Raw genomic sequence first — 288,358 nt, forward strand, 5'->3', positions numbered from 1 at the left:
CCGCTTTGTGCTCTAGTGCTTGGAGCACATTTCCTTCTTGCTGAGCTACAGGTCCTCTAGGGTTCCTATTGCTTTTCTTTCACTTAATCAGCACTTTCCCACTTTCCCTCTCTCTCCCACTCTCTCTTTCCACAGTCTTTTTCTACAGAGCTTAAAACCTGTAATTACCTTAGATAATAAACACTACCACATAAAATTTTAGAATTCTTTTTTTTATAATAACAAGTTTTCAAATATAATATGACATGTAAGATGAAATAGAAAATGAAGAATAATGTTCAGAATAATGAATGGAGCTGTAGATAAAAAAAAAAGTAAAGAATATTTGTTTATGAATGTCTAGAATATCTGATAAATGCAAAGCTGGGATCAAATCTAGATCTGAATTCTTTGACAAGAAGCTATATTCTGCATATATTAACATTTATATAACATTTAAATTATGGAAATCAAATAAAACATGGAACAAAAAACCTGAGCAGCACTACATTTGAGTGTGCCTATGTTTTTATTTCACTTACTGAAAGATGTTGGGTCAAAGTAGACAATTAAATAGTGTCTTTAAACATGATTTGAATTTCAGTTCTGTACAGGATATTCCTAATGTTGGGAGCTATTTTAGGACGTCAGTGGACACAACCATTCTAAACTAGGAAGCACATATTATTTTTTATATACTAATAACTTACAGAATGTAAATATAAAAACCAATGACCGAAATTGTTTTGGGAACAAGAAGAACTTTTAAAGCAACATTTTAACTAAAATTGTCTCTTTATAATCATCTGTCAAGCTCTTAGTCTCAAGACTTGATCCCCACTTTTGAAAGAAGAGACATTACTTTTATTGTAACATCATTCTTGATGTTCTATAGCTTTTGCAGTTATTTTAGAATCATCTACAACTCAATGCAAACTATGAAACTTGGGAAGGAGCACAAGACTAGTGTTAGAATCATTTCATACATCATTTGGTCTTCAACCAAATAAGATTCATCTAATCAAAAATATTGAATACAATGGTACTGTTGAGTAAAAAACTTTGCATGTTTTTATATCAAATTTATGAATTAAAAAGTGCTAAAAAGTAAAAGTGACAAAAGGGGCTTGGATGTAGTTTTTCCAAAGAAAGTGTGCCCCTGAAAACTAAAGACTTTATGATGTTTTGTGATGATATTTCAGACCATTTTAAGTTAAGTGATACTTTTTTAATCCCACAAACGGGGAAATTCCGCCTCCGCATTTAACCCATCCGTGAAGTGAAACACCACATAGTGAATACACACACACTAGGGGGCAGTGAGCACACTTGCCCAGAGCGGTGGGCAGCCCTATCCACAGCGCCCGGGGAGCAATTGGGGGTTAGGTGTCTTGCTCAAGGACACCTCAGTCATGGACTGTTGGCACTGGGGGATTGAACCAGCAACCTTCCGGTTACAGGGCCAGTTCCCTAACCTCCAGCCCACGACTGCCCCAATCGTGGTAAATAGCTGGCATGTGTGAAGGGGGATGAAAGAGTATCGGTATAAATATTTGTTTTAGGATGTTTCCATGAGTTGTGTGTCTATCAATGCACATTCACTTAAATATTGCATGAAATGAATGATTCTTGATAAAAAAGAGCCCTTTTACCCTTACAATGAATTTTCCAACGCAGGGTTACCATCCTTGACTACAGGCAATTACCATACAGGCCAGTTTCTTCTGTTTTTGCATATTGGTCACACTTTAATGTTTCAGATCATCTAACTACTTTTAATATTAGACAAAGATAACCCAGGTAAACAAAATGTTTTTTTTTAAATGATGATTTCATTTACTGAACAAAAAAAAATGTTCAGCCCTAACTGGCTCTGTGAAAATGTAATTGCCCCCTTAGCTACTAAATCAACTGGTTAAACAAATTCTATTGACTGTTGGGTTCAATTTCATTAACCACACCCAGATATGAGCACTGCCAGACCTGTTGTATCTAAACATCACTTGAATAGAACCTGATCAGAATCTGGCATTGTGAAGACGACTATAAGGTCTCAAAAATCAGTACAATAGCATGTTCTAAAGAGGTTGAAATGCAGATGCAAACAAAGTCATTGAAGTCTACCATTGCTAAGGCTTTGGGTCTGCAGACTCCTTGGAACAGTGGTGAACCTTCTCAGGAGAAGCCAACCTACCAAAATTTCAGGAAGAGCACATCGATGACTCACCTAGGAGGTCTCAAAAGCACCCAGATGAAGATCTAAAGAACTACAGGCCTCCCTTGCCTCAGTTAAGGTTAATGTTCAATAAGAAAGTTATTGGGCAAAAATGGCATCCATGGGAGAGTTGCAAGGCGAAAACCACTGACCAAAAAGAACTCCAAGCCTCATCTGCTTTTCTGCTTCCTCATTTGCTAAAAAAAACATGTAGATGATCCCCAAGACTTTTGTAACAGCATTCTGTGGAGTCAAAGGTAGAACTTTTAGGAAGACACAGGTCCTGTTACATCTGGCATAAGCATGTCAGACATGGTGGTAGTGCGATGGTCTGGGGCTGCTTTGCTTCTGCAAGACCTGGATAACGTCATAAGAAAATCCTTAATCCTTATTAAAGCTGCAGTTGTGTTTGTGCAGCATGACAATAAGCAAGCCCACATCTGCATGGCTCAAAAGGAACAAAATTAAGATTTTGGAGAGGCCAAGTCAAAGTCTTGACGTGAATCCCATTGAGATGCTGTGCCAAGACCTTAACTGGGCAGTTCATGCTTGAAACCCCTCCAGCGAGCCCAGTTAAAACAGTTCTGCAAAGAGGAGTGGGCCACAATTCCTCTACAGTTGTTACTGCCAAGGGTGGCACAACCAGTTATTAGTTATATCTTCAATAAATGGAATGATCACTTAAAAGTTGCATTGTGTGTTCACTTGTGTTGAAATTAAATTTAAATTAGTTGGATGAGCTGAAACATTTAAAAGTGACAAATAAGCAACATAGAAGAAACTGAGTGTGGAATAATTACAGCACTGTAATCCTCAGACAGTTCAGTCCAATACGATGTGAAATTTGACAAAAAGCTGTCGAATCAACGAGTTTCCTACAGCTTATGCCATTTGACTCTCGTTTAATTTATAAATTAATCTAATCAATTTAAATGAACTAAACGAGAATAACCGCTTTAATGTAGTCATAAGCAACTTATTATGATTGATCTCATTTAAATACAGAGATTGAGATAAAGCAACAGTTTTGATATTCATATGCATATACACGTGCTACATAAGTTGCAAATGGGTAGTACTGGCATATCATTGACTTCTACCAGCACTCACCAGCACACCCATATGAATGACAATACTTGAAATTAGACTCTAACATGAAAGGCACTTGGTTCTTGGTCATTCATTCATTTGTTCACTCATTCCTTTATTTACATAGCAAATTATAAACTAATTTAAAAAATACCTTTCAACAAAAGATAACAAAAACATTTTATAATGTGTACATGCATATCGCTGTTGTCGGAAGAAAACCTTGTATCTCCATTTTTGTCATTTTTTTGGTTTTTGACAGAATTGGAAAATGCCTGTTGTCCTTTATATTCTACATACATTTCAAGATGAATGAATCAAAAGAAACAGCCCAAAATGACTTGGAAAAACGTCTGGTTCCATTGACTTACATTAAAAGTAAAGTAGGTTTTTTCCTTCTCCTGTAACGTTACCATTTTGGAGATACGTTTTTTTTTTCTAACAACAGCGATATGTGTGTATGGAGAAGAGAGAGGTGACTGAGAGGATGATACAGAGGTGCTTTGCTCAGCAGGGAAACACGTGAACTGCACTGGGGTTCCTGTATTTAACTCCCACCTCCAGAAGGATTCACACTACAACCTTTAAACTCAGTGAAAGGCAAGTGTGAGTTTCTCAGTGACTGGGCCAGAGCAGAAACCCACACGTACAGGCGTGGGAAGGGACTTCCTCCTTGGATTACTCTTCTTGGATTATGAACTAAAGCTCAAACATGAAATTCAGTGTTCCTCTGTTTGTGCTTCTATGCCTTTGCACATCTTTGCACTACACTGTTCAACTAGGTAAGTAATTCAGTAGCTGTGATATTTGGATTGAATGTATAGTGCTGGACAAATACTGTCATAAGGCACTGTTAGAAGTTTAGATAACAATTTTGAAGTCAACAAGAACTTGCAGACATATATTACAGGCAATGATTGTAATGTGACTATTATATGATTCTGCGATCACAATATATGCTCAACATGGAAACAAAATGTTGCAACCTTTTAGAAGGAAAACGTCTTTTTACGTAAGTTAATAATAAAAAGATTTCATTCTGAATGTCTGTTGCTTCATTCATCATCCATTGTTCACACATTATAAAGGGCAGCTGGCTTTTCAAATCTAAAAAAAAACGTTTTGATGTGGCTGCAACAGTATAATTAATCATTTATTCTCTGTTCTGTGTTCTCACAGACAGCAGTGCTTTCCTCATCTACAACGAGGCTCACAACAAGTGTGTGAAGGTGGTGAACCCCAACAGTGCTCAGGCTGCTGACTGCGACCCATCCTCGGACGCCCAGCGCTTCCGCTGGATCTCCTCTTCTCGCATTCTGAGCATCTCCCACAAGCTCTGCTTGGGGGCTCAGGACCTCAAAGAATGGGTGAGGGTGATAGTGCTCCCGTGCAAGGAGCGGAGTCCCATGCAGACATGGGAGTGCAAAAATGAGACCCTGCTTGGTCTAAAGGATCAGCCCTTGCATTTTAACTATGGGAATCGCCACGAGCCCAATATCGTGATGTACCAGGGAACTGGTTCCTGGAGCCGCTGGCAGATATACGGGACCAAGGATGATCTGTGCTCTCATGGGTACCAAGGTATGTTCACCATTGTGCTGACTAATTGGTCGATAGGTAGTTCTGTAGGTAGTTTCAGACTATAGATTGAATTTAGGCAAGAGGCTTTATCACCTGACTATATTCACTAATGCATGGTGCAAGTTCTGCATGCCAAGGTGTTAAACTTGTCTCTTAAACTTGAGTGATGTATTGGTCTGTTCAGTCTTGTGAGCTAGTTCTGATTATGACAACTGGTCAGGTTTTAGTGGATGTAGAGCTTTCATCTGCAACGAAAGAGCAGCCACAAAGTTGGTCAAACAACTCCAATACAGCAATCAGCTCTATACAAGATGCATATAAACACTGAAACAGGAATATACACAAATACTAGGAAAAAAGTACTAAAGACTCTGTAGGAGCGCTAGAATGAATGTTGCTTACAGACTTTTGATGATTGGCTGGAATTGGAAACAAGCGTCTGGAGACTTGGAGCACTTGCATGACATCCAAAACTATAATCTGTGATTATTTTGGTCCCAATTAATATCATGTTTCCTCTTTGAAAGCTATTGCATTTACTTATGTAATTATAGCATATAAACAATTGAATGAATTAATCCTCAGCAGTTTCTGTACGTGGTTCAAGGTTTATTACTGTAAATGGTTCAATGCTTGTCCATCTTAACTAGTTTTTTTTACTCTCTCTCATTATTTTTTGCAGATGTGTTCACCATTGGTGGCAATGCTTATGGCAGCCCCTGCCAGTTCCCCTTCAAGTTCGGTGACAAGTGGTACGCTGAGTGCACCGTGGATGGCCGATCTGATGGGCAGCTATGGTGTGCCACAGAGGCGGACTACGACAAGGACAAGAAATGGGGTTTCTGTCCCACCAAATGTAAGACAACTTTAAAAGTTTAAGAGACCTTGAACTGTTAGACAAGTATCATACTATAAAAATATGATGTCACAGACACAACTTTCTCTAGTAAACATATTAACTCAGAATGAACTCCCTCGTGTCCGTGGTTTGTGTTTGATTTTAAAGTGTTTAATACTGTTTGATGTTTTCTAAGTTTCTCAGTCATTTGATCAGATTCATTCATTCGCGACTGAGGAGAAACGTTTGGTCATTTGTATTTGGAATGATAGGAGTCACACAGAAGGTGTGCCAGGAGCAGAGACCACACACTGACAGCTATGCAAAGCCAAAAGTGCTGTGGTAGAAAAAGATGATTTTCCTGTTTTTCCTGTTTTGCTCTGTCCTGTATTAGGGCCATAAAACGGGGGTCAGTCCCAGCATCAGGTCTGGGGACTGACCTGCTGATACACACACTTCCTGTCAAGTTGTTTCCTGTGCTCTCTGTTTTCCTGTTGTAATGCAGATGTATGCAAGGGGTGTTTTTTGCCGGCTATGTATGATCCCCCTCATTTCGGCATTAATATACATTACTAGAAATATCTAGGTTAGTAGGACACATGCCATTAATATAACTTCCTTTTGGGATAAAATCTGCAATATGGTAACTTTACAGAAGAAGGAAAAACACTTCTCTTTTCATGGCAGTAAATCTGCCTCTATGGCATTTTTGGCCATTTCTGTTTGCTAATTTGTCATGAAATGTTGACATATAGCGTAGAGGGCAACTGGCATTTTCAATTTATACTTAAAAATGTTCATATGAGATTTTGTTCTGAAGCCAAAAAACAGATTTTTTTTATTTTATGGAGTATTCAGTATTTGTCAAAGCAGCCTGCTGGAAAAAAAGTATTGTATAACTAACAGTATTTTTCTTTCTCTCTCTCTCTCTCTTCCTCTTTCTCTCTCTCTCTCTCTTCCTCTTTCTCTCTCTCTCTCTCTTCCTCTTTCTCTCTCTCTCTCTCTCTGTGTATGTCAGCAACATCGGGTTGGGACAGTGATCCAGTAACTGGCGTGCTTTACCAGAGGAACACTCAGTCAGTACTGACCTGGCATCAGGCTCGTAAGAGCTGCCAACAGCAAGGCGCTGATCTCCTCAGCATCGTAGAGCTGCATGAGCAAACATACATATCAGGTACACACAAACACAAACCTAACTTGTCAACCAGGAAACTTTAAGTAACACCAGAGCCAACATTTTCATTTTTCACTTGCATATTAGTTTTGTACTAGTTACAAAATAATTTGAAGAGCTACTGAATAATAAGAGTTAAGATGAATACCTGAATAACAATGATTTTTGCTGTCGTTTTGCAGGTTTGACTAATATACTTGGCTCTTCTCTGTGGATTGGACTGAATAGTCTAGACTTTGAGAGTGGCTGGCGATGGAGCAATGGCAACCCATTCAGATATCTAAACTGGGCTCCAGGTACACACACATACATACGGTCCAGCATGCAGTCTCATATTAAACCCACTGTTTCAGACAAACTGGTGTTGAAATACCTGTACCCCACTCCTCAGGCCATCCCTCGTTGGAGCCTGGCCTGAACTGTGCTGCATTAAATGCTGGGAAAGCATCTAAATGGGAGAGTATGGGCTGCAGCAAGAAACTGGGCTACATTTGCCGCAAAGGAAACTCCACTATCATTACGCCTACCGTGGGTAAGATATACACATACAAATGCTTAAACATATACAGTGCTGCGCTGTGTTAGAGACCACCCTTTCATTTATTTCATTTCCAGTCAAAATGGCACAGCACTGCACAATGTTTGTTGCTCAGAATCAGAAAAAATAGGAAAGGTATAACAGAAGCCTGAACAACTAAATATATCATTTTTCAGTATTTAGTGTGTGTCCACTTGGCCTTTACAGCATGCATTGTTTTGAAGAAATTCGCTTTCAGTATTTCCAAAAAAAATCTGCAGGGATAAATTTCACACACTCCACAGTTCAGTCTGCTTCTCACATTCTACGTAATCACAAACACACTGAGTGATGTTAAGGTCTGGACTCTGGGGAGGTCAGTCTATTGTTCTGAGACCCCAGCCGCTTCTCTGTTTGATTTACAAATGTTGATTTTTTGTCCATTTCCTTTTCTCAGTAACAGCTACTTGACAGCTACACATTCTTTTAGACTCATAGTGTTGAGTTATCTTCTTACAGAGGAAGGATGGACAGAAACACCTGTGAATTTTTTCAGATCTGAAGAGTGGAGCTTGATTTTTTCCTCTCTCTCAGAGATAAAAGCTTTAAGTGCTGTTTATCTGATGGTGACTCACTTAATGGCTCTATTTTTAATAACTTAGTTCTAGTTTTGGGAACTCCCTTTTTCATTTAGTTTTAAAAATATGCCATTCCTTATGCAAATGGATTATCTTGTATCTTTCCTGAAAATGTGTTACTTATGCTTAATGGCTATTTTCACTGTAAATTAAATAAATCAAAGGTGGTCTTAATACTATTCAAATTTTACATTTGCACCTTGTTTCTTGATCTACCTCTCCATCATTCTGTGTTTGTGTTACGTAGATAAGGATCAGCCCAGTTTCTGCCCAGCTCAGTGGGTGCCGTATGCAGGCCACTGCTACTCTATCCGACGGACTAAGATGATGTGGAAAGATGCACTGGCAGCCTGTCATAAAGAAGGAGCAGACCTGGCCAGCATTCACAACATAGAGGAGCACAGCTTTGTCATCTCTCAGAGCGGATACTGTAAGAATGTACACATGCAGACAAGCCTTATTCGAGTAAAAGCTCCAAAAAAGAAATAGTGCTGATTAATCTAGCTGCCATATGTTTCACAGTGTTGTGTGGCTTCATGCATTTTCACTGCAGAATTAAGCAGATTGAGAAAATGATTTCACAATGTCAGTGAAGATTTCGTTCAAGAAGAAAATAGTTACTGGGCTGCCTTAAAGAGTTAATAGAACTTAATAGAAGTTAATTGACTTTTACACTGTAAAAAAAATGGTGTTTTAATTTAATAGCTTTTCCCTAAAAAATACTGTGACAACTGTGATTTAGATTTGCAGTGAGAAACTAATGTAGTAATTATAAAATAGATAAATCTGGTTCCATATTCTGATTGGCTGAGTCATCTTCACAGCCTTTGCAAAATACTCAACATATTTACTTATGACCTCACATGCCAATTATATTAATGCACCAATAAAAAATAAAAATAAATAAATAAAAATGCTACCTCTGAGTGGCGGAACCAGCTGAGCATTTGCCCGATCGACAAGTTCATGGATTCGTTCAGAGAGTCCGAAAGTGAGGCCTCTTTCTCTGGGTGGTTATGATGGTGTTCCCTCATCACTCGTTGTGAAGCTTCCTAGCACGGGGGTCCATTTGCTGCTGTGACAAAATTTACTGATAGCGTTCAGTAAATTTTGTCCAATGAGCTGACCAATAATGCTGCATTGGAGCCAGTTGTAAAAAAGATGAGGTGCCTTCATGTATCTGAGAAGAAGCATATGATGGCCTTCACCCTCCCATGCTGGTAGCATGTGAGGAGGTGACTTAACTAATGGCTAAATTGGGAAGACAACAAGGTAAAAATAAATGTACCATAGCCGACTGACAACAAACTACATTGTTGCATTGTATTCTATCATACTGTATTTACTGCTGTTCATACAACCGATAAGCCACTTAAGGCCACACGTTACAGTAATTTTACCATGGTTCAAGAGTTATTCAGGATTCACAGCCTCTCAAGCAGCCTTATTGCTTTATTGTGCTATTGGTTTGACAAAGATGGTGTAGAATTTTGGGACTTTTGTGTTTGGGTAAAATCAGGAACATGCTTGTAGCATTAATGTCTGATATCCACTGAGCCTTTTAACGCATATAGTCATTTGCAAAAGTTTGGGTGCCCTGGTCAAATTACATGTTAACACATCTTCTACAGAGAAACTACTGCACGTTGCTGTTATTTTTTGGTTGAATGTTGCATATTGGGGAAAAACATATATTGCAAAACATGACCTGTGTAAAAGTTATGGCATGTTTTATTTTTTACATTTCATTTTTTCCATTGTGTTAAGTTCTGCAAATGAACAGATATTGTGCAAAGAATGATTTATTCAAGTTTTTTGACCATGGGTGATCATCTTTTTGCACACAACTGTCTATTCAACAGCACATAATAAAACAATTTTCATAGTTTACATTTTTTTTTCCTTTTATCTATACTAACTTGTGTCAATGATTTTGAATAACCTCCTCCATGTTGTTTCATGCATGTGTTGGTATGTGTGTTCCACAGTGCCCACTGATGAACTATGGATAGGTTTGAATGATCAGAAGACTCAGAATCTGTTTGAATGGTCAGACAGAACCCACGTTACCTTTGCCAAGTGGCTGGTAGGAGAACCTTCACATACCACTAACTTCAATGAGGACTGTGTTCTCATGAAAGGAAAGGTAACCATTTATGTGCTATATAAGTAACATCACTGCTCATACATTTCACACTGGTCAAATGTGTTCTAGTCTCAGAAGTGAATGTGGGTATTTCTTTTGATGATACTCTAGGAGGGGAAATGGGCAGACCACATGTGTGAGAAGGAGCACGACTTCATCTGTAAGAAGAAAGCCTCTAGCAAACCTGCAGGATCACCTGACATCATCAGTCCTGGATGCCCTGTTGTGAGTCATACCCTCTCCTCCTCCTCACACACAGTCATGTCTTAAAAAGTAATCCTTTCCTATCTAAGACAGAGCAGTTTCCATACAGTGATACTGCAGGTCTGAACGCGTTCTTCTGGAGAAGCAGTGGATGACAGGTGTGCACACACCAGCCCTTTTCAGTCTCTTTAGGAAGTAGAGGCGCTGCTGTGCTTTCTTCACTAAGCAGATGTTCACCAGGACCAGGACAGATTGTCAGTGATGTGTGCTACCAGGTGTTTGATGGAGATGCACTGATGAAGTGATGGACTGAGAGACTCTGTTCTGGATCCTGACTGAGTTCTGTTACTCAATAAGTCTAAAAGCCAGTTACAGAGATGAGCTTAGTCTAAGTGAGTGCAGATTGCTGACCAGCTTCTTGGTTATGATGGTGCTGAATGTCGAGCTGAAGTTGATGAAAAGCGTTCTAACATGTTTCCTCGTTGTCCACATGTAATGACGCCAGGTGGATGGCAGTGGTTATGGCATCAGTGGAGCAGTTTTGCCTGTAGACATACTGGTGCAGGTCTGGCAAAACAGTTCTTTGCAGAGAAACTTTACAACTCAGATTTTCTCCAAAGTGGTGTTGATCCAATCCACAGGTCATGATGTTTATAATGCTAATATAGCCATTTCATTTACTATCTAAAATGACCAGTGAAACGACACAATGTCTTCTGACGATGATAATGGTAATATAGCATTAAATCAGAAAAATGTTTTCTACTATTTTGCCTGGCTATGGCTTCTTCTCCACCATTCATTTTTTAAAAATATATCACAACTCAAAACTACTGTAAAACAATATCTCAGTCATTAGGAAACATATTAATAACTATTTCGTGTAACAACCTTCTGTGAGGTAGCCTTTGGAGAAATTAAACGCTTCAGTCATATGGTTTCTATCACCTCCACTGTGAATAATACTAAGTCTGTAGAACAGAGCATCAAACCGCTCTTAATTACTTTATTTATATTGCAATCATTTATTTATGCAGAAATGTTGAAAAATGTATGAAATTTAAAATACATGAAAAAATATTCATGTGATAGATTCAAAAGTTGAATTACTTTAAATTTAACTACTTTAATTACTTATGTGTTTCCCAGTACTAATATTTATCATTTATCATTTTTCCTTTTTTAATAATACAATAAAAATAAAAAGAGCATAATAAAAAGAACTTGAATTACTTTTAACTGTTGAATCCTTCACTGATTTCATTGTAATCTCTGCAGATTTGAACCAAAACAACAACATGCAAAAGTTTGTGGCACACAGTTTTGACCGTGTGTTGTGGTAGTGAGAAAAAAAATACCGTATTTTTGCAAAATATGTTTTAATAATTGGTTATAAAATACCTAGTATAGAGATAATAAAGTATCTCAGTATACAGATAATAAAAACAGTAGCTAGTAACACTTTTATTTTCAAATCATACTGTGTTGTGGCAGTGTAGTCGCTTACGTTTCACATTTATTCTTAAATATTCCACCAGGCATCATTGCTTGTAAATGGGGAAAAATAAATAAATACATTTTGGGCTCAATCTCATTTGGGGTAGTGGTGGAAATCTTGTCCTACGAAATGGGACAACCCTCAAATAATAATAATAAAAAACCTGCTTCGTTATCAGTCTACAGTGATAGAAGGGTGGGAAGAGCTCAGCAACACCGCCTCGCTGCTTTTCAGTTAATAAACCCACCGCAAATTCGCTAATCCAGGTTCTTGTTCGCATTTTCCCGTTCCACCTTAAATGATGCAGCAGTTACCTTCTGGCGCTTCATGCGTCACAACTGCTGGATTATTTAAGGTGGAACGGAACAGTTAGCTGCTAGCTACCGAGACATTAGCATGCGGTTAGCGATTTTGTTACGCTTGTTATGAAGAATAGGACCATAATACACTAAAACTACACTAAACTAAGACAATACAACAGTTATAGTAATTTTTAACGTAGAAAATACTCACATTTGTGGGTTTGTTTGGTCGCTCGCGCAGCCGGTTTTTCTTTCTTTTATATCATTCTGTTTGGATTGTGCCTCTGACACTAACACTTCGCCCTACCCCGCTATCGCAATGAGAATTGGGACACCCTAACATTAGACCTGAACGCCTAAAACAGAGGGCTAAGGGCCAAGTGGTAGGGGCAAAAAAGTGAAATGTGATTGGGCCTTCGTCTACCTTTTACTGCATTTGAGGTCTTATTCAGAGTTCAGCTGACACTGCACTTCCTTTAAGCATAATATCCATGCAACCATTTTTCTCCATTTACTGAGAAAATGATGAAAAGGATGTGATGTGCCATAAAAAACGCAAAACAACAGTATCTGAGAGGATTCACTTTGTGCCTTTCTTTGGAATGCTGACTCAAACAATAAAGCTGTGAAAAACATCTATCTTCAGTCACAGGGTCAGAGATCACTACCGCAGGAAAATGCTGATGAGGCTTACTTTTGAATGTTGTTGGTGGCCAAGTTAATGCCATTCTCTAGGATATGCTTTCTTCTGGACTGGAGCCCTTGATGAGAAGCGCTAATGTTGATGATACAGCCTTAATAATTTGTTTTTTTCTTTCCATCAACACACTCTGACTCAAGGTCTTAGCAGACAGAAAAACAGTTCCATACACTAAGTGCAGTATCATACCTGTTAATAAGCTGTTTGGTTTCTGTGGTTTCCCAGGGTTGGATCAGGTTTAGCTCTTACTGTTACGGCATTGCTGTAGAAGCCAAAACCTTCAACGAGGCCAAAACACTGTGTGAGCAGAGAGCAGCCGGCCTAGTGCATGTTGCCGACAGGTAATACATCAGCTCAGTTTAATTCAGTTGCTTGCTCACGTGTCAGTGCACAGCTTTCACAAAATCACACTTTATGGACATTTTAGTCTCTCCTCTAGACTCTGTGTGATAATGTTTTCTTTCATTAGGTATGAAAACGCTTTCCTGATAAGCCTTGTTGGCCTGCGGCCAGAGAAATACTTCTGGATTGGTCTGTCCAATACAGAACGAGTTGACCACTTCAAGTGGACAAATAAGGAAACGGTTAAATTTACACACTTCAATGTAGGAATGCCAGGTAGGTCTACCAATACAACTATAGAGTGGTTTAAAGGAGAATTCCATCCTGGAGCTGTAAACAAGTTCAGTCAGGGTGGTCTGATGCGTAATGCTCCATTCTATAAAAACTTACGGATTTCTTTGCAGTGTGTATGATAGGAACCACGGCTCACAATGTCTACTGTGCAAATAGCAATTTTAGTCCATATTAATATGTCCATTCTTAGTCCATGACGGGGATCACTAATAAACAATAAGAACAACCCATTTACTTGCATGTAAATTCACAAAACTTTTACTGGAAATGTACATATTCATGCCAGTATTTGCTGTTCAAGTTGCCAGTGTCTGACACTGTCTCCTTTCACTAATCCTGTTCGTTTTGATAAATAATGTCTTTGTCCACTTTACTCCACTTTCAACTGAATTGTTCAGAAAAGGGACTGGGAACAGATTTTACAGCTTGGAGCAGAGATGTGTAGGTTGGTTGTGGTATAAACACTGATTGTTGGTTGGTGGTGTAAACATGACTGTTCATGCTGAGAAAATTTGTAATTATTTGCCAAAAAACAAAAATGTGTGGCGCCCGCGCTGTGATTCACAAGCTGCTTCCTTCTTCTGCTCCCAATCAAACGTCACATTTTCAACCTGCAAGGCAAAATCTTAATATATAATTTTAGTCACGCAGTCATTTATCCTGAGTGTTTACATAACGTTATTGCATTGGTCATTTTTTTCATTAATGTGAGACTCTTGTGTCTCTCTACAGGCCTTTTCTGTTCTTAGCCACGCATTTCAAAGACTGCAATGCAAATTTATGCCTGGTTTTAAAAGGCGAAGAAAAGTCCACTCAAAATCGGCTACCACAAGCTGCTCAGGCTTTAGAATATCGAGCAGAATATGTAAATCTGCATGATAAAGCATGTTTGTATATTTCATATCTAGCATGCAGACAGAAAGCATCTGAATTACATCTAAAACAGGTGCTAAAAGCTCAGTACAGCAGTAGAGTTTTAGTCTGGAACAAGTTTTTAGATGGAGCCTTATTTTATCCACGCCCCCCAGTTATGCTCAGAATTAGCTGAAATTCTCAGTACTGAAACATTTGGTGATGTTCCTGTAGTCTCAGGTTGTTTTCTTAGTGACAAAATGGAATGCTCAAGAAGTTATTTTAATAAAATATGTATGCACATACAGCTGTGCACAAAGGTTTGACCACCCCTGGTCAAATTACATGTTATGCTGATGAAGTGAAAATAAGCTGCATATCCTCTACAGAGAACCTGCTTAAATTCCTCAGTGAATTTCAGTGCACAGTTTTTACTTGTTTGCTGAGTTTAACATATCGGAGGAAAAAACTTATATGTAAAATTACATGAGGCTTACGTAGAAGTTATGTTATGAAATGCTTTGTCGATTTACGTGAAAATATGTTACACATCCTGTACAAAGAGTGCACTTTTATAAATGAGTGATGTGGAGAAGTACTGCCAATAGTATGTAATAATAACTTTAAATAACACTTAGAAACTAACCATACATTTGAATCATACATTATTTTCTATGACTGTATGACAGATAGGCACCATGGTTGTGTTGCAATGAAGACCGGCACTTCAGCAGGATTATGGGATGTTCTTTCATGTGAAAGCAAACAGAAGTACATCTGTAAGAAAACAGCAGATGGCGTTACTACAACCAAAGAACCTCCTACAACGCAACCTCTCATTTGCCCCCCCAAATGGATCAAAAAAGATTCTGCCAGTTGTATGCGGGTATGATTATACAAATGCACGCACACACACACACACGCGCACGCACGCACACACACACACACACACACACACACACACACACAAACCCATGATAATTTTGAATGTTACCACATCAGTGGACTCTCATCTTGTGGCTCTATGCTGCTGCTGGTCACGTGGTTCTAGTTGACAAAGTAATAGACAGACACAATTGTAACAAAGCTCTCACTTTGACCCTCACTTTCCAGCTATACAAGCTTAAAAATGAGAATAAGAAGACATGGTTTGAGGCCCGTGATTTCTGCAGAGCCATTGGTGGTGACCTAGCTAGCTTCCACTCTGAAAAAGAAAGTGATGCTCTACCGTAAGTGTATCTAAATTGTTTAATCCCTTAAAATCCCAGGCTTATTTCTCACTAAGGCTTATTATTCAGTACCTACAGGGACTTTAATGCAAACTAGCTAAGCAATTCTAAGGTTATAGAAGGGTGTAATGAAACTTTGGGCATTGGCCATGTAAGGGGTTAAGCTTTTGAGTTATGCAGTCATGAATGTCCCCTCTATCTCATAGACAATATATGGAGATCCTCAAGGTTCAGTCTTTAGTCCCCTTTGTTTTTTTTGTTTTTTTTGTTTTTTTACCAGCATTGTTGTTGTTGAATATATAATGTGTTAATTTTAGTGGCAGCATGTTTATGTGTAATTTACTGTCTCCTAAAAGGTATGGTGGGGGTTCTGATCCTGCATGGATTGGCTTTAACTCGCTGGATGCTAATGCTGGCTTTGTGTGGACAGATGAAAGTCCAGTAAGTTCATTTTAATCAACTTTCTTTTTATCTCCTCTTTTTGTTATATTTTCTTCTTTGCTTGGTTTAATTAGATGGTATACGCAAAAAAAAGCTTAAACCCCAGTGGTTGACCACTGTACACACTGGCTCGCCATCATTACCTTGTAGTGGAATTTGTAAGGCCTACTTAAGAGCACCAGGTCTGTGGAAGAATTCGTTGCCCTCGTGTATATTTTTCCATATGTATTAATATGCATATATGTACAAATATTCTGTAAAAAATTTGGTAAGTGCCTTATACCTTCCATTACTTGGGAATGCTTTATTTCACTGTTATAAATGGTATAAAAAGTTTAGCACTTTAGTTTAATGCTCTTTATACTAATTTAATGTGATCAGTGGCGTAAGAACTTCAGAAATATTAGAGTATTGCTTTATAAATATACTATTCAGTGCTTATCCGTGAGTTATGAAACCTCTGTGAATGTAGCCTTCAAATAAAGTCTTACCACATTTCGAATAAAGCAGTCAAGGTCAAATCTGATTTAGTATGTAGGGCTTTGTTAACATATGCTAGGTTTATGTATCTACCTCTGATTTCTTTTCTCCACTGTGTCTCTGTTTCTAAATATTAGTCAGACTACGATAACTGGGCCTATGGGGAACCCAATAATTTCAATGATAATGAGCACTGTGCAGAAGCTAGCTTCTACTATGGTCACAGGTGGAATGATAGGGACTGTGAAGCCTACAATGATTGGATCTGCCAGATACGATTGGGTAGGTAACATATGCAAACACACATAATCACACATATACAAACACATAACAATATTTTTTAGTTACAAGCACGCAAACACTTCTCCTGTATACCACAATAGTGCATACACAGAATTTTCCCAGTCCTAGTAATTATCAAGGCTATTTAATTACTAATGTTATCATTCATGAACAGTATCAAGTCAGTTTGAGAGTGGAAAACAATTGCCTTGTATTGTGGGTAGTGTTTGCACACATTTCAGGAGTGTCAACAAATTTTCACTTTGATCAGACAGTACTTGTGACTGTAAATTTTCATAATTGAACTTTTGCAGGTACAACTCCAAAACCACCACCAACGAATTCCCCCCAAGGTAATGGCAATATTCATTGTGTCCCTTCCACAATTTTCAAATAGGCTGTCAAAGTATTTGAAATGCTATTTAGTATTTGAAACAAATGTGAATTTTTCCTGCTGTAATATATTTTTTTTGTGTATTGTGCATATGCGTGTGTGTGTGTGTGTGTGTGTGTGCGTGTGTGTGTGTGCGTGTGCGTGTGTGTGTGTTTCTTTTCTACACCAAAGTGGAGTATAATGTGACTGATGATGGCTGGATTCAGTTCAATGGTAGTCAGTACTTCATCAACAACGACCAGTTATCTATGGAAGATGCTCGTGCATTTTGCAAAAAGAACCATTCTGATCTCGTTGTTATTACTGGCCAAACTGAGAGGAAGTTTATATGGAAACAGGTATGATCTCTTTTTACTAATAGATTATGGCAATGTTGGAGTGTTTCCTAATGTTCTATGAATTTCTTCTTGGAGATTTCAAGGAACAGTGAGAATCAGTACTTCATCGGAATGACAGTGGGACTTGATAAATCCTTTAGGTAAAACTGCTCAAGTATACTATTAAATTAATCTACAAAAACACTTTTGCTTAATGAAAATAAAATGAATGCCTCTTTATTTGTTCTCCTAGTTGGGTGGATGGTTCTCCGGTGGTCTATACAGCATGGAACCAAAACGAACCAAACTTTGCCAACAATGATGAGAACTGTGTTACCATTTACAAGAGCATGGGTAAGCGCTCTACAATCTACGTTGTTTCTATTTGACAATGTAATGCAGCTGTTATTATTGGAAGATTTCAGTAAACTTTTATGGGTGCATCAAACCATGTCTCTTTGTCAGGATTCTGGAACGATATCAATTGTGGAGTGCCGTTACCCTCTATCTGTAAAAGAAGTATTAATTTTGCCACCAGCACAGTGGCACCTACTGCTGTACCAAAGGGGGGCTGTGCCCCTGAATGGACTTCTTTCCAGGGAAAAGTATGTGACATTTCAGTTACAGATACATTAGTTTCTACAAAAAAAACAACCTACAAACAAATTAATTCTACAAAAACTACAAATAAATAAAAATGTCAGTTACAAATCATTTACAAACACTATCATGTCCTCTGTATCACGGACTCTATTGTGTTCTATCTGGTGTAATTGGAATTTCTTTCCAGTGTTATAAATTTGTAGGGAAGGGTAGTGAGAAATCATGGCACGATGCTCGCCAGTACTGCATCTCTCAAGGAGGCAACCTGGTCTCCATTCGGAATGAAGCAGAACAAGGTGAGTTCCAAACTTAAACTATCAAAAGGTTTTGCAACAATTAAGTCATGTTTATGCGCCAAAGAGTTTTGGGCCAGTTTTGATTTGATGAATATAAAGACAAAGTACAGAATATTACTCTTGGAATAATGGTGTATATTGTGCCCATTTCAAAGGTTTTAGGTTAGTTTGTCAAAGTAAAACAAATATTAAACACAGATTAAACAAGGTGGATGTAGTGTCAACCACTGGAGCTTGGCTCACCTTACATAAATGGTATTGTAACTACATGGTGCTAAACAATAATGGCTTTAAAAAGAAACAGAAATAAGTTTTCTACCTGTCTACTAAAGCAGTCCTTATTATTCTGCCTAAATATGCAATTAAAATCTCATCAAATACTCAATGCCAAGGCGATGAAGGAATTCACCAAGGTAAAGTGAAACGTTTTGGACTTACCAAACTGAAAGTTTATATCTAATCAAGTGTGTATTTAATAATAAACTTTCAGCATAAACAAGATTTGAAAATAATTCTTTTGCCCTAAAAGGTGAGAAAAGCTTTTCAAAGAGCATTTTTTAAACATTGCATAAATATGCTGACTTTGTTATGACTTCAAAGTAAATTCTAAAACAAATTTAAACAGTATTATAATATTCACAAATATGAAAGCATGTATTATATTCCGCTTGGTCTAAGCAGTATTTTCTTCCTAGCATTCCTCACTACTATGATGGCCAGTGCATTCGATGACATGTGGATTGGCTTGAATGACGTCAACTGGGAGATGCGCTTCCTTTGGACAGACGGGAAAGGTGTTACGTTCACCAACTGGGCTAAAGGGCATCCAGTGTCTGTTCCAGATGGACGCAGATCGTATGGAGCAGATGCAAGTACCCCTTTACCTATTACAAATACATACTAATACATATTTGCACATAATCCTATGATCTTACACATGGCACATAATCTTTTACATTTGTAAAAGTCTGCTTCTAATTACTGCACCTTTTTTCTTAACCACATGCTGTGGTGGTCAAGCAGATCATCTTTTAAAGTAGGTTCTAAAAAGATATTATATCAAAAACACAGAAAGCCATAGTAATTAGTAAATAACCTAATGCCAAGCTTGATAAACCATGTTTTATTCTATTAAATTTATCAGAGTAAAACGTAAAAATGAACATGATTTTGACATTTATCAGCACTCTCACTGCAGCGCATTCTAATAAAGCCACAGTCTGCTATGTGATGCTACATGATGCTACGTGACGTGTCTTAAAACATATCACATTACAGAAAATTGAAACAATAATCATTTATTTTTAAGAAATATTATCATTCAAATCTTGGTTAGAAGAACACTGTTGGACAAACACATGTTTAGTTATCGACTTCTTGCTGAACTCCAGCCATTACATGGATTTAGCAGCCTCTATCTGCAGGCCCTCTAGTGGCCATTCTGCTGGCAGAGTGCTATGCTGTGAAATGATATGTAAAATGGACAGCACAACAGTGCAGTTATCTGTCTTCATTTCTCTTCTGTCCTTGTCTGCTTTCTCTTTGAAACAAGTGCATGTGTGCCTGTCTTACAGTTTGTGAATTTTGGACCGAATTAACGTCTGAGCTTTTTAGCTGCCACAGTTTGGTGCTGGAAGTATGTCCCTCACTTCACTTGGACCACTGACCTGTTTTCACTTTTTATCTTGCTTCAGTTCTCTTCACCCTTTCTGAAGGGTAACTACAATGGTAGTAAATAGTCATCTTATTAAATTGCTTGTGGGATTTCAGACTTGGTGTCATATGTTTGTGGCCGTGTGCCCAGTCTTAATTTCTGGTCTTCTTCGGACTTACAGACATGCAAACTTAACATGCTTATTAGTGAGTAAGTCCACGGGGCTGTAGGGCTACATCGTTCTGCCATTTATATACACTGCTCAAAAAAATAAAGGGAACACTCAAATAACACATCCTAGATCTGAATGAATGAAATATTCTCATTGAATACTTTGTTCTGTACAAAGTTGAATGTGCTGATGACAAAATCACACAAATCATCAATGGAAATCAAATTTATTAACCAATGGAGGCCTGGATTTGGAGTCACACACAAAATTAAAGTGGAAAAACACACGGCAGGCTGATCCAACTTTGATGTAATGTCCTTAAAACAAGTCAAAATGAGGCTCAGTATTGTGTGTGGCCTCCACGTGCCTGTATGACCTCCCTACAACGCCTGGGCATGCTCCTGATGAGGTGGCGGATGGTCTCCTGAGGGATCTCCTCCCAGACCTGCACTAAAGCTTCCGCCAACTCCTGGACAGTCTGTGGTGCAACGTGGCGTTGGTGGATGGAGCGAGACATGATGTCCCAGATGTGCTCAATCGGATTCAGGTCTGGGGAACGGGCCGGCCAGTCAATAGCTTCAATGCCTTCATCTTGCAGGAACTGCTGACACACTCCAGCCACATGAGGTCTAGCATTGTCCTGCATTAGGAGGAACCCAGGGCCAACCTCACCAGCATATGGTCTCACAAGGGGTCTGAGGATTTCGTCTCGGTACCTAATGGCAGTCAGGCTACCACTGGCGAGCACATGGAGGGCTGTGCAGCCCTCCAAAGAAATGCCACCCCACACCATTACTGACCCACTGCCAAACCGGTCATGTTGAAGGATTTTGCAGGCAGCAGATCGCTCTCCACGGCGTCTCCAGACTCTGTTACGTCTGTCACATGTGCTCAGTGTGAACCTGCTTTCATTTGTGAAGAGCACAGGGCGCCAGTAGCGAATCTGCCAATCCTGGTGTTCTCTAGCAAAAGCCAAGCGTCCTGCACGGTGTTGGACTGTGAGCATACCCCCATCTGTGGACGTCGGGCCCTCATACCATCCTCATGGAGTCGGTTTCTAACCGTTTGTGCAGACACATGCACATTTGTGGCCTACTGGAGGTCATTTTGCAGGGCTCTGGCAGTGCTCCTCCTGTTCCTCCTTGCACAAAGACGGAGGTAGTGGTCCTGCTGCTGGGTTGTTGCCCTCCTACGGGATCCTCCACGTCTCCTGGTGTACTGGCCTGTTTCCTGGTAGCGCCTCCAGCCTCTGGACACTACACTGACAGACACAGCAAACCTTCTTGCCACAGCTCGCATTGATGTGCCATCCTGGATGAGCTGCACTACCTGAGCCACTTGTGTGGGTTGTAGAGTTCGTCTCATGCTACCACGAGTGTGAAAGCACCACCAACATTCAAAAGTGATCAAAACATCAGCCAGAAAGCAGAAAGGTACTGAGAAGTGGTCTGTGGTCCCCACCTGCAGAACCACTCCTTTATTGAGTGTGTCTTGCTAATTGCCAATAATTTCCACCTGTTGTCTGTTCCATTTGCACAACAGCTGTGAAATTGATTGTCAATCAGTGTTGCTTCCTAAGTGGACAGTTTGATTTCACAGAAGTTTGATTTACTTGGAGTTATATTGTGTTGTTTAAGTGTTCCCTTTATTTTTTTGAGCAGTGTATGTTGTAAGTGGGATGAAGCAGACTTTTTCCGATCCTCCTGTGACATCCCTTGGGATGCAGGCTCCAGCAGACTTTGCACATAGAGTTTAGAGCTTTAATTAGGCCTGACATTCTTGTCCGAATGAGAATTTTCTGTCCAAGATCAAACCAACCCGAATCATGTCAAGTTTTGAGTCTAAAACGTTGTCAAGTACAACAGTTTTCTGATGCGAACCAGCCCATCATCATCCATAGTCCTGAATCAAACCTGGTATGGTGTCCATTACCATGTTTTGCCAATAATAGCCATTAGATTACAGATAAATAAAATGTTATATATATATATATAACATTTTATTTCTCTGTAATCTATATATATGATACTGTATTATAAAATACAGTATCATAAAGCAATCAGCTATACTTAATTACATATATTCGTCAAGCAATGCTCTTAAACAGCATCCTTTATTTGTTCTTAATACACTTAATATGTTAATTTAAGCCTTTACCTATTTAAACCTGAGACTCTACTTCTTTACATCAAACATTACATTTTACATACTGACCACACAAGATAAAAATACCTTTTGACAAACAAACAACGTCCTTTTGGCTACACCAGACTGTATGTGCTTGAATGCTTTCGGTGTTAATTATGGCCTATCAGCCAAGTGAATTGAGCTGAAGTGCCCTCTCATTAACCTCTCCTGCATCCATGTGGCCTCATAGATACAGCGTCTTGTTCCGTCCTTGTCTTTCTCTATTTTAGCCTTGGTTTTCTTGTGTTCCTGCCATGTGCCTTTGTCATTGTTTTTGTCTGTCTCCTCCCTGGTCCTGCCCCCTTGTGATCTGCGCCACATGCCTGTAGTCTGTAGCCCTGCCCTCTCATTAGTCCCTGGTGTTTCTTGCTTCCCCTTGCTCAGTCTTTGCTTTCCCTCTTTTCACTGGTCTTTGTTTCTAGTTGAGTTCTTATTTCTCTGTTTTGTGTCATCATGGACTTGTCTGTTCTATGAACCTCTGCTACTGCTCAGTTTCTGGACTTGTTAAATCTGGTTCAAATAAAAGCAACTCACACTTGCATCCAGCCTCATTGCATCCTATGTTACAATGTGATGATGTTAAATCCTTCACTGAGCGTCCTCCTAGCTCATCCTCACTTGGTTCTTTTATGCAGTAGTTATGCAGTTTTGAAGGAATTGTTCATTCACGCATGTTATTTGCATCTACATTGTCTTTCTGAGATTAAAACAAACTTCTTCTTGTTACTTAGATTCAACCTGAAATAAAATAACAGCTTGTTTGTAGCATGAATATACTTCCTGCTTACAATCCTTATTGAGCCCTGACTCTTTTTCTAAGGCTGGCACATCCTATCTTAGCCAGTTTTGACGTCTTCCTGGCTGCAATGAAGTTCAAAAGATCCATCACGTTGGCGGTTTTGTCATGTGAGTGGTTGAAAGACATTCTGATGATGGGTGATTCGACCAGAAATTTCCTGATTTGTTTACCGGGTCTCCTCCTCTATGAGTAATGAAGCAAGGCAATTAGTCATGACTGTAGTGGGCCGGCAGTAGTGGACAGTATGCCAGTGAGAAAGGAAAGCTGCATTCTCTCTCTCAGAACAGTGCTTGCTACTGCAACGGTAATGCACAAGTTTCTTTAAGATGGAAAAAATGTGAACTTCAAGCACTCAGTGATGCTGATGCTCAATTATACTCAGTGATGCAGCGTGGAAGATTCAGCCATTTGTAAATCTGGTTCCAAAGGAAATCTGTTTACTTGTTTTTTTTCACTATTTTTTACACTTACTGTCACACTTTTTAGCATCCATTACATGCTACATATCAAAGTTCTTAAACCTAAATATCTGTTATTACTTTTGTTCAACACAGGTAGATTACATCATGTCAAGGTGGGACCATAGAGACAAAAGGGTAGGTCTTCTGCCCATGTGTGCCAAAGATGTGGCCCTTTTTAAAACTGTTTCCACGGAAGAACTCTCATTTTAATCTGGTTCCATGGGAGTTTTCTCACAGGCCTTCTTGTGTGTTGTTCATTACGTTCATCCCTAAACCTCAGTGGTTGATATATTTTTTTCTGCATTTCAGAGTATGTGGTTTCAGGAATCAGAATCAATACAGGTAGGCCTTCCAGAAGTTTTGTTCACAGCAGTTTTCACCTCAGTTCATTTCATTCCATTCTTGAGAGCAAGACTTGCAGTCCTCGGAATCTTTTCTCTAACTGGAACATGTCCTGATGACATACTTTGTTCATGGCCTTCCTCAGTATTTTCTGGGATGAACCGATAACAGTACTAATGCCCAGGAATTCATCCATACCATCCTCAGAACTTGGAATGCTGTCACAGTATATGTTGCAATGTTCTTCCTCTCTTTCCCTCGTGATGTTACATAATGAAGCATTCTGTCTTTCATGTATTCTTGCTTTTTCGTTTTCTCCGCACTAAGGATAAAGTTATGGCTTGTACTTTGCCATTACAGTACAGTCCCTTAAAAAAGAATTTACCTTGAAATGTGTCTCTTGTTCCTGGCCTCACCCTGCTCTCTGCCTTGTCTGTATTTCATCTTCTAAAGGAGGCCTAAAGCACTGAGGTCCTTCTGCTAAAGCTTTACTATCTTGTATATTTTATCTACTGATGTTGTTTTACACCATACCTAATAATTACTATAGAAAAATTTGTGAAGTGTCAAGATGAAAAACAGTCAGAAACTCAAATAAGAAAAGGTTTCTGGATTGTTAGATATCATGTCTTGTTACTTGTAGCCTGAAAACACACTTGAAATGATCTGCTTATCCCCCTTTCCAGGAGTGGTCAGCTAGGTGCTGGCCAGTTTCTGGTACAGAACACTCCTCCCACAGCCTGTAGCCTGCCTCCCCTGTCTTACACACACAGTTGCTCAAACTAAGTTGCTTTCACAAATTTGATAAAGTAAGCACGTGGAATACTGACAAATACAATAATGTAAATAAATGCAATTCCCGCATTACCTCTCCATAAAACAGCTTGAGTAGAAGCAGCTTAAAAATCTATTTAAGTACTGAGTATTTTATAGAACTGCAGTGGAACGTCAGCATCTATCAACAGTAGAGTTGCCACCTCAGTACAGTAAAATTCCTGGACTAAATTCAGTGAGTGGGTAGCTCTGTTCTTGAAACAGTCAACGGTAGATAGATATCAGTTCGGCTACAAAACGCAATCTCAGCTGTAGAGCTGAAGTGCTCCCTAATGCCTTAACATATCACCACAAGTGCCCCTCTGTAAGACTGTTGTCCAGACGTGGAAGGTAGTCTGAGCTAATCAGACTCGTTATTTATATACAAATTGTTTGATAGAATAAAAAGAGGCAGTTCATAATCAATGCTAACATATGAAAATGCTCGGATTCTGGAGCAACCAAAATCCAGGACGAATCAGCAAAGGACCTGCAGCTGGTTAGGTGCTGTTCTCTTTTTGATGCACTCTTTCTAAAATAAAAAAGGTTAAACTCAGTATTTTTTTTTTTGGGTACGTGTATCCAGTTACTACATCTATTATGACTTTTATATTTCAACAAACAACTTGTGGGATCACCTGTCCTTATTGTACATCCTCAGACTGAACTAAAAAAGTAATAGAAGTGAAGGTTGCATGGAGCATTGTTAAACAATACTTCTGTAGTCATTACATTTTAGAACCCTTTATATAAACATTAGCTTGACTGGCACTGTTATTAACACTTGAACACACTGTCATTTTGTTTTTAGGTTCCAAAAACAATCATAATTAATTTCTATGTGACTATTTTGCAACCACTCTTTATCCCTTAGAATTAAACAAGCCTTTAAGACTGCACTGTATTGTGCGTTATTCAAAAAGCACTCCAGGCTGAAACACTCCTTATAATGGCAGTGTAAATGGGTGCAAGTTAAACTGCTGGAGGCTGAATATACAGATATTTAATAATGTGATAATTGCAGAAAATTAGATTTTGTCAGTAATTTGTTCTAACACATTTCCATGCACTTGGGTAATAAGATAATGGGGAAATTTGAGGGTCTGCATTAATCAGGTAATAATCAGATTTCTGCTTTGCAACCAGCTAATAAACTCACAGAAGAAGACTTAAAAGTAATGTAAAACTCAGATGTCCAAATAAATGTATGAATATATATCATCTAGAAAGAATAAAATAATTTCTTAATTTCCTCAAGTATCTAGTTGTTTTCGTCATGGCTCCAGAAGGGTTTTGCTGCATTTAGCAGGTGCTGTGTTAAACTCTGCTCGCTGTTTCACAGACAGTGCTCTATTTTGCACAAGCGCAGACTGAAAAATGAAAGACATCAGAGCAAGGGTATACATGCACTGCAAAGGCTGATTACTGAGCTAAAACCCAGCTCTCTTACCCGGAATTCTAGAAATCTGATAACCTTAATCTGATCTAAGAATTCAGAGTGTGCTATTTACCTGACTACTTGAATAATCAGATAACTGTCGAAATCACTGCTGTATTATTGGTGTATTGCTGTATTAACATTTGTTTTTCATGACATTGTAAAAACGATAAACTCTGAACAAGCTGACTGTGTTTTGGGCAGTGATTAGTGAGTTTTGAAGCTTTAACAGCATTTACATACTACATAAAACTCTAATTTCTTTCCATCTGTAGTTTGATTGTGTCATTATGGTGAAGGAACCAAGCAGGTTGACAGGCATGTGGAAGGTTGAGGACTGCAATGAGAAGCGAGGTTTTGTCTGTAAGAGGAATATTGGTGAGTGGAAAAACTAGTCGGCAGGTCTGTGATTTATTAAAAGAATCACTGTGACAACACAAACATTACTAGTTCATTTCATTCTGCTTCTACCATCTGTTTGGTCTAACTCAGACTCTCAGATACAAGTTCCAGCAACAACTGTGTCACCGAAGGCATATTTAGCCCTGAGAAATAACTCGTATAAGCTGCAGATGGAGAAGATGAGCTGGGACGAGGCAAGGAGGCAGTGTAAGGCAGACGATGCTGACTTGGCCAGCGTGCTGGACTCCATCACCCAGGCTTTGACCACGCTCAGGTTCAGCAAATTCAAAGAGCCAGTGTGGATTGGCCTCAACAGCAACCTGGTATACATACAAATCTCTTTGTGACGTGAGAACAACTGAAGAGAACTCCAGATCAAATACATGTTACAGTACATGCAGGCACACACCCAGCAATATGTGCATTCTGACCTTTGCCTTTGTTTGCAGACAAATGGACGGTACCGCTGGGTGGATAACTGGCTACTGCGCTATACGAAATGGGCAGCAGGGGAGCCAAAGAGAAACCTGGCCTGTGTGTATATTGACACAGATGGAACTTGGAAAACAGCAGAATGCAGCAACACCTACTACTCTCTCTGCAAGCGTTCCCCAGGTAGCATGAATTGCAAGCATTTCATCCATGGTTTTGATTGGGGTTCCCGATTATCACTGCAGTGCTAAGTGTAGTATTGATTTCAAATGATTTTTTCAAATGATTTTTTGATCTGTAGGCATGTGAAAGATCACTCCTAAAGATCAAGTTTAGATCAAGGTTGTTTGCTTATCCTTCCACTGAGCTAACATTAGCACTGTGCAAGTTGAGTGTCATTGCTTACTATCTTCCTAGTTTCTATTAGGTTAAATGCGATTATAGTAAAGCTCTTCTAACCTTGCAACAGTTGCTACGAAAGAATGCTTTTGTTGGCAGTGCATTAATAAGTCAGTTGTCCACTTTCTCTTTTGTAACACTTAGTTGGATTGCAGAAAAGGGTGGAAAGGCCCCCTCAATATATACTCTTGAGTATCCAACCTAGCAAGCTCATTGGGTGCTTGGATGATCAAGTAATGCTTGCTGTTCTCCACTAAGTTCATCTGGGTGCTCAGAGTATGTATTGCAATAGCCAGTAGTCATCAACAATATAATCCCCGGCTATATACTGCATTGGAGGAATCATGTGGTGCTTCTGATGATACTGGTCTACAGCAGAGAAAAGACATACTACAGCAAAAATTTGAAGAGAAATGAAAAAATGTTGAACTGCACTGTTTACAAGCCTGGACCCACTTCTTAAGTTCAATTTTATCCAGTAATAATGTATATACTGAAGCATTATAAACTAGACATGCTAAGGTATTTATTTATTTAAGGTATATATAAGGTATGTAAGTATGTATGTTTTAAATTTTGGGGGAAAAAGTTCTAAAATGATGGATAACATACTGTACTTATCTTTTGTAGTATTTTTTTTGTAGTAAATAGTAATTATAAGTTATCTGCCTCAGGATTTGGCCACCATGTTCCAATTATGGCATTCTGGCCCTGGCCAAAGACATGCAGTCAGGCCAATTGGAAATGCTAAATTACCCCTCTGTGTGTATGAATGTGTATGTTTGTGTGTCTGCCCTGTGATGGACTCGCGACCTGTCCAGGGTGTTTTTTGCCTCAGCCCAATGACCTCTGGGATAGGCTCCAGCACCCACCGGGAGCCAGAAGGATAAAGTGGTTTAGAAAATGTGTGTGTGTGTGTGTGTGTGTGTGTGTGTGTGTGTGTGTGTGTGTGTACATCATTGTCTGTCATTTTTTTTTAAAGCTTTTTACAAATTGTTTGAAACCTGTAGAGTAATAGCATAATATTATACTAATTTTATACATTTATCTGCAACAAAAAGTGATTCCAATCTCATGAACCATAACTCCTAACTTTTCAACAGTAATCTAGACATATTTTTACCAGAAAGAGTTCCCTTCATTTGCCCTTCATCTGCAGATATTGCCCCCACTGAGCCCCCCCAGCTCCCAGGAGTCTGCCCTGAACCAAAGAGACACAAGACCTGGATCCCATTCCGAGGACACTGTTATGCTTTCATGGCCTCCAGGAGTGAGAACTGGGCCCATGCCACAGTGGAGTGTATGAGAATGGGTAGGCCTGTTAATCCCTTCATATCTTTGGTTATAAAATATGCAAGCAAACACGTCCTGGAAAAATTTGGTAATGCATTTGCCTGTTACGCTGAGCTTTTGCCCTGATTGTGTTGTGCTTTGTAATATAAACATGATATATTTTGGACTTTTCTCTTTGCATTATGTTAGTTTATGTTAGAGCTTCTGCCTACTTGTATGTGTGTGATCATGTGCTTTAGTAAGTGTAGGAATCAGGCTTCATCTTATAATCCACTATTTCTAACATTTCTGAGAATTCTTGTTTCCTCTAAAATCTTATTAGCGATTAATGATCTGCATCTATTTACAGGTGCATCATTAGTGAGTGTGGATGACATGCTGGAAGCCCAATTCATCCACACAAATCTTGAGATCCTTCAAGATGATGCAAAATCTTTCTGGATTGGCATGCACCGCAGCCACTTAGGTTTGAGTCAAGCTTAACCTCACCCCTCACTTGAACCTTAACTTGAAATACTACTGGACTAATGAGCCTTAATAAGAATGCATCCCAAAACCATAGTAGTCTTCAAATAAGCAAAATGCTGTGTATTTCTGTGTTTTTGGTCTCTTAGGTGAGTGGATGTGGATTGATAACATGGTGGTGGACTACACTAACTGGGCACCCCGACTGCCCAATACTTATGGAGACTGTGTAGAGGTCAGATCAGATAGTGGCTTGTGGTTCAATGTCCACTGCAGTGGCTACAGGGCTTACATCTGCAAAACTGAAAAAGGTCAGTGAATCACACACACCCACACAAAATATTACAAAATGCAGTACTGTGCAAAAGTCAGAGAGCACTCTTCTCTTTTACCATCAAAATGACCACTAAGCATTAAGTTGTCTGGGAATAAAAAGCAGAAAACATACAGTACTGGGAAAAAGTCTTAGGCACCCAAGACACATTTTCAAAATCTATTTATTTGTGTCGTATGTGTTTATTTGCTGAGAAACGTGTTAATATTTGAATAAACAAAATGTATAGAATATTAATTAATAATGATTATATATATAATAGTGATTTTAAGGACATTAGTGTGTTTGTTTAACTATTTTCAAACGTCTCCTCGAGGAAGTCCAGTATTATATGTAGTTAAAAAGCAACTCCTGGTTTGACCAGTCAGTGCTTCATTAAATTGTGCTCATGATGTAATTGATGATATTAACAATTAACAGCAGATATTAACAGCTCTGTGGCGGCTGTGAAGGTGTCAAATAAAAATATGGACCCAAGAATTTCTTGTTACTTTTTATTGTTTTTATGTTTATTTGAATTATGAATATGAATTTATTCTAATGTATATTGTGATAAACTCACTGCTGAGATAAATTGTTTAAACATTTCACAGGAAATTACACAGAAGTCTCAACATCTAAATATAATGGTTTTCACAATTTAGTGTGTCACCTCTGTGCCTTTATTGTAGCTTCAGTTTTTCAAAGAAATCTGTGGGGCTTTGTTTAGGGAATTTCAGTCTTGGAAGTTGGCAGCATTTTCTGTTTGTCATCATTTTTGAACTCTAATAATGGAAACTTCAGTTTTTTCATTTTTTTTCTTCAATGTTCCGCTTCCTTATGCAAGTTGATTATTTCGCATTAAATCTCATCAGAAGTATCTCCTGAGAATAATTAACTTCTAACTTTGTCTAAAAGTGTCTAACTTTTCTTTGAAACTGCAGTGTCTTCTAACAGCTATGGTCTTTGTTTAGTTTGTATTTTGTTCTTTTAATTTTTTAGTTATACCTCCAACTGAGAAGCAACCAGAAATTGGTAAGTACATGTATGTATATAGCAAACAGGACATCAAAGTGACCTTTTTACAGCTTTGTGTTTCCTGAGTTTCATCAAGGATACTCTGTAAAAAAAAAAACTTCAAAAATTTAGTAACCATTCGGTTTAAAGTACTCAAAGTAAGTTAACAGATCTGTAATGTTAGTCTTACAATTTAAGGTTAATTCAGGGCAACATGGCAACTAACACTGTTAAGGTAAAACTAAATTTTTGCAGTGTACTTCTTGTGCTTAGTGAATGACCCTTGTCAAAGACAATACCACAAGCATATTATTTGAAGATGACATTGTGGATTTGTATAGAGGTATAATACAACACTACAGAAAGGTTTTGATTGCATTACTTCAGTTCTCCTTATTCAACTTTGCCTCTGCAGCACCCCACACGGACAAAGCCCCTCATGGCTATGCAGGCGTCGCTATAGCAGTTGTCCTGGTGATAATTGCTGTGGCGGGGTTGGCTGCCTTCTTATTCTACAAAAGGCCAACTATACCAGTGGTTGGAGAGTGTACATTTGACAACACTCTCTACTTTAACAACCCTGCACGATCTAGTAACACTGTTGACACCAAGGGACTGGTCGCCAACATTGAACAAAATGAGCATGCATAACACCACACACCACACACACACCCCCACGCACACACCACACACACACACCCCCACGCACACACCACACACACACACCCCCACGCACACACCACACACACACCCCCACGCACACACCACACGCACACACCCCCACGCACACACCACACACACACCCCCACGCACACACCACACGCACACACCCCCACGCACACACCACACACACACACCCCCACATACACACCACACACACACCCCCACGCACACACCACACACACACCCACGCACACACCCCCACGCACACACCATACACACACCCCCACGCACACACCACACACACACACCCACGCACACACCACACACACACACCCCCACGCACACACCCCCACGCACACACCACACACACACCCCCACGCACACACAAACACACACACACCCCCACGCACACACCACACACACACACCCCCACGCACACACCACACACACACCCCCACGCACACACCACACACACACACCCCCACGCACACACCACACACACACACCCCCACATACACCACACACACACACCCCCACGCACACACCACACACACACCCACGCACACACCCCCATGCACACACCACACACACACCCCCACGCACACACCACACACACACACCCACAATGTCTCTGTATGTTTTGATGAAATTGGCTTTGTTACTTCAAATTTACTTTTGAAAAAAAAATGTACTTTGAAAAATGAAATGTCGGCATATAACACAGTACATTCTCATACATTGTATAGCACTGTATTCATTTCTTGTAACAAAAAACATGTTGTTCTTTGTTTCTGTTGTTGTCCTCTTTAAAGTTTTTTTTATTGTAAATAAATGTCTAAAATGTATTTGTTTATTATTATGTCTTTTTTGTATCTCTCTTTTTGTTGATCTTTTAGACCTATTATTTAGTTCTTAATTAAATTCTTATTAATATTGAATTTAGCCACTTTTACTATTCTAATTTTGTTTACGAGACATGTAAAATATGTCCCTATATAAGCCACACTTTTCCTCACTCTTCTAACAACATACAGTCATATGCAAAGGTTTGGACTCTATGTTCCTCTGCAGGGAACACTGCACATTTTAATGCATAATAGCAGTTTATTTACTGCATTTAACAATAAAACATCAAACATATTTTTAGCATGTTTAATATTTTTTTAAACAGCAAACAAGCAAATACATAGAAACAGGGAAAAAAAGCCATATTTAAGTTTGTTTCCCATAAAAGTGTCAATGTGTCAACGTTGTAAAAACAAAATCAACAAAGCATGTACTTTCATTGGCTATGTTCCAATTTCGCACAGGACTGTATCTTGCCCTCTTATTTCATTAGGATTGGACAACTGCCCAACAGTTTGTGGGGATAATCAGAAAAGAGACATTTCGATGCTGCGCTTATTCTTCAGCCACTGTAAATAAAGCAGTGTGCTGAACTTTTCATAAACAAGACCTTCTTTCTAAGGTTTTACCTGCTGAACTTACCCCACAACGCCCACACACTCTCTCTCTCCCTCCGTCTCTCAACCGCCCACTTGATCCCTGCACGCTCATTGCTGAAATGAGACTGATATCACCATAGTAACCAGTGACCTATGAGGCTGAGGCAGTGGCTACTAATCCTCTGAAAGTGGCACAAGCATATTTGCTCATAAGAGGGTTTTTTCACCAAGTGCTCTGGAATTCCCTCCTTATTTTTCGTGACCTTCATTACCTGAGGGAAGGGAAATATCCCTTTCTTCAGCTGTACGGAGGAGTAGGGAGAATAAACGGTAAGGTAAGTGACTCCAGAGAGATTAGAGTGATTAGTGTTTGTTTGTAGTGCTGGTGGGACAGTATTTGGAGAGTGAGTTTCTTGGTGTAGGTCTGGTAGTTTAGTGTTATGTCAGCCGATCTGTAGTTAAAAAGTGAATCTAGCTTTAGGAACCTTGCAGAGAGCGTTTGGGTTTTGCTTTGGACATGGGCAGGTTGTTGACACCAGAGCCCAGAGTTTATTGTGTGTGCTAGAGTTTGTTCCTGCGTGTTGTTTTGGGACCATTCTGAGCGGTGATTAAGAAACTGAGAGTGGGCAGAGGGGAGTTAACCCATTAAAACCTAGGCTTATTATTCAGTTATTAATCTTTATAGCTATGAAGATTATTATACAGTAAGTACTATGACTGATTCAGTGACTTCTATGAACTAAGACGTGACTTGACCTAGACGTAGTTGGAGTGAGGAATTAAAGTGTGGACCACATACAGAGCCTGAGGGTTTAAGGGGTTAAGAGTCTTTGCCTTTAACTTGAGCACAAACAGTGCCATAACCCATGACTGCTGCAAATACATGCTACTGTCTCCTCATTACAGGGCTTACATTTACATACCCAATTCAACATAAAGCATACAATTTAATCACAGCTTTTATTCCTTACTGTGTTTCTTGTTTGTAACAAAATATTGCCAGTAGAACCCACACCAATCAGCCATTACATTAAAACCTTGTCTCTACACTCTTTGTCCATTTCACCTGCTCTTCTTACCATATAGCTTCACTTTGTAGTGATCACCACATCAGCGTCACTGCAGTGCTGAGAATGACCCACCATCCAAATAATACCGGCTCTGTGGTCCTTTGAGGTCCTGACCATGGTGAAAGGGGGGTAACAAAGTATGCAGAGAATCAGATTGACTACATTCTGTAATTGTAGAACAGCTATAAAGCATTATTCCCAAGTAATGGAGCTTATAAGGCAAAGACTTCATCTGAAATGATTCACTCATTATTAATCACTACATAGACTGTTTTATATAGGGTTGCAGTGAAGGAGATAATAGATGAAATTGGGACAACACTTATAACAGCAGGAACATGACCTTGTGTGGCATAATCAACCTGCGACAACAATATAGGCTGTTGGTACCATCACAGACATAGAAACACAGTTTAGCTTACCAAAGGTCACAATGATACATTTCCGGTGTAAGTTTCTAAGAATTTAAAGTCTGTAAAAGTTATCTCACCTAAAGTGATTACATGAAATGGTTATGAATGCAGTGCCTGATACCTGTGACATTGTTTCACTACAATTTCAAAGTTTATTATGGGACAAAATTGTCCCCGAAGAAATCAAATATAAAAACTCAGAGGACATGTGTATCATTTTGAATAGTAAATAAAATGGCTCTATTTTAGGAGTAAATATCATCACCCCAGGTTCTTATCACCACCACTGTAAAGAAATCTGAGTCTGTAAGCATTTCTACACTGAACCATTCCACATCAAACTACTTTGGATGAGTTTGTTTACATTATAATGATTAAATTATGCAGAGGTTTTAAAAAAAAAACGACGGAATTCCCCTTTAATTAGGCATCTGCTTTATAAGCTCATTTCACACTAGTGTTGTAAATGGAACAACTGTCCATTTACTTTAGTAAAGGCCGTGTATGGCAATACAGTGCCATTTACTTCATAAAACATCTTATGTAAATGTACCCAAGTATACCTAATTTTATGTCAAACTCCCCGTGTGTTATGAATCTGTGTTTTTAACATTTTAAAATCCCCTTTTCTCTTTATTGTGCTTTCTTTCTCTGTTTCGATCTGGTTTTGGGCAGAGTGGGAATCAGTCTAAGAGTGTGTGTGTGTGTGTGTGTGTGTGTGTGTGTGTGTGTGTGTGTGTGTGTGTGGAGCTCATTAGTGTTGGAGGGGCCTCTTTCTGTCCTGCTGTTTCTGAGGCCATTAGAAAAAACCCTTACTTACAATTCATTCAAAAGAGGGGTCCACCCCCCCCTCCTCCTCTCTTCTCTTCACGTGCTAAAGTTTCTCCCTGTCTCTCCACTACTTGCTGACCTCTTCAGTGCACTTTCTGTCAATAACTGCAAAATTTTCTCTGTATTTTCTTTGCTGTGTGCAGGTCAGTGTGTGTGTGTCAGCGTGTGTGCGCACGCATGTGTGTTTGCTCCAATGCGTGGGTTGTGCAGGCCGTGGCCTCTGCTGGGGCTGCTCAGCGCTTTGAGCAGTTGGTTGCCATCTGTAACAGGAGGTAAGGGGTCTTTGAGACGAGCAGATGTGGGCACGCTGGTCAGTGAGCTCTTCCAAGCCGTCCAGTGTCCAGAACGCCTTGGTGGAAGTCAGCAGCTCTGTGAGAAGGTAAGAGACAACAGGTCTAAACAAGCAGTTGATCCAAAAAATACACATTTCACATTTACTGTTAAAGCCAAATTATATCAACATCTAGTTACTGGTATCACTTTATTTAGGGAACACATATACTAATGGATATTAAGGTCTTGCACTATGCATTAAGCTTTATTCATTATGACGTTTATAATTAGAAATCTAATTCCAAACAAATTGGGACAGTAAGTTAAATGTTAATAAATACAGACAGCATTGTTCTGCAAATTCTTTCTGACCAGTGTTCAATTAAAAACAGTACAAAGTCAACTAATTTAATGTAATTTAAAAGTAAACTAAAAAGGTGGGGAAAGGGCATGTTTACCACTGTGTTACATCACCTTGCCTTTTAACAATGTTCAGTAATCATCTGGGGGCTGAGGACACCAAGTGTTGTGGATTTTCTCCCATTCTTTCTTTATCTATGAGCACTTTTTTCTATGAATCCATGCTGTTATAGCAAATGCAGAAAGTGGCTTGGCATTGTCCTACTTTAACAGGCAGGGACTTCCTTGAAAAAGACGTTGTCTAAATGGCAGCATATCTTACTCCAAAATGTGTATGTACCCTTCAGCATTAATGCAGCTTAAGGTCAACCACAAATACACCTCTATACCAAGACAGACACTGGCTTTTGAACTTGAACTGCATTGGTAACAATCAGGAGAGTCTTTTTTTTCCTTTGTCCCAGCGAACATGACATCCATTATTTCCAAAAATACCACAGCACATGTTCCCACTTTGCATCAGTCCATCTCAGGTGAGCTTTAGCCCAGAGAAGTTGGAGGTGTTTTTGAATGTTGTTGATATGTGGCTTCTGCTTTGCATAGTAGAAGCTTTTCTTGCATTAGTGGACTGACAGTGTTTACTGATTAGACTTTTCTGAAGAATTCCTGAGCCCATGTGGTTATATTTACTACAAAAGTGTGTTTTTAATGCAGTGATGTACTGGTCACTCACTATTGGTATTCGTCCTTGCCCTTTCTTTACACAGGGTGAAATTCCTTAAAAAAAAAAAACCTGCTCATTCAGGAATGCTATTCTTAAACCAAAGAACTTACCTTTTCCTGGATGTTCCCTTTACATCCAAGCATGACAATACAGCAGTATTGTAGAATATTAGTATAGTAAATAAGTCAATTAGAAGTGTCTACTTAGGCCTTTCTTGAGCAAAGAAGATGTCGTTTAATTAATCATCAATGTTTGTTGCTTAAAATAAAGCATTCTGCAGTCAGTAACAAGAGCGTATATGTGTATACATCTAATCTAAAATCTAATGCACATTTCCTCCCTAATCAACCAAGACATGTTCCGTGACTACTTCTGTAGATTTGCATTGAAGCTACGAGGCTAACATAGCTAACAAGTAATGAAAACTTATGTATACCCATTAACTTTATGCAAACCGTTTATTATGTAAACCGTGTAAAATTATTACACATCCTCCCCAAGCCGGAATCAAATTGTTATGTACTGTCAATGTGGTGACAGTACATGATATACTGGTATCTGCAAAAATGAACAAAAATATGGACAGAATTCAAGCTTCAAGGTGGCATTTGCTACTGTTTTAGCTCTGTGAGGTCCATTTATATAGATAACTGTCACGTTTGGCTCCTCCCACTCCTCCATGTGCTTTGTGTTTTGCTGTTCCACGTGCATTTGTGTTTACTTCACTGTCCTGCCCCCTTGTTTTGTGACTCCGCCCATGATTGTTTCCACCTGTTTTCCGCCTGTCCCTCGTCATCCCTGTGAAATATAAGCCCCATGTTTGCTGCTCTTTGTATGTTTGATTGTGCTGTATGTTTGTTGTTTTATGTGCTAGTGCTTTGTTATTCCGACCTCTGTTGTGATTTTCAGCCTGTGTTCGTTTCAATATGTCCGTCCCACCTTATCTCCATGTTGGCTATTTGAACCTGGACCGTTTCGACCATGACCCTAGATTTGCCCTGAATAAATCTCGCTTATCACAGTGCATGCGTCTGCCTCATCGCTCCACGTTACAGTAACAGTATGTTATACACTGTCAGAAACTACAAACCTCACTGCCAGAAAGGTTGGGACATTTTGTAAAATGCAATAAAAACGAGAATCTGTGATTTGTTAATTTACTTGAACATTTTTTTAACTCACATGAGTAAAAATACATGATTTGAGTGTTTTCATTGACCTACTTAATTTTATTTATGTAATTATTGAACAATATGTAAAAAGGTGCCTAAAACACACTCAAAAAAGACAGAAGACAGAAGCATGTTTAGCTCTGTGTTACATCACCATTCATTTTAATTACACTGTTTAATCATTTGGAAACTGAGGATAATAATTGTTGCTGTCATGCCAGTCGAATTTGTATCCATTCTTGCTTGATGCAAGACTTCAGCTACTGAATAGTTTGTGTTGTCGTTATCCGGTTTTCCTCTTCGTGATGCGCCATACATTTTCCCTGGAAGACAGTTCTGGACTGTGGGCAGGCCAGTCAAGCACACATGCTCTGTGTCTACGAAGCCACACTGTTTGTAGCATGTGCAGAATGAAGCCTAGCATTTTCTTCCTGAAATAACCATGGATTTCCCAGGAAAGACATCATCTTGATGACAGCATATGCCTCTCCAAAATTTCAATTTATGTCTCTATATCAATGGCACCTTCATACATAAGTAAGTCAGCCTTGCTGTGAGCAGAGATGCTCCCCCATTCCATAGCCGATGTTGGATTTTACATCTTTTAAGAACTCAATGACTATTTCTTCCAAAAACAAGCTGAAACATGGACTAATCTGACCACAGCACACATTTCCACTGTCTTTCAGACCATCAGAGATGAGCTGGAGCCTAGAGAACTTGGCGGTGTTTCTGCAAAGAATTGATATATGGTTTTCTCCTCGTGTAGTAAAATATCACATTGCATTTATTGATGCTGTGTTAAGTGACAACGTTTTTTCTAAGTACTCCCAGGGCTTGAAGGTCATGCACATTTAACAGTGGTTTCTACTCTTGGCCTACATGGACTGAGGTTTCTCCAGATTCCCTGAATCATTTCAAACATACAATATTATGTATGGTAGAAGGTGAAAGACCTCATTTCTTTGCAGTCTTGCACTGAGAAATGTTCTTCTTGATCTGTTTGACAATTCGCTCAGAAAGTTTTCTCACAAATTAGTGAGCCATGGCCATCTTTGCTTGCAAATATGTCCCTTTTATACCCATCATGACACCCTTATGTGTTACCCATTCACCTACTGACTGTGGAATGCTTTAAATACAGTGTAACTTTATATTAAATGAACATTTTACTTTTTTCTGTCACAGTTTTTTTGAGTGCGTTGCAAAGATTAAATTCAAAATGTATTTCTATTTATAAAATACAATTGGTCAGCCCAAAAAAGTGTTTTCTTGGAATCTTTGTCAGTTAAAAAATTGCAACTAACAAATCACAGATTCTTCTTTTTATTGCATTTTACAACATGCCTCAACTTTTATGGAAAGGGGTTTGTACATGAACAAGCTCTATTTGTCAGTAATATACAGGACAACACAGCTCCGGTGTAAAACTAAAGAGGTAAACAGTAAAATGTCTTGACTGATTGAATATGTTTGGTGGTTAAAAAAGATTTTTTGCTGTATTACTGCTGATAATGGAAAATTTGCAACAGGAAGCAACAAGAAAATTTATACCACTCTAGCTGAAACCTGGCATTATGCATAGAGATCTTAGGCTTGTGTGCAGCTGCTTGACCGTGGAAACCAATTTCATCTACATTACTTTAGTTCTAGTACATGTCTCATAAATGGGTCATTGTGATTGAAGCATAACACAAGGATTAAAAAAACTTTTTTTTTCTGCAAGAGTCACTCTGTGAATGGCACATTTGGGGTTTAGCTTTTTTGCTCATAGAATTGCAAGTGGAACTTTCAGCTGAGTGTTTATGTGTGTGATTAGCTGAGTACAAAGCCTGTCCACTAAGCTCAGCACTGCTCAGTGCCATGCTTTACTGACAGAGGCAAAGAGGCCTATTGTGTGTGTGTGTGTGTGTGTGTGTGTGTGTGTGTATGAGGGAGAGAGAGAGAGAGAGAGGTTCTACTTTATTAAGGAAGGGATTTATCTCTCACCTCAATTAAGCTTTGCAACAATAACTATTTTCACAAACTCTCAGAGTTCCCAAGTTTGGGCTCTGTTCAGGTCTTCAGAGTAGCGGTTACAGCGCCTAAACAAACCTCTCCAGAGCCTCTTAGGATCTCCTCCATCTCTGTCTTCAAATCCCAGTTGATGACTTACTGTAGTATGTAAAAGTTTTGACACCCCGACTCAAATGACATGTTTTACTCATTATAAAGATGAAAAGATCAACAGTCAATAGTAACACATTCTCTACAGAGAACATACTTCTGCACATTTAATGCACAATTATGGTTCATTTGCTGAATTGAACATATTTGGGAAAATATAATTAAGCAGAAAATGTTTTTTTTCCAGTAAAAAACAAAAAACAAACAAACAAAAAAAAGATTAAGTATTCTGACCTTAGATATTTATAATCATTTATAGTGCACTTTCTGGGATATGACTGAGCCAAACCTTAAAATAAAACTAAATAATATATATATATATATATATATATATATATATATATATATATATATATATATATATATATATATAAATTTAACTACTGTTAAAATAATTAATTTATAATTGAAATAATTAATGTTCTGTAATTAATTTCAATGAATAGTTATATTTTAGTTTTTATAGTCTTTTGTAAGTGTTTTTTATTACTTTAATTTCCAATCATTTTAAAAAAGTCTTTCACAATGACGCTGACAGATTTAGATTTATCATGAGTTTCATTATAAATAATAAGCTTTTAATAATAAGATTTATTACAAAAATGCTCTCCTACATTTTTATGTCACTATTGAAATACAAAGAGATTTAGTCCGAGGACGGAGCGTTGTTTTAGCCACACCCCTGGATTTTAGTGCAGGAAGTGAGACTGCATCCCTGTCCCTGATGGCCACATTGTGAGCAGTTAGATCCTATTGTTTTGAAGTAAATGTGTGCCAAAGTCTGAAAATCAGTGTGGAACATTAAGAAATATTACTACTAAAATGCATATTTTCAGCCAATAAGTCAACATTTTTAAGTTTTAATAAACAATTTTATGATTTTATGGGTGTACAGATGTTCAAAGCTGTGTTTTTGAGTTCTACTCTAAATGAACTACAATTGTCATTGTTTTACCAAACATTTGGTACAGTTTCAGTGTATTGGTAGAGACAAAATGGAATGTTTAATCATTGGTTTCAATAAATAATTAAGGTGTAGAGTCACTCAAGGCAAAAGGAGTTTAGTCTAAAGTCCAATTCAGGTAAATGGCCAGAATGTGTTTGAACTCTGACTTTGACCTCATTTGTCAGAATGATCCATATACACTGTATAACTATTATTACTTTTTTCCCATGGCAACAGTGTCTCCCCGAAGGCTGGTTACTCTCAGCACTCGAGGAAGATGGGAAGGACTACATCAGTGAGGAGGATTACTTGAAAATTTCCACTGTGCTCCTCTACTACATCATCAACATGAGACACCTCTGCTCTTCCAACATTTCGTCTGCATCACTCTCTTCCTCCTCTGCGCCTACATCTCCTGATTACTCATACAGTCTCCAGGCTCTGACCACACTCCACTCACTGGAGGATGGTGGTTTCCTCTCAGCCAATGAGACGGAGAGCATCTTGCAAATCATCAACCAGAACTACCAACCACAGGAAAGACCAGCTTCCAGAAACACACAGGTTAAAGGCCACGTCCTGAACAGTGTTTTATAGTGATGTATGTGTGTAAAGCTGCACTATGTAAAATGTATTTGTTAAAACTGAAAGAAGTAGCATTACTGCGTCAGGAGGAAATAAAAAAAACTGCTGCTGCGAGTCACCCTGTAAAGCCTAAAACAATCATCAGACACGTTGGGTTGGATTTGGCTTTAAGTTTAAGGACAAATTTAAGTTTAAGCTTAATGTCACAAGCACAGGCTCAAAATGAAGATCCTGCTTGATGTTTAGGTCTCAAGGGCAAAATTATACTGATGAAGTATGACGACGCTAGTAGATCATGCACTTGGGGAAGGGGTCATAAGCACATTGTGTTTAACCAAAGATTATATATGAGGTAAACCAAGATGGTACATACTTATTGAACACTAATTGAAGGGAACGGGGTGAAAAGGGATTCAGTTCCCATCCCCCATTTCCTGGGGGTAACAGCAATTGGCCGAACAAATCTGGAAAATGCATTTTTAGGCTCAAAATACTCACAAGACCCTAAGAATTACAAAAATGGCCACAAGTTTTCTGTGAAAAAAGGGGAAAAATAATTGCTAAAGTTTGGTGAAATAGGCAGCGTTTCCTGCTGTTGTGAATGGGTCTCCACCGGAATGAGCCCCCTCCCCCCCATTCGCCAAAACCACATGACCATGTGTAACCTCCCCTCCTGTCCCCAAAACGATGCGTTCCTGGAAATATTTACACATGGCATGTCTCGACTTTATGTATCTTCTCTGCTGTAAATACACATTGGGTGTAATTACATATTTCCAAGAGAGGGGTCCCCAACACTTACATGCCATGATCTGTAAGTCAGACTGTGGTTGTAATATAATGAAGCACTTTACTCAAATCAATTGGCAATCAATACTTGCCAGTTTACATGATGATAACATAAACAGAAGCCTATTTATATGCAGCATGCCAAATTAATTTTTATTAATTATTAATTTTTAATTTTAATTTTTAAATATGAATTTTTATTAATTATTATTAATTTTTAAACAAATTAAAATTCCACATTTCTTTGGTATTTTTAATTTGATCTGTGTCATTACCTTATATGATTTTGAATTAATACACATAGTTTCTTTTATTACTGTTAAGCTTTATCACCTGTCTCTAAAGCCCTTTGAGCTGCCACAGGTATGAAAACTGCTCTACAAGTAAAGTTTAATAGTAAAAATTATTCAGTTACGCTCATTTTTATTGTTTAGCCTTCCGATCAATCAATCAGTCATCAAAGTAATCAGTGATTGCTTGATTGCTGATATAATCCATAATGACAGCCTGAATAACATCTACAGCTTATAATTATGGCAACAGATGATTGTATAAGTGTTTCTGTGTTATCAGTGCATTGATGCAGTTCACTTGATGAAGGAGGTGGGTGTGACTGACAGCAGAGGTGTGGATTCCTCCTCTGTACCTCGACTGGCTGCGGCCATTATAAATCATCTTCGGCAGGGCCACTGCGTCAGCAGAAGGAACCTCCCATCTCCTGCTTTCTTCACCGACTACATCTTCCAGTCTCTCAACCGCACCAGTGACCTGCATATTATGGGTAAACACAGATTAGATTGTTTAATCTTTTTACCTTGGCAGTAAGCCTGCTGTTGCCAGTAGAAACATTACATAACATTGGAATAAATAAAGATAAACACAGTAAAATATAACAAATATACTTTGCTTTCGATTACATTATTAATATCTTGATTAGAATACAGAAGAATACAGAAGTTCAATTCTATCAGGAGCACATGGGAATTTATTTAATGAAGGGCTCATTAGCTAGAGCAAGTACTGGATAGGAACTGCAAAGACTAAATATATGAATGTAAAATGATAAATTATTATTAATTATAATTCACTGTTCCAATAAAATGCTTTTTTTACTGATTAATATTTAGAGTTTTAACTTGTTTTTGCTGCAGTTTATTATAGTGTTTTTAATTTAAGTTGTTAACTTGTTAACTTAATATTAAGTTGTTTTTAAATGCCAGTAAAAAGTTAAATGATTGGTTATTTATTATATCAATACTGGCTTTAGCACGATATTTAAAAAAAAATGAATGATTAATTACTAATATCCGTCCAGAACATCTATATCAGTGCATCTCTAACGTGAACATAAAGATTCATTAATGTGTGTTGATGTCACTTAATTTCAGATTTGGAACAATTATTGCACCAGCTTGGTGTAGGAGGAGGTGTAGCACGCAGCTCACATAGCAGAGAGAGGCGGAGCACGACTGGCCCAACCTTAATTTACACATGTAGCCAGGAGTTAAAAGGATCCAGGGACTGGACGCAGGTACGGTTAGATGCAGGTGATGGTTAAGACTGTGCAGATCTAAAGTTGAATGCACCAGTTTGTAACAAAGGAGTTCAATGTGTATTTGCAATTTTGCACTGACCAGGGCTGCCCAACTACAGTCTTGTGCTCTAACATCCGACTGTGCTTGACCGGCTGATGTACACTATAATAATAACTGCTTTTGAGGGGATTCTCAGCCAAAATCAAAAATGGTACCATCGCTACATCTTTTGTAAACATGTTCACTCGTGTCCTACTGCAATGCTGTCATAGTTTCTAGCGGGAGATTTTTAGGTTTAGAAACTACCAAAAACCCCATGCTGATGATGAATCTTAAAGTTGGGAGCTACCTTGTCCTGATATATTACCTCACTTTGGCTCCTTGGCTTTAGTTGAACGGGTAAAAACTTGTCTCTGGTCCCCATTTGGTATTTAATAAAGATAGAATGGCTGTTTTCTTTACTATACTGTTTGATGATTGAGCTAACAGTTACACTAATGCTACCTTGGTTGTATCTGTAGATAAATAGCTAGGCCAGCAGTCATGCTGAGGTCACACCAAGGGATTCCTAATGATTGGATCATGACTTTGTGTAAGGCATGCTGGGTATTGTTGTGCAAGAACATTTATTAACATACAATATATGGCAACTAAGCATCAAACAATCATGAGTGTTTCAGCACTCACTGCTTTATGAATTTGACACAATACAGCATTACCAATCAGAACAAATGTCATTAACATACAGTACATCAGTCTTAAAGGCATAATAACAAAGACAGCCTGTTTCATTGTAAGTGATAAAGGGAGGTTAGATAATGGTCATAAATCACACTAACATCTTTCATGGACCTTATGTACAGTTCTATTCTTAATTTCTGCAATTGTCTATAGTCCTGTAGTTCATAAATGTATGTAATTCTACGCTATATTAATTCATTATGGAACCAGAGATGAATATATAAAGTAAGAATCTACTTCTCTGTTCATCCATCCATCCATCCATCCATCCATCATCTTCCGCTTCTCCGGGGTTCGGGTCGCGGGGGCAGCATCCTGAGCAATGAGGCCCAGACCTCCCTTTCCCCAGCCACCTACACTAGCTCCCTGGGAGGGATTCCGAGGCGCTCCCAGGCCAGTTGGGCGATATAGTCACGCCAGCGTGTCCTGGGTCTTCCCGGGGTCTCCTCCCCGGTGGACTTGCCTGTGACACCTCCCAAGGGAGGCGTCCAGGAGGCATCCTAACAAGATGCCCGAACCACATCAACTGGCTCCTCTTGACGTGGAGAAGTTCATATGAAGTTCTCTGTTGATATGACTATAAAAAATTGACTCTGATTTGAAAATTTGAATCTGAACTGAGTGTCCTGCTGGTATAGAAAATGAACTAAACCAGTTTTTGACTGTCTTGATTTTGAAACTGTCCCTCAGATGTGCTTCTCAGCCAGTCAGCTGTTGGACATCTTTGTCTTGGATCCTCATTCACCAATCTCTAGAGATCACTTCAGGCACATCTGTCCTGCAATCATTCAGCAGTTGTTGGGCGATGCCTGTGACCCCACACAGTCCACAGCTAGGGGTTCACCACCCACGGACATTGAGAGTAAGACTATCACTTTTTACCTTTTTGTCTCTTTAAGTCTGTTTTTTGTCTGTTCTGCTATTTATGCATTTCTGTTGAGAAAGTTCAGCTGTAACACATAGTCAGTTCAGTTTTGATTCATAGTACAGGTCTGATGCTCATAATTTCACACAGAAGTGCATTCATGTTAGTGTATAAAACAGAATACATGCAATTGTGATGAATTATGTCAGCGCATTTTCTCCAAGTGTATCATGGGAGTTGTCAGTACTTCTAGAACACTATTTAAGCAGTAGAACTTGACAGGGGAAGTGGAAATATGTTATACAGAAATTTTCAGAAATTAACAGAACAATACTCAGCAAACAAGATGGACAGTGCCTCTTTCTTGTGGCTCTGATGCAAGGAAGTTCTGGAAAACAGTAAAGTCTATGGAAAACAAACTTGTTTCCCCCCACTTGCCAATGTCCATGGTATTCAATAATGTTGTTGTTAGTGATAAGCCTCGTATGGCTTCACTTCTTAACCATTACTTTATTAATTTAACCAAACCTTTTACTCTCCCCGATCCAGTCGCTGCTTTGTCAGTTGCTCAGCCTTCCTGCTCCAGCAATGCTGGTTTCTCTTTCAAACCCATTTCTATATTAGAGGTGCGGGATGAACTCACTAAATTAAACCCAAATAAATCGTCTGGCTTTGATGGACTTGATCCCATGTTCTTAAAAGCATCTGCTCACATCATTGCTGCTCCCATTACACAAATATTTAACTTGTCTCTACAGCTCTCTGTTTTTCCCTCTGACTGGAAATCAGCCATGATTTTTCCCCTTTTTAAAGGTGGCTCTGTTTCAGACCCTGACTGTTATCGACCTATTTCTATTTTACCATGCTTAGCGAAAATCTTGGAGAGGTTGGTTTATAAACAGCTAATCCATTTTCTTGATTCAAATGATATCCTATCTGACGTTCAATCTGGTTTTCGTGCTGGTCATGGATGCTTGACTGCCATTACAAAGGTCCTTGATGACATTATTACAGCATTGGACAGCAAAAAGGCCTGTATAGCTGCTTTTATTGACCTGGCCAAAGCCTTTGATTCAGTTGACTTTCCAGCATTGGTCTGTCTACTACTTGCTGTGATTGGTTTGCCAGCTATTTATCTGAACGTGTCCAGCAGCTGAAAACAGAAAACATAGTGTCAGAACCAGTAACCATCTCCAAAGGTGTGTCTCAGGGCTCCATCTTGGGACCAACTTTGTTTTCCATCTACATTAATGATGTAGCCAAAGTTGCTGGTAACTCTAAAATCCATCTATACGCTGATGACACCATACTTTATTCAGTTGGCCCATCACTTCATTCTGCAGCATCTACACTTCAGTTGAGTCACACCTCAGTAGAGCAGTCCTTTCACAACCTTCATCTCCGCCTTAATGCTAATAAGACCAAATGCATTATCTTTAGTCGAAAAAAAGATGCTGCTAACCCCCCCAAGATCAGCTGTGCTAATGGCATGACTTTGGAATTTGTTCAATCTTACAAATATTTAGGCATCTGGTTGGACTCGTCTCTGTCTTTCTCCACACATATCAATTACCTTCAGAAGAAAATCAAAGCTAGATTAGCTTTTCTTTTTCGTAATAAAGCCTCTTTTACTTATGCAGCCAAGCTTACTCTTGTTAAAATGACAATACTTCCAATTTTGGACTATGGTGACATCATCTATAAAATGGCATCATGTACTGTTCTTCGAAAACTAGACACACTTTATCATTCTGCCATCCGCTTTACCACTAATGCACCTTTCAATACTCATCACTGTGATCTCTATAAACTGGTGGGCTTGCCCTCACTTCATACTCGGCGGCTCCATCATTGGTTTCACTTCATCTACAAGACGATCTTGGCCATAACACCACCATATCTGTCGTCTCTTCTTCACGTAGCCAATAATAAATATCGCACAAGGTCAAGTGAATACATCAAGCTCACCATTCCCAAAACCTGCAGTACCTTTGGCTGCAATTCCTTTCGTTTTTCAGCAGAAAATGATTGGAATACTTTACAAACCACCCTTAGACTTGCAATTTTAATACCTCTTACCACTTTCAAGCATACAATTAAACATACAATAGTAGACTGTTGCTCTTGTTAATAATCATGGATAAAAATAATGCACATACTCATACATACTCATTTTTCTCTATCCTTACTCCTGTTTTTTTCATATTTTCTGGTTTGTTTTATGTAAATCTGTATTTGTTTTTTGTTTGTTTTGTTATGTTTTACTCTTGGTATGTATACTTGCTTTTGTATGTATCTGTTTTTATGTGCCGTGGACCTATTTTCATTGGGGCCTTTCGGCCAGGTCATGTTTGTAAATGAGAACTGGTTCTCAAACATTTTACCTGGTAAAATAAAGGTTAAAAAAAAAAAAGTGTTACAGATGGAGCCATGAAACTGTTGCAATATCAGGTTGTTTTTGCATTACTTTCCAGATCAACCTGTTGTTCCAAGCAGTCTGTAAAGCATTCTGCTGCCTATCTCGTTTGCTTAGTTGCATTCTGTTAATTTTTGGTGAATTCCATTGATTTTCTGTCACAGATGCAGACTGAAAAGAGCTCGCTTTGGTGCAACAACGGATTCGGAGCTTGTTGTTGACCTGCTGTCACTAGTCATGTGTCATTTGCAATCGAGTGGTCTGTTTGAATCGACTGTTTTACGTTAACATTGGGTGCCTATTCACACTAAAGAGCCATGGATGAAAACAAATAGGTAGATCTAATGATGCTGCAGCTGAAAATCACAGGACCCCCTCCTGGATCTCCTTGGAACTTTCTGCCTTCACCCCCTCACTAAAGTCAAGCCTTTTGCTTGTTGTGTTAGTTTCATTGTCTCTAATTTGTTCTTTACAGTTGTCATGTAACATGTTTCCAAGTGTGCTTTCTTAGTTCCTCTCATCTTTGACTTTGAACTGCCTTTATTTGTTGTTGACTGGTTGGTGGACTTGGTTGCATTTTGCCTGCTGATTTTTATCTCCTGTTTCTCAAAATTCATCCAGTGAATCTACTTATTGATATCTGACTTAGCTCTTGTGAGAAATCTATGCTGTTATCACAAATAACAACACTTCTGTATCAATAAGACTGTGCTGTCAAACTAACTGTTGTATAATGACCGTGGTTTAGCAATTTACTTTTTGTGAATTGGTTAATCAGAAGGTGGGCAAAGTTTTTTTTAAAAATTTAATTATAGGCAATATTGCCTATAATAACGTGGCTATTTTTGGGAGCATACAACCTGACAATGCTACTGAATGAGAGTCAGCTCTTATTTGCAAGCTGGGCCAAAAAATGAATGCATGTCACCAGCTGTCATACTCTTCATCAGAATCTGACCAAATGGGCAGCAGGTTAAACATTATCTTACAGAAATAATGTAATATATTGTAATGTCAGCAAAGGAAAGGCCATTATTCTGCTGCAAGTACTTCTTTTTTATTTATACACCAGCAGAAAAGCACATACAAACACAACTGTGGAGCAGGCAGGTCACCTGTAGCCTTATAGTTCCACTCTGAGGTAAACACAACCCACTCTAATTAAATCACATACCACAAATCTTTAACTGATGAAAAACAACATTAACAACAATTTTTTATGGTGAGTGCGTGCCTCACATGAGCCTCTTTGCAAGGATCTCTGCATGGCCAAGCCCCCGAGCCTCTCATAGCCAGTAAGATGCTACAGTAGCAGGGTGCTACATAATCTATTTTCCTTTTTTTTTTAACATGTAAAAGTAGAACTTAGAAACTGTATGCACCTTAAAGTTTTTAGTGGGTTGATACAGCTATTAAAAAGTATTTATCACAAATAACAACATTTCTCAACCAATCAGATCATGCTGTCAAACTGTTATATAATAACTGATAAAGAAACTTGGGTAGAATGCTTTAAACCAGATTGTGCTGTCAGTACTAACTGCCGTTTAATGTATCATAAAAAAAGATGTAAAGCAGTTATGTTGAGCATATAAACAACAGCATGTTCAGTTGTAACACATTCCTAGAATGTATAATGTATAAACTGCATTACCTTATTTCATTTAATTTTTACAAATGCTGGTGAATGATTTTCCTCCTGTTCCTTCTTTTTGCAAATGGTGAAAAAATTACTGTACCCAGTTTTTCAGATCCTTTTTTAAGTGTAGTCCTGTTGTTTTTTGGTGCCTTTTGTTCCAGCTTACTCAAATATCATGTTGTGCATTGTGAAAATGTGTTTAAGTATCATGGTGTTATATTTTGGCCATATCGTTCCCCCTTATGTTTACGTTTTTCTTTTTTCCATTATTCCCTCTCTCTGCCTCCTGTAGAATACGGCTACAGTACAGTTGCAGTGCTGCTGATCACAGTGGGCTCTATGCTGGGAATCTGTCTGATCTTCTTTAACTCCTGCCAGGAGACTTACACGCTCATCCTTCAGCTGTTTGTTGGGCTCGCTGTAGGAACACTATCAGGAGATGCGCTGCTCCACCTGATACCACAGGTAGCTCAGCTGATATTACATCACAGACCCATGCAGCAGAACCACATTTAAATCCTCACTCATTCAGACTTCATGTAGTGGTACCCAATACTGCTTCAAGTGCCGTGATAGTGTTGGTATCTTGAACGTGGATATAGTGAGATAGGACCATAGAGTATAAATAACTCTGCAGTCTTCAATCAATGTTCTGCCTGTGGCCCTCATTCACAAAGCATGAATTAAGCACTGTTAATGCATTACAGAACGGGTACATAACTTATGATATGCATATTAATATTCCTTTTTTTGATAGCAGAGTTGCAAGACAGTATGCCCTGTGAATCAAATACAGTTAGATTTTATCCTATGAAAATATTTGTGAAGAGAGATATACTAACATAAATTAGAATGTTTGGGTCTTTCATCAGACGCTGCATTCATGTTTTGCAATTTACCATTTGCAAAATTCTGATCCAGAATTCTTTATGTAATGTTGCTAACTCCATCAAACCTTCAGCCCAGGCTACCTGGTAGTGTCATGGGATTGTTCATAGACTTAAAACTTCTGTGGTACAAAGATAGATTTTGAAGTGGACAGAGGGGAACATTGCAAATATTTTTAATTCTAAAATAAACTGGCTTTACAAGATGCTCAGTGGACAGATACATGATCAAGAACATGTTCAAGGCCAACTCAAAGCACAAAAATGGATTCTGGAAACCCTTTTAACATTAAACTAACCAGAGAAATCTTTCAGCGTCTGGACATTAAAACTGGCAGGTTTTCATGTCTAATAGGGGGTGCCACGTAAGCTAAGCTTTCAGCAGCTAAGTTTTTCAAACTTTTTCATTTTTAGAAATCATTTTAAACTGAATGTTAGCAAATGCAGTACCCCAGATAAAGTTTAGTTTACTTTATCGCCAGCAGAAGTCCCCACATCGGGAAATCGAATCATTTTTACAGCTTCAGAAATGAAACAGAAAAAAGAACAGCACCCTCGAGATGGTCAGGATAACATGTGTCATGCATAAACTGATCCTCGGTAACCACTCATTTTAAACATTTATTACTCTGCATGGCTGGTAGATTGATCACCACCAGAACAAGCTTATGTTGTGTTTTGGAGGCTGGTTGACCAGCTAAACCAGCGACAGACAGGGTAATTATTCTGACTATCTCAATACCAACAACGTTCTCACCGTAGGTTTGTCTTGAAGAGTTCTTTCTTCACCTGTGATTGGCTGAGAGGTGCGTCAATCATAATTTTGCAGACAGTCAATTGCTAGAGTTGTACAATAAAAAGAGACAGTTAGCACTGGGTCAACTAACAAAAATTATTGTGGGCAACAACATGCATAAACATGATGTTTCTTTCATATTTTTTAATCTAATTTGAAGATCCTTGGACTTCATGATGGCAGTCACCATGATGACCATGACTTCAGGGAAGAAAAGGACTACCTGTGGAAGATTATGGGCATCATCGCTGGAATCTACGGCTTCTTCCTAATAGAGAGAATCTTCTCATTTGTAATATCCTCGCGTGGGCATGTGAGTGCCTCCAAAAGCATAATTTCTCAGTTCCACCACCCTGTGCTCTGCTTTCACATCTTTATACTTCCTCACTGCTGCCATCTAGTGAATAGATTTGCTTTCTCTTTCTAACTCTCTCTCTCTCTCTCTCTCTCTCTCTCTCTGTCTCTCTCAGATGTACAGTATACTGTTTAAATGTTTGCAATCGATCGTGTCAATAATATCAAGTGAATCTACTTTTCTAGTGTTGTGAAACTTCACAGATTTCAAATAATTTGCTGGAATCTGTAAAAAAAAGAAGGAAATTGCGTCCAGAATGATGAACAGAGCTCTAAAAGATTCTTAAATGGCTGAGCAAGCTGTAGAACATCGAGAATGAAATTATAATACAATTAACATCCATAATGCCACATAATTATGAACACATTTATATTTACATTTTTTACTAGTTTAATACAAAGTTTTCAATACAAAAGTAATAATAGCAGTGTAAGAGACATTAATTGTAGTGTTTCTGTAGTTGATAGTAGTTTCTGTGCATGTGTGGACGCATGTTCTTTGAAAGACATAATATTTCTTTCACAGAGTCACTCTCATGGTTTGCCTGTTGAGCTGAGCTGTAATGGAGAAGGACAGCGAGGGAAGTCAGTATCTACCATGCAGCTGGTCAGTGTGACACTGTTTTCCTCTGGGGGTGCTGAATGTGTCAGCAGGACGTGTTACATTCTAGAGACATGAGTGAAATATTAAACAAAAGCATGTTAACTTTGTTTGCAGCGAACGTTAGAGGAGACGGAATGCACAGAAATACAGCCGGTGGAGCCCACCATGAACCCTGCTCAGCAGCAGAGTAAGAGAACACACACACACACACACACACACACACACACACACACACACACACACACACACACACACACACACACACGCCCACAAGCTCACCATCCTCATCTGATCTTACAGGCCAGTTTCCATTTTGTTCTTTCCCAATTTGTCCCAGAACAAGGCATTCCACTGCTGGCCATAATGGTGATAGTGGGCGACAGCCTCCATAATTTTGCAGATGGCTTAGTGGTGGGGGCTGCTTTCTCCAACTCAGCCGAAACTGGCATAGCAACCACGGTGGCCATTCTGTGCCATGAGATCCCCCACGAAATGGGTGAGTTGTTTATTAGGTGAAGGAATAGACTTTATACTTCCTCAAACAACCAAAAGATTTTTGCCATTGTCCACTTTAGACAACTACCAGCACAGCTAAAAACATGAGAGAAAGAAAAAGTTCCCAAACCCAAATATCTAGTAAATATTACCATACCCAGCAGGCTTTTGCTCCAAGAAATCATGCATTAATCAAGAATATATGTACTTTGTAGAGGTGAAAAGCCACATATAGTTCTTATGCTTATTCATTGCTGTTCAGTGTTATGAAGGCAGAAGGCAGAAAACTTGCTTCTGTGATAGATTACATTGCCCAGTATTTTACATTACATTATTCAGGAATGTGCAACAACGTAAACACCCTCACTCCAATTAAATGTTTTGTTGATTTTGTGAAAATATCTTTTACAGGGAACAAACTGCAAATTTAGTGCAACATTTATATTTATTTGCTGAGTTTAACATACAGGGGAAAAAACCCAGAAAATATAAAGTGTGCTGTAACTTTTGCACAGGCCACAATTCAAATATGTTAAGTTCTGTAAATAAACAGTACTTGCGCTGTAAAATGTGCAGAAGTGTGGTCTTTGTTTTTTGCTTAGAAAATCAACACAACTTGTACTTTGTAATTTGATCAGAGGCACCCAAACTGTTGCATAGGACTGTATTTGCACTCACTGGCTGCTTTATTTGCAAGTATTCTAAACTCACTGTTATATACGTGGAACTGGTTTGAGATCACTTGTGCTTTGTGACAGTGTACATTATCATGCTATAAGAAATCAATAGAAATTAGGTGAAATGTAGCCATAATTGCACAGGGGCAGCAACAATACTCAAACATGACTCGGACTCTTACATTCAAACAGTGTGTGCCAAGAAAATGTTTGGGTGGGCCTGTGCCCACTGTTGCCTCATATTCTTGTACTTGGCTGACAATCTGATGTGGTCTTCTGCTGTTGCAGCCCATCCATCTAAAGGTCCAATGTGTTGTCTGTTCACTGTAGCTTTCCTGTCAGCTTTAATAAGTCTAGCCATTCTCCTCTCATCTCTCTTATCAACAAGGTTTCCAACTCATGAGTTAAGAGTGTTAAACCTGTTCAGTGTTGTTTTGATCTGAAGCTGGGCTAAGCTAACGCTACCCTACATTGCAGGCTAAAAGTTCCACCGACTACAGTAGAGGCCTAATTTCAGCTACTGGTGCTCAAATAACGCATTTAGAGTATAAAACTGAGAGCACAAAGTCAAGTAACTGGTGTTTTTGGGACAGCTGGAATCAAACATGTTCCGTAGTGTGTTATTAGCCTTTAAGCCACCACTGAGCCGCTGATGTGTGTAGTTTTTCTTTGATATTTCTTGGTCCTGATTTTGCAGCACAGCAGATGGAAGTCCCAAGCCAGCTTGAAATGACACAATACAGTCATGTGAACCATTTGGCACCATTTCCTTATTCATTCTGATGCGTGATATGAACATTAACTGAAGCTGTAGTGTTTGCATGGTGTGATGCACTGTGCTTCTACAATATCATTGGCTGACTGAATAATGTCATGACATAGCATGAAAACAGCATACGCCTAATAAAGTAGCCAGTGAGTGAAACTTACAGCAGTCTTTTGGTTTAAAGAAAAATATACAGATTGTAATTCTTTCTCTGCTCTGTAAGACTCAAATACTCAACACTGTGGTGTTTCTCTTTGTAGGTGATTTTGCAGTTTTACTGAGCTCTGGTCTGTCTGTCCAGCGTGCTGTGCTGATGAATTTCCTCAGCGCCCTTACAGCCTTCATGGGGCTCTATATAGGCCTCTTTGTATCCTCGGATATGGAGGTTCAGCAGTGGATCTTCACCGTCACAGCAGGCATTTTTCTTTATCTGTCACTGGTGGAGATGGTGAGTGAGCAGTTTAATGATCAGCTCAATCAATTTTGAGCCTATCAACATGTTGGTCAATTTTTGCATTTTGCAAAGCTTCATTACTTCCTTAGCACTATTCACTTCACTGATTAGTATCTCTCTCTCTCTCTCTGTAGATGCCTGAGATGAGTAAAGTTCACTCTCTACATCCATATCTTATGTTTTTTCTGCAGAATATTGGGCTGCTCATGGGCTGGGCCTGTCTGCTGCTTCTAGCACTGTTTGAACACAAGCTCACTTTTTAACAAGCACATGGACACGTATTTTTTGGTACTTCAGAAAAAAATCTTATTTACTCGAGATTGTGCCTTTAAACTTAATAATGTAATGTTTCATTAGACTTTTTTGCTGGACTATTGCATGGTCACTTCAGCACTTGTTTTAAGAACATAGCAACATAACCTGGTCCTAGAGTACCTGGGCAGTGCACATTGAAATGTTTTCTCTACTCTAACATGCTGATTTCAAACTCACGATGGGCTTGTCAATTAAATGATGAGCAGAACTGAAGTGATTATCAGAACTGTTTATTATTCGGAAAAAAAAACTTTAAAAAGCTGTACAGCTGAGAATAAAGTTATAATAACATGAACATCCACAATGGCTTCTATTTGAAAAGTAGTAATGAAATCACCTACTATAAATAGATAATTAATAATAATTATTCAGTAACTTCTTATTGTTCCCAAAAGACATGAAATATTTAACTTCAAAATATCTGTATATCTGTGTTCAGTTTATGTTTAAACCTACAACCCCAATTCAAAAAACGTTGGGATGCTGTGTAAAATAGTGTAATTAATAGTGTAAAATAATGTGTAAATAAATGTAAATAAAAACAGAATGTAATGATTTGCAAATCTCATAGACCCATATTTTATTCACAATAGAACAGATATAGGTGTGCTGCTGCCATCAAGTTACATTCATTAATAAACATTTTTTATAAAGTGGCAAAATGTATCACTTTCAACATTTGACATGTGTTCTATGTTATATTGTGAAGAAAATATGGGTCTATGAGGTTTGCTAATCATTACGTTCTGTTTTTATTCACATTTATTTACAAATTGACCCAGCATTGGAATTGGGGTTGTACATTATATACGCTGTTATTGTATGCTACGTTGTATATGCTATTAACAAAATGAAAGAATATAAACAAGATGTGATTCCAAACTTTTGAATGGTGTTGCATGTTAGAGGAAGGAAACACTAAAATGTGCCATGTAGGGCTGTTCCAGTACCAGGAATGGAAAACACAAAGCATTGGTTGTTGTAACACAACCTTTGACTGGGTTCTAAGGTTTTTCTCATCTCTACCTTGATGAGCCATATCTGTATTACACTGCCTGGTCCATTCTCTGACATTATTTACTAGATTGTTTTACAGTAAAATGAACAAAGAGTGAATATGTGGATATTCAAGGTGTTAAGATGCTTGTTTGCTTGATTGTCTTGAAAGTAAAAGCAACATTTCATGATGTGAGAGTGCTTCATATGTACTAATTGCTTAATTGCATTATTTGGGGTAGTTAATTGTGACTATTTGTCTTTGCAATTGAGATAAATTTGTCTTATTCATTCACATTTAACCCCACAGAAATATTTTCCATTTAAAAGTAATGCATTTTGTTATAGCTTCATTAAGAACACCTCCTTGTATCTAAATCATTAAGAACACCTCCTTGTATCTAAATCATTAAGAACACCTCCTTGTATCCTCCTTGTAAATCATTGTCTATTTTATCAACTCTTTTTACCATAGGTGTACTTTGTTAGACCCTTTCCTCTTGTTCTTCAATGGTCAGGACCTCCACAGGACCACAGCAGAGCAGGCATTATTTGGGTAGTGGATCATTCTCAGCACTGCAGTGACACTAACACAGGGGTGGTGTGTTAGTGTGCACTGTGCTTGTATGAGGAGATCAGACTGCTGGAGTTTTTAAATACCTCGGGGTCACTGCTGGACTGAGAATAGTCCACCAACCAAAAATGTCCATCCAGCAGTATCCTGTGACCACTGATGAAGGGCTAGAGGATGACCAACATAAATTATGCAGAAACAGATAAACTACCATTGTCTGTACATATACAAGGTGAACCTACAAGGTAGAAGTGCTTAATAGAGTGGACAATGAGTGGACACAGTGCTTAAAAACTCCAGCAGCAGTGACACATTGCACTTACAGGTTAAAAGGGGGCAACAGAATATCAGAGAAACAGATGGACTGTATCTTTGTAGTACTACAAAGTGCACCTATATGGTAAATGGAACTGATAAAATGAGTGTAAAAAGAAGGTATGTGTACTTAATGAAGTGGCCCGTCTATGCATACATGAATGGTCAAAGTAAGCTTTATCAGAACTATTTAGTAACATTATTTTCATTAGATGAGTGCAGGGTTCACATGAACTTGAATAACAAAATCATGCCATTTCCATAGAGTAGGTTTTAGCCCTCTTATTCATACATCTCATGCAGGCCTTCATTTATAAATGATGAAGTCCCAGAACACTGAGCAGTGATGGATCCAGCAGGTCAGTCGGTCCCCATAACAGTGGATCTTAGGAGTGCGTTAAGGAGGTTCATAAGCATAAAATGTTCTCTCATGTGTCAGTTTCTCCTATCTAAAAACAGCTTCAAACATGCCTGAGATGAGTTTGCAGCATTTCTAAGCTCTTTTAAAGGATGAACAATCACAGCAGTAGTGGAGCATTTGTGAGTGATAAACAGTGTTGGTGTTGTTTTCGTTTCACCATTTCTATCATCATGCACCCCCAAACAGAAGTTAAACATGTGTGCGATTCATGCCAAGGTGACACAGTGTGCTACATTTTAGTTTCATGTTTTTTTTTTCACTTTGTTATACATTTTCCACGTGCATTTGTTAGTTTTCTGCTTGTTTATTTATCTACAGTTCTCTAATGAGCATTGTTCAGTGTTGTCTAGTGGTGGTGTTGTCCGTATTGCTTTAAAAACCATATAAAAGTTGTATTTTATCAAGATGGCTGCAATCACACATTTAATCATAGCAATACACAACAAGAGCTTCTGCATGGAAATATGTATAATTTGAAGGGTCAAACTAGAAAAATGCATTACCAGTGTTAAAAATGTGATGTGGTTTACACACATTTAGCAAACCAGTTTTGGGGCAATGGCTTTATTTTGCTTTGCAGTATTGTGTGTATCTGTAAACTAAAGACCTAAGAAATGTTGATTAGAATTGACCTAGTGTTCGTAAAGGAGCTGAAACAAAAGGATATGTCCATATAAAAAATGATGCACTGCAGTGATTGTTGTGTTTGACTGTAAACTGTGAATCTAACAGATTGACTAACATTTGCTCAGTTTGCAGGAAACTGTTCACTATCTAAATACAGTCATACACAAACATTTGGGCGCCCTTGGTCAAATTATGTTTTCTTGCTTTTCTAAATGAAAATAAGTTAACACATTCTCCACAGGGAACTTACTAAAATATGTTATTTCTATTCATTTGCGGAATTTAACATATTGGAAAAAACATCAAATATAAAACGTACTTTCATACTGGCCACATTTTATGTTTTTGGCCCAATATTTTAAACACGGCAATTAATCAGTAACTATATATTAAAATGTGCAGAACTGTGTGTATTAATTTACTTGGGCTTTGAAGAAAAATCAACAAAACATAATTATTTTACTATGGGTGCCCAAATGTTTGCATATGACTTGATCAACATAGCACATGTGAGCAGTGCAAATGTTGGGCCTGTGTAAGAAGATAGCTTTCTGTTATTTCACTATTGCTAGAAAATCATATCATAGAGTATAGAACGTTTCAACATACGCTAAGATATGAGAAGAAACTAATACTCACGCAATTAGTGGTGAATAGTCTAAGAAACAATGAATATTATAATGAAGCGTTACAGCTGACATTGCAGGCCAATCTCAAAATATCTTAAATATGGATAATTACTGTACTCAGCTGTGTAATGAATTCGTGTTCAGTTGAGCAAGTTTTTTTTCTGATTGTCTCTGAAAGATTTTTTATGACCGTTTATCAGCAAATATCCAGTTTTCTTGTTCTCATCCTCTGCTGAGTCACCTGGGGTTCAGCATGGTGGGAAGTCCTCTGAGACCACCCACACACCCACAAGGTCAGCAGCAGAACAGAGAGAGCTAACAACTGCATTGTATGAATCCACCCAAGGCATAGATCAAGAGATAGAAGCAGGAATGAAATGTGTATGCATAACTCAAAAACAACCCTACAGCGTTTTTCAGTCTAATCTCAATCTGCCACATTTGTAGCTTGACAACAGACACAAATTTCTCTTTACTTACAAAAAATGAGAAGACGTGATGATTTGAAGCATCCTCATGAAATGAAAAAGTTTCAACACGTATTTCACCTGTATGAAAAAGTTATTGCTAAACCTAAACCTAATAACTGGCTGTGCCTCCTTTAACAGCAACAACTGCAACCAAACATTTCTCATGACTGGAGGTCAGTCGTTCACACTGTTTAAGAAGTTGTGATCCACGCTTTGCAGAATTTTGTTTTCAATTAGTCACATTGGAGGGCTTTTGAGCACAAGCTGTCTGTTATAGGTCCTGCCCACAGTTTCAGTGGGGTTCAGGTCAGCACTAGGTCACTCCAAAGCCTACATTTTGTTTATTTCAAGAAATTTAGAGGTGGCAGGATTTTCTGGAAGAGAGCAGAATTGATGGTTCTGTCATAGGCTTTGTTGTAGCAAAGAATCACAACACCATTACACTAACATGTTTGACTGTTGGTATGATTTTGATTTGGAATGCTTTTTTAGCTTTCTGCAACATGTAATGGTTTAATCCACTTTTGACTGAACTTTTCACAAAACATTGCTTCAATAAGCTTAGGGGTAATTAATGTGTTTGTTTTTTTCTGGCAAAAGTGAAATGAGCTTTTTATGTTTTTTTTCTAGCAGTGTTTTTTGCTTTGCAACTGTCTCATGGATGTTGTCTTAGCCCAGTCTCTAGTATTCTAGTATTGAAATAATGAATGCTGAGCAAGGCCTGGAGTTCCTTAGATGTTCATTTTCCTTAGATGGCCCCCTGGATGAGTTGTCTCTGTGCTCAAGGAGGAATTTTGTTAGACCAGTCGCTTCTGGGAAGATTCACTACTGTTCCAAGTTTACTCCATTTGGAGATGATGGCTCTCACTGTGGTTCTCTGGAGACCCAGAACATTAGAAATGACTCTTTAAAGTGGTTACATTTCAAAAAACTTTCTCATCTCTTCTAAAATTTTTATGGGGCCAATTGGTATTGGATAACTTCTCTCAATAAATGAGGTGATTGTATAAAATCTGTAATTTGTGTTTACACTGGTTGTCTATATCTTATATGAAATTTATTTTAAAGACCTGAAATAATTAAATGTGACAAATATGCAAAAAAAGAAGTACAGGGAATGTGGTGGAATTGTGTGGTAATTGGTGCTACACTACAGATGCAGCAGGTAGAGATTAGATTGAAACATGCTGGAAAATTCCTTTAATGTGTATCTATGAGTCTCTGTATTCAAGTCTTGTTAAAGTGACGAGTGAAAGGATCCATTATCATCACTCAGTGTTTACTGTCTCTTCCTGTCCTTCACTTGAACAATGGCAGGAAATTCATGCCAGCTTCCGAGAGTCTCTCTTCAAAATGGCAACTGTGCCAACTTCGTCTTACTAACAGGAAGGCATGTGTGAACAGGCTGTGTGTTTATATGCAAAATTTAAAAATAACTTCATCTATCTGCAACGTTGTTACCCTAATATCACAACTTCTCATCCTTCATTAATAGAAGGTATTTGTTTGAGTGCATTTTACAAAAAAGTTCTAATCATGCTCAGTAGTACCAATACCAACCAGCAGAGAGAGCACTACTCATTTCTGGGGTTTCTGCTGCTTTCTCTCATTTTTCTGTTGACAACTGTCCTCCTTTAACCTTATCACTGAAATTAGTATTTTGGTGTATTCTTTCAAAATGAGCAAAAGGAAATACTACAAAATGACATTCAAATGAAAGCATGTTTTAAATTATATATTTAGTCATCAAATAAAGACTTTTTTCTACAGCACGGATATGTTGTCCAAAAAAGTATCAATAGTAATGCTCCAAAAATGCTTGGAACAAAATCTCTTTACATTAACTTACATTAAAGTCTAAGAACAATTTCTTGCAAAGTTTTGGAGATACTCATTTTTCTTTGGACAGTGACATGCATATTACTATGTAACACAATATCTTATATTACCATTACTTCTCTTATTACCATTATTACTATACCTCATTTGACTATATATACCACAATGCCCCATACTACTATATAGCACACTCCAATGTTACAATATAGCAGTGTCAACATTTACATTCACCCATGTCTTTGCCCATTATAACCATGCACAATCTCACTTACTGTGAGTGCTTATGGGCTCTGGAGTGCACAACTATCTATGTGTTGGTTCCACAATTGGGAGATCATGAGCTCAATCTCTGGCATTGTCACAGTGCTCTGTGACACTCCCTCTTCCCCATCACTCATCATGATACTAACTAATACAGGCATTAAACAGAATTGGCAAGGGGCACCTTCTTCTGTAGCGAAAGCTTGGTGACACTGACATGGAGAGAGCTAGCTAGTAAATTAAACTGGGGAGAAAACTGGTTAAAATAAAAAAAACTCTACTGAGCTCCAAACTGAAAACAATTTCATCTAGAGTTGTTCACCAGGAGCTTCATAGATTGGGTTTTCACAACCAAGCAGCCTGACACAGGCCTAAGATCACCATGTGCAGTGCCAAGTGTTGGATGGAGTAGTGTAAAGCATTTTGTAGATGGACTCTGGAACAGTACAAGTGCATTCTTTGGTGTAAGATAACTCAGTTAACTATTGGGCAGTCTAACGTATGAATTGAAGTTTGGCGAATGCCATAGCAGTGGTAACAAGCATTAGCACTTTTTGAAATTTTACAACATAGTATGTGATGTTGCAGAATGGCTGCTTGAAAAATACATTGCTTCTAAAAAAAGTCTCTGTCAGTGTGCAGCAGTGCTTAGTGAAGCAGGTAACCTGGCAGCTAACATTAATCTTTTCTTTGTATGAACATGACATGATTATTTTCTAGATACACTTCACAGTGTCCACGTATGTAATTCCTGCCAATGTTGTCTTCTAATGTCTGTGTATTAGATGTCACGAAAATATGGGAACTTGCTGTTTAACTAGTTTAATGCTTGAAATTTTCAACTTTTACATGGTGCCAGTACAGATGGGATGTCAATATCGATAGGTATAGCACCTTTGAATGTGTTGCAATGTGATGGATAGTTGGGCTGAAAGAATAATTGGTTTTATGTCAAAATTACAATTTAAAAGGGTGCAAATTTCTGTGCTGCAATTTTTAAAAAATGTTATTGTACATTAACAGTGTCTTAAGCTTAAAGTAGGAAAATTAGACCTAATAACTGCCTATGTATAAGCAACCAAACCTCCGTGTGATGTGATACCACAACCATAACTTACTAGCAATCTGGTATACCTTAATCAGGGCGAGGCTGGTCACTACCAGCAAAACTATGTTGTGTTCTGGATGGGGCACTGGGCGACCAGTTAAACCAGTACAGACAAGTTTGCATGCTGGTCTGTGCTAGTTTTTTTTATTTTTTCTACCCTAATGGATGTCCACATACTTTTGGCCACTGTGTGGATCTGAATTCATCCTACGAAACAGTAGCTTTTGAGGCACCGAACAACAATCCAGCAAAACTTTTCCCTGCTGTGGTTTTCAACGTTTAAGTCCGGAATGGGTGATAACTAAAGCGCTTCTCTCTCACTCCACCCATTTAAAACCCCTGAACATCCACTCATCTACATCTCCTCTCTGCCGTGCGCGTGAACGCGCGCGCGCGCTCCAGCGCGGGAAAGAGGAGGAGGAGGTGAGCGAGTGAGTGAGTCAGTCCACGCGCTATAAATCCTAAAAAAGAGCGAAATCTTCACTCCAAACGGCGTTTTCCTCACAGACCTGGTCGCTCAGCTAAAAGTGAGTGAAGGTTTCAGCCAGTAAGTCTGGAAACTTTCACTCCCTCACTCAGCGGGCGAGCTGCAGGCTAGCAGCTACTTCATTCGCTCTTTCTGTTCCTTTTCAAAAAGCCGCTTCTAGTCGTCCTGAGCGCCTTTCTTTAATATTTCGTAGTCATATTCTGTCCAATGGTTGTGAACAGTATGCCCAAAACGCCCTCAAACTCTCTGGAGAAACATCTGGATGTGCTGGAGAACCCTGTGGTACAGGTAGGCTTCGAGTTTTTTCCATATATTTATCATTTCAGGGAGGTGAGTGAAGTGCACTCCGCTGATAGGGGGTCTCAGGTCTCTGACCGTTAGTCAGTGAGCCCGAGAGCCGCAGGCTGAGTGTGTTCTCTGAAGGCGGCAGTGAGGATGCAGTCAGATCGCTGCTCAAACCTGCCGTATCCGCTGTACAACAACCGTTAAAACTGGAGAGCGCTGGTCGGAGACCTGCACCCCGGACTGAGGTGTGTTAGTGAAGTTACAGCGGTGATTTCCAGCCCTGCCGTTCTGCTCTTTAGAGGCTTATCTGCGCTCAGACACACACACAGCCCAGACTAGTCCATCACATGTTTAAAGCGGGTTTGTTTAGAGTTCAAACGCGCTGAGCAGGAACAGATCAGGACCAGGACTGGGACCAGTGACATCTCTCCATCTGCCCGTCTCTTTTTCTGTTCTCTTTCCCTCTTTTCCTCTCTCTCTCTCTCTCTCTCTCTCTCTCTCTCTCTCTCTCTCTCTCTCTCTCTCTCTCTCTCTCTCTCTCTTCCTCTTTCTCTTCCCTTTTCATTATCTCTGTCTGTCTTTCTGTTCTTTTTCCCTCTCTATATATCTCCCTTTTTCTCTCCCGCTTCCATCTTTTTCTTCTCCCCCCCCTTCTTTCTATGTTTATCTCTGTCTCTCTCACCCTCTTTTGCTTCTCTTTCTCATAATCTCTGTTTCGCTCTTAATTTTCCCTCTCTATATCTCTTTTCTCTCTCTGCCTCTCTATCCTTCTCTCTCTCTCTCCATCTGCTCTTTTCCATTCCTCTTTCTATATGACTCTCTCTCTCGCTGTCTCTCTCTCTCTCTCTCTCTCTTGCTGTCTCTCTCTCTCTAACACTCTCTCTGTCTCTCTTTTATCTGTCATTCTCTTCTTTCTGTCTGCCCATGTCTCTCTCCCCTTTTCCCTCTCTTCATATGTCTCCCTCACTCTCTTTTTTCCTCTCTCTCTCTCTCTCTCTCTGCTGCTCTGTCTTCCTCTGTCTGAACTTTTGTTCTGTGGACAGCGCTAAAATAAACATTACCCACCCTGGTTGGCTGGTCTCTTAGTAACAGACAGACTGGCAGCCTTCATGACTGTGCTTTACGTGGCCTCAGGGAATGTGCTGTTGAAAAAAAGACATTAGTGATCAGGAAAGTTTTGCAGTTGCCACTGGTGACATGTGAGTTTGTTCAGTCTGGATTTGAGTTACAGTATGATCACTGAGAACTGTCCAGCTTTTCCTGTGCCAGCCACTATATAGTAGTGCATGTGTGTGTTTGTGAAGAGAGAGAAAGAGAGAGAGAGAGAGAGATTAGCATCCAACACCAACAGACTACATTCACAAAAAAGGAACACCCATCCAGTTTGTAGTTTGAATCACTTTCTGATCTTATTACTGCTTTACCCTTTTCAGTTTTTCCCCACTTCTTTTTGCAGTCTCACGGAAGGAAAATTAGAAGAAAAGGACGATTTAATGGTTCAGATGGAAGTACGTCCTCAGATACCACAAACAACAGCTTTGTGCGGCAGGTGAGGTGACACCACATGAAGATTGTTAACTGTTTTTGCAGGTTGAAGAGCCCCAGCTTCCATGGCTCCACCCCCAAATGTGTTCTACTCACTGGTGTGTATTCAGTGAGGCATGGAGGTTGGGGGGGAGGCATGATCGTACCACTTTTCAGAATTATACAAGATAATTTTGGGGGTCTCAGGGTGGATTTTTAAAAATGACATACACTATATTGCCAAAAGTATTCACTCACCCATCCAAATCATTGAATTCAGGTGTTCCAGTCACTTCCATGGCCACAGGTGTATAAAACCAAGCACGCAGGCATGCAGGCTGCTTCTACAAACATGTGTGAGAGAATGGGTCGCTCTATGGAGCTCAGTGAATTCCAGCATGGTACCATCAGAGCCGGTTTATGAGGAGCCTGGCCACTCCTGGTTCCTCCTGTTATATCAAAAACAGCTAATTAGCAAAGGGTGCCCGTGAGTAAGTCCTCAATGAATGGGAGTAAATGGAGCTCAACGGCAAAAAACAAACAGTTAAAATAGTTTCGAATCACTCGCCCAGAACGTTTCTTTAATTTTCGAAAGTAGAAGGATGTATTTCACTGAAAAAGGAAAGAAAACTCACCTATATATTTCCTTTTTTCTGCAGCCAAAGAGTTTTGGGCAGTAGAAGGCGGGCATTACTGCTAGAGTATGATGATTGACTGGTGAGCAGAGCAGCTCATTGGCTGTTTGTGTTCACTGACATCATGGACATACATGAGGTGCTGTTTTAAATTCCTAGCTTGAGTTTAAAAGCTGTTAAAAATATCACAGCAGTGCTAAAATATTTTATGATATTCGCTGTTCAGGTAATGCTTGCATTCTTTTACATTAAAAATATTTAAGCATTTATAAACTATGATTTTGCTCGAATGCTCCTTATCAACCCATTCATTTTGGACTCACTCAGGAGCACCCTCTAGCATTTGAGAAAACCGGAAGACAATGCAGAGTGGTAATTCTCCTCTCTATAAGTTCCCTGGTTCCGTGATAGGATGCCACCTGTGCAAAAAGTCCAGTTGTGAAAATTCCTCGCTACTAAATATTCCACAGTCAACTGTCAGTGTTATTATAACAAAGTGGAAGCGATTGGGAACGACAGCGACTCAGCCATGAAGTGGTCAGCCACGTAAAACGACAGAGTGGGGTCAGCAGATGCTGAGGCGCATAGTGCTCAGAGGTCGCCAACTTTCTGCAGAGTCAATCACTACAGACCTCCAGATTTCATGTGGCCTTCAGATTAGCTCAAGAACAGCATAGAGAGCTTCATGGAATGGGTTTCCAAGGCCAAACAGCTGCATCTAAGCCTTTCATCAACAAGTGCAAAGCAATGCAGTGGTGTAAAGCGCCGCCACTGGACTCTAGAGCAGTGGAGACATGTTCCTTTGGAGTGACAAATCTTGCTTCTCTGTCTGGCAATCCGATGGACCAGTCTGGGTTTGGTGGTTGCCAGGAGAACTGTACTTGTCTGACTGCATTGTGCCAAGTGTAAAGTTTGGTGGAGGGGGGATTATGGTGTGGGGTTGTTCTTCAGGAGGTGGGCTCGTTCTTCAGGAGGTGGGCTTGGCCCCTTAGTCCCAGTGGAAGGAACTCTTAATGCTTCAGCAGACCAAGAGAAAATTTTGTGCTTCCAACTTTGTGGGAACAGTTTTGGGACGACCCCTTCCTGCTCCAACACGACTGCGCACCAGTGCAATAAGCAAAGACCATAAAGACATGGATGAGCGAGTTTGGTGTGGAAGAACTTGACTGGCCTGCACAGAGTCCTGACCTCAACCCAACAGAACACCTTTGGGATGAATTAGAGCGGAGACTGCAAGCCAGGCCTTCTCGCGTCTGACCTCACAAATGTACTTCTGGAAGAATGGTCAAAAATTCCTGTTTGAAGAATGGTCATAAACCTTGTGGAAACCTTGTGGACTCCTAAACCTTGTGGAAAGCCTTCCCAGAAGAGTTGAAGCTGTTATAGCTGAAAAGGGTGGGCCGATATCATATTAAACACTACGGATTAAGAATGGGATGTCACTCAAGTTCATATGCTTGTGAAGGCAGACGAGCGAATACTTTTGGAAATATAGTGTAGCTGTGTTGCAAAAATGCTGTCAGATATCAGTTATTATACACCTGTCACATTTTAAAACTTCCTAATGAAATATTTTTTTTCAAGACTTCTTTCAAGATTACTTTTTGACTTGCATAACAACAGTTTTAATAATTTTTCTGATTTCTGCTTAATCATCATCATTATTGAAGAATTTTGTTTCTTGATATTTACACAGATCAGATGATGAATAGTGACACTATGGAAAGAAATAATGCCACTGTAATAGGCAATGAAATTGAATCTCTATGCTGAGGATGTATCACATTATTATTGCTGTGAATAACATTTTTTTGTTTTTGTGTGTCAATAATTACATGCAAAGCATTATACAAATATCATATATCTAATTGTAGACGTACTTTGCTTACCTAGTTTTAATATTCATTAGTTCCATTTGTTTTATGTAGGCTTTGGCAATGTTGACTATACTAAACTTGTACCCCTGTAGTTAGTGTTAAATTAGCATGCAGCTCAGTTTTTTTGAAGAGGAAGATATTATTAGGATAGATTGGCGGTGTGTGTGTGTGTGTGTGTGTGTGTGTGTGTGTGTGTGTGTGTGTTTATTTATTTATTTATTTATTTATTTGCAATGTTAGCATGGTGGCAAATGAATTGTCATTTCCAATTTAGTTTCGATTAGCAACATCTACAACATAGTCCAGCTTAGTAGAGTACCATTTCAAACTAACAACTCAATTCTTTGTAGCGAATCTTAACTCCAACTTAAATTTATTACATTGAATGGTATTTCAAAACAGGTTTTACATGTGAATCCTTTGTCAGATGGAGTTTAGATGAGTCGGTTGCCTGAGTTTGAGTGTGAACAGCTGAGAAAATAGATGTTTTTGCAGAAAATGAATGTAAGTCCTTGTGGATCTGTAATAATAGTGTTGTTTCTATGCTTAAAGTGAAGTGGGGGATTATGAACATTTACTCAAACACTCGTAAATATTCTAAATAAGCATCTACTTACCAGTGTGTTTTGATTTATTAAGTGTAGTTTCAAAGGTCCCATATCATGGATAACTTAATTTTCCTCACTTCCTCATTAAATAAGAGTTTGGTGTAGTATATAAACATTGCTAAGTTTTAAAGCGGACCATTCACTCCTCAGTCCGTAGAGTCCATCTATGAAAACTGAGTGGCAAAGACAGCCCATTTTGAACTCATTGTTTTCAAGATATCCCCAAAAATAACACAGCTGCATACATATATAGCTGCCTGTTCAGCCTACAACTGTTTCATCCTGTCAAGTCATGTTGAAGTTATAAAGAGTGTTTCAGCCCAGGCTGGTTTTTGATTGAATCACACTACAGGGCAGCCAAAAGGAATAGAGGTTAGTTCCATATTTAAATTGGAATTTAAATATGGAATTCCAATTGGAAAATTTTTTTGGTTAATACAACCAGCCAAACATCAAAATTGGAGGAGGGGGGAAAAATACCTCCAAAATGTAGGATATAGGCACTTTTAAGTGAATTGTTAATGATGACTTACTTTGGTAATCAGTTCCTATCTCTCTCTCTCTTTTGTTGCTGTGTGAGTGTGTCAGTGTGCACTGATATGCACAGATGATGATGATGCAGTGTGGGCGATCAAGCATTTTTAGCTGCTTTTGAAACTCCTACCTACAGTTACATAAGCTGAGTAGAAGCTTTGGATGATGGTTAGGTCATGCTCTTCAGGTCATTAGCGAAATGCACAACCACACACACATTCATCAGATTGGCACTAAAATGCAGAACTGCCAGAGAAGGTGATGGATGTTTTCCTTTGAGAGTGTATGTAGTATGAGTGTGAATGTTTGTATGCCGTCAAGCAGAAGGCTGCAGTAGGAACACTGTGTTTATGGTCTGAAAGGCGTCTGGTCTTTGTTGCTTTGACCTGCTGCTCCACTCCTCTCCTCAACACAAACCTCTGCAGGAATGCTTCTGCCTTTTTAGGAACAGCGACACACACACACTCGCAAATCACAGCACAGTAAAGAGATGGACGCAGGCAGATTTCCGACCATTTTTCATCCTGTTCTTAAGAATTTGTTTGGTTACACACTGGTGGCTTTGTAGTAACGTAATGTTACATTACACTTTCCTGAACACAGCGCACATCGCAGTCAGTATTTTTAGAACACTGGCACAGTGTACGAACAGAGATTTAGGCCAGTCCTGGAGAGCCTGTAAATAACAACCGGTAATGTGAAATCAATGAGCCACTCAAGTCTGTGCATTGCAGTGATTTTCCCACAGTTAAAGAGGGGGAGGTCAGTAATTTTCAGTGCACTTTTGGTAATATTTGGTAAACTTCTCTGCCAATACAATATATGTAATTGAAGGAATAAATCTGGACTCTGTGGCTGCCTTAGGCTCTGTCAAAAGGGATAAAACAAATTAAGTGGACCACCCAATATTTAACCAATCAGGCCAAGGAGGTGGATCTAATTACCTGTCAATCATGTTGCACATCAATAGCACAGAGAGGAAAGCCTAATTATACAGGAAGGAAAGACTTCCTGATGGTGGACAAGCAGAGGAAATTTATAATCAAGCCATATCAAATAATACGAATAATTTTAATGATACTAGCAATAGTATTTCTGGGTAACAACCTCCTTTATAACACTAGCTGTTGAAAATAACCTGTTGGAGGTTATTTGTTTGCATCCTCTTGCTTTGATAATGCTGCTTTTATCCACTTTCTTGAAAGCAAAACATTTTTAAATGAGATTTGTTGCGTTTCTTCTCAATTAGTCTCTTTTGGAGGAGCAGAAGCACATGCAGATGACATTCTTAAGTTTTCTTAAACTTGAGTACAGAATATGAATCCAATTTCTATTTTGTGCTACAGATACTGTATAAAACTTGTATCATGACTTTGTTTTATTTATTTTGGCATTGACTTGGCACTAAAGGATCAGATTTGTTCTATCTCTAATTATAAAAGGTTTTTCAACATTAGATTTTTGCTTCATTGCCCACTCCTGGTCTGGAAAATGGTTCTAATTATTGTGATTGTCTTGATGTACCAGCTTAGCAATCTCACAGTCCAGGTACTGATTAGGTATTCATTTGGTCAACAAATCCTCAAAAACGCTATATTTCCAAAAGTATTCATTCACCCTTCCAAATCATTGAATTCAGGTGTTCCAATGACTTCCATGGCCACAGGTGTATAAAACCAAGCACCTAGGCCTGCAGACTGCTTCTACAAACATTTGTGAAAGAATGGGTCGCTATCGGGAGCTCAGTGAATTCCAGCATGGTACTGTAATAGGATGCCATGTGTGCAACAAGTCCAGTCGAGAAATTTCCCTCACTACTAAATATTCCAGAATCAACTGTCAGTGGTATTATAACAAAGTGAAAGTGATTGGGAACGACAGCAACTCAGCCACGAAGTGGTCGGCCATGTAAAATGACAGAGCGGGGTCAGCAGATGCTGAGGTGCATAGTGCGAAAAGGCCGCCAACTTTCTGCAGAGTAATTCGCTACAGACCTCCAAACTTCATGTGGCCTTCAGATTAGCTCAAGATCAGTGCGTAGAGAGCTTCATGGAATGGGTTTCCATGGCCAAGCAGCTGCATCCAAGCAGGTTAGGGAACATTTTAGGGATGACCCCTTCCTGTTGTCTAACATCAGTGTCTGACCTCACAAATCCTAAACCTTGTGGAAAGCCTTCCCAGAAGAGTTGAAGCTGTTATAGCTGCAATGGATGGGCCTACATCATATTAAACCCTATGGATTAAGATGGATTAAGAATAGGATGTCACGCAAGTTCATATGTGTGTGAAGGCCGACGAGCGAATATTTTTTGAAATATAGTGTATATGACACAAGCACAGAAAGAGACTGAGACAATTAGATAGAGTGAAAAAGAGGGAGATACGGAGGGGAAGCGTGGTATAGAAGAATAGATTCACAGCTAACTTAGAGTGTTTGCTGGCATGTTTTACCAAAAGACCACAGAACCATGCTACAGCACTTTTCTGGAAGGGGCCTCCTGAAATAACTCCCCTTCCAGTAACTGTCCAGTTGTTATAAAAAAGGCACTGTTTTTACATTGTTCTGTCATAACAACCCAGCGACCTTATTGCACCATAATCTCTCTCTCTCTCTCTCTCTCTCTCTCTCTCTCTCTGTGTGCCTGATAACTCTGACTCATATACCAGTATACCAGTCACCAACCACTTCCCCTACCACTGAGGGCTCAGTTTCATCTGTTTCATGTCAAGTACACATGACAGTGGACCCAAGTGCATTTCATTTTTTTCATAGTCTTCATGAATTTCAGTAACTTTGTTCTGACCCAGTTGAAGATGTTTAACTGTGCTGGAGGTGTCAGCGAGTCAGATGCTTACTTTCAGCCATTAGGGAATGAGTCAGACTCCTATCATGCCTGTGGGTATGTTTCAACGAATCAAAGAACTGGAAGGGTCGCGAGGTGATAAGTAGGGGATGGTGATCCATCACACTTTACTCCTACCTCTACACTCAGCTCTCAGAAGTGTGTGCATGAGAGAAAGGCATGATGTAAAGTTGAAATAGTTCTGTGTGAAATATAGTCTGCTGTATTACCTGGGATGTTATTGCTAATCCTACCGCTAATGATTATAATTATTTACAAATTGTCTTAAATTAATACCTGTTCCAAAAATAGTATGATGTGATCCACCCCAAGGTGAACAATTTCTTATGTATCCTGGAAACATTAGTGCTTTGAGAGTACCAGGGTTGCTCAGTGTTCATTTTTCAAAGTCACTGATGGATCTTTGTTAAATATCCTAATAGACAGTGTTATCGTTTTTGGGTGGAAGTTTAAAAAAAATAGTTTTAAAAAAAATTCTTAGCATTGAACAATAGTATTAGAATAGTAATATAATAGTATTGCTAATAATTTATCAGCACTGATAAATTATTATTTAAATATGGATATTTCGAGGGCATAATAAGCCCACTGTTAGCCTAATAAATTACCAAACCACATTTATTTCTTAATTACACTAACTTTTCTTTCAGTGGAGTCATTGGTTGGAATAAATAGCGCAGTGCATACACCACCTAACTGATATTACTTAATCAACCGCTCAGTAGTATACTTTGTCTTTGACTGCGCTGTCATGAACATATTTAAGAAGAACTCTTTTTGTAATTTTGTAAGACATTCATTTGATTCTGTTACCTACAAAATGTTCCATGCGTAAACTCTGATTCATGTTTAGTAGTTTAGTAGTTGGATATCTGAGACTAGGTTTGCCAAAAGATAGTATAAATATAAGAATGTATAATTAGGAATGTATAACATGTGCTGACAAAATGTATTGTCATATATTGCATTATCACTACACTGTATTTTAAATAGGTAATTTTTTTAAAGAGAAGACATGTTTATGCTGGTCTCTTTATGGTTCATTCATAGAAGCACCTTATGTTAAGAGCCAGAGTGGAGTGGTGTTTGTAGCTATTAGCACTGTAAAAACTGGGCTCTCTGTGTTCAGTGCAGTTTTCAGTAAATAACAGTGAAAAACATAAAGCTGCAATATGCACCGTAACCTTCAGTTGTCTTGCAATTTACAGTATTACAGTTGCAGTATTTTGTGAAATAATATCCAAATCCATCCATCCATCCATCCATCCATCCATCCATCCTCAACCGCTTATCCAGGTCTGGGTTGCGGGGGCAGCAACCTAAGCAAAGAGGCCCAGGCCTCCCTCTCCCCCGCCACCTCCTCCAGCTCTTCTGGTGGGATACCGATCCATTCCCAAGACAGTCGAGAGATATAATCCCTCCAATGTGTCCTGGGTCTTCCCCGGGGTCTCCTCCCTATCGGACATGTCTGGAACACCTCCATAGGCAAGCATCCAGAGGCCATCCTTACCAGATGCCTGAACCACCTCAACTGGCTTCTCTCAACGTGGAGGAACAGCGGCTCTACTCCTAGCCTCTCCCAAATCGCCGATCTTCTCACCCTGTCTCTAAGGGAGAGCCCGGTGATCCGCAATCTCAGTCTCATATCCGCAATCTCATTCTTTCGGTCACTACCCAAAGCTCGTGACCATAGGTGAGAGTCGGAACGTAGATTGACCAGTAAATTGACAGCTTCGCCTTCTGGCTCAGCTTGCTCTTCACCATGATGGACCAGAATAGGGTCCGCATTACTGCAGACACTGCACCAATCCTCCTGTCAACCTCTCGCTCAATCCTTCCTTCACTCGTGAACAAAATCCCAAGATATTTAAACTCCTCCACTTGGGGCAAGAATTCACTACCGACCTGGACAGAGCATTCCACCCTTTTCCGACTGAGGGCCATGGTCTCAGATTTAGAGGTGCTGATTTTCATCCCAGCCGCTTCACACTCAGCTGCAAACTGGTCCAAAGAGAACTGGAGGTCCTGGCCTGATGACGCTAACAGGACCACATCATCCGCAAAAAGCAGATGTGAAATCCTGAGGCCACCATACTGGACACCCTGCGCCACCTGGCTGTTCCGAGAAATTCTGTCCATAAAAGTTATGAACGGACAGCCCTGGCGGAGTCCAAGCCTGACTGGAAACCAATCCAACTTACTGCCGGCTATACAATCCAAGCTCCTGCTCCGTTTGTACAGGGACTGAATGGCCCGTAACAACGAGCCCCTCACCCCGTACTCCCGGAGCACTCCCCACAGGATCCCCCAAGGGGCGCGGTCGAATGCCTTCTCCAAATCCACAAAACACATGTAGACTGGTTGGGCGAACTCCCATGCACCCTCCAGGTCCCTGGTGAGGATAAAAAGCTGGTCCAGTGTTCCACGACCTGGGCAAAACCCGCATTGTTCCTCTTGTAGCTGAGATTCAACTATCGGTCGGACTCTCTTCTCCAGTACCCCTACATAGACCTTACCAGGGAGGCTGAGACGTGTGATCCCCCAATAGTTGGAACACACCCTCCGGTCCCCTTTCTTAAGAATATCCAAATCCCAAAATTTAAATCTGAATGCCTATCCAGTGAACAAATAGCTGAATATTAGGGTCCAGCCATAGAAATCAGAGAAAACGTGAGCACGTTTTTGGCCTAAAATAGGTTAGAAAAAACATCACAGCACTGGTGAACTTTGACTCCACTCAACCCATGTCTTCAAAGACACTGTTATTCATTACTGCCAGAATAGCAAATGGATGTGAATGGAAAGAAATGCACTTGCATTCAGTAGAAGGGTTCTTGTTACAAGTTTGACCTTATAACAAGCGCAGAACAATTTCTGGTGCTATATAGAGCCATTTTCAAAAAGGTGATATACAGAAGCCTATACAGTGCACTCTCCATCAGTCTGAAGAACAATTTCATCATGCAAAGAACCCTTACATGCAAATGGTTCTTTGAGTGTTCATGGTTCTAGGTTAAACCATTGTCTTTGCTAAAGAACCTGTAAAAACCATGTTTTTCAAGCTTACATATTATTTTGTGAATCGAATTAAAGCCATTTAACAGAGTACTGAGCTGAGGCAGTCCTCTCACTGAACACAGACTTTATTGCATAACCTCTTCCTTCTCATAGCTTGTCTGTCTGTCTGAGCTTGTATGCCAGTGATCTCTGCAGTTAGGGAGGGTGGAGGATTTTTATAATTAAAATACATTTTAAATATTAATCTTAATTCAATTGATATGTGCGAGGTAAAATGCCAGCTTGCCCTTGTTGATCTGGCAGCCATAATATTACCTGTGCCTCTCTCCTTTGTCATTCAGACTAATTTTGCAAACTTCATGCATGTTCAGCTGTTTTGTTCCATTGCCATTCCATTTGTTTTTATTTCACCTTTCTGAAAGAGTGTTCTGATGTGCTCAAATTAATCTGCCATTTTTATTTTGCTGTAGGCTGTCTGCCATCACAAAAAATGTCATATGTAGTTATGAGTTATGACATGACAGAATGATATGTTTGTACTAAAATGTCGATATCTTACCACTGCTTTAATTGAATGCTACAGGCGCAATATCAGTTTTCCACAGTATTTTTCTTTGTAGAATTTATTAACCTGTGCTCAGTTGACAATTGAGTTCACCCTCTATCTGCCCACAAGTGTGAGTCATTACTTCACACTTGTAACTCCTTATGTAGTAAATCCTTCTCTAGTTCTGTATTTGTGTTATGCACTCTGTAAGTCCAAAAGTTACACTGCTGCGAGGATTTGATTGCCATCAGCCACAAATGTATTAATGTAGTCTGGTACTGATTTAACTCTGAGTGATGGAGTGATGTGATCAGATGACATTGACAAATTACCCAGTGGTAAGCTTGCTAACTATTATTTAATAATATGTACACATGATGTTCCTTTGTACTGTTAGAACTCTTGCAGTCTTGATGTTTCTCTAGCAAGTGGTGCTATTAGCATGTAAGTCACTGGGAACCTACACCAAAAGAAGCTTGTGAATCCCTGTGTTTGCAGAAGCATCTGTTAAAACGACATTGAAATATTACTCGATATTATATTACATTACTTAAAATGTGATTTTTATTAAAGAAACAGTTCATGTTTTAAGCACATAAACTAAGAATAGAATGAAAAATATTATGCTGTTTTTTTAGAAATTGCCCAGGCCTGGAATATTTTTGGATCTCAAAGCTGCACAGCCCAGTGCTGGGGGGCTTTATGCCCCTTTAGCTGATGCTTGGCACTGAACATCGTGGCCTTTGGCTCATGTGTGGGTGTTCCAGAGCATTTCAGTGTCTTGGCAATGCTTTTTTATAGAGTGCACAATTCAATGCCTGTGTCAGCAATGGGTGTAACTTTCAGTAAGTGAATTTAGTAATTCTGGTGTCTGGATACTTTTGGAAATGTAGCGTAGCTGCTACATATTTCCACATGAAGCTGATTAGAGCAGGTTGAAAACCATTGGGTTGTATATTTGACTAAGCAATTGCTATTTATTCACCGGCTTTGTGTCCCAATACAAGGGCAGAACAGAAGTACGACAAACAGTGTATCTGTACTGCTATTGGAACAAAACCTTATATCTCTAAAATAACTTTACAGGTGAGAGAAAATACTTCACTTTTAATGCAAGTCAATGTAATAAGACTTTCTGCCAGGTCAATTTGGACCATTTCTTTTGGTCCTGTCATCATGAAATTTACACACACAAAAAAACCTGCAAAAAAACCCTGAAAAAGAACAAAAATTGAGATACAAGTTTTTTTCCGACATCAGTGATATGTAGCTGTGCTAATACTAGTGTGGTTGTTCCTGCTTCTGGTAATTCTGTATTTGAAGCTGACAGCAGCACTGTGTTGTTTAATACATCTTTGACACAAATCCACATGTTGAGAATTGCTGTTCTGCAAAAAAATCCAGAAAAGAGTTTATTGAATTTACTCTTAATGTATCAACCTTCCTATTCAGTAGTGCACTGTTTTCAACTCTGTATTCATTGATTTATGTCACAATTTGTCAGTTCCAACCCAAGACACATTTATTGCTATCAAGATTGATAATGTGCATGCACATTAGAGGAGGCTGAAATGGCATGAATGTTATATATACACAGTTTACATCACAATATTTTGAGATTTAATAAGTTGCAAAGACAAAATAGAACTTGAAGTAGTGATGGTATTCATGATAAGCTAAGAAAAGTAACATGATTTATTATGATAACAATAAAATATTGTTATAATCCGCACCCATAATTCACACATATACATGTATTCATACATGCGAACATTTCCATTTCTTACATCGTCCTGCACTAAGTGGGGTATCTGTTTTAGCAGATTTCAAATGAGCTTTTGATTGAGGAGACCTATACGATGTACAGGCATAAAGAGACATGGATCAGGTCCATTTTCATCTCCATTTGTGTCTGTGCAAAGTATGTCATGATTATGTTAGTAATCAAGTAATCTAATAGTCGATTGACTTGGATTAAACATTGGGTGGGGACAGAAACATAACTGGATACAAGATATTTTTAATTGATGACCTAGTCCAGTAAATTATATTGGATGGGTGTGGATGTATGAGCAGTAACTGTGAATGAATATTTAAAAAATATGTACATTTCACATAGGGAAGGAAGGGGCTACCCATTGATTTAAGAGAGTGTCAACACAAAAGGCACCGGTTGGGCTCTCTTTCTTGATGTAGAAGAATTTAAAATATGCAGTATCTATATGCAAACTGATTTATTGCTGAATTATTGAGAACGTAAATTCAGTTATTTCAGTTATTTCTGAAATCAAGTAACCGAGTAATCATGACAGCCCAAGTGATGGACTTGACTCAGCATTTTTCATTCCATATCCTGGGGTTGCTTTCCAAAAGAACTGTACTGTTTATTTCACCATTACAAATATGAATACATAAGAGGCTCTCCAGAGGCCGGTCATCATGAAAGAAGTCACATACACATGCATGCACAACTTCTAATAGAGGAGGGATTGGAATGATGGAGTGTTATTTCAAACAGAAGTCCAAAGTGACTTTCACCTGAGCCTTTTCAGCAGCTGTATATCAAGAAGTTTACATAACTAGCATAACTCATATCTTTGCAACTGCATGTCACCTCCTGCTGTTTATAAAAGTGAAATACTCACTTTCTATTCTCTCCACTGCTCCAGTGCTGCTCACGCCTTCAAACATACAAATGTTTATACAAATATAACATAGGGCCAGATTTATCAGTCCCTTGGGTATGTGTTAATGGAGTTGCATTTAACACTCTGAATATATAATCTTTTGGCTTGCAAGTCTTTATACATCTTTCTTTTAGTTAAAGATTTATGTAATATTCCACTGTTTGTATTCCTGAAATGAAGTCTACGTTCATTAGGACTTATAGGTGTCATTGATGCAAAGCATTGCTGTTTTGAAGCATCAAGAGCTATCTGAGTGCTCACCCCACCCTTTTGTAGAGGTTTTTTGTGGCCTACTAACCATGAATGAATGACAGATGCAGACAGACATACAGACAAGCTAGTTGCATTAATTGTGTCAATTATATAAGGTTATATCATTTTATAAGGTTATATATTATATAAGGGTATCACCAACATTGAGATATAATTCCAGTTATATAGAAGTACCGGTTATATAAAAGGGTTGCTATTTTCCACATTTTAGATTTACATCAGACATCAAAGTGGTCAAAAAGAAATACTGGCCTCCTACCAAATATTTATTTTTATTTTTACTTTACCTTCATTTAATTAGGGTAATCACCTTGAGATTCACCTTTAATCACCTCTCTTTATAAGTGAGCCCTGGCCAAGAAGGCAGCACACAAAACACTCAACAAAGAAAGAAAACCACCACAACCATCAAAATCATATCAAAAAGCAAAATCAAAATAAAAACAAGAACAGTTATTATGACCACAGAAAACATGGAGCTTAACGCAGAGTAGCTTGTAAGGCTTGTCACCTATTCATATGGGTATAAAATGAAGAGAGTTGAAATGTATATTGTGGATGAAAGTTGTCACTTCTTATTGTTCATATGGCAATTCTTCCATTTGAACATCTTTGAAAATATATTCCAAAATATAAGGCAATTTATATTCAATGAGCTGGAGGCTTAGTATTTATTAATAGAAGCATTCATTTCTGATGGTTTGCACTGGTGGGGATAACCACTGTTCACAGAAACAAGCAAAGGTGTGGCTGCTAAAACTTTTACGTTATATGTTCGTTATATGTTATATGTGTCAACATCAGAATAGTGGAATGTTTTCTACATATATTGATTTCTCAATATTTTGACTTGGCTTGTCAAAATAATAAGGTATCGTTCTTGAAGACAGTTTAATTATTTTGAGAAAATCAGTATATACTGCAAAATAAGTCAGAATATTGAGAAAACAGAGAAAGTCATTGTTTTATTATAGCAATTCAAAAGGACAAAACGTTTGGGTCAAAGATCGGCTTAAATATGCATACTGTGGGCAAACAAACAACAAAAAAAATTGACCTGCTATAAACATGCCTCCATTTTGTTGGACAAGCATCTCTGTACACCAACAGTGGCAGCCATGTTGGCCCCTTAAATAAGATAACACTGCTGTCGGAACAAAACCTTGGAATAAAATTGGTCCAAAATGACTTGGAAAAAAGTCTGGTTCCATTGACTTACATTAAAAGTAGGTTTTTCCTTCTCCTGTAAAGTTGCCATTTTGGAGATATGAAGTTTTGATTTGACAACAGAGATAAGCTTTTCAGAGGTGTTACATACTGTGCACAATCATCAAGTCAGTGTTTATTGTAGGCTCAGGTAAATCAGACTACATGCTTCATTATAATAATCTCCTCCCAGGGTCCCAGTGGGAAACCATTATAAATGCATATGCAGTGAGGAAAAAGTGCAAAAGAGCAGCGACTGCTCATTTGGTCATTACATGTGCATGTGCACTAAAGGACTTTTTAATGCCGAAACAGGGTTTGCGACGGCACAAAATGTTATCCTTTAGTTGTTAAGCCCCTGATAGTATGATTTGATACTGGCTCCAATTTTCAGAATGGGGAAATTCTGTGTTAAAATCAGAGTGGAAATCTGCGCATCCTAAATAAAATTGGAAGATGGTACTTATATAATGAGAGTATATATATAATGAGAGAGAATATTTTTCCTCAATAGACTTTGATTTTTTTAATCACAGTTCAATTGTGGGACATTTATTAGGGAATGTTTAAAGAACTTATGGCTTATAGCACTGGCCTTTTGTTGACTGGTCTGGCATTGTCTAAATGTCCTCTTCTTGTTTGAGTTATCTATTTATACAGGCCTTGTAGTCAACTTGTCTTGTCTAAATTTGAAGAGCTTTGAGCTCCTTTTATTTAGACCTCTTTGTAATCTTCTAGTGTAAATAGATGTGCAAATGGAAATAAATTTGAACCTTGGAATAAGTCCTTGGTATAAATGCTTTGATGCTGTAGAGTGAATATATGAGCGAAAGCACTTTCCCTGTCCATATCTGCCCCTTCTGTACTTTTCATTGGGGGAAAGGCTTATGTAAGCCATGGCCTTTCTTTGCTGTGCCCATATCAGATCTGGCCCACTGGAGACTCTTACATAAACCTCTGCCAACAAGACACAAGCTCACTTCCTCTTTTTTGGTCCTAGTATGGAGAGAACTCCCAATAACAATGTCTCTGAACATCACCTTTGATCTTGCTGGAATGACACAGTAGAAGTAGCAGAAGTTATTTGTGTGGGGGTGCACACTTCTGATTTTTTGAACCCATTAACATTACTCAGTTAGCAATATGAGCAGTTCGTCCATACCTTAAAACTTATTGAAACAAACTAGTTGTTTTCTGAAATGATTTTGGAATAAATTATTTGTGCACTTGCAAATGTAACTTTTTTTCACTCTAAATTTTCACTCACAGCTGAAAGTGTCATGTGAGCCACATTGTTTTTGCCTGGCTATCCTCAGTTTTGGGAAAGAAGAATTTATTTAAATTAGTAATAGTTTGTATTAAATGTACTAAAAAGTATTAAATATTTCAGTTGGAATGAGTCAGTTTTTACAGCCAAACCTCAAAGCAATACTGCACTCTTGTGGTGGAATTATGTATCTGCAAATAATTTAACCCCTCCCACCTGTCCCACATGCCTGCTACACTGCTGTATGACACGCTGTTCTTATGTGCTTTTATCAGCTTGGCTTTGTGGCTTATTCAAGACTGTGAAAAATAACCTCTGCAACGATTCAATCTTGCGTATAATCATCATATTTAGACAGAAATATCTGCTTTTTAGCTGTGTATTTTGTCTCTTTGTGAATTTGGTTTTCTTGCAAATGAAATTACAGTCCTGCTGATTTTGTTATATTAGTTTCAGATTTCTAGATGTCCATATGTGAAAGTACATCAAGAAAACATAAAGGTTTGTATAATGTCTTTTATTGTTCTCACTGAGAGTATTTGAATACGAGCAGAGTCGCAGAGGAAATCGAGAATGAATGAAGAGATAACGAAGAGTCAGCACGCATAAAGAGCTTAGATAAAAGGAAAGAGAAAGACAGAGGGATAGAAAGAAAGAGTGAGGCAGAAAATCTCCACTGCTGCATTTCGTCAGTCTGCTGACTTGTCCTTTAGATGTCGTCTGCAGGACTACAGGAGTGTACTGAAATGAGTCAATGCGGAGCAGTTTAGATCCAAGCAGCATGTGCAGCAGGCAGAATTTGTGAGTTAGTGAAGCCTGCCGCAGTTGCAGTCCTGAGACAGAGAGAGCAGGGGATGAGAGAGAGAACAGGGAGATGGAAAGAGTGAGAGAGGGGGGAATGGTGCATGAAGGAAAGCCTGAGTGAGGGAAGTAGGGCATTCTCCTGGCTAGACCTGAACAATTGGAGAAGTCCACAGACATGCTCTCAGATTTCAGCTCTTTTCCTTTTTTCTGTGGATTTTCAAGATGGAAAGGCCAGTCTTTTACTCACTGGCTGATAAAACCACACGGACACGCTTACACACACGTCTCCTGCTGGTGAAATAAAACCAAGGTCCAAGGATTTCCAGACTTTCCTCAAGGATTTCCATACTTTCCTCAAGGATTTCCAGGCTTCCCTCAGGGATTTCCTCAAGACTGCATACACACATGGTCACTTTATTTCTCCAGTGACCTTTGCACTGCTCTGGAGGACATGTTGGTGGAGCAGTTGATGATTTGTTCATCTTTTGGATGCAGTCAAACCAGCAGTGTGAAAAGACTGTAAACTGGCTACTGTGGAAGCACAAGTCTCAGATTGGTATGTACGAGGCCTTGTTGTGACTTCATCGAGCACGATGGAAGTTGATTGGGCGTTGTGAGGGGACAGCGATAGAGGCAACCAGCTGTCTAATTGCAGCACCCCTTCATGCTTTGCTGTGGGCGGGGTGATCAGCGCGTACATCGCCTCCCTTATGTGAGTAGTAATAGGTTAACAGGTAGTAATAGGTTAAAACTGTTAGGTTATGTTATGTTGTGTTCTCTTTATGCTAACTTAAGACTGCTAGTTTATACTCAGCACTATAACATATTTTCAGAGATTAACATCAGAAAGGGTGAGTTCAGGTTCAGAAAGTTCAGAAAGAAATTTTGTTCTGACTGCCTGGATTTCCTAAATGAACCAGCAGTGTCTATGCAGTTGGAACAAAATTCTGGGGAGGGTTTGAATTTTGTGAACCTGAATTTTCCACATTTTTCAACCTCCTTGGTTTGTTTTAATTTTGAAAAAATCTGTTATTGTTTAGTTTCATTACACTCACTGTAGCCTGTGTTGCTATCAATACGAATGTGTTTAATCTTCTCCCAGAATTCTTTGGTCATTTGTCAACACTTTGCAGAGAGCAGCCTGAATGGTTAGATTCAGATCAATACAAAATTAAACCAATCAATCAGAAAGAAGCAGACTAGAGTAAAGTAGTGTAAAGAGTTAAGATTACTATTTTTTTTATTCAATGTGATACAGGTTCTCCCAGAAGGCTTGCAAATTAAGCATCTCTCTTTTCATGCAGAAGAATGGTTAGGGTAATAAATTCTTATAACTGTGTATGTCAGTGTTTCCCATAGGCCTGAAAGAAACCTAGGGGAACACCATGGTGAGGTCATTTTAATGTAGATACATATCTTTAATGTAGTTACATATCTTGTAACATCATAGCATTTGTTTGCTTATTAGGTATTTACAACCCCAATTCCAAAAAAAGTTGGGATGCTGTGTAAAATATACATAAATGGAAATAGACCATATTTTATTCACAATAGAACATAGAACACATATCAGATGATGAAATTCAGACACTTTACCATTTCATGAAAAATATTAACTCATTTAGAACTTGATGGCAACAACACATCTCAAAAAAGCTGGGCCATGTCTACCATTGTGGAGCATCTCCTCTTGTCTTAACAACAGTCTGTAAACGTCTGGGAAGTTTGGAGACCAATTGATGGAGTTTTGGGAGAAGAATGTTGTCCCATTCTTGTCTGATGTAGGATTCTAGCTGCTCAACAGTCCTGGATTTTCTTAGCTGGATTTTTCACCAAATGTTTACTATTAGTGAATCTTTCCCTGAAAGAAACGTTGTCTAGAAGGGAGCATATGTTGTTCTTAAACCTCTATATACTGTACATCATTGATACAGCATTTCCAGATGTGTTAGTGGATGGTCCCTCTCATCTTGGGTTTGCAGGACACGGTGTCCGTGGCTTCCAAAAATACTTTCTTTTTATTCTAAAAATACTATTTTACCATAGTCCATTTTAAATGAGCTTTGGCCCAGAGAAGTTGGTGGCGTTTCTGGATCGTGTTGACATATTCTTTGCATGATACAGCTTTAACTTGCATTTGTGGATTGTACAGTGAACTGTGTTCACCGACAGTGGTTTCTGGAAGTGTTCCTGAGCCCATGCAGTGATTTCCAGTACAGAATCATGAATGTTTTTAATGCAGTGCCTCCTGAGGGCCTGAAGATCACAGGCATCCAACACTGACCGTGGGCCATGTCCCTTGCGTACATGGATTTCTCCAGGTTCTCTGAATCTTGTGATGATATTTTGTACTATAGATGGTTGGATGTCCAAAAGCCTTCGCATTGTACATTGAACATTTTTCTCAAATTGTTCCACAATTTTTTGAAGCAGATTTTTTGCAGATTGGTGAACCTCTGCCCATCTTTGCTTCTGAGAGACTCTGCATCTCTAAAATGCTCTTTTTATACTCAGTTATGTGACTTATTTGCAAATTGATCCTCTAGCTGTTTTGTATTAGTACAACTTACTTTTCCAGCCTTTTGTTGTCCTTGTCCCAACTTTTTTGAGATGTGTTGCTGCCATCAGGTTCTAAATTTTATTTAGTTATTGTGTTTTGTGTTCTATTGTAAATAAAATATGGGTCTATGAGATTTGCAAATCATTGCATTCTGTTTTTATGTACATTTATTTATATTTTACACAGTATCCCAACATTTTTGGAAAAAAAGGCATCAGGCATCAGATAAGAGAACGTTAAACCATCCCAAGCACCTCATGAACTTACAAATAAAATAATGATTTAGACTATGGAAATGACCACAGGTATAAAGAGTAATGCTTTGCATCAGTGACACTGTGTGCTCTTGTTTATTCATAACAATGTTAAATATTTTCTTTTTGGTTTTGTTTCAGTGGGATGAAATAAGATAGTGTTAAAATGTAATTCTCATTACCATTACAAGCATAGATAGCATGACATACAGACACTGCAAAACACGCTAGGAGATGGGCAAGAATAGGCAAAAAAAAGCTCTTGCAGTGTCATATTTAAAATAATATTGTCAAAAACTATGAATATGATGATCATACAATGATTTCTAGTCAAATGCTTCACACCCTGTGCTGCCAATTAAACAGGAATAATATGTCTTTGTAAGGACATACATTTCTTTAGTGTTCTTTATGTACTGACAATATCCACAGTGTGCTCAGAAATGATTTATCATGATAAATCTAGTCATATTGCTTCAGCTGAGTAGCTGAGGGGCGTCTCAGTCACATTTCAAATTAAACTGAAAATGTAACAGAATCTCAGTCACCTTCTGCATTCTAGTCAGATGCATCTGAAGTAGTTTACTTTGTTTTCCTAGGAGGTGGACAAAAAGGAATTGCTGGCCTTTGGGGGTTAGCCTTAACCTAGCACGGACACAATACAAGTTGCTTTGCTTTCTCTGATACCACCTGATAAGCCACCTGACACAGTCAGCTATGGGCAGCAAGCAATGGACCAGCTGGTATTGAAGCATGCATGACTGTAATATTTACCTGATTCCAGCAGTGTCTGACAATCAGCTTCAGAAGTATACAAACAAGCATATTTGGCAGATTATATGAGAAATGTAATGAAGCTGAAGTTGGCTTCTTAATCGAAATTCTCCTTCCAATTTACATGGTACAGCAGTAACATTTAGGTGCCTGTACAACTGCCAGTGTGTAACTGTTGTTCAATTTAAAGTAGAACAGACAATTCTACCAAATATTCCCCAATAATAAGCCAACTTCAGCCTCATAGAAATAAAGATGTGAGACAACAGTTACCACTGTACCATGGACCTAGTGTTATTGATTGATGATATACATTTTTGGGCATAACCCCCAACTACTAAGTAAATGTTCTTTGACAATAAAAAACGATAAGAAAGGTGGGGCCACAGCCATGACTCAGGGCCCCAGTGCTTTCCTGAAGCTGTTTAAGCTCGAAAGAGATCCATTAAGATCTAAAAGACTGTGCTTGCTGTTACCAATTTAGATGTCAACCAAGAGTTTCATCAGAGAAGAAGGTTTTATTGTTGTGTGTGCTAAACTACTGAGTAATATGGGCTTTATTCGTGTAGGAAGGGGTGTTAGCACAGCATGGTAAATCAGTACAGAGCTGCACTGACCAATGATTAATGTTAGAATTGCACATTGAATCAGGTTAAGTTAAAGGGTCCACATATTTCCCTTTGAAGTATATAAGTGAATGATAATGACTTTTAAGAATGCTTTTCATTTAATAGTTTATATTTCATATCATTTTTTAATTGTAAATATATCATAAAGGAGAAACACTCATAAATTGTAAATATATCATAAAGGAGAAACACTTGTTTATTTATCTACTGAGACTATTTTTCTCAGTATGAAATTATTTTATAGACTTTTAAAACCACTAGAGGTCATCCTCACCATTTTACCTTGCACACATAAATGTACTTTTGAACTCACCTGGATTACTATGTACAAAACAGACAGCATTTAATGTGATGGTTGAGTGGATCATGTGTAGTCCAAAAAAACAGAAAAGAGAAGAAAAGGAGCATGTAAAGTGATGGAATGGAAGATAAAAATAATTCCTTTTATTAACAGAAGGTGCAGGAATAGATTTTTCCTTTGTGTTTAGATTCGGTGAGATTGTGTGTTTGTGCTTGTGGGCTTTCGCAGTTCTGCATTTCTGCATTTTGAGTATCCTGCAGTATTGTTGAGGTCAAGGCTGTATTTCTTGACAAAGAGCCACTCAGGAAAACCTGATCTTGTGTGTGTGCTCACAGTCCTGAGAGGCTTCCATAATGCTGTGTTGTGGCTGAGTCAAACTGGGGAAAGCCGCTCTACTTTGCAGTGGAATGTCTAGCCCTGAACTTGGCCGGATGGAAGTGCATTAAACGCTCCAGCTAGAACGAACCCAGCCGCCTGCCACATTCCACACACACAAATCTAGGCTAATTAAATACAGATCACTTCTCTCTCCCTCTCTCTCTCTCTCTCTCTCTCTCTTTCTCTTTCTTTTTCCTCTCTCTTTGTACATGGATATACAGTACTATGTAAATGTCTTAAATATTGGAGAAAATTATTTGAACATTAAAAATTGTATCTTGACAGTAAGTAATTATTTGTTAAAAATGCTAACTTTGGAATAAATACAAAAAAAATACATTGTGATTCTATGAGTATGAGCCTCTCCTCGAGTGCAGTATTACCTGTTATCATTCAGTACCTGTTTCAGCTAATCAATCCTTCATTAAATCAGTTCTACTACTGATGGAAATTAACATGTAAGTTAAAGATGTAAGTAATCAAAGCTGTGTTCTTTCAACTGTACTCTTCTAACATAGATATTTAAAGCATTTTAAAGAAAGGATTACTATTATTATAATGTATGTAAGAGTTTTTACAGAAAAAACACACTTAATGCAGATGGACTACAGTCTGTAATTGTAGAACTACAAAGTGTACCTATGTGGTAAAAGGAGCTGAAAAAATTGACAGAGTCACACACACACACAATCACACACACACACACACACACACACACACACACACACACACACACACACACACACACACACACATATGTATATAAAAAGAGTGAAGAGAGAGACATGTATGCATGTGTGTGACAAGTAAAAAAGTCTTCACTATTAAATGTAATGAAGCAATTTTTTTTTTATGTGACTTTTACTTTTACAGAGAATGAGATCATTTTTTGGGGTGTTTGCATAAAATTTTATAGATTTTTCCAGAATACTGATTAGGTTATACACACAATATTGTGATCAGAGAGAGAGAGAGAGAGAGAGAGAGAGAGAGAGAGAGAGTGAGAAAGAAAGAGAAATCTCCTTGGCAGTGCGTCTGCATTCCTGTTGATTCCCAGAGGGACTGGAAGTGCATGGAGACTTCCGGATAATTGCCTCACAGACCAGAGAGTCTTGTGTTGTTTCTCATTTGTCTGACGTACCAGAGGGGCAGTTAATGGGGTTAACAGGAGATTTGAGTTATTGTAACGTCACTGCTCAGGAAAGAGTGAGACAAGTGTCTAGATCCACATGGAGACCTTCAGACCACCAGTCTGGAAAGAATGACGCAAAACTAACTGTGTTATGTCACTGTGTGTGTGTGTGTGTGTGTGTGCGCATTCCCTGGCCAGACACTGGAAGGTATAATGATAAGTCTAGAAGACATCTGCATTTTTATTTTCCTTTTCTTGCAGGCCAAAGTATATATGAGTATGTTCGTCTGCTGCCTGCCTTTACATTTTATAACAGCACACTTTGATTTGAACTATTTTTCATCTGAAAATATGTGCACAATTAAATAAAGGTTGTTATAATTAGGGCCTGAGCAATTTTATCACAGATAGGATACAAGCTAAAATACTGACAGATATAATTTAATCTAAAAGACCAGTGTTTTGTTTTCAAGCTGGGTGGCAGACCCTTCGAGGCAACTTGCATTGTTGTACTTAAGCGCTCTCACCAAATATTGGTGGAGTATTATCATCGCACGGAATTCAGTCTCCAGTAGTAAAAAAGTTATACCCGCCTGTTTTCAACTCTGTTATCTCTTGGCTGATAACATTAGCAAAAGTTATCTAAAGGCATCATTCACACCTGTGATAATTAGCTGATGTAGCTGAGTTTTTTTCTCCTCTTTATGCAACACCACGAGATCCTTTACCCACCCTGATGTGAAGAGCTGTTGGGCTTCTGTGCTTTTAAATGCTTTGAGAGACTCTTCAGAATGGGGAGAGGGATTGTGTATGAGATAAATATAAATGTCAGGAAAACACAAATGTGGTAGGATCACAGCCTATTTTATCGACTTTGTTGAGGGAACTTTTTTTCTCTTCCAAAGTTCCAGAGTAGTTTTAACCATCTTTCACCTCTAGATAACCTGTCTAAGATAATATTTGACCTGCAGACCATTTGTTCAGATTCTGAAGAATGTGATGCAGCATGTTGCTGCCCTTTAGCAAGATTTTTGTTCAGGAGCTGTGACAGTGGAAGAACTAAACAAACTGGAATTAGCCAGACACTAACAGAACACAGTCTGGCAAACAAGATGGGCTATGAAATGCTTTACAGACTGGCTGGGACAAATTGATATACAGGTGAATCTGTAAAGTATTGAAAAGAGGGATGCACTGATACCATTTGTTCCAGACTATGAGTACATAATTTTTAGCACTCACCGATACCGAGTCTGATGCCATACTGAGTGACCTACTTAGGTACTGTAGAAGTGGTCTTCCTTACATATATAGCCATTCAAGGTTGTGAGTAGATGAGGCTATCTTCAAGTCATGCTTTACAGCATGACCAGAGATGCTCCGACTAGAATACCTTATGAAAGCGAAAGTACTGGCGGGTGCAGGACAGCTGACCGAGGTCAATCACTATATGAGGATACTTCCTATTTTCATATCTAGGCAGCAAAGCACTTCTGTCAGTCAGAGTCATTACTATCAAAGGGCAAGGTATTTTGTCCATTACCTTTTGCCTGTACATAGTCTGCAAGCAATACACTCTGCAAGCAATAAAGCAAATACACTGAATTAATACAATTTCCATAACAGTACTTAAGTAACTGTTAGTGTAAATGCATGCAGTGTACCTTAAGAGTTAAATCATTGAAGTCTAGCTGTTTTTGAATGAAGTGCATTTGCTAGTTATGCTATATTATTTAACACTACCTTAGATTGAGTACTGCTAGTGGAGACAATCGGCTTTGTTGGCTTTGTTCCTACAGAAAAACGTTTTCTGTACAAGTGTAGTTTTGCTCCTCATCTGTGCCTTTCAGCAAAAGTCTCTCTAGCACAGTGACAGCAGTGATCACGTCCAAGGCATCCAGGGAGCTCACTTGTGGATGTTATGTTTTCTCTGAGTCTTTTGTATGGTTGGTTGAGCTGTAGCTGAATATCCTCTAAAGCTTCACTGTGATTCTAGAAATCTACTTTGTTAACTCACACTGTACACTTGATGAGATCATTATGTACAGACAAAGCCTATGATTAACACATTCCCACTGTATGAAAACGCTCTGTCCATGAACAGTTTCAAATAAAGCTGCGCTGTGTGCGGAGTACTGAGCAAAAATGCTGAGAAACTGAGCAGCGCAGCTGACAATGAGCACTGAAGCTGAAAGCAAGCGATAATATACACAGTAGGACAGTATGGTCTCTCTGCTGCATGTTTTAACAAAGAAAGAAAATATGTAAATCACTGTAATGTTTGTGCCATGCTATTCTACTCAGTCAAACAGAGTAAAGTCTGCATAGACAGACTTTGGTAGCAAATTTTGACCTTTTACAGCCTTTTTAGCTGGGCTAAAAGACACGAAGTCTCTAGATGTAATGGGGACGTAATTGTGATTGTGTGTGTTTATAAACGGGCCGAATCACAAAGTGTATTCCTGATGGGAATCTGCCAAGGGGGATTGTTTAAAGTGACTGATGACTTTGTGTCTGCCACAAAGTCAGTAACTCTTCTCTGTGTGAGCAGAGAATCCTTCACTGCATTTATTCATTACTGCAGCAGTGTACACTCAGCCTACGTACAAACGTTATGCATTGTTTATTTTTATCAGTATAAGATTGAGTAAACGGACACAGTAGTGGCCTGATTACTCAATACCAGTATTAGTATTGATGCATCCTGAAAACTTTTGCTTTACTTTTTACTTTATTTTGCAGAACTGTTGTATACAAGCACTACAACTCTCAGGTTTGTGTGTTAATGCGACTGAATCACATTGGTGATGTTATTCAACATAACACACACCACACTGTGTCAGTATACCAGTATATACCAGCAGTATATCACCCAGCACTAATTAGAGATATTTACTGGCTGTTCAGTAAAGAAACGGGTGCTTTTAGAATTTTATAAGATACATCCTTGGCATTGTTTCTGTAAGAGCTTTCTTTTATTATCCTTACCACTTCTTTTTTTGAAGCCTGTGTGTGTGAGAGTGGTTTAATGTGTGTTTGTGTAGCATCTTGTCAGCTGTGCAGCATAGCAAAGACATGAAGAGTTTCACATTAGACAGAGAGCCAGATGGTTGAAGGTCTAAATAATAACCCTGTTTGTTTGTATGTATGTGTGTCTGTGTGTATAAATGATCTGTGTGCACAGACATTAAATAACACAGCATTAGGAAGAATGATAAAGATTCTTCTTTCCTGCGTATGGAGAAGTTAGAGACTGTCTCTAACTTTATTAACATGATTGCATGTGTGTGTCTTTGTGCGTGTGTGTGTGTGTGTGTGTGTGTGTGTGTGTGTGTGTGTGTGTGTGTGTGTTTGCACATAGACACTTCTATGCACAAAAACACTAACAGCTTGCAAGGAGGCGATGGGAGACGGCACTGATGAGAGGATGTATGGAAGTGAGAGAAACAGTGAGAAAGACAGCAGAACAGAAAGAGGTGTGGAGTACTAGTGAGTGAGAAAGTGAGTGAGAAAGCAGCTAACTGGTGCAACTGACAGAGAGAGAGAGAAAGAGAACGAGAGAGAAAGAGTGTTAGGACTGAAGTGAGAGAGGGCTTGCGGTTTCACCTCTCCATGTTTGTTACAGTAAACATGACTTATCGACTGTCAAATAACCACCTGTCCCTCACTATGACAACTGTGACCAAGCAGCACAAAACCATCCCAGCAGGGGGGCAAAGAGAGAGGGAGAAAGAGATATTTATAGGGGTAAAAAGAATGTAAATCTGCAGCATCGTTTTTTTGCAGTGTTAATTCTAAAACTGCTCATCAAAAACAATAACACATGACATTTTTTGCTAAATGCTGTCAAAAAGCTGAGCTACTGGGACCATTTACATAGTAGTACTATATATATATATATATATATATATATATATATATATATATATATATATATATATATATATATGTCTGTACATTTGTGTACAAATATTTTAAATTAAATACAAATATTATTGTGCCAAAATAATCTAATCAAATTGAATGGTAGTGAAATTGGTATGATTTCATCATGCATTCAATTGTTTCTAAAGAATCATAATCACTTCAAATCAGGATACCGTGAGGTCAGAGATTTCCACCTTTGGAGGTACATGTAAGTACTCGTGCTAAAGAAAAGATGACAAAACATGAAATCGTGCAAGGGTAGCTTTGAGGTCAAATATGTTCAGCACGTTTAAATCCCTGCCCCCTGAGTGTACCATCCCTATAGATAAATGGATAATCCCTAGTTTTACTTCTCTGTCATTGGCCACCACATCTGCCCCATTTCCCCACCCTTTCCGTGTGTTTATGTAGTAATACCACAGTAAGCTCACTCACGGCAGCATCCACCAAATCCCTGCTCTCTGATTGGTGGCGTATCTGTGGCCCTGCTGGGTGGGGCTTTGCATATTCATATCAAGTCACCACTCCTCCTTCGGCACTGAGAGTTACCACCGGCAACAAGGAGGAATCGAAGGTGGAAGTGTATGGAAGTTTTCTCACCTCGTTTTACAGGATGCTTTACAGCTATTGGAGGAGTATGAGCTAATCTCATATGCTCTCTGTCTGTTTGCTGCATCATTCTTGCTTTTGCCTCAACATTACTGACGTTGACATGTCTGGGCTTTGTCTTATCAGGCAATGCCTGGTCATGTGAAGCTAGAGGTTAAGGTGGTGGTTTTGATGAGTGTCCAATATGGCTGACCATCATGGAGCTCCAGCTGGACCCCTTGGATCCTGCATGTGTTCCTCGAGCAGAGGGCAGTGAGGCCTTTCCTCCTACCCCTCTAAATTGGAGCCTCACACTGCCATGCACAAAACACCCAAGAGCAAGAACGTCTCCTGGGTGAGTGTGGGTTGTCTGGATACGGCCCGGAAGGGGAACTGAGAAACTGTGTGTGTGTGTGTGTGTTTGTGTGTGTTTGTGTGTGTATGGGAGTGGCACCTTGTAATCATCTTCACTCACGCTCAGTATTAGTATGAGTGTAAGGAAGAAATGTGATTACATATGTCAGTGAGTCCTAAATAGAAGATACTCTCAAAATTACTTTTTCTTTTTTGTTATCTACATGGTAGAGGGAATTCTGTTACTCATGCAATCATATAGTGATGTCTGATGATAACAGTTCAGCTGAGGCAGTGGCTTTTAACACATTAGACAGAAGCCAGTGTGGAGAAAGAATCTATTATTTAGGCAAACTGTGGTCCAAGCAAGTCTTCATGTCTCTGTCACACTTTCTTCTTTCCTCTACAGCGTGAGTGAATGTAAGTGGAAAAGCACAAGTGAATGCTTCAAGTGTGCCACTCAAGTTGCTCTCAGGTGGTGGCAGGACACACAGATAGACTTTGCTTTTGCTGATTAGCACAGTCATTTGTGGTTGCAGATTTTAGTTGATCTAACAGTTAATTATGTAAACCAACAGTGTTCATCTACATCAGTGATCATCAAACGTTTTTAAATTAACTGAGACTCTGGCCTCTTGAGTGGCATATTGATTTACCCTGCAAAAAACTTGTATCTTGGCAAGCAAACTCATCTCATTGGAATTATCTAATATTTGTCATTCTGAGATTGTTGTAACAATAATATAAGATTATATAATTTATGTGCAGATATAAAATTTTTATTAAGTGAAATTAACTCACTATATTAGCAGGTATTTTGCTTGTTTTAAGAGAGATGTTACCTACTATCTATTGGCTATCATGGCGTACTGAGCCTGTGCAGCCTGCCTGAAAAAAACAAAGTTTTGATAAACTTTTTGCTTTCTTCCCTCTATCTCTGTGAGCAAGCGGTGACAAAACCTAAACGCTCACATTAATAAAGTCATGAAGCTGTCTACCCGTGCTGTGAGAGGCAGAACGCGATGTGACCCACCGTTTCTGATAGACAAAAAAAGTTTCTATTTTTGACAGCTAGCATCTCTCTACCATTTCACCTTTAGATGGATTAGGAGAACTCTTCTATGAAGTGGAGAAAAGGAGGGTTCTTGATGACCCTTCCAGTAAATATTCTAAGGATTTTAACAGAAAGGAAACATTTGGGGAGAAATTTCCAGAGTGCTCAAGGTAAATGAACACTGTTTGTTTTGTGTCAAGGTAAATGAAAACTGTCGGACTGATAAGAACACTTTGCTAGCTGAGTACTCTCGAGCTCTTTTCTGATATGTCTGTGGTGTGTACATTTTGACGACATGAAGGCAAATTGGCCATTTCCAGCATAGACATCCTGAAGTCTTTGCAATACCGCTTTTGAACGTCTGCTTGCTGTTGTTTTGCGTTACTCTATTGCACTTGGATAACATTTATTTGAATTACCCTCTCAGCACCCAGAAAATCACACTTTCAGCATAGATTACTGAACATCACTTTCAATAAATGAAGATATCTTGTCCATCCTCATCTCATACACTGGCAACATTCTTATCAACGCAAGGAATTTTGCTAGGATTTTAATGATATTTAGATGATGTGTTATAGTTGTGTTTGTCTTCAGACATACAGACCTTACACTAAAAAGGACAAATCATTGAAATGTGAACACAGTAGGCTACACTACATATAGAAGGTTAATGTTCAAAACACTAAATATAATAAATATATATATTAACTGGATTAGCTGCTTTTAGTATTTGTGAAGTTGGTAGTATATTAACAGATGTGCTGTTGTTGTAGTAGAGGGGGGGGGGGGGGGGGGGGGGGGGTTGTGCTCTGGGGCTTTGCAGTACTATGATTCATTTCTGAGTTACAGGCTTGTAGTTTTTTTGATTGACAATGGAAAAAATGGCAGATTTGTTGTAAGGTACTAGATTTATTTTTCCAGAATATGAAAATGGCACAGATTGAGCAAACCAGGTGAGCAAGTAGCATGTGTAAATGTTTATTTAGTTTTACTGTGGAAAGTTTTCAAAGAGTGCTTATGAAAGCTGAGTAATCTAAAAAAATTCAAAAAACCATTATATCAGATATATATATATATATATATATATATATATATATATATATATATATAATTATATTTTTAGGATTTTTTTTTGTTTTTGGGGATTTTCTTAGTATACTCAGTATACACCTGCCTTTGGAGTTCCTATGAATTTAATACTGATATTTACATGTAGTTGCTTTTAGATTTTAGTTATTTAGGGGTTCAAATTAAGTCTCAAATAATCTACACTTCTGATGAAAGGTTTGGAATCAGCTATCATATTAAATGTTTTATTATTTAAAATAAACAATTATAATTTATATATATTTAAATACTAGAAGAAGTCTTTGTCACATGCCTTGAGATTGTACCACCGCTTTTGAAATATGAGGCATTCTGGATATTAATTGTATTATAACTTAATTTTTGATGTTATACAGCTTTCACAGTCATTTTAGAATCACTCAGCTTCCAAACTTTTGAACGGTTGAGGAAATATTGTAATTCAGGCCACGGGGCTACCCAGAATTCTGATTTTGGCTTCTAATTGCCTCTTATTTTCCTTTTATACATCAGCTCATGAGTCAGAATGGTGTTTTTCTTTACTTATTAGTTCATTTGATGACAAGCAGTCAATCCATCGTTTGCTTAATGGTATATATTTGTGTCACAAGTAACATTAAAATATAATATACAGATAAAACAATACACAGTTTCATCACAGACTGAGTGAGTATGTGTGTGTGTGTGAGTGTTTGGACTGGTTATGTGTAGCTCTAATCTCTTCTTGGCTGTTCATCTCTTGTCTTGGCTGTGTGTGTGTGTGTGTGTGTGTGTGTGTGTGTGTGTGTGTGTGTGTGTGTGTGTGTGTGTGTGTGTGTGTGTTTGTGTGTGCAGCTGGCACAGAGATTAATGAGAGTGGTTCTATTATAATCAGCTCATGAGGGAGGGACCTTCTCTGTAACCCACAATCCCCTCTGTCTCATTCGTAGATGATCCTGATCCTTTGACCTCAGGTTCATCTTCAGTTTTATGTACTTGTTCTGTATGCTGATGTAGAACAATGTGGTGAAATGCTGGTTAGTTTATAGTGAGTTGGTTGCTAGTGATGTCAATTTCCTAGGGATGTGATGTGATATGCATATTAATAATATATTTACTTTATTTTGTTTGTTATATGAGGTTGTCTGACTGAATCCACATTGATTTATCTTCTGACGAATGTGATTTGTTTTCTCCAGACTTTGCAGTCTTAGCTTTACTAATCGGATTTTTGACCAATGAAATAAAGTTAAAATGACAATGCCATTTCTCTGTATATGCTTTTATCAAAAATGTATTCTGTTGTGGTGTGTACTGGCCTGTTTGAGTTAAGAGCAGTTACATTATTTTGAGAGCTTAGACTAGACTGGATTCAGTATTCAGCCTAGATATTACGGATGAACCGATATGGGAACTGTGGGTTGATGTCAGTATCCAGTATTTTCTCATGCACATATCTGCTGATACTGATGCCAATACGTGAAACATATGAAATGTAGAACATTTTGGACTAAATCTGTCAGAAATATATAAATATCAAACTGATTCATCTATATAATGTCAATCATTTTTAAGCAATTATCTCCTGATACTATTATCAATCGGATATGCTCATGCATTCTTACTATATCTGATTCAGTAACCATTTTGTTTGTGAAAGCAGTCGTCAAAATTTTGTCAAAATTGAAGTCAGTTTTATAGAAAACTGCCGCTAAACTGCACTATACACAGATTTTCTCTGCTCTGCTCTCTCGTCAACCATTTGTAGTGCACAGTAGACATATGTTATACATAGATGACATACGATGCAGGCAGAGCAGATGATGTCTGAGCATTTGAAAATAACAGGAGTCATTAGGTGAAGCCAATCCATTTCAGACCGATACAAAGCGGATGCAAGAAGTCCGTGGGATATTACTTTTACTGAAATCGAATCAAGGTCAGCGATTTGAGAGGGATAATGGTTGGTTTCATGTTAAAGGTTGAATGTGTGACTGGGTGAAACATATTCAGTCAGAATCAGCAGAATTACAAATTACATCATTTCCATGCTTAGACTTTCACTAGAGTGCAAGTTGTTGCACATGATTCATTATTTCCATGATTCTGCAATTAGAGTAAAGAGGCTGTTTCACCTAAAAAGGCCCCTAGAACTTCTTACTCAACAATGTCAAGATTCCTTGAATAGTCATACTGTTAAATGGAAAGTCTGTGAGAAAATGAGCAGAAAATAAACGAGAACTGTTTGTTTAGTTTCCTTTTAAGTCATAACAGTGGAGACACTCTGGACTTCAACAATATATGGCTGTGGGAGTCCATTTTCATAATTTTACAACACATCCAAACTACTGGAACACTTACACTTAAGTCATTTGGAAAACAGAAACAATGGGAAATTTGCTCCTCCTCAGGGTTATTAACACCTTGTCACAATAGTGATCAGTAATAGTGAAACATTACATGTTGGTATTATTGATATTATTTGGCTTGATTTTAGAAGTTAGACCTGTCAGTTCTCATCTTCAACATGAGCGATTATGAGCTGTTACTTATCAGTCATCAGTTGCATCACCTTATTTCACAGCCTCAACAGAATATGATCATTTTTGAGCTCTTCCAGACAATTGGCAAGTTAGGAAGAAGCTCTAAAAGTGATGTGATTGATTTGTCTGATTTGAGAACAATACAGTCCTGCCAGGAGTTTGATATGTGGAGAAAATAGCTAGATGATTCATTGCCATTAGATCAGTGACTCACATAACTGGTTTCAAAAACTGTCTGAAAAAGTTTAATGAACTAAATATACACAGAAATGACTCGCACTGCAGCTATAAAAAACTATAGCCATAATTTTGCATCTGATTGCGTGACTGTGTGAATGTGTGTGAGCTTTCTTTTATCAGTCCAGCAGAAAGTTCTGCTGTTCTGCTCTGCTGTTCACAGCCTTAAACTGTAAACAGCTCTGTTTCACTTCATGAGATTTTTTTTGTCTCCTCATGTTTATTCTGTTCTCTATTAGAGACCAATTGCTCAAGTCTAATCTCAGTAGACCTGTATTTTGCTTACTTTCATTTATACTAATTTTTTTGTTAAAACAGAAGACTGCAGTCTTTAGTTCATTTACCTGCCTAGAACTGCGTCGCCCTGCAGTTGTTTCACGTGAGCTTTAAGATAGAACAGATTTGCTTTACATTGATTCTGCGGTTGTCGTGGTGATGCTGCAGTCGAGGATGTAAAGGTTCATATGCCCACATCAGCCCGTTTATCTCCGCACCAAAGGATTATGTTTCCAGATGGTGTCTAGAGCGCATCACGTGACTCACCGCCGCAACTATTCAGTATGTTATGATCATCCGTCAGCCTCCTGTGGTCAGTGTCCTGTTATCAACATGTGGTCATTCCTGAAGGGTCAGTATGTAACTTTTAGCAGTCTAGAGTTTTTACTTTCATTTGGCCACACTGTTTAAAAGTATTTATGTAATGACGTAATAAATTACATTATTAATTAATTCTGGGAGCATATTAGTTTTTCATCAGGAGATGTTTATAAAATGCGTGTGCATGTAGCTTCCCTACATTAAAACGGAAAAACTGCAGCGAAGACTGAAACTTATCTCTGACATGTGTCAATGAAGTTCTAACTTGAAGCTTTATGCAAGCAAAAATTGTATCAAACTACACAGCGAAAAAAGATGCATTCAGTTTGCTTAATCCAAATGTGTACACCATTTATACATTTATACATCATAAAATACATCACATTAATGCTGTTATTGTCATAAGTAAGTAAACTGAAAGCTAAAATTGTGTTGATGTGGTTACCTCCACTCCAGTCAAGTGTGCTCTCTGCCCCCTAGTGAGTGTGTTCACTAGTGTGCACGTATGTGGGTGTTTCACTGCACGGATGGGTTAAATGCAGAGGTCTAATTGCACAGTGTGCAAACACCGTGACAAATGGTTCTAAATTCTAAATTCTAAAATAAATGATAAATTCTACCTATGTTTTATCCATGTAGAAATGATGCACATCTGAGTCAAGTTCAGTTCAGTTTATCACATTTTTCAGTTAGTTCAGGTCCTTCTCTTCTAGATTTTGAGGACAAAACAACAGACCTTCATTCTGTTAGTATAAGTATACACTTTCCTGTAATGCTATCTAGTTACTGTAATAGGAAGCTAATTCTCTAATGCTAGCCAGAATCTGCATTATTGATGTGGATCAGAGTAGGAGAAGTGTAGCCATCCAAAAGCAGCACTTTGGGAAAACAAGCATGTCGAAGAAAGTTAAGGTAATATCAACAATTTCATGTGTGCCTGGTTGAATTTATCAAATTTCATTAGAATTGCTTAAGCTAAATGCATGCTATCAAGCTACATGTCAAATGTAATGGTATAATAGATCCTGTTGTTTTTAACCTTTTATGCATTTTCTGAGTGCTCTTACATATCAAGTAGAAATAATGTTTCCAGCAACTCAGAGGAGGCTTAAGTAAGGTGGTTAACTTGAAAGGAAAGATTAAAAGTTAAAGAAGTTAATGTTTTATAGAAAGAATAAAACGTATAAGTGCTGCTTTTCATGCATGCGTGTATGTGTGTATGCGTGTTTGTGAGTGAGCTTCTTTGCAACTGAAACAGAACATGCTCTAAAACACGACATAATAACAAGACAGTACAAAGCGCAGCTAAGTTACATCACATAGGAAGTTTATTTCATTTTACACTCCGTGTAGATATAATAAAATAAAACTGTCAAAATACTTTTGGGAATTTGCTGACTATCTCTTCACAGACTCACTGAGTGCGTTTACATGCACTCAATAATCCCATCCTAATTGGATTTCTGCAGTTATCTGATTATTCAAATGGTCATGTAAACAGCATATTCAGATTGCTTAGATTTTAAAAATCCAATTAAGAAATTTGAGAAAGAGAGATGGATTTTAGTTCAGTAATTAGATTTCTCAGCGCATCGTATACTCTTACTCGGATTGCTTTTGGATTTCCCAATCTGTGCATGTGTGAAAACAGACCTGGTACTGGAAATAAACAAACAGCATTGCTGCAAGATGGCAGCAATAGACTTGAAGTGATGATGTATGTTCATATTGTCAGGTAAAGTGGTGCATTGATTTAAAAAAAAGCTGAAATAAAGCCATGAAATCTTGAGTTGCTTGGTTGGCTGATTTCAAAGCAGAAATCTGATTACTGCCTGACTCATGTAGACCCAGAGGTTCCCATTATCTGATGCATGTAATGCATGTAAATGGATTGATGGTATTACTGACAAAACATGATGTTCTTTATTTATCAGATCATTAAATGCATGTAAACACTCTCACCATTTTCAAGTTAATAGGTTTTAAGTGAAATAAGTTAACACCTAAAATGACAAGTTAAAAGGTTTTAAGTGAAATAAGTTAACCCCTAAAATGACCAGGGCCCACAGTCTGGTCCAAAATTTTATGATGCGCTTCTAAGAATAGCTCAGCTAGTTTGCACTGAAGTCCCTGTAGTTCCTGAACAATAAGTCTGGGCTTTTAAGGGGTTAGTATGTGACTAGGATTTGTAGACTGGGTTTAATATAGCATGGTAATAGTAAGTAAGATTGGCGTTGGGCAGTACGACTATACATATATTGTTATTGTGATAAATTAGGTCATAGTAGAATTCAATATGCTTTTCTGTACAATTGTGGATGTTATCTGTACTTGTCAGTACTTTTAATTATAAAGTGAGCAACAGGGGTGTAAAAAGCACTGAAGTAAAAGTATTAGTAACTAAAATTACTCAAGTAAGAGTTAATGAGTACTTCATTAAAAAACTACTTAAGTTACTTTTTCGTATTTCTGTCACAACCTGAAAATATTTCTGAGCTGACTCGGCCACATCGTTGGAAATTATCTGTACAGAACATGATAATATGTGGGAAAAAGTTCTGAGAGCTGAAAGGGATCACAGTTCGCTCTGTTAGTGCACATTTACACACCTTTCTGTAAACTGTGTAAGGAACAAGGTTTACATTCAGCTGAATGTGTTTCATGGTTATATAATGTCCTAGTTTATCTGTTTCCAATAAAGTATTTTAGAGTCCCTGAAAGACAGCAGAGGCTGTTACTGTTTCATTTAGTTCATTTAAGAGAGTCAAAATTATGAGCTGATCACTTGATTAATAATGTAAACATGTTCACAGCCTTCAAACTGTATATTTTCATTGATATCAGTTCAGACCATTAATACCATTAAAATCAGCAGCAACATCAGCAATTTACCCAGCTTTGATCTTTACTTTAAAATAATTTCACTAATAATCGAGCTGATTACTTGATAGAGAATCAGACATTATTACTGCATTTCACAGTTAAACAGCTACACAGCCTCTCACAGCAAAAGACAAACACCAAGGCAGGGACAAACAGAGAGAGAAAGAGAGAGAGAGAAAGGAAGAAAGAGAAGAAGAGAGGGACAGTCGAAGAGAGAAATGAAGAGAGAGAGAGAGAGGGTGGAGAGAGTTAGAGGAACAGAGAGAGAAAGAGGCAGAGAAAGAGAGAGGGACAGAGAGACGGAGAGAGGAAGAGAGAAAGAAAGAGAAACAGAGGAAGAGAGAGATATAGAGGAAGAAAGGCACAGAGGAAGAGAGAAAGGAAGAGAGAGACAGGGCGGAGAGAGTAAGAAGAACAGGAAGAGACAGAGGAAGGGGAAGAGAGGGAGGAACAGAGAGGAAGAGAGAGATGGAGAGAGGAATAGAGAGAAAGAGCAACAGAAAGAGGAAGAGAGAGACAGAGGATGGAGAGAGATAGAGAGGAAGAAAGAGAGACAGAGGGTGAGAGAGAGAGAGAGAGAGAGGACAGGGAGGTAGTGAGGGATCAGATCAAGCCAATCAACTTGAAGAATGTCAGAGCAACAGACTCACTGCTCAGAGTTTATGAAGAACCTGTATTTTACTAGCTAGATTTCTTGTCTCACAGCCGTAAGCGACCGTTTATCCCCAAAACAACAGCTAAACTAGGCTGTATAAAGGGGTAAACTGCACCTGTGAACTAAAGCAGCTCACAGACACTGTAATAAAATATTTGCAACAGATGTCAAGTTAAAGCAAGTTTAAAAGAAGAAAACCGTAAACACGGTAACCTCCCTGTTTAGCTCAGATCAGCTAGCTCGTCTAACGCTCCCTCAGGCTGGAGTTGTGAGAGCAGATCTCAGCAGATCGCTGATATTAACACCGTTTTCTTTACTTCATGTTAAATTAATACATATGACCGGTTGGATGCAGTCTGTTCCTCCTGTGTGCTGGTTAAGTTCTCCTCTCTGCTTCTTAACTAAACTGGACATCTCTGTAGTATTTTTCCTGCCAGAGCTGCTGTTTTTTGATTGGTGATTTGGTATTTGGTATTAGGTATTGAAGTAAGACTACATTAAAAATAAACTCAAGTAAGAAAAGTAAAGTACTATGATTTAATTCTACTCAAAAAATTACCTTTACAGGGAAAACTACTCAATTACAATAACGAGAATATATGTAATTCGTTACTTACACCTCTGGTGAGCAAAATAAGTTGCAGTGATACCAGTACAGTGTGTGTGTGTGTGTGTGTGCATGTTTGACCATATGCAAAAGTGTGTTGGTCACCGTGAGTGGAAAAAAGCGAGCATCTTTCCACTCAATGAACTAATGAATGATGACAGCATATTGGCACCTAGCCCTTAAACCAAAGGGTATGTGTATGAAAGAGAGAGAGAAATAGAGATAGACAGAGATAGAGAAAAAAAGCAAAGGAGAATTGTATATATTGACGTATTACTTACAGAATTATATACAGTGTACATGTGTTTCTGTTTTCCTATTGCTTCATGTGTGATAAACAGCTAAATGCTTCAACAACACATCTCCATTTCTGTATGTGTGTGTGTGTGTGTGTGTGTTTGTGCCTCAGCTGGAGTGTGTAGTGCATTATTGGATTCACTCAGTGTGATCAGTCATCTCACGCATGCTGTTCCAGGAAAGTAACCAGAATGTGTTATTTATGCATGTATGTATTGTTAGATGAGTGTAAGAGTCAGAGGACAGTTAGTGAGAGTTTTAGCTCAGCATTAATGCTGCGCTGAGACAGCGTCTATCTGGGTCATTACAGGTTATATAAACGGAACAGCAGTGATATAGTATCAGACTAACATTAGGCAGGATTTAAACTTGGTCTCTTTGGGATCGCTGGGTATGTTGGACAAGCCTACAATGTCTCCAAGACCTAAAGCTGTGTTGAATAGGGTAAGACTCTTTGTGTGTGCTTGAGTCTGTGTTACACATTGATAAATGCAAAAGTTATTTGTTAAAAGCCTTACACCTACATGCTTTAAACTGCATGTTTATTCAGTGATTAATCCAAATGACTTATTATTCCTTAACTAGTATACATTATTCTGTAACCACTGTAAAATATCCTGTAACGCCTACAAATTATTCAGTAACAAATGTAAAGTATTCAGTAACTACTGTAAATTATTCTGTAACTACTATAAATCATTTTGTAACTAGTATAGATCATTCTGTAACTACTATAAATCATTCTGTAACTACTATAGATCATTCTGTAACTATTGCAGATTCTTTTCAATAATAACATTCAGCTGACACTGACATAAGTTCTTGAAGTCTGGATATAGGCTAATACAATTTTGCAGTAAAATCAGACTAGATTAGAATTTGATTGGCTCCTGGTATGTCATAGCATTCCAATGTCTGTATACTGTACTCTATTGCTCTATCTACATAGATTTGCAGATATTTTTGGGAAAAAAAACTTTCCACACAAAAGCAGCATTTAAAGTTAGAGTTTTTGGAAAATACTCTCCTGGTGGAGATTAGAAAAAAACTATTAAAAAAAAAAATTAAGTGATTGGGCAAATGTGTCTTTTTGAAAACACTGAAACTGAGGCATGGTAGTTGCTCTTCTGCTATTCCATCAATTGTTTCAAAATTTCTGAATAATTCAGACATTGAAATGTTAACAAATTCATTCAGAGTAGTTTCATTTGAAATACCACATTCCAGACACATTCCAGTGAGCTTACACACGTCTTTTGAATTTTATATATCTTGTTAATAATAATACAATGGTGGTAAATTTAGTTTTTTGGGTTCTATTTTGCCAGACAACACTCAGTACCTCAAGCATCTGGAATTATATTTCATAACATTTTCATCAAACAACTTTCTGTGAGGGTGGTTTTAGAGGCATTAAACTGTTCAGGACTGTTACCACCTCTATAAACAGAAGTTAGTCAGAATTGTAAAACAGAACATCTTAAAGATTTAATCACTTGGACATTTTGAAAATTCAGTGGAATTCAAGAAACATTTTGTTATTTTATTCTGATACAGAATGACTTGGAGCAAGTAAGCTGTGGGCGATCCTTGACAATGTCCTAAAATGACCACCATACAAAACTAAGCCATAAAGCCATAAGAACATTTGAAACTGTAGTTTGTGTTAGACAGTCTATGGCTTCTGTTTCTCTTTTAAGATATAAGTTTGCTCTCAGTTGCTTAATGACAATCTATAAATGAAAGCTCTTGCGTGAAATACATAAAATCTCACTTGCTGAGAGATTTTATTTAAACTTAAAAAAACTTTACATTTAAATTTAAACCATTTAATAACTCTGTGCTTCTGTCATATCTGATGATTGTAATATGAGGCTTGATTTCTTAATTTAGTTTTACTTTCTCATTGGACCATCATTGCACATCATCCCCTTGTTTTGTGACTTTTTGTCCCCTTATAACTATTAGACACTGCTATTTTATTGATTTTATATTTTATATTTATAATATTTGATATGATATTTTGATGAGTTTTACTGACTTTATCATGTTATTGCTTCCTCCTGGGCTGGCATGCTCAATTTTTCTTTTTCATTTCTTTTTTGGACAGAAATTTTAAAAAATGCTTTTGATATGGTTTTCAGTTCCTGGTGTGTGGGCAAGGCTTCAGTCAGGCATGAGCAACTATGACTTTTCAGAAACATATGAACAACCTTAAAAGCTTCAAGCATTAAAAACTGTTTCCCCTTAACTCTGAGATTCCATAATGCCCAGTTTTTAACTTACATTTCCACTGTTGTCTCTACTGTGTTGTCATCTACATATGTCAATTAAATGATGACAGAAGACTCTTATTTGCTTTTAAAATCAGGTCCATAGCCCTAACTTGCTTGGATATGTGCACTAATAAATCTTCAAAGTAATTGTATTAGTTCAAAGCTTACATTTCAGCACCAAACTTATCGTTTGAATGTTTTATCCAAATATCCCCAGCATCGAAAGTTGTTGTGCTTATAGCTGGATTGACAGGCAAGCACATAAATTGTAATGTGGAGCGATGTGGAGACACACACATGTGTGGAGAGAAGCAAGATTTATTTGGGGCAAATCCAGGGCCATAGTCAAGACAGTCCAAGTTAATGAGCCAAAACAGAGAGCAGGAGGGATAGACATAACGAAACAAACACAGAATTTAAACAATACGCTTAGAACAGATCAAATATCCAACATATCAAACATACAAACAAAGACCAACAAGAAACTCAGGAAAACACAGGGCTTAAATACAAACCGTGATAATGAGGGACAGGCGGAAAACAGGTGGAAATTATCGGGGCGGAGTCACAAAACAAGGGAGCAGGACAGTGAAGTAAACACAACACGAGCACATGGACAGGACTGGGAGGGGCCAATCGCGCTGAATACAGATTTTTTCTCCCCTCAGCATTAGTCTGTGGATAGTTTCCACTTGCGGTTTGGATTTACTTTTGCACAGTAGCTACTAATGTAGAGCTAATCCTCTGCAAGGAAACACTGCATCTTTTCACAATGCCATTGTCAAAACATGCTTAGAGGAGGATGCTGACCACTCAGGTTTTGTTTCCCTAGATTCGCTAGTATCCCCCTTGTACTGACAGAGAGAGAGGAAATAACTAGGAATGCACAGTGATATTGGAATCATATTGGTATCAGCAGATAATTGCTTAGGTAATGCTAGGCTACTATGCATTTTATCTATTTTACTGCATTTGAAACCCACTAGAAATTAATGTAATATTTCTCTGTAATGCAAGGTAGGTCGGTCCAATTTCTACATTTTGTAAATATTTATGTATTGGCATCACTAGATATGTACAAGAAATATGTCATTGGGAACTAATATACTGCAGTGTTTCTATAGTAAGGAAGAAAAAAGTACTTTTTTTAGCAGTTGGGTATTTCTTGGCAGATGCTTGAAAAAGAAGTTTGACTTTTTTTTTTAAGTCTAACAGATCTGAGGGCATCTTAGAACAGATGTGCCCTCTCTTTCTCAGGCTGTTTCTCCTTTATACGCATGCATGCGCACACACACAAACACGCTCACTGTGTAATTACAGTGTGTCCTGGAGCATCATTACTTGGGTGACCATGACAACTGCTCTGATGGTGTGTGTGTGTGTGCGTGTGCGTGTGCGTGTGTGTGTCCGTGTCCAGTGTGTTTGTCTAAAGTTAAGTAATCAGAGCTGTTGAGGTGTGAACTTGCTGTCTTTCTCACTCACCTTCTCACATCTTCCAGTGACTCAGACACAATCTGAATGCTAAAAACAGCTAAACATCTGAGACCAAAAGGACTGAAGCCTCCCACTAAAGGCACTATGAGTTAAAATTTTTTTTTACCCGTATTGCAAACTTGCATTTAGGGGTGACCCCTGAAAGAAAAGTGGACATAGTGCTGAATCACAGTTTCAAATTCTGAATCATCAGAAAATATGCAGATTTTTAAAAAAGATTGTTAAAAATACAGTGCATTTTACAGAGTATTGAACATTCTGCTAGCTTCTGTAAATTACAATTAATAATATCTATAAAACTTAAATTCTACCAAGGAAATTATGTAGCACACGTTTACATTTAAAATTCTGCAAAATTTTATAGATCGGGTCTGATGAATGAGCTGTGTGTCTGTTATTACTGTGAACTTGTTTGCACATAAAAGTATTTTTGTGATGAGCCCTAAAGTATGTACATATTTATTCTTTCTCTATTAATAAGTCTGATTGTAGTGGATGCAGTGGTGCTTTGCCTGGTCTCTGTCATCTTTCTCGTGACTAGAGGAAATGGAGATCCAGCTAATTCTTTCTGTCTGACAGGGATAAGAAGAGTATGCCTGTGAGAAATTCATTTTGGAAACTATTTAAGATCATTTTCATTTAAAAAACTATTTTGTGAAGCCTCAATACCTGTTTTATAGGGCTGATCTCTGCAACATAGTCATTAATATAAGCATATTTTAGTCATTTGTCTGACAGATACAGTGTTTCAGTTCACACTGGCTGTGTCAGACATGCATTGTACATTCACCAAAAAAGGCAGCCTATTTATTCTTCACTGTGAAAGTGAAACATTAACTCTAAAGATCCAGTCAAATCACACAGTCCCACTTTCTAAAGTGTTCTAAACTAAATTTAAAATAATTTACCACTGAAGTCAATGGAGCCCTGCGAGGCTGGCGATCTGTCCAGGGTGTATAATGTTCACCCAGTGACTGCTAGGATTGGTTATTTGAGTTCCTGTTGCCTTTCTATCATCTTAAACCAGTCTGCCTATTCTCCTCTGACCTCTCACATCAACAAGGCATTTTCGTCCACACAACTGCCGCTCACTGGATATTTTCTCTTTTTCGGACCGTTCCCTGTAAACCCTAGAGATGGTTGTGCATGAAAATCCCAGTAGATCAGCAGTTTCTGAAATACTCAGAGCAGCCTGTCTGGCACCAACAACAACGCCACATTCAAAGACACTTACCTGTGACTATTAGGTGTACCTAATAAAGTCGCCAGTGAGTGTATATGTATATATACATATGGTGAGTCAAAAGTCACAGAACACCGTTATTTTATTTTTAATGCTGTCACAAGCCTCCACGATGCGGTACTGAAGGTGGTGTTTGTTGCGGATTTTCTCAGCATACACCGTTTGTTTATAAAAATTATTCGATAATAAAAAATAAAATAAAATAAAACCTGTCCTGTGACTTTTGACTCACCCTGTATATTGTGAGAATGTATCAATGGTTCCCTATGGTGTAAGTATTTAATATTAATGTGCACTATATTGCTATATTTACACAAATTAAATTTCCACCTGTTTTGGGGGCCCCTCAATTGAACAATGAGACATTTGTATTTGTCAGTAATGTTGATGGAATATATTTAACTGGAAATATGTATAATTTTCAAAACTGGAAGAGAACTGGATTTTTAACTTTGTACTTGAGCAAGCAAGTGAACAATTATAAAAGTGTTTTATGGTGTTTAAAAGCTGTTTTTAATTGCGGCAGTTGTGCATGATTTTTTGACCAAGAAAGCTGCTGTTGTTTATTATGTAAACCATGATAATCGCAAAATATTATTATGCAGTTTTCAGTCTGTAGTGCCCATCCATAAAAGCTCTGTGTGTGAGAGTGTATGTGTGGCACATGACACATTTCCTAATATGATCCCAATCCCCCTAATGAGCTTAAGCCTATCTGTGGAGCTGTACACTGTAAAAAATGGCTTATCAGTTCAACCTAAAAATTACTTCATGTGATAACAAGTAAATTGACTAGATTTAAGATTCTTTCAATCAATGTATTTTTTTAATTTGAATAAAACTCGTTTAATTGCTTGTTACCTCATGAAGTGTTTTTTAGACTGATCTGATCAGTAATTTTTACAGTGTAGACTCTCATGTTGTAGAAAGTTGGGTGATATGTCAGAAATATATAAGATCATGTTCATGACATTTTCTTGATGTACAATATGCATTAAAATGTTTAGTTTTGGTGGGGTTTGACAAGTTGAAATTATCAGTATGCACCAATTAGGCCTCTACCTGGTGACTCATTTACCGCCAGTGTAGAAATCAGTCATTCATTTAGAGATTTATTTCATTTAAGCCACTGGAAGACAAAAGTATTCCCACAGGTGGGAATAATTGAACTTTTCGACATTGTGTGATATTCTACCGTAATACTAAATTTATTGTAACTAATTGAAGATATCTGGTTGTTGAATACGCTTGGTGCTACAGACAGATGTGCTTTAAAAAAGGCTAAATGATACAGTATATGTTTTAGGACATCCTCAGACCACAGCATCAGGATTCAAACATCAGAGAAAACAGCTAAGATTTTGGGAAAAACTTAAGAGTAAAACTACGTCTCAGCTCTCGTTCATCATGCAAAATTTAGCAAAATGACTTCAGAGAAGAAAGCATCAGGCTAAGCTAACTGGTTTCAGATGGTTTCACGTGTATTTGTGAGACTGATAGCGATTGTTCTTTAGCACAAACGCTGATGCCAATTCTGATCTGGGATGGAGACAGAGTGCCAAAGCACTACAATCTAAAAAAACTTGTAGAACAAAGTGAGCATTAGCAACAATTTTTTTCCACAAAGTGGGACATTTTGGCTTTTTGGCATGGCAGTTCCCTTTCTGTTGTGGTTTTGCTTCCCTCATGAGTTACGTTAGTTTTTCAAACTTTACAATTATTACGAACTTGGTGTGAGTCAGATATTGTAAAAAACTGCCAGACTGACAAAGTGTTACCTGCCACATGGTAGAATTTGGCTCACATATTTTGCGTCATTGATTGGCTCTCACTGTCAGCCAAATTAAAGGAATATTGGTTGATCAGAGGTCATTTGTTTAGTCTGAAAATTGTCAGATTCAGCTGTTGTCAGATAGCTGATCTGTCTTTCCATTCCTGTCTGACTGAGATTGTTTAACTTTGCAAATTACAGTTTTGTGGCTAAATTGAAGATAACACAATTTTTATTTTTAGTATGTTCTTTTATATCACAAAGATTAAGCTTCAGCTTACATGCTATTACTGGTCTTCCAGAGCTATTGAGCCATTGAGTGGTCTGTGAGTTCTGGATGGCCTGCAGGGGTGGCATGAATCACAGTACAGTGGGGAAAAAAAGTATTTAGTCAGTCAGTAACCCAAACCCTAACCAATTGTGCAAGTTCTCCCACTTAAAAAGATGAGAGAGGCCTGTAATTGACATTATAGTTAGACCTCAACTATGAGAGACAAAATGAGGAAAAAAAATCAGAAAATCACATTGTCTGATTTTTAAAGAATTTATTTGCAAATAATGGTGGAAAATTTAGTATTTGGTCAATAACAAAAGTTCATCTCAATACTTTGTTATATTTCCTTTGTTGGCAATGACAGAGGTCAAACGTTTTCTGTAAGTCTTTACAAGGTTGGCACACACCGTTGCTGGTATGTTGGCCCATTCCTCCATGCAGATCTCCTCTAGAGCAATGATGTTTTGGGGCTGTCGGCGGGCAACACGGACTTTCAACTCCCACCAAAGGTTTTCTGTGGGGTTGAGATCTGGAGACTGGCTAGACCACTCCAGGACCTTGAAATGCTTCTTACGAAGCCACTCCTTTGTTGCCCTGGCAGTGTGTTGGGATCATTGTCATGCTGAAAGACCCAGCCACGTTTCATCTTCAATGCCCTTGCTGATGGAAGGAGGTTTGCACTCAAAATCTCACAATACATGACCCCATTCATTCTTTCATGTACATGGAGCAGTCGTCCTGGTCCCTTTGCAGAGAAACAGCCTCAAAGCCTGATGTTGCCACCCCCATGCTTCACAGTTGGTATGGTGTTCTTTGGATGCAACCCAGCATTCACTCTCCTCCAAACACGACGAGTTGTGTTTGTACAGTTCTAACAGTTCTACTTTGGTTTCATCTGAACATATGACATTCTCCCAATACTCTTCCGCAACATCCAAACGCTCTCTTGCAAACTTCAGACGCGCTCGTCTGACGTTTGAAGTGCCCGTCTGGCACTGCAAGATCTGAGTCCCTGGCGGCGTAGTGTGTTACTGACAGTAGCCTTTGTAACGTTGGTCCCAGCTTTCTGCAGGTCATTCACTAGGTCCTCCCGTGTGGTTCTGGGATTTCTGCTCACCGTTCTTGTGATTATTTTGACCCCACGGGCTGCGATCTTGTGTGGAGATTAGCAGTGATCTTGTAGGTCTTCCATTTTCTGATTATTGCTCCCACAGTAGATTTCTTCACACCAAGCTGCTTGCCTATTGCAGATTCAGTCTTCCCAGCCTGGTGCAGGTCTACAATCTTGTTTCTGGTGTCCTTCACCATAGTAGAGTTTGGAGTGTCACTGTTTGAGGTTGTGGGCAGGTGTCTTTTATACAGATAACAATGTCAAACAAGTGCCATTAATACAGGTAATGAGTGGAGGACAGAGGAGCCTCTTAAAGAAGACGTTACAGGTCTGTGACAATTGGTGACTGACTAAATACTTTTTTCCCCACTGTAGATGCCCCTCATGTACTTGTGTAAAAATCAAAATTTATACCAACATAGCCATGTAGTGATGATGTGACATAATTTATATACCCTATTCGCATAAAAGAATTCTCCAGGAATTGTCTCGTGAAATCAGAGTGACTGACAACTCTGCTGATCTTGTAAACCTCATAGAACCACAGTTACTGGTATTGTATTTATCTATGTAAAGCGCAATTTATTACAAATGCCAACAAAGGCACAATAACTGGGACTTACCATTGACCAAGTAGCTACTGCACAGACATTCATCAATGCAACATTTTTAGAGACTTAGGCCCAATCCCATTTCAATCAATCAAATGAGTCACAGAACAAAAAAGAGCACAAACAAAAAACTTAATCACTTCATTATACACTTCAACAGCTATTGGCGCTGCTCCGTAGGCGACCCTGACAGCCTGGTCGCTTGTGCAGCCATCTTGCTGATGATTTACAAAGCATTCCAGGAATTTTCTCATAACCCTTCGTTTGTAGTGCAGCCTCTGAAAAATCTCCGTTTGAAGGGCCATGTAGCCCTAACACTTCACCCTACCCCTCCATCTCAACAACAATTGGGACAACCCTACCCCTAGATGTGAACGCGCAAAACGGAGGTGTAGGGCTAAGTGTTAGGGGCAAGGATTGGACCTTAGACACGCTCTAAGTAGCCCAATAAACCCAGCCGAGGGCTACTTACTGGATGAACTTTAAAATGACCTCCACTACGTAGTGTGAAAGTTTCAGCTTTGGCAGAGCCCTTTTGTTTTTTTGTTTTTTTTGCTGAAGCAAAATAATAGCTTGTCCATTTGATAAACCTCTTGTCATCTGTGAGGACTCCAGTCATCTGAGTGCAGTTCTGTCCACTTGAGGCCTACTCTTAGCAATGTGTCAAAAAGTGGATCCCTCAGAACTTCACCAAGATACAAGACCAATGAACGTCCAATCAATTTGCCAATTTATGTTTCATTACGGTAATTTTATGATGGATTGTTTGCGATGGTTTTGCATCAAAAACATTACAAATCTGAGCCTCGAGGCCATATTGCAGAAACATTACAACATTAAAACACTAAAAACGTTTTTGAGAAATTGATATAACAGAAGCAAATCCTATCTTAAGTTAATCAGGGTCAATAATCAATTGTTATATCAGTTACTAAGCAAATATATATGCACAGCTTAAACGTAGCTATATTGCTACTTTTGTAAAAAAAAAAAAAAGTCATAAAATTAAAATGCAATGAACTGGAAGTTCGAAAAAGTTATTGTGACTGCGCCCCCTGCTGTTTAACCATAGCTGCTCCTCAGTTTCAGATTTTATTTACTGAGGCTTAAGCCAGTGTACAAGTCACACTAACTTTATTCCTCCTAATAAACAGCCACACGTTCAACTGTGCCTCCTCATTATTCAGTACCATTTCTGCAGTATTTGATTTGGCAGGTTTTCATCAACATTAGCACATACAAGTAATTTGAGGGAATCTGCAGAGATTTTTTTTGCATCCCTTTCACAAGCGAAAACCAATGCTTTTGCAATATGAATAAACATAACACCATTATGCTAGCTAATGTGAACTTGTCAGACTTGTCAGTCTAAAAATGAAAACATTGTCTTTTGAATATAACAGACAGTTAAAACAGAAATTAGCACATTATTTAGGAAATACTTTCTTGTTTTTGTGTTGTTGGGATGCTTCTATAACACTCTTTGTTATTTGGAGTTAGGGTAAATTATGAATTTAGGAACTGTTATTCTGTTATATCTACTGTACTCAATCCAATCGTAACTGAAGTTGCCATGATGACTAGACAGATAAGGTTTTGAATGACATTAGAATGTTTCTCCGTGACCCTGATGGAGAAGCAGCTTGGAAAATGGATGGATGGATGGATAGAATGTTTCTGTAATACAGCCACAGGTATTCATATTTATGGCGCGCCACATGAGCTAATGTAGCAAAATAAACTCTACGTAATTGGTGGCTACTGTGAGAAGTACAGTCAATGTGTCACTTACATAGGTGGTGCCAGCTGCGTGAGGAAATACAGTTTTACTGTATAGTACCATCTATATAGTTTCTGTAAGTGTAGAAACATCTTTCAACTTTTGTTTTCTTTTCTTCAAAACCAATTGTGTGTGCATGTTCAGGTGCATGTTTATAAGAGTGAAGGAAAGATGAAAGAAAAAATAAAGCCAGAGAGAAATGAGAGATCAATTGGTAGAAAAAAGGCAGAGATTGTGTTCTGCCATATTAATCAGGTGAAAAAAAGAATCGGACATGAAATGTGCCAAAAAACACACTCATACGCGCACAACCACAAAAACAAATGTGCTTAGAAATGCCTTCATTGAAATGACTTTTCTGTGTTTTAATTTAGTTAAAAATTCATTTTCTTTAAGTTTATTATGTCCTGTTTTCTGCAGCAGCCTTATTGCTTGACTACATATCTCTTCAGAGCTTCAAAAGCTTTCAGTATCACTAATGTGGCCACCTCGCCTTCTGTAACTTCTGTTTCCTCATCCTGTAAAACCTTTTAAAAGTTTCATTTGAAACGGATCTTTCAGACGGAACACTATGACTAAGTGACACATGTTATCCATGTGCTGTGTGTGTTTTTAAGGGGTTTGCTACCTGACCCAAGTCTGATGGGGCCTGACAAAATATTGGGTTTCAGGCCTGTTTTTCACATCCAACATCAGGCTATAGTTTGTTTTTTCATAAGTAATTTTAATGTAGTAGATTTTTTTTTTTATTTAAACACACACAAAAAATTCTTCTCTTGATCTCTCTCTCTCTCTCTCTCTCTCTCTCTCTCTCTTTGTTTTTCTCTCTCTCCAGTAATGTTATAGTGTATAGTTGGCTTGGAAAAGCTCTGGAGTTTAAGGGTTGGGTGAGCATGCCCCTGAATGAATCCAGGGATAAAATTCAACAGTAGATCAGTCTCAGTCAGACCATAGTTATTGAGAGAGTTGCGTTGGGTTGGTGCTCATAGCACATCATTCCTCTTGATTGTTTTGGAAGAACAGTAAGTCTGATTTTTGTCTGATTAATGCTCAGAATACTTTTGTGTTGTGTTAAGAAAAGAAAATAGAAAATAATAGTCCAATCAAAACAAGCCTAACTAACAGTGTTTATTATCAGTGTGTTTTTGAGGAATGGTTAACTGCAACTGCAGAAATTCTCAACACAATACTACTACTACTACTACTACTACTACAAATAATAATAATAATAATAATAATGATAATAAGCTAATAATAGTAATAAGAACAATATCTTATTTATGGACACTTCAGGCCATTTTAACAAACAAGGGGAAAGATACAGTGCGACCCTTCCTCCAATCCAACACATTGCTCATCATGCCTGGTTTCATTCAGGGGCATGTCTCCTGCTCCTCAAACTCCAGAGCTATTCCAAACGCAGCTATAGACCACAAAGGAAAAAACCTGTACAAACAAATTTACTAATAAATCACTTATTAAGCTAAAAATAAATAAATGCAAGCACCACCCTAGCCTTATGTTGTACAGAAAGAAATAGCATGAAATTCCTTATTTTGGTGGGACCTGTTGGGTTTAGGCCAGGCAGTGGACACACATAAAGCACATGGAGAGCACATGAGATAGAAAGTTCAAGAAAGTGCACAAAGTGTACGGCTAATAATATTACACCATTCTAAAGAAACTGTCTGAAATCGGCCCGAACCTGTCAGGTTGCATATTTCTGGTGTGTATGTGCGCAAATTTTATATTAGTCTTAGATTTATATTAGGATTAATAGATGAGATTCATCTAAACAGTGATTTGTTTATGTGTTTCAGAAACTCTATATATTGAACAAATAGACACATACACACACAACTGTAGCTACGTTTAGTATTTTCTGGAATTTTCAGTGCTGACATCTTTCTTTTTAATTCTCTGTGTGTGGGGGGTGTTTTGTCATGTAGTTTTTGTTTTTCTTAGCGTGGGAAACAAGCAGAGTAGCTAAGGGGCTGAGAGACAGACAGTGAACTAGAAAGAGAGAGAGAGAGCGTGAGAGAGAGAGAGACAGAGAAAGACAGAGGAAGAGGGGGTGTTCATGTCAAGAAAAGTGAGAGTCAAGTAAAGTAAAGTATTTTTTAAAGAAAAATCGTTGTAAAGATTAATAAGCTATCGGTCACATCACAGCAGACTTTATACAGTGCCCTGTTCAACTGAGTAAAGTCTGAGAGGAACAGGAAAAAGAGTCAAAGCACAGCCCCAAAAAAGAGGGAGTGAGGCTCGTCCCCTTTTCTCTCCTCCTCTTTCTGGGCCTGTCTGAAAAGTGGCTGGGTGGAGTAGCAAACACACACACACAGACACACACACACACACACACACACACACACACACTCTCTCACAGTACGCAGAAATGTACCTCTCAACCAGCGAGGAGTCCGACGTGGTGAGTCCCCGTTTAACGACGTCTTTACTCACATACTCGCTCTCACACAGGCACATATGCACAAACACGCAACATTCACACAGCATTATACACACTCTTAGTGGCCGAGTTTGACAGAGACCATTCCTTTGCTTTTCATCCAAACAAAGGAGTAAAAATCCGGCTCTTTTTTGGAGCTATCTGGGCCGGAGTCTCGGGGCGGGAATCGGGCATTTCCTGAACTTTCCGGACAGTTTTTTTTTACCTACTGTCTTGTTATATGTGTATATGTGTGTATGAGTGTGTGTATGTGAGTATGAAGGCATCACTCTGAGGCTGTGATTGTCATAACTATGAAGCAAAGGCCTGTTAACATCTGGCTCGAACTGAATAGGATGAAATACTGACACTCACACGCTTACACTGCAGGCTCTGGTTTCAGTGTGTAGCTGTAGATGCCGGGCAGACTGATCATTGTTTCAAGCTGCCCTTCACAGTTTATCACATATGCCAACCCTTTTTCCTGTTCTCCCTCTATTGATACTTAGCATGCTTTAATATTTATTTGACAAAGGTTAATTAAGTTAGGTCTTGTGCAGATTAATTTAAAAACAATGACTGAATGTTTCCACTGCTCGATTAATCTGATTTGTATGTTGTTTGGAATGTGTGGATGTATAACTATACAAGATGTACTGCATGGCACATGAGTGGACATAAGGTTGTTTGTACATATGTACATAGTGCAAAAGGAATTTTATCATAGGGCTTGGCTGATATACCATTGGCTGATGGTATACCATTATTTTGACATACTATATGCTTTTAGCAAAGTATTTGATTACTGAACATTATATGCATGAGCTGCTGTCCAAAAAGCAGTATAGTTTCTGTTACTAAACAGTATTTTACTATCAAGTATGTGATGCTTCAGATTGTTTTGGAAGAACAGTAAGTCTGATTTTTGTCTGATTAATGCTCAGAATACTTTCATGTTGTTTTAAGGAAAGAAAATAGAAAATAATAGTCCAATCAAAACAAGCCATGTCAGTTTTGTAAAACATTCTTTACTCCTTAATTATTTACATGCACAAAGTCTTTGGATTTCAGGTATATTGTAACACTGAAAGACTTTAATAATGTCACTTGTGATAGGCTCATATATATATATACGTATGTATATATGTAATGTTATATATCACTGCTGTCGGAACAAAACCTTCTATTTTTGTCGTTTTACAGTTTTTGACATAATTTGAAAATGCCTGTTGCCCTTTACATTGTATCACAGTTTCATGATAAATGGACCAAACGAAATGGCCCTTACTTGGAAATTACTTGGAAAAATGTCTGGTTACATTAAAAGATGTAAACGTTTATTATTTAAACATAATTAACAAAGTATTTCTGAGTTATTAAACTTGTACAAATGGTTAAAAGACTGCAAGAGCGATTAAAAACAGCTGCAACTTTGGCGTGCAGCTATGAGCTTCACCAAGGCTAACCAAAGCAGATATTTATTGGTTTATGCCAGTGTTTCCCACCAGCTCCTGGAGGTCCCCCACCCCAAAGAGTTTAGTCCTGTCCTAATCTAAAACACCTGATGCACATAATCAAAGTGTTTAGAGGAATCAGAGTATTTGGGGGCTGTTTGATTAGGGTTAGAACTAACCCCAGCCTGAGGCTTGAATGCTTGATCTTTCAACATCCCCAGTCTAACCACAGGGACTGAATTATGATGAAGTAAGCAGATCTATTATAAGTACAGAACATTATTTAAGGATGTCATAATTTCTCGATTAAAGTCAACTTGAAAAAGTAATTAATTAAAGCTAAGCTTTTCAATGAAACAGCAGTGGTTAACTGACACTTGGCATGATAATAATGCATATTTTATGTCCCTTATTAGTCACTCTTACAGTGTGAAACAAAGCCGAGTAATACACTCATACAGTTTTTACCACATAGTGTTTTTGCTTAATTTACCGAATGTTTCTAAATCATCACTGTCAAAACAAAATCTCACATCTCCAATATGGAAACTATAATAACATTAATAACATTTTATTCCAATCAGTTTAGGACTATTTTCATTGTTCTGTTTATCATTAAATTTTTACACTGTGTAAAGTGCAGCTGGTGTTCAAATAATGTAAAAAAATGAAAAAAGACAAAAAAAATTTTGTTCCAACAGCGACAAAGTGCTCCTAGTTTATCTTTTTCTTTGGAATCTTTGAAAGGCTGTACATGTTTTATTATTGTTCAGTTCATTGTTCTTAAATGGCCTTTTTAAAAACATCTGATTACTCAATAACATGTCAAAATAACGGGTAGATTGCTTGATTACTAATATAATTAATGGTGACAGCTGAGCTATTATTTAATGCCTTTGTTTTGCTTTTATTTATAATGCTATTATGTACTGTTTTGCAATAGCTTTCCATTGTCTGTGTGTGTGTGTGTGTGTGTGTGTGTGTGTGTGTGTGTGTGTGTGTGTGTGTGTGTGTGTGTGTGTCAGAAGAGAATGACTGTCCAGCACCAGCTAAAAGAGAGAGATGAATGATTCACACCATCAATGCTAACCTTGAAACATTTCCCATAATGCAATAGAGAAAAATCACTAATTCACTTTAGTGCTTGTGTGTGTTCTGAAGGGGACAGTGACATTGTCCATTGTGTCTTTGTGAGTGTGTGTGTGTGTGTGTGTGTGTGAGAGAGAGAGAGAGAGAGAGAGAGAGAGAGAGAGAGAGAGAGAGAGAGAGAGAGAGAGACAGAGCGAGAGTGACAAACTGTGTGATTGGGTCAATATCTCTAGTTATCTGTAGTGCACAGTGATCTATAGATCAAACCACAATACAACTGATGGGTGGAACCAGCACTTCAGGAAGGATCAATGTGTGTGTGTGTGTGTGTGTGTGTGTGTGTGTGTGTGTGTGTGTGTGTGTGTGTGAGTGTGCGTGTCCGTGTGGCTGTTCTGGGCACCAGCTTTTTGTGAGGACTTGATTAAGAGTTGCCAAGCTGTCCATGGGCACAGCTGTTCTATGTCATTTGTATGTATGTGTATGTGTAACGGGCGAATTCAAAGTTAATTTAATTTGGGAGCTGACACATGAAAGTGCCCCAATGCCTATTGCATTTGTCATGTTGTGCCCATTATCATAAAATTCTAAGCTAGCAGGCATTCCTTCTTAGACTGAGATTAATTATTAAAGCAAAAAGCTGAGGTTGTGTGTTACAGTGATTTTACTGTAGTGTCTGGCCCAGGGTGGCTTGTTGCTTTTAAGTGAAGGTACCATACCTTAAAATACACCAATTTCTGGTAAATAATTAAGTTTATTATTAATAATGATCACAACAATGCCAACAGTATGATATGGTTGGCAAGCAACATAACTCTAAATACATCAGCCTCACATAAGTGTATGTGAAGTGTGCGCAACCATGCATTCAATATGCTCTTTTTTTATAAATAAACCAGTTTTATTACATCTTTAAAGCTTGACAGCACAAACAGCAGACATGTTTTTGCATTGAAATCACACGTTGTACAGGACCTGCCCGGCAATTACTTGGCCAACAAGATAATTACATTTTAATCCATTATTTTTCAAAATAAAGTGGGAGTGTGTGATATGGATCTCTTTTTTTTACTCATACATGCAAGCAGAAAAAATAGACTTTGCTCATAAAAAACACAGCAGGCTGGAAGGGCTTGTGTTTTGACAGGTGTAAGACATGCGTCCACAAACACATTCATGAACACATGAGACTTGCTTACATGGTCTCTGACACTGTATGACACATTGATCTATAAAATGCAAATTCAAGCTACAGAAATAACTGCTACTGTTGTTTTTACCAATGAATTTGTCAAATTTACAGTGACACATGCAGCACTCACACTACCGCTACTTATCCATGTATCCGTAGTCTGCTTGCCCCAGATTTCCTCTTTATACTATGCAGCATCATGTTTCAGTAGTGCTGCATAATTCAAAGCACTTGATAAAGTAGTTTCACCCTCTACATAAAGAAGGAGCTCAGAAGTGCCTTAGTATAAAAAGAGAACCTCAGGTATCATATACATAGCGTAAGAAAAACACTGTGCTTCTATCCTCCAAGCATTTGAGGTTGGCTTGACCTTCGTTCCCACCAAAGGTATCTCACTATGTGATTAATGTGAAATGTGCCCAATTAATGTATGTCATTTTAGAATTAGTGTAATTATGAACTTCTGACTGGGGACCGTTAAGATGTAACTCATACAGTCAAATGGTAGCCTTGGTGTTATTTAATGCAATAAATGAAAGCAGTACAGTCAATCTATACCTGTACAAAAAGTAGTAGTAGCCTGCTGGACTGAACAGCATTTATTAGGGATGCACCTATTATGAGTTTTTACAGAATGTTTACAGAGTTTCAAACCCAAAAGTCACACTCTGTTAGCTTAATAATCGTGCTAGCACATTTTAAGCACTTTCTATTAGCCAAAATTATTTTCTCTTTAATAGGCCAGCCTGGCATTTCTTAAACATCAGTTTAAGGAAGAATCAGTTGCCTATTTACATATTTTAACATAAACAAGATAAAATGCTTAATCAAAACTAAAAAGCCACTGGCTGTTTAGCACGATGAATCATGCATAATTATGCATGTAGTCTCCATGCTTGGTTTATGTGTATCTACAGCATTCAAATATAGCATGAGAGCACTTACTGTGTCACATTACCTCACATTATCATAAAATTACAACACAGATCAGCCAAAATAATACATTTTTAGGTCTATAGCATTTCAAGTTTAAATGTCAGTACTTAAAGGAGTTGCTTTTTAACTACGTATAATACTGGACTTCCTCGAGGAGACGTTTGAAAATGGTTAAACAAACACACTAACATCCGTTAACACCCTAACATATATATATATATGTGTGTGTGTGTGTGTGTGTGTGTGTGTATTTTACATGTGTATTAGGGATCTGCACTACAACTTATTTTAATAAGAGTTAGTGAATGGATGTCTGGTTAACTGTGGGTGAGCAAAAAAATGCCAAAAAAAACATCTAGAACTAAATTAACCCACAAGATATCAACTACCTTTTTAAAAAAAACTTATTTGCATCTGTACTAATCATATATGGTCAAAAACCCACTTATTGCAATGATAAATAATACTTCAATCATGTGCTTAGGTGCCTACGACTTTTGAAAAGTACTGTACATATAAAACCATAACATTTTACTGTCCTGTTAATACATAAGAGCTGCATTTCATTGAACTGTTAATTCTGTATATTTTCTCCTGTGAATGCATTCTCGAATAGTGATTTCAGAATTCCAGTATTAGCACCTCGAATAGTTAACCAAGAACTCAAGCAGTTGTGTTCAATTTATTAATATGATGTGTCTTTTTGAAGAAAAACTCATCCACAATCACATGTAAGTATACAAATATTCAAAGTGTTCACTCATAATTGTAAGATAAGACGTTGTCTTAGGCACTTTGAAACTGTGGTTTGGTGGTTTGCATTAATTTTTAAAGGTTTATGGTTTCCGTTCACTGATTTATACTGAGCTATTTCTGTCTCTCTCTCTCTCCTATACTCGCTCGCTCTGTGATGTGATGTGATGTGTGTGTAAAACAGGCTCAGATTGAGCATGCTCACATAGTCTCCAGAGACAGAGATGCACTGGCACTGTACACTGCTGAACTTTAGAGTGATGAGGATAGGGCCACTGTATCGCTGTGTGCTTGTGTGTGTGCTCACTTGTATCTACCTTGTAGTTTGTGTGTGTTTGTGTTTGTATTTTTTGGAATATTAAACAGGCTTTAATGTGACAGCAATGTTTCAAAGACAGAAACATTTGGACTAATAAACACAAATTCACACACACACAGACACACACACACACACACAATCACATGCGCGCATACACACACGCACACACAAACACACACACACACAAACACACACACAACTAAGCAAACATGCACAGACATTAATCACAGCAGAGAAAGAGCAGATGGAGGTGCTGTGAAGAGAGAGAGAGAGAGAGAGAGAGAGAGAGAGAGAGCGTGCGAGAGAGAAAGAGAGAGAGAGAGAGAGAGAGAGAGAGAGAGAGAGAGAGAGAGAGAGAGAGAGGGGATGGGAGGGGAGGGAAGAGCAAGAGGGAGAAGAAAGGAGGGGGGCGAGTAAGAGCGAAGGTGCGGAGAGAAAGCAGAAGAGAGGGACAAGTGACCGAGAAAGAGAGAGGAGAGAGAATAGCAAAACACAGAGCAGAGAACATAGATGACTAGAGCATCAGACGCTCAGCCTGAGAGGCAGCCGCGCTGGACAAATGAGAAAAGGAGTGAAAGGAAGGATAACTGGATAGAATGGAGGCAGAGAACGAGTGAAAGCAGCTCACTGCAGCACCTGTGAGCCACAGCCAGAAAACAGCAGCAGCAGCAGCGCCGTCATCATCATCATCTGCAGCAGCACTCCAGCCTCACTGACTTTGCTTTATCAAAAGCCAGACGTGATGGCAGCCTTAACCCCTACGGCTGGAGGTCCGAATCGCTAATTGAAGGATAAAATGCCCACCAGAGCCTCTGCACTGGCCCCTACAGCCCTCATTCGTTCAGCATGCGCTGGGATAGCTCGCTCACTTGCTCACGTGGAAACATCGGAACTCTCCGTCCCCACGGCAACAGCCACAGTGCAGCTAGCCCTGTTAGCATTAGCTCAAGCAATAGCAGGGACGTCAGGTAGCAGCTCACTAAGGAGCTTAGAGGGCAAGTACAGTGCCGATATTAACTCTAGCAAGTGGTCGTAGTAGTAGTAGTGGTAGTAGTACAAGTAGCTCAACAGACGTTTAAGCATGATAGAGATAATATTACATTTAGATTTGTAGGTTTTTTTTAATTAGCTTAACTTTGGAAAGTGAAGAGACTTTTTGCTGTATTTACACTAGTCGTAGCATATGTATCACCAGTATAAAAAGCTAATATGCTCTCAGGTTTAGTTTGATTGTTTTTCAGTACTTTAGCTGTAGCTGTAGTGTTAGTCTGCACTAGGTAGTTTTTAGCAGAGCCTGTTGTATGATTGTAATTAGTGGTCAGCTGCGTTTGTGGTTGGTATGGTGAGGAGAGCGGACGCTCTTACCCTACTGGCTGATGAAGGCCTCCTGGATACGGCTGCTGAAAAGAGCAAAGGGGGGTCGAGTCAAGAACGATATTGGAGTAAGAGGTTTCATACCCTGCTTTTACAAGAGTATGCTGTGTGTTAACCCCTTAAACTACAGGCTTATTTTTCATGTTTAATGTTAAAACTTGTTATTAAGAACCTACTAAAAATGATTCAGTATGCCTTATAAAACAACTATGTAAGTTATGTAGTTATGAGAGCAAAGAACTGAAATGTGTACCCATATATAGAGCCTTAGGGCTTAAGGGGTTAAATGAAACTGTGAATGTGTGGTTTTATACTGTTTGGACTGGAAGGGTGTTTGTGTATTTCATGCAGTATGTATGAGCCTCTAAGTAAATTATGGAACGTTCATATCTTAGTTTAGACTGTGACTGCCGAGTGTCCTTAGCTGAACCTGCACTGTGCAAATGCAATTTAAGCCAATGAATGTTGCCATAATATTTTACTGGGCATAGAAAGACATCCGTGGTGTAAATGCTAAAAAGACAACAGCTTATGTGACAGCAAGAGGCAAGAGAAGAGAGAAAACTGAGCACATTGCTGGCAGGGAGGAAACATTTGGGTCACAGTTGAGTCTGATGTGTGAAGTGCATGAGAGTTAAAGGAGAATTCCACTGATTTTTCAACATTGTGAGCAGTCTTGTAAACAAAGTTTTGTAAACAATGTCTTTCAGAGTAGTTTAATGTGAGAATCAGGTATGAACTATAGCCATTTTATTTGCTATTCAAAATGACCAGTGATCCCACATGTGTTCTCAGTTTTAGATGCAATGTTATTAATGGTAAAATAGAAAAATAAAATGTTTGGGGACTATTTTGCCTTACAGTGCCCTGCATGTACCTCCACTCTATAAATGGATTTTAAATGGATGTCAAAACAGTTATAAAAAAATTTCTCAGGCATAGGGCAGCACATTCATAACCATTATGAGTAATAGTTTTTCTTTGAGGTTTTAGTGGCATTAAACTGTCCTATCACCGCTGTTGTGAACAATTGTGACTTCTCTAGAATGGAGCATATTAAATTATTAAGTATATACTTAAGTATATATACTTAATAATGCGGTGGTTCACAATTAAACAACAACCACATGATTTGTTCAGATGTCAATGAAGTGCAAAAATAAAAAATAAGCCTAACATGTTTCTATAGATGTGACAGTTCTTACAAAATCGAATGGTAGGCTCTAGCTGGACGATGGTATAACATGTACGCAACTATGTGCGTATTTAATGTTGTGTTTGGCGAGTGAACTGAAATACATAGAAAGATAGATAGAAAACAGATCAGAGAAGACAGATCAGAGAGTTCCAAAGAGCTGGTTTCTTGGTATGTGATTCAGCCGAATATACTGGTCAGTACTGTGTGTGCTGAGATACCTGCTTTGATCTCTATTTAGATTGCCAATGTTTATTTATATCTAAGGAGCTTGATGTGTGTGCATGTGTGGGTGAAAGATATTGTAGGGGTCTAAACCTCTGACCAGAGAATGAAATGATACAATATTGATACATAAAGCAACAACATAAGTTGTTTATTGTCTGAGAAAGTTTTCCATATGATCTAATTCAGAGTGGTATGACAATGTCAGCAAAAACAAATTTTTTACTTATTAAAAGGGCAGATTTCTGGTAAGCAGTTAAATTATAAAATGTTATTTTAAACAGAACCCAGAAATGTATTTTTGTTACTATTTCACTGGTACATGTTTTAATGACTCATACATATGATTGCCTAGATTTTAATGAGTATCTGTGTAGCGAATATAGTATCCGTGCATGGTTCAGTTTCAGTTTACTGAATGTTTAGCCCGTGAATTAACTCTCTGTGTGTGATTGGGTGTACATTCACGTATATATATGCAATTACAGATTTTCTCTATTTGAAATGCCATTCCCTGCACACAAAGGGAAGCTGTATTGCCTCAGTGGCAGAGCAGTCAGCCTAGTAAGCCAAGATCCTACAACTGACTGGAGTATTCTATGAAGGAATGAAGTAATGCTTTGTGAAATATACACTAAAACTGAAAACCTATGATTTCAGCACACATGTTCATTCTTAGTCACTTTAATTTTGGGAGGCCATTCAATTGTTTTGCTAATTATATTGTTATTTCATACGCTTTAATCTATAAAAAGTATTTTTTAGCCCGCTTTGTGATGATTGCAGATGTTATTGCTCTTGTAGTTTGAAAATATCCCTTTGTTCTCTACATGTGTTCACAAATCAGGGATTTATTATAGAGCTCAGCTATAAACATATGGAGAAAGTGACATATTGCTTCATGATTTAAAAAAAAATCTACACTGGCAATTCGTCTATCGAACATGATTAATGACAAGCCTGCATTAATTTGACCACAAGTATTTACATTTGTTGAATTTTGTGAAGACCTTGATTCATTGAAACACCCACAGAAATTCATGCGTAACATCTGAGATTACTCAGGATATGCATAGCACTCGATAGGAAATGTGATTTATTAAGGTCAACCTTCTGCGATATTATTATTGAAAACGGTAATGTAGTCTTGCAGGGCTCTTTTAACATCCGAAATGCATTTGGTAACACAAGCAAAACAAGCTAGCTAGTGAAATGCTATTATAGCTAATGCAACTGTTTATTTTTGCTGCATGTAATGTATTCTTCGCACACATGACAAACAAGTACATGTTTAATTTGAGTTTTGGGGGACTTTTGGAGGATTTTCTGCCATGCTACCTTATGTGTCATCTGTGAGCTAACAACAGACTTGACAGAGTACACCATTACCCCCTACTTTGAGCTCTGCCTTCAGGAGATTTTTAATTGGCTTGCTGCTGGCTTTCATGCTCAGTTTCACGTGTCTGGCCAATGTTGCAATAACTAGTTACAAGTGAATTGTTATGATATAACATAGATGTATTTACAGTCTGAGCCAGTGGCTAACAGTCTTGAGCTCTATTCAGCAGCCCTGGGGTAAATGTCTTAAATAGTGGATCCAGACTTGTCAATCTTGTCATCATGACAGACCACAAGGACACAGTAGAGTGGCCACTTCTGTACACCTGGTACCTTGCTGTAGGGCACAGTGACAGTTGGCAGAACATGGATAAACTCAACCACACTTCATTCGCACATGCCACATCTCATTCAAACACTGTGTCCACGCATGCTGCCACTGCTGATGCTTGTCTCTAGTCCATGATAATATTTGAACCTCTGTCCCTTCAGGGTGCAAGTCAGGAGCCAGAGTCTTTAACCACTATGATGTTATCGTTCAGCAAAGTCTAAGCACTATTGTGAACCACACAAACACTTACAGGGAAGCTTGTAAGGATATGCACAACATATCAGGTATCAGGCATTATCATGATATCTGCATTTGCAATACTGAGTTTGCTGAACTGTGACCAATCTTGAATGTTCCAGATGACTTTCTGTGGGTGTTTTGATGCATCCAGTGTTTCACATGATCCAGCAAGAGTACATTCGTTTAGAATTTGGCCACACCTACACAAGCTTGTTTCAATACAGCTGTATGCAAAAGTTTTTTATTTTTAAGTTGAATTTCTAAGTTGAAATAAGTTAACACATTCTCTATAGAAAACACAGTTCTGCACACTGTAACACACAACTACTTTTTACTGTATTAAAAATAATAAAACAAAATGTGGCTTGGGCAAAATTTATGGATAATTTTACATTTGTTCTCTGCAAACATTATTAACCTATTTTCAGTTAGACAATAAAAAAACAGGGGTTGCATCCAACTTTATATTGTGAGTAGGAATGTACCAGTACACAAATTTCACAATATGATATATACTGTGGTTTTAACACCACAATATATATATATCTTCATATGCTTCAATTGTTTTAGTCAAAGTTCTTTTACCAAAACCAGACCACAGCTCCTATTACTAAGAGAGTCGGAATCTGTTTCCCCACCCAGCTTTCAGAGATGGTTAGTGGTTAGTAGTAATTAGAAGTTTCTGCTTTACAAATAAAAAGATAAATACTGTAGAACTGGACCACAGTGTGAATTTGAGAGAGACTAGGGGCCTTTCATTGAGAGTCTTAGCCAGGTACGCTCCTGATTTAGCTTTTAGTTTGAGTTTTGTTGATTATAGAGCTCCTGTAATTCTTAACTTAATGCTTTATTGTAGTCTGGGTGTTTGTATACATATTTCTCTTGGAAGTATGTATATTTGAAATTTTGTCAATATTAATTACTGTAAACAAGTAGTCAAGTAATTTCCTTAGAAGAAAAATGAGGTAGATATTTAATCTCTTAAATGGCCAGGACCCACTGGTGTATCCAAAGTTTTACTGAACACTTCTATAACCTAAGAATAACTCAGCAAACTTGCACTGTAGTCCATGTCGTTACTGAATAATAAGTCCTATACAACATGTAAGTAGTTTTAACAGTGGTGTTTTCACCTTACTTTTATGGTTGCCTCATGGTGTTTTAATTTCATTTGTGTCAGTATGTTTGATATCACAAGAGTCTTCTTCTTCTTCTTTCGGCTGCTCCCTTTAGGGGTCGCCACAGCGGATCATCTGCCTCCATCTTGCCCTATCCACTGCCTCCTCTACTTTTACACCAATCTACTTTTACACCAATTTGATATCACAAGAGTGTACAATTTAATTTTAATTAATGCATGTATCACCTCACAACTCCTGTATTGAAAAAAGTACACCCTAATTGTAAGACAATGCATTATAATCACAATGTAGAATATTGTGCAGCTATAGTAACCTGTGAGTAGAAGATGCAGTTGTGCATTGTACTGTCTGAAGTACACTGAATGTGATATGTTGATACGTTTGTCTATCTGCTCTCTTCATAGGGTTCGGCAGACTCATACACCAGTCGACCGTCTGACTCGGATGTGTCTCTGGAGGAGGATAAAGAGGCTCTGCGCAGAGAGGCTGAGAGACAGGCTCAGGCACAGCTAGAGAAAGCCAAGGTCCGCTTCCATTCACCTGTCTGACTATCTGTGTGTGTACATGTGTGCTGTGTCTTCTTCTGTCTCCATATCTAGACACATGCCTGAGTGTCTGTCTCTGCCTTTCTATGTCTGTTTGTTTACTTGCCTCTCTTGACTTCTTATTAGTGGGTCTGTGTGTTGAAGAAAGACTTAAAAGCAGCATACTCTATTTCAGTTGTCATATTTACACTCTGTGCAGGTACTGGAGTACTCCAATATTTGAATACTCAGATCCCTACACACTAGGGGTTTAACAAGACACTGAATTTCAAATTTGATTTGATACGATACATCAAAAGTAAGGAGTGCTTGAATAACTGCCATGTATTTGTTTGTAATTGTGTTAATGTTTGGACCATGTATTAAGGCCATAATGATGACATATTTTCAGGTTTTTGCAGTTTTTAATTCTGAGGTCTTGATATATATATATATTGGGTTGGATCAGATGAATAATATAACTTCAAATAAAACTTTCAGCACATGTTCTGTAACAAAACAAACCCCCAAAAAGTCATAGGCATATAATTTTATAAAATAACATAAACCCCTCCCTCTCCCTATACACTTTACTCTGATAAAGCACACAGATGCTTAATGTTAATTATTTACAGTGATTTCCACAAAAGAAGATCACTGATACCCTTAGAAGAGACTGATGGGTGTATCAGAGATACAGAGTTTTTAAATTTTGATACACTGTTTCAAATTCGATTTTTTTGGTACATATCGAAATCATTACATCCTTAGTATTCAGATATTTGTTACACTGCATCACGGCAAAGTATACAGAAAAGGAAAATACACAGACCAACCACTGAGTGAACACTGAGTGTGCTCATAGTTGCAATTAAGTAAGTGTATGATACTTTGCTACTACGAAACAGAAGTGCCTTAGCAGGAGTGTGTTGCCAAGTATGTGTTGTTAGGGATATTATTAAGAACTTAGAGTGTGGCTGTAACTAGAATAACTACCTTAGATAGAGCCCAAAAACAATCTGATATTTCTCTGTTAGCTCTCATGTTACTGTTGGCTCATTAGCTCATCTGGGGGCAGCTTCCATTTCTCATCCAACATGAAAACCTAGCTGCTTAAAAAGATATCCTTTGGCTTTGTTCGTCTATGCATCTGTTCTCTGTACTTGTCTGTTCTGTGGATCCAGGCTTGTTAGTTTAGGTTTTATGCAGACATTTGAGTCTGAATGCAGATTCAGACTGGGTTGAGGCTGATGGAGACAACAGCTGAACTGCTGTCATTATCATTCTTTAAACTAAAATGTTGTCAATGGCTCTGTTGTCATATTTCTTAGCTTGTTTACACCAGAATCTGCATGTGTGTGGATACAGTGGTCTGTTCTTTAGAGTGTGGTACTTGGTGACATCTTGCTAATGAAGTAAATGTCTTTGAAATTGCTTAATACATGCAGAACTATATAAATTCTAGGGCTGTTGCTGTTGATTATATTATATACAGAATCTACAGAGTACTGTGGATGATTAATAGAGTAGTTAAAATTAAATAAATGGATTTGAATATAAATGAACCATTTAAAAGCCCAGGCTTATTACATACTAAAGCTTATTAATCAGTAACTACAGGGACTAGCAAACTGGCTGAGCTATTCTTAGCTCCTTAGATCTATGTAACAAAACTTCGGGCCTACCTTAAGGGGTTAACTGAAACAAATAACTGATGTATCAGTGTCACTGTCCGAACCTTGTATCTCCAAAAAGGTACATTTACAGAAGAAGCAAAAAATATTTTTTTAGCAAGTTAGTGTAATATATTTTTAGGACCCCTTCTGTTGGTCTGTTTATAAAAAGTTGACACTGTGTAAACAACAGCTGTGCTCTACCTAAGTACTTTAGATGTGAGGGATGTGTACAGGATTGCATGTTTTGACTGCACACTTGGGAAAGTGTTACATTGACCTACATGCATTTCTCCAGCACCAGCAGTAAAGTTGCTTTTCTTCTATCACAGTACAGAACTAATTGTATTTTGAAGGAAGAGGCCAAAAGTGTCCATCCAAGGACAAAAACAAGGAGGGGACGATCTGAATTTGGAGTCTCAAAGTTCTCTAGAATCTCACTTTCTTTGTCTATCCTAAATGTGTCAGCCCTGATTTTTTAACTGGTCTCAGGGAGCGAGCGGTGAGTGTGACCTAAGAAGTACAGTGAACTGCAGTTACTCCAAGGAAGTTTTTCTGGAACACTGTTCACAGATTTTAGTGACCTAGTCAATGCACCAGCTAAGAAACCCTTCATTACCAAGCAGCTATTTCTGCCTTTTAATCTTCTCTTCTCCATTAACCTAACAATGCTGTTGTGCATTTATTGGATATTGCATTTATTGGATATATAAATGCACAACAGCATTGTTAGATCACAGTATTAACAGAGAAGCATAGATTAAAAGACAGAAATAGTTTTTCCTTTTCAAAAATGAAAGGAAAAATGAAAAACAAAAACAGAGGACAATAGATGATGAGTGAGAATAGGTGGAGATTATTAGTCATTAATAATCAAAGAATGAGTTGAGGGAACTGCTTTGCACCATGCTTTGCCATATTCTTTCTCTTTCTCTCTCTCTCTCTCTTATTCTCTTTCTCACTCTCTCACTCTCTTTACTGCTCTTTTTCTCCTCACTCTAATTAACATAGATAACTTGGGTTCTCAGATAAGCTGCTATGGATTAGCTCTGTCTGTGGTTATGATAGAGCTACTGTAAAAATAGTCTGTCAATGATCTCTAAATGTGTGTGTCTGTGTCTATTTGAAAAGACCTTTAACTGTGATGGCGGTGTTATACATGAGTAGTGATGTACTGTCTCTTCATCTTTATATCACTCGCTTCTCTTTCTCATACAGAGACAGCCACACAAATCTCAAAATCTTATCACCCACGCATGTAATCTCTCTCTCTGTCTCTCTGTCTCTCTGTCTCTCTCTCTCTCTCTCTCTCTCTCTCTCTCTCTCTCTCTCAGAGACACACACTCCGTTGCCAGGAGGTGTCTGGCTGCTGAATTTTAGACACAGCTCCAGGGTTACCTCAGGTCGTCTCCTTCTTTCATTTTTAGTAAGAGCTTTCTTAGAGGCAAATGAAGCAGGTGTTCAGAGGGAGGCAATTTTTCATACACACACACACACACACACACACACACACACACACACACACACACACACACACACACACACATATACACACACACAAAAAACACAACTTTTTCTCAAGTCATGCTTTCTTTTTTCTCTCCTCATCAGTCACTCCTCTTTTTCTTTTTTTTCTCTCTCCAGCTATGTTTTTCTCGACTGTGTTAAATTTAGCATTGGCCATCAATGTCTTCTGATAAATGTGTTGGACACATGAATATTCATAGCAAGGCCAGATGTCCACCAGCATATAGACACAGGGACGGAACTAAAAGAGTGCTCATTAACCTTGTACAGGGATATAGCCTTTTTCTAGCTAAACACACACACACACACACACACAATAAATTGAGCTTTCTGTAAGTCTGAAAGCCAAAGCATTTTGAGACTGTAACCCACAGACGTTGAGAGTTGTTGCTGTTGTTTTCCTGTACTATTAAAGTGCAATTATGCAATTACATGAGTAACTACATAGTTATGACATAGTGAATTACATTTACATTCGGTTTATATTCTGTACCAACAGGTTCGACTATGGCTGATATGTAAAGGATGTTTCTTCTGACTGGACACACAATAATAGCTTCTCATCACTTTTGAAATTATAATGAAATATCTTTTCTTCTGATTTTAAAAACAAACATGTTATGAATTAAAAGTTTTGATTCCTCACTTTTGACAGAATTTCAATCAGCTGTGAGTGAGAAAGAATTAATATCAAATAAGATTGTTTGCCTGGCCACAACTGCAACGTGTTAGCACCTAGTTACCAAATATTGAACATGTGACAGCTTATGGCTGGACTCCACTGTTCATCTATGGGAATTAGCTTGATCAGTAAATATGCACCTTGAGTGTACAGTGTAAGTATGTTATATATACAACATGAACATGCTTTCTCTTAAGGCCAGAGGAAAAAAATACTTTTTCTGCTATTTGATCTACTTTTCTCCATTAATAATATGCTCTGTTAATAATAATGCTGTTGTTATTTACCTGATTTGTAAAGCTGTAACTCCGACCTTGAAAGAAGAGATTGGAAAGCAGACTGCAAGGGATTGTATAGATATAGTTCTATAATATAGCAGCTTAATGCCAGTCAAGCTAAAAGATTGGCCCTTAGTCTGAATTTGGGAAAACAGGTTAACCTCTTATGTTCCTCATTCTCATAACTATAGATCATCAAGCTGAAAAATCATATATTTGTATTTTGTCACAAATTACACAACACATGAATAGAAATACACCATTACATACAAATAATTCAATAATAAGCCCTTCAAGAGTGATCTGAATTCTGTTCTGAATGTGTGTGCATTCTACTACTACTGCAGTGCATCCAACAAAAAGGGCAGCATAGTACATGTTTTATACAGTGCTAGTAAACACAGTAGCATAGAGCAAACTCCACACATTTTCCATCACAGTTCTGATACATTTTACTGCCCAACGTGAACATGCATGTATTATAACTACACAGGAGCAGATCTCAGCAAGTTAAAATGAACAAAGACAGATTGTATCACTGATGAGATTTTTGATACACACTTTAAAACTGTTTCTTCAGGGGTTCTTTAGTATAGGCAGAGGTTGTTTTATACAAAATTGTGACAACACAAAGAACCATTTGAATGCTCTACACATGGTTAAACTGTTCTGATGGAAAACCTGTTGTTTATTCCTTTTTAAACATGAAGTTGTTCTGTGTTGCACCGAAAAGGGTACTACTATTGTTACAACTCAAATAACCTTGTTTTTTGTACTTAGTGTATAGGGTTAACGTAGTGGTTAATTCCCTTTTTTATAATGTTGCTCTTTTAACCTCTGCATTTCAGTTTATCATTCTTATAACTATACAGCTTCCATATTCATTTCATAGTAGTGACTGAACAATACAGCTGCAGTTACAGGGATGCAATAGATACAGTCTTACAATGTGGTGTGTATTATTTATAGATAAGAGCTGAAATTGATGAGAATGGAATAATGGAAGGACCTCATCCTCACACTCTCTCTGTTTCCCTCTTTTTTCTGCTTACACACACACACACACACACACACACACACACACACACACACACACACACACACAGTCTCTCTCTCTCTCTCTCTCTCTCTCTCTCTCTCTCTCTCTGTCTCTCTCTCTCTCATACTCCTGTATTGTCAATACTGCATACATTATGGAAGCCTGTGTTGCATAACAGATGGCCTATGAGAAAAAGAGAATAAAGCAAAATAGTGAGGAGGGAGGGAAGGTAGAGAGTGCAAAACAAAATATAACTATTAGGCCTTTACAGATTATTTTATTTCACATTATGTAATGTTTAGTAAGTGTCATTTCATTAACAGGAGAGATGTTCTGTGTTTGAAGGTGATACTGACATAGGTTTGGTTTGGTTTAGCTTATTGTAAAATAAGAGAAGCGAATGGAAGGCAGGAGAGATGGACATCAGCCTTCTTAGCAGAACATCCACAGCAGAAAGGTGATGTGTAGGTGTGTGTCTATGTGTGTGTGTGTGTCTGTGTGTGTGTGTGTGTGTGTGTCTGTGTGTGTGTGTGTGTGTGTGTGTGTGTGTGTGTGTGTGTGTTTGACGTATGAGCAGCCTACCATCACCCATAACATTAGAGGACACAGTGTCCTCTGTTTGGCATACCCATAATTCATTCTGTGTGGGGCCGTCATGAGGATGCTAACGACATTGAGCCAATTCCTGTACTGTTTCTGCCCTGCTGCTGCTTCATTTGCTCACAGTTCTTGTCAGTCTGTATATGAAGAATAACAGTAGTGCACTGAAAAAATTGATGCACTAAATTGACTTGACAAATGTGTATTTTATTTATATATTATTATACATATATTAATATTAGTGGTGTCAAAGTTAACATTAATATCACATTAACAAAATAAACTATTAATACTACTCATTTTTTGGCATTTTTGATCTTTCAAACCAAGTCCAGCTGCTTGCTGCCATGTAATGTTGCCATGACTCCATGTCTCTTCCTGTAGCCCCCTGTTTTACTCACAGCTTTTAAATGGCATGATCAACTGATGGCTTTTTTTGACAAAACCAAACTTAGTTCCTGCTACTACCTTGATTAATTAGATTTTTACCAAATGACATTGAGTCTTGAGTAAGCAAATCATGGCTATAATGCCAGCAATAGCAGTAATATCAGTATCAGCCTTCGGCAAACTATGCTGGACAGTACCCACAAGAGAACTATGGATGAATCAACCAGCAGCAAACTAACAAAAGCAACAGCAAACTGGAAATGTACAGTTACCCTTGAAACAAGATTTAACACAGTATTAGAGACACACAGTCACAGAGGAGTTGCTCTCACTAGATAAAAATTGGAAACTGTGTTCACCCTATGAAATTCATGTGATTTCATGTTCTGATTTATATGAACCCTGGTTTCACATGATGAAAATAAGGTAATTTAATTATTGAAATTATTTTTAATGGAATTTTTTAAATGGAAGAAAATCTTTATTTAGGGCCAAATTTGAGCAAATAAGGGAAATGGAACTGATCACGATTAACTACACAAATCAATGCAGCTAATTACATATTAAAATAAATTCATTATTTTGATCATTTGACAGCCCTAATTAATATACATCAAAAATATCAATATGCTTCAATGCAGTTCTTGTTTGAAGGAAGTAGTAAAATGCTAAAACAATGTACACAATTAAATCAAGTAAATCATCCCAAAAGGAAAGCATTACAATGGAAGGGTTTAAGCTTGGCTTTGAAGGAAGAACTTGAAGGGATTGTAGAGAGAGTTACATTATTTAGTAATGCAGAGACAGTGAAGCTAAAAGATTGGTCCGCAGCAGTGATCTAATTTTAGGGATAACAAATCAACTCTTTAAACATTAACGCTCTGCATGTGGTTCCACACTTCAGTTCCTCACTCCAGAAATACATATTGTTGCTGTCAGATTAAAACTCCATTTATCGTGAAATAGACAGCTGGCATTTCAAAGTATGTTAAAAAAGACAAAAATGTAAATACAAGGTTTTATTTTGTTCTGACAACATGTTACATATAAGTATATTGTTAATAATGAATCATATAATTAGGCTTAGGAACAATAATACCTAAAACCTAGAGTTCCACTGGTTAATACATTAGATCTTTATATATTTTTTATTTATTTACGTCTTTTTTTTACATCGGTCCATCAGCATCACTGTATGTGTGTATAACACTGGGCATCACCTTCCTCTCCCTCCGTTTTTCTTTCCCTGAGAGCTGAGGTCATTCAGGGTTCACAGGTGTCATATTGTAAGTCTTGCTGCAGCTCTTCCGTAACATTCTCTAAGCATTTTCCCAGACATTTTGCTCTGCATGTTAGCCAGGTATTAGATCTGTCTGTTCTGTCCCATTAAGCCTTTACTTTACTAACTTTACCCTGCATGTTCAGTGGAAAAGGGGCCAATGTCATCATCCCTGTCCAACACATACAGATTAGTGTAGTAACATTTTATGTCATTTTATCTAATTCCTTCTCGTCAGCCAAACCTATTTTTAAACCGTTTGTAGTTTTGAAATCCCCTCTCCCTTCTCAGAAATTTGTAATATGTGGGAACAATGATGGGATTTCAGGCCTTCTGCCTTTTAAGTCATCCAAAAACACTGAACCACTGGGATTTGTACCTCCTCTCTATTGATTGATTTGGTGAGCTGGGTAAGCCAGAACCCAGAAGAGCTCTAGAACGGAGATGGTGGAGAGGAAAGGAAAGGATAAATCTGTGAACTACTCATAGTTGTCCCTCTTTTGGCCTTTGAGTTGCTCCAACAGTAACACTTTGCTCAGCTCTAATTGTCTTTTGCTGCTGTTATAAGAAGGCCCCATAAGTCAACATTTTATTTTATTTTATTTATTCAACAAGAATAAAACACTTCAAACAATACAAACAGCACATACAACATACAATGAAACAAGCCTACAAACAATCAGCACAATCAAACAATACATCCAACACACAATACAAAGACCAACTAGGAAAAACACAGGGATAAACAGAAGCAACTGGAGGAGTGGGAGGGGCCAATCGTGACAGGTGGCATTACTACCACCAAACTGTCTCCTCTGAGTATGCAGTATAGGGTAGCATGCCCAAGGAATATCTGTAAAACCAGTGATTGATATGATCCTACCTCTTATCATGTTTGTGAAATTTACTGAACCTGTTTTGAAAAATCTTTTGTAGTGACGTCTCCCAAGGCACATGGTTCTGCCTGTTCTTTGGATGTTGTTATGTTAACGAGTAGTATAATTGTGATGTTTCAGCGTTTCAACACTTTAGTCCCTCAATGTGTAGTCATTTTAGCCATTAGCCTGCATCTATAGCTTAATGCTTAACCAATAACTTTTCATAGTGTCCTTTAAGTGGTTTTACACCATGCTGTCTGAGTTAGCACTATGCGCACTGTTAACGTAAATGTTAGCGTTCACTCGTGACTCATGTGTGAGTCAGACTCCATCGCCTCTCTGAGTGAGGGATATTTTTAGACCACTCACAAATGGTGGCCAGCCACAGTGCCACACGTTTACTCTAATAAAAAGCTGCTATCTAAATAGAGTAGGGGTGTACAAAGTACAGAGAAAGTATCTATAAGTGAAAATATGAATACTAGATACTAACATGATAAAACTTTTGCTTTTCCCATACTGGCATTGACATTGAAACCTTAAGTGTTTCAATCCAATATTTCTTGCTTAAAAACCACGAAGCTTTAAAATTAACTGTTTTAAATTAAAGCAGTTTACTTAAGATGAGCATCTAAAAGTAGACTATCATAAAGAAACTACTCAAACACTCAACTACCCCACAGGAAGAGCAGCTAACAAGACAATATCAATATGTGCTATTTGAGACTAGATTTGTTACAGGATTGGATCTTATTCATTCTTTTATTTGAGTGGGACTTTGACACAGCAACTATTAGAGATGGCATCAGTATCAATGGGCATTGATATTGGACTGATATCAGCATAAAATTCTGGACCATATATCAGAGAATAACAAAATTAATCAAATTTGCTATAGTACCCTTGGTCTTTGAGATTTGTAATGCGTATTTTGAAAATCTGAATAAAATGTATGGAGTAAGAAGTTTTTACTCTTTTCACTTCTGAAACAGATGCTACCATTGTAAACTGATGTGTTGTGCAGTGTTTTCTAGCCCAAGGAGCTTGAAGTGTCTTTATAGACATTTTCTTTCTGTGTTTTCTTTTGTATTTCTTTTGTCTCTCCATCGTAAGCAGACAAAACCCGTAGCGTTTGCTGTTCGGACAAACGTCAGCTACAGCCCTTCCCTGGAAGATGACGTCCCTGTGCCTGGAATGGCCGTGTCTTTTGATGCTAAAGATTTTCTACATGTAAAAGAGGTCAGCTATAAACATACATACTCTCTCAGTTAATTAATTCACTAAGTTTCTTAGTTACACACTTAATGTTAATTAAATGTATTGCTAATATTGGGCTGTAGTATGAAGTGATGAAGATATGACGATGGTGATAAGCTGTCTCTCTGTGTGTGCATTTCAGAAGTTTAATAATGACTGGTGGATCGGCCGCTTGGTGAAGGAAGGCTGTGAGATCGGCTTTATCCCCAGTCCAGTAAAGTTAGAAAACACTCGCATCCACCAGGAGCAACGAGCCAAACAGGGAAAATTCCACTCCAGGTGCGTACATTCTCTTATAATAGGGGTGTGACGGTGCATAGAATTTAAAATTTGGTTTGATACAATGTTGTAGTGTCTTGACACCATATCTTTTATGGTACAGTAAAACAATATATAGTGCATGTGTGTGTGCATGTTAATAACACACTCAGCTTACATACTTGTGCTTAAGGTAATTTATGATGCACATATTTTCAGGTTTGATACGAATTCTTCATTACGATTTTTCATATTTTGTATGTTAATAGTGTCTTAATTCTGCAGAGCTCTAATTTTGTACTACAAATATTGATTTGGTTCAAATAAATAAAAGCTCTATAATAAAACTTTGGTCCAGTGTTCCGTCACACTCTTTTATTTACACTTATTATTTACACTTATTATTTACACACTGATTTTATTTAAAGGCGTTGTTTATTTTCAGTATTAACATTAGGAATGATAGATGAAAATGAATTATTTGGCTAAATCTGGTATTTTCCATTATGAAATAACGATGCTGATTAAGGTATATTGTCCATGTTAAATTAAGCGATAAAAGTAAAGTAGAATTTAGCATAACCCCTGCACTCCACACTTCCTGTTTATTGTGTTAGACTGCACACAGTTGATACATTTTAAAGAATAAAGAAACCATCAGAAGACACAGGAGAACGGATCAGCGATGCAGTATTAAGTTACACCTGTAACTCGTTCACATGAATGCATATGACAAGTTGTCTGACAAAGATGACAGAACACAGAACAGTCTCTCTCCCTTTCTCTCTCTCTCTCTCTGTATCTCTCTCTCTCTCTCTCTCTCTCTCTCACTCTTTGTAGTAAATCAGGGGCAAACTCCTCGTCTAGTTTAGGGGAAGTGGCTCCAAACTCTCGGAAGTCTACTCCTCCGTCCTCAGGTTAGTTACCACTCTGGTTCATTTCAGCATTCAGGAAAAAAAAAACATTATTGTCTATTATAGCATAAAACATTGCTGGATCATTTTATATTACAATATATCAATTCCTGTAGGGTAAACGTTGTATATTATGATTTGAATTGTGCTATGACTAGGCTGTGGTCAAAACCCACTTCTTTGGACCTGAGTTACAATAAACTGCTCACTCTCAAGTACCCTTGCAGGCTAGCCTAACTTTTCACACTTTTATTTAACGTAAACTTCAATAATTTAGAGTAGGAATGCAGCAGACGTGTGGCTAAACTGAAATTAAATGAATCATATATGATGCATGTGGCACTTTGATTTTTCAAAAGAGTGAGAGAGCAGTTCAACCCGTCACTTTGGCAAGTAGAAGCTTTGGCAGGAGGACAATTAGCATCACTGCTGTGTTGTTTTTAGAATTGAGTTGTGATAGTTACATTTCAAACCAGGTGTGTTTTTTTCAGCATTTTGAGCAACTTTAGTTTGATATTAGCATGCATGCTAAGATTTCTTTCCAAATTCTCTTTGGAATTGGTTTAATTCTCTCTATTGTCACTGTCATATCAAAACTTTTTTACACCACTTTAAATTCAGCTGCCCTTCACATTGTATGAGCATTTCATAAATCAGTTGAAATGGTCCAAATTACCATCTTGTTGAAGTAACGTACATTAATCTCTTAATCCTACACCATTTTGATATGAGAATGGTGCAGTTATGCTCGCTGTTTTATCTCAGCATGGTCATCTTTGTAGAGAGGTGTGAAACGTTTTCACAGCAGGAGGTTCTCACCCCTCTCCTTTCGCCCCTCATTGCTCATTAACAGCTCATCACAGAGCTACGACCTTACACACAGAGAGCCAACAGTGGCCTGATTATGAAGTGTTATGAGAAAAAATTTATTTAATTGTAATAATTATTATGTATGTATGTATGTAATAATTATTTCAAAGTACTGCAGTTGATCTCCATTCTACCAGTAAAGTAGCTGTTATGGGCCTACAGAAAGCAGGTCTCCTGCTTAAGTAAGCTTTCCGGAGACATACAGTTTTGTTATGACAGTGAAAAATGTTTGTGTTACAATATGAATATGACCTTATTGTGATTACTGATGTTTTTGATTTGTGGTATAATTTTTTTCCTTTTGTGCATTCCTTGTTTGGTTCTCCGAGCCCCATATGTAACTGTGTATGTGTGTATATGTCTGTGTGTAGCCGTGGATATAGACGCTGCGGGTTTAGAGCCGGAGGAGCCCGACCCTCCTCCCCAGCAGCGTTCTCCCAAAGCCAGCCCAAACACAGTCATATCCCCTTTAGCCCGCGAGAAACGAATGCCCTTCTTTAAGAAGGTAACCACAGCGACGGGCCCTCCCCTACTCTGCACTCATCCGTATGGCTGTTTTATTGCACCTGCCGCTGTGCAGCATCACGCAGTGTCCGTCCGTCTGTCTATGTGGCGTCTTTGTCTGTATGTCCACGCAAGAGCCATAAAGCATGCTTGCTTGGTCTTAATCACCTGTTATCTTTCCCCTTTCTCTGCTGTTTTTTTCTCTTTCTCTCTCTTTCTTCCCTCTATCCTGTGCCTCTTTCTTTCTTTTCCTTCTCTTCCTGTTTCTCCTCTCTTTCACTAAATCTTTTCACTTCCTCTCTTCTGTCTCTCTCTATCCCTCCCTCCCTCCTTCCCTCTCGTCTCCTTAGCCAAACAGAAGCAGAAGTCGGTAAGTTAGGTCTGCTCTGAGGCCCTGCAGGCGTCTCCTAAAGCCTTTAGGGCCCACTGGAGTTTCTGCATTGCTGTGTGTTTTCTCCCTTTTCACTAACAGTTCTCAGTAACTCAGCTTGGCTTTAACCTGTGTGTGTGTGTGTGTGTGTGTGTGTGTGTGTGTGTGTGTGTGTGTGTGTGTGTGTGTGTGTGTGTGTGTATTACAATGAATGGGAACTTAAGGCCATTTTATTTCCTTGGTAGACCCCAGCAGACAAAATACACTTTTGCCTACAGATGTATTTATTCTAAGCAGTACTTGCAAGGTTGGGTAAGCCTCCAACAGAGTCCCAGTGAACCTACTGTGAAAATGTGGCACACAATTTAGTTTTCATCAAAATTTGGAAAGCATTAATAATTTTAACTAACAGTTTGTGTTGGCAGTCACGCTGTTAGGACAGAATGTCGTTTTTCTGTTGTCATCTATCTATTGATTGCCAAATTATAAGCAGTGCTGCGACAGATAGGACAGATGAGCTTGTCAGCTTAGTTAGAATAATAATACCTCTGTTCACCACAGAAAATGTTCATTTAGATGGTAATAATTCAGCTCTGAGGAAGTGAGGTCAAGCAACTGAAATGATAAACTCGTTCCTTGATGTTTGGATCTGTGCCTGCTTGGCTAATGTTAGCCTAGGCAAAGTTGAGTGACTGGTGTTAGAATGTGTTCTGTGGTGTGTGTGTGTGTGTGTGTGTGTGTGCGTGTGTGTGTGTGTGCGTGTGTGTGTGTGTGTGTGTGTGTGTGTGTGTGTGTGTGTGTGTGTGTGAAAATTACCCTTAACATAGCATTTAGGATATGTAGTAGTTCTGGTTCTGAAATCTGATTATGCTGAGCCAAGTTGCGTAAAAAGCTCAGTATGTTCATAGAACAATTCTGGACTGTTATGTTGCTTGACTGTTATAGCCTAATGTTAAAGAATCACATTGTTTATTGATTTGTTTATTGACATTATTATTATATTCCACTTTCAGCGTATATGCCCTTAACTGTATTACAATCACTGTAACGCTGGGCTCTCTTCGCTTATTATTTTACTTGACGACTCACTTTGGCAACTTAAGTTCCCATTCAAAATACATCTGTGCTATATTCTCTTAACACTGTAGCTCATATTGCTGTTGGATTGTTTTCTGTTGGACTCACATGTTTCTACAGTACTTAAATGTGTGAAAAATTGAATATAGTGGTCAGCAGTCTTGTATTACATCTCTTTTAGAAAACTGTAGTTTTTTTTTGGTGAAAAATATAACATCACCTCTTCCGAAGATTTGCTAAGTTGAATGTAATGCAGTAATGAAGCATCTCATTTACATCATTATTATTAGACTAAAACCACAATAATGTATTCATAATTGTTTCATAATTATGTGACATCTAATCCTACATGTCTATCTCTGGTGAGAGCTCAAGGTTTTTACAGATAACGATGTCAGTCTCAGCCTGTTAATTATTCTGATCCATTTATAGACTGAGACGCCAAAATTAATTTGTAATTGCAACCGAAGAGGAAATTCAGACAGATGATAATGAATGTCAATTAGATGTTACAGACATGTTGCTTTTAACTGATAATGAATGTGAATGAGGCGTGGAATTGTTGCTTCATTGTATACATATTCTCCCTCATGGCACATAAATAAAGGAGACTTGCTGGCCAGTGGAAGTTTATTTTATTCTTGTGCCTCCTGCAAAAACTACTTGACATAAACTGTTATTTTTAATCTTAACAGCAAACTGTTCATTCAAAAAAGTATCCAGTGGTTAAATCCAACAACCAGCATAGTTTACAAATCTGAAGAACTGCATTTGTTCACCTTTTAACAGAAACATCTTATTATGCTTTATTATGAATTAAAAGTAAACATGCTTCTGTCAGATTTAATCCCTGGAAAAAAATTAAAATATAAAAAAACGTTCTAGAGCATTTTTGTTCTTGTACTTTTTTTTTACACTTTCTAGAGCATTTACACTTTCATTTGGAGTATTTTTGCCGTGCTTCTGTATGATTCTTTAGTAGTGGTTTTCAGTTGCAGCTCTTGATAATTTTTCATTTTCCCTAATGTAATACACATGAGTGGATATCATTACTTAAAGAGCACTGACCAACTGTTTCTTTACCAACAGAGCATGATTCGGCCTGATTTTAGTACAGTCCAGTAAAACTTATTGTGCTCATAGTTTTTAATAGTATTTTTTTTCAAATGTGGCTCCACTATTAGTTTTAATCCAGTTTAACAAACCTGAAAAAATAATAAACATCACAGTGCTGAATATCATGTAAATGTCTATCACCCACCCTTGCTCTGCAACAAATTATGAAGGTCTTCATGTATGAGTCATGTGTGTCAAGAGCAGGGAAAAACCAAAACAGAGTGGAGTGGGACTGGAAACCGCTGTTATATTGTGTGTGTGTGTGTGTGTGTTTGTTTAGTAACAGTGAATGTGATAGTTTATGTAAGTGTCTCATGTGGTGCCGTGGGTTTGGCGGAGTCATGGGGGGAGTGTGGGAGAGAGAGAAAATGACGTGTGTTTTCCCGCACTCTGCAGACGGAGCACATCCCCCCGTATGACGTTGTGCCCTCCATGAGGCCGGTGGTCCTGGTGGGACCTTCACTCAAGGGCTATGAGGTCAGCCTCTCAAACAATGACTATAAATCAGCCATCATAAGTTTGCATTGAATCAGGTCTTTGGCAGTACGATTTTCTCTGACTCTGTGGAATGTTTTTGAGATTTTCCTGGCCACATCCTGATTCTTGGTCCTTGCTTGGCACTCATATTTGATGTACTGCATCTAATCAAAAATGTCAATTAATTCATCAAACATCTGCAGTTTTAACATTTAAAATGGTTTTTACATAAAATACTAACTGACCTTAACATTGTGTCAAACGTTTATGATTAATGGACCAATAGAAATACTCCTTGGAATGATTTCTGCATTACCTTCCATTTAATTTGTCAAAACTACCCTTTATTATAATTAAACTGACCATTTTGGAAATATGAGGTTTGTTTTGGCAGTGAGGGGTACATCATTTGCACATGAATAAATACACCAACAAAATGTTGTTCAATTAAGTTTTACCAAACTGTGAAATTTACCAAATTTTCTGTTCAATTCTCTTTGTTTTACAGGTAACGGACATGATGCAGAAAGCATTATTTGACTTTCTGAAGCACAGATTTGAGGGAAGGTAAGAGCCTCTGAAAGTCCCTGCATGTGTGTGTCTCTCTGGAAGCCTCGTCAGTCCTCCTTTGGGGTAGTTTATGTATTAGCGTGTGTGCGGAGCTACTTTAAATAGTCTCGTCTCATTGCCTTAATTGGCCATGCTAGACCATAAGCACAAAGCTGGTCTGCATGCCTGCGCTTTCTCTGAGCTGGAGCATTCCCAGAGCAGGACCAGTCCCTCTTCCCACTGCACTGCCCAGAAAACACACACAGCTGTGTGGTGCAGTGTATAAAATTTTGACCATAATGTATATTTTGTTGACTTTCTAATGTAGTGATAATTTTGTCACTACATTCAAACCACTTCTTTCATTAAAATGTTGCATTTTAGTGACCAAATGTTGGGCCAAATTTCATAATTTACTGTAAACTCCACTTATAGTACAAATGTAATGCAAATGCAAAACATGATTTTCTGGCTTCCTTTGCATTTTATTTATGTACTTGGTTGGCATGATTGTATATTGCAGTATCACTTTTTTACTGTTGTTATTTGTAGGAAGCCAATTTTTAAAAATATCCTCACTTGCCTTGCTCTCTCTCTCTCTCTCTCTCTCTCTCTCTCTCTCTCTCTCTTTAGGATATCCATCACACGGGTGACGGCCGACATTTCTCTGGCCAAGCGGTCTGTTCTGAATAACCCCAGTAAACACGCCATCATTGAACGATCCAACACACGTTCCAACCTTGGTGAGTGCATTTCTGTTATGAGTGTATATAAGTGTGGTGTTGAACATTGTGGTATCAGATATTTAAATTTCAAGTAATACAAATAATTAAGTCATGCTGCTGGAAATTACACCAACGGGAACCTTACATCATGTTTTTTAAAACCACATTTCCAGAAAGGGAACGTACTGTTTTTAGTTTTTATGTATTTCACTTGCTTCTAGGAACTACTTCAATAAAAACTTTTTTAACCTATACTTATTTTCAAAAGGCTCCTTGTTGTTTTAACTAGCAAAACCCTTTCTTATAAACAGAATATTGCATTTTAGTGACCAAAGTTTGAGCCAAATTTCATGATTCACTGTAGACTCCATACTACAGTTCTGGTGAGTCTAAATATATATCGAAGGTTATATTCGTAAGATATTGAATATTCGTTATTATTTTACTAGCTTTTAAGAAATACTTCAGAGAAAACTCTTGAATAACTTCAGTTCACAAACCCTATACTTATTTCAGAAAGGCCCCTTGTTGTCATGGTACGCAGAGTGAACACTGCTAGCAAAAATGTGATGAACCCAGGTGCACAGAAGGGCATACACACGTTTTTATTTTTTACACCATTAGATACAGATACAGTGCTTTGACAGTAAAGCTAATATCGCATCCCCCTCACCATATGAAGAATACTGAGGCCAGGGCTCACGAGAAGGGTGCAGTATTTTAGATAGCATGTGTGTGTGAGTGAGAGAGAGAGATGGAGAGAGCAGGAAGCTCGTTATGATTGTTAGTTTGGCTTGATTAACGAGGCATGATTAAGATCAAAGACATTCTTACACCATGACCTCCTGATTGCACTGCTGTTAATCTCTTGTACAATCAGTATTCAACACACACACACACACACACACACACACACACACATGCTTACTTATGATCCTGCAACTTGCAGATTCAGTTTATTTCAGCTTCATTTATATAGTTGATATGTGTTTGTTAAATAAAGGTTGACACCAAGCTGCTATACAGAGACCAAGGACCAGGCTCTTATTCACACAACAAGATATTAATTTTTTTAAATGGCCTGAACAAAAGTTTAATTAAAGCAATGGTTTGCAAAATTACCTTGACCACACCACCCTAAACCCCTATCAGCAGGAATGCAGCCAATCAGCTGAGACATGTTTGGTTTCTGAAGTTTACTTTAGTTTTTCACTGGAGCTATGAGGCTAATGTAGCCAAGACGTAATGGACGCTTCTTCCCCAGCATTGTACAGACAGCATGACTAAATCATCACACAGTTGGCCTCACAGTAGGTTGTTAAAGTAATCGTGAATGGGAAATCTTAACACATTTTTCTTTTTTAAAACAACGCAAGCAAAACTCAGTATTAGGGAGGGTGTCTGAGACTGCTGAGCCTTTCACATAGCGTTTGGGTGGTGGGGACGGGAGGTAAAAATTATATTACTGGTTAGCCTATTTATTTTTCCCAATTTGCCAATGCACAATGATGTAATCAAAACTTAAACAGTGTTTTAGAGGCAGACAAAATCATTACAGGAAAACAAAAAATGATCTTTTATTTTGAAGAATTAGAAGAATTTTGTCTTCTATTTTGGCCTAATATGACCAGGGTTGTGAAGTGAACCCACATTCTTACTGCCCTTCTTTTTGCACTTCTGTGTAAGCTGAGGTACAGAGTGAGATTGAGAGGATTTTTGAGCTGGCGCGGACGCTGCAGTTGGTGGTCCTAGATGCTGACACTATAAACCATCCAGCTCAACTGGGCAAAACCTCACTCGCTCCAATTATCGTCTATGTCAAGATCTCCTCTCCAAAGGTACAAAAAACATACAGATCATATTCACTTTGTCACTGGTTTGGTGTGTATAATGCATCACATACAGTATGATAGCTCAGTCTCATGATGGACATGTTAGACTGAGAAAGTACACAAGAGAAAGTCATAAAATACTTCACTCGTATTAGTGATATAATACCATATTTCTCTCTTCCTCTCTTTTTCTAAAGTGCTGAACATGTGGACAATACTCCACATAACTGTCCATACCTTACTAACACCCATAAAAAGAACAGTTAAAAAATGAAATAAATATCAGTTAAAGTCTCCCTATTTCAGTGTGTCTGAAGTGAAGAATATCATTAATGACTTAAATATATCACACAGACAATGAAACCCCCTAAAATACTACTAAGATTCTATAACAATAATATTGCACATAATCCATACAAATGTAAAAAGTGAAGAATATTGAAGTGTAATAATTACAACAGTTACAATTACAATAACTGCCAAAGATGTTATCACATTATAGGAAGGGTGGGAAAAAAATACATCACTATACTTAAAGAAATGCTGAGGATACACATCACGATATTTTGACACATAGACTCGCACTAGTAGCCACATTTTAAAACTGCCATGAAAAACAACCAATGTGGTGATTGTTACCTAACAGGTTGCATACCATGCTGTACTAAATCCTTTTAAACAGGAATAATTGTGCTCTCTTCATAAGGAAACATGCACTGCTGATGTTCAGAAATGCATACTGTGTCGGAGGTTATCATGATAATGATAAAATATCATCGTATTGCCCACCCCTGCATTGTAGCATGTTATGACAAATTCTGAAGTAAATTATTTAAAAAAACTGAAATGCAACAAAAATGGCACATCATATACTGCTTAAATTTTCAGCACCCACAACTTAAAACATCATCCCACCTACCTGCCATTATTTTATTTCTCTGGAACTGAAGCTAAAGAGGTATATTGGTTTTGCTGTCATGATGATACCGATGCTGTATGTGTTTTTTCAGGTGTTACAGAGACTGATAAAGTCTAGAGGGAAGTCTCAGGCCAAACACCTCAATGTGCAAATGGTGGCAGCAGACAAACTGGCTCAATGCCCTCCAGTAAGTGCAGGCACACAGACAGATGCATGTGCTGACATCAGTCAAACTTATACACAAGCTCTAAAATTGCTTCTAACAGTGAGAAAATGCATGCCAGTGGTATATGAATGTGTGTGTGTGTGTGTGTGTGTGGTGAGTGATTGGGTGCGGGCAGTGTAAATTTTGCAGTCTTAGTTTAAGCCCTAAAGCCCTATGTGTGTTACAGCCCTTGAGGCCTCTGTGAATAATCCGTTTGATTTTGAATTCATACAGAATGAATATATAAAACGACTAAATGGGTCACCTTATTTCTGACACAAATTCCAGTAGTTTCATAACCCAAAGCTGGGCTCCGCTAATGCCCTGACTAACTTTCAAAGGTTATATTTAACCACTCTTTTAATAGGAGCGCACTGAGGAGTCTATGTAACAAACAGAGGTGAAAGAGTATTACTCTGATGAAATCAGCTGAAGTTGCTGTCTCATTTGCCCGTTTTACTCCTTCGCTTCCTGTTATGTCTACTCTTTCCCCTATTTTGTTTTTCTTTATTCGTGTCTCCACCTTTCACTCCTCTCCTTGATTCTTTCCTTCATTCTTCCTTCATCTTCCTTTAATCTTTCACCACTGTCTCTTTTACATGACTTTTTTGACCTTTACCCACTCCAGGAGCTCTTTGATATCATCTTGGATGAGAATCAGTTAGAAGATGCCTGTGAGCACATGGCAGACTATTTGGAGGCCTACTGGAAGTCCACTCATCCGGCCAGCAGCTCTCCAGCTAACCCAGTCTTAGACAAACTCACCACCTCCACTGCGGCTCAATCGGATAGTCCAGAAACACTGTCCAACCTGCAGCTCCAGGTGCTCACCAAGCTCCGTCCCGCCAACACATCAGCACACAGTAATGGAGGGAGGGAAGAATGGTTTAAAGGGTTCATATCTGAGAATTTTGCTTTTTTTAAAATGAAAGTTTGGATAAGCTTTAAACACATTTGCATTTTTATAATTTTTGGTTTACTACCCAATCCATATAATCAATTTATGAAAACCAAGCTGCAAAAACAGCTCATTTTGAATTTATTGCAACCTTAAATGCATTCCCAAGATCGATGATTTATTGTAGCTCCACCCATTTACACAGAAGTGATAAGTTACTGTTACCGCACATTTCAGCCCATACTGCTTTTTTGAATGGGGCACAATACTAGGCAAAGATCACATACAAAAATTTGTGAACTCTTGATCAAATTACATGTTTTGTTGATTTTCTAAGTGAAAGTAAGTTAACACATCCTCTACAGAGAACATTTTAATGCATTTTTTGTTTGCTGAATTTCACGTTAGTTAAAAAAACATAAAATGGCCTCTGAAAAAGTTATGGCGCATTTTACATTTTATTTTTCCCCAATACTTTAAACTCAGCAAATAAATAGATAATGTATATTAAGACTGGCAAAAAATGTATATTTAAGTAAATTTTTACTTATTTTCATGTACAAAATGAACAAAACATTGATTTTTACAAGGAATATTCAAACTTTTGCATACAACTGCATAATATATCACTGCTGTCGGATCAAAACCTCCAAAATGGTAACTTTACAGGAGAAAGAAAAAACTTACATTACTTTCAATGTAGGTCAATGGAACCAGACTTTTTTTCCAAGTAATTTTAGGCCATTTCTTTTGGACCATTCATCATGAAATTTATGCATAATGTAAAGAGCAATGGGCATTTTCAAACTATGTCAAAAACTGAAAAACAACAAAAATGGAGATACAAGGTTTTGTTCCGACAGCAGCGATACACATAACTAAAGAGGCATAGTAACAAAAACAGATTGTTTAATTCTAAGAGATAACATTTTCCAAAATTTGGAAAATGGTTAATTAAAACATTAATTATTTAGTACATAATATCACACAAGCATTATAAATGGACTTCAATAAAATACAAGAAAAATGTCCAGTATAGGAGATCTAAGAGATATAACTCTACAGAGAAAAGAACAGATGGATTTGGATGACAAGGAATTAGACAGAGGTCCAGACTTATAGTAGTGAGAGACAAAGTCAAGGAAGGATGATATAGAACAGGACAGGGGAAAAAGAAAATCCTGAGCAAACAGAACAGAACTAAGCTAGGATTCTCAAAGACTTTGCGGAGCAAAGAACATAACTCATAAAACCACTGAGGTATCTATGCAAGCCATCGTGATCTTTCAACTGCATATTAACTTCACCACTGTTTTCAAATACTGTCATAGTAATCATACATCATTGTTGGGATGCTGACCCCTAATTATTTTTGTATCTCTAATTACACTCAGAGTTGTTTGAAAACCACTGCATATCAATATTATATGTGTGTTGGTGTGTGTTATATTCTAAACATATTGATCTCTTTATTGACTGCTGTGGCTCATGTTCAGACTGAAGAGGCTACTCCAATTGCAGATGGGTAGCCTCAGCCACGGTGAGTGTGTGTGTGCTGATGGGTCATAGAGAGAGAGCGAGAGAGAGCAAGAGCGAGAGAGTGAGTGAGAGTGAGAGAGAGAGAGAGAGAGAGAGAGAGAGAGAGAGAGAGAGAGCTTAGTTGCTTTTGCACTCAGACTGAATTACAGTTTTACTAAAGCCAGTTTAGGGGACTGACGCTGCAATGACCAACCAATATGGAATGAATCCCATCAGTTTTAATTACTGTTAGAGTTATACCAGGCCTAATTATGCCGTATGTTCATACTACAGATATTTGAGATTTCTACTGACTGTGAGAGACATGACTGAAACTTTTTCCCTGCATTTCGATGCCTGCTTTGCAGTGGTTTGCAGTGTTCTTTTGTTCTGGATGCACATCACCCAGTGTGTTATGTGTGTCTGAATTTTGGAGGGGATTTCTGGAATTGTGTGGGGTGTATGAATACTCCTCTGCCACATCTGTAGCATACAGTCAGTTAACCCACCATTTGGGTGTCAACCTGCAGTTATAAAAATAACTAAAAATCATGTATTGTTTAGAAAAAAAAACAATTTTTTACTCAAAGTTCCAGGGCTATCATAATTACCTAACTAAAATCAATTACTGGATTAAAAAATAAATCAAGTAACTTTGTGTTCTCTATGAATCAGCTCAGTGATAATTTCACAACTTTAGTTTAGTAAGCTGAAGATCTTCCACAAGTGAGAGCTATCAGCACTTTTGTGTGCATCACTGAAGAGAGGAAACCTACATCAGCAGGATCTCCCTAATGAATGTGTGTCTGTAGCTACAAATTACATGTATGCGAAGTGAAATTAAAGTAAAAATGTATATGAAGTAAAAGGTTTTGTTTAACCAGGTCTAGGTTGAACAGATTGGCTGTGTTTAAGCAGGTAGTTTAACACCATACCTAGGTATTGCTCAGTTAAGCTCATTTTTATTGTTTAACCTTAAAAAGACACAACACATTCGCAAACAGCGAAAATAATTGCTAGAGTACTTGATTACTCATATAATCAATAGTGACAGACCTACTTCTGTCAAAAGTTCTTTTATGAAGAAGAGCAAAATGTGTCCAAATGACTGTCCATGATAATTGACTATGTGCTAAGCTACAGATGTGATGGATAGAGATTAGGTAAAAAAAAAAAAAAAGTTGGGTTAGAGAGCATGCTAAATCTGTGGAGTGCAGTAACTATAATTATTATGTTTCAGTACATTAATGAATAAATGTGTTTTTGTGTGTGCATGTGTGTGTGCTAACCCAGGGCATGGGGGGCAACCTGAAAACGGAGAAGTCGCTGGGCGAACGGAAGGGCTCTCAAGAGGACCATCATCACCACCATCACCGTCATCACCATCGACTGCAAAAGCAGGGCAGTCTGGACCACGCCGAGGATGATGACGTTGAGGAGGAAGAGCCAGTGGCCATGGAAGAGCAGAGACCGTTACGGAGCGGGCGGAGAGCACCACACGTACACCACCGCTCTTCATCCACACGGACCGAACACCACAACCATCACCATCACCACCATCATCACCACCACCACAACCGCACGGCACGGACGCTTTCCAGGCAGGAGACGCTGGAGAGCAGAGATTCAGCTTACACTGAGCCACGAGCTAGTCACGCACACACACACTCGCACACACACCACCCCCGCGAGGAGGAGGACGAGGAGGAAGAAGAGGAGGAGGAGGAGCCGCCTCTTCAGCACAACCACCATCACCATCACCATCATCACCGCGGAGACAGAGAGAGGGAGCATGAGCACAGTGAAAGAAACAGCCGGCAGCGTGCTCCACAGAGACTGCAACGAGAACGCTACCATGACTAAAAGAAAGCGTTCCACTGAGGGAGAGAAGAAAAGAGGAGAGACAGAGTGGGCGAGAGAGCATTACCTAGAGTAGTGACACACCCACACACAAACACACAATCACAACCACAAACTGCATCAAACGTAACACACATGTGCCATTATAAAAGTAAACTACTGTCAGGTCCACAGTTATTGCCAACATTGATGAGTTTTGTAAAAACATTGTAGAGAACATTACTGAGATTAGTTTCACAGGGCCAGATGTACTTTTGTAACAACAATACACATCTGGGGACAACTTGTTAAACTTTTGAGGCGAAATCAAGCGGACACGCCCTCTAATATCCACTCCTAAATTCCACTAGTCTGCGTTCTTTTAACATTTGGAGCAAAAACAATAACAAACGCAAAACAAGCAAGCTAGCGAACCGATACCGTTAGCTAATGAAACTGTTTTTCCCTTGCAGGAGGTTCATTTTTAGCAAATGTAATGTATTCCCAGCATACACAACACACATCTGTGGCAACTATCGGGGTCCAAACACTATCACTTTATGGAGCCACTATATATGGTGGCTTCAATTTATAGTAGATGAAGGGTCTCAAAATTAGATTTATCATGCACTTTAAACCTAAGTTATGGAAGGCAACAGATTTTAACAAATAAATAAAAAATACAGAGAAAACAGTACACAATTTGGACATGACTTTTATTTGCATTGTTGTTAAACTCAGTGAACTAAATAATTCCACAGCATTTACCCCTTGAATGTAGTCTCGGATCACACTGGATTGCAAGTTACAATCACAAAACATAGGAAATACATAGGTAATAATAAGATAATTAAAGATAAAGAAATAATTGTGGACAAAGTATCTAAAAGCTTTTCAAGATTTTCTGCCTTGCTGTCCACTGGGCAGTGTTGATGAACACACCACAACTTCAGAAGTTGCTGAACTGGTTTAGAAATTTCACACTAAACTTGTTCCCATAAGTCTACTTTTCTACCTACATTTAGCCCAAAATCTTTTTGTTGCAAGATCACGTCTAGCCCCGCGAGACTAAACGGAGATATGATTAAGCAGCACAACATGAGGGACATTGTTATTGCAAATAACATCACAGATGTGATTTGGTCACACAGCATTTGTGATAACACATTCCTGAAGTGTTCTATTGCTCTTCTACAGCAGCTTGGGAAAGTAAAAAGTAAACCAAAGAAGTGTATCAAATACACATTTTCAACACTGGCAATTTCTTAAGCTAAAAAAAGTTTTAGCAGCTGAAAGTGGTTTCCCTGCAAACTAGTGGGCAGCAGAATGATATGTGTGTAACATGCAGTTACCAGATACAACAAACACAGGAAGAGCGCTTTATTATATAATAAAAATGAATTGGAAATGACAAAAAGGTGCCACAGCTATCACCATACTGAATCATGTTTTTACCTTTTTTTAATAAAGCTGTTTTTTTTAATAAACCTCCAGACTCCTTGATATGACTGTACTTGTTTTATTCAAGAACTTCCCCAATGATTTAGAGGAATGTCTGGGCTCATTTTTTAGTACCACCTTTGGCCAAGTCTCAGATTCTTGGCAGTGACAGTTGAGGTTTTGGGCTACTTGGAGGAATTTATTAACTACTGATGTTTAAAATGGCCTCTGGACCACTGGCAGCAGATCAGCCCCCAAAGCATCAATAGATTACTTATTTCATGGTATGTCCCATCCCTATTCAAATGCCAGAAACATCAGTGGTCTGCATGGCACATGGCATAGCAAGTTGTAGTGTCATCTGACCATAAGATCTAGTTCCATTCAAGCTTCGAGTTTAGGTTTACTGAAAAACTAACACAATAAATGTTAAAGGGCCCATATAACAGAAAACCAAACGTTCCTCACTTCTTTGAAATAATAGAGTCCGATGTGATATGTAAAAAGTTTTAAAACGTACTGTTGACTCTCCAATCCATATGTGCAAACTAAGCTGCAAAAATGGCCTGTTTTGAATTTGTTGTTTCTGTGATGTCAAAACATCCACTGCATTTACATATATCATTACAGATTGGCCGGCCATTTCACAATGAAGTGTTTCACCATGAACTTTTTTGAATGAAGCCCAAAACAGTCCAGCCAATAAGTGGACCTCAAAGGGGGGGGGGGTGTTATATAAAATGAAAAATGTGAAATCTTCATGTAGGTTATCTGGACCTGGCAGTATATTACAATTACACACAGATAGACAGACAGAGACACACACACACCCCATGTGCTGCTATCCTCTCTCCTGGATTCTTGGCTGTCAGTTACTATGCCTCCTTTGTAAAGACTGGTGTTTTTAAAGATGACTAGATTCATGTAAATAACACATGTATCCATGCATACTTGTTCTATCTATGTGTGGACACAGGAATATTAAACAATAAAACTGAGTAATTCTTCATTTCCTTTGACATGAATGATCCAAGTTTGTCTTTCATATCTGGCTGGTCTGTCAGTCAAACTTTTTTTTTCTTTCCCAGCTTTCTTCTGTTTCTGGTAGAAAAAAATAGCTAGGTATATTCCTATTGCATTATGACTACTGTTTGAGTTTGGTTAGAAGGAAATACTAATTTAAGTGTAACATTGTGATGTGTGAAATTTTTCTTGCATTTTAATAGTGACTGAATGATGTTTAATACAACTGCACAACTGTGTTTTGCCTTACACACCAGAAAAAAAATCCAAATAGTTTGAAACACCTTTTCTGACTGCTTGCAACATTTTATTTTCAGTTTTACATTTTACATTTAGTTTTCCAAAACAAGATGGAAATTTTCTTACTGGAAGGTTGTGTGATGCTTTGTGCAACTGACACTCTAGAGCATTTTCCTAATGTCCTGCAGTAGGCAGCAGTCTGTCATGTGTGAACTGTCTGCTTCAGAAAATGTAGGTTTGGGATGAAACCAGATGTTCTGCAATATTCATAACTGTGTTCTTTCTTGAAGAGTGAATGGGGAGCGTGCGGATTCGGGTTTGTGGTTCAGAGTGCTCTCACAGGAGGAATGTATTTGGACTAACTGTGATTAATAGAGGGTCACAGTACGCTGAAACATAGAGGACACTACTAGGAAATGATCTTTTACACCGCAGTAAAGTCTCCAAGATAAGAATAAGCTGGTTACATTTACCTCAGTGTGAAGTTTGACTGTTGTTACTGTCGCTCAAGCACAATGCAGAAACAAATGCACAGTTACTTAAGCACTATTTGAAAGTCAAATGTTCAATAAACTGAATGTACAGAAAAATAAAATAGCCTGTGAGGAGTAATGGCTGATATCAGGATGAAAGGGAGACTGTTTGGTGTATTTTGTTTGCTTAACAATAACTTGCTTTGACTAGCTTCCATTCATTATTAGCAGTGTTTGGGGTGAAGTGGTATTTTCAGTAGTTCATTAAGGGGAATTCCAACGATTCTTCAAAATGTCATGCTTCATCCACTGAGATGTAAACAGTCAATCAAAGTGGTTTGGTGTGAAATACAGCCATATAATTTACTATCCGTCCTCTGAGGTTTTATATGTAATTTTCATAAAGATAAAATAGTGGTCAGTCTTAAAAGTGGTCAGACTTTTTGTACAAGTTTAAACTGTTTCCTGTAACAACTTCCTGTAAGGGAGCTTTTAGATGTATTAAACACTTTGGATGATTGGTTCATCACAACTCTCTGACTCTGACTCTGTGTGCCTCTGACTCTGTCTGACTCTATAAGCTTCTCACATCACAACACTCAAAATGTTTACATCTCAACAGTTTAATGATAGACATTTTGAAAAATGGGTGGAATTCTCCTTTATTAATGTACGTTTATTCATATTTAATTAAAGTGAACAAACTCACTCTGAGCTGGTCCTAAATGTTAAAAAGCCCACCTTTACCCTGAAATGAACACAGCTCTTTGTAACTGCTAGCTTCATTACTGCCAATAGTAATAGCAGATGAATGTCAGCTTTATTACAACATGTTGGTTATGAGAGGGCCTTTCAATACGAAGTCAAATTTCAGTTCATTTTGATTTGATCCAGGTTGCCTGCTTGGGGGTTTGCGAGTGTGTGCATGTTTTCATAAAACTGCATCTGTAAGCTAATGTTGTGTTAAAAATGTGCATGTGTGCTTGCCAAACTTCTTTGTGCATCTGCAAGCTTGCGCGGTGTTGCAAACGTGTGTCCATGCTTTGATTCTATCACACGTCCATTGATTTGTGCAAGAGTTAACTTCAGTGAAGCAGAGTCTGACTTCCTGTATTGCAGCCTAAGCCCCGTAATTGCTCTCTTGACCCATTCTCAGCTGCACTCCAAAAATAAGCAAGTCTCAGTTCACTCCCTGATCTTTGTGTGCGTTTCTTCAAAGCGCTACGTTACACAATTTGTAAACAGTGTAAATATATTTCTATATGGTGTATATGTATAAAAAGAGGAAAAAGGGATTAAATAATAAACTTAACTAAATATGATGAGCAAGGTTTTGAAAAATAAATGTGTTTTGGGCTTTTTTTTAAATATACATCATTTTTGTTTCATGACTTTTAATGATCTTTTGTCTGTGTGGTGGTGTTATACACTGTGATGAAAGATAAAATGTGCAAAATGTGAGCGAAAGCGCAGAGGGGGACGGGCCAGCATTAAAAAGAGCATTAAAAGCATGAGAAATGGAGCCGGCTGGTGGGGTATAAATAGACTCTTCAAAAACATCTCAGAATGTCCCAGGTGGGAAGGCCCGCCCCTTTAAGTCGTCATAACGACGCGGATGACAGCGGCAGAGCACGGAGGAGACTAAATTTGGCAGCAAGTTGCTTTCTTCCACCCCCGTGTCTACACGAATCCAGTCGCAGCCTGTTTTTCTTAAATCAGGGCTCTCAACTGCTGTCTAACTCCCAACCACGACCTTCAAACTTTTCCCCAAAGCTGAATTTATCATAATAACCAACATTAGAAAGCAATGTGTCATAACAGCACACAGTGTCAACTGTAGTGCCCTATGAAGGCTGCATGACTTGGCTGCATGACAGCTTGTGATGCAAGTATATTGATACTTTGACTCAGCAGTTGATCAGTTTTGTTGGTATCTGGTGCGTGATTATTTAAAATACTTGTTTAAAAAAACAACTAAAAAAGCTAAGTTTGTGCATCTGCCTAAGCTTGTTAATAACCAAGCTTGCTCATTTTTAATGATACATTTTTGTTTAATGCCGATAAAAAAGCTGATCTATTACAGAAAACAAAACAAAAAAAATGACTTAACTGACTTAAACTAGCATTCAATTCATACAGAATGCAGATCTACAATACAGATTCTTAACATACTAATAACCCGAAATACAGTAAATGATCACTAATTAGCTGTATGTCTGCTTGCGTTGACACCTTCTTGTCCCCTCTGCCTGCACGCTGCTTCCTCACAGTCCAGTGGGCCCGCAAAACCCACCATCACCATAGCAGCTGTGTCGTCACTGTTGTCATGGTAACAGAAGCAGAAATGCACATGGCACCACCCTCCATTTCTCCTGCTGCTTTTTCTGCCATTCATGCCATACATTCACCCTCCCTACTTCACCCTCCACCCCTCCCACTCATTTCTCTACTTGCTTCTCTCTGCAGGTCCTCCCCCTGTCTTCCTAGCTTGTCCACATGTGGCTGCAAACGGTGGTGCGTTTGAGGACGGCAGTGCATGTGCATTTTCAACGTATGTTATCTCTTGATGAACTTCGCTATGAAGAATCCTATAGTGTCCGTGCTGGCTTTTAGCAGGAGGTTTTCCGAAGGGTCACCACTGCTGACGTCACCCCATGCTAATTCTGGGCGGAACCTTTGCAGCAGGTGCCGTTGGTCGCGTGACAGTGCAGCTCCGATCATGCCCTCAGAACCTAGATGAGGCTCCTGGAGGGAAGAAATGAGAAAATCCAGCTCAAATTTTGCAGTGTAGTTATTTCTATGTCTTTCTATGCATTTCCAAATCATATCATTATAACTAACGATCTTTAAAAGGTCTCTGAAGTCTTTAATGAGCCGAATCAGGTGTGTTAGAGCAGGAAAAACATGTAACAGCGTTGCAACATGGGAACACTACTTCAGATTTTCACTTAATGCTGTCACGATTAGGAAATTTTAGCTGACGATTGTCATAAATAATTACGATTAACACACTTTTGTTCATATTGTCCTCCATTCAAACTGTTCTACCTGGTTCACTCCATTGGGATTGTTCTAGAGTGTTCTTTCTATTCACTCTTCTAGAATGTTCTCCCCATTCACACTATTCTTGAATGTTCGTCCTAATCCACAATGCTCTTGCATGTTCTTAGCCATTCTCCCCCATTTTCATCTCCATTCGCAATTGCAGAAAGTTCTCATCCTTTCACACTTTTCTGGGATGTTCTTCTTTTTCTCAACATTCTAAAACAACTGCCAGCATCAGAATGTTGGCGTTTGTTGGGCTGCTGGACCCTGACTTAAAGGGAGAGTGTCCGTATGTATAAGTAATGGTGTCCATGTATGCATCCTCTTACCTGTGGTTCGAGAGTTAAACATGGAAATGTTTTCAGTGCCCAGGCCACCTGTTCCTCATTCTCAGCCAGTGTTACAGTACATGTACTATACACTAACACACCTCCCTTCTTCAAGAGTCTCACTGCCTATAAAACACATACACACAGTCCTATGAACAGTCAGAATGAATACAGTGAAGATACAACACAAAATAACAGGTACTAGACACCATCTCCCCAGATAAAAAAAAAAACAACACATACATAGATCTACACTCTAAAATAGGTCTAACACAATCTCCTGGTGCAGACTTGTCAGAATACAAGTAAACAAAGTGCTCCATCTACTGGAAATGAATGCATATCACAGCTGGTCAGGCGAGTGCTGCTTTCTTTTCATTGCATGTCTTTCTAGCATCTTAGCTTCTTTCTTTGGGGACAGGAGGAGGAAAAGCAAGGATAAGATGGAAGGAGGATAGAATAACAAGTGTGTTTACACTTCTAACACCTGTTACTGGGCTAAAGCGTCCGTCAATGATTGAAACATATCCTATATTATTGAAACCTGACTTTTCAAATAAGCCTTTTCTTAACCTTGAGGACCTTGAGAACCAAGCGCACTTTTATTTGTGCAATTTATTTGGACATCAACTGATTAATTCAAACAAGTGTATAACGGAGCACATTGCACATCAAATGTCATGTCACTCACGAAGTTTCACCAACTGAATAAAGCGATGTAGTTTTACTTTTCTTGAAGCAGAAAGGAGCCTGCCCAATGCCATATTCACTCATTTTGAGGAGCAACATCTATCATTTTGCACTTCTACCTATTTGTTAAGTTTTTGCAGTGGATTTGACAAATTTTTTTTAAATTCTGTGTCTGGTGTTTAGTTTTGATTTTAAAAAGTATTCTCAGTGTATTACGTGTTATAATGTTCTTTTTTCACAACGCTTTTATTAACTATTTTTACCTTGTTATTAATCTATAATCATCCAATGACTACACACAGTAATGCAGAATTGGTCCACAGGTGCTACAATTAAAAATATTTCAGCTTATGATACACTTATGTTTCCTCACTCTGGATGCCTCCTCTCTCCTCTGAAGGCATTTAAAGAATTATACATCCTTAAAGATGGTGAACCTCAACTGATTTTCAGGTCACATGTTGGAGGGTGTAGGATTGAGGAATGAATCAATCAGAGTGTTGATATCCACCCTGTGTGTGTGTGTGTGTGTGTGTGTGTGTGTGTGTGTGTGTGTGTGTGTTCCCTTACCGTAGTGAAGAGTTTTCTCTGTAGAGGGGGATATGAACACACTTCTTTGAGACTCCAGTTAATGGCCATGTTGGGTCTCTGTCCCAAACCACTGCAGGGAGCGTCTAATAGTATCCGGTCAAAACTCTCTTCTTGGAAAGGAGGACCATCTACAAACATCAAATGACACATGACACATCAAAAAAAACAGATGCTGATAAAAATGTTCATTATTTAGCAACTAAAATTCTGTTTACTCTGTGACTTTTTGATAAACATTCCGTTCAAAACTTTTTCAGCTTTCATTAGATATGCACCAATATTTCCACGTTTTTTTTTTTTGCCTGAAAAGGATCAAAGCTGAAAGAGTGAAAATATTCTTACTGACGATAGCCAGTCTGTTACTTTTCTGCACTATACATCTCGTACAATCTGAAAATAACTCAAATAGTGATGTTGAACTCTAATCTACCTGTATCAGACTCCTGAGTAAGATCAGAGCTCACGGCATGTATGCTGTTGTAACAGTATGCTTTAATACAGTCCAACTGCAGAGTCTGGGCATTCTGACTGATCTTCTCCACTTTGGATTTGATCTTCTCCAGAGCCACTACCACTCCCTGTCCGGGATACAAGGTTAAAAGATAAGTAAAATACAGAGGCTGGGAAACATACAATGACCTTATAGATAAAGAACTGCATCTCAATTTGATGACTAAAAACAGTTTATAAACTAATCTTTTTCATTGGTTTTAAAGGTACTAGTACTGCTATAATATATTGTTCCACACTGCAAGATATACAAGACCAACCATTTCATTAAATACACCTCCATTCTTTATCCACTTTATCAGCTCCACTACCTTTGCAGGTGCACCTTGTAGTTCTACAATTACAGACTGTAGTCCATCTGTTACTCTGCATACTTTGTTAACGCCCTTTTACCCTGTTCTTCTATGGGTGGTGTTTCAGTGTGCGTTGTGCTGGTATGAGTGGATCAGACACAGCAGTGCTGCTGGAGTGTTTAAACAACTCAGTATCAAAGTAACAAAGTATGCAGAGAAACAGATGGACTGCAGTCTGTAAAAGTACAAAGTGCACTTCTTAGGTGGAGCTGACAAAAAATAAAATGAGTGTAGATACAAAAAGGCGTACTTAATAAAGTGGCTGGTTGTCATATGATTTCCAATATATTATAAACACATTGGGGAATTAATAATATATGGTTATGTTCTTGCATTTTTAAACACTGACCTGCATTACTTTGACCAAAATAATTGACTTCTGCTGGATTTCATGAATACTTTGACTCATTAAAGCTGCACTATATAAGATGTTTTTTGGGAAGGGGTCTGAAGCACAACCGAGGTTACAATTACAAATTTCCACCAGGGAGGTCTCCAAGTCCTCAAATCATGCATCATGTAGGTATTAAACAACCAAAGAAACACTAGTCTGGGGTCAAAATGTTCACAGCACAAGCGAACATTGACTAAGTAAGTGGTAAGATACTCATACAAATGACAAATACACATATGCACCTGATTCCCCATGAGAGCTGCTATGTGTGTGGTTTTCCCTCCAGGAGCTGCACACATGTCCAAAATTCTCTCACCTGGACGAGGACCCAAAACATGCCCCACCACTACTGATGGCAAGTTCTACACACACACACACACACACACACACACACACACACACAGAGTTCATATTAACTATTTATATATATATATATATATATATATATATATATATATATATATATATATATATATATATATATATATATATATAATTGTATGTGAGTATACAGCCTTTTGAGACACCCAAAGCCTACCTGCAAAAACAGTTCACTTGGGAGTACACCATCAAAAGAAGGACTCTGGTAGAGAGCTTCCACCATTCTGATGGCCAAACCCCTAAAACAATAGAAAGCAAAAGTATTAAAAAGAATTCCATCAATCTTTCAAAATTTATGCACAGCTGAAATGTAAACAAAGTCATTCAGACTGGTCTGATGTGAAATGGTTCAACTCCGATATATAGACATTTTATTTATTATCCAAAATGACCAGTGAGCTTACACATGCCTTCTGAGTTTCTATATGTAAAGAAGATATTGGTAAAAGGGTTAAACCTGACAAATGTTTTCTTTGGGTATTATATTTCCTTACTTTGTATATCTTTGCAAACAATGCATTTAAAATGCATGCTTTTCAGGTCAAAAGCTCATGTCAAACTATCGTAAAAACAATGTTTCATTCATTAAGCAGTGCATTTTCAAATATTATGTGTCATAACATTCTTTGCTTTAGCTTTTAGAGGCATTAAACTCTAGATGTCTGGTTTCTGACTCAGCAAGTTTCTCGAGAACAGAGCATTTCATATCAAACCACATCCTTATAATTTAATTATGTAGAAAAAAAGGGTTGGAATCCCCCTTTAAAAGAGATACAGTGGGGAAGAGCAATGAAGCATTAAAAGAAAGCAAGAGATTGTGAGAGAATGATATAAAGTATTTGGGGAATACAGAAATAATAAAATCTTTGTCTGAATTAGAACTGCTTTTACTAAGTTAAGTGATACTTTTTTAATCCCACAAATGGGGAAATTCCACCTCCGCATTTAACCCATCCGTGAAGTGAAACACCACATACACACTAGTGAATACACACACACTAGGAGGCACACTTGCACGGAGCAGTGGGCAGCCCTATCCACGGCGCCCGGGGAGGAATTGGGGCTTGCTCAAGGACACCTCAGTCATGGACTGTCGGCTCTGGGGATGGAACCGGCAATCTTCCAGTCACAGGGCCAGTTCCCTAACCTCCAGCCCACGACTGCCCCCTAGCTTATCGATTTAGATGGACAGGAGCTGCTGACGGTTCCAAACTTCTGTAGCACAATTCTATACCTTCAGAATAACTCATTCACTGTTGTGCACTGTAGTCCATGTAAGCAATATCATAACCCCTTACAAGGATTTTGTTTTGGCAGTATCATTCCACATTTCGGACGTGTAACCAACTTTAGTGACCCTATACCTTAATTATGTTTATTAAAACAAATGACTGACCATTCCATTTATCACTACCAAAACAACCATAAACCTATTGAAACTTTAACAGATGATCTAGCTGCTCATCATTTGGCCATTAGGGAAAGGGATGCAGTCTCTCTTCATGCTCTAAAATCTCAATTGAGCTCACCATGCATACAACCCTTTATCACAGCAGCTGCAGCATTTAATGATCTATTTACAAGTGTGTTTTCTCCCCCAAACACCCAAAAATGTCTGTGCTAAGCTAGTGATGTATATACACATGTACATAAACATACAAATACAATATATACAGTTCGCTCGTTGGCAGTAACGTCAATATAAGGAGTTCACCTTATCGGCCCCTCTGCACAAAATATCTCAGCGCGGTCCATAGCGCAGACTCCATTACCCAGAAACACCTTCTTCCCCTGGAATTCTTTAGCTCCACGTGTGCACTTTCCCTCCACATCAGAGAACACTGAGACTGCATCACCTGCCTTCATACCTGACACATAAGAAGACACGCACATTCACAAAGCCTTGTTAATAGTAGGTTTTTTAGTATCTGATGCTCTGAATGGAAATGATTCTAGTTTGATGAATAATTAGCATGTGTACATATGTACTCTTACACTTAGATGCACTGAGGACACCAGGAGCAAAGACATGAGCACCTCTCAATACAGCACTGCCACACTGAGCATCAACGACCACTTCAGAATTTAACACACTCACGTCCCTGCAGAGAAAATTACATTCATACGCATATATATTACTGCTCAGGTCTGTAATCATTAGACTTTCTTTATGTTATTTTATGCTGTACTGTGCAGAATTCAGACAGCATCCCTAATTTTTTTTTAATTTAATATACAGTGTTTCAACTTACATTCTTTTTACGAGATCTGCTTTCACTTTTTCAAAGCAATCTGCAGGGATATTCCAAATTTCAGTCTTAGATGTTGGTTGTATTCTAATCCCTGACTTTTCCACAGTAATGTATACAGTAACAGATACAATGTAGATTCATTATTATACACTACACAGCAGAAGTATATCAGATGTACAAAAGTACGTGAGATTTAAAATTTCAAACACTTTGGGAAAAACAAGACATTATTTAATGATAAATAACACATTAATTATCTATTTAGTGCACAAATCTGATCAACACATTTGAAATATGAGGCATTCTGGATGTTAAATAACTTCATTCCTGATGCTGTACAGCTTTCACAGCCATTTGAGAATCATCTATAGCCCTGCTCATCATTCTGAACACATCTAACTTTTTTTTTTTGCTTCCTACAAATTAACTGGATATAGTGCAGCCATTTTAAACGAGTATTTGCAACCAAATTAGTTTTATTTTGTTGATAATACTGATTCAAAACTAGGTGTATCCTAGACATGCGAATCTCCTGGCACCTCACAATTCAATAAATTTTTAGGATGCCAAGATGCAAATATTAAACATTCAAAATTTTTTATTTCAATAGCCTACATCATCATTTGTTTCCTGTGTTTGTCATTAACAAGTATTGTTAGCTGAATGTATCTTACAGTCTGCACACCTGTTCTACAGGCCTGTTTAACCAACTAATAGGTTTAAACTAATATCTATAAAAGGGAAAAAAACCTACATTTGTATTTGATTTTTTTTCTTCATTTGTGTCACTTATTGTATATATTACAGTGTTTTTTTAATCAAAAAAGAAAAAAAGACTGGCTGTGTCAAAGTATGCTAATCTCATCATATCTCTGAGTTTACTTTACAGTGTAAGAAACACTGAGCCCAGGGTTTGGTAGTAACTGAATACATGTAACTCTGTAATGACATAATAAAGTTACAAAAAAGGTACCTGTAGTCTATTAAAAAGTTACTGTGAAAGACTAATGACAGTAATCAGATACATTATAAAAACAGAGGTGATGATTACTAGCAGGACCATATTAAAACCATGTGTCTGCAAACTAGTAACCTCTTGTAGAAATCTGCTGTTTTGAAAGATAAATATGTCACGAGTCGTGTAAATTTGAAGAGATCTTTCTTCAATAGTTTTTTAATGATGGGTGCAAAAATATTATTATGCATAGAACTAATATGCATAGTACTGAGCTCTTGGGCAAAATGAATGCCTTTTTAAACTCAAAGGACAGGTCGATTTCTATGGCACGCAGATGGAGGTCAGTCAGTTTTTGGAATGGTCCCTATTCATAGTCATTGTTGATTAGGGGCCTTAAAAGAAGATTTCTAGCAAACTGACCATTTGACTGTAGAATAAAGCACACACTAACATCAGCCATAATCTTTTGTCCTGTTGAAATCATTTTGCTTTGGTATGAAAAGATATAAGTGATCAAAAGTGACAAAACAATCTGATTACAATACTTTACTATAGTAATACTCTGGATTATGTAACAGATTAAATTTTTAACAGGTATTCAGTAATCTGTACTGGAATTCATTCTTAAAGTACAACCCCAATTCCAATGAAGTTGGGACGTTGTGTCAGAATACAATGATTTGCAAATCCTTTTCAACGTATATTCAATTGAATACACTACAAAGACAAGATATTTAATGTTCAAATGGATAAACTTTATTGTTTTTTGCAAATATTCACTCATTTTTAATTTGATGCCTGCAACACGTTCCAAAGAAGTTGGGACAGGGGCAACAAAAGACTGGGAAAGTTGAGAAATGCCCAAAAACACCTGTTTGGAACATTCCACAGGTGAACAGGTTAATTGGAAACAGGTGAGTGTCATGATTGGGTATAAAGGGAGCATCCCTGAAAGGCTCAGATGTTCACAAGCAAGGATGGGGCGAGGTTCACCACTTTGTGAACAACTGCGTGAGCAAATAGTCCAACAGTTTAAGAACAACGTTTCTCAACGTGCAATTGCAAGGAATTTAGGGATTTCATCATCTACAGTCCATAATATCATCAAAAGATTCAGAGAATCTGGAGAAATCTCTGCAAGTAAGCAGCAAGGCAGAAAACCAACATTGAATGCCCGTGACCTTCAATCCCCCAGGCGGCACTGCGTTAAAAACCGACGTCATTCTGTAACGGATTTTACCACATGGGCTCAATAACACTTCAGAAAACCACTGTCAGTGAACACAGTTCGTTGCTCCATCTACAAGTGCAAGTTAAAACTCTGCCATGCAAAGCAAAAGCCACATATCAACAACACCCAGCAACGCCGCCGGCTTCTCTGGGCCCAAGCTCATCTGAGATGGACTGACACAAAGTGGAAAAGTGTCCTGTGGTCTGACGAGTCCACATTTCAAATTGTTTTTGGAAATCATGGACGTTGTGTCCTCTGGGCCAAAGAGGAAAAGGACTGTCCGGATTGTTATCAGCGCAAAGTTCAAAAACCAGCATCTCTGATGGTGTGGGGGTGTGTTAGTGCCCATGGCATGGGTAACTTCCATATCTGTGAAGGCCCCATTAATGCTGAAAGGTACATACAGGTTTTGGAGCAGCATATGCTGCCATCCAAGCAACGTCTTTTTCAGGGACGTCCTGCTTATTTCAGCAAGACAATGCCAAGCCATATTCTGCACGTGTTACAACAGCGTGGCTTCGTAGTAAAAGAGTGCGGGTACTAGACTGGCCTGCCTGCAGTCCAGACCTGTCTCCCATTGAAAATGTGTGGCGCATTATGAAGCGCAAAATACAACAATGAAGACCCCGGACTATTGAGCAACTGAAGTTGTACATCAAGCAAGAATGGGCAAGAATTCCACCTACAAAGCTTCAACAATTAGTGTCCTCAGTTCTCAAACGCTTTTACGCCTTTTGAGTGTTGTTAAAAGGAAAGGTGATGTAACACAGTGGTAAACACGCCCCTGTCCCAACTTCTTTGGAACGTGTTGCAGGCATCAAATTAAAAATGAGTGAATATTTGCAAAAAACAATAAAGTTTAACCATTTGAACATTAAATATCTTGTCTTTGTAGTGTATTCAATTGAATATACGTTGAAAAGGATTTGCAAATCATTGTATTCTGACACAACGTCCCAACTTCATTGGAATTGGGGTTGTACTTTAAGAATGAATTCCAGTACAGATTACTGAATACCTGTTAAAAATTTAATCTGTTACATAATCCAGAGTATTACTATAGTAAAGTATTGTAATCAGATTGCTTTCTGTCACTTTTGATCACTTATATCTTTTCATACCAAAGCAAAATGATTTCAACAGGACAAAAGATTATGGCTGATGTTAGTGTGTGCTTTATTCTACAGTCAAATGGTCAGTTTGCTAGAAATCTTCTTTTAAGGCCCCTAATCAACAATGACTATGAATAGGGACCATTCCAAAAACTGACTGACCTCCATCTGTGCGCCACAGAAATCGACCTGTCCTTTGAGTTTAAAAAGGCATTCATTTTGCCCAAGAGCTCAGTACTATGCATATTAGTCCAATGCATAATAATATGTGAAAATGAAACTAACTTTACTGTTAATGACACTTTCTATGTTTTGTTATTCTTCTCTCTCATGCTATTCTTCCTAGTTAATGTAAATGTTAGCCAAAAACAATAAACTTTATCCATTTGAACATTAAATATCTTGTCTTTGTATTGTATTCAATTGAATATAGGTTGAAAAGGATTTGCAAATCATCGTATTCTGTTTTTATTTATGTTTTACACAGCATCCCAACTTCATTGGAATTGGGGCTGTAACTCTCTCAACCCTGGCAGGGCCTGTATAAAAATCTGATTATGATATTTTGTGAATCGAAGAACCTCAGAACCTTCTAAAAGAGAATCACACTCAGAGAGCAGGGAGTTGCCTGAGGTAGGTTATGCAGTGTCTTGGCTGTGGGTTGAGCTGCCTTTGCACTGCTATTCTCATGGTCTTAAATAACCATGTGGGAAGCCAACTGCGGACTGTGGACAAAACCAGAGAGATGTTTTTGCTGTGCGTGTGTGTGTGTGTGTGTGTGAGAGAGTGAAGGAGTGTGTGAAAAATACAAAGGAACAGAAATTCAAACAGTAGGACAGAACATGACAGCAGTAAAGGAGAGAATGTGTGAGACAGATGGACAGAGTTAAAGGTTGAGTAAAATCTTGAAAGTATCACGGCTGGCATTTTCCCAGCAGCCATTAGGACAGAATTCCAATCATACCTAGGACCGCTGACTGGAAGCAGCAGCACATCTGGAAGCAGTGGGTGATGGAGGATGGGAGCAGTAACACTGTCGCCATAACAACTGCTCAATTGTTGCTGGGAGACAGAGAGATACCATCAGAGGTCACAGAGTTTACATGTACTTTGTGCCACTCTGTCAAAATAAATGATCAGGCAGGGAGGCCTTGCTTCAAGCTGCAGAATATATCACACTGTACAATGCTTACAGTAATTCTACAAAGCTTATAGCAACTTTACAGCCTGAAATGAAAACAAATTCAAGAAACTGAATATGAACTGAAACTGAAATCCTTTCATCTATATTAGAGAAACAAACAAATAGGTCACAAGAACATATACGGAAAGAGAACTGGTCAAGACTTTGACATTCTTCAGGATTTAACCGAATCGTAAAAAGCATGCCTTCTGAAATGACCACAGAGTTAGACTCTGACAGTGTGCAGAATCTGTCTGTTGTACAGAAAAGCCAAAGATGAAATCTAAAAAATAAACTGTTTTTCTTCTCAAAAATAATTTATTACATCTGTAGTTTCTGTAACGTGATTAATTGATAAGTGATTCATTGTTTAGCTCTTAGCAATTCCATTATTTCCATTATTTACAGTAAGCAAAAATGTGATATACGATGGCATAAGACCAATAAGCGCTTTATAAATAAAAACAAAAGCCACTGTGTTTTCCTGTTGTAAAGTCAGGGAGGACCAACTAACATTTTCATAGAGTAAACAATACTGAGTATTAGTGATAAACCTCAGAGCTGAATGACAGATGGAATCAAAGGTTTATTATTAGCAGATGTACATATGTAAATTGCATTACCATATTTAATAGGTGATAACAAATTTGCTTCAACAACCCTTTACTGAGCGTACGTTGGAAAAACATTTTGTGTGGATACAAGAACCCAAGTTTTTATCTAAATTTGCAGGCAAGGTTATCAATACGGCATCGAAAAGTACATCTATCATCTAGCCATATGTCAATGTACTTATATTCAGTGACTCCTATGTTGGATCCTCTCAGAGTACAGATTTTCAACGTGCTAAAATCAATGTTACATGCTTTGTAAAAGCTTCTGCATTCAAAACTAATTTATAGTTGTAAAAGACCAATTTTTCCATTGTTAATCGGATAGAGTCAGCAGTGTCTTCTGTATAGAAATGGAGGTGGTGATATCATTCATACAGATACTAAACAAAATCGATCCAAGAAAGGATCCCTGAGGAACACCTTTAGTTACTGATAACAGGTGTGATATATTTTGCTTTATTTTGAACAACTGCATCAAAAGCTTGGAAAAGATCAATAATGGCTGCAAAGTGGCTGTACATTGTTTAATTTCATCTATGGCAGTAAAAATATCACTTAAAACAAGTGTGGTAGCCGATATGGTGCCATGTTTTTCCAGATTGATTGATACACAAAAAGAGAAATTATTTGAGTAAATCGTTGACTACAGATTCTAAAATTTTGGTTTATAATTATTAAAATGTCTCACCTCCTTTGTGGAGTGGAGTTACCTGTTCTGTCTTCTAGATACTAGGAATTCTTGATAATACAGAAATCTAAAATAGTACGTAGTATGTATTAATATAATCTCTGTCCCCAGTTCGTCTGATAAGGGCCCATGCTTTATTTCTTGTTTGAAATTCAGAAGTGAACTAGGGAGTACATATATCCCAAAGGCATGTGATTATATTATTGTGAGTATATTTATGGTGATGCGACGAAACGTCAGACGGTGTTCAGAGGCAGGCAAAAGTCTCTACATTTTGATCAAAGATTATGGAGAAACAAGAATTTTGTTTTTTCAATGATGTGACAATAGATTGAACTGGAAATGACCAAGGACATGAAATGTCAAGCCAAAAAAGATCCATTTTTAGTTTACGGTGACATAACATCTTCCTTTCAGTTAAAAAAAAAAATCACTAAACACTATACATATAAATACTATAGTAGGTGAACAGTTAAGAAGAGCTGCGCATTTGTTTGATGTATAGTTAAAGGTTATTTAAATTATACAGATGGATTAAATTCGTAAGAATAACAAAACATATATAAATACTGGAAATCTACCCATTTTTTCTAATCTTATGAGGATGTCTGATCCTCATATGTATAGACAGGCAACCACACATACCTGTATGAGGTGTTGCTCCAGTCTGTACTGAATGTCCTGTAGGCTGTACATGTGTGTGCTGGCTCTCAGACAGGTGAGTGAGGGTGGGTGAGACAAACAGGAAAGCAGAAACTCAAACATTCGCTCAGCTTCCTCCTGCCCAAGCTCAGTCAGCAGCTGCAGTGAGAGAGAGAGAGAGAGAGAGAGAGAGAGTTATGAAAAGCAAAAAGAAAACTTAAACGCACAACAAATAATTACACATAAAATGCCTACAGAAGAAATGTTGACAGAACTTCTTACTTGTTTGTTTGTGTATACACTGTGGAGATATTCCTGCACTTCAGGCCTTAAAGCAATCCGAGGGAAAACGTTCATGTTCATCAAGGACATCATAGACACTGAAAAAAGAGAGTTGCAAGCATTAATCCATTACACTGATGTAACTACTGTAATTCCTACTTTAGCAATACGGCAATGTTCAGAAACTGATCTGAAGTGGAATGAATCAAATGAGTCTTATTTACACTTAACCATTTGAAGTTACTCTATACCATTGGTTCTCAATCCTGGTCCTGAAGGCCCACTGCCCTGCACATTTTTGTGCTTTTCCTGTTTTTACGCACCCACTTCAACCCAGTAATGGGCTGTTAATGAACTGACTTGCTGGATCAGGTATGTTGGAAGCAGGGAAAACACTAAAAAGTGCAGGGCAGTGGGCCTCCAGGACCAGGGCAGAGAAACACTGATCTATACCACTTCCAGCTTGTCCTCATGCTGTTTACAGAAGCTCGGTCTCACAAGGAGGATTAAATTGGAAATTACGCTCATAAAATTATGATTCTTCAAGAGTTCTTCATAAAACGCAAAGGCTCTATTCAGAACCACTTCGTGCTTGATTGCTTCAGAATAATACAGAACGTGTTGCTGTATTTGGTTCTATACAGAATCAAAAAGGGTTTCTCTGTTGTTACAAGCTTGACATCGTAACAACAGAGGAACCAATGTTGTGCTATAGAGAACCATTTTCAAAAGGTACACATAGCGCTTATGATAGTAAACAGAACCGCACCGTAAGAAGTTCACACTAAGACATTACTGTGTTTCTACTGCATTTACTATAGCAAATTACGGCTCCAGACAACATTTAACAATTCTCATATCGCTACTCAAGCGTATTTACTAACATACATTTTCTTGTTTCACATCACGAGCAGAGAAACAAATATTATCCACATTTCACACCAGCTCGCCTGCACGTTTCTGCACAGCAACATCCTCGTACGTCATCACTGGGCGTGTTTCTGAGCGAGGGATGATGGACATTGTAGTTTTGCTTTAGACCTGCTGAAGCTCCAACACAGTAGGTGACGGTAATGAACCTTTTGTGGTCGGTGAAGCCACACAGAAGAACCGGACGGTCTCGGATGCTTTATGGTTGGGGGATGGTGCTGGTGCTAGAGCCTGGCGGAGTTTCAGTGCAACAAGGCGAGTGAGGGAGCTGTATAGAGCCTCTGTAACTGCCCCGCTTTACTGCCCGCACAGCACAACGCAAAGTTTCCTCTCGCTTAACGGCTGACTCGATAAAAACACTCCGCTGCTGGCTGAGAAGGAACTGAGATTTAGCAAAGCCGCTTTGGCTTTTTAGAACCTTTGCCAGTCCACGTCGGAGCCCAGAAGCAGCTGGAGCAGCAGTGAAAGCACACCGGGCTTAAAGAGCCACTGTGTCCCGGATTCCGCCACTTACTCCGTCTGGGAGATGATGATGATGTGGAGGCGCAGCTGCTTTCAGCAGACAAAGAGCTGAAGGGACACAGAGGGTGAACTGAAGGGCCTACAGGGTTCATACACATCCACTTACCCCAGAAACCCTCTCGTGATGTCGACGTGAATCCTGTACTGCTTACCTGGGCGACTGGAATATGGGACTTGTGTAGCTAACGTTAGCTGGACGAGGTCTCCGCATGAACATAACGGGTTAGCGAGCCAGGGCTGTGGAGCCACAGGCCTCTGTAACCACTCACCTTATTTTTAGGCGAGTTGAAGAAATTAACCTGCCGAATTATTAAAAGAATCCAGAGACATGGGCTTAATTGTGGCCAAACTTTGGAGTTTTTTCTGCAATCAAGGTAAGTAGCTAGCGTTAACTTGGCAGGCCTGCTCGGGTTTCCCTGTTTCTGAGTTGTGTATTAAGACAGTAGCCAGTTAGTTAACAGCTTATCGCTGCTAGCTGGCTAACGTCAGACCACTTTCTTCTAGCTGGATAATCTGGATATCGCAACATTTAGACAGCTAACAGTAATTAAGCGTTGTTTGCGGTTTCGAACAGTAAAGTAGTTTTTGCCCTGACCTGACTGTTCAAATCGGAAGAAAAGCACACTACAGTGCAGGAGCTTGGGGTGAATCATGCTAGAGAAAACTAACATATGCTGTTTTGTTTTCTGTCATCACTGAGCTGAGCAGCCGCGTCCGGTAACTAGCCTAGGTTAGCTCTTTAACGGTTAAAGCGGCTGTCCATTTTTCACAGGTGATCAAATGTAATTTAACAATTTCCCCAAATTTCTGAATAATTCCGTGTTTGAGATGTAAACACTGTCATTCAGAATAGTTTGATGCCAAGTGGTTCATTTGTAGAGAAACTTGAGGACTCTCTACTAACCAGGAGTCAAGATGTTTAACTACAATACAAATCTAGCCATTTTATTTACTGCCCAGAGACCCCAGTGAAGCTCCACTCGTCTGCGGACTTTTTATATGTAATGTTGACGATGCAGCTGAAACATTTCTACACCTGAAAACATAACACACAGCCTTTCTTTGGGAACTGTTTTGCCTTACAACGCCCTGCGTGTCAGCTAGCTAGCATATATGCAAAAAACCAAAACATCTGGCTCAGCTTACACCTGATAACTTGACTGGACACCACTGACACTTCAGTACTCCGGACCTTGTACTGACGTTTACTGTTGCTTTTACACACTCTGTAGACATAGAGTTGGAGAAAAGGCAAGAATGCACTTCTTCTTTTCTTTTTTTTTTTTTTTTAAACTGGCAACTAAATTTTGTAAATTTACTGTAATACCCATAACAACCTACACTCCCCTGTATCTGGCCTAATGAGTCGATTATAAATATCTAGTCCAGTTCTTGGCCAAAGAATGTCCAAAGCCCATTTGCTCCCCTCTTCATACTGAATTGTGAAAGGCTGTTTTATCGCATTCCCTGAAACCTGTATATAATTAAGTACTGAGGCAGAATGTTTTGACTCCGATGTCTTGGTCTTCTCTTTTTTTTTTTTTTTTTTTTTAAAGAGGAGTTTCACAGATTTTTCCAAATTTGTGCATAATTCAGTCAGTCATTCAGAGGTTTGTTGTGGAATGGTGCACTGTAGAGAAACTGGCCTGACTTGTGTGCAGTGGTGGTGATGGGAACCAGTGTTGCAATGTCTGTAATGCAGATATAGCCATGTTTCTAACTATCCAAAATAACAAGTGGACCTGTATATGTCTTCTGTTGTGTTATAAATCGGGCATGATTTTGCTTTGTAACACCCTGCTTGTACCTCTCCACCTTTTAAAATGCATTCAGGCCAAAATCCTCTCACAGAACCATAGTAAAACAGTGTCTGTAGCATCAGGCTGTGTATTTGTAACTATTTCATTGGGTAACGTCTTATATTGTAGTTTTTAAAATCACTTTTCAAATGTCTAGTAAAACCAATTTGGCTAGTTTCTCTAGGATGGCACATTTCACATCAAACCACTCTGAATTTTTTATTTTATTTTTTTTTGCGTCTCAATGATTTAATTATCCAGAAATGTTGAAAGAAACAGTTAAACCCACCTTTACTTTGGTACAATAAAGGGGATTAAGGACTGATGCTCGGGTTCAGTGCTGAGGATATGGTCTGTTCTGGTTTACTGATCTTGGTGCGACCCAATAAACTGACTTTTAGTATTAGTGCTGTTGACTGATCAAGAAAACTTAGCTAACTGCTACGTAGAGTTTGTGCTGGATTCTCCTGATTGTCTTAAAAGATTACCAGAAAAATTACTCGGGAAAAAATGGGTCCATTAACTCTACTACTATAAACATGAATCTCATCTGGTATAAACTGGTGAATTTGATCAATACTACCAAGCCCTTCAGTAGCAGGTAGGCACTGAAATGAGTAGGTTGGCTAATCCACAGCTGTCACCAGGTATATTTTAATCTCAGTGAATACAGTGGTGTGGGACAGTGGGTGTCAGCTTGTTTACTGTGCAGATGTGGAAGGCAAAAAGCTGTTGTGGCCCAGCCCCCAGTGCTTTTGTGCTTCAGAACAGACGCTGGGGTCCTCTGACTCAAAGGATGTGACAGAAGGCACGATGCCGTGGGTGACCCGGTTAACAGAATGTGTGCAAGGAAGGCGTATTCCTCCCATATTGTCTTCCCATTACGTTATTCACATTGTCATTGTCTTCCTGTCATGTTATTCTCACTGCGAGCAGCAGGAACTTTCCTCAGGATAAGCAACTACAAAGGCTGCACAGTGACTGCAGTTGGTTTGTCCAACATGTTGAATGTTTGTAAAGTATAAAGTTTTGAGCTACATTTTTTTAGCTTCTCCCATCTTTTAGAGTTCTTGAGTTTGTTTATTTATTTATTTATTTTTACAGAAATTTGGCACGATCAAACTTATTCAAATTCTTATTTAATGTACTTTCTCAGACTGTTCTGGAAATGGAATCCTTCAGCAGCTGTTTACTGCTGTTGCAAAGCCCACAAAGGGCTTTGTGCAAATAGCTTATGATGATAATTATTTATTTATTTAAGAACCAAAGCTTTAAGTTTTTATTTCCAAACCTGTGATCACTGAGCGTAATGTTTAACATCAGTCATTATAAGAAGGTTGCCTGACTGTGAAATCTTCAGGCCGTGTTTTATTTTCAGAAGGTGGTTTTGCTGACTTTTTTGAGGCTTTGGTGGACAGACTAGTCCTGAACAAACATTCCAAGCAGAATCTCCAGATCCTTGGAATGTTGGACAGATGTTCCATGAAGAACGCTGTTGGAGCCATGGGAAGGTGCTATTCTTGCACACAGTATTCCAGAAGTTGGCGTTGCTGTATAACCACTGAAATCACTGTATGTGTTCTGGAAGGGTCATGACTTTCCTGATGTTTTAAAACTTTAATGCTAGCTTACATTACCATTAAGGAATTGGCATATTGAAGTGTACGGGATGTACGGCTCATATTCTGCATTTTTTTTTCTTCTTTTTTTGCTGTGAGGTCTGCTTATATTTGTGTAATTTATGTACTTAAAAACAGTCATCATTTATAGTTACATGACCATTTTCCAGCCTCTCATTATCTCTTAGAATAAAACGGGCCATTATGTTTTGGAGTATGACTTTAAGGCTGGTATATTAAATGACCTCATGTAAATGGCTTTATTGTTAATGAGTGGGGCTAAACTGCCATAGGCTGAATAGCTGGATATATGTAAAAATGGTGGTTCACATGTAAACAGTGAAATTAAATTGGACTCTTTCTGCAGCCGAGTTTCCAAATATGGACTGCATGAAATGAGTGAATAGTATGTTGGTTGTGGTATCTGTTAAATATCATTTGAATAATACCATGAAAAAAATCATATATCAAATTTGACTGAAATGGCCATCTATATTTTCCATGATGTCAGCTCTTTTAAAGTGGCTGCCGTTTCTTTCATGACATTTTATTGAATCTATTCATATTGAAAATGCGAGATCAATGCGCTAAGCAGAACTTGAGCAGTAACCGTTTATGATTATTGACCCTTACTTAGGTTGGTGATTCCATTTAACAGAAAGTGTTGATCCAGGATAACTTGGCACCTGGAGCACAATGATTTTGAAATAAGCATGGGCTGGCTGACTTGTGAAGGTGATGTGATTAAAGCAAGTAAAGGAAAGGGATATTATTTGTAGTTAAATACGGTTTGTTGACTTTTAATTTAAAGTCAATATGAACGGGAAACCTTGTCCTTACAACTACAGTGTTTTTTTTTTGTGTGTGAAGTGTTTTACTAAATGTGCTGTACTAAATCTGGATAAATGGGACTAATTATGCTTAGTGTTAGTGATCTTTAAGTACTGACTGTATCCACAATATGCTCAGAAAAGCATATTACGTAGTCCAACCCTACAGGAAAATAAGAATTTTGTCTTTTCAATAATATGATTATGTTTAATATGTCAGCTTTATTTTTGGTTGGCTTTAAAGTCTGTCAGACATGCATATCTTTCAGTAAAGAGTGTTCAACAAAGTTTGCTAGCTAATTAAATGTACAAGCTACTAGTAACTTGCTTTGATAAATGCATCCTCTGCTTGTATTCTGTCCAAGGAGTGCTTCAGGAGGAAGTGCTGGATAGTGTTGGCCTAATTCCCCTGAGCTGACTGCAGAAGGAGGTCTCTGGAGAATGGGATTAGTAATCCCATTCTGTCTCCTAATTCCCTGCATTACTGTCTCAAGCAGCACTCATTACCCCATGTTTCACAGCATGATCCTCTCTTTAACAAACAACTATGTCATTCACAAGAAGTAAGCAGGAGAATGAGTAAATCGGTTGGGAAGCCAAGTGGTGACACCCTCATTTTAAGCTCCACTTACTTATCTTCAGCTGAATAGAGAGGTTATTGGAAAAGGGAAGTAAAATTTGTTTGTTCTATATGTTTGAGTTTGAGAGATGAGTAATAGACAAAAGTACAGAATGTTAGATGTTGTTTTTTTATAGTGATGTCCTAGTCACTGCAGGTTAAACCAGGGTCTTAAACTAAGATTACCTGGTGGCCACCTTTTAGAAAGGTAGTCCAAGGAGTGCCAGGTAAAAAAATAAAAAATTACATTTGTATTATATGTACTAATTTAAGGACTTAAATCTTAGTCAAATGTTTATTAGCAATTCTTATATCGCCACAAACCACAGCTGCAACTACTACAACAATAACAACAACAACAACAACTACTACAGCGACTAACAATAATAATAATAATAATAATAGTCATGTTTAATAGAATTATTTGAGACTCCTATGATGTTTTTACATGTTTCTGTGGTGATGGCTACTATGATTTCCTCAAACTATTTTGAATGAATGCTAATGTTTCTTAAGTTCATTTACATGTATGGGTAGGCCTGGACAACCCCTACCACCATTTTGTGCTCATGAATTCTAAAGAAAATCCGTATTTATTTACACCGTTGTGGTCAACTGCAGAAGCTGCAAACATTGAACTCATGATGTAACGTTCCCATGACCACTGCAGTCAGTGTAGTTTTGCCACTAACAGTGCCAGAATTTTCCATCGCAAGCCAGTGTTGTCAGTGATGATACCATTCACTTCTTAATTCTGAAATTGCAGGAACCCCTGTCATGAGCGAATCCACTAAGGCAGATTTGGTATAGAAGTTAGTTATGGCTAAATTACATCCATGTCCTTTCAGTGTGTAGCATTCACGCTGCATCAAGTTTTCAGTTCATTTATTTCTCTTGCTTGCAGTGAGTGCTCTGTTTTTACTGCGTACCCATCAGCCTATGTTCATTTTTATATAGCTCGTTTCAGGTAACCAGTCAGAGCATCTGATGGATAAAACAAATCTTCTCATCGTAATCTTCATGTAAATGTTGTACAGTTCAACCTGTAAACATTATTTTATGTAGAAACAAGCAGTTGAACTAGTTTTACACAACTTGGTTGCTTTAATTGAAAGAGTTGTTCATTCTACATATTTATTTAGGTTGGAAATAGTTAATTTATTTGTTACCACATGAAGTAAATTTCTTAGGTTGATCTGACGAGCCTTTTTTACAGTCTATATATGTGAAATGAATTTAAATTAGGGGACTGACCTGAGAAGTTTAAAACCTTCCACTTCTTCTTATTGAACGTTTTAGTTAATTGTGCCTTATGGTTTGGACCAGCTGCAGTTTGAACTTCTGAACCTCCGCCCTCTGAATTTGGGGGCTTTCTTTGATATCACTCAAGACCAGTGAGCCAGTTCCAGAGGCAGCCATGCATGCTCAAGCCACAACACTGACTTATCTACTTAGGTTCATTTGCAGTACCCCTTTTACCTTATGCTCTTCTTTATCCAAGTTTATCTTCGCCTCATCTGTACCTAAAATTTTGTTCCAGAACTTGTCTCTTTCATCTTTGTGCTTCTTTGCAAGTCCCATTATGGTTCTTCTGTTCTTCACAATGAAAAGGTTGCATCTCATAGTGTATATAATGTATTTCTGCTCATTTCTTAATGGCATTCTTACATCCCTACATAATGCACTGTCTGATTTATTTTTGGCTAGTATTTTGCATGTTTTCTTCACAACTGTAAAGCTTATTTCTGTCATTAGTTGCTGTGGTGTTTGTGTTCTGGAATGGGGTTGGTGTGCATTTTCCATCATAGTTCAGTTCAATTCAGATGTATTTGAATATATCTTTTATTTTTTTCCAATGCGCATTGTCACAAAGCCTCTTGTGAGCAAGCTAATCGTGACCGTGGCAAGAGAACAACCTTAGTGCATGAGGAAGAAACCTTGAGAGGAACCTACACTCAAAGGAGAATAATGGTCACTTTCATCTTGACTAAGGGTGTAAACACTTTATTGAAATGGAAAATTGTATTGCGAATAAACCCCTTAGTCTCCTTTTAAGAGTTATTCGTTTATCATCTTACATAGAAACCACCGTCACAATAAAAAAAGGTGCAGCTTATCGGAGTAAACTGGGCATGGGTTGGGGAGGGTTATGCTTTGCACCTACCCATGTTGAAATAGCTGTGAGTTTTCTCAAGTTTCTGAGAGTGTAAATTTTGCAATTTTAGTCGGACGGTCACATGTTGGGCAACAGAGGGGGGTGGTATTTATCTGAGCCAAAAGAGGTCTGTGTACTAAAAAAATATATTTTTGGTGAGTGAGGCCCATTGTGATGAACCATGACCCCAAACATTCTTTTCTCAAATAATATTTATCCTTTTGCTAAATTATAATCTTCATGTAAATTAAAATTGATAAGCCTTTTAAAGGGCATATTCTATTCTACATTCTACACTGAGACACCCCTTATAACTATAATCTTTAGTCTTACAACCTTTATAAATAGGTAGGGCTAAACTGCTGTAGGTTGAACAGACAGATGTGCGAAAATGGGTTTGTTTTCATGAAATCACAGAAACAGTAAATGCAGAACTCATTGTATGCTTTGAAACCTCGGCTGTATTTATTCACATAATCAACTCTTTTATTTAAAAAAACAGGAATAAGCATGTCTGTTATATGGGCCTTTCCATGTGTTCTGGTTTATTATTCTGAAAGGCAGGAATAGATGCTGGTGTGTTGTTTCTTTCTTTCTTTCTTTCTTTCTTTCTTTCTTTCTTTCTTTATGTATGTATTTATTTATTTATTTACTTACTTACTTATTTATTTATTCAGTCATTAGTCAGTCTTGCAGATTTGAGCCAAAATCGCATTCTGGGTCACTGATCTTTGAGGAAGTAATAATGGTGTAGCGTCTGGTATCGTATTGTGGAGCTGACAGGATGGAGCAGAAGTTGTCTGACTTGGTTTCCTTCCCCTGGCCTACATCTAAATGATGAGGTGAAATCAGAGGTGAAAAGCCAGACTGCTTCAACTCGGTCTTCTACTCAGTCTCAAAGGATTGCCCTTACGTTTGTCTGCCAACTTTGATCCTGGCCATGACCCATCATACTTTGCTCGGGTAACACTGAAGTGTTTCTGTCTCTTACAGTGTGGCTGTATGTGTGGGCCCACTCGGCTTCTTCAGCTATCTACAAAGAGAAAAATAGTGACTAATCATAGGCCCAGGGTCACCATAGAGCTAAACAACTGAAATGAGCTTTGAGACTGAGGAAGGAAGGAAGATTGCACCGAATGGGAGGAAAGGGTCCTCTACTACTTAAAGAGCCCTTGGAATAGCCATGGGAACAGCTAAGAAGCTAATAGTACTGGGAAAGCACTTTATTTAAGCCCTTTTTGTGCAGCTCTTCTTACCATACAAACAGTGTGCAGGCTTAAGTCTTAGGTCATCTAAATAAAACAGTAGTCTATAACCTGATAGCCGGGCATTGTGTGGAAAATTGATTGAAGCACAGGTACTTTGTGACCTGATATTTCACAATTCGGTCTTTTCCAAATGTTTGCTCAAGTGGCAAATTCAAGATGATTGAAATGTTCTGTTGATTTTCTAAGTGAAAATAAGTTACACATCCTCTAAACTTCTGCACATTATTTATTTGCTAAATGAACATATTGGAAAAAATCATGGAATGTGGCCTGTGCTACATTTTTACATTTTTAATTATTCCCATGTGTTAAACTTGGCAAATAAATAGATATTGTGCACTAAATTTGGCAGAAAATATACCATAGATAAATTTGTTGTTTGTAGATGATGTTCTTTTTTATTAGAAATTCGACAAAATGTACTTTGACCAGGGTGGTTTGGGGTTGTGTTGTTTGTTGTTTGTTTTTTGTTTTTTGCATACAATGGAATAGGATATAGACAGTAAATTTACTGGCAAGGATTGTTGTTGTCCTGGTTCTAGCTTTTGTCCTTGTCCATAAATTGGAACTTGCATTCGGGATCTATTGATCTTGAATTCAAGGGATAAGATTACTGATTACTGTGTGTGTATGTATAAAAATCTGAACATTGTGAAGGTAAACATTAACTTTTGGTTGGCTTTGGTGTTTTTTTCTTCTCATATTTTTAAACCCATTTCTTCAATTTGTTTTGCTCTCATGTCTACAGAGCACAAAGTGATCATCGTGGGTCTTGACAATGCAGGAAAGACCACCATCCTTTACCAGTTGTAAGTAACGTCTGCTTTATGAATCATGTAGTTTGCTTTCAGTGTTGAATTCCTGAAGAGTGAACCTTCTTTATTTAAGTGTTTGTTTTTTATGCAGCTTAATGAAGGAGGTTGTACACACGTCTCCAACAATCGGCAGCAACGTTGAAGAGATTGTGGTGAAAAACACACACTTCTTAATGTGGGATATCGGTGGACAGGAGAGTCTTCGTTCGTCTTGGAACACCTACTACTCCAACACTGAGGTGCACATTTCAAAATTGCTCTCCAGCGACATTATAATGTTATCTATCCAGTTTAGACTGATGGTAGAGACCCTGTAAACAACAGCAACCATGAACTGCCTGATAAATAGCTGATTGGTTGTCAGCCCTTCATGCCATTTTCTAGTGATACACTCATTCCATACTCTGGAACGGATCAACACCGATACTGAAATTATTAAACAAATCGGATATCAGCCAAACGTGTCTGATACACAGCCGTCTCTTAACCATGGTTGATTCCTTAGTTGAAGCACATTATTCCAAAACGTGATAAACATCAAAAACACTTTCTGCTCTTATTAATAGAACAGAAAGCTCATACATAACTATGAATGATCAGCTCCAGTGAGCAGCTTCTCATTTAATACAAAAAGCTTGAATGACTTGTAACATTTACCAAATTCCAGAAGCATCTGATGCCTATAGATCAAATGCCTATAGATCAAAGTTACTGTGATATAAATTATCAGAAATCTTACTTATACTGTGATGTACATTTTTTTGGCCATACCACTCTCTACAATTTCAAACCAGATAGGTTTTTATGTTACTGAAAACATTGATCCCAAACTTGTACATGATGATTCCAAGCTGTTGAGCAGTAGAGAGCAGTCGACAATACTTCAAATAAAGTACGTGTTGGTGCCTTCACTGGGTGTGGGTTCAACAAAAGCTAACCTGGATGAGACTGATGTGGGTTTGTGTGTGTGTACTAAGCCTAGCTGTGGCTCTCTTGTTACATTGATGAATGGTGTGAACAGCAGTCCATCAATCGAAGCCCAGCTGGTGTGTGAGTGCTGGGCTTAGGGGTTAAAGTTCAGGGGCTGACAAAGGGGACTAAAAGGGGAGGTCACAGCCATTCAGTCCAAAAAAAAAAAAGTGTGTGTGTGTGTGTGGATGAGGGGGCCGGTTACTGAACGCTGTTCCAAACCACTGCAATCTGTTCAACACGCATTCATTCCCATGTGCCTGTGCTTGCATGCAAGGACACGCAGAGCGGCTCACGATGTGCACTTTCCAGCAGTGCTATTGTTTGATGCTTTTTTTTTTTTCCAGAGAGGTAGCTGTAATATGACCTGTGTGTGTGTGTGTGTGTGTGTGTGTGTGTGTGTGTGTGTGTGTGTGTGTGTGTGTGTGTGTGTGTGTGTGTGTGTGTGTGTGTGTGTGCGCCTGTCTTTGCTGTAGTTCATCATCCTGGTAGTGGACAGTACAGACAGAGAAAGGCTTGCTATCTCTAAGGAGGAGCTGTACAGAATGCTGGCCCATGAGGTAAAGCCTTGTTTACACCACACACACTCAACTCTTTATTTTCCTAAGCCCGTATAACGATACAAAAGGTTCATTCGTCTCAACCTTTACCGCCCACTATTTAGCTCTGTTCATTTCGATATGGTTGAACCAAGGTAAAATGTGCAAATGTCAAAAATAGTGGTTTGGCAAAAAATCAACTTTACACAATTTTCCACTCCCTGCAGATGTAGCTGAGCAGGCATGACGTGATGTTCAAATTTTTCTTCTTTAATTTAATACTGGAGCTATGGGGCTAACATTGTGGTTTATTATGATTAATTAAATCACAGTATGCTTTTCTGAAGAGATCTTGGATATCAGGAGTACCTTAAAGAACATTTTTAATTAGAGAGAGAGAGTAATGAGGCCTGTTTAATTAAATCTCTGTCAGTGTATGATGAGAAATGTTGATTAAAAATAGTTGTATCAAACTTAATCCAATTTATCAAACCTCAGAAAAATGAAACATCGTGATGAAATATATTGTTGTAAATATTGTTAAAATGTCTCAAAGTATTGTGATGTTGTATTTTAGAGGTGTCGTGCCAAATTGCAACTCATCTGCAGGGGTGAAGTTTTGTTCATTTCCATAGTTCACTCTAAGTCATGTTGTCCCCTAAGACAAGCCACCTTAATGAAGACCTGGATGCTGTTGGACAGGGTTGAGTGAAGTTTTGTTCAGGTCGTATTTAGTGGAAACATTTGGCTGGCTATTGACTTCAGGTGTTTGTTAGTAACGTTAGCCTCCATATCTCCGGCACCAAACTAAAGAAGGAATATTTGGACACCAGACGTGTACTGGCTGATCAGCTATTATCTGATGAAATGGAAAATTGTATAAATCTGATTTTTCACAAAGCCATTCCTTTAAAATGCTAGGAACTACTAACAAACCAAGTTTATCAAACTAACATACTTTATTGGAAAGACAAACTAGAAAGCATTTTAAAGACTTTAAAAGAAAGAAAAAAAACACTTTGTGGCCAAGTATCAATGTAAATTAGTCTCACCATCAGAGAGACCATTAGAAGCATTTACAGCTTATGTTATCATGCAGACTGTAAACTTTTTAACTGACTAAGTTTAGTCAAGTAATCTTGACAGTCCAGGTGATCTCAGTAAAGAATGTTGTGAGGCTGCTGTGTGTTGCTGTCTAGAAACCTAATGAGAGGACAGTCTTCTACCTTTTTACCTGCTTACAGCCTTTGGCTTTGCAAAAAGTTTAGCATTCACAGAAAGCAGAACAAAGTGGCGATGAAGCTGCAATGTGAAGAATGCTGATTGTAAAAGAGAAACAGCTGCACGTCCCACTTTAATGAAAAAAAAAAATACAGAAGTGGGAACAGTTTCTGCTGCCATGCTAAAAAGTTGTAGCCTTTCTAAGCTGAATTTGTTCCTTTTGTGCTTTTGGAGCTTTTTGCTAAAAGTAGATGTTCATCCTGCCTTATTCATCTAAAGTAGTGCTTCCCAGTCTTTGTGCTGGAGGAGTCAGGACTGCTGAGTCTGTTAGATCAGGGGAGTAAATTAAACAGAGGTGCTTAGGTTTAAGGTTTAAGGTTAATGTTTGACTCGCATGCGTTTGTTAGTGCTGGGCGATTGATAAAACTTTTATATTCAATTACAATTTTGGCTTCCAATGATTGTGAAAACAAGATAATAATATTTATCCTTTTTTTGTTTTTCAGTTGAATTATATTTAAAGTTAGAAGTTTTTCGTTTTAAAATTCAGCAAATGCATAGTTCCAAAGTCAGCGAGTAATGTTAAGTAATGGTAATCTAAATATTGACCAAAATAACTAATGATTTATAATTTGTGCCCATAAATGAGAAGCCCTAAGTTGTGTATACAGTAACAATTCATTCAAAACACTGAATGAACATCCTGAGCTCATTTCTTTCTTTGCTTTCTTTATTTATTTCTCTCAGGATCTGCGTAAAGCAGCTGTGCTGATTTTTGCCAATAAGCAGGATATGAAAGGCTGTATGTCTGCAGCAGAAATCTCCAAGTATCTGACGCTCAGCTCCATCAAAGACCACCCATGGCACATTCAGTCCTGCTGTGCACTTACAGGAGAAGGGTGAGACACACACACAGTCACATACTCTCACACGTAGTGATGTGTAATGTTGATGCATAATATTGATTGTAAAGTAAATCTGGAAAAACATATTTTAAACTCCACCAGGCATGGGGTTAAAAAGTAAAGGTTAAAACTTTATCTCAGAACTGTCATAAAACAATGTCTCTGCTTCAGGAATTCAGCGTATAACCATTTTTTGTAATAACTTGCTGTGAGGCAGCTTTTAGAGGCATCTGTCACCACCAAGTTTCTCCAGAATAGTGCATTTCACTTTAAACCACTCTGAATGAATTTGCTTATATCTTAACAATTAAATTATGTAGAAATGTTGAAAAATTGGTGGGATTCTGCTTTTAAAATAATAACTTGACGTTTCTCTATTTTCCCTGTTTAACCAAATATAATAGATCAGCCAAGATGTATTTAGTGTCTGATGCTTCCTTCTTTAGTTTTGCACAGGACCTAATGTCACAAGCAAGTAATGGAAGCTCTGACACTGTATGACATACTGCTGTTGGACAAAATATATGAAAGTTAATTTGATTGTGCTTGATATTAAGCCATTTCAGAATTTAAGCAGTTTGCTCAATACTAATTGGTTGTGTATTACTTGTTAGCTACATTAGTCTTGGCTGATCAACTGCATTTGAGGTAAAGAGAAAATTGTAGTGATGCACTGATCTGCTACAGAAAACAATACTGGCTTTATTAAATGGATCAGATGTTGGCTGGACATGACTGATCCACCATTAATACTGTTTGATAGACACAGTTGGTCTAAGATGGTAAAATGTCATTTCAAACCATTGTACACATCATATTCTTACCACGAGTGGTTATTAAATGAATACTCCACACACACAGTTAATAACAGGAACGATCATATTACAGGCAAACTTGCTCGTTTAAGACAACCTGTTCCTTGCAAAGGTGTCATGAGCTTTGAATTTCTCAAGAAGTGCTACAGCTTGTCTAAATAAAAGCCCCTTTCAACAAATTATGGCAGCCCTTGGCTGGCAAGCTCTCTACTTCTGTTGTTTTTCATAACTGTTTCAGACTTTTACATTTTTTTGTCAATGTGATGTAGCATAAAATTTAAATGACTATCACAGTTTTGGGTGATTTTGTGATAATAAAATGATACCCATCTTATAATAAATGATATGGGTGAATCTGAAATAATTGGCCGCGTACCACATGGTAAAATCTTGCAGATTTATTAAAGTAGATATACTCTTACCATTTATGGAGTATTATTTATTATTATTTGGTGCCATCAAATTGATTCCAACTGTTGACCACATGGATGTTGTTTATCCAGAACATCCTGTCTTCTCTTTGGGTCTTCAGGCTTCTAAATGGCTTGTTAAAGATGCCTCTGATTGTGTCCATTGATCTTGTTGCTGACAGATGCATAATTGTCTTTTCTAGTTGGAGTTGGTTTTTCACACAGTATGTCTAAAGGCAGATTTTAAATAGTCAAAGAAGACAATATGAGTTGTGTACCCTGTTTCGTGTGGTTAGAGTTCCAGTGTTGGGAATTGGTATTGAGAGAGAAAGTGTGACTAAATGTCTATTTTTGCCTAAACTATTGCTTTAACATTGATTGTACTGCTTGTACTAATTGCTTTCAATTTACTTTCAGGCTTTGCCAGGGCTTGGAGTGGATGACCTCAAGGGTGGGCCTCAGATAGCCTCCAACTTCTGTTCAGGACTGACTTACTGACAGCCTTTACCACCAGCTCTGGTGGCACCTCAGCCTCACCCTTATGGCTGCTCCCAACAACAACCCCCCCCCCCCCCCCCCCCATTTTTAACTCATGATCAATGTTCACTTTTGCGGTTGACCTCTCTGGAAACCTACCTCAGCTTGGAACGACCGGCTGATTGGTTGATTGGTTTGATGGACTACTTGGCTTGACCAGTCCTGTTTCAGGATCAGTTTAACTATGCCTGTGAAAGAAGGGAGTATACAGCATCTGAAGTATTACTGCTCACAGAGAGGTGTGAGTGTCAGTCAGTCTTGTTTGGAATAGAAGTTCTCTATTATGATTTAGGAACAATAGAACAGTTGGCTTTCTGGTGTATTTTATTGGGCAGAACACTTTGATGGATGCACGTTTGCCTAGTGGAGAAATTAATTACATCTTTATTTTATTAGTATTATTATTTTTTTAAGGTCATCTCATGGTTCATGAAAAACTGTTTGTTTTGGGGGAAACTTCTGTGGGGTGTCTGTAACACACCCAGAAACACCACTACATATCATGAACATTTCAAAGCATATTGGAACATGCGTTACATATCATGTAGCATTACCTCAGTCCTCCAAAATTAAGAAGACTGTGCCACACAGAATAAAAATACCCTGTCATTTCAGCCCTCCAGTTTCATGGCCATTGAAATGTGGGAACTTGCTTGGTTGTTGATGAGGACTTTTTCATTTATTTAATGATATAGAAATTAAAGTTCATGAAAAATAGGATAAGTGGCCACCATGTGTTTTTCTTATGTCACATAATATGAGGCAGTTTTCTACAGATTAGGAGCTTTCATAAGATGACAGTAGTCATACTTATTTCATGGTGCTAAGGGAGTGTTCTAGGTACTAAGTGTGATTTAGTCCATTTCCTTTGCCTTGTAATCCACCAGGATGTGATTTGTTAAATTGTGGTTACTTTAAAGCAGGGGTCACCAGTCTTCTTCACAAAGGCTTATATGACTGCAGGTCTTCATTCCAATCAAGCAGGAGCTCCTGTCATTTAGCAGATCAGATGTTAAAGACTGTGACCAACTTATTAAACAAATGGAATCAGGGTTCTGTCTCACGAAGCAGGTCCAGCATAGAGACAGCACCTGCGTCACAAAGGCCAAAAAAGCAGAACTGCAGTTAACTTGTTTCACAATGACTGTTACTCCAGGTTTAGATACTCAGGCTGTACTTGCACATGATGTTTCAGATGATCGGTCAGTCACTGAGGAGCTGAGTGCTTTTTTGCTTTTTTTATTTTTTTTTTTTTTATTTCAAGAAGGACAAAGAAATCTACAGAAACGTATGAAGAAAATGAGACATTTATGACCATTAAAAAGGAATCCTGTCTCCACTGCCACTGCATCAGTGCTTATTGGTTTTAGAATTGCTTTGTATTTTAACATCTGCATATTACTGATTTGCATTTTGCTCCCAAAAACGTGATGTCCAGCATGCCTGATTGGTCAGAGGCTTGTGCTGATTGGTCCAAAAGCTGTCTATAATCCAAAATCCTGAACTTAACCTGCCCTGGAACAGGTTAAGTGTGCAGTATGTGTTGCCATGGTTTTGTATCCTGTTAAAAAATGACACCCCCCCCCCGCCTGGCTAAGCAAGAAACCAGCAGCCATGCTGTCCCATCACTGATGAGACTTGACCCCTCCTTTAAAGTGAAAAGGATATGGAGAACTGGCTCATATTATGTGTTCCTTGGCTTTTAGTGAGGATGATACATGGGTTAACTTGAAATTCCTGATCTACCTTGTAGTTAGCTGTTGCTCTATTGTTACATTTCAGGTACTGGCTCAAGATTTACAATCATTACTGACATCAGAGGAAATGCCCAGTTCTAAAGAACAAGCAGCGTGGCAATGTGCAACATTTGCTGTGTAATTTAAAACGCAGCAGCAGTTGCTGAGGACCTGACACTTTTTTTTTTTCTTTTTTTTTTGGTGCTTTTGTGTGCGATCATGAACATTTGTGCTGCTTATATTAGCCTGCTCACTGTTCAGGTTGGAGGCAGATGGCCTTTGTTTGATGCAGATGGAGATGTGCTTTTGTAGAGATATGATGAGTAAATTGTGGTCATCTCCACCCCATGGTTCTGGCACAGGAAATGACCAGTATTGAGGTCAGTTACCATGGCAATGTCATGTTCAGAAACTATGATGTGAAGCTCAATTTTTTTTACAAACTGTGCTTCAACAGGTTTTTTCCTTCTTTCATTTCTGTTCATGTATTGTTGTCTGAGTTTTCAGTATTGTGTTCAGGCTTACAAGCAGCTTTAAATTTGACTTAGAAATCTGCTCCGATTAGGGATCTGTTGAAGACCCTGAAACCCTGACCCTGATCCTCTGTGCTTTTAGAAAAGACGGTTCTTTAGTAAAGGGAATCTATATAGAACCATTTTGTATGTAAATGGTTCTTTGCATGGTGAAATAGGTGATCAGATTAATGGGAGAATGTGTTGTATGTGGTTCTATATAGAATCTTTTTGAATCTTTTCATTTTTTTTTTCTTCATGGTGCTACATAGAACCATTTTCAGAAAACCTCTATATAAGATGCACTTCACCATGCCAAGAACTACTGAAGCCTGAAACCGTTCTCAGTACATTTCCATCACTAAAGAACCCTTATTGAACCATCTTTTTTAAGCATGCATGACTTCAGAAGAATTGCTGTATGGTTACAAAGCATAAATATATGAATTGATCAGAGACACAAGTGAAGATGAAAAGGATTATTTAATCTCATCCACATAGAGCTGAACAATTTGGGGAATATGTGTGATTTCAGAGCAATATTGCAATTCAAACGTGATTATTTTCTAGAAATGAATCTCCAGGCCCTGTTTTGCCAAGAAGACTAGCACATCCATTTTTTTTCTGGAAACCCTGAGTACAAGTTTTGCATTATCATGTTAAATTTCCCACATAAAACCTAAGACAACCTCAAATAATGGAAGGTAATCAGAATGTGCAACTCTTGCAATTTGAAAATTGCACTCTTTCAGATTTACATTTTTGATATAAAATGTTTCATCATTTAAGCTCTACGCCCAACTGCCACAAATTGGTCAGCTGCCTTTAAAACCCAGGTCATTCTTTGTAAAAGTATGTAAATGTGTAACTGTTATTAACCTAATCTGAATGAGCAGCCCGGTGTTTGTTTAACCAACACCACACGCCTGGAGTCAGTAAAGGTTTTATCTCACTGTCTTTAAGTGATGGTTTAATCACAAGAATCTGGGATTATTTTGTTTGCATGTGCATCTGCAAGGACTTTTTTTTTTTTTTTTTTGGTCTGGATTGCAAGGGAAGTCTGGTATCTTTCTGCAAAGGGTCAAAGTTCACTAAGTGGACTGTTGAGTTATGGCACAGATGATTTTATCTGTGGTTCACTTGATCCCTCATTTCAAAGGTCAGCCCATTCAATAAACTCTCAAATGTGCCATTTCAACATGAGCAGAAGTATGTGCCAACTTTCGTAATTCTGTAATTTTATAATAAATGCTTTTATTTTGAAACAGTCTTTGTTCTGCATTTTTGTAATTAGTGTTTAATTTATTTTTATTATTATTATTTGTTATTATTATTTTATATCAGTATTTAGAGTGTTCCCCCTTTGCCTTTCATACAGCATCCTTTTAGGTGACTTGACTTTCAGTTATTTTCAAAGAAAGGGGGATGTTTTTCGATACTCCACAGTTCAGTCTTTAAAGTTGGTTGCAGTTTTTCTGCTGCTTATGATCAGAAAAATCTAGACAAATTCAATGATGTTGATGTCTGGACTCTGGGGTGGACAGTCCATTGATAGGACGACAGAAAATCTTTATATGAATTTAACTCCAGTTTTGGGAACTTTTTTCACCTATTTTCCTCTGATTTGATTGTCCCTTCCCTACGCAAGTGTTTTATATCTGATCTCCCCAGAAGTTTAAATGTAGTAAATTAAAAAAAAAAAACCCTTCAGTGGCTTTTAGAAAGACTGTAGCCTGAATGTTCCTCATATGCAGTGTGGATAGTTTGTAACCAACAAATACAGCTGACACTATCTGAGCATATGTGGCTGAGTAGGGAGACAAAGTACAACCCTCTTCTCTTTCTTTCTCTATGTTGGGTTGATCTCAACCCCTTTTGGCCACACACAGCACATGACACAGTAAGGTTTCACACTGATTTCAGCATTAGCCTGCAGCTCTGCTGTGCTTCTGCTGTGTGCTCTGCAGACAGGGTGTTTATTTATCTCTGTCCCTCGTGTTTTTTCTCTGTTCCATCACAAATAAACCATGAACTGCCAACAATTAGCACTGCTTCCACAACTGAGGATGCCTGTAGAATCTGTGTACTAAACAATACTGTTGAAAGTGAGTCTAATGTGCCAGATGTCCAGAGAACCCTGACCCTCTGTTCTCTATCAAAGACCAATAATAACTGGTTGATATGAACAAAAACAGATTAACCACTTGAGTGTGACTGGGGAGAACATTTTAGATGGTCTAAATAGAGGTTAATATTCTAGAACAATACCAAAGGTGGAGAACATTATACAACAGTTTGAACAAAGCGAGAAGGACTTTCTAGAATAGTGTAAATGGGGCAATAATATTCTAGAACAACAGGGGAAGAATTTTCTAGAACAGTGTGAATGAAGGGAGAGCATTTTATAACAGTGCAAAAGGGGGAATGACATTCTAGAACTGTGCCAAGGAGGGACATTTTATACTCTTGAGGAGAGATGGTCCTTCAAGGTTTGTTTAGTAAAAACAATGGTTTTGCTCTATATGGTTCTACATAGCACCAAAAGCATTGTACTTTTGTTACAAGCTTGGCATCATAACAATAGCAGAACCGTTTTCAAAAATGTTCTATCTAAAACCACATACAACACATTCATCAATCCGATGCAAAGAACCCTTTAAGCATAGAAATGGTTCTTTTAGTGTTCGTGGTTCTATACAGAATCATTGTATTTACTTAAGAACCTTTAAAGAACCATTTTTTAAGAGCACAGAGCAGTGTAAACACCGGGGCACGTTGTATAAGTGTGAATAGGTTACAGCATTTTTGGACCATGCCAAAGGGGGGGATGACATTCCAGAACATATGAGAACATTCTAGAACAACGTCAAAGGGCACTGTAGAAAAGGGTGAATGATGAGTCAACATTCTAGAACAGTGCAAAAGGGGGAGAACATTCTAGAACAGTGTTGAAGAGAGAGGGTAGTCTAGAATGGTGTGAACGTGGGGAGAACATTCCAGAACAGTGCCAAAGGGTGAGGACATTATAGAACAGTGCCAAAGACAAGAGGGCATCTAGAGTTGGTGTAAACGTGGGGAGAACATTCTAGAACAGTCCCAAAGAGGAGAGGGCATTATAGAACAGTGTGAATGGAGGGAGAACATTCTAGAACAATCCCAAAGAGGAGAGGACATTCTAGAACAGTGTGGATGGAGGGAGAACATTCTAGAATAGTGCCAAAGCAGGACCGACATTTCAAAATGCAGTGGTAATGGCAGTGGAGCTGGGAAGCCTGGTATAGAGTGTTAGAGCGTGTTTATACCATTAAGACGGGGCTTTGAAGTAATATGATTTGTTATAAGCTTTTTCTGCAGCAGTTTGAAGTCAGAGAAGATAATTTGGACGCAGGAGCAAGTTTAGTAAAGAGTTTGTTGTAAATCAGTCACAGTTCTGACCTTTAGAGAGTTTTCAACAAAACCCTGGAGCTTTCACTCTTAGGATGCAGGTTGCGTCAACAGTAGAAATGGCCTTCCCCAAAATCCATACCAGTTAATGACCACTCCTTCCACGGTGCTGTAAGGCAGTTGTTCAGGATGAACAGTCTGTTCACGTTGTGTTTCCACTGTAGACAGAACTCTGCTAAATAATTCATCCCAAAGGTTCCATCATTTTACGAGGCCTTCTAGGATTACACTTTAAATCAGTATGATCAATATTAAACTTTACTGCGCTAGACAGAATTCAAGCTACCAAACACCTGATTTAAATGATTAAGTAACTTCTATAAAATATTAATATTTACCATAAATTATCGAGTAGTTCTATAAATTATTTGGTAACTGCTATATAATATTCAATAACTACTGGAAAATATTCTGCACGAACTTCTTACACACTGCGCCTTTAATCCCCTAATCCCAAACAGTATTTAATCCCCTAATCCCAAACAACATTATTTAGACATTAAGTTGATATTAAGACTTAATTTTCAGTAACTAATGTAATGTTAATTTAATAACTACAATAAATGATTTGGCAACTACTATAAAATATACCATAACTACTATAAATTATTCAGTATTTCTGATAAATTATTCAGTAAATACCATAATTTATTTGGTAGCTACTATAAAGTATTTGGTAATTGCTATGAATTATTCAGTAACTACAATGAGTTATTCAATAATTGCTATACAGTATTTGGTAACGACCATAAATGATTCATTAAGTGCTTTAAATTTTTCTGTTACTACTATGAATTATTTATTAACTACTATAAAACTACAAATTATTCACTAAATGCTATAGATTATTCAGTGACTAGCATACATACGGAGCCTTAGGATTTAAGGGGTTAAAATGCTTTTATTTCTTTTATTCATAATCATTAGAGGGACGGACACAAGGTAGTGCTGGAGTGATCTTGGAGACTGAGCAAACGGAGATGAATGAAGGCTTCCTGATGTGAGTATTAAGGCTCGCTGTGCTGGTTTTCCTCTCTCAGGAGAGAGCTTTTGGCTTTTCTTTCAGCATGAGAACTGAACTTGAGGCTATCGCAGTGTGGCAAACAGAACGAAATACAGCTCCTCACTCTCTCTCCCTGAGTCTCTCTCTCTCTCTCCTTCTCTCTCCCTCTCTCCCTCTCCTTCTTTCTCTCTCACTCTCTCGCTCCGTATCTCTCCATCTCTCTCTCTCCTTCACTCTCTCTTTCTCGCCCTCTCCTTCTCTCTCTCTCACTCTCTCTCTCCGTATCTCTCCATCTCTCTCTCCCCTTCACTCTCTCTTTCTGCTTGAAGTAACAGTACAAAAAAGATTTCGGAGAATTTGTCACGACTGTCATTTAATCTGCGTGCTTACCAGAGACAGACAGAAATAGTGTCTGACACGCTGAAAGCGTATTCATTTCTGCATTTACTTGAGTGTGAGCGCATCGTATATGAGGCATCTTTGTTTCTCCTTAATGAATATTGATGGAGGTTAATGTTTAGGGTAAATGCTAAAAATGCAGGCAGAGACAAGTAATTGCCCTCTTTGCTTTCACAGTCTCTTGCTGCCTGTAATCCAAACCACATTTTTCACATCTGAATGTTTGAACTGGCTTTATTTCTCCTGCACTGACTAATTCTGCCGCCCAAAACCATCATGCTGAGAGATCATCAAAGGCAGAAAACCCCACATCACTTTAAACCGCCTTTCTAATGTTTATATTACTCGCAGTATACCGTCTGTAATGTTTTTATAAACTGAAGCAGAGCCAGGCTCGTGTAGGGCCCTCTGTGAGGCTGCTTTAGAAATCACAGGATTTAAACTCATTTAATGTCCATTACATTGTGTGAATTTTTTATGATGAATGGACCAACCAAAATGCTCCAAAATCACTTCTTTACATTAACTTACACCGAACTTAAGAATGTTTTTGCCTTCTTATGTAATGTCAATATTATGAAGATTTGGAGATTACTGAGTTGTTGTAAAGCTATTTTGTTTGTGTGCTGCCGTAAGTCACCCTGCAAAGTCTAAAATGATCTTTCAGGTCAGAGTTTGCTGGAGTTTTTTTGGACCACTTATACGTCTGTACATATTAATGTCTCACACACTCAAAAGGAAGCTTTAGCCCATGTTAAGGTCTAAAATGCATCATTAACATTATACTGTTGAAGATAAAATGACAATAGCAGCGCTATATGTCATTACAATAAATGAAAAACAAACAAGCATAAATACTGTAAAAGTATATAAAGAAGTAACAAGAATTTCTTATTTTGAAAGTAGTTGATTTCTTGTGAGTTAGTTTAAACGACAACATTTAGTTCCAGATGTTTCTGCAATGTTCCCAGCCATCACATGGATGTTAAATTCCATTACCATTAAGTTCCATTCCATTGTGTATGTGGGCCTCATAACTATAGACTTATTAGTTTCATAGTAGTTACTGGATAATCTCTCTTAAGATTAATGACTGAATTACAAGGTTTAAAAAAAGCATATATAACAATTAATGTACCCTTAATAATCCCTTTCCACCTGTTTCAATACCAGTTTAACAAGCCCTTGACCACTTGGCCTCGTCAGTTCCCTTCAGGGAATCCCAGAGGCCGTTTTAAAAACAGTTCCATTGCTTTATTGGCTCAAGTGAAGTGTGTTAGATGAGCCCTTGGAGGGGCGAGGAATAGAATGAACACCAGTGTTGACTTCAGCAGGAGAACTTGCCCAGATGTCCTTGCAACCTGACACATTTCCCTTTTTCGAACCAGAAAGAAAATGGCAGACAAAGCTGTTTATAAGCCGAAGCAGTAAACTACTTCAAAATGCTTAACATTTCTGAACCGCAACATTCAATTTGCTGGGCTTTAGGTTGCAAACTATTCCATGACTGCTGAGACAACTACATCATTTTACTCTGCTAGCTTGCTAGATAAAGTTCTGTAACAGCAGCAGGCTTACAGCTGATGGACAGTGCTCAGTTTAGGTATTTTTCAGTTTAGGAATTATCCAGCCCTTCAACATTGTTAGAGGTGAGTAAAATCAGAGAAAATATTAAGCTGTGCGGTACTGTGAGCGTACAGCATTGCCTTCACTCTGTTTATGTACTGCTCTTGTCTGACAGCAGGGGGCGACATGGCTCTGCATAGTCAGTAGAGCACTATAAGGCATATGTAAAGTCTACACTGGGTTTGGCATATCATGTTGTGTCTGGGTGTCTGGCAGCTGTGTTAGGATAACATATATCAATGTGTTCCCACTGCTCCATGAATGTGCGGAGCAATCTGCCATTTTACACCCATATGCATGACAGCTCACTGACACAGCTGTACTGTGAGAATATACAAACACAAATATTTATTTTTGGGTTATAATCTGAGGCCATGGCATCATAATCAGTTGTGCAGAATACTTTGAGAAAGTAGTGATGGCTAAATAGTGACTACACACACACACATCTTCTAAGCCGCTTCTCCTTCTGGGTCGTGGGGGGTGCTGGAGCCTATCCCAGTGGTCATTGGGCGGAAGGCAGGATACACCCTGGACAGGTCGCCAGTCCATCGCAGGGCAGACAGACAGACACAGACAGTCACTCACACACTCACATATTCACACACCTAGGGGCAATTTAGCATGTCCAATAGGCCTGACTGCATGTCTTTGGACTGTGAGAGGAAACCGGAGAACCCGGAGGAAACCCACGCAGACACAGGGAGAACATGCAAACTCCACACAGAAAGGACCGTGGTCACCTGACCGGGGAATCGAACCCAGGCCCTTCATGCTGTGAGGCGACAGCGCTACCCACCACACCTAAATAGTGACTACACTGCCCTAAATTTATTCCGAAACACATTCCAAATATATTCAGGACATATTTCGATTATCTTGATAAGGCATATGAGAAAAACTACTTTCCTTAAATTACACTGTTCCTTGCTATTACTTGTTGGCAGTTCTCTTTGTTATTTTTCTGTTAATGTTTCCTTTTAATGCTTTGCTCCACTGCTGCTCCCACAATCTATTGAGTTCCAGTACTGATGTTAAGCCTATCACTCATGAACATGTCTACTATTGAGGAGGCTGTTCAGTTCAATCACACCTGAAAAGAGCTCAGTAATGCTGAGATTCATAACAGATTCATAACTCATCACATTGATTTATCAGTCTACTCAGGCTTTAGCAGAGCTCAGTGACACAGATTAATAACTGATCATCATGTTGATTTATCAGTCTACTCAGGCTGTAGCAGGAACCTCAGTGTTAGTACAGAAGCTGAAGTTTCTCTTTTGAGCCCATCTTAAAAGTATATTCCTAAAAACAAGAAAAGTAACTGTATTGTCAAAGCAGCCTTTACATGTAACTTGGACTGAACACATAATTGAGTGTGAACATAGAGAGTGCTATAGGTAGTGAAATAAACATACTGGTAACACTTATGGAACACATGTTCAATAAAACCTATGGGTTCTAGCATCATGATACAAGGTTTACTATACAAGTTTTTTTTTGTTGCATTCCATATTCTAAAGGCTGAACTGAACTGAATGGAAGAGTCTTAGATTTATTTTAGTTAAAATGATTGTTATGCTAATTAACCCATCAGAACCTTAATAACAAAGATATTTTTAGTCATTTTCACACAACAGAACCTCAAATATTTACTAATGCAGGGCATAATTAATAAAGCTTAACAAATAGTGAATATACATTTAGAAGGCTATATTGTAGTGTTGCTTTACTGCACAGAGAATCAGACACATAAACTTCCAGTATGTGTGCTCATGTATGGGCGCTTGATGGAGTGGGGCTCAAAACTTGTGTGCATTTGTGTGTGTGTGTGCGTGTGTTTGTGAGTGTCTGTGTGCGTGTGTTTGTGAGTGTGTGTGTCTGTATGTGTGTGTTTGTGTGCGGGTGTGTGTGTGTGCATGTGTTTGTGTGCGGGTGTGTGTGTTTGTGTGTGGGTGTTTGTGTGCATTTGTGTGTGTGTGTGTTTGTGTGCGGGTGTGTGTGTGTGTGCATGTGTTTGTGTGCGGGTGTTTGTGTGCATTTTTGTGTGTTTGTGTGCGGGTGTGTGTGTTTGTGTGCGGGTGTTTGTGTGCATTTGTGTGTGTGTGCATGTGTTTGTGTGCAGTTGTTTGTGTGCATTTGTGTGTGTTTGTGTGCGGGTGTGTGTGCGTGTGCACGTGTTTGTGTGCGGGTGTTTGTGTGCATTTGTGTGCGGGTGTGTGTGTTTATGTTTGGGTGTGAGGTGACAGAGTTTAGCTCTCATCACTTTAAGCTCTAACGAAAGTGATGACAACTTGATCTCCTGTACAATTAGAGCTGCCAATTAGAAAGGCAGTTCTGTACGTATGAGAAAAGAAAGCGGATGCTGATGTCTGCTCCTGAGGTCATTAATGAGCACCCGTATCTCACTGCCCACCTTTACTCAGTGAGGAATTAAAGTCAGTTTGCATTACTCAAGAGTGACAACAAAAGCCAGCTGTCCTTTAACTAATGAAAAGAGAGAAACAGGCAGAACAGAAGAAAGTATATGAAGACTGAGTGACAAGATAAGCGCATTAAACTGAGTGAAGGCTTTGGACATTTCTGAGCCACACTGCGAGACAAATGTTTAGATGTATGTCTCTCATTACTTTATAGACACACTTAAATGCTTTAGATCTGTGTCTAAACAATGAAGTTTATGTCTATATGAGCATTTATTTCCAAAATTTCCAAACAGGCTTTGCTTGCAGCTTAGTTTCCATATATAAACTATATGGATTGGGGACTGAACACCTTTTGAAACTTTAACAATGTTCACATAATACATCACATTCTTTTATTCCAGAAAAAGCAGACGATATTCGGTTTACATTATTATGGGGCTTTTAAAACAAGTTAAAATGCCACATTGAGAAATATCAGCTATACTGACTGGATTTAAGATGATTTTACCAAGATGTAACTTTTGCATTGAGTCACTTACCCTAAGCTTAAAGCACAGCTCAGGGTTTAGAAGCAAGTAAATATTTCTCTTTTAGGTTTATGCTTTAATAAGTGCAGAGATCTCCAGCTGATTAGAGCTCTGATGCCTTGAGTAGGCCTCTTGATTGAACATGTGCTGAACACAGAAAAGTAGGATTATTCCTCAGTGATTTGATTCAGATTGATCTTAATTGCTTAGCTCTGACTCTGACTGCGTAGATAACTGTTCAATCATGTTGCCACAACATTCCCTGTCATTATCTATTGATCAACTTCAGCGTTCAGCTGTGCCTGAAACACCAGATCAGTGAGATCAGTGTATTTACTGTCGTCCTTCGCTCTGTCTCACTTTTCTCACTTTTCCAGAGGGGCTTTTATTTAGTGATGACGCAAATCGGGCAGTGCTGTCATGTTGAGCTGCTACATTCAGTAGACAGTGATTTATACTCCAGTGTTAATGCGCGCTCACACTTAACTCACTCTGACCATTTGATTTATGGAGGGCCTGGGAAATCATCTCTGACTCCCTCTCCTTTCTCTCTCTCTCTCTCTCTCTCTCTCTCTCTCTCTCTCTCTCTCTCCTCCTCTCTCTGTATCTTTTCCTCTCCATGTCACTCTTTCTTCTCTATCTGTTTTTTCTCTCTCTGTGTTTGTCTTCTCTCCATTTCTTTCTGTTTCTCTCTTTCTTCCTTTCTCTATTTCCCACCATTACTCTCTTCCTTCTTCTCTATTTCTAACTTTCTCTTTTTCTCTGATTTTTCTTCTGTTTCTCTCCCTATATCTCTCTCTTTCTCTCTTCCCCTCTGTCTCTCTCTTCTCCCCTCTATCTGTCTTTCTCTCACCTCCTCCCTCTGTCTCTCTCCACCTCTCTCTGTCTCTCTTTCATTCTTTCTCTCTTCCCCTGTCTGTCTCACTGTCTTTCCCTTTTACTGTTTCTCTCTTTCCCTCCCTCTTCCCCACCCTCCCTCCCTCTCTCCCACCCTCTTTTTCTCCTTCTATCACGACCCCCCCCCACCTCCCTCCAGTGAATGACTCATGTAGAGGGAGACCCTTGCCTTGTTGTAAACTCTGACTCAAATCCAGCCATCATTAACATTTAATAGGTTTTAAAATGCGAAGTGAATTTTAAGCAGAATGTCAGACAGAGCTTTTATATGAGGCATGACCTCTTAAGTTGGGTGCATTTTCTCCACTCAACTTCTCATCTAACGTTAATTCGTTCTCTGAGGAATATCTTCAGAATAAGCAGAGCATCTGAGGACAGCCTTATACACTTAATACAATATACTCACTTTCACACGCGACAAGGATGAAACAAGACACTGCTCTCCTGAACACAGCACTCAGCCTTCGTTGGGTACTCGCACTCACACACACACACGGATGACAAACAGCCTCATCAGTTCCTTTCACCCAGGGAGAAGAAGCATCTAGTTTGAATTCATGACACATACATTTAACAAGGCAGTAAAATGGTCTCTGGCTTCTCACTGTCACTGTGCAATCATTACATTTCATTAATCGACCTTGCCACCATAGAATGCATCACATTAAGGCAGACGTGTGCTGATTGGCTGACTGGGAGCAATTACTTCTAATTAAAACACTGTGATTACGCTGACAGAAATGGCTAGTGTGAATGACTAAATTGTTCTGGTAGGAGTGGTTCCTGTTCAAATTAGACAGGAAACAATGCTGTGATTTGATGTGTACAGGCACAAATGTCATTAACTAGTTATATCGATAAATGCTCTACTTCTGAATCATGCTAACTGCTGCAGTCACACTTCATTCTGAATGTGTTTTAATACTGGATGATAAACACGTTTCTCCACAGGTGCCTCAGGGATCATCACTGTCAGTGTGACTGACCATAGTATAATAGTGTACCTGATGAATTGAAGCCTATGATTAGTAAGTACAGGCTGCTTAATAACTCTTTCAAAATATTTTTGCTTTTTTCATATTGTCATTGTTCAGAAAAACCTTTACATTGTGTGGAATTTTCAAGATGATTGGACCAATAGAAATGCTCCAGAATTGATGGAGTGATTAAAATATTTTCACATGAACTTTTTCAGCAAAGAATGTTTTTGCCCTGTCTTTTTGAGATATTTGTTTCTTTGGCCAGCTATGGATGATCTTTGGATGAGCTATAACCATCAAAAAGATGAGATATACATTTCCTTACCCATAAAAGGGTCGTAATAATCCCAAATTACAGAAACAGCAGACACTAGTGTTACTTTAAATGTAGTTGCATGATTGCATAACAAATTATGTAACTGATCACATTTTATTTAAATTCTATTGACAAATAAATCAGCATTTCTGATTTTTTTTTGTCAAAAATATGAAAAAGTGGTTAAAAGGTGAAGGACTCTTGGTAACACCTTACTTGGACTCTACTACATAAAATTTGACATAAGCATGCAAAAACATGTTGTAGTGTTCTGCAATTGGTTTGTTTGGCTGTGGTTGTGTAGAGCCTCCCGGGAAAGTGCTGCGAGGTGCAGCAAGATAGATTATAATTTGACACTATATAAGTGTCAAAAGCTGTTATAAATTGTTATAAAAGCTGTCATAAGTTGTCATAACAGATAATATCCAGTAGTGTCACCATGTTAACAGGACAGATGATATTATATTTGATGTCATGACGGCTAACAGGAGCACACAGCAAAAATGAACTTAATAACATAAAGCTGTTACAGAACAAAATCTGTCATGACAACTCAACATGCTTATGATGTTATGTCAATGAAAACATTACTAGATATTCTCTCCACAACACAAGACAACTGAACTTGAATCACGTTAACTAAAAGTATAGAATTTGCACTTTTGACCAAGTTTATCTGCTTATTTCAATGAACTATGAGTGAGAAATGGTTATTACAAACTTACATCATGGTTTTGGGGTCGCTGATGATAACTTTGACTTCTAAGAATTGAGCTGTGTTTATATTATGAAAGTAGACATAGATGCAAATTGTATAGTCCATATTTTTCAGTGGAACAGTGACAGAAAATTCTGCCACTATCAGCAGTAATGGAGTTATCTGACATTACAGTGGTAGAATAATCTGGATGTTGATTTGCTGGGAAATGTGGATGCTGAATGCTCATAGTTGAAGAGAAGGCATATCTGATCTCACAAAATAAAATCTAAATTTGAACAAAACCACACTACTGGACAACATTTGTATACATTTAAAACACTCTGGAGGACAGCACAGTGGATAACACTATTACCCGCAAGCAGAAATATCACTTTTATACCAGTAATGCTACCACATTGAGGCATGAACAGCATTTATTACACTAACATAACGTAAACACAGCATCACACTCCCAAACTTGTGCTTTAATGTTAACACTATCGACTCTTGCTCAGTAGCTATACTGTAACAATGTCAAAAGCCTGCTGGCTATTGACTGCTTAGCAGTCGGCTGCGTGTCATCCTTTTTGTGTGTCAGTGCTTTTTGTTGGGGGTTGTCACCACAGAGTGGAAGCCTACTGCTGGTAATGACCTGCTTGAACTGGTCCTTGGCTAGTACCCACTGATGATTCTAGAACTTATTCACTTATTCGTTTTTCATCTCAGCCCCTCTGAAAATGTCATTCTCTCCCAATTCATTTGTTTCACAAATAAATTCCTTGGGTTTTGTGATTTGTTTCCATAACCCTTACTAATGCTGATAAGACAGGCAAGAGGCAGTGGTGAGCTGGAAGTCTGATGATCTGTCTGAGAGTTGGTCTGTTGGTCTCATTGCTATTCAGTTATGAAGCTGGGCGCAAAAGCAGACCACAAAATATGCCTCTCCCTCTGAATGATTCAGAAACACTGGACCAGTTCACAAAAACTTGACAAAAAGAGCCAGAGCATTTTTCATTTTGCCTACTAACCTTTCCATTGAAAGAAAAAACTATGCAGGGGAAGTTTGAGAACCAACTTGAGTTGAATGTTCTACAGCATTACAGCCATTGAATGATAACAAACACATCACTGTTGTTATGGATTGAAGGTGTTTATTGTGAATTCTACTTTTCTAAAGAACTCCTACACCTTTGCTTTCCAGTGTTTAATTTTTAGATTATCTGTTGAATAAAAACGCATAACCCCTCTAGTTGTTTCCTCTGTCCAGGATAGGTGTAGTGAGACATTTTAACACAGGAAATATGAACAGAAGCCAGACAGTAGAATTATGAGACAGGCAAAAGGAGACCACTCAAGCAACAGGTGAGAAATTAAAGAGACAGTTGAGACAAAATTGCTGAAATATTAAGCACCAGTGGCTGTGTTGCCAAGCATCTGTTGCAAACATTTACGGCAGCAAATTCCACTGCAATGGACATGTAGACACTTTTTTATGTGTTATTTTGTGAACTTTTCTTCTGAACTTTAGTTCTGCACTTTAGTGTTCATTTAATCTTTTCAGTTTGTATTGCACACGATGGCAGTAAACCTTTGGGAGTTGTATATGGTCTTTCACAGTCTTTAGTTGGCACCTTTGTGAACATAATTACCTCCTTTGGAGCCTTTTCTAATTCCATATGCATAGTCAGTGCTGCTTGTTTGCCTGTTTGTTTTTGGGAAGGTATCAGTAATTGATTAAACAAACCTCTCACTTTTAGGATTTACAAGCTGCTATGTAAACATTCTTGTAAAGCTCTAGGCACCACTGGTCAAATTAATTTGTTTTCTTGATTTTCTAAATGAAAATAAATTAACACATCCTCTACAGTGAACATATTTCTGCACATTTTATTTCACAGTTACTGCTTATTTGCTGAATTTAACATATTGGAGAGAATAATAAAAGGTGGCCAGTGCAAATGCTATGCCACGTTTTAAATTTCATGTTTAATTTTTCCCAATTTGTTAAACCTACATTATAATTTTTGGAGATTTTGGAGACCCCTCTGGTAGAATTGGTTTGGACCACTTCCCTTCAGATGAATCTAATTACTGCAGCAGCATTGAAAGAGCTTTTAAAGAAAACTCAGCCAAAACTCGGTGAAAGATGTGTCTTCTAAGCTTGTAAGTGAATTATGTATTATTGTCTTCATATCTTCATCAGTAAAATAAAGCAGTAAGCCATCAGAGGCCATGTGTTACTGTGATCACAGGGAAGGATGTTTTTAGGCATGATGTCATATGGAGTGCCTAAAACCTCCTTCCTTGTGATCAAATCTCAGAAATGCACAGTCTCAAGATGCTTGCTTATATAAAACACAGGCCAAAATAAAATATGATAACACACACATTTTTTCAGAAAATAATTTAAGCTGTTATTAATAATTAAAAGACATAAACAAACAGATAGAAGAACATTTGGTCACCCATCACTGTATGTGGTAGTCATTTCACTTTTTAACTTTGTTGTGTAATAATGACCATATGATAGCATAACATGCAAAACCTTAATTTATAAGTACTTTTGGACACCAAATTACCATCAAGAATCTTACACTGCACTAATCCAAAGATGCTTCTCTTCCGCACTGGGGTTGAATCTTGATTAACTCGCTGTGCTCTATATAGTGTACTATGTAGGAATTTATATACTGGCTCCTGCACCCCAACAGTGCTTAATATTGCTATGAAACAGTCATTTTGGGTTCAGCCACATCCATAATCAGCAAGTAGCTGAGTATTCAGCTGTAGAAGCAAGAATTTCAAAACCTATATAGCACACTATGTAGGGAGTACAGAGCCGTTTGAAATTCAGCCTGGGTTTGATGCGACTTCTGACTGACATTTGAAACATATAATCCATTCAAGTGACATTCTTTAGACTTCAGTATTGCAGTTTTACAGTGAATCATATTGTAAGTACTCAAGCTTGTGATACTAATGATGGAGTTATCTAGCTTATCTATCTGTTATCTAGCTGACCAGCTTAGTACTAGTGGAGAAAATAGGTTGTCAGCCCCCCAGTTTAAACAAAAAGGGCTCTCACTTCATCAGTACACTCTGTGGCCCATGCAAGGAGTATTAGAGTCAGAGATTATTTACTTAACAACATAAAGAGTTCAGAGTTCAGTTGTGAGGCCATAGGTAAGCACATATTGTGTATTTTACAATGGCTTTAAACTTAGCTCAGCCAATCAGATTTTAGGACAGTAATTACTAATATTAGAATGTTGATTATGCATTTGAGTCCTAAACATGGAGCTGAAGCTTCTTTTTGAGTCAATGTGTGATGTCAATACGTAAAGACATATGACAGCAGGCACATGTGTTAGTGACACATGATGAGTCAGTAGTGCTACTTCATTCAATTTGAACAAAAAAACCTAACATAGTGCAGCTTTAAACTCGGTTCCCTGTAGAACCTATTTTCATATAGAACATCAACCAAACAAATACTTTGACTGCCATATTCAAACTTTTTCACAAGACTGTATTTCCTGAGGACAAAACAGGAGATGTACTGCATATGCATGCACACATAAACAAATGTGTACAATTTTAGTGCCCTGTTGCTTTCAGCTGTGAAAGTGTTCCCACATTCTCTTTGGGGTCTAAGCCTTCTTTAAGGGTAAAATAGAATTAGTAGAACATTAGACAGGCATCAGTGCTACCTCTGTTATTAACAGTGTGCTTCCTTTGCACTGAGATGGTTGCAGTTTTCCAGTAATCTCTTCACTGCTCCCAACAAGAAAAGGCCAGCATGGAGGCAGGGGGCAGGAACGGCAACAGAGGTGAAAGAGCTCTATGAGATGAAAGGCTCAGATGAATCATAACTACCCTTTCACATGAACATTCACAAAATGAAGGTTAAATGGTAGGTAGGAACAGCAGGAGCTCTCTAATCAAGACCACAGAGACTTAGCACAGGAAATGCCCATTATTGCCCCCCTTTTACAAAGGAGATAGAAGACTCTGCCTTAGTAATTAAAGGCAAATGGGTCTACGGGGACGAATACAAAGTGCAGACTCATGGCAAGATCTGTCAGAGACAAATTGAATTCCCTTCCTGTTCTTCACTGCCTCCAGCAGTTTGTCTTTAATAGAAGATTGTGCTTTCTGAGTAGAATGATGCAGGGATTTAGCTAGGACTGATAAAAATATGAGCTATGCACACTACTGAAGGCTGGCATTCTGTGCAGGAGCATCGTAGCTGTCTGTGGATCAGGTTCTACAACAAGGAGAGCACCAGCAATACTCATACTCAGAGGTAAGAGTGGGTGATGTGATGTGTTATAATAAATGAAGACACACTACGGGTTTCCTGAAGTATTATCAGTGTTCTAGGACTGGCCATCTATTTTCCATGATCTGCCAAAAATACCATATACTATTGTCAGCTTGGAATGGTGGCAAAATCCCATTCAACCTAACAAGCTCAGATTTGCCAAAATATTGTGTACTTAAATTTCTGCCATCAAAATAAAATGTACTTTCAGTTGTCATATGTACTAATTTCATTATTTAAAAATGCACATATATATATAGATATAAGCAAGTGTAGACGTAAGCAATAGCAATAACAAATCAAACAGGAACAGTAACCCCGAGAGAGAGAGAGAGAGAGAGAGAGAGAGAGAGAGAGAGAGAGAGTTTGCTTGGTTAGAATGACCTTGCTTAAATTTAGGCTAATACTGTTAAATCAGTATCAATAAATGCTATAGAACAGGATTTAGGGATTCTAGAATAAGAATTAGGGGGATCTATTAGTAGAAATAGAATATAGCATATACAAAACCATGTGTTCATTAGTGTATAATCACGTTTAACTACTAATTATGTGTTTTGGTGAGGTTAGAATGAGCCCTTCACATCTACATATGGAACAGGTCCTCTTCCAATCATTTTGCGCCACCCTGTTCCTACAGCAGCCCAGAATGGACAAACCAAACACTGGCTCTAGAGGGTGCCTTTGTGTTTTTACGTTGAAGTGGCAGCTTGAAGTTGGTGGTGCAATAGCATGGTTTAGAAGCCGTAGAAAGAAGCAGAAACAGTGGTTGCTGCTGGTGCTGGTTAATCATTTTGTGTTGTGAGAAGTTGTACAGTGAAGATGTGACCAGTTGTAGTTGGAGTTTAACTGTTAGTAAAACACAGCTGTGTGTCCTTCTTTTCTAGTGGTAAACGCTACAATATGCTAATCAGCTTTGATACAGTGAGTGCTCAGTTTGGTCCACCCTGGTGGGTCTGCCTTCAGCATGACATTATTTCCTGACAAAATTGTCCCACTGTAAATTAAAACAAGGATTGGTTGATTCCTCTAGTACTTTCTAATTATGTAGGTATAACCTAATGTGTGAAGGCCTAAACAATGGGAGAGCTTACTTGGCTGTATCTACGACTATAAGGAAAACAATGCTTGGGGAACTTTCCATTGGGTGTTTTAAGATCTTAAGCCTTTTATATTCAGCGAAAACTTGCTGTGAAATATGAGTATTACTACAATACTTGCTCAATTTAAATAGTACAAGAATATTTCTAATTCTTTTAACTCCTTAAAAAGGCTTATTACTTACTAAGGCTTACTGTTCAGTAGCTACTGGAACTTCAGCGCAAACTGTCTGAGCTGTTCTCAGATTGTAGAAGTGTGCAATAAAACTTTAGGCCAGTGAGTGCTGGCTGTTTGAGGGGTTAAACAAAAATGAGCTAAAAAATGTAGGCATGTGTTTTTTATTCTCCAGAAATCGTTGGACCTTCTCTGAAGGCCGAGAAGGTCCTGAAGGTTGCATATTGTTTAATTTGTAAATATGTAAATATTTTAGCTGATTCGTTGTTGTTTTCACCCTATTTTTCATTTGCTACATCATAGTCGAGCTCAGAAGCATATCATTTTACACTGGAAATTCAACGGTAGGTAGTGAATCTAAACCCCAAAGGACGTTCTTTAGGTTGAATGGGATTTTTGCCAGCATTCTGTAAAACCTGTTCAACTGCAAAAAAAAAAAAAGAAACAAAAAAATCTAAAGGATGGGCTGAGATTCTGCAGAGGTATTTGATATCTCACCTAACTGAAGGCCAGGCAGACAGAGGTCACTGAATGGCTAAGAAAGGAGCTTTGGGACTGTAATGTAGAATGTTAGCAGTGATCAGTACAATCTGTCCATCTATCCATCTGAGCTGTTCACCACATATATTTTTCTGGTTTATATCTTTCTGTCCTGTTTTTCTTCATTCTTCCTCCCTTTACTAAATCCTAAGCCTTAGATGCTGTCATTCCTTTCAAAAATCCCATCTGAAAGTTACCTGCTCAGTGTCCTTCATCTAATTTAATCTCACATTCAGTGCCTTTTAAAATCCATTTGAGAAGAATTTGACAATTCTCTATGATCACTGTGTAATTGTATTTAATCTCTTTATATGAGACGGCTTAGTGTGAGTCATTAATATTAATATTGAGTCCCTGTTCCATCGTTGCCTAAAGAAGATCTGTGACACAATTTAATTTCCTCAGCAAAATTGAATTCTAGCTAGAGTGATCGGAAGAATGCACGATGTGTTCTCGCCTGACTTTAATGATTCTGTTCTAATCATAAGATTCCAAATGTGCTGCTCTTCTATGCCAGTATCTTATTAAAGTTCATATTTATTCTTCATAATAATTCTACAGATACACTATTGTACAAAAGGTTGAAACTTCTTGTTATGTAACAACTGTTATCCAAGAATAAATTATAGAGTGCTGATTAAAATGTTACAAATTAGATGTTAATACTAAAACTGGTGGTTTATTTTCAATTTGAAGTATTTGGAAATAACAAGAAGTTAGAAGTCAGGGCAAATGAATGAAGGAAGGAAGGAAGGAAGGAAGGAAGGAAGGAAGGAAGGAATGAATTAATTAGTGTAACCCATTGCCCCCATTTGCAGCTATAACAGCCTTCCCTCTTCTGGAAAGGTTTTCCACAAAATTATGGAATGTGTTTGTGGGTATTTGTGCCCATTTAGTCAAAAGAGCATTTGTGAGGTGTTTAGTGGAGTTGAGGTCAAATCACCAAACCATGGAGCTCACTTTATTGGAAGAGGAAAATGCCTCAACCAAACGTCTTCCACAAATTTGGAAACAAATAATTGTCTAAAATGTATTGGTATGCTTAGTATGAAATAAGGCCGAATAACAGCCGCAGTCTATTATTCCTCCTCCACCAAATGTTACTGTTGGGACTATGCATTCTGATAGGCAGTGTTCTCCCGGCATCCACCAAACCCAGATGTTTAAAGTCTCTGAGCCATTGTTTCTCTAAGGAGATTGCATGTCTATGTGCTGAATTTTATACACCAGTTAGCAATTTCTGCACCTGAATGCATTAATTAGGAGGTATGTGTCCACATACTTTTGGCCATATAATATATGTATAATATGGAATATGTATAATAGTCTTTTATATAATGCTTTTATACTTATTGGTTATTGGTTATTGGTTGCCTACGTCAAAGAAGAATTAACTGGAAATATGCCAGAATGTAGTTAACCTTGTTAATCAATTTGCTCTAAGTTTGCACATGTGTAAGTTCTGTCTGGGGGAAATTCATTGGCTAGGTTTAAAATTAATTGTTGGGTGATTCGCAGAGCTGAGTATTTGTACGTTCTTGGTGTTTGCTTTGCTCATTTAATAACTCTGTACTGTAGATTTGTCAATGACTTAGCCAAGTGCTTCTGCTTATTAGGCTTATTTTCACATTATTTATACATCCCTTGCTGGTTGGATCCATGTATATTTTAGTGCAACTAGGTTTCCTTGTTTCATAGTATTAATTAGAATTGAGCAATTGTAGCAACTGATTCTGTTTAAGGTGCCAGTGTGAAGAGTGAGGCAGCACGAGCAGCAATGCAGGCAGAAGCAACATCTCTGGGAAGAGTTTAAGGTAAAATGACTTTCCTGCTGTTTATTTGGAGTAGCATTCTCTGTTGGCTGACTCAGCTGAAATCCACAGTGTGGCATTGTATTAAAACACCACCAAGTATTTGATGAGGGTTGGAATTTTAATTAGAAATCTGATCTTTGTTCACCTTTTTGTGAATTGATGATCTATTTTTGCACCTGTTTGCTTCTGCTGTTGACTACGCGTACTGATTGTACTGCCCTACTCTTATGTCAACAATTAGAAGCCTTAATTATCACCAGCAATAAGAAAAGCATGGTGGAACTCAAAATTTCTTGTTTCTCACTCGTATCTCTTTGAGACAAGTGGAGAAATTCTATTAAGTGCACATTTTAAACTTCCAATCAATGCCACATTTTATTAACTAGAATAGTTAATATTTTATTATATAATATTACATTTTATTATCTCAATTTGATTAATATGTCTTGTGTACAGTGGGTTTTTTTTTTTTTTCATTTTTTGGGTTCAGAACAAACACAAAAAACTGGAGTGAGGAATCAAACCTCAAATATAATTATGCAGGTAATTTTTAACAACGTCACGCATTACCCTGCTACATTTTCAGACCCAAATCTAGTGGGATGGATAATATTGGAAATATTTTAACTAATAGTCTGTTAAGGAATGAGCAATATTATGTGACAATATTAAGACAACTGACAAAATAGACAAGAATAAAACAAAAACAAAAAACAAAACATGCTTTGGGTAGTTAACCCTAACCCTTATTACACACTAAGGCTTATTACTCAGTAACAACAGGGACTTCAATGCAAACTGGCCGATCTGTTCTTTAATTATAGTAAGCAGACCTGTGTAATAAAACTTTGGACCCTGGCCATTTAAGGGATGATTTCAACATATTGCAGTAATAGGAAGCCAGTTGTATACATATACTATATGTCCAAATGTTTGTGGACATTTGCTTGACTATAGAGTTTCTTCTGACAAAAGGTACAAGTAGTATAGTGAATTTCTCCTGCATTTGCTGCATTCACTCTACTTTGTTGGGAAGACTTTACACTACATCCTGGAAAATTGCTATGAAGGTTTGCATTCAGCCACAAGAGCATTAGTGAAGTCAGCTACTGTTGTTGGCTGTTTAGTTCTGGGTCGCAAACTCCAGTGCGGTTCATTCGAAAGACATTGATTGGTGTGCCATCGGTCCAGAGAACTGGGATGCTTTATACTCCACTAGCAGACACTTGGCCTTGGACACGGTGACCTTAGACCTCAGGTACAGCTACTGGTGTGCATCCCTGTTGCAGTGTTGTTCTATGGACATGCTGAACAGCTCTGTCAGCAATGGTTGTACCTTAAAGTAAAGGATTTCTCAAATCACAAGCTGATTGTTTGGAAATATTGTGCACAGATTATTCTTTCTTTTGCCTGTGAACAAACTGCCCACTAGTGAGTAACAACACCTCCATTAACTCTGCCTGAAGCGCCTGTTATGGCAGCTTTTGTGGCAAATGGCATCAGGCTAAGGTCTAGCAATCTGTAACCTGTAGCCAATCAGTGACCCAATAGTGGCCAGTAACTACAGATCTTGCAATGACCTAGAAACTGCCAGAGAAGCCGGACGAGTGAGACTCCCTGCAAGATGTTTCCTCAATTTCTATCTCTCTTTTCACCTCTAATACAAGTGTAATTCTTCAAGTATGCTTGGAAAGACCCGAGCTGAGCTCATCAATTTTAGCCCTCTCAGGAGGAGAAAACAATCAAGGGTTCATAGCAAATTCTTAAGCCTTAACTTCTCCCTTACTGAATGGCGTATATTATACAAATCATCACGACTATCAAAGTACAAAATACTACTCACAAAAACAAGTTGAATAATGAATGAAAAATGAATAATTATTGAAATTAGGTGTAGGCTTTATGGCAAAAATATGCTATCAAGATACTTGTGGGTATTTTTGCGATGTTATATTTTGCTGGAACATGAAACGTCTACTCATGCTGTCTTTGTAATGAAACATGCAGTGTTCATTAAGTAATCTATGATATGCTCAGAAAATCATATTGTGTCATACTTTATCACGATAATGCTAAGGTATTGCTATATTCCCTATCCCAAGCTAAAAGGGGCAAATATTCTTGACTACATGCAAATTCGGGCAAAACAGTTAATGCCTTGAGAAACCAAAAATCCAGATTTGGCCCAAAATTTGTGTAGATATATTTCTTCTCAGAAGTGCTGGCCAGGCAGCCTTTGAGACCACACCTCCTCAGGAAAATGCTTTCTCAAGAAGTTTTTTCTGCCAGAAAAAAAGGAAGGTGAAGAACCACAAAGCATACAAACACCAGCAGCAGCTTCTCCACATAGATTCTATGCGAGCATTCTTTATTCCTTAATCTGGCTTTAGAAGCAGGTTTTGTCAGCAGGTTCACTGATTTGCTGAATTTGCAAAGCCCTGGACTCAGAATTGTGGTTTAAAAACAAGAAATGAAGGCATACTTCAGTGCTTTGTCATAGATTTATGAGGTTTGCGCTTCTCAAAACTTTGGGTTTTCATTTCTGCAATTCCAGAGAATTAGCTTCTTTCAGCCTTTTATCTGCATTATGGCTCCTGACTTGATGTATCTCTGGTAGGAAAACCATTTGAATTCTGACAGCAAGGCCTGGTTTGTTTCCATTCTCAGACTAACATGTCTTCAGTAATAGAATCTCTCCTCATAACAAATCATTCTGTGCAGCAGACCCTTGTGTGCACACCGCTTAGTATCTCCCTGCATATCCGATGTGTATTAAACCTGATGAGGAAGGTGCACCCTTCATAAAAGAATGGAAATTGAGCCTTTTCTTTTTATTAAAGAGAGAGAGAGAGAGAATGAGGATAAACATGAAAAAAGGAGTAAAAAAGGCAGGAGATGTGTTGTCATCTATTTTAAAGATAATCAGGCCTTGTGGAAGCATTTGATGAGACAGTCAAGGAAAAATAGCTTTTTCACTCATAGCTTCAAAGGAGTGCATTGTGAAGTCTGTGATCTAGTCTTGACCTGTCTCCCTAGGGGAGCCCAGAAGGAGTCTGTGCCAATTTTAATTTAGTCTTTTCTCCTTCATCTCACCTTTCATTCCCTATATCTTGTGTGATAGTGAACCAAGGTCACTGAAATCTTTTTCAATATCTTCTTCATTTACAAGGCAGATAGAGGATGAACATCCACAACAGGCAATGCGAGTTTTCCTTGAATTCTATTACATATAACCTGAAGACAGAAGACACATACAGACAGATGATGAAGGAAAATCCTGGATAAATGAGTAGAGAAACATGACATGTTAAGATGCTTCCAGATTCCAGACAGACATATGAGACACAGTTAAACAGCTGACATTATTGAATTGTAATGATAATGTCAGTGCAGGATGTGATCAGACTGTCTCAGCAAGAACAGTCCATCCACAACTTCACAAAGAGGGGTATTATGGTTGGGGAGGCTTCAGGTCTTTCCGTGCCTTCAGAGAAGGCCTAATTATTTCTATAAAATAAAAAATACAGTCATTTTTGTTCATTTTTATTTGATGTGATTAGTATACTTTCTGTTTAGAATTTTAGTTATACTCTTATTTCACTGTTTTGATTGGTAGTAAAAGGGTTAAATTCTTGAAACACCCAATGGAAAACTGTAGAATCAGGATTTTTTTGGCTAGATACAGCTAAACATGCCGAAGTTTTGACATTATGACCCAGAATGAAGGCCTAGCTCTAATAATTATGGTCCACCACTGGGTATTATAGTAGGATTGCAGGCCATAAACCCCTCATTACAAAGACAAATGCACATTTGAGAGTTCAGTGGTGCACAGTGTAAAAACCACAGTCACTGGTTCTAAAAGAGATATGGAAAAAGTAGTAAAATGAAAAGACATTAAAAAGAAGGCATTAATGATGAAAAACCAAATCAAAATATGTCTGGAGTTTGCCAGAAAGCATCAGAGTAACCCAGCCAAATGGGGAATTAGGTTTTGAGGTCAGATGAGACACAAATGTAGCTTTTTGGTCCAAACTGCAAGGCAACCTGCTTTAGTCTGCCAAAAAAATTAATAGTGGGAGAAAATTCACCTTTTCAGCAGGACAGTGATCCCAAGTGCAAGGCCAAAGCAACATAGGAGTGGTTGAACAACAACAAAAAAGGTTCTACAATGGCAGATCCAAACCCCTTGAGAATCTGTGACACTATTTGAAATTTGCAGTCTACAAGTTGAATGAAGTTGACATTGAAAATTTGCTTGAAAAGCATATTGGCTTTCCATAAAGACGCTGTCTGAAATAATCTGTTTATTGTTTGTAATCCAGGCAAATCTGACTTTTCAGAGGGTTGAATATTTTGGAAGGCACTGTACTAGATAAGATGCACATGCTGACATTAATGTGGATCTGACTGAGTTTGAACTGGTTACTCTTTACACTTTAAAGGCTTTTGATTTCTCATAAAGGTTATTTTAACTTTATTTATCTTTTAAGGTGACAGGTTTGGTGGACATCTGTCTATTAAACATCTCAGAACAGGTGATAAGCTTAACTTTCTTTGCCATCATACCACACCCTCAGAATAAAAACAGGGTTAGGGTTAGAGTTGTCTTTGAGTTATTAGAGAAAATTGTCCAGAAAACAAGTCCTACGTGTCTACCTCATTTGACTTGATCATACTTACTGGTGGTTGTGACGCACTCTAAGCCTGAATGACAAGTTGATCTTCACCTCTTCCAAAGTCATTTAGATCAGAGAGAGAGTGATAGAAAGAGGAGGACTCAGTGATGGACTAATATTGCAGTGTCCTCGGAGATTTCTTTGGGAGAGATTGTATCCTCTCTCAGCTCACCGTCTTACAAGGAACCAAGTGAGGCTGCTTTTAAGTTGTCAGAGTAAATTTACCTCAGAGGCCATGGTCTAGTGTGACGCTTAGCTCAGTCCATCTGCACTTCTCTCTGTCTCTCTCTCTCTCTCTCTCTCTCTCTCTCTCTCAATCTGTTCTGCCATTTCTTTCATTAGTGCTGTTAATCAAAGTTTGCCTCTTTTCAAAATCATATGGTTCATATGAATGAATCACTGAACTCTTGAAAGATACTTTACTGATGGTGGTCCAGCTGTGGTTTGGGCTGTGCATTTAACAGTAACGAGTTACATTTTATCCCCACATGTAACATCAGTAGTTGAAATTACATAGTTAAAATAGCATTATATTGCCATAGCGGTGAGCTTAGTTTTGCTAACTTGTCTCTACTTACCCAGCCAACACAAAACAAACTTTCAGCAATCTGGCTGCTCTCCAAATTGTTTACTGGAGAGATTGTAGAACTCCCTCTTTTCCTCATCATGGAAGATTTTCTTCTCATCTATTTTAAGGTGGAATTGCAAAACGGCTTGATACATAAAAAACAGAAACAGGGTGTCTGTCAAAAGTGACACTTCACACTATATCGCAACACACTCTGCCGCTCTCACCTGGTGCAGACAGCTTCACTGAATGGAAGCATTTTGGTGTTGTTCTTGCTTGCGCCTCTAGCTTACCACCCTGCTAGTAAAAATTGCTCACAAGGAACCTCTACCAGCTCTGGCTCCTGGGCATGTGCCTATAAAACCCATTGGAGTGGCAATGACAGAGAACTCATTCTCACTATTATAAGTCAGCATCAAATTGATTTTGAAAATGTTATTTTAAAGTAAAATGGTTACATTATGTTGCTTTAATATGAGCAAGAACATGAAGTAACAAAGGAAAAAGTTCAATCAACCCATGCTCCAAGTGCATTGGTTTATAACAAATGTTTGCTTGATTGGAAAAGTTTTGCATGTTGGCAAAAATACCATTCAATTTAAAAAGGAAGTTTAACTTTAGATTCAATATGTAATGTTGAATTGCCAGTTTACAGTGCTATACTACCAAGATGGACTATGTTGTTGTAGCTAGTCTAAACTAGTCTAAAGTTTGCCAGCATGCTAATGTTAGCTTGATTACATGACAGTTACATATGAAAAGCCACCTTCAATCTATCCTAACAGTGTGAGTGTTCACATACATACAAAATTTAGGCTGATTTCTATGAACATATTTTATATGTGAGTTGTGAGCTACAGCTTCTCATTGGGTTGAAGGGAGTATTTCACAGCATGAAAAGATGTATCTATGGGCAGAGCTTAGAAAGGTCACTTGCCAATCAGTGGTCATCTATTGTGTTGGCGAAATGATAACAAATCAGCGCAAGAATTTATTACATTTACGGTATTTGGCAGACGCTCTTATCCAGAGTGACTTACAATTTGATTATTGTTACACAGGTAGGCAAAGGTGGTGTTAGGAGTCTTGCCCAAGGACCCTTATTGGTTTAGTGCAGGGTGTTTGCCCAGGTGGGGATTGAACCCCAGTCTACAGCGTAGAAGGTAGAGATGTTACCCACTACACTAACCAACCACTATTGTTGGTTATTATCAGAACCCTGCTATATGACATTGTCATAGGCATGCCATAAATGTGTCATGACCGATTATGTTCAGTAATGTAACAGTGTCATGTTTACATTTCTAGTAATTGTCTTGACAGGCACCATCATTTTTGATGTCATGACAGCTAACCAGAGTATATATAGCAAGATTTAGCATTAGTAAAATGAGTTCAGGTCCATATTCAGTTTGCCATTGCACTATGTGATGAAACATATATCATGTTATTGTAAATAGTTGACATATAAATTTATCATATAACTAGACCTTTTGAAGCGTAGTGTTAGAGCACATGACAGAAATGGAAACTCTTTACAATAATTATTTTTTTGTTATTATATGTGAATAGAAGTGTTAGTCATTGCATGAAATAAAAGGCTGAACGTCCTGCAGTGCTTAAGATGAGTGAGTGTTATACTGTGCTGAAGAATGAGTGCCAGTTAATTAGTGTGCATCCAAGCAGAACGCTTGCATCAGTCTGAGCTAATGACATTGGTTCCTCTTTCAACTGTGATGATGACAAGCCTAATAAGGGACATGGGATTATGAGAAGGTGGATCACATGTCTCTTCTGCACTGCAATACAGACACTAAACATTGTGTTAGCTAAAGTTATAAATCCATAAAAAAATATGATCAGGAGGATATCAAGAAGATGTTGGCTTTTAGACAAGCGATCATTTGAACTGCACAGCTTAATGTTTTCCCTATTCTAACACACATCACTCAGTTCCTGAGCTGATTACAGCTGGCCTCTGGTGTGCAGCACAATTGCTATAATTCTGAGGAGTATCTTCACTAGAATGGAAATTTGCATACTTATTTTTTCAAAAGCACATGTTCTGAATAAATGTGTTTGCAAACAATGCAAAGATAAATAAACTATTTAGGGATTTGAATTGGGCCATCAGCATTTATTGTGTATGCCACTGACAGGCCAGAAGGCTGCATGACTTCCTGGCATTTTAACAAGTCCGTTGCCTAGTTAAAACTTGCACAGTTAATGTTTACGCACACTTCCCACTTTATTAGAAACACCTACCATGTGGGGCCAAAAGTAAAAAACACTTGATCATCCCAACTGTATGAGCTTCTTGAACACCCCATTCTAAAATTATGGGCATGAATATGGTGTTGGCCTTGCTTGTTTACTATGACGGCCTTCACTCTTCTAGGAGGGCTTTCTGCAAGATTATGGAGTGTGTCTATGTGTGCCCATTCAGTCAAAACAGCATTTCTGAGCTCAGATATGGGACATATTGTTAGTACATATAGATGATTTATATACATATATTTACATATTGCTACTACTTATAGACACTTTCATGTAAATGTATATATACATATGTATACTACTGTATGTGTGAGGTGTGTGTGTGTGTGTGTGTGTGTGTGTGTGTGTGTGTGTGTGTGTGTGTGTGTGTGTGTGTGTGTGTGTGTGTGTGTGTGGAAGGAGATAGTACTGGATTCAGAATTGGGGGTTTGCTGTGATATTGGACATGAATGTAGTGTGATCATGGAAATGCTTTATATCAGTGGCGTTGTTCTACTTCAGATCAATCCATCTTATAAATTTTAACTCTGTCACTCTGATTCTGAGAGCCAGGCTGTAAGAGCAGGCCTACCTAATTAAGTGAGTTTGACCGTCTCGATAACCTCTGGCAAACTATGGAAGTCAGGTCAAAAAACTGAATTTTAAAAAGTGGAGAGGGGGAAGCCCATCCCTACACCTGTATGTGTGAGTGTGTGCACACTCATCTCCTTGTTCTCTTTTCATCTATGCCATTCATGTCTCTTGAGACACTTTCCTTTAATGTATTCTTCCATTTCTTCTCCGGGCTGAGTTATATTAAACTCAGCACACTTCTCAAATATCAGGAAAGTTCATCCTCTTTACATCTTCCTCCACTTGACCTTTTCAACCAAGACCATGTATTATGTGTCCCAATCAGGGCTGATTGTGGATTCACTGCTGCAGCCAGGTGGCAGAGCATTCCGTGTTGGTCCTATAAATAACTGGATCAGCTTTATTGAGACAGTATGATCCTACATGAGCCCTTTCATCTAGAGATGCCTTCTGGAAACAGGTGTTGGCAGACATTGCCCTTTCATGATCTGAGGACAATTTATTGCTGCCTTTCACAGCGCTGGGTCTGAGACTCGGGCCATGAACACTTGACCAGCGGAAACTCTTGCTTAAGAGCGTCTTTAGTTTTACTGTAGAGCAATGAGGCTAATATAGCTAAGAAGTAGGATGGATGCTTATTCTGCACCATCTGCCTAAATCATCTGAGACAATGCCTCAAACTGCGTAAAGTTGTTAAATAATCCAAAATGGACATGCTTCTCTGATTTCTGGCCCTGTACAATTGAGTGCAAAAGTCTGAACACCTCTAGTCAAATTACATTTTGTTGATTTTTTTTATGTGAAAATAATATAATAATATTATAATATTATTATATATAATATAATGTTATTATATTATAATAACATATCCAGTTTCTGCTAATTTTAGTGCACATTTTCTAATAATTTTCTAGTTTCTTTAGGTTAAATAAATTCAGCATGTAAACCTGTAAACTTATTTTTACTTAGAAAATGAACAAAGCATCATCTGACCGGGGCGCCTAAACATTTGCATATGACTCTATATCTAGAAAAATTAACAGAATTCAGAGCAAAAACAAAAATTCTGCTTACAAATGAAGGTGCCAAAATGTTCTTAGGACAAATGATATAAAAGAACCTTTGGTTCTTTCAGTTGGAACCTTTCAGTTGAGTTTTTTCAATGTTCTTTAAAAAGTCATCCACTGAAAGTTTCTGTAGGGAACCAAATGTGTTTTTTCTATGGCATCACTCTAAAGAACCTAGCTTGGCACCTGTATTTCCCAGAGTGTAGGTGCTAGTTTTATGATCTGAAGATAATTTACTGCTACATCACCCAAAGCTTGAGGGTAAGATCTGGGTCAACACTCCACTAAATGAAACCTAGAGGCAATTCTGTCTCAAAGAAGAATTCTTATGTCCAATTTCAACTCTATCACAATCTAGCAAAAACTGATCCAGAAATAGTGCTCATGCTCCCAAACAAACCCAAATCCCAAAGAACAACCACTAATGAAAATGACCTCTTTAATAACAGCAGGAGGGAGACAGAGAGTGCGTTCTCTAATCAGATTTTAATGGCTGTAGGCAGCCATAGTGCCAGCAGGAAGGACAAAGACCCGGAAGAAAGTATCAGACTCAAACAAATTATAAACCAAATGGGAAACTGCTGCTATCATCAATTTTTCATTGGCAGAAAGAAAAACTGTGAATTCTTTTTTTCTGTGTGGTTAATCAGTCAAGACATGTTTGGTGTGTGAAATTTGCTTCTTTAGTTTTGTACTGGAGCTACGAGAGTAATGTAGCTGAAACGTAGTGGAAGCAAACATTCTGCAGAAGTCAACGGGGTTCTTGCCTTTAACCTCATAAAGGGGGTAAAGGTTTTACACACTTCTATAACGTCAGAATAGCTCAGTCAGTTTGCATTGAAGTCCATGTAGTTACTGAATAATAAGCTTTGGTATGCAATAAGCTTGGGATTTTTCACTTCAGATAAGGATCAGAACTAGAAGAGGTTTTCTCAGGCTTTGAAAAAAAGCTGACCTCGAGTTTAGCTGAGTTTCTGAGCATTCCTGTAATACGCTAAAATGGCTCTCACCAACACTGATCTTGATCTGTCTTGATTTGCAGTGTAGATTTCTCATCTGATTTAAGTGTAGGAGCTTACTTGTTACACTGGTGACACTATGTGGGTTTACTCACAGCAGAGTTTGACGTGTGGTCCTGGTGGGTGATTCCTCATCACTGCTGTGACCTCTGGACCCCAGCATGAGTAAGTGATGTCTTCTTCTCTACCATGCCGCCTTTGTTTTTGGTACCTCAAGGATTTCAGGCTCACTTACAAGCTATTTATTTTTCAGACTGTGAGTTTCTCCACCAAATAAATTATATTTGCATTACACTGTCCAAAAAATGAAGAGCACTTGAGGCATTTGAAGCATTCAGTTTGATGATGAACATTACTTTGTTCTTCTGAACTGGTAATTTGCCCTGCATTGTTTTAATCCAAGAATTTTTAAAATTTTCATTATGAAAACAATAGATATTACAATAAATTATTGTTGATCGCTGATATTTTTACAGGTTTCTATTAACAAATTGGACATTTTGCAAAAAAAAGGAGCAAAAAAATACATAACTCCTTTAGACATGTTTAGATTTACAAAAGAGTCATTTTAGTTGCATATGCATAAATTAGCATGATTTAGTTTTACAAAACCAAAAACTACAAAACAAAAAACTCTAGCCTTTTGTAAGATTTTAGAATCAAAATGCTTATTTCATTGTAAAGGCTGAAATCTCAATGAGTGAGTTTATATGCATTTAATAATCTGATAACTGCAGAAAATCAGATTTTGTCAGTAATCCAATCAGTGCGTTTATATGCACTCGGGTAATCAGATAATGGGAAACTCTCGCTTTATAGTCGGGCAGTAATCAGATTTCTGCTTTGCAATTAGCCAATAAACTCACAGAAGAAGGCGTGATGAAAACGTAACATAAAACTCTGCACATTTTACTTAAAGCTGACAAAACCATCTTATAATTAATTAATAAAGAGACCCTTATTAGTCCAGCATTGGGGAAATTTCACCTCCGCAATCTAACCCATCTGTGCAGTGAGACACCACATACACACTAGTGAAAACATACACTAGGGGGCAGTGAGCACACTTGCCCAGAGCAGTGGGCAGCCCTATCTGCAGAGCCCAGGGAGCAGTTGGGGGTTAGATGTTTTGCTCAAGGGCACCTCATTCACATACTGCCGGCTCAGAGGATCAAATCGATGACCTTCTGGTCACAAGGCTGGTTCCCTAACCTCCAGCCTACAAGGTTACTGAGGTTACACTATGATGTGTCTATTAATAACATGTATAATGACATGTATAACCACAAGTGGACATTTATAAATGCTGTGTGAGTTTATGACTAGGCAGGTTTTGTCTTGCACTCGACAAGCTGTATGTTTCTTTGGTACCACAATATAATGTGCTATGAACACTACTTTTCATAGTAGCATTAGTGTTCATAATACATAATAAATATGGCTATACAGTATACATTTTATAGCCATGTTTATGATTCTTTATGAATGCATTATACCATGTGTTATGAACGTGTTCATATGTTCTGATAGACATGATATTCATACAAAGTGTTATAACAATCTATTCCACCAATGAAATTCTGTCACTTTACTTTGAACTTACAAGTGCATAATACAAGGGCAAAAAAGACTATTAGCTACTATAACATTTTGGGTAGGTAAGTGATACTTTTTTTTTTTTTGATGCGACAACCAGGGAAATTCCACCTCCGCATTTAACCCATCCGTGAAGTGATACACAACATACACACTAGTGAACACACACACACTAGGGGGCAGTGAGCACATTTGCCCGGAGCAGTGGGCGGCCCTATCCACAGCGCCCAGGGAGCAGTTAGGGGTTAGGTGTCTTGCTCAAGGACACCTCAGTCATGGACTCTCGGCCCTGGGGATCGAACTGGCAACCTTCTGGTCACAGGGCCAGATCCCTAACCTCCAGCCCACGACTGCCCCCAAAAATGTAACTCATGATTGCTTTACAGTAGCCATAGTATGGCTCAGTGTGTGTTTATATGTAAGTAGTATGTTTATATATTTAACTTGTTTAGTGTAAACTGGAACTGGGCTTCTTTGGTATTGACCGTATAACAATAATGTTATGATCAGCTTATAAAACATTATGATGAGAACTCATAATGCAGAATTAGCATATAAACAAGCTATAATGTATAATATGTTTTTAGACTATTTATAGCTTCTATTGCTTCTATAGCTTCTATTGCATTTCTATGCTTTCTGTGATATGAATGTGTTCATAGGTTTTTACAGACATAAAATTAATAGAAAATATCTTTCAGAATAGGGTTAGGAATGAACATGTAACATTTCGCTAAGGCAGGTGTTCGAGAAGCACAGGTGTTCTGGTTCTGAAAGCAGAAATAACTGATTTTGAGAGAAATGTGAGATGCAGTAGAAAGTAAAGAACTGAATATATTTGAATATTCTAGTTAGATTCTACAATAAACTTTTCTATGAAATATGACACACCATTGTGATCATTTCTGTGATCACAAATCAGAGAATATATTTGTAATTTGCAAAAATCTAAAAAAAAGATTTCTGGCTGTTGTGTCATGGACTCTGCTTGTAGTCACATGAAGTGCATATTCTATAATGAACAGCAACTGCAATCTGTTAAAAGTGTCCCATTAGCATCTACATAATGTGAGAAAAAAGTACACTCTTAAAAACGATGCTTCTTTAAGGATTCTTTAATGAAGGGAATGGTTCTATGTACAACCATTTTATGCTTAAATCATTCTTTGCAGAGTGATATGGTTCTTCAGACTGATGGAGAATGCATTGTATATGTTTCTTCATAGATATGAAAATGGTCCTATATAGGACCATCATTGTTATGATGTCAAGCTTGTGATAATAGAACACTTTTTGGTGTTGTATACGGTCCTTCAAGGGCTCTTTAGTAAAGGGAATGGTTCTATTTGGAACTATGAGTTCTATATACAGCTATTTCATGCTGGAATTATTTCATGCTTAAATAGTTCTTTGTATGGTGAAGTGGTTCATCAGATCGATGGACAATGTGTTGAATATGTAAAATATTTCAATATAGCACCATTTAATTGTTATGCTGTTAAGGTTGTAACAATAGAAGAAAGCTTCTTGGTGCTATAAAGAGCCAGTGTGAAGAAGTGTTTCACCATGCAATTAATCATTTAAGAATGTGTATAGAACTCATAGTTTTAAATAGAACAATTCCCTTAACTAAAGAACCCTTGAAGAACCATCTTTTTTAAGTGTGTAAGAAAGTCTACATTTTTAAAACTACTTCAAAACTGTGAAGTACTGAAATATATTCTGGTTTGTCAGGCAGTAATGACCTGCATTCAACTGACAGCCAAGCCATGTGAGTTCTTTCAGTGATAGAACCTCATATAATTCATTTTTCAAAGAAAATTCATTTGCTGTGATGCTCATGAGTGCAAAGCTGGATCATATCTCTGATTTCTTGCAACTGGAAGCTCAACTTGTGATCTTCAGAGCAAAGAGTAATTCATTTAAAAGCACATTTCCATGGTCACAAACAGAATTGTGTATTAAGTGTGACAATAGCTGGAGACAGGTCAGGTCACTCTGACCAGGGAAAAAGCACCCAAGAAACATGCACTTAAAAACTAACATGGGTCAAATGGCAGGACAAGCCATTAACAGAAAAGTATACTTATGACTGGAAGCTCCTTCAGTTACAAGATAGAATCCATTAAACTAAGAGTCCTCAGCCCAGGGGCTGAAGGGCTGCGGTGCAGAAGAGTTTAATGATTTTGTTGCTCTAACACATCAACTAAACACACTAAATGGCTAGAAAGTAGAATTAGATGTGTTTGAGCAGGAAGGTCACCAAAATGGGCAAGACACTCAACCTCAATTTAAAGCTGTACTATGTAAGGTTTTTTGTTGAAAGACGTAGAATTACTGAGACAGGAATAAAAAAATCTAATTTTCTAAAAAAAATATGGTGTGCATGTGCTGCTGTGAGTTGCCCCGTAAAGCCTGAAATAGCACTTCAAAAGTCAGTGGTGTCAGGTAGGACTGCACAGGACTTTTCAAAATCACATCATACATCTATACGTGTCAATGTCACTCGGACAAACTCAAAGAAGAAGGTCTGGCTTGATGTTTTGCTCTCAAATGCAAAAAAAAAGTTTCAACTGAGTTCTCTTTGAACGCATTCACAATCGTCAGATTTATTTGGGAAAGATGTCTGAAGCACAACCAATGTTACAAGGAGGACCATGCAGTGAACTCTAAGTTAATATAATTTAATGCCTCTATTTCTAGACTGAAGTATAACCTGTAGAATTAGTGCTGCATTTTACAGGGCTTGAGCATACAGTCTGGGTCATGAACACTTGCTGAAGTGGTGTGCCTCTTTAGTTTTGCACTTGAGTTATGAGGCTAATGTAACTAGCAAGAAATTGAAGTTTGTACTCCACTATTAGCACTGTGAATAATATGGGGCAAAATCATCACACTTTTGGCTCAATCTGCATTGAGTTGTTAATGGGGAACTCTAATGGGGTGATTTTGCAAAATTACTTAATCATTCAGTGGTTTAGATGTAAACAAGATCATTTAGAGGGGTTTGCTGTGAGATGTGCCTTTCTAAAGAAATTTGCAGAGGCAAAATTGGCTCTAAAAGATACATTCTGTTAAGTCATTGCACAAAATAGCAATGAATATGCTGCTGGATTCCTGCTATATTGTGTTGTGATAGTTTTGTTAGAAAGTTATAAAGAGAGAGAGAGAGAGAGAGAGAGAGAGAGAGAGGCTGAACCAAAGCAGAACAACCAAGGGCGAATGGAAACTGGTGGTGTCAACAACACTACTGTCAACTATTTGCTACTCTGCTTACCAGTTTATGAGGTAGGATAGCAAGGTAGATGTTTTTGCGTGGCCTACTTTAGACAGCCTGTTGCAAGCTAATGGCTAACAGTGATAGATGCACAGTGGCTACTGACCCACTAATTTATTTCATTCACAAACGTTTCTTACCTTGATTCCAGTTTCTGTGGTGGAAAGTACAGCAGGGGAAGTTCAGTTTACTTTAGCAGCCGGCATTTAAAGAAATCCCCTTTGCATTTTTTCACTGGTCTTCAGTAGCCTTCATCGATTTTAGTTCAGTTTGTAGAGTACTTTGACTTTGATATTTGTGTGTGTAGCTTCAAAACAATTAGTTACACCGTCTTCTGGTATTTGTAATGGCAACCAATAAAAACACACTGCACTGTATTTTCTCCATTTATTTTTGCATCCTGGTACAGCTTAGTTCACCACCATTCTAAACAGTTAACCAGCAAGGTGCAACTGTGACCTATCACAGCTCCTCTGATAAATACTCAAATAAGCTATGAGTTTTGTTGCAATGCAATGCCGCCAACCCAAACAACACAAAACGAATGCATGGTAAAAAATAGTACCCAAAGAAAACATTATTTCTACTATTTTGCCCTAATCCGCATGACATGAAACCTTACAAGACTCACAATGTCTGTCTTGTAGTGTAGACATAACGATGTCTGTAATCAGCATGGCATAAAAAACTGTATTTATATCTAAACCACTGAGTTTAGACTGAGTAATTTAGCAATATTGGTGGAGTTCCCCTTCAAATAAGCTCACGTAGACTTGCTTATATTTTAAGCACTACACTTCCTCTTTTAACTGAATAGGATTTTGACATTGTACCCACACTTTCACTTAAGTATGTGAAAGTTTCTCAGTACTTTTCCCCCTCCTGATTGACATATAGCTGCATAACAATAGATAAAAGCACAGACACAGTTCAGGCTTTAAGGTGGCTGCTACTGTTTCTAGCTATGCAATGTAGTTTTCTGTCATACAGACATCCTGTCTGTTTATAGGTGAAAATGGTAGTTGGCAAAAATTTGCATTTTCATGGCTGGAAGACCATTTAGTGCTGCCTCTTAGTGGGGTTGAGGGTAAGATCATCACCAGATGAAACCTAGATCAGGTTCAGTCTCAATGAAAAATGCTCATGTCTGATTTAAGAAATAGCACTCATGCTTCTCGCTGTGAAGAACCTTTCTGTACTTTAAACTATAACCTAAAAATAACTAACGACACAAAAACATCATTACTATTACTTTGTTTTTCATGAAAGGATTTAAAATCTCATTCTTTACTGTTCTCCTTGCTTTGCTTCAGTGACTCCCAGTTCATCTTGAGGTTCAGTTTAAAGTGCTTTTATTTGCTTTCAAAGTGCTTAATGGATCGGCCCCTCCTTAAGTTGTAGAGCTAGTCACATCCTCATCTACTCAAAGATCCTCATCGTCTTCTTCACAAAATCATTCCATGGGCTTGGCTGAAATTCGATGATGAGTTCCGCTGATTTTTCAAAATTTCTGCATAATTAAGTAATTTAAATGTAAATAAAGTCAGAGACAAATTCAGAGTGGTTTCATGTGAAATGCTCTTGTCTAGAGTCACAGTTGTTCACAGTGATGATAGAATATACCACCAATGTAAAATCCCAGGCTTATTACATATTAAGGCTTATTAATCAGTAACTACATGGACTACATTGCAAACAGGCTGAGTTATTCGTATATAGAAGTGTTAGGTTTGGTCATTTAAGCAGTTAAATCTGGCCTTAAAACCATAGTCTGTATGACATGTTACAGCTGTGTGTAGCGTTTTCATTATTCTGGTGTCTTCATGTTATTTTATTTCTCTGTTTCTCTAGTTTTTATCCTGTCTACAGCACTTTGCTCAATGTAAGTTGTACTCAGTGTTCTTCATAAATAAGTCTTACTTGTTTAATTCCTCTTTTGAGGGCATCTAAAGCTAGTTTGATTGTTGTGATTGTGATTATTTGTTTGTACTGCTCTTCTTCTACTGAATCTTTCATTACAGGAGGAAATAATGTTCTTGCTGTCTGCTCCTGGAGAAACCTTCCCTCAGTCTGCTCGCTGCTGACTCACAGAGAGCTGTAAATGGTCCTCATTAGCCAGGCTGACAGCCCCCAGGCTAACCTCAGATCAGATTCCACAGCAAGAACAGTAGAAAGAACATCTGAAAAGACCACTGGTGACCCAAACACACAGCAGATCAGCACACGTCTGGAGGAGGATTTGTGAGGTTTTGATCCGAGTGTTCTGGGTCAAGCTTAAAGGCATCAGCAGCAGAAAAGGTAAACCTACGAGTGTCCTTAACAAAGAGAAGAGGGAGCCTTACTCAGTTAAACACCAATACTCTCTCTCTCTTTCTCTCTTTCTCTCTCTCTCTCTCTCTCTCTCTCTCTCTCTCTCTCTCTCTCTCTCTCTCTCTCTCTCTCTCCCCTCCTTCTCCTTCTCCCTTTTTTGCTTTCTCTTCTCACTTGCTCTCTTCTGTCACTCCCTCTTTCCCTCTCTTACCTTCTGCCTTTCTCTCTTCTTCCTCTTCTGTCTCTCTATCTCTCCCTTTCTCTCCTCCTCTTGATCTTATCCCTCCTTCTTTTTACCCTCTCTCTGCTCTCCCTGCCTCACTCCCTCCCTCATTCTTTCTCTCTCCTTTTTCTGTCTCTTTCTTTTGCCCTCGCTCCCTGCCTCTTTCTCTCTTTCTTTTTCTGTCTGTCCCTCACTGTCTCTCTCTCCCTCTCTTGCTCTCTCTCTCTCTCCCTCTTCTTTTTCTCGCTCTCTCCCCCCTACTTACATCTCTCTGCCCTCCCTCCTGCTCTCTCCCTCCCTCTTCTACCTATCTTTTTTCTTTTTCTCTCCCTCACCTCTCCCTTTTTTAGCTTTTTCACTCTCCACCCCTGTACTCTCTCTCTCTCTCTCTCTCTCTCTCTCTCTCTCTCTCTCCGCTGTGTATCTAAAGGTGTATTGTGTGGGTAATATGAGACGGTAATGGACACTCAGGATTCAGTTCATTACCTCAGTGTTTGACAGGAACAGTCATTATGCTACTGTATTACACTACACTGAAAAAATCTTTTGTTTAAAGGAAAGTTTTTTTACCCTTCTATTCCATTTGTGAAAATATATGAGTAGAAAAAGAGAGAGGTTTGAGAGAAATGGACACTAGGATTTAAAAAGTTTAAGCAATTTAGGGCCTGCAGTAGATTTTCCAGTGTGCTGGCATGATCAATTGTTAAAGCTGTAGAATGTCTGGAATATAAATGAGTGAGGTGAAAGGGAGGCTCCTCCTTTTCTTTTACCTCACTCACTGAATGAGCAGCTATAGAACATACCAGCTCCTCATACATTGATGCATGTGGTCTGTTCTATTAGGTTAATTGAAATAACCATGAGAACAGTCCACCAACAGGTCAGTACGATGGACGAGAACACTATGTACCTTTCCGTCAGGCTCAGATGCTGTTCTCCAAACACATACAAGCAGTCTGTGCTTCTGTTTCATCCATTAAATTACTCTCATTCATGCATACATCCAGCCTCATGTCTGAGAGTGTGTGAGGACTGCAAATGGCTTGTTTCTCCCTCACTTTCTCTCACTCTCTCTCTCTCTCACTCTCTCTCATTATTCTTGTACTTTCTGTCCTGTCATTCTCAAGGATTCGGCTGCTTTCTTCTGTATCTGACCTGAATCTGGAGTGGAATATTAACAGGTCATACAGTGATCCATTTTTCATCATTTTTGAAGCCTTACCTTCTTCACCTTCAGTTCTTCTTCTTCTCTCCCTCCTAAAATGGAGGAGGAAAATCAAATAGTTGCACGTTCTCATCATGCCCATCCTTTTCTGCTCTTGATCATGTCTTCACCGTGAGTGCTGTAGTAGCTGAAAGGTTTTTCGGTTTGTGTGGTTATATGTGAAGTGTTGAAGTGTCCTCCAAGAAAGAACCTGTTCCCTAAAAGCATGTCTTTATTATTCGCTTATTTGCTTAAGATACACTTACTCTTAAAAAAGATGGTTCTTTAAGGGTTTTTAGTAAAGGCAGTTTTTTAGTAAAGGGTTCTGCTATTGTTATAATGTCAAGCTTGTAACAACAGAAAAACCTTTTTGGTACTATACTGTACCATTTTCTGCCTGAAAAGGGATTTCGGCACAGACATACACAGTATGTTCTGTATAACATTGTAGTCATTACATATACTTTATATACAGTACTCTGTAAATCGTTTAAGCATTTGAGAAATGTTCATTTAAAAAGCTATTTAATTGGGCAGAAAGTGCTTATTTGCTCAGAAAAATACTAATAAATGCAAATATAATTTCGGAAATAAGTATTGGTTTAATATCAGTGTGTCAACCATTTCAACTTCATCCAGTACCTGGTTTAACTAATCATACTTCTTTGTGTTAAAGCTACACTATGTACTTTTTGGGGATCTGGAGACCTCTCTGGTGGAAATGTGTAATTGCATGTAACATGTGTCATGCTGGTGGTGTTTCAGATCCTGTCCCCAAGTAATTTAATCTTCCAAGAAGATAAGTGAATATAGTTATCTATAGTCATCATATTTTCATCAGTATAATGTTGATTTTGCACTTGCGACCTAAACATTGAGTTTCATTTTGAGCCCATGTGCATGACGTTAAGGCCAGAATGCAGCTTGCACTTGTGCAGCATCACTGTGACACACTTTAGAATGCAGTGATGCACAAAACTGTGTCTGCATAACCCAAAATGTTGATGTTCATGTACTTGAGTGAAATATCTGTCTGGCCTTATACATGAAGACCAATGACATTGTTTAAAGACTCCCACAAAATCTGCACTATCATTATTTTTATCATGCTGTTCACTATAAGCCTGTGCCAGGCCGAGGAGATGAGGGGGTGCGGCCATGCAGAGTGTGCCATACTCCCGGTTAAAAAGGTCAGTTTGTTGTGACTGTTGTTGTTGTTACTGAGTGGTTAAGTTTGTGGTTATTTAGAGTAATTGTGACTGAGGAGGGTGGTATAGTGTTTTGGAAGTGTCTACCATGCTTGGATATTGTCATCCTGCTTTACCCCCTCCCTGTGCTTTGTGTTGGGGAGCACTGGGATGGCCTTTCTTGCTACCTGTTGAAGTACCTGGTTAAAATAAATGGGCGTTCTGTGCCTTCTTCTGAGCTGATGCTACATTACTATTATTTTTGGCTTATACAGTGCCGCTTTAAATCAGGAATACTGCAAATCAGTGCAATAGTTTGGAGCATTAAAGAGAAATCTAAAGAGAAAACTAGCTCATAAGACAAACTATTTTGGGGATTTTTTTTGTACTTTTATTAATGTTCATTTTAATGTTCTATAGTTTTTTGCTGGCAAAAATAAACTTACTACAAAGATAAATGGCCATAAACAAATAGGTGCCTAAGACTTATTATAACTATGTTAGACTGTGGTGGAAAGCAATACACCATGATGTGCATCATGAATGTCCTGCCCTTGCCAGTGCTGCATTAGTTTTCCCCTTGTACCACATCAAGAATTGATTGGCTGCTCTTCCTGCATTTGAACATCCAGGATCGATGAACTTAGCAATTCTGCTTCTTTTGTTTAGCCTGTCGGTAAGACTGACATCATTATTAGGCAACATTTAGAGAGAGCCCAGTCAATCAAAGCACCTCTTCTTCTCTAACATTCAATTAACCCCATGAATCACTGAGGCAGAGAATAATCGAGAGGAAGACCTGCATTCCTCCAGAGGACATGCGTGAGAGGCAGTGTGAGTCTTTGGTTAATTAATGACTAATTACATCAATCAAGGTAATGCCATTATTGATGGAGGTTGATGGCTGTGAACAGCGGGAGGGTTGAGGGTGTGGGAACAGATCTAATTGGCTACGCAAGAAAACTCAAATGTTAAATCGCCCGTAATTGCCTCATTCACTTTGCACCACTGGGTACACAGGCACAAGCCTTTACTGACACTCTACAACAACTCAAATCAAGTCTCTATAAAAGAGTTCAAATCTTAAAAGTACTTCAAAAAATATATTTCTTTGCTGTTCAAATGGGTGCATGCACATCTCTCTGCCTTTTTCTCCACTCTTCTAGCTCTCTGATTGGCTATTGTTTCAATTGTGAACAGTTTGGATTGTAAATATTAGACATGTTTGATAATATCAGAGGGCTAAAGATTCACCTGTTTCTCCTCTCACACTACCAGATCATCCATGCCATCAGCTGCTTCTGATCAAAATTCAGACCTGGAACATCACTTCAGATTTGACTCAAGGGCCCAGGGATGAAATTGGGCAAAAAATTGTGAAGTGTAGGCTCACATTATGGCAGTTAATTGTGGAAGTCAAGGCATGATCTGGAAGATCAAGAAAACTCTCAGAGAGGACAGCTCATATACTGACCAAAAAAGCAAAGGAAAAATCTCATATGACAGCAAAGGACCTGCAGCATGCTTTAACTGACACAGGAGTGGTGGTGCACTGTTGCACTGCGAAGCATTGCCTGCACAAACAAAATCTACATGGATCTTCACTTGAATTGTGTTTTTGTGATTTTGATGCAGCATATATCAGGATCTGCTGTGGCACATAGTCTGCCATGATAGCATGAATTAACATAAGTTTAAAGAAGCTGCAGACATTATTTTAAATGGCTGGAGCCGAGAGTTTTATTACACACTGCTTTAAGCTCAGAATAGCCCCACCAATTTGCTGAGTTCCTGTAGTTACTAAATAATAAGCTTTAGTTTGTAATAAACCTGGGATTTAAAAAATGTCACTGAGATAACTGAAATCTTTACACCATTAATACTAATGCTCCCTACAATTATTATCTATGCAAGTCCAATAAATAACTTATTATTTATTTATATTTATTATTTATTGTTATAAATAATATAATATTATTTATTGTTGCTTATGGTTTACTGTCTGGCATATTGTCTTGGACAGTAACCTTCTTCTTTGCATGTAAGAGTGTGCTGCATTAGTACAAGAACTTTTTGTTAAAATAGTCCAAGTACACCTTTTAGTTTCAACACTCATTGTCCATTTTTTCAGCAACATTTTCCATATACATGCACTTTCTAGTTTCTTTACAGTTACAGTCTGTAGTCCATCTATTTCTCTACATACTTTGTTAGCCCCCTTTACCCTGTTCTTCAATGGTCACAACCCCCACAGAGCAGGTACTATTTTGGTGGTGGATCATTCTCAGCGCTGCAGTAACACTGAGGTGGTGGTGTGTTTGTGTGTGTTGTGCTGGTCTGAGTAGATCAGACACAGCAGTGCTGCTGAAGTTTTTAAACACCTCAGTGTCACTGCTGGACTGAGAATAGTCCACCAACCAAAATATCCAGCCAACATCATCCTGTGGGCAGCATTCTGTGACCACTGTTGAAGGAGTAGAGGATGACCAACACAAACTGATGTAAACAGATGAGCTATCGTCTCTGACTTTACATCCACAAAGTGGATCAACAAGGTAGGTGTGTTTAATAGAGAGGATGGTGAATGGACACAGTCTTTAAAATGTTTTTAAAATGATTAACCGGATATCTATTCATGAACTCTTCCAGATGCTAAAACAGAGAATGTCTAGTGAAAAGAATTCCCACTCGCTAATGTCTTACGGGTTTATCCGATGCTAGAGGGCGCTCCTGAGCGAGTCTAACATTAATGAGATCCTTTGGAGCTTTTGTAAAAAAAAAAAAGAAAAAAGTCACCGAAAGTTTGTGAATAAGTAATAACTTTTATATCAAAACATAAAAGCTCTCAACACAAACAACACAAAATATTTCAAAACTGCTGCTATTTTGTGGCATTTTTTGCTGTTATATATTTTTTGTCATTTTCTATTTTTCTATCAGTGCTTCATGTACATTTTTCATGTCAGTGAGTATGAACCGTTTTTACTCAGCCAATAAATGGAGCCAGCAAAAGATACTGTTTTTTTTTTTTTTTTTTAATGGAATGTGTCCTTCTACTTTTCAAAACCAAATAATGATCCCACCAAAATGGTTTGAAACATTTTAATATGTTTCATAGTCATTCTGCTTCATTTAACCCCATTCAGATATTTCAGTCCTGTTTTTGACATAATAAAAGTAAAGGGACGTGGGCAGGCTCCTTATAAAATGTCTCTGGCTTGAATACCAAAATTCATCACAATGCAAATCCCTAAAACCTCACTAGAACTTGAACTTGTCAATCCACTGCAGTGACCATAAAGAGCATTTTGTGTTAATATATTAGAAGTTTGTTGTTCTTCTGTAAGAGGCATGATATTAAGGCAGAAGAAACCTGTCACTGGGCTCACCAGTGTGGTTAGTGGTGAAAATGAAAATGTAAACAGTGCTTAATTTAAATCTAGCATTCATGCACAGCGTGTAACTCATGACAAATGGTTTCTGAACTTATGCCATGCCAGGTAAATAAAATTAAGGGTCTGTTTTTATTTATGTAAGATACATTTATGCAGCACTGTGACCTCTCTGCCAACGGCGAAGGTGAATTCAGGTTGTGGAGCTGCAAATTCATGAGAGAGAAATTTGCATTTGCAAGAGATTACGCATCCTGTAACCTCTGTCCTCATCTGAGGGTCAAAATATTCAAGATTTGCTTTTGTATTTGTTTCCAATGATGCCTTTACTCTATAATACAGGCCCCTAAACTGTTCTGAGGAAGAAATAGATACTGGACAAATCTTAAACAATAGCATATATAAACAATTCAAACATATTCTTATGTTTTATGCTTCTGCATTTTAATCAAACAAGTTGCTGTTTTACTAGATGTTTTCTAGATATGCAGAGTACTTCCCACTACACTGTCCCACTGTTATTTAAAGCTTTATTTGATGTTTGTACAGCTGTTTTAGTGTGTTATTGGTCTGAGTAGCAATAGCCTGTGATACAGATTAATGTGCTGTCTAGAGTAATTATCTATCACCCAGACTGAAAAAATATATTGGGGAAATCAAAGGCATGATGCTCATAATAACATTCGTACGTTGTTATATGTTATACCTCTCCATGGATCAGCACCTTATCGTGGTGGAGGGGTTTGCGTGCTTGAATGATCCTAGGAGCTATGTTGTCTGGAGCAAAGCTCCTATGGCAAACTGGTCCTAGGTGACAGGTCAGACAAAGAGTGATCCAAAATTCCCCCTATGAAAATAATGAAAGAACGAGACTTGTGTACCCTGCCCGGATCAGGGTTACCGGGGCCCCACCCTGGAGCCAGGCCTAGGGGAGGGGCTCGCCAGTGAGCGTCAGGTGGCCGGGCATTAACTCATGGTGCCTGGCCGGGCCCAGCCCAAAGGGGTTACATGAGTCACCCCTCCCATCGACCCACCACCAATGGGAGGGGTTCGGTGCTTTGTGGATCGGGCAGTGTCCGAAGGCATGGGCCTTGGTGTTCTGATCCTTGGTTGCTGAAACTGGCTTTTGGAACTTGCAATGTTACCTCACTGGTGGGGAAGGAGTCTGAGTTGGTGCGCGAGGTTGAGAGATACCGGCTAGATATAGTTGGGCTCACCTCAACACACAGCTTGGGCTCTGAGAGGGGCTGGACTTTATTCTTTTCTGGGGTTGCCCATGGTGAGAGGCGGCAGGCAGGTGTGGGCTTTCTCATAGCCCCTCGACTCGGTGCCTGTATGTTGGGATTTTCTCCAGTGGACGAGAGGGTAGCTTCCCTACGCCTTCGGGTTGGGGAACGGGTCCTGACTGCTGTCTGTGCTTATGCACCGAACAGCAGTTCAGAGTACCCATCCTTCTTAGAGTCTTTGGGAAGGATGCTTGAAAGTGCTCCTCCTGGAGACTCTGTTGTCCTACTGGGGGACTTCAACGATTACGTGGGCAATGACAGTGAGACCTGGAGGGGTGTGATTGGGAAGAATTGCCTCTCTGATCTGAACTCGAGTGGTGTTCAGTTTTTGGACTTCTGTGCAAACCACAGTTTGTCCATCACGAACACCATGTTTGAACACAAGGATGTCCATAAGTGCACATGGCACCAGGACACCCTAGGTTCAATGATTCAATGATCACCGCAGTTCAATGATTGACTTTGTAGTTGTGTCATCGGACTTGCGGCCATGTGTTTTGGACACTCAGGTAAAGAGAGGAGCTGAGCTGTCAACTGATCACCACCTGGTGGTGAGTTGGATCAGGTGGTGGGTGAAGATGCTGGTCAGACTGGGCAAATCCAAACGTATAGTGAGGGTTTACTGGGAACTTCTGGCAGAAGAACCTGTCAGATTGATCTTCAACTCACACCTCCGTCAGAACTTTGACCAGATATCGGGGGAGGTGGGGTACATTGACTCAGAATGGGTCATGTTCCGCTCCTCCATTGTTGAAGTGGCTGACTGTAGCTGTGGCCGCAAGTCATTAAGGCAAAGTCATTAAGGTAGTTAAAAAGCTCCTTGGTGGCAAGGCTCCAGGGGTGGATGAGATCCATCCCGAGTTCCTCAAGGCTCTGGATGTTGTGGGGCTGTCTTGGCTGACATGGCTTTTCAACATTGCGTGGACATCGGGGGCGGTGCCACTGGATTGGCAGACTGGGGTGGTGGTGCCTCTTTTTAAAAAAGGGGACCGGAGGGTGTGTTCCAACTACAGGGGAATCACACTCCTCAGCCTCCCTGATAAGGTCTATGTGGGGGTACTGGAGAAGAGAGTCCGGCTTATAGTCGAACCTCGGATCCAGGAGGAGCAGTGCGGGTTCCGCCCTGGTCGTGGAACACTGGACCAACTCTTCAACCTCTCCAGGATCCTAGAGGGCTCATGGGAGTTTGAGCAACCAGTCCACATGTGCTTTGTGGATCTGGAGAAGGCATTCGATTGTGTTCCCCGGGGTATTCTGTGGGAGGTGCTTCGGGAGTACGGGGTACATGGCTCTTTGCTACAAGCCATTCAGGCCCTGTACAAACAAAGCAGGAGCTTGGTTTGCATGGCCGGCAGTAAGTCAGACTCGTTCCCAGTGGGAGTTGGACTCTGCCAGGGCTGCCCTTTGTCACTAATTCTATTCAGAATTTTTATGGATAGAATTCCTAGGCGCAGTCAGGGGACAGAGGGTGTCCGTTTTGGTGACCTCAAGGTCACATCGCTGCTGTTTGCAGATGATGTGGTCCTATTGGGGACATCAGACCGTGAACTTCAGCTTTCGCTGGATCGGTTTGCAGCCGAGTGTGAAGCGGTCGGGATGAGAATCAGTACCTCTAAATCCGAGACCATGGTTCTCAGGTGAAAAAGGGTGAAGAGCCCTCTCTGGGTCTGGGATAAGCTCTTGCCTCAAGTGGAGGAGTTCCAAGTATCTTGGAGTCTTGTTCACGAGTGATGGTACAAGGGAGCGGGAGATTGACAGGCGGATTGATGCTGGCTCTTTATCGGTCTGTTGTGGTAAAGAAAGAGCTGAGCCACAAGGCAAACCTCTCGATTTACCGGTCGATCTACGTTCATACCCTCACCTATGGTCATGAGCTTTGAGTAATGACCGAAAGAATAAGATCTTGAATACAAGCGGCCAAAATGAGTTTCCTCCGCAGGGTGTCTGGACTCTCCCTTAGAGATAGGGTGAGAAGTTCGGTCATCCGGGAAGGACTCGGAGTAGAGCCGCTGCTTCTTCACGTCGAGAGGAGCCAGTTGAGGTGGTTCGGGCATCTGGTTAGGATGCCTCCTGGACGCCTCCCTCGTGAGTCCACCAGGGAGGAGACCCCGGGGAAGACTCAGGACATGCTGGCAATATTTCCCAGCTGACCTGGGAGCGCCTCGGAATCCCCCCCGGAGAGTTAGTGGAAGTGGCTGGGGAAAGGGAGGTCTGGGCCTCATTGCTTAAGATGCTGCCCTCGAGACCCGAACCCTGGAGAAACGGAAGATGATGGATGGATGGATGGATGGATGGATGGATGGATGGATGGATGGATGGATGGATGGATGGATGGATGTTACTATATGATCCTGAACATGAACGTATATGAGAACGCCATAGTAGAACATTTATAATATAGACTGTATTAGGCCTTTAATACCTAGATGCTGTGTTTAGAGAGGCAGTCAAGTAAAGCATGTCAGCAAACGATTGCAAGCCTGTAACTTGTCTAAATACATTTATTTGCATGAATATAAAAAATGCTTTGGCTTTAAAGGACATGTTGGCAAATAACCCCATGCCTTGGTTGTTGACATGCAATAAATACATTTAGAAATGGGGCTGTCTCCAAGAAACGTAATAAAGTGGAATAGCTTTTTATAATGGCAGTCAAGGGAGCAAAATGCCCTTACCAACGCAGGCTGAAAAGATGGATAAATCTATCCTTGCAGTAATAAAAAGAAATTGACATGTTGATAAATGACTCTGAATGTAGCTATACTGACATGCAGCATTCTGAATTTTTATCATGTTAATGTGTTGTCGCTGTGGGCTGCTGGGGAGCCTGACTTAGAAATTGTTCTTACACAAATGTGTACCAGATCTGTGCAGCAGAACTACCTACTTTTCTTACAGCTGTTAAGGTTATATGATCAGAGTATGCACAGCTGCTCCTGTCACTATGATAATGGCAGCTAATGGCTCAGAGCAGTGAAACTTTAGTCTTGTAAAATTATGTAACACTTGCAAATAAAAAAAAAAAACATTTAAAATTCCACAGTTCTTAGAAAAACTTGCCATGTATCTGAAGACAATACTTTAATCCACTGATTGACTGTAGAAGTAGAAATCTCTGACCTCATTAAGATTCAGTTTGCTTAATTCTTTTAAAAAAATATCTAATATATATTATGAAATCTCAAGTTTTTCTCATGATTCTGCTTACTGTAATTCCTTAATAAACATATTCGTGAGTGACCTGTTGTGATTTCAGCTTTAGTTGGGATCATAAATGTCAAAACTCTAAAAATTCATTTCTGCTAGATAGTTTAGAATAGTATGTGTCAAACTAGTATCAGTGCAGATAAACATGGCTCTCCTAGATTAAACAGACATCTGGAGCTTGTAAAACACCTTCACCTGTTTTATTTAGAGATAGTTACAGACATAATAATCACATATAATAAACACAATAGACATCCACTGTTTACCATTTCAAACAATTGACTGATATTTGGTTAACAAGCCTTGGGCCTAAAGTTTTATTATACAATTCTATAACCTAAGAATGAAGAATTATAACCTATATTTAGCAATGTATTCTGTAACAATATATAAAAAGTATCATATTAAGAATACATTTAGAATACATTTATGGTAGAATATATTGACATATATATTTATATATTTATTATATTGATAAAACACATGGAAAAAACTCTGCTGTAATTTTTATTTAATTTATCTGAATTCATTTCTCACTGTTCCTGGCTGGCAGTTTTCTTCATGTAATTCTTCTGTTATATGTTTCATGGATAGCTTGCTTATCATTTAAATTCTAAAAATTTAAACTTATCACTCCTAGACATGTCCAGAGGAAATAATTAGTTTGATCATTCATCAAAAGAGCTCAGTAAGCTTGATTTATCAGTCTACTCAGGCTTTAGCAGGAACTTCAGTGTTTGTAAAAAAGCTGTTTATTGAGGTCCTCTTTTAGTTTTTTTTATTTATTGGGGTCGTATTCTAAAAGTATTCACATAAAAATGTGGAAAGTAACTCTGAATACTGTGTTTACATGTAACTTTGACTCAAATTCAAACCTAGTTTAACACCATGACATAAACTAAAATTATAACTATTAATACTTGCAATGATTATATTCAACAAGCATGATTAAATAAAAAAATTACTAAATTACAGATGTATTTTGGTTCCTATTAATCATTAGGCCTAGAAAACCATGAAGTGTCCCCTGTGAATGTACCAATCTCAGATTTCGCTAGGATTTGATTGGCTGTGATACGATTAAATTTTTTTAAACATACACTGTAAACACAAATGTTACTGCTGGATCTGTTTACATAGTAGGGGTACATAGACAACGGGGCATAGCCTGAATAATTGTTTTGGCCTTTACTTAGCACATACTTTGGTAAATATTCTAATAATCAAGTATATTCAATTTTAACCTTGCAAAATTGAACAAGCTGAGCCTTCATGATGTTTATATTTCTCATTTTCACAGCTCGAGCTGCCTGTTTAAACAGCTTCTGCTTTGTTAGGCTCCTTGTACAAAAGCTATATTTCACTCTAAACCCATCTTAACATTTATTGCATGTTAACAAACAAGACAGGAGGTGAACTTCCTGCGGGTATGCAGCCTGCTGTCAAAAAGCCTAAGAACCAACATAAAGCATTCTCAGTATATGTTGCCAACACATGAAAACAAGGAGTGAAACAACTTTCATTAATCATTGAAAACTTGTCATTTCCTCTCTATTCAATAAAACAAGAGAACAGCCCACATGCTGTTGTATTCACTGTGTTTTGTCTCCCCTGAAGGTTGTTGTAATATTATTATGACCAGCACGACTCCTCTACTGGTTAACCCCATGTCCGGCTGGCGTACTTTAGCCACTGATTCATGAAAAATGAAATTACATCTGAGCGTACATTTGTAAAGCAAGTGTGAGACAGCAGGCAGAACTAATGAGGCCTAACACAAAGCAGCTCAATTCACCTTCAACATTTTCCATTGTGTTGCATTATATTGAACAGAAACTGCAATACGAAGCTACACTGAGATTATGCAGTGTGTATTACTACTGAGCACCTGCCATCTAAGGCTTAAGGTTGAACGATAGATTTTACAATGGACTTATCTAGAGCCAGTGACTTAGAAGTTGACTTTAGTCTTGCTTATACAAGACTACTGTTGAGTAACAGTCATAAAAGGTCATTTATGGCCTGTGGGTTGTCTGAGTGAGCTGCTTTCTCTTTGTCTGAAAACACGGTCGAGTACAGGTGGTCTGCATGAGATTTGTAAGTTTCTTTCCAGGTTCAGGAGGATTACAGGGGGGTCGGAGAGTGTGACTTTCCAGGAGTCGTGTATTATGGATGGGTGTGTTTGAGAGCGTCTCGATGTGTATGAGGTTGTAAGTTGTCAGCTGGACGATCTAATGGCGGCCCGTGTGTCAGCCTTCCTCTTGGCTTGTGCTGTGGTGTGTGTGTCGGGTCAGTCGTGCCAGTCTGACCAGTTCGAGTGTGTGAGTGGAGAGTGTGTGTTGGAGAAATATGTGTGCGACTTCAGTGAAGACTGTCAGGATGGAACCGATGAAAAAAATTGTAAGTACAAAACTGATTATGCATTTTAGAATCAGATAATCAGATTCATTCAAATATCAATTATAATAATTTGATGCAATAAATTCTGCACTATTTTTCAGACAAAAACAGAAATGCTGCTAACAGAAAAAAAAATCACTGTATTTCACTATTGTGTACCCATATGGAAAAGTCAGCTACAATTAAAAATACGTGAAAATGGCCAAAACCTTTTTTTTTTGCTTAATGTACTTTGGTGTGTGGAAGGAAATGTATTTGACATGTATCTCACATAATCTCACATTTTCTTCCATATTTGTAGCTTACTGTGTAAAAGCATATTCAGTGTATTTTAAATGATGTATTTTATAATTAAATTATAAATCAAGCCAAACTAATTATTCCACCCACTGTCCATTCTATTACACACTCCTACCTTGTTGGTCCACCTTGTAGTTGTAAAGTCAGTAGTCAGACAGTAGCTCATCTGCACCACCACAGTTTGAGTTAGTCATCTTCTAGTCCTTCATCAGTGGTCACAGGACGCTGACCACAGGGTGATGTTGGCTGGATGTTTTTGGTTGTTGGGCTATTCTGAGTCCAATAGTGACACTGAGGTGTTTAGAAATGCCAGCAGCACTGCTGCACACACCACCACCACATCAGTGTCACTGCAGTGCTGAGAATGATCCACCACCCAAATAATAACTGCTCTGTGAGGGTCCTTTGGGGGTTTTGATCACTGAAGAACAGGTTGAAAGGGGGCTAACAAAGTATGCAGAGAAACAGATGGACTACATCGTGTAATTGTAGAACAACAAAGTGCACCTGCATGGTATGTGGACCTGATAAAATGGACAAAGAACATAGATAGAAGGAAGTGTTCTTAGTGACATGTACAGAATTGACAAAATGACTAAATTGAATATTAATTTATTTTATTAAGCTATAGTTTTTTTGTCTCATACTCAACAATGAAACATAGCTGACTCACTTTCAGTCATGCTGAGTAACGTCAGCTGGAGAATAACGATGATTACAGTGTATTTGCATTTTTATGTTAAGAAATCGTTAAACAGCTCCATTTGTTGTTCTTGGCCTTGCTTTAATTACTTCTGGGAGTGTAAAAAGCGATGAACCAATTCCTTGATAGGCTCAAAAATTATATTTTTAATTCGATCAATATGATTTCTCACACTTTACATACAATTGCAAGCATCTACAAGTGCAAGGCCTCTCATCTAAAATATCGACTGTGTGCAGAGATGTTTTTAAAGTGTGACATATGTACTTGTACCTTATTCACAGTGTCAGTAGCATCCTGTTCTGCTTCAATGGTGACAACATGCTTTTCAATGAGCTTTCATATGTAAACAGGATGGCTTATGGCACTGAACAGGAATAGTGCTCATAAAGCAGCCATCATCAGGCAAGCTTAGAGGTGACATACAATATTGCGCTTATGCATTTAAGCATATATCCTGTCCTTGTCCTTTAGAAGATGAAACATGGTTGATATTATGTTTACTCCAGCACAATCTCAGCGGTGCGTGTCAAACAGCTTCCTGATAAAGGGTTTGCTGTCTGTTTTTGAATGTATTCCCACTCTCGCACATTGTAGAGATGAGGCATTAGTGCTTTTGATGTCTTGCTGATAGATGTTAACATCTGTTCAAAGAGAGATATTTTCACTGAGATGCAGGCCTGTTTGTTTGCACTGATGATATTCATGTTTTAAAAAAAAAAAAAAAAATACACTTGTCCAAGCCAGTGAAGGGAAGCTTTATCTTTGCATTTTGCGACTATGTTTTTGCCTTTTGAATTAGCCTGTTTGTTCAATAGCAGTAAAAGAGAAAAAAAATGTTAATCCTACTAGTCATATTTAAACAAATGTGATGCAGCTGTCAGTGGTAGAGACATTGTATTTAAGTGAAAGCTTAGGTGCTGTGCTAAAATGTTATAGTGTATAGGTGTATAGATGTATATAAATACACATAAATAAAAGTGTTTTTTTTTTCTTGAAGATAAATTATAATAATTTATAAATAATCTATATAAATGTGTTATAAAAAATCTATCAAGAGAAAAAAAAGAAAAAACAACAACATAATGGCAATTGAGATTTGTTATATTTTGAAGGCTTGAATGAAACACTGATTAAAAAGTATGTTTTTTCACTGAGTACAAGTATTATTGCTCGGTTTCATACCTGTGTAAGACACAAATCTTCCAAAGTGTACAATTACTTATGCACTTTCCACCTCTGGCAAGCGATACTGCTATCTATTCTGTCAAATGTCGTCTATTTTGACACCATCTCCAGCAATAATGCATCATACTCTGTATTTGTTTAACAAAGAGTCTCATTCTGAAATACATGTGTTTTACTTTTGGAAAGGTATGTATTTTGAGAGGTGTGACTTTGAAGATGGACTTTGTGGTTTTCACGCAAGATCCTTAGATCACATCTGGACTCGAGGCTCATGTGTGACTGGTCCTGGACCTGCTTTAGACCATAACAGCAATCCTGCAGGTACCTAGACTATACACACAAAACTTCCATGAACAATTTAATTAAACCCATTTATAATGGATAATGGAATTATTTATGACTTTAAATCTATTGAACGTATGCAACAATATGTAGACATTACTAAAGGGAAAAATCCATACTGTAAATGATGTTCAACAGAAGGCATGGAGCCAGTCTTGGTCCTGTATTATGGTTGGTATTATGCATGTCATATAATTCCTCATAAATGCAGTCATAATGCATTATGAATAGAAGATTTTTAGGAAGTGTTACTGAAAACCCATAACTTGTAACTTGTTTTCATTGTTTTACATAAACTGAAAACACTACACTTTACAGTATATATCTATTTCATGATGAGTGGACCAATAGAAATGTTCACTGTCATTTTTTGAATGGATTCCCACTTTGATACAATGCAGAGATGAGGCTGAGAGTGAGGAAAGACATGTTAGTCTGAGAAAAGAATAAAAGAAAATGAATAAAATCTTGTTATATTAATGTGCATAGTAAATTACTATTATAGATCTACATATTTTTTTCCTGGAGCACTTTTCATGCAGTATATTAAATGCATAATAGGCATTTATTGCCTATCAAAGAATTTAATGTATCAATAATTCTTTTCTTCACTTAGGACACTTCCTGTACATGCACTCTGAAAATGAAGAGATAGTCACTGCAGGAATATCTAGTCCATCATTTCAGCCTACAGAGTCATGCAGGGTAATGTGAATCATGTTCTTCTAACGCAGCCATGTTGTGCCATTCAGATAATGGATTTATTTTTTAAATGTATGACTATATGCAATGGAAAAATTGTGTATTGTTTCAATTTTTGATTCAAATGTACATAATTTCCACATAATTCCTCATATATTACATTCATAAAGTTATTGCCCACAGTGAGTAAAATTAAAGACAATATTGTGTTGAAGTATTTCATTTCTATAAACATGAAAACATGATGAACATGTTTGAAGCAAATTCATTATAAAAACTTAGTCACATTTCTTTACAGCCATTTTATTTACTATCCAAAATGACCTGTTACACATGTCTTTTGAGTTTTATATCTAATGTTGATCATGGTAAAATAGTGGCAAATCTAGAAAAAGATATTTGGGGGTTATATTTGCCTTATAGCACCTTACGTGCTATACGTATACCTTACGTACCTGTACGTCTCTACTGTGTGTGCATTTAAAAAAATACATTTAAGGCCAATAAACTTTCCCTATAACAGAGCATTTCACATCAAACTACACTGAATGATTTGTTTTACATCGTAACCATTTGTTTATATAGAATTCGCTGCCTGCCTTGGCTTTGTTTTCACTCTTTTTGATTGACACAGTAGAGGAAATCACCTAAAATGTAAATACATGTAAAAACATGTACATAGTGGGTTTACTTAAATATTGTCCTGGACTAAATGGAGCATGCTGAATGGAAACAGACCCTAAAAGTTTTGACCAGAGCATTGATCTTGTTTGAATGTCTGTAGAGGTGGCCTGTGAAGTATCAGTAATTCCTGGTTTGGAAAGTAAACTCTGGAAAGCCTGTGCACTGGCATTTTGAGGGAAAGGGACACAACATGAGGAAAAGGGGCAAGATGAACATCAATTCAGTTTGATTTAATTGACAGCATATTACTTTTATCAAGATAGACAGTCCAACCATGTTTCAGTTAAAACCAAACATAGTATTAAGAGTTTTACCAAAGGTAGCCAAAAGCTCTAACATTATATCTGCAGGGATTTACATCCCAGTTACCCACACTCACTAAGCTATTTAATGACCATATAAACTTCCATTATAACACTCCATTTCAGCGCTCCACAGAATCTCGTATAAATCCTTGTAGTAATAACTTTTGTAGTTATTAAGTCATTATTTCCGGCATTATGTTGGTTGTTGTTCAAAATAACCACATTATACAATGTGATTTTAAAAAAAAAGACAGTGTTTTATTGGTGAGGTTCTTATCACTATGGTCAGACAGGTCAGAAGTGCTGGAGAAATGTCCACAGGTGGTCAGTACTGCACCAGAAGAAGTGTCCAAAAAACAATGAATCTCACAGAACTCAAGCCAACCCACAAGCTCTATTACTGAGGTGATGCTGAGATTCATCTCACTAAAGCAGATCATGACAAACGTCAGACACAATATTGGATACAGTAAATTTATACTCCAACCAAGAGGGTGCTCATAACGTCTGAGGTCAGGGGCTCTATCCTGGGGTTTATCTGTGCACGGCCTGCATTCTGAAATAGTTCTGTGCAAAGTTTGAGGGACACATTTTGAAATTCTGAGATGTTTCGTGCATTGGCCCAGAAATGCATCTGTTCTATGGTCTTTGAACATATTTATAATGTTTAAGCAAAGTAAATTGGCTTGAGGTTTATGGTTTACAGCATGGTCACTGATCTACTTTTTTTTCCTGTCTTCCACAGATGACATTTTACCATCATATTGGGCAGCTGGGTGGGGAACTGCAGGTCTTGATTGAGTCTATACCTTCAGGAGAGCAGACACAAATCTGGATTGAGACCAAACTAAAATCTGAACCACTCAAATATCCCTGGAGTAGATCATCAGTCACATTCAGTCACAGTCAGGAGTTTCGGGTATGTGTATATTTGAGTTTGTGTGTTAATATTAATGAGAAAATTTATCAAACAGACACTGTAATTTCCAAAAATGATACTATTAGCTCTTTATGCTTTGTGGATAATTAGCACATGTAGCTCAAGAGTGCCATTTTCTTTTGTATATCATAAATCATTTGACTTCTCCCTGCATTACTTTAATGCACTTCTAAAAGTTAGATTCAAGATTCAAGCGTTTTATTGTCATATGCACAGCAGAACAGGCAGTTACACTGTACAATGAAATTCTTACTTTGCTGTTCCTCCATTCGCCAAATAATATCTTAAGAGAAGAAAGAAATAAAATATAAGAATAACTCTAAAAACAGCAGTAAAAAGTAAAAGTAAAAATGTACAGTATGTGCAAAGTTGAAGTAAAATTAAAGTTACATGCGTATAAGTTATAGCACTTGTGAATGAATGTATGCAGCAAGTAGAAGGTGCTATATTTCTTTTCTATTGCTTTTAATGGAAACTTAAGGAAAAAAATTGTAAAAATCTGCCCATAATATTGCCCACAAGGGTGCTTTTTGCAGTATGAATGAAAGAGAGTGAAGAGAAAGCAAGCACAGATGGTCCTCACTCAGTCAATGGTCAATTTGCAGGCATGGACACAGTCCAATTCTCTTTCACATGCCTTCTTCTCCCACTTCACCTTCTGCTCTTCAGATTGGCCCATCTCCTTCCGTTCACTTCCTATGGTTTTGCTCTCATCCATTCCAATCTGACTCACCACTCCATTTCTATAAACACATGTGCTATCTATGCAGTCATGTGCTATCTATGCAGTCATGTGCTATCTATGCAAGCGCTAAATAGAGTGTTAAAGCTCCAGGCACAAGTGCATTCTGTGCACAACGTCTGGCATTTTTAGGGCTCCTTAACCCGAATAAGATGTTTTTATTAATATGCTCATTCTGTGAGAAGTAATTATAAAGAATCGTCATGGAACAATTATAGCTGATGGTGAAATGTTGTGCCAACTCTAATGCAAACTTATATGTGTGTTCAGTTTGGAGACACGCTTTACATGAGGACACGATAATGCAGTACATCCTGTCTCCTACATCATTAAATCTAATTTCTTTGGCATAGCATTAAACCTGCAACCTTGTGCTTATGGAAATGAGGCACTTTGCTGTTGGGCTATTGCTGTGGCTCATAGAGAGCACTTTAAATACTGCTGTTACAGCGGTAGCAACTTGGGCCTGCATTGCTTTTATCTGAATGATGTTATTAGAAACTCATGCTTGTTTGGAAGCGGTGATATGAAATGAAACACATTCAGCCTTTTTCATTCCTGTATTAGTCATTTACAGTCATAAAGTGCACGGCTGGAAAAACTGACTGGTGAACTTTGAGCTGTGAGGCCTACGTTTCTGGGCCTTATTTACAGAGAGGGTGCTGGGCATGTTTAAATGGTTACCCAATTTAGATTTTTGTACATGATTAATAACTGATTGGGTCTGCCCATTTGTCTTTTCATTGATTGTGTCTGTAATATACATTCTCTACTATTTTGTCTGTACTGAGACTCATTTACCTTGTAGCTATACTCAATGGTTATTTTAAGATGTGAAGCATTTCATGGGCCTGGCTTGCAACTCATCCACTCACTCACTCAAGTTTAGCAGGCAGAAGATTGTCGACAAGGGGGCACTATAGTTATAATTTTGTAGGTTTACAGTTACTGTTAATCAGTCCCCCCTCTACCACCTCCATCAAAGGGACTACCATAATACCACTGCATAGTGGACAATTCTTAGCACAAAGTGATACTGACATGGTAGTGGAATGTAAATGTGTGTGGAGTTGGTACAAGTGTATCAGGCACCTTCGTGTTGGCGGTAGTACCTATTGTGATCAGCTACTGGGTACTTTATTAGACACATATACTTTGGTTTTTGACATTCGTTCATTTAGTCGTCCTTTAGACCCTTCATTATTGGTCAGCTTTTGACCACAGGAATAACGTTTTAATACTCAAGTCTGGTCTTGCTCTCAAAACTCTCAAGACAGTGAATTAATCTTGTTCTCAACATCATCATCTTGGTGGACTCTGTTCTTGAGACCATCAGAGTTATGCTTCCATCTCAGGTAACTGGAAACTCAACTGTATTATCATTACTGAATGTTAAGAAAAACTTCAAACAGAATAAAACAGAGTAAAATTCTTTAGATGTTTGAATAACATCTGCTCACTGCTGGTTGAGGATCTAATCAGTGCTTTACCTGAAGGCTTAAGGTTTTGTTTATGGATGCTTATTGGTTTGAGAATTCAAACATCATGTAAGGGTAAATTGAAATGTTATCATGTCTATGTTTCGATTTGATAATAAAATTGGTTGCATGTTGTTTAGTTTATATTCACTTGATTGTAGGCTGTTCTGAATAGGTTTTAGAGAAGGGACAGAGAATAACCTCACTGTCATTTACTTCCAAAAGGTATAATGCAAAGACTATAATATAAGAATAACTGATATTTTTAGGCTATTTATGCATTAATGTTATACCTTGATAAATTTGTTTTAGAACACAACCCCATTAATGTTGCTGTACCTGCTACACTCATGTCATTTCCCACACACTACCATGGGAATGAGGTCCACACCAATGTGTTGGGTACTTACTCAAAATCCATTACTTAGTACCATAATCCATTACTTAGTACCTGTTACATCCTGCAATTTCTTTACTTGCTACTTCCTGAAGTAAGTATAGTGTAGTATTGGCAGAAAAAAGTACAGTAGCCACCCTTCTGTTGCAAGACATGCTCTTTATTGAACACACTAGCAGAAAGGGCACATCACTCACCACTGGTGGAGGAGGTCACCTCTAGCTACACCCTTCTCCCAGACAGTGACCAGACCCGGCACAAAGCCCAACACATAGCACAAGCAACACATCTATACAACTTAAACTAAAAACAATCAATGTTAAACAACAAAATGTTGTGCCTTTGTTGGAGGGTGTGTGCCACCATGAGCCTCGGCATGTGGCCATCTGCATAGCCACGCCTCCATCTAAAAAGAGTCACTTGCTACCAGCACCAGCCAGTAGCAGAACACTACAATAGGAACTAGAGGAACAGGAAGCATTCATAACAAGCTGTATAATCATTGCACAATATTCATTACATTCATTAAAGAATAATGAAAATATGATGTTATCAATTGAAATACGGGTCTGTTTCGTTGAAGAGCTTTCTCGTCTTTCATGAGGGTCCATCAGTTTCATGTTAGCATGAGTAGATGCTTTTGACGAATGCAGGTGGAGATTTCATCACTTTCCACACTGTCTGTTGTCGTATTCACAATCAAAGTCGCAAAGCAAGCTGTTACAAGTAGCACAATTATGGAAAGGGACAGATGTGGATAATCTATATAGAGAAAATTTATGCTTTAAACACAGTCAATTAACATTGTTTTCTTATCAGGAAATGTCAGTCAGTAGCTGCAATGTGATTAAATGAGATATATACTGTAACGTATAACACTGCTTAATCACAAGAAAAGTGCAATGCTACACTCTCAAAATTGATGCTTTTTCAAGGGTTTTTAAGATAATGGTTCTGTATATGGAACCATGAATACTCTAAGAACCCTTTGCAGATTTAAAGGGTTCTTTACTTTGTAAAAGATTTCTTCAAATAGATGGAGAATGTGCTTTACATGGTTCTATATAGAAGTGTTTTGAAAAGCATTCTATATACTACCAAAAATGGTTCTTTTTTGTTACAATGTCAAGCTTCTACAGCACCAACCATCAAAACTATCTACAGCACATTCTCCATCAGTCTCAAGAACCCTGTTATAATGCAAAGAACCTTTCAATCATGCAAAGGGTTTTTTGAGTGTTCATGGTTCTAAATAGAACCATTTTCTTTACTAAAGATCTTGAGTAACCATTATTTTTAAGTAGGTATAACATGTTACTTTGTGGTGCATTACCTCCAACATTGTCAACAACCCAAAAATATCTAGTCAGCATTGGTCTCATGGTGGTCCCTTTCCATTAATGGATGGAGGGGGTCATTTAATATGCAGCAACTGTTGGACAAGTCAGTAATTGTAACCCACAAAGTGCACCTGTATGGCAATGTTTCTGATAAAATGAAACAAAAGGTGGTGTATCTAGCAAAATGTCAACTCACAAATTAATATGCATATTACAAATATTATGCCTCTACAGGTTGTGATTATTGGACTGATCTTTGACAGCAGCAGTTCTACTGCCGTTATTGCCCTTGATGACCTGTCCTTCAGCCAAGGCTGTGTGCTGAGTTCAGGTAACACACATACATTTGTATTATGTCACTACTCCTAGACAATTGTTAAACAAATGCAAACCTTCCTCCTCTCTCTCCTCTCTCTCTGAAAGATAGTTGGCAGTCAGTTAAATTGCTTTTATCTGGGCTTATGATGACCATCTCTACACATTTAATCAAACTAAATGTCCATTAACATGATCAGTCTTCAAGTCGTGCCTCCAAATGACTAAGGTTCCCCAATAATGCTTGGTCAACCATCAAATTACATGATTTTGCCAAACATACAAATCAAACTTCATAGTGTGCCCTCTATTTTATGGGCTCCCCTCGCAATGTTGACTTTTACACCACAATCAAATTAGCTTGGGAATGTATTTGCAGATGTACAGAGCTCATTTAGACCAAAGGTGTGCAAGCAGGAAATAGATTGACTGTCATTTGGGCAGTGAAACCCAGGGTCTGAGATCTGATGGGCCATAACTCTAAGAGATGAAGTGGGTACACTGCAGAACTTTTCTCATTAAAAGTAGTATGAGCATCAGTGTAATTAGGACTATATAGGTTTATTAAAGCTTGTATTTTGCACTGAGATTATCAGAAGACCCCTAAAAAACAGTCACGTCCCTCAGTTACTGTGAACTATACCACTATGTCACTGTTTAACCCTTAGAAGTGTTATTACTGTTGCTTTGTTATTACTACTATTCAAATGTAATTAAGCAATTGCATATTTAATTCCATGCTTAGTTGCAAGTTCATCTACATTTGATTTATATTGTGTATAAACATATGCACTTTTCCTATGTGTTTAGATGGCAAAGAAAGTTTTTTATTTCCGTAAAACAAGGCAACAGTTTTTTATCAGATTCATATCAATAAAGTATTTCCTCTTCTATGAACCCAAATGTAGTTTGGAATGCCATTTTAGAATCTGCACCTCTGGATGAATTTCTCTGCTTGTGTCAATGAAGTTAAATTGTGTAATTATTGATTTCAGATAACATAACACTTGTTGCAATAACTGTAACTTCTAAGGGTTCAATATATTATGTGTATGCAAAGTCCACAAAAGAATGACTTGTGAGCATCTTTCACTTATGCTGTTCTGTGGTTGATGTGAGCAGTGTTTATGAGGCCTTTTTGTGGGCTCACAAAAGCAAAACGCAAGGTGAAAATCAATAGCAGAAATATATCCCCTTTGCTGCAAGTTGACAGTAGAACAGCAGACATGTGTTTTTAGTTTTTAGTGTGTGTGTGTATAGCTATGTATTTAGCTTTCATTAAAGACAGGAAAACCTAAATTGTTTTAAAACTGTGGAATTTTGGCTGGTTGTCAGGGAGAAAATGCTTTTTAATACAAGTTTTATTAGAAAAAATATATTTTATTTGGAAATGCATCCTAGTTATGTTATGAGTGTGTATAACCACTGTCTTAACTACTATTTATATGTATAGCTACCGTCTTAACTATTAATTTATATGTATAACTACAGTCTTCACTACTAATTTATAGGTATAACTGCACTCAACTACTAATCTACATCTATAACCACGGTCTTAACTACTCATTTATATGAATAATCACAGTCTTAACTACTCATTTATATGTCTAACCACAGTCTTAACTACTCATTTATATGTATAACTACAGTCTTAACTACTAATTTATATGCATAACTAGTCTTCACTACTAATTTATAGATATTACTGCATTCTCAACTACTAATTTACATCTATAACCACGGTCTTAACTACTCATTTATATGTATAACCACAATCTTAACTACTAAATTATATGTATAACCATAGTCTTAACTACTCATTTATATGTATAACCACAGACTTAACTACTAATTAATATGTATAACTGATGCCATAACAAGCTATATATATCTACAATATACAATATACAATATATCTATATATACATGGACAGGTGAAAAATAAAGGAAAAATCTAAACAAACACACCAAAATAACATTTTCAATAAAGTACAAAAACATTCAGCAACGTACATTTTTCAACAATTCTCTGGCTAGAGACATGCTTTAATATGGGCCACGAATGAAGCTGTTTGAAGATTTTTTTCATTGGGCTGATATGGATTGGTCAAACTGGCCTATAATCTGCTTTGGGAAAAATGGGATAATGTACTGTAGCCTGAGCGTGGAAGTTTAAGATGGTAGCTTGTTAAAATGTTGCTGCGGGGTACTAAGAAAAAAGAGACTGGGTGTGAGTGACATTTTTCATCTTGGAAACGATGTGTGTCTGTTAGTCTGGAGGCAAATGAGAAAGAGAGAGAGAGAGAGAGAGAGAGAGAGAGAGAGAGAGAGAGAGAGAGGGAGGGAAGATGAATGACATTTTTAATCTGTCTCTGTTATTGCACGTTGTCATTTTTATTCTAAATGTGGTTTATGGCTCACTTCTTCCTACAGACAGACACAAAGAAATATATCCTCCCATGAAGTTCAGATCCTTTTACAGCCCTCTATATAAATAACGGTGCGACATCTTCCAGTCATGATGCTAGCTGCTGTAACAGTCATCTAAGATAAACATCTAGGTCTGCAAGAAATGTGGAGTCAGCACATTTTCCACAGTTTAATATCAGTTTGCTCTCCAGATATTAAACTAGGCCACCAATATTTGATTACTTCTCTAATAAACGGATGATTCGTGTGTATCATGATTACTTGGTCACAATCATCCAATGATGAAACAGGAAGGAATTATAATTATTGCACTCATAAGACAGCTCACTGAGTTATTACATTTTTCTCAAGTCTCCAATAAAAATGGTATCCACACTAGACAGCTCCCCTGCAGTCAGGAACATTTCACCAGTGCTATCTACTAATAGAAATGAAATATAATTCTGATATTTCATACTGTCCTGTATATGGCCTCTTTATCATGTAGCAGAGCTCAGTCAGTTTCTTTCAGCATACTACAAACCATCCACACAACAGTCTCTTATAAGAAAAATCTAATTTACACAATTACCCTCTAGCATCACGCAAACTGCAAACATATATCATCCACTCATATATCACTCTCCTCAAACAGCTCTGAAATAAACTTGCTCAAGTGGTTTGTGACACATTTTAAACAGAACATATAAAGTGTGCACACTAATGGCCTGACACCATATGTCATTTAGATGGGAATGATGGGGACGTGTCTCTAACATTTCTACCATATTTGGTCCCCAGCACTTCTGGCAACTGTAGCACAGAGTAGACAATTTTGTTTATACTCTGTCTTAGCAGTGGACTTTTTCACTCTAACGGCCAGACTAGTAGGCTAGCCTTTCATAAGCTGCAGTTTAAATAAATAAATAAATAAATGTATTTCTTCATGTGGTTTAATGAGTTCTTGATCTGGCACATCACCAGCTAACATCACTAGCACTCTGTAATAGTCATGTGCATAAACACATTGTCATTTCAAATTCAACATCTGAAGGCTCACTGGATCGACATGAACATCAGCTAAGGGTTAAGGTCACCTCGTACAGTGCAGCATCCAAAAACATAACATTTTTCCTCCAATTTACATTTACATTACATTACACTCTTGACCAGAGTGACTCAGAAAAGTGCTTTGTTGACCAATAAAAGAATGTATCCTAAGTCCAAACTGCCCTTGAACAGTGAAGACACTGCCAGAAATAAATGTCAGCGCTGATATCTAGAGTGAAAAATACAGATTTAAACATAGCATAATGTCACGATTGGCCCCTCACAGTCTCCTCATGTGCTTTTGTTTACCTTTTAGTCCTGTCATACTTTTGTTTTGATTTCTTCCCAGTCCATCCCCCTTGTATTGTGACGCCGCCCCTGATTGTTCCCACCTGTGTTTTCCACCTGCAATGATTGTTGTATGCTTGTTTGAGTTGTATTTTTGCTATTTGTTCTGTGTTTAGCCTGTGTTCTGTTAATCATGTCTGTCTTGCGTTCGTATTGGCCATTTGAACGTGGACTGTTCTGACTACGACCCTGGATTTGCCCTAAATAAAACTTGTATTAAAACTTATATTAAAAATAAACTTGCATCCACCTCCTCGCTCCCTGGCGTTACACATGCATGTAATGCATTTCAGTAAGTATTTAGATTAGTGCTCACTTAAGTGCTTTTCAAAAAAATCAGTTTGTGTTTAAATACTGTGAGCAACCCACGTAACCCGGCCGGGCTCAGCCTGAAGAGGCAATGTGGGAGGGACCATGCGGGCCTCACTAGGGGGGAGGAGCCAGAGCTTGTGTGGGAGGTTGAGAGGTACCAACTAGATATAGTTGGGCTCACCTCCCCCCCAGTGTCGGCTCTGGAACCAAACTTAAATAACTCCTTCATAGGGGTTGGTCCCTCTCCTACTCAGGGGTTGCATAGTGTAAGAGGCACCAGGCGGGACTGAGGAAACTCACGAGTCCCCGGCTGGCGGCCGTGCAGTTGGAGTTTGTCCCGGTGGACGAGAGGTTCGCCTCGATGCAAATTAAAATCGCAGAGAGGAAAACTCTGATTGTTGTGTGTGCTTATGCACCAAACAGTATTCAGGGTATTCAGCCTTCTTGGAGTGAGTGGGCAGGGTTCTGGAAAGGGTCCCGTCTACAGACTCCATAGTCTTAGTGGGGGACTTTAATGCTCATGTTGGCAATGACTGGGAGACCTGGAGAGGCGTGATTGGGAAGAACGGCCTGCCCGATCTAAACCCGAATGTTGAATTGTTATTGGACTTCTGTGCCAGGCATGGATTGTCCATAACTAACACCGAGTTCGAACACAAGGATGTTCATAAGTGTACATGGTACCAGAGCTCCTTGGGTCAGAGGTCAATGATCGACTTTGTTGTCATTTCATCTGACTTGGGACCATATGTTCTGGACACTCGGGTAAAGTGCTGAGCTGTCAACTCATCACTATCTGGTGGTAAATTGGATCAGATGGCAAGGAAAACTAATGGTCAGACCCAGTAGGACCAAGCGAATAGTGAGTGTGTGCTTGGAACGACTGTTGGAGGCCCCTGTTTGGAATGATTTCAACTCTCACCTCCAGGAAAGCTTTTCTCATGTCCTGGGGGAGGTAGGGGACATGGAGTCTGAATGGACCCTGTTCAAAACCTCCATTGTAGAAGCTGCTGGGCATAGCTGTGGCCAAAAGCTTGTGGGTGCCTGTCGGGGCGGTAACCCAAGAACCCCCTGGTGGACACCAGTGGTGAGGAAGGCCGTCAAGCTGAAGAAAGAGGCCTTTAGGGACTGGATGGCCCAAAGGACTCCCGACTCAGCAGAGAAGTACCGACAGGCGAAAAAGGTGGCAGCCGTAATGGTGGCAGAAGCAAAATCCAGGGCGTGGGAGGAGTTTGGCAAAGCCATGGAAAAAGACTTTTCAAGGAGGTTCTGGACAACTGTCCGGCAACTCAGGAGTGGTCGGGGTGGCTGCGCCCAAGCTGTATTTGGCAAGGGTGGAGAAATTCTGACTTCAAATGAGGATATAGTATGTTGGTGGAAGGAGCACTTTGAAGAACTCCTTAATCCAGGAGACATGCCTCCCTCACAGGAGTCAGGGCTGGAGGCCTCTGGCGGGTCAAGCTCCATTTCCCTGGTGGAGGTCACTGAGGTAGTTGGCAAGCTCTTCAGTGGCAAGGCACCAGGGGTGGATGAGATTCGTCTGGAGATGCTTAAGGCTCTGGATATTGTGGGGCTGTTGTGGCTGATGCGCCTCTGGATTGTTGCATGGACCTCAGGAACAGTACCCTTGGACTGGCAGACCGTGATGGTGGTCCCCATTTTTAAAAAAGGGGACCGGAGGGTGTGTGCCAACTACCAGGGTATCACACTGCTCAGCTTCCCTTGGGAAAGTCTATGCCAAGGTGCTGGAAACGAGATTCCGACCAATAGCTGAAACTCAGACTGAGGAGGAACAATGTGGATTCCGTCGCAGCCATGAAACAATGGACCAGCTTTTCACCCTCTCGCGGATTGTTGAGGGGGCATGGGAGTTTGCCAACCCAGTCTACACGTGTTTTGTGGATTTGGAGAAGGCTTACAACCGGGTTCCCTGAGAAATCTTGAGGTCCTCCGGGAGTATGGGGTACCGGGGCTACTTCTCTGGGCCATTCGATCTCTGTACTCCCAGGGTGAGAGCTGTGTTCGTATACTCAGCATTAAGTCGGACCCTTTCAGTGTTAGCGTTGGGCTCCGGCAGGGTTGTGCCCTGTCTCCACTCCTGTTTGTGATATTCATGGGTCAAGGCGTAGCCAAGGTCAGGAGGGCATTATGTGGGGAGGCTGGAGGGTGGCATCTCTGATATTTCCAGATGATGTTGTTCTTTTGGCTGAATCACATGGATGTCTCCAGCGTTCACTAGAGTGGTTTGCAGCTGAGTGTGAAGCAGTTGGTATGGGGATCAGCACCTCCAAATCTAGTCCATGGTCTTAGCCTGGAAAAGGATGGCATGCCCACTCCAGGTAAGGGGAAAGGGGAAACTCTTCCACCTTGCCCCAGGTGGAGGAGTTTAAGTATCTCAGGGTCTTGTTCACAAGTGATGGGAAGAGGGATCGTGAGATTGGCCACAGGCTGGGACAGGTGGCAGCAGTAATGCAGTCACTGTACCGGACTGTAGTGGCGAAGATGGAGCTGAGCCATAAGGCAAAGCTCTCTGTTTACCGGTCGGTCTTCATCCCGACCCTTACATATGGTCATGAGCTGTGGGTGATGACCAAAAGAATGAGATCACAAATACAAGCGGCGGAAATGAGCTTTCTTCGCAGGGATCGGGCTACATTCTATTTGATAGGGTGAGGAGCTTGGCCATCCGGGAGGAGCTCGAAGTAGAGCCGCTACTCCTTCGCATTGGTGTTTCGGGCATCTGTTTCGCATGCCCCCTCGACGCCTCCCGGTGGGAGTGTACCAGGCATGAGAGGGTCATCTGGGATTCTCTGCTCTCCCAACTGTTACTGTGACCCTATCTGGATTAAGCGGTTAATGACAATGATGATGATGATGACTGTGAGCAACCAATTCAAAGCTAATTCCACCTGCTTGCTAGGTCCCCAATGCTGGGAGTGTGAAAGATTGCACATGTCTCCGCTGAGAATCGTGAAATGCCATTGCGTTTTTTCAAAATGCTGCTAATGCAAAGTCATGCTAACAGCTCAACACACTTGGTAGAGAACGCTAACGCTAATCTGTTACACTAGCTAACAGATGCTCTTCAGACATTATTCAGCATTCTTACTTGTCTGGAGATAGCATAGGCCAATTGTCCTCTCTGGGCAATGGATGGCTGTCACATCACTGGGAATCAAACTCCTAATATCTTAAGGATAGGCCAACACTTAGACAGTTGTGCCACTCAGGAGCCTCTGAAAACCTTGTTTTTTATGAAAGTGCATACAATGGTGTCAATATGCTGTGGCTCTGAACAATTCTGAGCATTGATCAATTTCTTTATAGCCCAGGAGCCACTCAGCATTTTGCCATTACTGTATTGAACAAAACATAAAACCAGCCCATGAAAATCCACAGTAGATCACAGCTTTAAGATAAACAGCTTTAAAATACACAGACAAATGTTAATAGTCATCTCAGATAACATTGCTAGTCTAGTTTTTTTCATTTCATATCTTTTTGCTCAAAAAACTAAAGTTCATATAGACACAGTATGTGGGGAGTTAGTTAGCTGATACCAAACTAGGTAAATTCATAAATGATGTTGAATTTGAATATTATATTGTATTAAATTTATACAAGTAGAGTGAAATATGATGGCACAATAAACATAATGTAGCTGTGGTTTGTACTGAGACTGCTATGCAGAGTGGTTTGCTGTGAAACAGTTCAAACCACTCTCAATGACTTTTTAATATCTTCATTATTTAGTTATGTCGGCATTTTGAAAAATAATGTCATTCTCTTTTAATTACAGCTAGCTAACCTACATTAGCACGTTAGAATTAGCTTGAGCCTGGTGTTGAATAGCAAGTAAACTAGCTGGTTCACTCTACATCTCTAGCTAGGTAAACACTGAGTTCTTATTTTGTCTCTAAAGTGCATGAAAAGTACACTAATCAAAAGTAATTCAGATACCTGAAACACTTGGCTAACCTTCTCAACATGAGGAGATCGTTAACTACGCCAGCCCATGATTGTAGCCTTAATTTAAAGAAAATTATGAAATACAATATTAATCACAGCCAAAATAATATTAATGAATACTATCCATATTAAATAGGATATTTTGGTGTCAGCAAAGAAGAAGTGAGAAATATTGCACTTTAACTGTGAATGCTACTTAAAGGTGAAGATCACTTCTAACCATACAACGCTACTTGACGGTAGACACTAACACTACACCACTACCCCACAACCCAACACAATATAGCACCAGTGATAGTATAGATACTTTAGACTAACAATAAATGTCTCTCCTATCATAAACGTGACAGGTCCCAAAAGCCTCCTTGCACAGGCACTCTGCGTGGCCATGCCTCCTGTGCTCCTACCGCAGCACAAGCGAGTAGTGGGGTGCTAAAATACTGTTAATATGAATCGGTTTCCAATTAACCTTGACTATAAAAATTCGACACATGCAGATTACACAATGCTAATTAGTCCACAAAAGCTTCCATTACTTGTTATCCACATTAACCTTGTGGCTCCAGCACGTAACTGACAAAGTAAACTAACCCAAACATGGCTCCACCTGGATTAAAATTGGTGGGGCAAAATGTCTACACGTGATTTTTCACCAAGCTATTCTGTCACTTCTAAAAATAACTTTAAAAGAGATATTTGGTTATTATGATCACTTTTTAATTGCTGGAGACTTCAATATTCACGTATGCTGTGAGTCCAAACCGTTGACCAAAGACTTCCTAGACCTGATTGATTCTTTTAATCTTACAGAGTCTGTAAGTGGCTCGACACACGACAAAGGACACACGCTGGACCTTGTACGCTCTTTTGGCCTGGATATTAACGTTTTAGACATATATGAAACATATTTCTCTGATCGTTATGCGGTCTTGTTCAGTACAAAGCTGTCTCGATGTCAGACTGAACCATGTGCCCCAGTGCACAAAATACGCACAATAAATTCTCAGACTGCTTTCTTGTTCTCGGCGGCTATTTGTAAGTCTGAGTTGATTACGCTGGACTATAGTCCCAATTCAAGTCCTGATGAATTGCTTTCTCTTTTTAATTCGACTTGTACATGTAAACTGGACTCTACAGCCCCTTTTGCATTGAAACGCGCAAAACCTGCATTAAAGCCATGGTTAAATGATTATACTCAAGGACTCAGACGTGTATGTAGGTGTGCTGAGCGCAAATGGAAAAAAGATCGTCTTCAGGTATCATTACAAGTGTTAAAAAGCTGCATTAGAGAATACCAAAAGGCTGTTACATCTGCAAAAAAGTGACTATTTCTGTAATCTTGTCCTAAATAACAGTCACAAACCTCAGTTTCTTTTTAATACTCTTAATTCTCTTTTAAACCCCTTAAACACCTTCTTTAAACTCTGTGAACATTTTCTGAAATGTTTTTATTGATAAGATATCTAGTGTCAGACTGCCCCCTTCACTCTGTGCCATAGACCCATCTTTTGCTCCATTGTGTTCTGCTACTTTTGAAAATTTTGAGCAGGTGTCTGTTTCTTGCTTGACAAAAATAATTAAACAATTAAGACCCTCTTTTTGTCCTTTAGACACTATCCCACCTCGCTTTCTCAAAGAGGCAATTCAAACTCTTGGACCCTTCATTGTCAAAATTATAAATTTGTCCTTGATGACTGGCTCTGTCCCAGATGCATTTAAACATGCTGTGATCCAACCACTCATCAAAAAGCCCAATTTAGATCTAAATGTGCTGTCTAATTTCAGGCCCATTTCCAGACTCACATTTTTATCAAAGGTTTTAGAGAAGATTGTCTATAATCAACTCCAGTCTTACCTTGATACCAATGGAATTGGGTTTAAATTGCAGCATAGTACCAAAACTGCTCTTTTAAAAGTTTTTAATGATCTGTTTTTAGCTGTTGACTCAGGGAAATCTGACAGCAGCGTTTGACACAACTGACCACAACATTCTTTTATCACGCCTTGAAGCCTGTGTAGGCATCAAAGGAACAGCCCTTCAGTGGTTCCGCTCATATCTGTCAGGCAGAACCTTCTTAGTACACATGGGCCAGTACTCCTCCTCTGTGTCCCCCTTGTACTGTGGGGTCCCACAAGGTTCAATTTTGGCCCCAGTTTTAGTCGCCTTATATATGCTTCCCTTGGGTTCCATTTTAAATAAGCACAAGGTTTCTTTTCACTGCTTTGCAGATGATATTCAAATATATTTACCAATAACCGCTGCTGATAGCAAATCTTCCCTGAAAACTCTGATCGATTGCCTGAGTGATGTGCAGTCATGGATGAATGTCAACTTTCTGACATTAAATAACAGCAAAACAGAAATAGTGGTATTTGGCAATGATAATCTCCTGCCCAACATAAACACAGATAGTACCATTGGCCCACTCTTCTCTCATTGCAGCTCCCATGCAAAAACCTTGGCATGATCTGTGAATCAAAGTTTAAATTTGATAAAGTTCATCGTGAAGACAAGCTATTTTCAGCTGAGACTTCTTGCAAAAATCAAAACTTATCTGCCACAAAGAGAGCTTGACAGAGCTATCCATGCTTTTATTACATCACGGCTGGACTACTGCAACTCTGTCTATATCGGTGTGGATCAAGGCTCTCTCCAGTGCCTGCAGAATGTTCAAAATGCTGCAGCCCGCCTTTTGACCTCAACAAGAAAACGAGAGCACATCACCCCTGTATTGGCCCCCTGCACTGGCTCCCAGTTGCTTTTAGAATTCAATTTAAAATTTTAATGATTGTTTTAAAATCTTTAAACTGTTTGGCACTGGCATATTTGACAGAACTGCTGCAGCCTTATTGTCCAACCAGAGCTCTAAGGTCTGCAGATCAGCTCCTCCTAGCTGTTCCCAAATCTCGGCTCGTGTCTAGAGGAGATAGAGCCTTCTTGGTAGCGTCTCCAAAACCCTGAAACAGTCTGCCTTTAAATGTGCGATCAGCTGAGTCTCTAGAACAGTTTAAAGCTGGTCTAAAACACATCTATTTTCTTTGGCATTTCACCCAAATTAATTCTCCATTTCTTCTTTTATTCTATGTGTAATTTCTATTTTTTATTGAGTTGTTTTTAATTACTCTTTTTACATTAGTCTGTATTTATTGTGTGATTTTGTTGTTTAGATTTTATTTATATTATTCCATTATTATTACACTTTGTACAGCACTTTGGCCAACTGATGTTGTTTTTAAATGTGCTTTAGAAATAAATTTGACATTGACATTGACATATTTTTGTCTTTGTTTGATTACAGTGGGAAAGTTTCCCCCCTCTTTACATCCCTCTCAGTTTGACTGTGGGGCAGGAGTGTGCGTGGAGGCAGAGAGAGTGTGTGACTTCACTCCGGACTGCCCCCATGGAGAAGACGAGGCTGACTGTCGTGAGTATCGTGTGCTAAGGTGTGATAATAATACAGGCCTAAAGACAGCAACTTTGCAAAGTGAGCTCTAATCTGCTACTATATTATAATGCCACATCCAGAACATGATGAGAATGAAAATACATAATGACCATGTCAGCAGACCTTACGCAGAAAGATAGGAAGAGCACAGGAAGACAGGAAGAGAATGAGTCTCCAGAGTAATGTAGAACCACGGGGATGACGTCAGCTGTCAGCTGTGCTCTGGATCAGAATCATTACTGATAGTTTCTGTATTTTTTTTTATTCTTATTCTTATTTTGTTGTAAGTAGTCTAGAGATTTAACTTTAATTTTTATTATTTATAATGTTTATAATGTTTATACTGTTTCCTGTTTCTATTACTGAGTGTCTTACTTCTATTGCTCTGCTGCTGTAACACTGAATTTCCCCACTGTAGGACTAATAAAGGATTATCTTATCTTATTTTCATATTTTCTTTTTTTTCTTTTTTTTTCCCACAGTATTTGACAACAAGAGGTGTACTTTACATTGTATAAACAATGATGATTGGTTATTTATGTGTCACTGGAAGATTATTCAAATGGTGTACTTACACGTTTACATGTTTACTGTTTGCGTGTCATCACATAACAACATGGAGCAGTCCGTTATAACCATAACTAAGGGCAGAGGCTGCACTGAATAGATGTGACTGTTAAGAATGACTTTCCTTCTCTTACAAAGTTACCATTTTGGAGATGCAAGGTTTTGTAACACCAGCAATGGCGTATGTGTGTTCTGCAGCTGCACAGTGTGACTTTGAGACAGACTCATGTGGTTGGCAGGAGTTCGCTTCAAGAGATGGTTTTGACTGGACCAGGAGCTCACCTGTGAATGTCCCTGCAAATGTCCAACATCAGGCACCTCCCAGAGACCACTCTACCAACAGCAGCAGTGGTGAGTAGCACAACTCGCATATATAAATGAAAAATAAAAAAAAGAAATATTTTAATATTAATTATTAATTATTAATTAATTAATATTAATTACTAATATACATATTAATTATTGTAAAAAAATACATCTACAAACTTGGTCAAAGCATCCTGATTTACTGCTACAGACCTTTGAAGTCGTGTGTCATTCGGTATTCGCCGTCATGCACTTATGAGGAACTCCACGTCTAAGTGGGCTTTACCAATGACAAAAATGCAGTTTTCAAAAATCATCTACATAACACCCTGGGGTAGACAAAAATGAGCCCAATCCAAATCCTGCATACACATTTCTACAGAATGTCACTAGATCCTCTGAATTACGAGGTTGTTTAGCAGTCACAGCAGGAATAGTGCTACAGACATGCACCAAGCAAACTTAAACTGCTGAGCACAGAAATGACATCACAGGAAAATAAGTCTGTTTGTAAACTTCAAAACTGATATATACAGGGGTGATTTAGTGATTGTGGGGCTCAAGGCAAAACACAGGAATGGGCCACTGGATGCACATTTTTAATTTAACTTCCATCAGCACTGCAAAAATGTCTAAAAAATATATAATCTTAAATCTGGTGGATATTTCTAGTATTTCTCATTGTGAGACATATTGTAATAATATGGTAAGATTATTTAACTACGTCTGGACACTTTCTGCTTGTTTTAAGTCATTCTATTAAGTTAAAGTATCTTATATACTTTTTTCAATAAGTAATAAGTAATGTAATCCCATTACAGCTTGAGAGAAGTAATTACTACCTTGTAATGAATTACTTAAAAAAAAATTATTCCAACTTTGGAACACTAGCATTATGTACAGACTGCTGAGCCTGTGTAGCACTCTGTTCTGATGGAAAACATGTAATGAGCTCTGAGAGTGAATCGATGAGCTTTCACTTTCCTCCCTCTCTTTGTGTTTCTCTTCTTCACTTGGATATTTTAGTTAGATGAGTGAATTGCCTTGTTCATAGCACACTGTCTGTATGTGGTTCTGTCATCACATAACAACATGAAATCTATTATGTAAACCATGACTGAGGGGTGGGCTGCAATGAAATTGCTAAATTATTGCTCAATTCCTGATTATGTGGTAGTGCTAGCTACTCAAACTAGCTACTAAAGCCAAAGAAACTTTCAAATAGAGAAAAGTGCTGAGACCCGGAGTTCCTAATATGGGCATGATGGCGACCACAGAATGATGATATGGGTTGACCTGACATGACATGAGCATGTCTATGTGCAACTCTCAGTGTAGAACAAGTGGATTTGGTATGTAGACTCATTCCTTTCTGTAAACCAGAGACTCAGGTGTACACATGGACATGCCTTATACCCTATAGGAAACCACTAGGACTAGGGATGTGTCATGGTTTCATGAGCCCAAATCAGCTGATGATGTACGTGACGCATGCAATTCATTCATGTGATGTTGCTGAGTAGTATGTGCACATGCGGGTCATTTCAGGACGCCGGTTCATTCACATCGTTAATTTAACTATTCACAGAGAACAAGTTTTCCACAAACATTCGCCCCTTTCCCATCCGCTCCATCAGAGCGCGTCCCCTCTGCAGCGGGGAGGCTCTCACAGGAGTTCCTTCTTCTGTTTCACTAAAGACCTTTGATTGTAAAATTTAGTTGCAATTCAATTTAGATTTTTTTTTTTATTTATTTACTTGATGAAAGCGAAATTGATTTCATTTTGTTATATTTCATTGCTGCTACTTTACACATCCTTGATTATACATTTTTTTACAGGAAAAATACATTGGAGTTTTACTCTTTTTGTATTTTGTATTAGAAGGAAAGTTCATTAATGCGGTGAATTAATCTTTATTGTCTTCATTATTAGTTAGCAAATGCATGGAACAACCTCAAGCTAAATTTAAAAGCTAATAGATATAAAACTTACTTGGTAACGTAGTGATTCATAATTCAAATAATCGATTATTTGTTTCAGTAATCGATAGACTATTCGTCTTTCAGATTTGTCATTTGTTGCAGCCCTACTTGTAATAAATGTCAAAATCTGTCTCCTCCGAATGTGGTTTGAGAGATCTGCTTCTAATGCATCCTGGCAGTGTTTATAACTGGGTTTTCATGTGGCCAAGTGAAATCTGAACGTGATCCAATTAACAAAATAATAAATAAATAAATAGATAAATAAATAAATAAAAATAATAATAACATTTTAATGCAACATGTGTAAACAAGCCCAATGTGCTATATATCATCATGAAAATACATATAATCATATTTTTCTTATTTTGCAGTAAAGGTGCTAGCTAGGCTAGTTTACTAATGGTTAGTCAGAGTATAAGCATAAATTCAGACAAGACTGCACAACTGCCATAAACCCCATTAATCTCTGGAATAAGTGCTGGAAGACTGTGGAGATCTGGCCACTCCACGTGTTCTCAAGCTAATCTGGGCCATAACCTTTCAGTGCTTCAGTGTGGCTTTGGCAATGTTTCACTCAAAGGTCAATTCCCATTTGCGTTAGATTGAATTTTTTTGCCTTATGCAGCAGCTGTTCTGTCCGTGTATTTGGCACATCCGGCTTTACTTCACTTTCTTCCAGTATGACACAGAGACTGCCCCTGGTTTTACTAAAGGCTGTGGACTACTTTTGGAGCTTTCTCTTTAGAGTAGACCCCCTGAGGCCCTCAGTGAAAGGAACTTATGGCATTGCTGTTTGCAATTTCTGACCCAGAAACTCAGGTTTGAATATCCCACTACAAGAACAATCATATACAGCAGATAAAATGCTGAATGTACACATCCTTATCCTAGTGTTTTGCTGCACTGATATATTTAGTTTGAAGAGATTGTAAATCTGTGGTCTTGCCTGTCTTGTCTCTTAATGGTTCCTTCATTTTTTCTCTCTTTAATGTGCCTAGCAGCTCTTACATTTCTCCAGCATCTGGTAAAGCTTGGCATTGACATTGATGTAATGTTTGTCTTGCAGGCCATTTTATGTTTGTCCTGAGGAACAGCAGCAGTTTTTCTCAGCGTGCTTTACTTCGTAGCCCCATATTCCAGCAATCAGGCTCCAACTGTACCATGACCTTCTGGTAAACGAAGGGGGGCTTTTATAAGTTCCCAATTTTTTCCTATTTCTTAGCTAATTTTTATAACTTTTCTTACCTGCTGTAAATGATTCAGTGACCACTAAGACACTGTAATGGCTGTTATGTAGTTATGAGAGTGAGTCATTTAAAGTCACTTATACATGCTCAGTTGAATATTGCTGCAAAGTTGGACTGCTTTACAAAAGAATTGGAAAAATCCCATTCAACCTAATGAGACCTCGGAGTGCACAACTCAGTTTTGTCAAAATACTACGGGGTCCTGCTGGCGACATCCTGTATAAATTAAAATAATGCGTGGGCATGATTAGTAAGGTGTGGGGACGAGATAATTAAGATCATGCCTGCTAAATCATGGCCATGCATTGGGATCTCATTCCCACACCTTACTAAGTCATGGCCACCCAGTAGAATCTCATTCTATTGAGACTTCTGTTGGGACCATGACTTATCTTGTTCTCACATCTTAGTAAATCATGGTGACACATTATTTTTATTTATACAGGATGTCACCAGAATTTAGAATGTGTTCATTTGAGATATTCATTTTGTCACACTTTTGGGATGGACTGGATGCAGCTTTTTGGTGATCAAGCTAACTTTAGCATTGGGACAAATGTTGCTGTCATTGACAAATTTCCCTAGTTTTGATTTGATACAGTTGTATGCAAAAGTTTGGGCACCCCTGGTCATACATATTGTTGATGTTCTTAGTGAAAAGAAAATAATAACCTGGAACACACTTAAATAAGTTCTTTTCACTAAGGAAATCAACAAAATATAAAATCTGACTTTTGTTCTGCCACTTTTAATGCATAATTATTTTTTATTTGCTAAAATTAAAATATTGAAGAAAAAAATCCTATAAAAATGTGCCCAGTGCATACATTTAGACAGCTTTTCAGTGTTATTACTGTTATTACTGTTATTGCTTTTGAGGATACAGTGTTAATTTGGCTCAATATGCTTTAATCTAAGTCAGTTGTGGGCAATTTCCAATACTTCATAATTATTTTTTCCAATCTGTTAAATTCAGCAAATAAATAATTGTCCATTAATGTTTGCAGAAATATGTTGTATGCAAGTTTGTTCCATATAGAGGTGCTAATCACTTCTTTTTATTTACACACAGCTGTAGTCCAGCCCATTAGTGTAACATTTCAAACTCAGTGTAGTGAACAGAAAAAAAATATAGCAGCTTGACATGAATAATTCACGTATTTGAATTAATTGTGCAGTACAGTGTGTCAGCAGATTCAGATTTTTATCAGCATTCTGTAAAGCTTGTCCAACCTGGCAAAACATGGATTGGTCAGTTGGGCCCACATACAGGCCATCAAAGTTTAAATAGGTTAAAATATTTACAAAGTTAAACTGACCTTTTGTCTATAGGCATTACAACGCTGGTCTGTCTGTTGGCGCTACCAGCATGAATCTCCGAGTTCTGAATCTTACTGAAGAATCTCGAGTGAAGAATCTCACTGTCCTGTGGCAGACATTCTATCACCAAGGAAACCTCTGGCAGCCAGTGACAGTGCAGATTGGCCGGCAGACCAGTCCCTTTCAGATATCAGTGTCCAAGTTGAGTCTGGGCGTGTATGATGGCATCTCAGCCCTGGATGACATCACTTTTCATAACTGTTCGCTGCCAGCAGCTATGGACAAGTGTCCCTCTCCTGACCACTTCCACTGTAAGCATAGCCGGGCGTGTGTGGAGCGCCTCCAGGTCTGCGACCTTGTGGATGACTGTGGAGATGGAACAGATGAAGAAAACTGCTGTAAGTCTTCATTCTAATACAGCTGTGACACATGTTGACCCAGACGGAGGCAAGGACGCTGGTATAATCAGGGAGGAAGTAAAATGGAAATGTTTTATTTTTTTACTTGGGATTTTTAGGAGTATTTCACAGAGCAGGATTTTTGTGTTAGTTTGATATCTTAAAGGGGCATTTTACCCTAAAACTAGCATTTTTTTAAATCTCTTTTGGACTTTATTCATCCTAGTTTTAAATCAAGCAAATCCCACTCTAGAATCATGTTAACAACAGACAGGGGTACCAGTAGGAATTTTGGGATTCTATGCATGGGGCCCTTGACTCACTTCATTTCCTTCAGTAGAACGTGCATGAAAACATCAAAATTTTCACAGCTTTTATTATAATTCTATAATTGCAACCGCTCCTCAACATGCACCAAGCTGTGAATATGCACATGTGGCACATGACTGTATATCAATATTCTGTTTTGAAATTTTGAAATGCTTTCAAAAGTGCTTGGCTGTCATAGCAAAACTCTATAATAACTGTTTTTGACTAGTAAAGACAGAAATATATTTAACAGCCCAGTAAGATTTCTATAAATCTGAGCAGTGGATCATGAAGTTAATCTGTGGAATAATAGAGATGTGATCTGGATTTCGTTAGTCATGTTTAGATGTGACATGTTAAATCTAAAACAGGTTGTGACATTGTAAAAGTAGAAGAGAAGCTATGTTTTACTGGCTAATATAGCTAACAAGCAATGGAAACTTGAAGCGTCTCAACTTCATGAAACAGCCAATCAAAATAAAAAAAAATCACATGATCACACCACATGACATACTCTTAAAAGATTTTCACCAGATCAGTGGACGAGAATATAAAACAGAAGATAGATACTGGGTGGTTGAACAGGAGCTCCTCGTCATTACTTAATAAATGGGTTGGTAGTTTTTAATTTTGTTAGGTTCCTGAGTGATGACAACAAACATAAGCAATTTTTTACAGAGCTCAGATTTATTTGCGATCCAGTGCATTAGTTATCACAACAGAGAAGAAGCAATTCTATAACCATATATATTCTATGACCATAATAGCTACTTAAAGACTTATTGTTAAAGGTTTAACAGCTCAACAACTCAAATATATAGTTACAAAAGATAGATATATAAAAGACTCTGATCTTTTATCATATATGAAGATGATTAAAAAAAAACTACAAATATGTGAATTACACCTCATGGATGACATATATAGTGAGAACATTACACTGTATCTAACAGAATAAGCTGGTAAATAGGCTAACTAGTACAGTAACTGAATGTGTTGCATGCAACTTTGATTGTTCTTGGACTGCATGTAATCACTCTCACTCTCTAATACCAGCCTCAGAGCTGATGTGCAATTTTGAAGAAGGATTATGCAGCTGGACTCAGGATGAAGAAGGAGACATCTTTGACTGGAGCCTCATCCAGGGCCCCACGCCCACTCCCAACACAGGCCCCTTCAAGGACCACACATGGGGCAATGTGAACGGACAATACCTGTACATCGAGTCCTCTGCTCCTCAGGAGTTTAAAGACATGGCTGTCCTCATCAGCCGACCGTTCCAGCCCACTGTCCTCGGAGATCATGGCACTGGGCCTCCATGTGTCTTCCGCTTCCACTACCACATGCTGGGCAAACACATTTTCCACCTTGCCGTCTACCTCCGCACCAAGACTGGGGGGCGGGGCCACATGCTGTGGTTTCGCCGCGGCGAACAGGGCAACCTTTGGCACAGAAAGACACTGTACCTCAACAGTGCACGACCATTCCAGGTGACATGCTCAGTTCCAAACTTCCACTTTTGCACAACAGTGTCTTTTGTATTGTACAATTCTGTGGGTTCTTAAGGAGGTTTGCACTGGTAGAGTTGAGTTTTGTGTGGATAAAACCACAAGGAGAAAAGAGTATAATGTAATGCAGGGTAGCTTGAGACTGAACACTGACATATTTGACGATAAACAATAGCTTTATTTATTTTCTGATTCTGATATTGAAACAATTGAAATTGTTCTTTTAAAATTACTCAGCCATTTTAATTGACACTTCATTTAAGATGGTTATGTGAAAGTAGGCCATGATACTGGAACTATGAAATACACAGCTAACAACCTCACATCACACAGTATGAATCTGTGCTATTTTAGGACAGATTTGTTACAGTAATGAATCAGATTTATTCTTTTTCGTTCCAATACCCATTCCTGCATTTTTTTGCTGATATCAGCATGATATGGATGCCTGGTACTGGCTGAAAGCCATCTCTACTTTTATCCTTTTTCACTTTGTTTTACAGTGAATTTTTCAAAAAAAAAAAAAGACTCTCATATTATGCTTAAATTTATATTGGGGAGAACAGCCTGCTAGTTTTATGGGTCCTTTTTGCTGAGTTGGTTGGATTAGATCTAGGGCTTCCTTGCACTAAAATGGGAACTGCGTAAAAGCGCTAAAACCTTATAGCTCAATTTAATCTTATTGTCATTGTATCTTTTCACTATGAGCCAAGACACCAAACGTCTCCCAAACTAAAAAAACTCCTGAAGAGTGCTAATTAAATACATGTATGTTATTTATGACCTAGGACTCAATAAACCTGTTCACCGATGTTGCCTGACAGCAGCCCTGCAGAGTGTTTCTACACTTAAGGATTTTCCATGTGGTTAAAGAAAAAAAAACAAGTTATTAATCACTTTGTTGTTTTGTTTTTGCTAATTCTTGATTTCAAAACAACAGAGAATGCCCAGCATGGGAAAGACTAGAATTCTTGTCTCTAAGGTGTACATTATTCTTCAGGGTTTTATTACAGCTTGTGTAGATTTGTTTCACTGCCTTCAGTAGACAACACCTTATTAGCAGGATACAGTGGTGCGCACACACACACACACACACACACACACACACGTACACACTCTGAGCACTGTCATTCATCTGATAACTGTAATCAGATGTTCTCTAAAGCACTGTAACCTTGGTGATGTCTGCGATCAGCAATATTGAGCCCTCTACCCCAGAGCTATAAAACTTTCACCGGTAGTTCATTAAGCGTATGCAGACACATAGACACACACACACACACACACACACATGCTGCAAATGTAGCCATGGCACCTTATAAACCCCTAGTTGAGTAATTTAAGGGGGGTTTCTCTTGTGATTTTGCTCTCTTTTCATCCCAATCTCTCAGCCTCTGTTTTTTCTTTTTTCTGTCTCTCTTTCACTCTCAGATTCTAGTAGAGGGCACAGTAGGAGATGACTTTACAGGAGATATTGCTATCGATGACCTGTCCTTCTTGGGCTGTGAGCCATATGAAGGTAAGCGTGATACACTGAAAAAACTGAAAGAGCCCATATCATAAAAAAAAAAAATTCCATACTTTTCCATTTTCCAATTTTCCATTTGAAATTCATTGTGGCTTTGATGTCACGTTTTTGTATGACCATTCATTCAGCCAGCAGCAGTTTAGCTTCACCCATTCACCCTTTGAGGTGATAAGGCGTGTTGTTACTCCAGACAGCCTGTTATTGTGGTGGAGATGTTGGAAGAATAGATTGTCCTGCTCTTGCTGTTCCCCAATTTTCATTTTGAAAGAGGCACAGTACAGGTCAGACAATCAGAACAGAGGTCATTTATGTGTAGAAAATGACAAAGTATGTGGATATCTGACCGTCATACCTCTATGAGCTTATTAGGCGTTCCATTTAAAAATCATGGGCATTAATATGGAGTTGGCCCCCCTTTTTAGCTATAACAGCCGTCACTCTTCTGAGAGGGCTTTCCACAAGATTCTGGAGTGTGTCTGTGGAAATTAGTGTCCATTCAGTCAACTAGAGCATTTGTGAGGTCAGATAATGATGGACAAGAAAGCCTTACTTTCAATTGGTGTTCTAATTCATCCTAAAGGTGTTCATTGAGGTTGGGGTCAGGGCTCTGTGCAAGTCACTGGAGTTTCTACACACCAAACTTCATAAAGTTGGAATTATATAATTGTCTAAAATGTCTATGTATATATAGACGTATTAACATTATCCTTCACTAGAACTAAGGGCCAAGCCCAAACCCTGAAAAACAGCCCCAGGCCATTATCCATCCTCCTCCAAACTTTACTGTTAGCATGTTACCATGCATTCTAAGTAGTACTAAGTAGTAGTTCTCCTGGCATTCACGAAACTTAGGTTCATCCATTAGACTGCCAGATAATGAAGCATGATTTGTCACTCTAGAGAACACCACTCCAGCCCACACTTGGCATTGCACATAGTGATCTTAGGCTCCATACCAGCTGCTCAGCTGCTTGTGCTGATGTTGCTTCCAGACAGTTTGGAACTCTGTACTGATTAATGCAACAGAGGTGATTTTTACGTTCTATGCGCTTCAGCATTTAACAGCCCCTTGCCTCATGGTCTACTGTTTTGTTACTGAGCTGTGGTGTCCCTAGACTTTTCTATATTCATAAATGGCAAAAACATAAAATGCAACAAAAATGTAACATACAGGACCTTTAAATCTAAAGTTGAAAAAAATACAGCATATAATGATTGATGAATAGAAGTCCTTGACAGTGCTATGAGTTTGTGTGTTTCCTAAAGTTGAGTTGCTCTCCTCCCACACTCTTTAATGTGTTTGTGTGTCTGTGTAGGTACACTCCCATCAGTGGAGTCCAGCACAGCAGCTCCTCCCCCTGCTTTTACCCCAGTGCCACCTCACAGTTGTCTGATGGGCCAGTATGTGTGTGGGTCTTACGGAGAGTGTGTAAGCCAGAGTCAGGTGTGCGATTTCAGACTGGACTGCTCTGATGGCTCTGATGAAAAGGACTGTGGTATGTTTGTGTTTTCAATATTGATTTTTGTTTCCAGCCAACAATCCATCTGTCCATTCATATCCTTCACACATAGTCTCCCTCTTACTCTTTCTTGATTTTAGTCATGGAGCAGTGTGATTTTGAGGGTGGACTTTTATGTGGGTGGAATCTAGCTAGCCCTGCCCCTCCGGTGCCACTCCATGCTTTCCGCTGGCAAACAGGACAGGGGGAAACTATGCACCATGGAGAGCAATTTCATCGGCCTGTCAATGACCACACGCAGTGAGTGAGGGTGGATGTGCGCAGTAACACTAACATATTTATGTGGCTGTGTATGTTGCTTAATGTCAAAATAGAAATTTAAAGATAACTGTGTTTAGATGTTTTTAAGATTTTTTCCAGAAATGTGACTCTAATTTAGCACACCTATAAATATATTAATTTATTATTTGACTGTACATCTACCCAAACCTACCCCAATGCAAATCACCCCATCCCATACCATATGACCCCACCATACCCCACCACACCATAACCCACCCCAGCTTACTCTACTCCACCCCACCTACCTTCCTCCACCACATAAAACCCTACTCCACCCTACCCTACTTCATCCTACTTTACCCTGTTTTAAAGCCCACCACATTCTAAACAATACCATCCTAAAGTTCACCATACCCTACCTCACCCCATCCCATCCTTCACCACTCTACCCCATGCAAAAGTCTGCTCACCTTATATCATCCTACCCCACCCTACCCCATTCAAAATCTCACTCCACTCTACAACATCCCATTATGTTATTGTGTGTGTGTGTGTGTGTGTGTGTGTGTGTGTGTGTGTGTGTGTGTGTGTGTGTGTGTGTGTGTGTTATGCAGCGGCACTGTAGAAGGTTGGTATGTTTATGCGGACAGTTCTAATGGAGGATATGGCCACACTTCTGATCTCTTGACTCCGCTTATCACTGCCACTGGGCCCCAGTGCACCATGGAGTTCTGGTACTACATGAGTGGCTTCACTGTGGGAACACTACAGGTGAACCTATCCAGAAATGACTCCTTATTAAATTAGTTAATCAAATTATTTTGGGTCCTTTCATATTCCAATCTATTCTGTCATTTCATTCTATTGTATCCTTCTTACGGATATGTAAGTGAATTTTGGCCTTGTCCTTTTATGGTATTGTAGGTTTTTATCAAGTCTGCTAATGTCACACATGAGATGTGGTCCGAAACCGGTAACCAAGGCAGCCGTTGGATGCGCGGCAAGGTGTTCATAGGAATTCGACACAATTTGCAGGTCTGTCCAAATGATTTCACATGCAACAATACTGTCACATTGTACAGCCCTGACTTAAGGCTTTAAATGGCCTTTGTACTCATGTCCAAAAAGGCCATTTCAGCAGTCTCTAGCAGTAAGAAGTATAATGGCTAATGTCACTGAGTGTGTGTACTAATGACACTGACAGGTTCCCCTCAGGATGAGAGACAGTGAAGAGAGTTGTGGGGTGGCAGTGGAGTCATGTCAGAACACAGCAGCTGATCACTGACATCTCTGGCCTCAAGTTAAAGCTCATGTATCCCTGTGAAGTAACTGTTGAAACCTGTGATCTGGCAGTGTTGCTGGATAATTAGTTAGAGTGCTCTGGTGAGGGGGCGCATATTGGTTATGGCAACATGAGTGGGCACTTCAGATGCATTTAATGCATCCTCTCAGGGCATGCTGACGAGCTGCAAAGAGGAATCTGATTTCCATCATAGGAGGTTTGTAAGTGTGGATGTAATCTCTGTTGTCTGGTGAAAAAGTCAGTGGAACTGCAAATGCATCTAAGCTGATGAAACATTTCCTAATACCCAATGGAATTTGTAGGTGTACAAATGCTGGGCTGGTGCTGAGCTGCTTGGACACTTGGACAGTGACCTTCGAGTGAAGTCCATAACTTAAATGTACTTTTTGATCCTGTCCTTTCTGTTGAACCTTATATTGGGGCTTTGGTCAAGACAGCTTTTTTCCATCTCCATAATATTGCTCGTCTTTGCCCCCTTGATTTTCATAAAATACACGGAAACTCTGGTCCATGCTTTCATATCATACCGCTTAGACTACTGCAACACCCTTCTCATTGGTTTCTCTTACAAAACTATCTGCCCTCATCAGTATTTATAAAACTCAGCATCTAGAATACTTTCTCAGTCTAAAAATCAGTCCATATCACCCCAATTCCATATTAATATATATTAGTTTTTTGGATCATCAGGGGGTTTTGGACACCACTGGTTATGTGTTTTATAGGAAGTGTAGGTTATGCTATGTTCTAGGTAGTTGTAAATAACAGCAGACAAAGATTCCAGTGGATCAGAAATTTCTACTCTTTTGATTTATGTGTGAGTGTGAGAACCAAAGCTCAAATGTTAGCTGATTAGAGCAGCTCCTGATCTATCTGTAGATCTCTATTCGGAAATATCACGACCTTTCTCCATCTGGTCCTTCACTTTTCATCATTAACATTTATCAACACACAGAGAGCCCCTCCCACATCCACACAGTGTGTCCACATACTCTCACACTGTAAGATTCCCTCTCTCATCAGTGCTTAGCTTTGAAGTGCTCTTCAGAGGCTCCCTGTAGGCTGAAGTGTTCTCTCTCTGCTCACCATCACGCTCTTAATGCCCGTTTAGCTCCTTCTTCTCCACTCCACTGCTACACTTTTCCACTTCACAATCTATTCTCTCTCTCTCGCTCTCTCTCTCTCTCTCTCTCTCTCTCTCTGTCTGACTCTCAATCATTTTGTTAGTCTTTATGCAGTCCATACAACAACTGCATGTTGATATACATTCACTGGTCACTTGTATCCCATCTTTTTCTATGCAGAATTTTTTAGGCTTTCTCTACCCTGTAGTCAATAGTTAGGACCCTTACAGAACCTTCACTGAGCCGGTATTATTTGGGTGGTGGATATTTGGATGAACTACAGTTTACAACTGTAGAGCTACAGAGTGATCCTATATGGTAAATGGACCAAATAAAATGCACAATGAGTGTAGACACAAGGTAGGTGTACACAGTGAGCGTATTTTCCTGTTAACATCGATACAGCCTGTTTTGCTAAAGTAAGTGACTTATTTAGTAATCAGCTAAACTTGCTAGCTACAGTCATTTCCTAGAAGAACAGAGCTAGTCCCAAACCAGCATTACAAAGCTGGCTAATGTTCCCTAGCTACCTTCTAGTTTATGCTATGTCACGTCTTGTGTCTTTAATCTAACATCATCATAAAACATTTTATTTAATGATAATCTGATGTGATATGTGATGATGTGGTAAACTAGCAAGTCATGTTCTGTCATCTAAATGATATTTCTATTTAACATGTAAAAACCACAAAAAATGTACATATACACTATATGGACAGAAGTATTGAAATTACACATCACACCCATTCCAAATCCATAAGCAATAATATGAAGTTGCCCCCCCCCCTTTTCAGCTATAGCAGCTTACACTCCATTACCTTCACTGAAACTAAGTGCCCTAGACGAACCCCTGAAAAACAGCCCCATAGCATTATCCCTCCTCCACCAAACTTTACAGTTAGCACAGTGTAGTCAGGCAGGTAATGTTCTCCTGGCATTCACTGAAACCAGTCTTGTCCATCTGACTGCTAGATAGAAAAGAATGCATTTCTGGCAGCATACTTTACATCACTTCATCCAACGCTTGGGTTTGGGCTTGGTAATGTAAGGCTTTCATGCAGCTGCTCAGCCATGGAAACTCATTCCATGAAGCTCCCAGCGCAGTTTTTCTTCTGATGTTAATGCTAAAGGAAGTTTGGAACTCTGCAGTAACTGAGTCAGTAGAGCACTGAGGACTTTTATACACTATGTGCCTCAGCACTCTGCAACACCGCTCTGTCTGAAGGTGCTGTAGCTCATAAACACTTACACTTTTCAATAATAGCAGTTGATCGTAGAATATCTAGGAGAGAAGAAATTTCATAAACTTGTTACAATGATGGCATCATATTACAGCACCACACTCAAATTCACTGAGCTCTTTAGGACGAGCCATTCTTTCAGAAATGTTCGTAAAGGCAGACTGCAAGGCCAAGTGCTTGATTTTATACACCTGTAGCAGTGAGACTAAACATCTGAAGTCAATAATTAAGAGGTGTGTCTCAATATTTTTGTCCAAATACTGTATGTCAAGCATATGTGGAAATATTTCCCAAATGTTACGCATTTTGAAAAATGTATGAAAATATATTTCCTTTGTGTAACAGGGAGCAAGGAGGCAGACACACATGCTGAGATAAGCAAGATTTATTAAGGGCAAATCCAAAATCAGGGTCAAGACGCTCCAGGGTCCTAGAGCCAACACGGATTGCACGAGAGTTAGACATGACGAGAAACACAAACAAATCCTAATCACCAAACAACAAACAAAGATTCAAACTGTTCTGCCAACATACATCAACCAAACAATACGATCAAACAAAGACCAGTAACCAGACCGGGGAAAACATATGGGTAACGAGGGACAGGTGCAAAAACAGGTGGAGACAATTGGGGTGGAGTCATGAAATGAGGGGGCAGGACTAGAAAACCAAAACAAATACACACGGGCCAAACCAAAACAAACGCACATGGACTAGGAGGAGCCAATCGTGACACTTTGCATACTGGAAGATTCCTTGTTCAGTCACAAATTATATAGTATTACTGATTTTGCAAATGACAATGCAAAGCATTACAATTTAGGGCCCAGACACACAAATCTGACATGAAAAAACTAGCACCAACTAAGGTTGACTGATGATCACCTTTCTCCAACTCAACATCACACCTTGTCTGCTGTAAATATGCGCACTTGAACACGATGCCAAAGGCCACAGCTGATGTCTGACATATACTAAAGGCCCCTGCATGAAAGAGATCAATCCTCTATTGCAGGAGCTACAGTCTGTAAAACTGTGAAACTAACAAATGAAGTAAAAATATAGTCTTATAGTCATCTTGGTGTGTCAGACCCCCTTAGTTTGAGTTAGGTAGTTTAACTATGTGTATGTATGTGTGTTTCTTCTAGGTGATCCTGCGTGCTAAGCGAGGTGTTAGCTACATGGGTGATGTGGTGGTTGATGATATTGCCTTTATAGACTGTGCCCCTCCAATCATCTCTGGTCTTCCCTGCAAAAAGAATGAGTTTTCTTGTGCTAATGGTCACTGTATCTCCCAAAGGAACCTTTGTGACTTTATTGACCACTGTGGAGATGCTTCAGATGAGAACCATTACATCTGCAGTAAGACGCTACACCTTACACAATATTTTTTGGAAGGCATAAACTACTGCAAAACTTGTTCTTAATTCTTTTCTGCATTCATTTATTTACAGTTATTTATTTAAACAAACTTATTATAAAAGTAAAGATTACCTTTGTGTAAATGTGTGTCTTCTTTCTCCAGGGGGCATAAGTGACCAATGCAATTTTGAATTTGATCTTTGCTCCTGGACACAGCTGAAGACTGACAATTTTGATTGGAAAATTAAAACAGGAAAAACTCCCACTTTTGGTACAGGCCCATCCACTGACCACACGCTGCGCAACTCGTCAGGACACTACCTGTATCTGGAGAGCTCCTTCCCCCAGCTTATGGGAGATATAGCTCGAATCTCTGGACCAACATTCAGCCACCGCAGCAGAGAGTGCAAGGTGAACAGTTGTTTTGGTGTTACGTTGCCAGTGGTGGTTGAGTTGGGTGTGGGTGGTCATTACCAGTGTTCAATTCAAACCAAATGAAGTTATTAGCTACATTACATTCTATTTAAAGAAATACTAATAAAGAAATACACTAGTTATGTTTGGAGTCTATTTGACACAAGAGCTACCAGGCTGATGTAGCTAACAATTAGTTTGATTTATGCAATGTGCAAGTCTAAATCAGCACATAGAGTTGTTAAGTTATCTGACACAGACATGCTTATATCAACATATCACATAACTAAAACCAGTAAGAGTGGCTATCTTGATGCTTGAGTTTTTCTCTGCACTGTTGTCTGTTTTTATAGGTAGCAATGTTCACACCTTGCATTATCATGTGTTTTTGGTGATTTGATCACATTCAGATCACTCAGACCACATTCACAGGTGGTCAAAGGTGGATCTTGACTGCTTTTACCACAAGTGTAATTGGAATGTGTTTACATTATCTGTACACATGAGTGGAAATGTGTCTGCTGAGAGCTGACTAGGAGGTGAGAGAACAGACAAGGAAACAAAAGATGGAAGAGGTGTAAACAGACTCAGTGTGTTATACAGTGTCAGAAACCCCACAAGCATGACTAGAGATTATTACACTGTAAGAGCTGAGGATTTGGCGATCTGGTGGAAATGTGTAACTGCACCCAACGTGCTGAAAAATGTTTTTGTAACTTTGGTTATACTCTTTACAGGTGTTTTTTTCCCCCCATCCTCACTCAGTAATGCTGATCCTTTCCATTTGAACTCTTACATCTTACATACTGCAGCTTTAAGAACTTGTGATTTAAAGTGAGTGTATGATTATTTAGGTATTTAGTTGGCACCATGCTAAATTGGTGAAGTATAGGATATCAGGGGAAAATTTTGTGAATTGTTCTTTTGCAACTATTCCTTTTACTGTTATTGCATGTAAGACACAAAATGTCAGAAGAATATCACAGTTTGGAGCTCAACAGCCCACTGAATTCATGTGCTTAGCTCATTTATAACAATATAACAATTTTCCAAAATTGCACATTCAAAATTGATTACATTGTTAAAAAGCCAGGGTCTTTAAAAGTGCTCTGTTAATAATATCAGCTTACTTGTATGAGAGCAGGTAGAAGTGATGCTCTTCTCTGTGTTAGCCCTAAATACATACCTCAGGTCCAACATCAGTTATACAGAAGTCCCAAACCCAACCTACTTATCTCAAAAGTCCAGACTGTTTGAAATGTGATGCAATGGTGTGTGAATGTTTTCTTGGCACACTTTGGGACTCTTAATAACAATCAATCACTTGAATGCCGCAGCCTATTTGAGTATTCTTGCTGACCATGTGCATCCCTTCATGACCATAATTTGTTCATCTACTAATGGCTACTTCTAGCAGGATAATGTCATGATAATGCATGATAATGGTTTTATGAGCATAACAGTGAGCTCAGTGTTCTTCAGTGGCCTTCCCAGTCACCAGATTTGAATGCATGAAAGTGCACCTGAAAAATCATCAGGAATTACATGATGCAATCATGTCAACATGAACAAGAAAATCAAAGAAAATGGTGAAATCCATGCCATGAAGAATTGAGGCTGTTTTCAGAGTAAAGGGAGGCTCTTCCCAGTATTAGTATAGTTCTCCTAATATAGTGCTCGGTGGATGCACTAGGGTGGACTGAAGTCAATACATTAAACTAAATTATTTGCATTTGTAAAATAATTATGACTGTAATATTGACAGTCAATCAAATCAAAATTTACTGTATTACGTTTATATTTATATACTTTTTCAACACACATGTTGGGAAAGGGCAGGGTTTGATTTGTGACAGAAGTCTTGTGGTTCCATAGGTGACCTATATATTGATGAAGGTTTTCATAAGTAATCTTAGGCAGAGCTCATTTCACTATGTACTGATTCAGCTTTTTTTGTTTCACTCATCACTCCCACCACGTTTTGGTTTGCTTTTGCTGAGTATCTTTACCTTAATGAGGTGCCCAGGAACCTCCCTCCAACCCCACTCAATTAGAAACCTGGATGGACTTTAAAAAGGCACAGTATATCCAGACACCCTTACACAGGACAGATAAATGGGTGGTTAGGTGGTTGGTAATGTAATGGACTGGATTGGCAATGCATGCTGCAGTTTTGATGGTGGCAGCCTCAGAGGAAAGTAGTGTCAGGAGCTGTCTGTGTAATACTGGTTCACATCAATCAGTCACTGAGCCTGACTGCCCTTCTTACCTTCACTGTGTAACACCTATCAATCATTCTGTCAGAGAAAGCCAGAGAAAGCGAGAGAAGCCAAAATGTAGACTGCATAAAAAAATAAATAAGGCATTGGTCATGCTATAGAAGACCTTTTTAGGCTTGAGTGCCTGTGTGTGTACATGCAAATTTCTGTCAAAACAACTGCATGATTCAGTGAAGACCCATACAGCTATGCAGGCAGATGTGCAGACATCCGTCAACTGTCCATGCACAATGTGGGAGTGTTAGAGAGAGAGAAAGACAGAGAGAGAAAAGGCAAAAGTAAGAAGGGGACAAAGGAAGAGAGAGATAAAGACAGTCAGCAGCTGCCTGCTAGTTGTCCATGCTCAGGCCCACCTAAGTTTCATATTATATATATATATATATATATATACAGTGTTTGTCCAAACATGATTTTTCCCCATAGGAAATGAATGGCATAATGTTGAGACAATTTAAATCTAATGGCCACAAATGTACAAATAAATGTGTATGTATGTATATATGTATATGTATGTATATATATATATATATATATATATATATATATATATATATGTATATATGTATGTATGTATACTCATACATGCATATTGCCATGATATCATAGCAATAGCCTAGCAACACTTTAGCGACTACTTGGAACTACCTGGAATAGTATAGCAGTGACCTAGCAACCACTTTGGATACCATAGCAACTGCTTAGTTACACCTCTGCAACCACCTGAGATACCATAGCAATGGCCTTGCAACCCCTTAGCAACTGCCTGGTATTGCTGGGAACTTTGTCAAGAAAACTTTCTGTTCACAAACTTTACCCTTGTAGTTTCATCTGTAAAATTGTTGTTAATGAACTAATCACAAGTCTTTGTATGTTTGTACACCTTTTTTATGCTTGTGCACCTCTGCTTTCATGATCTCCTCAATGAACATAAGCTCACTGACAAAATTATAAGAAAAACCCCAGACTTTGGCGGTTCTTCCTCTCCACTTTACAGCACTCTTAGGGCAGCTTGGTACAGGATTTCTCCTCAGATCAGAACTATCAGTTTAATCTTGTTCTGAAAGTGTTTTTCTCTGAAACTAATATAATTTTCTTAAACATTTACAAAGAAGCCTAAAGAACTTTATTAAGGTTTACTAATGGATAAATAACTACAGTGTCCAAACAACCGTCCAATAACTGCTAGCGTACAGGCTATGGATCATACATTGATGAACTGTTTGTTATTGATCCTCAAGCGCTTATTTAGAGGGTCACTGATGTGTGTAAAAACTCCAGCAACACTGCTGGGCCTGATTTACTGAGCAGAACGCTCATTCCCATGCTGCTACCAAGTCAGTGTCGCTGTTGTGCTGAGAACGGTCCACCACCCAAACGGTCTGATCAACAGCTGTCTTGTGGTTTAGAAACTGACCAGTGATATAGAAGGTGCAGTCTGTAATTATGTACATATTGGAGGTATACGGTGAAGCTCGTAAAGTGAGTGAAAGTATATAGGGCTTTTTAATATAGTGGAGTTTTCTCTGTATTGCAGATGGTGTTTTACCTGCACATGTCTGGTGAGGGCTGTGGCACTTTGAGTGTGTATCTGACTACAATGTTCTCCCGCATCCTCCTGCTTGACCTCAGTGGGCATCAAGGCAACTACTGGATACGGCAGGAAGTGCCCCTGTCCTCTACTGAGCATTTCCAGGTCATGATTGAGGGCATGATCGGCCGGAACGGAAGAGGTGACATCTGCCTCGATGACATCACTTTCTTTCCCGGCTGTCTCCTTAGTAACAATCCCGTGCGAGACTTGCCCCCTCCACTACCCTTTGGTATGTTTTATTTTCACTACTTGCTTGCCTTTTATTAGTAAGTTTGTAACAAGAGCACATTGACAGAGCCAATGTACTGTTCATCTACAGTTACAGACTGTCGTTTCTCTGCATACTTTGTTGCCCCCTTTTATCCTGTTCTTCAGAGGTCAGGACCCCCACAGGACCACAACAGAGCAAGTATTTTTGAGTAGTAGATCATTCTCAGTACTGCAGTGACACTGACATAGTGGTGCGTTAGTGTGTGTTGTACTGGTATGAGTGGATCTGCTGGAGTTTTTAAACACCTTAGTGCTGGACTAAGAATAGTCCACCAGCCATATTCAGCCAACAGAGTCCTGTGACCACTTATAAAGGACTAGACCAGCAAGGTTGGAGTGTCTAAGAGAATGGGCAGTGAGAGGACCAATGTTTAAAATCTCCAACAACACTGCTGTGTCTGATCCACTCATACCAGCCCAACACACACTAACACACCACCACCACTTGATTGTCACTGCAGCGCCGAGAATGATCTACCAGCCAAATAATACCTGCTCTGTGGTGGTCACCTACATGGTAAGAAGAGCTGATAAAATGGACAATGAGTGTGGATACATGCGGCTGGTCAGTGTACATGTCTTATCTATCTATCTATCTATCTATCTATCTATCTATCTATCTATCTGTCTGTCTGTCTGTCCGTCCGTCCGTCCGTCCGTCCGTCCGTCCGTCCGTCCGTCCGTCCATCTATCTATCTATCTATCTATCTATCTATCTATCTATCTATCTATCTATCTATCTATCTATCTATCTAGCATTCTTTCGATGCAATCAAAAATTCAGACACTTGTAATTGTTCCAGCTGAGTTTTAAGTGAGTTGCAGGGAGCTTTATATTATGTAACTAGGCAATATAAGTTGCGTAAAAGTTTCACCTAAGGGTTTATCCCAAGCCTTTGGGTTTAAAATCCACTTGATCCAGCTGGGCTGTATGTGAATAAAGGAATATTATTTTCTGGAAATGTAACCTTACAAAGCAGTGTCTATGGTTCCTCCATACATGTTGATTATTTCTATGCAAATAATTTAGCCTGCCAGTGATTTAAATAAAACAGGATACTCTGGATTTCAGTGAAGAATTATTGGGATGGAAATAACATGCAGATATTGGTTTTCTCTGCTTTGTCATTTCTTCATACATGCAGAGATACTGTGATTAAATACAGCGACTAAAATAATTAGCTTGTTTTACTCCATTGATTTTATTGGATGAATGATTTCTCTTTGTGTGTTTGTTATTTATGAGACCCCACTGTGTTTGTCTTGCATCAGTTACTGTACTACATGGGTTTCTGTGCAAAACAAAGGGGCCTTTGTGCATCCCCTCAGTTATTTACACATGGGCTCCTCAGAGAGAAGTGCAGATGAGTGCAAGGGCAATAGGGACAGGGGTGAGATGTAGAAATTTATTGGAGGCTGTGGGGTGTGAGAAGAGGGAACAAATGTTTCTGTTGAAGCAGGAGCTTAGCATGTGTTTTTCTCAAGAGTATTACGATGTTAGTCCATGGCTTGGTCTGTGTGTGGTCTCCTCCAGCACAAAGGCCCTGGTGTGAGTGTGTGTGTGCGTGTGTATGTGTGTGTGCGTGTGTGTGTGTGTGTGTGTGTGTGTGTGTGTGCATTCATAGATTGCCAACACAGTTTCACAATTGCTAATTTGCCAGGATTTGCATAAGACAATTTCCATTCAAATAAGTTGCGAATGATTAACATACGAATAATGGATAAAAGTTAGGAATGTTTGAGTTATGATTGATACATGAAAAGTCTGAATCATGAACATATTTAAATATAAATAATGTACAAATATTTTCATGGATTTATTGAAGATCTGAGTTATTAACTTGGATTAATTGTATTAATGTTATTTACATACAAATAATCTACGAAAGTTGTGATTCAAAGATGAAAGAATTAGATTTGAAACTTGTAGTGTTGATCACATGTCAAATCATAACCTATAGCAATAATATCTGAATCTTAGCCTGGGGTTTGTAATTTGGTATATGTAGTCTGGGGTATGTAATCTGCAATTTGGTGTAGGTGGTCTGGGGTATGTAATATCTAATTTGGTGCAGGTAGTCTAGGATTTATAATCTGTAATTTGATATAGGTAGTCTGGGGTATGTAATACATACTTTAGTGTAAGTAGTCTGGGGTGTGTAATCTGTCATTTGATGTAGGTAGTCAGGGGTACATAATCTGTAATTTTGTGCAGGTAGTCTGGGGTACATAATCTGTAATTTGATGTAGGTAGTCTGGGGTACATAATTTGTAATTTGGTGTAGGCAGTCTGGGGTACATAATCTGTAATTTGGTGTAGACAGTGTGTGTTACATAAGATGTAATTTTGTGCAGGTAGTCTGGGGTACATAATCTGTAATTTCGTGTAGACAGTCTGTGGTACATAATCTGTAATTTTGTGCAGGTAGTCTGGGGTACATAATCTGTAATTTGGTGTAAACCCGTCTGGGGTATGTAATCTGTAATTTTGTGCAGGTAGTCTGGGGTACATAATCTGTAATTTGATGTAGGTAGTCTGGGGTACATAATCTGTAATGTTGTGCAGGCAGTCTGGGGTACATAATCTGTAATTTGATGTAGGTAGTCTGAGGTACATAATCTGTAATTTGGTGTAGGCAGTCTAGGGTACATAATCTGTAATTTGGTGTAGACAGTGTGTGGTACATAATCTGTAATTTTGTGCAGGTAGTCTGGGGTACATAATCTGTAATTTGGTGTAGACCCGTCTGGGGTATGTAATCTGTAATTTTGTGCAGGTAGTCTGGGGTACATAATCTGTAATTTGGTGTAGGCAGTCTAGGGTACATAATCTGTAATTTGGTGTAGGCAATCTAGGGTACATAATCTGTAATTTGGTGTAGACAGTGTGTGGTACATAATCTGTAATTTTGTGCAGGTAGTCTGGGGTACATAATCTGTAATTTGGTGTAGGCAGTCTGGGGTATGTAATCTGTAATTTTGTGCAGGTAGTCTGGGGTATGTAACGTGTAATTTTGTGCATGTAGTCAGAGGTATGTAATCTGTAATTTAATGTAGGTAGTCTGGGCTACATAATCTGTAATTTGGTGTAGGTAGTCTGGGGTATGTAATCTGTAATTTGGTGTGGGTAGTCTGGGGTATGTAATCTGTAATTTTGTTCAGGTAGTCTGCGGTATGTAATGTGTAATTTTCTGCATGTAGTCAGAGGTATGTAATCTGTAATTTAATGTAGGTAGTCTTGTCTACATAATCTGTAACCTAGTGTAGGTAGTCTGGGGTATGTAATCTGTAATTTGGTGTAGGTAGCCTGGAGTGCATAATCTGTAATTTTGTGCAGGTAGTCTGGGGTATGTAATCTGTAATTTGATGTAGGTAGTCTGGGGTATATAATCTGTAATTTAATGTAGGTAGTCTGGGCTACATAATCTGTAATTTGGTGTAGGTTGTCTGGGGTATGTAATCTGTAATTTTGTGCAGGTAGCCTGGGGTATGTAATCTATAATTTTGTGCAGATAGCCTGGGGTATGTAATCTGTAATTTGGTGTAGGTAGTCTGGGTATGTAATGTGTAATTTGGTGCAGGTAGTCTGGGGTGCATAATCTGTAATTTAATGTAGGTAGTCTGGGGTACATAATCTGTAATTTGGTGTAGGTAGTCTGGGGTATCTAATCTATAATGTTTTGCAAGTAGTCTGTAATTAGACACATATGGTATATACACCTGTCAAGTCTTCTTGTTAAACTGTACAAAATAATACATTTATATGACAAACTGTACCTTTTCTCGAACTGCACAATGCTACTTGAACATTCAACACTTATACCTAAACTATCCTTTGTGATTTTTCTTGTTAGAGGGAGCTCGTGCTGAACAAAGCATTCATTTTTTCTGTTGGCATGTCTGAAAGCTTTTTTTTTTTTCATTTTAATTAGTGCGAGTACTACTAGAGGTGTATCAAAAGTAGTCACTACATTAATTTCAGGCTCCTGCTCTTATCATCTCTCTGGCTCCTGCAGGTTTTATCTTTTTCTGCATGCAAATTTGTCCTGCCTTCAGTGTGAACTAGGTAGCTTGACTGATTGGTACTGATCTTCAGGGTACAGATTAATGCTGGAGATGTGTGATTCAGTGAAGAATAAACTGACGGTAGTTATGCATGTATTTGCAAACATTCCGAGATACATTTGCTTCATGCTTAGCAATTTAAAGACAGACGTCACCACTCTTTTATTTAATTTTCAGTCAAAGTGTTTTTTGTTTTTCAGGAGGTATTTCTGAAGGCATTAGATATATGATAACCCACATGTTTAAGGAAGAAGAAAGTCAGTGGAAATTTTTTTTTTAAATCATGAGTTCAAAAATGTATTAAAAGAAACAGAGAAAACATGATAGACCACTAAAACTGCCCCTTATCAGATAAACACAGTATGGTTTTATGTTTTAGAGAGAGGAGAAAGAAAGCTGTTACTGAAAAAAAAAATTAAAAAAAGATTTGCATTGTAAATAAAGAGACTGCTTCAAAGCAATGGACTGACCACACCGGAATCCAGACCTCAACATTGTGTTTGGGATTACTTGGATTATTCTCTGACACTCATATGCATGACTAAAAGGTGATCTCTGACTCTTACTCAGTACTGTAGATTAGCCTTCAACCTGTGGGCCTTTATGTGGATCCATATTTCAGTTCCTCACCGTCATAACTACTTTACTTACATATTAGTTTAATGCATGTACCAGACTAGTTATATTAAAGTACAGTAGTTACTGGATAATGCGTCTTAAGATTAATAACTGATTGTTAAGGCTGTAGTTTACTTTGTTAATATGCAAAGGCACAGTCTTAATTTAAACCACGCATCTGCACTCTCAGGGTGTTTGAGACCCCTTGAGTTTGATCAGCATCATATCACACATACACAGTAAATAGGCTCCACATTTTAATTACTCTCAGTTTCCTCTGAAGCCATTAGAGCTGTGCTGCTGTGCTGCTCTCCAGAGATACACTGGAGATGTGATTCACATTTTGGTAGTATTTTACCCCTTAACAATCCAAGTTTATTTCATACGAAAGCTTATTATTCAACAATTACAGGGACTTCAATGCAAATGAATGGAGCTGTTCTTAGGTTATAGAAGTTTTTAATAAAACTTTGGGCCTGCTGGCTGGTTAAAGGCTACTTAGGAACTTTATAATTTATGCATACGCATTGAATAGTGGATTTATAAAGCAATACTTGGGCATTCATTAACATCTTATGTCATTAATTGCATAATGAAATAAAATGTAATAAATGACATTGTGATGGCACACGGCATTAGATTAAAGTGATAGACATTCATTCTTTGTATAACAGTGCTATGAAGCATCAGTCTCAAGTAATGGAGCTTATACAAGGCTAACAGATGCCTAGATAAAATCACTGTATATTTTTATTTGAGTTATAGTACAAAAGTACAGATTCGGTTAAGGTATTTATATGTATTTTTGCTGTTGGAACAAATCCTCCAAAATGGTAACTTTAAACCAAGTAAACACCACTTCTGTGTGTTCATTCATTATGAAATCCAACAGGAAATTATAACTTTCAAATAATGCAAAAAAGTAAAAAAACAAAAAAAATAGAAGCACAAGGTTTTCATGCAGCAATGAAGATAGTGTTTCTATCTAGGCCTCTGATTATTAGCTCAATTGCTTGGCAATGATACTTCATATCAAAGCTTCAAAAGCAATAAATCTCACCTCCTTAAAATACCAGGCTTACTATAGTTGCTTTACAATGCATGCCAACCTGCGATTAATGGCATACGCTATTAAAAATACTCAGGTATTACTTTATAAATACATAATTCAGTGCTTATGCATGTGCTGTGTAGTCTTAATGTAGGTAGCCTTTATGTACACTGTGTCTGACAATTTCGGGGCTGAAACTTCAGCACAGCAAAAAATGTATCACTACCCTGTGTTTAATGATTACATCTGAAAACACCTGGACCATTCTCAAGATGGACCACTACATTCACACAGCATTTAACATTTAACAACATTTACTTGCGATGTTGGATAAACCAGAGATCGATGTTAGGTAAAATACTTTAAGGTTAGGTAAAATAGACTTTAAACTTTGAAAGACAATGTTAATTAATGGTAAAAGCTGTTTTTTTTTAAATCATTGGTGTTGAGGTTGTACCGGTTGTAATATTCTGAATGTCGTTTACAATATAGTTCTGTATTTTTACAGTCTTCACAGTTTTACAGTTTGCATTCATTTTAATCTCAGGCATAATGGCCTATTTTGCTGCAAAAAAAAAAAGAAAACAAAAAAAAGGATTAGGGATGTGTTGTGAAAAAGATTCTGTCTGGCTTTCTTGCTCTCCACAGGAAGAAGGGATTAAAAGATTTATTCATTCTTTTCTTCTGTGATTACAGAGACCTCCTCTCTTCCTCACGCCTCATCACCTCTTTAATGCCTAACAGCCCTGCAGGAACACACACACACACACACACACACACACACACACACCCATACGCTGCAGAGTTATAAACCTCTGATTGCATGTACTCTCAGTGTCCAATTTAGCAGCTTCACCTACCATGTATAGTTGTATGCAATAGTTTAAATAGCCCTGGTTAAATGATATGTTATGTGCAAGTAAGTTATAACACACCTTCTATGGGGAACACACTTAAATATGGCATTTTTACCATTTTTATTGAACAATATCTTTGTATTTTCAAAGTTTAATATGAAAAAAAAACATATGCAATGTGCCATAGCTTTCACACAGGCCACAATGTATTTTTCTCAATATGTTCAGTTCATATCATTGTGCATTAAAAAGTCCAGAGGTATTCTCTTTGTGGGAAAAGTGCACTAATTATCAGCAGTCTACCAACACTTTGTACTGGTGGGTTTGGAGAACTTAAGAACCAAGAACTGCTATGCAAATGAACACAAAACCAAAAGCATGTCAGTCTATTTTGATTTTACAGTAAGTGCTGAAGCACCATTGCACCTGTTTTGTGAATTACAGCAGTGCGAGACGTGAGCAAATTTGCCCCACAGTCACTGCTGGACTGAAAATAGTATGCCAAACTAGCCAACAGCATCCTGTGGCTGGGAAGTGACCACTGATGAAGAACTAGAGGATGACTAATACAAACAGTCATCTCTAAGTATACTTGGAAGGCTGAAGAACAAGTGGACAGTAAGTGTTCACAGTGTTTAAAAACTCCACTTGTGCCTGCTCAACACATTACTACCACAGTGCTACCATGTCAGAGTCACTGCAGTGTATAAATGGCTTAAATAATACCTGCTCAGTGGAGGTCCTGTAGGGGTCCCTGGTCATTGGTTGATAAGGTGAACATACAGGATACACTCTGTAATTTTAGAACTATAAAATGAATCTACATGGTAAGTTGACCTGATTAAATAAATAATGATAGATACAGGGTAGCTGTACTTGTACTTCTGTGTTTATATGTGCCTCTATGTGTGTCCACAGGCCCCTGTCCAGGAGGCTTACTTCGCTGTGAAAATGGTGGCTGTTTTAAGCCAGAGCAGTTTTGTGATTTCATTGATAACTGTGGGGATAACTCTGATGAGAAGGAGTGTGGGACGTCTTGCTCATTTGAAAATGGATGCTGTGGCTGGAAAAGTTCTCCAGTAGACAAATTTACTTGGATGTTGGGTACAGGCTCAGCCCAGAGCATCAGACCACCACACGATCACACTCTGATGAATAAAAACGGTAAGAAACTGTATGGAACAGAGTTTCCCAAAGTATGCCAAAGCTGGGCCATGAGAATATTTAAGTTGGCCCCCCAGACAGTCTCCCCACCTTGTCACCCAATGAGAGAACAAACCAAATTTTATATCGTCTTCTTTTTTTGAAATTGTATTTTTGATCTATTTTAGTAACATAATGCAGTGTAATGTTATGAAATATAATTTTAATGCTCCATTTGAAAAATATACACCTTATTTGTCTGTATATTTTGTATATTTTATTGTCTTCTTGGCCATCTATCCACAACTAACATTGCAAGAGAAAGCCCCATTAGACGACTTTATAAGAGAAGGGAAAATGTTGATGCATGTACTATAACGATGATGCTGGAACAAAACCTCATATCTCCAAAATGGTAACTTTACAGGAGAAGGAAAAAAACATACTTTACTAATGTAAGTCAATGTGATCTTTTTTTTCCAAGAAATTTCGGGCCTTGCTTTTGGTCCACACACACACATCCTCTAAACCATTTATCCATCTGGGTCGCAGGGGAGCTTGAGCCTATCCCAGCAGTCATTGGGTGTAAGGCAGCATACACCCTGGACAGGACATCAGTCCATCGCAGGGCAGACAGACAGACATATACATTAACACCCACACTCACACCTAGGGGCAATTTAGCATGTCCAATTAGCCTGACTGCATGTCTTTGGACTGTGGGACGAAACCAGAGAAGCCAGAGAAAACCCATGTAGACAAAAGAACATGCAAACTCCACACAGAAAGGACCTTGGTCGCCGGCCAGGGATTCGAACACAGGCACTCCTTGCTGTGAGGTGATTTTTAAATGGTGCCAAAAAAAGGTTTTTGCAAGATTTAGATGTGACATGCTTGGTATTTACTGAAACAGACAGATCATTTGACTGTATTCTCTTTTATGAAAGAACATGGATGCCTGCGATTCACACTCACGAAGAATGATTGGCAAGAGACTAAAAAAATGCTGTTCATTACTTCACTTTTTAAAATCTAATAGCGTTTTTAATCATCAAACTATTCATGTTTTTTTTATATATACATGATAAACATGGCTGATTAGCGTTTGTCCAGAATTAATTGTTTTAATTGTCAAATACATTTCACAGGCTTTGGGCCTTTCTTTAACAAGAACACTGATGATGAGATTTGATTTCTGAATTCATCTTTATGAAGGCTGTGCAGCTGTTGTGCCTCATAAACACTGTGTCTCAACAGTGTGCACAAAAAAATGTTCATTATGGATAGTGAAGTAGATTAATATACTCTGAGTTGTATACCCCTGGCCAAATTACTGATGTCTCTCTCTCTCTCTCGCTCTCACGCTCCCTCCTTCTCTCCACCAGGTCACTTTGTCTACATGTCGGCCACTCCAGTAGGTTTAAAGGGGGATAAAGCTCATATGAGGAGTTCTGTTTGGAAAGAGTCCAGTGCCACCTGTAAACTGAGGTTCTGGTACTTCATTTCTAACAAGGCAACAGGAGTCATCCGGCTCTTCTTAAAGGTAATATGTTCAAGGACTGATTTCTCAGACTAGATAAAGCCTAGTCTTGAACTAACTTCAGTGAGTTACCACTGGAAATTCTTTGTTTCTTAAATATTCCATTTGCTTTTTTATTTTTCCAATATATTCAGATGTATATACATTATTAAAAACATTGATTTATTGTCCAAAGAAAGGTAGGTTATAGATTTCCTGCCGTCATTACCAGCTGACAAGAGTGGTAGTGTTGAAAGCACATGGATTGTAGTGAAAAGTCTGTAACTGGCATGGGTGGCTGCAGAATATGTGCAGCAGTTTAGCCAGACAGCTAAGCTAGCAGCTCACGTTTCTAACTTATACATGTTACATAGTTATCCATTTACTGCACTATAAAGCGGCCAGGTTTAGAGTGT

At 38.5% G+C, this 288,358-nt stretch overlaps 6 protein-coding genes across 17 annotated transcripts in view; 5 read left to right on the forward strand and 1 right to left on the reverse strand.

The window, feature by feature from the left end:
* The first annotated feature begins 3,877 nt into the window (after positions 1-3,877).
* On the forward strand, positions 3,878-31,347 carry mrc1a (mannose receptor, C type 1a). Of its 2 annotated transcripts, XM_017725641.2 has the most exons (32): positions 3,878-4,065; positions 4,463-4,864; positions 5,547-5,720; positions 6,721-6,876; positions 7,059-7,172; positions 7,268-7,408; positions 8,279-8,461; positions 10,020-10,177; positions 10,289-10,402; positions 13,107-13,222; positions 13,351-13,499; positions 15,059-15,255; positions 15,483-15,598; positions 15,955-16,039; positions 16,657-16,801; positions 17,116-17,154; positions 17,367-17,533; positions 17,609-17,673; positions 17,766-17,866; positions 17,978-18,117; positions 18,303-18,411; positions 19,107-19,279; positions 23,778-23,819; positions 23,994-24,026; positions 26,553-26,655; positions 26,770-27,002; positions 27,129-27,294; positions 28,670-28,822; positions 29,153-29,269; positions 29,418-29,579; positions 30,584-30,616; positions 31,014-31,347. In XM_017725641.2, exons 1-32 carry the CDS (start codon positions 3,996-3,998, stop codon positions 31,247-31,249), a joined length of 4,392 nt encoding a protein of 1,463 aa, XP_017581130.1. In that variant the 5' UTR covers positions 3,878-3,995; the 3' UTR covers positions 31,250-31,347. The 2 variants fall into 2 exon arrangements, with proteins under 2 accessions (XP_017581130.1, XP_017581131.1); XM_017725642.2 differs by lacking the exons at positions 23,778-23,819; positions 23,994-24,026 and having other exon boundaries at positions 31,014-31,249.
* Positions 31,348-32,875: 1,528 nt separating this feature from the next.
* On the forward strand, positions 32,876-55,120 carry LOC108444462 (zinc transporter ZIP12). 3 transcript variants are annotated; one of them, XM_017725655.2, is made up of 13 exons: positions 32,876-33,036; positions 35,164-35,399; positions 40,899-41,225; positions 42,609-42,816; positions 43,424-43,566; positions 45,002-45,173; positions 49,524-49,696; positions 51,075-51,227; positions 51,795-51,875; positions 51,987-52,059; positions 52,210-52,368; positions 54,071-54,258; positions 54,399-55,120. In XM_017725655.2, exons 2-13 carry the CDS (start codon positions 35,214-35,216, stop codon positions 54,525-54,527), a joined length of 1,992 nt encoding a protein of 663 aa, XP_017581144.1. In that variant the 5' UTR covers positions 32,876-33,036; positions 35,164-35,213; the 3' UTR covers positions 54,528-55,120. The 3 variants fall into 3 exon arrangements, with proteins under 3 accessions (XP_017581144.1, XP_017581145.1, XP_017581143.1); XM_017725656.2 differs by having other exon boundaries at positions 32,879-33,041; positions 54,456-55,120; XM_017725654.2 differs by having other exon boundaries at positions 32,880-33,041.
* Positions 55,121-62,290: 7,170 nt separating this feature from the next.
* On the forward strand, positions 62,291-153,394 carry cacnb2a (calcium channel, voltage-dependent, beta 2a). Of its 7 annotated transcripts, none has more exons than XM_017725640.2 (14): positions 62,291-62,594; positions 64,048-64,140; positions 126,266-126,385; positions 135,848-135,970; positions 136,131-136,267; positions 137,087-137,163; positions 138,402-138,535; positions 141,494-141,574; positions 142,083-142,141; positions 142,757-142,866; positions 144,535-144,686; positions 145,691-145,786; positions 146,433-146,627; positions 149,514-153,394. In XM_017725640.2, exons 1-14 carry the CDS (start codon positions 62,514-62,516, stop codon positions 150,081-150,083), a joined length of 2,028 nt encoding a protein of 675 aa, XP_017581129.2. In that variant the 5' UTR covers positions 62,291-62,513; the 3' UTR covers positions 150,084-153,394. The 7 variants fall into 7 exon arrangements, with proteins under 7 accessions (XP_017581129.2, XP_037402334.1, XP_037402336.1 ...); XM_037546437.1 differs by lacking the exon at positions 138,402-138,535 and adding an exon at positions 138,885-138,904 and having other exon boundaries at positions 62,293-62,594; XM_037546439.1 differs by lacking the exons at positions 62,291-62,594; positions 64,048-64,140 and adding an exon at positions 80,482-81,147.
* A 1,877-nt stretch (positions 153,395-155,271) lies between these two features.
* On the reverse strand, positions 155,272-170,238 carry nsun6 (NOP2/Sun RNA methyltransferase 6). Of its 3 annotated transcripts, none has more exons than XM_017725650.2 (12): positions 170,212-170,238; positions 168,491-168,588; positions 168,212-168,367; positions 166,046-166,143; positions 161,524-161,630; positions 161,243-161,396; positions 159,686-159,767; positions 159,390-159,509; positions 158,321-158,468; positions 157,870-158,018; positions 156,610-156,735; positions 155,272-155,980 (listed from the first exon to the last, which is right to left on the reverse strand). In XM_017725650.2, the coding sequence occupies exons 2-12, from the start codon at positions 168,581-168,583 to the stop codon at positions 155,792-155,794; spliced, it is 1,422 nt and encodes a 473-aa protein (XP_017581139.1). In that variant the 5' UTR covers positions 168,584-168,588; positions 170,212-170,238; the 3' UTR covers positions 155,272-155,791. The 3 variants fall into 3 exon arrangements, with proteins under 3 accessions (XP_017581139.1, XP_017581140.1, XP_017581138.1); XM_017725651.2 differs by lacking the exon at positions 170,212-170,238 and adding an exon at positions 169,433-169,515; XM_017725649.2 differs by lacking the exon at positions 170,212-170,238 and adding an exon at positions 169,379-169,490.
* Positions 169,529-187,956, forward strand: arl8 (ADP-ribosylation factor-like 8). The gene is made up of 6 exons (XM_037532686.1): positions 169,529-170,316; positions 178,981-179,041; positions 179,139-179,286; positions 180,493-180,576; positions 182,524-182,675; positions 184,324-187,956. The coding sequence occupies exons 1-6, from the start codon at positions 170,271-170,273 to the stop codon at positions 184,370-184,372; spliced, it is 540 nt and encodes a 179-aa protein (XP_037388583.1). The 5' UTR covers positions 169,529-170,270; the 3' UTR covers positions 184,373-187,956.
* Positions 187,957-236,860: 48,904 nt separating this feature from the next.
* Positions 236,861-288,358, forward strand: part of malrd1 (MAM and LDL receptor class A domain containing 1) — a 93,929-nt gene continuing 42,431 nt past the window's right edge. Inside the window, exons 1-20 of the mRNA XM_017723269.2 lie at positions 236,861-237,227; positions 239,605-239,739; positions 240,377-240,465; positions 242,197-242,370; positions 246,583-246,679; positions 258,051-258,176; positions 258,963-259,115; positions 262,120-262,225; positions 263,633-264,018; positions 265,384-265,817; positions 267,267-267,354; positions 268,680-268,859; positions 268,964-269,123; positions 269,720-269,876; positions 270,030-270,140; positions 273,922-274,135; positions 274,299-274,546; positions 278,363-278,648; positions 286,199-286,444; positions 287,809-287,966. Coding sequence (XP_017578758.1) covers positions 237,062-237,227; positions 239,605-239,739; positions 240,377-240,465; positions 242,197-242,370; positions 246,583-246,679; positions 258,051-258,176; positions 258,963-259,115; positions 262,120-262,225; positions 263,633-264,018; positions 265,384-265,817; positions 267,267-267,354; positions 268,680-268,859; positions 268,964-269,123; positions 269,720-269,876; positions 270,030-270,140; positions 273,922-274,135; positions 274,299-274,546; positions 278,363-278,648; positions 286,199-286,444; positions 287,809-287,966 — 3,714 coding nt within the window. The 5' untranslated portion in view covers positions 236,861-237,061. The remainder of the gene's footprint in view (positions 237,228-239,604; positions 239,740-240,376; positions 240,466-242,196; positions 242,371-246,582; positions 246,680-258,050; positions 258,177-258,962; positions 259,116-262,119; positions 262,226-263,632; positions 264,019-265,383; positions 265,818-267,266; positions 267,355-268,679; positions 268,860-268,963; positions 269,124-269,719; positions 269,877-270,029; positions 270,141-273,921; positions 274,136-274,298; positions 274,547-278,362; positions 278,649-286,198; positions 286,445-287,808; positions 287,967-288,358) is intronic.

Source organism: Pygocentrus nattereri, chromosome 2 (assembly GCF_015220715.1).
Source record: "Pygocentrus nattereri isolate fPygNat1 chromosome 2, fPygNat1.pri, whole genome shotgun sequence".
Classification (NCBI taxonomy): domain Eukaryota; kingdom Metazoa; phylum Chordata; class Actinopteri; order Characiformes; family Serrasalmidae; genus Pygocentrus; species Pygocentrus nattereri.

Bases quoted from the DNA above. Each gene is read 5' to 3' on its own strand.
- arl8 (XM_037532686.1), top strand. From the start codon at position 170,271: ATGGGCTTAATTGTGGCCAAACTTTGGAGTTTTTTCTGCAATCAAG. The intron at 170,317-178,980 runs GTAAGTAGCTAG...TCATGTCTACAG, and splicing joins GAGTTTTTTCTGCAATCAAG to AGCACAAAGTGATCATCGTG. The intron at 182,676-184,323 runs GTGAGACACACA...ATTTACTTTCAG, and splicing joins TGTGCACTTACAGGAGAAGG to GCTTTGCCAGGGCTTGGAGT.
- nsun6 (XM_017725650.2), bottom strand. From the start codon at position 168,583: ATGATGTCCTTGATGAACATGAACGTTTTCCCTCGGATTGCTTTAAGG. The intron at 161,397-161,523 runs GTAAGAGTACAT...CTTATGTGTCAG, and splicing joins TGTCCTCAGTGCATCTAAGT to GTATGAAGGCAGGTGATGCA. The intron at 158,019-158,320 runs GTAGATTAGAGT...TGATGTTTGTAG, and splicing joins TACTCAGGAGTCTGATACAG to ATGGTCCTCCTTTCCAAGAA.
- LOC108444462 (XM_017725655.2), top strand. From the start codon at position 35,214: ATGCGTGGGTTGTGCAGGCCGTGGCCTCTGCTGGGGCTGCTCAGCGCT. The intron at 41,226-42,608 runs GTTAAAGGCCAC...CTGTGTTATCAG, and splicing joins CAGCTTCCAGAAACACACAG to TGCATTGATGCAGTTCACTT. The intron at 42,817-43,423 runs GTAAACACAGAT...ACTTAATTTCAG, and splicing joins CAGTGACCTGCATATTATGG to ATTTGGAACAATTATTGCAC.
- mrc1a (XM_017725641.2), top strand. From the start codon at position 3,996: ATGAAATTCAGTGTTCCTCTGTTTGTGCTTCTATGCCTTTGCACATCT. The intron at 10,403-13,106 runs GTGAGTCATACC...GTGGTTTCCCAG, and splicing joins TCAGTCCTGGATGCCCTGTT to GGTTGGATCAGGTTTAGCTC. The intron at 16,040-16,656 runs GTAAGTTCATTT...TCTAAATATTAG, and splicing joins TGTGGACAGATGAAAGTCCA to TCAGACTACGATAACTGGGC.
- cacnb2a (XM_017725640.2), top strand. From the start codon at position 62,514: ATGGTTGTGAACAGTATGCCCAAAACGCCCTCAAACTCTCTGGAGAAA. The intron at 126,386-135,847 runs GTCCGCTTCCAT...CATCGTAAGCAG, and splicing joins CACAGCTAGAGAAAGCCAAG to ACAAAACCCGTAGCGTTTGC. The intron at 135,971-136,130 runs GTCAGCTATAAA...TGTGCATTTCAG, and splicing joins ATTTTCTACATGTAAAAGAG to AAGTTTAATAATGACTGGTG.